At 33.4% G+C, this 288,358-nt stretch overlaps 11 protein-coding genes and 1 long non-coding RNA gene across 24 annotated transcripts; 6 read left to right on the top strand and 6 right to left on the bottom strand.

Moving 5' to 3' along the window:
* Window positions 1-96: 96 nt before the first annotated feature.
* LOC119080991 (L-xylulose reductase-like) lies at window positions 97-1,155 on the bottom strand. Its single transcript, XM_037189648.1, has 3 exons — window positions 1,018-1,155; window positions 698-959; window positions 97-636 (listed from the first exon to the last, which is right to left on the bottom strand). The coding sequence occupies exons 1-3, from the start codon at window positions 1,070-1,072 to the stop codon at window positions 219-221; spliced, it is 735 nt and encodes a 244-aa protein (XP_037045543.1). The 5' UTR covers window positions 1,073-1,155; the 3' UTR covers window positions 97-218.
* A 112,663-nt stretch (window positions 1,156-113,818) lies between these two features.
* On the top strand, window positions 113,819-188,412 carry LOC119080990 (PR domain zinc finger protein 10). 11 transcript variants are annotated; one of them, XM_037189640.1, is made up of 9 exons: window positions 113,819-116,145; window positions 138,770-140,070; window positions 145,438-145,515; window positions 159,512-159,776; window positions 170,294-170,487; window positions 178,931-178,975; window positions 180,679-180,841; window positions 181,522-181,719; window positions 181,912-188,412. In XM_037189640.1, the coding sequence occupies exons 2-9, from the start codon at window positions 139,465-139,467 to the stop codon at window positions 183,138-183,140; spliced, it is 2,778 nt and encodes a 925-aa protein (XP_037045535.1). In that variant the 5' UTR covers window positions 113,819-116,145; window positions 138,770-139,464; the 3' UTR covers window positions 183,141-188,412. The 11 variants fall into 11 exon arrangements, with proteins under 11 accessions (XP_037045535.1, XP_037045533.1, XP_037045537.1 ...); XM_037189638.1 differs by having other exon boundaries at window positions 145,438-145,539; window positions 170,294-170,478; XM_037189642.1 differs by having other exon boundaries at window positions 145,438-145,539; window positions 181,552-181,719.
* A 6,365-nt stretch (window positions 188,413-194,777) lies between these two features.
* Window positions 194,778-202,131, top strand: LOC119080989 (myelin regulatory factor-like protein). Its single transcript, XM_037189635.1, has 9 exons — window positions 194,778-195,011; window positions 199,086-199,600; window positions 199,682-200,160; window positions 200,217-200,489; window positions 200,552-200,753; window positions 200,811-201,363; window positions 201,501-201,591; window positions 201,649-201,887; window positions 201,953-202,131. The coding sequence occupies exons 1-9, from the start codon at window positions 194,987-194,989 to the stop codon at window positions 201,973-201,975; spliced, it is 2,400 nt and encodes a 799-aa protein (XP_037045530.1). The 5' UTR covers window positions 194,778-194,986; the 3' UTR covers window positions 201,976-202,131.
* A 2,038-nt stretch (window positions 202,132-204,169) lies between these two features.
* Window positions 204,170-205,926, top strand: LOC119080987 (decapping and exoribonuclease protein-like). The gene is made up of 3 exons (XM_037189633.1): window positions 204,170-204,458; window positions 204,520-204,938; window positions 205,006-205,926. Exons 1-3 carry the CDS (start codon window positions 204,310-204,312, stop codon window positions 205,815-205,817), a joined length of 1,380 nt encoding a protein of 459 aa, XP_037045528.1. The 5' UTR covers window positions 204,170-204,309; the 3' UTR covers window positions 205,818-205,926.
* A 4,633-nt stretch (window positions 205,927-210,559) lies between these two features.
* LOC119080988 (decapping nuclease DXO homolog) lies at window positions 210,560-212,587 on the top strand. Its single transcript, XM_037189634.1, has 3 exons — window positions 210,560-210,958; window positions 211,020-211,441; window positions 211,502-212,587. The coding sequence occupies exons 1-3, from the start codon at window positions 210,789-210,791 to the stop codon at window positions 212,302-212,304; spliced, it is 1,395 nt and encodes a 464-aa protein (XP_037045529.1). The 5' UTR covers window positions 210,560-210,788; the 3' UTR covers window positions 212,305-212,587.
* Window positions 212,588-217,094: 4,507 nt separating this feature from the next.
* On the bottom strand, window positions 217,095-219,983 carry LOC119080985 (gamma-glutamyl hydrolase-like). 2 transcript variants are annotated; one of them, XM_037189631.1, is made up of 6 exons: window positions 219,579-219,983; window positions 218,646-218,926; window positions 218,479-218,585; window positions 218,320-218,417; window positions 217,984-218,261; window positions 217,095-217,171 (listed from the first exon to the last, which is right to left on the bottom strand). In XM_037189631.1, the coding sequence occupies exons 1-6, from the start codon at window positions 219,812-219,814 to the stop codon at window positions 217,122-217,124; spliced, it is 1,050 nt and encodes a 349-aa protein (XP_037045526.1). In that variant the 5' UTR covers window positions 219,815-219,983; the 3' UTR covers window positions 217,095-217,121. The 2 variants fall into 2 exon arrangements, with proteins under 2 accessions (XP_037045526.1, XP_037045525.1); XM_037189630.1 differs by lacking the exon at window positions 217,095-217,171 and having other exon boundaries at window positions 217,825-218,261; window positions 219,579-219,982.
* On the bottom strand, window positions 219,773-235,858 carry LOC119080983 (nitric oxide synthase, inducible-like). Of its 2 annotated transcripts, XM_037189629.1 has the most exons (12): window positions 235,764-235,858; window positions 230,560-230,751; window positions 230,353-230,495; window positions 230,168-230,291; window positions 226,170-226,294; window positions 225,962-226,103; window positions 225,714-225,900; window positions 225,303-225,644; window positions 223,942-225,244; window positions 223,302-223,878; window positions 220,900-220,903; window positions 219,773-219,910 (listed from the first exon to the last, which is right to left on the bottom strand). In XM_037189629.1, exons 2-11 carry the CDS (start codon window positions 230,719-230,721, stop codon window positions 220,901-220,903), a joined length of 3,108 nt encoding a protein of 1,035 aa, XP_037045524.1. In that variant the 5' UTR covers window positions 230,722-230,751; window positions 235,764-235,858; the 3' UTR covers window positions 219,773-219,910; window position 220,900. The 2 variants fall into 2 exon arrangements, with proteins under 2 accessions (XP_037045524.1, XP_037045523.1); XM_037189628.1 differs by lacking the exons at window positions 219,773-219,910; window positions 220,900-220,903 and having other exon boundaries at window positions 222,906-223,878.
* Window positions 226,655-226,996, top strand: LOC119080986. Its single transcript, XR_005088411.1, has 2 exons — window positions 226,655-226,754; window positions 226,813-226,996. It is a non-coding gene; the product is annotated as an uncharacterized LOC119080986 (long non-coding RNA).
* Window positions 235,859-266,980: 31,122 nt separating the features above from the next.
* On the bottom strand, window positions 266,981-268,654 carry LOC119080982. The gene has a single exon (XM_037189627.1). It carries the CDS (start codon window positions 268,387-268,389, stop codon window positions 267,805-267,807), a length of 585 nt encoding a protein of 194 aa, XP_037045522.1. The 5' UTR covers window positions 268,390-268,654; the 3' UTR covers window positions 266,981-267,804.
* A 3,007-nt stretch (window positions 268,655-271,661) lies between these two features.
* On the bottom strand, window positions 271,662-272,524 carry LOC119080981. Its single transcript, XM_037189626.1, has 2 exons — window positions 272,398-272,524; window positions 271,662-272,035 (listed from the first exon to the last, which is right to left on the bottom strand). Exons 1-2 carry the CDS (start codon window positions 272,407-272,409, stop codon window positions 271,766-271,768), a joined length of 282 nt encoding a protein of 93 aa, XP_037045521.1. The 5' UTR covers window positions 272,410-272,524; the 3' UTR covers window positions 271,662-271,765.
* A 7,217-nt stretch (window positions 272,525-279,741) lies between these two features.
* On the top strand, window positions 279,742-280,406 carry LOC119080980 (neuropeptide-like 4). Its single transcript, XM_037189625.1, has 2 exons — window positions 279,742-279,895; window positions 279,968-280,406. The coding sequence occupies exons 1-2, from the start codon at window positions 279,884-279,886 to the stop codon at window positions 280,256-280,258; spliced, it is 303 nt and encodes a 100-aa protein (XP_037045520.1). The 5' UTR covers window positions 279,742-279,883; the 3' UTR covers window positions 280,259-280,406.
* A 3,104-nt stretch (window positions 280,407-283,510) lies between these two features.
* On the bottom strand, window positions 283,511-284,287 carry LOC119080979. The gene is made up of 2 exons (XM_037189624.1): window positions 283,963-284,287; window positions 283,511-283,895 (listed from the first exon to the last, which is right to left on the bottom strand). The coding sequence occupies exons 1-2, from the start codon at window positions 283,975-283,977 to the stop codon at window positions 283,590-283,592; spliced, it is 321 nt and encodes a 106-aa protein (XP_037045519.1). The 5' UTR covers window positions 283,978-284,287; the 3' UTR covers window positions 283,511-283,589.
* Window positions 284,288-288,358: the final 4,071 nt, after the last annotated feature.

Genomic DNA, 288,358 nt, shown 5'->3' with positions numbered 1-288,358 from the left:
GATATTTTCAGAGTTCTATCTTTGTAGTAAAATTGGAGTACAATTTTGAAATCCATTCGTTTTACGTTTTATTGCATTTTACAACTTTGCCTAAATAAAGTCTCTATTTCCACACTTTTTTGAGTGCAGACACTTTTTCCTCAACTAATTTTCTTGTATTTTATTCCCACCAATTTTACAAATGAAACATGTATGCACAACAACATTATTGAGCGAGCTCAAGCTGAACAAAAGCCACCTTCAACAGGCAAACTATGGCCGTTAATGAACGATGACTTATCACTTAGCAAATACACAATTGCATCCGTAACTTCGTTGAGTTCACAAAACCGATTTAACGGAATTCTTGCTTTCAATGGGTCACCACGTTCGGGTGTCCAATAGTGAATGCTCATTTCAGTGAGGACGACTGTTGGATTAACGCTATTCACACGAATTTTTCGCGGACCTAATTCAAGAGCAAATGCTCGGGAAAGAGCATCAACACCAGCTTTCGATGCTGAATAAACTGCATGGTTGGCAAATGCACGCAATCCAGCTTGAGACGATAGATTAACAATGCTCGCTCCCTCGTTAAAATTAGGCAAAAGTGTTTGAGTTACATTGAACACTGCCTTTAAGTTGATATTTATTGTGCTGTGAAAAGAAACATGAAAAAGTTGAATATGTCGAATATATATGTAGAGAACGACTATACTTGTCGAAGTCGCTTTCATCGAGATCATAAATGGATTTCGATCCACCCAATCCTGCATTGTTGACCAAACCGTCAACCTTAATATTTTTGAGAAATTTAGTAACTCCGTCTCTACTCGAAGACCAGTTGCTTAAATCCAACTGCAAAATTGATATTTTCGGACGACCTTTTTGTAGTTCTAGCAGCGGTTGAAGTGATCGTGATATTGCAAACACGTCAGCACCCATATCGTATAGACGTTCACATACATCCCTCCCGATCCCTAAGAGGAAACATTGACTTGATGTGTGTCGAAATAGGTATATCTAAAGCCAACGTACCTTGACCGGCCCCAGTGACAACAATGGTCTTTCCCTTGAAATACGAATCACTCATTTCGTCTTGTTCCAATTTTGTACTGCGTTAAAACCGCCTTTGCGTTTTGTTACTCTCTGTGATTATTAGAGTAGCGTTCACAGTAGATAACTGAATTGATATTTCCTTTAACTGTTATCAGGAAAGTATAAAGTAAACAACGTCAAGAATTATTTTTACTGAATGTTATACAATATTTAAATGACATACGTTTGGAAGGTCGTATCAAACTGTATTATGACATTGTAAACCTTATCGTAAGTTTGTGTACAAACAGACTCAAAAATAAATATTTTAAGCCAACAATTAATTTCATTGTTCATTTCCAAACAGTTATGTGTACTTTGGATCGTTGAGATATATCCCAGGACATAGACATACACAGAACATTTAATCCCAGTCCTCTTATATATAGCAACATAAATGCTAAAACTGAAATAATAGATGGTTGTGTCCTAGGATCATTATTCGACGTTTTTCGTCTCGTTGTAGGTTTTTTTTTGTGTTTCGTCTCATTACAAATTTCAAAGATTAACCTGTTGCAGATGGCAAGCATATGACCAGTATCAGTATTATTCCCTTGACTGAAAGTCATGGGTCTTACGAATGATAAACACTCTATAATGCGAGGGGTAAACCACTATTTTGTGATTAACATGGTTAATCAGTTAATCTGTTAATCAGAAACATAAGTTTTGTGAATCCAAACGGTTAATCGGTGATTAACATTGATTAACCGCTATATTTCACGTTTATTTGTAGTTTTGCGACGATTCCCCCGGTCAAATGCTGGTTAATCAGCAATTCGTCATCATGTTAATCACTGGTTAATCATGTTAATCACGTCAAAAAATAGAGTGGTTTACCCCTCGCTATAATGTTTGTCACACAATATTCACTACTATGATTGAAAATACATGGAATGTATGACCAAAAACCTTAAATACAGAAAATGTTTGTCACACTTTGTTCATTCCTTGTTACCACGATAACTTCAGTAATTCTAAACGGATTTCCAAAAACGTTTTTTTAATCGACGAGGAATTAAATTCCTCAGGTTAAGTTCGAAGATGGGCTATGAAGGACCGATGATCTTAGAGATATTCCAAAAATAATTTTTGTTTCGTCGCTTATTGCCACGATAACTCGAGTATTTTTCGACGGATTTCCAAAAAAAAATTTAATTGACGAGGAATTAAATACTTTAGGTTAAGTTCGAAGATGGACTATAACAGACGGGTGATCTTAGAGATATTCTCAAAAGAATTTTTGTCTTGTCGCTTGATTCCACGATAACTCGAGTAGTTTTCGACAGATTTCCATTTTTTTTTATTCGACGAGGAATTAAATTTCTGAAGTTAATTTTGAAGATGGACTATAACGAACAGATGATCTTAGAGATATTCTTGAAAGAATTTTTGTCGCGCCGCTTGATAGCACGATAGCTTGAGTAATCCTCAAATTACTCGGGCTAAGTACGTTTATCGAAATACTGGAGTTATAATCTGAGGGATTCTTTTGAAAAACAGCCTACTGAAATCAGACGCATTTTCCAGTGGACCAAAAACCGAAAACTTGCACTTTTATTACCAAAATTTCTCCAGTTACGCGAGCCGTACAGGGTCGTGTGGGGTGTCATTAGAAAGGTAATCACATATACTATTGAGCCGAATAGAGGACTCATTGGTTTTAAAATTAATCCACACTGAAATATGTGCAGTTGAAGTTTTCAACCGAAAACTTGCACTTTTCTTACCAATATTTCTCCAGTTACACGAGCCGTACATGGTGGTTTGGGGTATCATTTGAAAGGTAATTTTATGTGCTTTTAGGCCGAATAGGGTCTTATGGGGGTTTGAAAGCATCTACGATGAAATATGAGAAGTTGAAATGTTTAAGTGTTCGTGTACCCGGAGAAATTTTGGTAAGAAAAGTGCAAGTTTTCGGTTTTGATCACCTTTCACCAGTCACAAAAGCTTCGAAGATTTTTTTTGAAAGTGGCTTTGGGTTCTAGGGTCGAAGTCCTTTCTAGGCACATATAAAAAAGTCCACTGGAAAATGCGTCCGATTTCGGTAGGCTGTTTTTCAAAAGAATCCCTCTCTGCGATTTATTCCGAAAAAACTTGCTGTCTATGCTAGAAAAAACAAATGAACTAGTGTGAACTTTGCGGCCAGGGCGAAGCGAGGGCCGTAATCACACGAGTTGCATACCTTATTCATAAGCAAATAGGGCCAATTTTCAGTAGAACATCGAAAATATTTGACGTTTTATTTGAAACATTCAGCTACGCTGATTCGACAACTTTGTGGAACGAAAATATTCCCTTAGAATTATTTGCTAAAAAAGTCTTATAATCTAGAAAATTTCAACGAGTGTGAACTTTGCGGCCAGAGCGAAGCGAGGGCCGTATTCACACGAGTTTAAATTTATTGAGGAGTTTAGCAAGAAATACGTCCTCATTACAGCGTCTTTTAGCAGACACAGTAATATCGAAGCAACTTTGGTTTGAAAATGTAGAAATAAGCAAGTTTCAAAACCTTTGTTTATTCTGAAATTTGATTTTCAATAAAATAAAAGGAGCGAACAATTTATGACAAAACAAGACAAAGAGCTGCTTTGATCAAGATCAATCTATGATATTTTTGTAACAATTACAAAAATCTATTGAGAAAATATCAGTCAGTCAGTCAATGGACCTGACCCACCCATAAAATGGGGCATAGTTATCGGGTCTAGTACTTTCATCGATCAAAGTATTTTTAATCTGTTAATTTCAAATCTTGTACTTCAATTTTTTAACATTTATTTTACTATATATAGGACAACATTACCCGAAGCTTGTCATTAATTTTGTAGTCGTTATATCGATAACAGATGAATAGCCGTATGTGACAGGTTAAACCAAATTTTCAAGATCTTAAGAAACCATTATCATAAATTTATACTGAACAACCTCCGACTGTAATAAATTAAAACAAATTAAAAAATTATTTGAAGCTTTTTTGAAATTTTCTTCGGCCTAGTTTTCGGATCAATCGTTTTCGACATTGTGTGATTTTGTGAACAAAATTGGTAATGTTTAAAATTGGAAAAGCTAAAAATTCGCTGTCCACTTGCATTAGATTTTAAGTCAAACACTCGCTACATGACTAGAAATTATAAATAAGATCTAAAGGTTTTTGCTTTCAAAAGCGTTGTAGTGAGTGTGAGCTCAGCACAATCAATTTTCAAACAAAAATATTTTGACAACGTTACGAGTTTTTATGAAAAGTCTGAATGGAAAAAGCAAGATATCGTCATGACTCATATTCTATAGACTGTTAAGAATGGTTTCCACTCAACAGAAAGTACTCAGTGAGAGAACAAAATGTCAAGTAAACAAAGCAAAAATTGAAAAAATTCAATTTTGTCTCTCACACGGAGTACGTTTTTGGTAGGTGGAATTTAAGCATTATGATCAGAGCGAGGATCAGAGTGAGATTTCCGAAAACCTGTTAATCATAACTTGCCTTGGGGTACTTGTAATTGAATATTTTCATACAAATTTTTGACACATCCCCCAAGACAAGTTAAAATAACTGATCTAAATTGTCTCATTAGAATATGCTTGATATGCAAATGGGACTAGCAAAGTTCCCCAAATAAAACGGAAAGTTGATACAAAACCAGATATCACATGAGTCGACATTAAACTCAAAATTGAGCTGTTTATTCATCAGAGCTCGTTAAATTGATCACGAAATATATGTTAAGTATGCTAAGACTTTTCGTTTAAATTTTATATAATTAGCGTAATAATGTGCGTAGGATTTCAGATACACCACAAATTAGAAACAAGATTTGGGCGGTAAGTGTGGGTAACCACGTTTTTATAAACGTCACTTTTACGCACTAGTCCTATATATATGGAAATCTATTGACGCACTTCTGTTGTATATACATTTTTTGACTGGTAGTGGCATTATAGGTTTAACAGCAGGACACATACGTCCCCCAGGTTCATTTCTATTTTGAAAATTTCAGTACTTATTTAGCAGTAGGATATCCGTACTACACGGAAAAAAAAGATTTGGAAAGAATTGTTTGCTAGAAATATATTTATAGTTGTGACAAATATATTTATATTTGTCACAAAATTTCAGGTAATTTGATTGTCACAATTATATTTAATTATTTGTGACAAATTATTTCAAAATATATTCGTTACAAATATATAAATATTTGTAGCAAATATGTAAATATTTGTTACAACTATATTTAATTATTTATGACGAATTATTAAAAAAATATTTGTGGCAAATAATTAAATATATTTCGGACAAATATTTATATATTTGTAACGAATATAGTTAATTATTTGCTACAAATGTTTATCTAATATATTCGCCACAAATATTTAAATATTCGATACCAATTTTTTACATTAAATTGGTATTGAATACAGTTTGTTCATTTCATTTTTACACAGTTTCTAAAGATTGTCGATATGTCAGAGTTTTTAATGTACCCAGTCAATTAAGTTCTTCCCAAATTGCGCAATATTTGAATTCGCTATAGAAATTTTAAATTTTGCGCCAAAAATTCATAATTTGGGAAGAACTTAATTGACTGGGTACATTTAAAACTCTGACATATCTAAAACTGTGTAAAAATGAAATGAACAAACTGTATTTCTTTTTTTTTCCGTGTATGTTTTATTTATTAAAAGAAATTTGTATGAATAGCATAAGAATAGGATTGCTCGACTGTTTATGTAATGTTGAATCTATAAAAGGCAATTGCTTATAATATGCCACTTATTTTATCTTATAAATGTTCCCTTATTGTTATCAGTAAGTTGAACACATTTCAAACAATAAATTCTCATTTCGAAAGTGGAAAATAATATTCCTCTGTAGAAACATAAATTTAATACCGAGAATAACTTAGAAAAGTTAATTTGATAAAACAAAATGGTTCCCAAAGCACATAACTTCAAAGTTCGATTAATAAGATGCGAGGGGTTTGTGTTATACACACGTTTAGCAATAAAATGCCTAGTCTTGAGAATTTTCGCCGGTTGTGTTTGTGTTTGCATACGGTGCGCGATAGCAATATGCAAAGAAGAACGAATATGTCGGTGGGATGGGATTTCATAACATGGTAGATCTCGTGCAAAACTTTCATTTAATTTCATTCGAAACTAAATAACGTAAAGTTCTACACAACATGTCGTGTATGGGTGTATGTCTATATAAATATAAAATTATAATAACATTCAGCAGCGGAGAGATAGTTTATATAATTTCAAGAGTCTCTTATACATGATGATGGCGGCATTATTCACGTTTTCATTTTAGAAAGTAGATTTAGGGAAAATTGTGTTTCGCAAAATTTTGAGATGACTTAAAATTCAACGTCGTATATACATATAATATACATTGCGGTGGTGGTGTAACATATATATAATATGTATTAAGTTCAAAGCTTTTATAGATATATTTTGTGTGCGATAAATGGTGGTGTTCAATATATATGCATAAATGTTAACGGGGTGTACACCCCGTACACAGCATAAAACCTTTTGTATAGAAAATAAATCCCATACCAGCATTCCTCCTTTAATTATACTTTAATGTATAGAGGAAAATGTTGTAAGGAAACGCAAGAGATGCGGATGTGTCAGGCATTGGGGGTTATGTGTATATTATTCCACGCTGTATATGTACTACGCTCATATAATATAAAACTGTAATAAGAAGAAGCATAGAATACTTCGTTTTTGGGGAGTTTTGTAATAGTACCTGTGGAACGGGTGTTTTTGAAATTTTGGGTTTTCTCTCGTCTACGAATAACTAACTAGCTTGTAACATCGCTTGATACACATACGTCTTGTGATAGTCTTGATGTAGCTATGTGGAAGGAACTAACAAGAAGTAATCAAACAAAAGGGTTGGTAGATCTTCGAAAATCTTTATACAAATAATGCACAAGCAGAGGATGATTTGAATTTTAGAAACATTTTATTAGCTACGAGGCTCATAAAAGCACAGATTTTGTAGATGATGGTACTTTCGAGCTAAAATATTTTTATGAAATATAAAAAGGTTTACGCCTTAACACAAAATTATTGCAAAGTCATTCAAATTAAACGATAAATAGCCGAATTTATAATTATATAGTATTATGCTCGAAAATGCGGAATGTTCTTTCACACCCATGTGAAATTGAGATACACCCAGAAAAAGAAAATTCATACAATACTCCGGGTATGTGTAAAATTCTTCGGAAAGGTGGAATATACTTCATTAATGTATATGATACATGGACAATGTCTTCTATACGTGGAACACTTTGAAAACGTAGTTACGTATTTCGATTGTCAGATTTGAATATTCATGTGTTACGTATTGTGGTGATACACGTGGAATATGAATAACTTACGAGTGGGACGGAAGCTAAACGCACATCAAGTATGTTAAACGTATATAGTGGATGCTGGTCTCAGACCTTGAATTTGGATCATATTTATATTTCTTAACACGAAGAAGATAAACGATAAACGAACTGGCGGAGTGAAACACACAGTTTTCATCTGTTACGTAGTCGCGTGCCAAACTACTAAATATGGGTATCGCTGTAAAGCTGAGGTCCTACACATTCATAATAAGTAATAATTTAATAAAATAATTGCATTAGTGAGGTCACAGCACTCATCAAAGTTCACCGAGGTTACATCGATTTTCAGAAATTTTCCGGAAGTCATATTTTCGGCCGTTTATCATCAAATTCTGTGAAGTTATTATTTGCCCCAGGAGTGCTCGACCTCAGCTTTCCAACGAACCCATACACGCCAGTGTCCTCGAAACCTTACGGAAATGAAATCCGGATTACGAAACCCCATTTTTCGACTTCGCACCGTTGACCACCAGCCAGGTGTGGAAGATCAAAATTATCTGAGACTGGTTTTGGGGCCTAGGCACCAAGGCCTAACTAGGCATATATAAAAAAGTCCCGGAATAAATAGCGCCGATTTCGGTCAGTCGAAATTCAAAAGAATCCCTCTAGGTAAATTCAATAAAATTTATATTTTCAAACCTTTGTCAAAGCGAAATACGTCTCCCACGTATTATATTCGAGCCCGCTGTATAACTACCTTACCACACTTTTTGACAGGTGGCACGAATGATATACGCATAGCACGTAAGAAATTTCGCTCAGTGTAGATTAATTGTCTACCACATAATACGTTACACTTGCCCGATTATTTTTTTAAACTACAGGCAAAGAGTTTGAATTCTTGTTGAATAATTTGCCACCTACCTACTTTACGACAGAGTATTGCACCTTTAGATACAAAAGTCTTGAAATTACTGAAGTGAAAGATTTTGTATCAAGATCGTAACTATACAACGAAAGAAGAAAATCGGAAGCTTAATGTTCGTCTTAAACTTTAACGAAAATACGGAAATAGACGAAGATGTAGGAGTTTTTTAACATGATAAATTTAATACTTACTTACTTAGGCGGGCGCTACAATCTCCTATTCTACAATCGGACCTATTTTGCGCCAACGTTCTCCAATCGTTCACTCGCAGTGCTTTCAGATCCAGCTCCACTGTATCTTTCCATTTTTATTTTTGTCTTTCTGGTCTGCGGCTTCTATTAGGATTTGTATTTAGCAGTTTCAGTGGCACTAGTTCCTCTTCCGTTCGTGTACAAAGAATTGATCAGACAGCTAAACCGGAGGTGTGGGAAACGCAAGATTTACAGAAATGTTTTAATTCTTCAAGAAGACGAAAATTTGAGTTTAAATTTATGTATTTACTTTGACAGATTTTATATTCATGCGACTCTCTTTTTTTCTTAGTTCCACACGTTCCTCACATTTCATATATTAATATTATTCGGCCTATACTCGGATTTACCGCTTATACGCGCACACGTAGAGTGAGACAACTAGCGTAATGTGCACAGAGTTTGTGTGTGTGCAATATATTGATAAAAGTGTGGAACTGTTGGAACTTAAAAAAACAAACAAACACATGAATTTCTTGCTATCTAATCTGCGATTACTGTAAGCAATTAACAACTTACAGAAAACTGAGAACGTTCCATAAACCCTGACAAATTAGAAAAACACCTTCCTTGCAATACATTTCTCAATTAATTAATGTCTTAAAAATAGATTTTACTCGTTTTCTCTGAAATCTCACTACTGTTATTAGAAAACTTACTGAATCACAGAAATCAGAAATTAGAATTACGATTAATGGAAAAAGTTACAAAATACTGCCACAGTTCTCAATCTATAGTTCTTAACTTCCATTGAAAAAATCGGTTGAAATTTATCAGAATTTTTTCCATTTTCTGGGACGTAGACATTTTCCTCGACATTTTGTGGATCGAATTTCGTCACATTTCCAATATTTCGTTACTTAGTTCTTTATTCTATGCCTCGAGAACACTTAAAATTTGAAAATGTGAAACAAATGTGTTTCAAAGCTTTACATATGTGAAAATATGTGAGTCACATGACCTTTAAAAGGGCACATTTGCCACTGGTACCACACATTTAACCAAATCCATTTCACATTCGGTTATGTTACACCTTAGTGCTTAAAGCGACATAGTCGAGCTTGTTTACTCATGCACATTTGCCAGTCACATATCGCAAATTTGCCCGAAAAACGCAAATTTGCCCACTTTGGTCACTCATATTTCTACCTAAAAACAACTTGTCTATATGGTTTCAATACAAATCTGGGCACATTTAAGTGTATCAGAAACAAATTTGAGATTCGTTTGGTCGAATGTGCGGTAGCATGTTAGCAACGGCAAATTTGCCAGTGGAGATCGATGTGAAACACATTCGTTTCGGAGATGTGCCACATATGTGATCAAATCTGTGAAACAAATGTGTTTCACATCTCTTCATGTTTTCACATCTCCGGTACAATCGATTTCTAGAGTCATTATAAAGGAGATTGACCGAATAGATGTAGCATATATATTATGCACCTGTTGCCAAGATTGATATTTTGACGTGTAGGACATTATTGCCCTAGCCGAAGGCGTGGGCCATAATGCCTACACGTCAAAATAACAGTCTGGCAATAGGTGCATATCATATTTTATCTGTCGAGAACAGATATATCGAGAGAAACAAAAACTCCCTAGAGGGATAAGCTCGAGATTATCGTTCTAGACAGATAATATATATTACACACTTGTCACGAAGTTTTATCAAATAAGCGAAAACGAGACAACAACATAGACCTGAAGTGTAATTTTTGAATTAAACTTTTAGTTAAGTAATTTTGACATCCGAACACCGCGCGTATGTGATAAATGTGATAAAATTCGAGTCTGAGGCTAAAGAATGTAAAAAAATTATGGTAGATTTTACTTATTCGAATTCAAGACTTCAAACAAAAACGAAGACAGACAAATAGTAGAAGTGGCTAATATTTACGCGAATTTAGTTTATCAATTTCATAAAGGTGAGACAAAAGAAGTCGATAAAGACTGATCGTTTTCGTGTAGAAGAAGTATACAACGTTGTATTAATTGAAGAAGTTGTGAAAGTTTCATTTAATAACTAACTAAAGAAAAGACGCAAATCAAATTTTGATACTAATATTAGGAACCGAGTACAGTTTGATTTTTCACACAGTATTCATGATTCCATCTCGTCCCTTCTTGAGACCGAACTAAGCCATCTTTTCTTCAATGTTCGTAAAATTCTCTTTAACGATGTCAACACTCCCTCCAATTAAATCTAGGTCATTTTAATAGCCTAGGAACTAATCCAACTCTCTGAAGATTGTGCCGCTGGTTTCCATATTGCTTTCTCTTATCACCTTCTCAACAACAATGTTGGAGAATAGAGCTGCCAAGTACGATACATGCAGTCATATTATACTACAAGCCCAGATTGTTGGGATATTTACAACCATTTTATGTTACTATTTACAGTCGGGGTCTCCAAAACATACAATTGTCGACAAGGCTAGAAAACAAATCCATATGGTACACATACGGAATCTTGTAAACCGATACATTTTCTGTTTCTGTGTTTTTCTTGAGTTTGATTACTCCATATCAAAACACATGCAAAATTCACAAAAAACCAGTAAGCCACGAAACTGAAAATGTGTCGGTTTTCAAAATTCCGCGAGATTTCTTTAAAATTGGTTCAAACTTCCGACAGTGAGAAGATCAACACACCGCGATGACTGGTTAAAATTAGATTGTAGAGGCAAGTTTCTCAGCCTGTTCCGACTTACTTTATCGTCAATTACCCTTTCAGATCTATTGAGGCCAACACACAGTAGCATCTAGTGTCAGTTGGGAATATGATATTTCTATTGTTAAAACCGATTTTAGCTGATTTAAACAATAGAAACAATCGTATTCCCGATGACACTAGATTCTAATGTGTGTTGACCTTTATGAACTTGTTTCGATCGAACAATTTTCAACGCAACAGATGAATAGAGAAGTAAAGTTCAGTTTTAAGTTTTCAGTTTTCTTTTACGTGGTCAGAGAAGTAGAAAATATTGTCAATTAATTGACCTCAGTCAATTGAATTCCATTTTTTATGATTTATAAATTTCTTTAAATTTGAAACCAAGTTCGCATATTCAATAACCTGCGATAACCCAACGGCTAAACCAAAATGTTAGCTGCTATTAAAGAAACATACTGTTCAGAAAACCCATTACTCACTTTCCCGTATCTATTCAAATTGTAAAATTAGCCTATAAAACCCCCAAAACATGAAAATTGTGTGTTATTTAATGTAACTAAGAAAATTTATTTTCCGAAGATTTCATATGACAGTTACGTTAAAGGCATTTAGAAAACGAAAAGAGCTCTGGGATTAGGTTGAATCTTACGTTATTATGATATGGTTCTATTTAAGGTGACCCCAAAGAAGAAGTTTTGCGTCTTTTGGTGAGATATTAAATAAAGGATTTATATTACGGGACGGGTTCGTTGTTGTAAAACGGATAAATATATTCATACACTAAGATGGGGAGTTTGGGGCTCGTGCAATATATATATATATATATAGAAAACGTAGGGTGTGATATCGCTGTGGTATATAAATGGAAGAAACATGGTGGTTCTATAATTCTGTAGATAGAAATAGGTTTAAAATGTTTCTTATACTGCTGGTGAAAGAAAGTTTCCATTAGAGTACACCCGCACATACATTATTTTGGAAACATTTATGTTGATTAGATATGTGGATTAATATTAACTTAGAATGTTTTCTGTATGCATAGAATCTTATGTGTTGTATATTCATACCTTTTTCCATTGTGTAAGGGATTTCGAGTCGCAAATATTATATTGTGTGAGAAGAGTTTGCTAAGAAAGTTAATGCCACTTGTATAATGGGAAAGATTTAGAAAATCGACTGTATCCAACGATATAAAGTTTAATTACGGTCTAATAAAAGAATAATCCCCATGCTCTTGTCGTTATATACATACATTTACATGCGAACGATATGTGGAATAAAGGCCTATAAAATAAAAGTTCATTCAGATTTCGGAGTACACCTATAAAATTTTCCAAGTCCACCAACGTAAAAAAAAGTGGTTCCGTCCTACCGAGATATCACTCACATACTTTTAGGGAATAAAGATCCTAAAAATTGATTTTTTTTTACCGGTTACTATCAGACTAGAAGAAACGTGTTGCGATAAATTAATTGAATCTGTTACTTCTTTTGATCAATGTAGAGTAGCGTTTTTGATGTGGAATCCTTTACATCGCGTGTTTTAACACTCATTCTGTTTTATAATAAGACATCTCATATCAGTCATATCACTTATTTTTGTCGACGTTGTGGACAACAGATGACTATTGTTCTGATCATTGACTATTGACGCCCTGAACTTTGGAGAGTCTCGGATTGACTGCTGACTCAGCATCAGCTTTGAATGAATTTGAGTGTCCTCTTTTACTTCGATGACGATTTTCCTAACTATGAAACAAGGAAAAAAAGTTTGAAAATTGTGTTTTGAGTTATAAATTCGGGTTGTGAGACTACACCAACTGAAAAATATTTACAGCCTTTTCCCGAGGTGGTCACCACTTCGCAATTTGTACGTGAGTTTTATTCGTATTTGGTCGCAATATCATTAAATCTTATAGAATCTGCCACTGCTTCATTTATTTATTTATTTATTAAGTTAATTCAACAGCCTGTTACAGCCAAAAAATACAAAAAATAAGAATATAATCAAAAGGAAATCAGAATCAATTTCAATATAGCAAGTTCAACAACAACAAAAACCGACTAAGAAAATGTCTCAATCACATAACATATTTATTCTTAACTTTAGCCATGAAGGAACTAAGCGATGTATGAAAAATGTCCAAGCTATTAAAAAGATCATTGTGATTAGATTGCATTCTTATAACCGGTGCATTTCTCTCAATGTTCGATACATAGGTTGCCGGATAAAACGTTGAAGCATTTATCCAAAGTATATCCTGTTGACAACATAGATGGAAATTCTGTCAATTCATTAGTATCACAAATCCCGCTGTATCGAACATTCGTTGTTGTTGAGTTGAATGCAGACAGCGAACTGTTTCTACAAAGTCACTCTTTTCTGAACTCTCAATAGGGTCATGTAAAGAAAAATCGCTGAGCTGAGTCCTCGAGCTTGTTGTATAAATTGAATTAAGAATCTTAATTTATTTTATTAGATTCGTACTCAGACCATTCATCATCATATTTAATGAAAACTGAACTTAGGACATTTAAGAACAATCAAATTACAGAATGAATATTTGGTAACTTATAGCATTCCATCTCTAATTTAAATGCTAGACTATAACAAATTCCTACAGGGAAGTAGTATCAAGGTCATATTCAATATGTTTTTCTTTTACTGACTCCCTCCAAAATCAATAGATTTTCAAATTTTCCTCCATGTACCTATAAGCTTGCCGTTTCACATTAGTTGACAACATACCAATGTGAATCTGACCCAGACCAGACCGTCAAAAGTGCTTGAAAATATGTGCGCACCAAATAGCAATATCCCCTTAAATCGCCTCTCATTCATACCATTTTCTCCGCAATTCAACAATATGTGTATTGTCCAGACTGCAATAACTTTGAATCAAATTGTTTATGTTGCTTAACAGGTTTATTCCTCAAGTGAACTTAGGGGTGAGACATGCATAAGAATGTGCAAATGTACAATAGCCTTCAATGTTCTTCATATTATAATGCAAACCTGATCACCGTAAATTTCGACTTGTAAAACGAATTAAAAAGGAAAAAGGAATAAACTAGTTTCTTTTTCGTAAATATTGAGTGTATTTACAGAAAATGTGTAAGAATCCGATTCTTATCGTGGGAAATAGGCATTCTACTTTGTACTCTAAATTTATTCGTACAGCAAAGTTGTAGGGACGAGTTTTCAATTGTCATGTGAAGCATAAATGCAGAATAATTTGGAAAAATTCAGATTAGTTCTAAGCGTTATTTCCTTTCGATAGGATAGTTAATATACACCCGGGTATTTATTTAATAGAAATTTCATTCTCTCATGTTTAATCGAAATGGCAACAAAAATATTTTTTGCCTTACATCGGTTAATAACTTTAAAATATTAAACTAATTTTTCGTGAATTCGCTAAAATTGAAAGCTGAAAAGATTTTACATAGAAAAAAATGAACTAAAAATGCTGTTCACTCGCATTTTCTACACCCGATTCCATACACCTTGAAGATAGTAAATCGTTTATCGTAAGAAGGAATGGTTTTCAAAAACGTCTATTGGTCGAAAATTAATAGTCAGTGTGTAGAAATGTAATTCGTGTATTCCTGGCAATCAAATAAATTCGGTGGTAAATTTGAAAAATAGTTTTTTGGCGGAAACGCTTTTTTAAATGTGAGCATGTTTCCAGTAATATTCAATTAGTGGTGACATTACAACATCGTTTGGAATTTTGGATTTGAATAAGATATACGTGAAGCTCGATACGTGAGGAGCCCTCGTTCCCTCGTCTTGAAACCATGGAAAATTTGAAAGAAATTCTGAGACGAAAAAAAACAAAGTCATATCTGTCTGTCTTGAAAACATAAAAGGCACATTACTCGAAAACAAGACATTAAGCCGTCTAGTCTCGAACAATATTATAAATTGTACATTGCTCGAGTTGTGAGTAGATTTTCCGAAAATACTGTGGAATTGAATAACATTTTCTGTTATAAATGTAAGAATAAAGGGAAATAACACAGATGGTCCTTTTTCATGGACCGATAAATCATCTGGATTCGCCAACAACGACAGAAGTAAATAGTGGAACTCTACAAAGTGAATGATTTAAAGATTCAATCTGTTGAACAACAATTCGATTAGATACACTGTAGTGTAAATTACTTGCATCCTTGTTTGGACATTTTTATTGTAACGAGCAGGATCAGTCGCATATTCTAGCTGAAATGAAAACTACCGAAAGGTTATTAGGCAGCTCGGACTACAATAATAAATATTTTTCATGCTTCGGAGACGAAAATCAGGTCAATTTTGATTTTTTCATTTGCAAAATTGCCTAAAGTCAATGTCAATGTCTAGTCGAATGAATAAAGACAAATTGAAATTCCAAAATCATAAGACAATCCCAAAAAGTAAAATTTCTCATTGAGAATAAAAGCAAAAAAAAAAAAAAAATTCAGCTCAATACGACTGTGAGCGATGTACGAATTCTTGAAATGATATCTTGTGTTTCTTTGAAATAATGCTCAAAGTATATTATACATTTAAGACATAAGGCATTTCGCAAAATCTTTGCCATACCTTCCATTACTGGAGTTAATTATATTTTAATCATCAAACGTTCAGTATAATATTTTAATCAAAAAGAACAACTTCGCAGAATGGAAAATTATCTCGAAGACTTTCAAACGCTACCATAGCAACGTCTTCCAGAAAGCTGTACGAGAAAGCAGTACATGGAATCACTATCTTCAAGAAATTCGCATATACTCGCTAATTGAAAAAAAAACCGCCGCCATTTTTTCTTATCAAAGTAAAATTTGTTATTCACCCTTAAAAACCACGCCCCAACTTTCAAAGCAACGCCTTACTTGCTACTTATCCTTGACAAAAATTTTCCCCGTATCTAACAGGATATATGGCAGGCATTTAATTTTTGGGAAAAGGGTGAGAATATCATTTCGTTTAACTTATGTATCTAATTTCTATACCCGCTGCATGGAAGTATGTATAGCGAAATTAAGCTAGAAAAGGGGGTAGTTTTCAACGAAAAGTTTGTATTATATAAATGAACAAATAATTTTTGACTTTTAATTGAGATGACAGTTTATTAAAAAAGTTGCAGAATTGTTGCATAGTTCGAATTATTTTATGAGAGCAGAATATTTTATTTTATTTCAAAATCATGTGTGAGTCGGTTTATATTAAAATATCGTAATTAAATGACGAATACTTCGTTACATTCGTTGTTAAGTTTACATCATATACTAGGTATATAATTTAAAGAATGACATTCTTGACGTGCCAATAGTTTTTCACAAGATAGGTGAAAAAAATGACTTTTTTACACCGCTTATGAAACTTTGTGTTCGTTTGTTGTAAAAAAATATGTAAGAAAAGTGAATAGTTGCATTTACTCGGTTGATTTGTCAAGCTCGCTTCGCTCGTTCCACAAAAAACATTCTCGAAAAGCAGCCTTCCATTTTTTTCTTGGTTAACAAATAACAATTTACACAGATTTTATACTAGACCAAGAGCCTGTGTCCATGTCAGTTAATCATAGCCCTGATTGATTGTATCTCGAACCACAGATTGAAGTATAACCTTCGAGGGCAATGATATGGCCTTGGCCACAGGCTCTCGATCTATACATAACAAGATGCCAATTAGAGTATTTAGATAATCTGAATAATGTAGTTCCGTTAAAATTGTTTTTTAGTTTTTGTCGATAATTAGGGGCCAAGCTACTCCTTTGACTCCAAAAATCTTTTTCTTACAATCGCTAAACCGAACTGGTGTGCATACGGTATTTTGCACCAGCTGGTCCCATTTGGAATTGTATGTGACCAACTGGTGCAAAATAACGTATGCACACCAGTTCGGTTTAGCGATTGTATAATCGTAATTTTTTATTGTCTAAGAGCAAGAAGAGTTATTCAACATTATATCACCGTAAATGGTTAATGTAAATCATTTTGAGTCCATTATCTATTTTATTTATAAAAACATAACATTTTGCTTCTCGTTATGATTCTATTAGCACACGAAACTCTTCTGCATCACTCGTTTGCTGCTGTTGTACAGTTTGTATATTTGAATATCTTGCCACTCATAATGCTACTTGCAGCACCAAACCCTGGAAAGCTAAAGTCAAGAGAAGACATTTTTCGAGAAGTTTGAGGGTACTCACTCATACTCAATGCAGAATTTCGTTCTAATAATCAAACAGGCATACATGGGACGTGTAGGCGATAATAATTTTCTTTGTCAAATAATCGATATTCAAATCATTTTTTTCTATAATCACCAAATTGCAAAATTGAGCATAACGGGTTTTTTTAGAGATTCTTAAAAAAGGATTTTTTATGTATAAAAGTACAGGAAATTGTTATACGTTTATCACACTACTAAGTCTATATTAAGACAGGTATGGAAATTGTTAGGACAATTACAATTACCCGTGTTTGACGTAATTATTTCGGCAGTTCGCGTTTAAGTTTAAATCTAAACTACTCCTAGAGTAGAAGCTAATATGATAATATCGATTTTAAACTGAATTTCGACACTACTCACAACCTTTATTCACCGAAATCATTAAGCAAAAGAAACGGGTTGATACAGATGGCCTTATCGACACACCATCCGCAACACTTTCAACAACGTATAAGCTTCTTCACTTTGTCAGAGAATCGAATTTGAATTTTTCCTATGCAACAAAAGTTTTATTTTACCCAGAAACTTACACAAACTTGCTGAACTTTGAAATATTCTAATTCCGTTACTATTTCGTAGATGGCAGTTCAATCATTTTCGTTTAAAAAAGGGGAAGCTTTACGATGAATTTTTCGCTGTGTGTTTTATATAATATATAATTTGTATAATACTTTAGGGATATGTTGGGTAAGCTATTTGTATGTAATGACAAATTTGTAAAAGGTTTGTTTGAAATGTATGTAGTACATACACAATTATGAATGGTAAGGAATGTTTGCATGATTTGAATATTAGGGAATACTAAACGATCTAACATGCTGGATTTAGTGTTAACAAAATTGTAACAATGCCAATTATCTGGCTACTTTCTAACTTAAGGTAGTGAAAGTAATTAAAAGAAATGAGACTAACATTCTGTTTTTCTTTCGTATGTATTGATTTCACAGGAAACTGGAAGGAAGAGGTAAGCTGTAACTTAATCTATTGCAAACGATATGTCGAAATTTAATCATTTCATTAAATCTGTTACATCCGTTGTTGAAAGTTTTGCTTCTTGTTTTATGCAGAATCTTTTAATTCTTTAGGTTTGCTGTGTATCCTCGATTTGGCCCATAGCTCGATTAGAAAGATAGCAAGATTTGATTCAGTTGATTTTAAAGTTGGAAAGTCTTTACTACTAGATTTTCAGCTTAAAAAATTAAACGACACATAAAATCTCCAATCTGTGCAATATATGCGACCTTAAGTTATCATGCCATCAAGCGCTACAGACATTTCAGTATTCCATTTTTTGCTAACATTTTATACATTTCACAAAATCGATCACAGTGAACGTAATGAATGTATACGCGTAAGACGTACTTTAAGAGAAGGTAAATTTGTAGTCCGATAGTTCGTTAATAACTCCTGGATCCATCTGATCGATTTTGTTCATCTGTTAAGCAGGTCTAATAAATTTGATTCTACAAAGTAGGAAAAAAATTCGAACATCAGATTAGACATACCCACCCAAGTTATCATCCCATCGAGAAAATAGGCAAAAATGCTTTTGGGAATAACTCAGAGATCATTGATCCCATATTGTCCATCTACGAAATTGAACCCAAAAATGTTATTCCTCGTCGAATAAACCAAAAATTCCCATATCACGGTCAGGATTTCTCGAGTGTTCGTGCAATCCAAAAACCAGACAAAATTGCTTTTGGGAATTACTTCCAGGTCATGAGTCCAACATTGACCATCTACGAATTTGACCTAAAAAATGTCATTCTTCATTCAAATCAAAATTACTAAAATTGATTCCGGATTTTTCAAGTTATCGTTCTATCAAAAAATCAGAAAAAAAGCTTCTGGGAATACCTCCCAGATCAGTAGGTTGATATTGCCCATCTACGAACTTGACTTAAGGAATTTTATTCTACATTGAGTAAAACCAAAATTTCCGAAATCGGTTCAGATTTACTCAAGTTATCGTGAAAAAAAAACTCTTTTAAGAATAACTCCCAGTTCAGTAGGTTTATATTGCCCATCTGCGAACTTGACCTCAGCAATTTTATGCCTCGCCGATTGAAACGAAATTTGTGAAAATCGGTTCAGAATTACTCAAGTTATCGTGCTATCAAGCGTTACATACATTTCAGTATTTTCCGTTTTTTGCTAACATTTCGTACATTTCACAAAATTGATCTAGTGAGCGTATTTTATGATATAAGACCCTTGACTTAACAGTCAAGAGAATAATGAATTGGCCTGGAGTTATTGAATTAGATTGAATTCAGTTCATTGATTGTTAGTCGATAGTTAAAATGAGCTCTACCGCTTTTACTCAGATTGACGCTTATTTACAGTTATTTCATAACAATTTGTTGCCTTAATGGTTGATTCAAAATCTATCACTTCATTTCACTAATACACTTTGCGATATAAGACTGGAGGTCACCGGTCACCGCTCATCGCCTTAAATGCCAATTGCAATTTAACTGTGAACAGCGATTGAATACATTGAACACATTGAATACCAACCCAATGAGTATGTTTGTAGTCATCCAATCTCTCAACAATGTATGCCGGTTGCTACACCTCTCATTTGTCTGTCTTTCAAAATATATTAAAATCTATTTTCGAAAACAGATGAGTGACATTGGCAAGGTATGCAACCTGTCATTTTACTAATGTCTACCAGTCTAAAGTTGATCCTAAGAAAATTTCCAACAATTCGCAACAAATTTGCTTTCTTCAAGCTAAAAAAGTCGAAAATGAAAATCTGTCTGATGCAGAATTTCTGTTTTAGCAAAATTAATGTCGTCTCTATTCTGCTAGCATCAGCTGGAAAACTTTTTACTTATAGCTTCCTTTCATATGACAAAAAAAAACTTTCTAATTTATCAGACGAAAACTCTCATAATTTTAATAATTAAATTAATGAAAGCTCCCATCTATATTATACATATATATAAGAAGCAGATATGGTATACCTGTAAAGAGTTTATATATATGCATCTTCACATATCCCCTTGCATATTCAGCGTGTGTGTTCAACTCTTTATTTGATCATCTCGCCACCATTCCCTCAACTCTTACAGCAAAGTTACAACGTGTCTATGTACCACACACAATATAAGCCGAATCCAACCCTTTACTCATTAAATATTCCCATCCATTCCTCCAACATTATTATATTCCCAACTTTATATTCCACTTCTTTGAACGTTTATATTTTAGTTTGTTCTTTAGTTTTGCACCCCCGAAAAAGCAAAGAGCGCAAAAGGAATATTACACCATATCTACACATTTTATATGCAACATAAATATATATATATATATATATATATATATTACAAACGAATGTATATGCAAATATAAGTGCATTATACTGTTACAGTAGACGATGGAGGTTTTATGAAAACACGATTACCTGTGACAAAGATTTCACATTTTATGACTGGCCGTCTGTCTTAAGTAAATAAATCGATAATGAAGGAGACTTTGAGACGTAATGTAAGATTAAGTGAAATTCAAATGGAACTTCATATTATTGCAATGTCCGACGAAGTTTTAATAGTACATTACTTACCATTACCAATGGAAGAAATACTGGAAATGGCACTTCTTGTGTGAAATTTCCCGATCGAGGCGTAGCCTCACGTTTTTGAGTAAAACAATTTACATAATTCTTTTAACATTGTTATCAACATGAAGAACATTGTTACATTTTGACTAATTGCAGCCCTTGCAGCCCTTGTATTCTGAGTAACAAATTTTCAAACGAGAGGCAAATGAGAAAGAAAAGGTAAGATCGGAGTTGAGTTGCGCCCCGAAAAAAGAGTTGCACGGTAAAATCAGTTGCAAGAGAGTTGCACAATAGACCGAAAAAAAGAGTTGCAAGTAAGTTGTACTGGCAAAATATCGTTTAATGTCTTTCGAGACTTCAATAGAACTGAAACTCTCTAACTAGCCGTTAAAATGAACAAAGTGACTTCTGCAATTTATGTCAAATTCGGTCCGTGTTGGGCGATCTGGCTAAGTCAATTTCAATTTGATGCCTATTTCTCTTATTCCTTACAATCTCGTCAAAATAAAAATCTACAAATGAGGACTCAAAATTTTCTAATTGCAAGCGCGACGAAACTCTCTACTACGAAGAACTCCTTGTACTTCTCTTTAATTATATCAGAGAACGCTAGCATGTTCCCATCTTTTATTTTTGTCGTTGGTCTTATTTTTTTACTGTAGTTGCACACTCTGTAATGCGCAGGTTGATTTTTGTATCACATGACTAATATTCAATATAAGCTCCGTTCAAAAACCGACTATTTGCCGAGCACAATATACAATTACACATCTGAATTATTAACTGAATAGTATTTTTTCTAGAGAAACGCTATATTCCGTGACGATTTTTTTTAATTTTCAGCTTAGAAATACTAGAATCGAATTGGATTTGAAATAATAAAAGTCTAAAAAGGCTTGTGAAAAAGATTTGAAATAATAGTATTGTGTTCACCAAGGGAGAAAAGAGTTTGAAATTGTATTTCGATGGTTTGTTATTGTTTGTGGCCAGAGCGTAGCGAGGGCAACAAGTCAGTCGAGAAAATGAAATTTCTTACTTTTTTCGAGTTCAGCACAACATTTTTTACAACAAATGAGTCAGAAGTTTCAGCTGAAGTGAGAAAATGACTATTTTTACGCATGCGTTGTGAAAAATGCAACGAAAGTCTTACGTCACTGAGTTCAAGTAAACGAATAGTTATTCCGTAGTGAACGAACATCGATTACACTTCGTTGAAGCAACGATATTCTAAAATTAATTATGGGATTGTAAATTGTTTCAAATTGCTGGGAAAAGCGAGCACCAATACTTTCACCTCTTTCTACACCCATATCCCTAAAATATGTATGAAAGAATAGAAATACCGTTTTGGTCACCGATCTGCAGTCGTACACATCTTCAGGTTCATTGACTTCATGGAATTTTCCGAGGGGTAACTCACTTCTAGATTAAATGGATTAAATGGATTAAATGGATTAGATGGATTAAATGGTATTAAATGGATTAAAGGGATTAAATGGATTAAATGGATTTAATGGATTAAATGGAATAAAAATTGGATTAAATGGATTAAATAGGAAAAAAGTTCATTTTACCAAATACTGTAAAAGTCTTAAAAATTGTTGATTTTGATCGAACCACGTACTACAACTCATACTACAATGTTAAAAAGCGAAAAAATCCACTTTTAGAAGTTTTTGGTGTAAAGTGGATTAAATGGATTAAATGGATTAAATGGATTAAATGGATTAAATAAATTTAATTCCCGTTTCTCGATAGAGAAACGGGTCTTCAAAAAAAAATTGCGTTTGTTTGTCCGCAGCCCAACATTATACTATCAATAAAATCTATCTACTACCTGTTTATGTATTATGTATCTATCTATCTAACTATTACCTATCGTACGATTAACTATCCTATTATCTATCTACTTATCTATCTACTTATCTATCTATCTATCTATCTATCCATATGCCTATCTATCTATCCATCTATCTATCTATCTATCTATCTATCCATATATCTATCTATCTATCTATCCATATATCTATCTATCTATCCATCTATCTATCCATCTATCTATCTATTATCTATCAAATATATATTTTCTATTATCGATTATCTATTATGTGCCTGGGCCTGGTCCAAAAAATATTTTTTGAGTTTGTTTGTCCGCAGGCCTCAAAAGTGGCCTCGCAGGGGTCTGCCGGCAGGACGTCGGAGGCCATTTTTCAAAAGTGGCCTCGCAGGGGTCTGTCGGCAGGAAGTCGGAGGCCATTTTTCAAAAGTGGCCACCCAAGGGTCTGCCGGCAGGGCGTCGGAGGCCATTTTTCAAAAGTGGCCTCCCAGAGGCCTGCTGGCAGGACGTCGGAGGCCATTTTTCAAAAACGGCTTCTCAGGAATATGTCTACTAGACCTACGAGGCCAATTTTCGAAAACAGCTTCCCAGAGGTCAGTCAACATGACCTACAAGGCCAATTTTCGAGAACGGTCTCCCAGGAATCAGTCGACAAGACCTACAAGGCCTATTTTCGAAAGCGGCCTCCCAGGAGTCAGTCAACAAAACATACGAGGCCAATTTTCGAAAAAAGCTTTTCAGATGTTAGTCAACAGGACCTACGAGGCCAATTTTCGAAAACGGTCTCCCAGGAGTCAGTCGGCAAGACCTACAAGGCCTATTTTCGAAAACGGTCTCCCAGAAGTCAGTCGACAAAACCTGCACGGCCTTTTTTCGAAAACGGCCTCCCACACCTTAGCCAATAAGACCTTCAAGACCATTTTCTTAGGATTCAGCCGTAGGATATCCGATGCTTTTCTTTGAAAACACCCCCAAACGTCTCCCTCGGTCTATACATTAAATCATCAATTGTAATTTCCAATGAATTAAAATCTTTTTAGGATTGTATAATCTGATGAATTGTCACAAATCAAGTTGTAAGAAAATCGAAAATGAATCTTGTAAATATTTTTCAAATATTATCTTATTTATTTGTCCGATGATGAGCTTATCTCTATTGATGTATTACAAATATTTACGATGTATGTCTACGGCTGATCCAAAAAAGGGTTTGTTTGCCCACAACCCCTTACAACAATTCAAATATTCATAAGACCTTACAGATCGATAAAATTGAGAAACGGGAGTGCCACGTTAGTGGCCTTACTTGTACCATTTTTCACAAAAAATTTTTTCCTATACCTCACGAGTACTTAAACGAGCTGGGGATCGTGCAAATCTATTTTTCGCAATTACTTTACAAATTTTTCAGGTCGGTAGCCTAATTATTTCGGTAAAACTAAAAATTTTTTTTTGGATTAAATGGATTAAATGGATTTAATGGATTTAATGGATTAAATGGATTAAATGGAAGTGCGTCACCCCTCGGAATTTTCTCATTTTTTCCATTTTTGCCGGAAAAGACTAAAATTAGGATTAGGAAACGAAGCGTAAGATCTATTTCATTCTGAGCTGTACCGCTTAAAGTTATAAACAAAATTTCGTTGTTCGCTATACCGAACATATTTCCTCGTCTGAACCGCCAAAAGCAAATTTATAAAATATATATTTTCCCCGGCGAAAACTTTTCCAGCTGTCTTATTTTCAACTAATTGTAAACACCTGGTACCATTAATCTTAGTATATCTCATTTATTATTACAAATGGTTGGAAAATGGAAAAATTCTATTAGTTTGAAAACGCTGAAAATGAGGTAAGTTTTGATGTGTAAATGGAGGTATAATTTGAAATGGGAATATTACGAATATTACGGAGAGTTAAAATGACGGTGTAAAATAACTTTCACCTAATAAGTTTTTATGTATGTGAATGGGTTGTTACCAACGATGGGTTTAATTTGTCAGCCAACTTTTTATTCTGTTCGCATCAGCATTGGATCTATGTATATCATTCCCATTGAAGCACAAGTAGCTATCAAAGTTTCTTAAATAAATATATATTCGTAATCAAAACTCTAAATACAAATAGTTATGACAACAACAACAACTACAACTTTGTTTAATACCAAGTTGATATAGGTAATTTTTATTTTCCGAAAAGCAAAGCACATTCATGTATGCTATACAAAATGTACAAGGAAAGCAAAAGGTAAGAAGTTAATCAGATATAGCTTTTCAGAGAAGTAAAAGTTTTTGTCTCTCGTTATCTTTCGATGTGCTGTGCATATTAAGATTTATAACAGCGAAAGAGATATAAATAAAATTTTCCATAACCATCCACCCATTCTTCCGTTGCTAAAGTTATCTCTGGTTAGGCAACGGTACATTAATATCCAATACATCTTTTACCTTTAGAATAGGGAAAAGTTCACATTTACCGGAAATTCTCGCTGTGAGGTTGCGCGTTCTTATAAAATAATATGTGAAAAAAAGGGAAATGGGACAGGCAGAGTGAGGTGCTTTTAATGAAATTTATATTTTAGAGATGACTTGAGTTTTGGTGTAAGTTCATGCTCGATATGCTCGACAAGACGTATTATCATCATTTGAATACGTTTTCTTCGTCGGGAATAAAAGGGCTCGTAAAAAGGGAATAATTTGTAAGGAACGTTAATATATTCATTAAGGGAGAATAGAAATTGCGACTTGTTGGCAGCGTCGTTATTTGGAACGATTTTTAATTTTACAGTGTTTTCTGACATCAAATATTAAAGTGGAAATTGTTAGTTGACTCGTTAAGAGGGTACTGAAAAGCCATTTTATTTTGATTACGAAAACGACATTTTTCCTGTTAATCGACATTGACATTTCTGAGTTTGTTTAAATTTTAACAGCTTTCAACGATTAAAATCGATGTTGTAAAAAATGAGAGGCCCTTTACTTGCAACATCAATCTCTCAAAATTCCTTTATTTTTGGGAGTCTAAATAAACGTATACCAACCACCCAAAGAAATATTTAAAATGTTAGCAAGTAGCATTGTAGTAAAACCTATTTTTGGCGATCAGCCATACCTCTGCGCCCTTTCCATACTTTACATTATTACGAAAATTTAATTGTATTTTATAAGGGAACATTCACGCGCGCCTAATATTTCACCTTCTCATTCCAAAATGTATTCCAGTCTCAATTTAGGTAGGGCAATTAAGACGAAAATATTACAAAATTATAAATTAAACATTTGTATCACCGATTAGTATTCCAGAAGTAGTTCTCGTTATAAATGAGTGTATGTGGGCTGCAACATTACTGTGTTTGTGTAGTGTATAGAATATGAAATTTTCTATTACAATCAGTCTTTTATGAGGTGAGAGGAAAGGGAGGAAAGGCTTCCAAAGAATGTGTATATGTTTGGATATATATATATATATTTATACTGATAAACATTAAATGAGTATTGTTAAGAACTGAACTTTTAAAGTTAATATACTAAAATAGTTAATTCGATAGTTGTTATTAGTATTTTTTTATAGACTTCGTCTAAAGAATGAGTAATTTATGTCCAATTTATTTCCACTGATAAACAATTCGACTAATTTGCTTCTATGAATTCATCTAAAAATTATCTCAAATGTGAACGGTATTAGTAAATTACATTTTCATGTGTCGGGGCCGAAAATGAGGGAGTTTCGATATTTTTCTCAGGTTTTCGACCCCTTACATGAAAATTTTTTTGAGTTTCTGTTTTGGACGATTGATTTTAGGCACTTTCGCATGTACAACAAGCGAAATTGCCTAAAAACAATCGTCCAAAACAGATACACAAATAACTATTACATGCTTCCAAATTTTATTTTTGAAAAATGAGGAGGCCTTAGGGCAAACCCGACTGTGAGGACTGTATTCTCACTTATCAAAATAAGACTTTTCATGCCTGCATATATATTTTATTGCATTCGCGGTGTGATTCCCCGAAAAATTACTTATCTAGAGCGCTAATTCATACATTAATAGTTTGCTGTCAAAACAGTCATATGTTGTTGTCTCATTTTTGCTCATGCAATAAAGCATTGTATTTCATATGGAGTAGGATTCTCGCTGTCGCTCGAGGATCCTACTCCATATGAAATAAAGTACTATTTCAGAGTTTTAAAAGTCAACAAAGTGTTTCCAGGTTATGAATTCGAAAATCCCTCAGTGAATTCAAATTTTAGGTCAAAATATCACAGACTGGGAAGAACTTAATTGACTGGGAACATTGATGACTTTTAAAACTCTGATAAATCTAAAATTGTGCTTTTCAACTATCAACGTACTGTTATATAAAATGTTCTACTTCAAACATATTTAAAGGTTGGCTTGGCTTTACTGTAGAGATCATTGCTTTTCAATCATTTTAGCCATCGTCGAAACAAAATTTTTATCTCATATAACCGACTAATACTCGCTATCTGCTACACCCACATAAATTCATTTTACGTCAATAACAATAGCGATGATAGTCATTTCCTTAGTCACGGTGTGCCTGAACCAAATTTAAACAAAAATTTTTGCACCTATGATTTTTCTTCTTATTTCTCTTTTTTGGGTCATAACAAACAACTTTTGTTCGAAGGTTAGGTTGGCGCAGCGGGCGCTTTTCGAAAAAATTGCGAAAACGTCATCTGAAGTCCATTATTTGGCCGTTTCCAGCACTTTTAATAACTGTTGTGGGCTAAATGACTTATTATATAAATTTTGGTGAGTCATCTGCTCATTGAAAGTGATCAAGAATACTGTCAACTAGTTACAAGAACTTAATGTGCCAATAAATACGATAATTAGGATGGATGGGATTCATCAAAACATGTGAGCAGCGCTCCAAAATTTCGGAGTAGCCGTACGTAACAGCATTGTAGGACCAATCAGAGTTTAATATGACTACTGTTTCCTAATGTTTGTATCTTTTCGATGTCTTCGACGTATATAAAAGCGATTCTCTAATTAAATTTTATATTTTCCCTTACGAAAGTGTCGGTTTTGGTGGTTTCGGTTTCACGGAGGTCCCTTAACTTAGCTACATTTTTTCTATAGTGTTGCAATATTGGACAAAAAGACGACTAGATAACATCACAAAATGTTTTAATATATTTGGTATGGCTAGAAGCATGTATGGCAAAAAAATGTCAATCAAATCTTCAAAAAAATATAGACGGTACCGGCTTACTTCATATTTCTTTTTATGAAAATAAATTAAATGAAGTAGTGTCAAAATTGCAAGAATTCATTTGTTCTAATGTGAATTTAGCCACTATACGTCGCCCACACGTCACACTCTAAATGGCCAGTAAGAGGTATGTATGTTTGGACTGTCCAAGTGATGGTCTACATGTTCTATTTAGGACCAAGACTAAGTTTTTGTTTTAGTAGAATAATCTATTTGTGATAAAACCTTTACTGTCTTGCTGGGGCGTGTGGGAACCCATGTCAAAACAAAACAATTTCATAGCAACGGTTGTTGTCTTGCGGCCAGAAAATGCGAAAAAATGGTTTTGAGCAGGACAGCAATGAGTAGTTTTCTGGCCGCAAGACAACAAAGCTCCTAATTTACTTCACTTGCTTACGTATTACTTCACTTGCTTACGTATTACTTCACTTGCTTACGTATTACGTAATACGTATGTATTTCCATTCGGAATTAATTTGTGAACTCGCGAACTCACGCGTGTGTTTTAAGGGCCTCGATTTGAAAACTGTTATTTTGACTTGGGCATACCTCGCCCTTGCTCTACCCTTGTCAAAATAACAGTTCTCAAACCTTGGCGCTCAAACACACATTTGTGAGTTCCGCTTATGTCACATATTGATCCTTCTTGTAATAAACTACCTCCGCAGCACCCATTGTAACATACTATTACTTCACTTGGTTATGTATGTATGTATTTCCATAACAATTAGTAACTATAGAAGAATTGACATATTTTAACAATATTTCAGTAAGAGTTTAACTTTATTTCCTAAATTAATAGACTAATTTTCAAGTTAAATAAATTGCCAAAATATAAAAAAAACGTCTGATGTTCGAGTCAACATTCAATTAATTCTGCATATAATTTTGGCTCCCTTAGCAGCAGTATGTTAAATTTGTAACACGTAACTCGTAGAACGTGAACATTTTGGGGTGGTGTGTAAGTGTTATTTCGAGCATAACTATTGCAAAGTATACGGAACATTTTTTCAATAAAACCGACAAATTATTTCCTTGAACAATTATAATTATCTTCTAGTTAAAACATACATCCAATTTTTTTTTAAACATTTATTAACCAACAATGTGTTACATTGTAAGCTACATAAAAACTTTTAATTATCATCTAAAGTAATAGATTTCGTCAAACTTTGAGCTCGGAGGAATTGTTCCGAGTACACTAGCAGAATTCCCTCTCTGGATGGCAATACTCACACTCTGGCGGAAGAAAGAAAATGACCTAGGCTCACCCGTGCAAATCTTCATTCTCTTCCCCAATTCCGAACCGAAATTTTGCGCCTCCTCTGACCAACCACCGAAACAATCCACTGCAAATGCCACGAAATGGTAAGTGTTACAAACTGTCCTGTAATCGTTTCTCTTGCTCACAGCTGCTCTGTTTGCGGCAGAGCAAGGTTGAGTGGTGGAACCTCGCAAATATGTTGCACAGACTGGATCCACGCAGGTTGCGTCCCAAGCCAATTGACGACCGTGGCTCCAAGGAACCATAGTTACACCGTCGACTCTCTTTTGATTGTTGTCCCTGGAAATGTCGACTGGTTCCAACCTTGACGGTACTTCGGCAGTAGCGAGTCCTCGTTTAATTAAATCGTTCAGTGCTGAGTGCCGGGAGAATCTGCCCGCGCTTTTCAAGCATTTGAGGCCGTGAAGTCCGTAAGCGTCCGCTAATTGACCATAACGACAAGTGTGGGCTCTGTAAACTTTTAAACCGAGACGCAGCGCAACAGCGATTCTTAAAGATTCCGGATCGAGGAGAGTGCCAAGATTTGGAGAAGGAACAGCATGTAACCAGTCTCCGGATTCTTTCACAGATACCGCCATTAAGCGAGCCTTAGTAATCAAGTCGTTACGTTCCAGCGAATTGAATTTGACTGTGGCCAGTGGAATGTCCCAGTTTTTCTGATGTGAAGGGTTCATTGGGGTTTCGTCGAGACAAGACATGTTTATCCAAATATTTTCCGCCAATTCAAGATGTTCATTGCTTACATCAGCTGATGACTCGAGAATTTGGTCGACCAAATCCCTAGTTGAGTGGACCGATTAACAATATGCTGTCGAGATTTCGTACTCCGATTCCACCCAAAGAAACGGGCAGCGTTGCTTGAATCCAATGATCGCCATCGAGGGATGCATTAAGTATGTGTTCTAACGATGATTTTAGGACATTGTCCAGTCTCTTGAGCAAAACATTTTGGAAGATTGGAGCGGAACGCAACAAATATGACATCATTGGAATAGCCATACAATTCCGTAGGAAAAATAAAGCCGTGTGATGATGAATGTTCTTCATGCGGTCGGATAACAGTTGGTAGCTGTTGATTTTTGATGACAAAATTGAGTTTGCGGCTAAGTCCGTTAATGGCGAACCCAACAAAGTTAGATCTTCTTGTTCGATGATTTTGATTTCAGGAGCTACTTCTCGGAAAGCACTGATAATTGTCTCCTTGTGCAGATCGTGTGGGATATACAACTCACACTTTGATTGGTTCACTGATAGACCCAATTTCTTGCACTCTGTAGTGAAAGTTCGAAAATCGTTTAAAACCAATAGCTTCCGAGTTGTAATTTGAGATATTTGAATTATTAATTCGATTAAAAAGGCGCTAAATACCTGAATGATTGTTACGGAAAAAAAAAGAAATTTGAATTTTGATCTTTTTGATTCTATATTCCTATTTACATTGTAGACTGACCGTTTATCAAAAACAGAATTATTTTCCCATGAATGTAAATTGAGCAACAACAAAACCGTAACAAAAAATGACCGCCAGCAAAATTTCAAATGTAAAAGTCTCCTTTACACATTAAAATTAGAAGCTCAGTTCTTACAATCCGTACTTATTCTTCCATCCTAAGACGCATAACAATGCACATAATGGTAATTTTTAATAAACCCTTTCTATTGTATTCATGCTACAACATCAAAACAAGACGTTCGCATTGATTTTGTACAATACGATGGGTGAGAATGTCCAGTTTGAGAATAAGTGACCAGTTCAAGAATATAGGTATAATATTGTGTCTCGGTACGTGGAAAAGGGTCAACGGACAAAGGGTGAGAAAGTAAACTGGATATTCAAGTTGCTATCGTTTCATTCAAATTAATTTTTATTAATTGACCGGCGTGTCCGTTTAAGAAGCATATTTCAGTATTGAAAAATGTTTTCGGTTTGAATTTTGTAAGATATTGTTAAGCGAATAGTTTTCTTTTCATATCTCGAAGAATCGAGAAAGATTATCAATTTTGAATATTTATTTAAGACCGACATGGTAATAAAACCTGTGCTTTAATTGACTTATTCAAACACTTAAAATACAAATTCGAACAACCTCCATTAGATACACAGAATTAATTTCTATCTGAAGACCCAAAAATTCCAATTAATTTATATGTTTTCTCAACTTCCTCTTACATCGCATCGAAGATATTCCATTAAAAAGGAAACATTTTCCCTTATATACCAAATATATACATAATCCCAATACATACATTAGCTGGAATTAACAAACAACAGAAAAAATACAAAGAAAAATTTCCCACTCAAACCCAATTCTGCCCAAGGATTATAAATTCGAACGTCAAAAGTAAACGAAACATTCTCATAAATACCAATTTAATTCCTTGTTCATCTGCTCCATCGTATCAAATATTTACCGAAATGGGAAAAATAAAGGAACGATTTCATTGCTATAGCAATTACTAACGATCACCAACACATATTTCGGCTTAATCGTGATAAGAAAATCCATAAAGAACCTCTTTAAACATACAGTCAAATGTACTAAACGAAAATAATAAAAAAAAAATTCTCTCTTCTCTGAAAAATAAAATAAAAATCCAAATCTAATATGGGTGTGGCTGTGTGCACACTTAAAACTCGAAATATTTTCAACTCACAAAGCATTCCCATACACCGTCTATACTGTGCTATATTATTATTTGCATTATATACCAGAACCCAATAATACTTCCACTGTGGCATACATATATTCACAGCTATAGAGCGGCAAAAAACCTCTACACATTCTTCAACATGCCTCACGAGATCTAAAATATATAAATAATCTAAAATATATACCCCATTTTTGAGTCGGTGGAAAAAGCATCCTAAGAAAAAGAGATGTGCGGAATATTAAAATTATTTTGTTCCATGCCATGCTCTTATGGCAAAAGGAAACATAAGGGAAAAAATTCACCCTCGTCGTCGAGAGTATAATACCGGTGTATGTATGTGTATGTTATACGGAATTTACACTGCGATGTGCGCCTTCTCCAAAATTAAGAGGTTTTCTCTTTTCAAATCCTTGACATCCCCTATGTAACAACATTTATATCTGGCATTCAATGGAAAAATCCAGCCCTTCTTTTTCTGTGGAGATTACATACATTTTATGCATATAGTACGCACCTACACAGATATCTTCAGACATTATTCGCATGAAACCTCTGAGATTTTAGCATCTATCTATATATAGATAGAGAGTAACATTTTAATGACTTCACAAAGATGTACTTTACGCTTAATTTCTAGAAAATTTTAATTCATTTTAGCAACGAAAAAAGCGTCTAGAAAGAGTATGAAGTACCTTGAAATTGTTTGAAAAGATTATTCAGATAATCGATGGACATAAGTTAATTGTGGTCTGTAAAATCGCTGAAGGTAAACTTGTGCGAAAATAAAACATTTTGGCAAAAACTCTAACCTCTCCCTCCTTCTGCATATGCTAAGTACTTGTCAACCACTTTGCGGGTGGTGTCTTGACATCCGATATAGATGGATGTTCATAGCACCGGTCTTTAGAACTCCAAAAGAGAAACATAATTTCTACAAAAAGAATTTTCTACCACAAATTATTTTGAGGTTCTCATTCAATTATTACTTAGTAAGAAAATCTTGAAGTGTAGCGAACAGGTCTACTTCAAATTCAAGCAAGTTCGAAGCGTTCGAAGCCAAAAACAATTATAATTTGACTTAACTTGGAATTTTATTTTGGGTAAAACTTAAAATCAAAGATTGATCTTCTGACTTACTCGTCGTCAACAAGGAGTAGATCAATTATGTATCTAATAAGGGAAGGGTAGGTCATCAGGAAAGTATTGTTCAAAAGCCATGCCATCATCAGCGCCGCACTGGCTCTGAAGAAACGTTCTTGTGTTGTGTGACGAAAATTTGTCATATTCATCATTCATCTACGCTCATAATAAAATTAAAAGGCACTTCGGCCAACAAAGTCTGTCAGATTTATCTACTATTCAAGAAGTAAAAATTACCAATTTCTGATTATTCCCTTGACTGTAAGTCATGGGTTTTACAAAAGAAAATACACCGCACGTAACACGTTCACTATGATTAAAAATGTATGGAAATGTGATGAAAAAACGTTAAATGTTAAAATTTTGTGTTAACAAGATAACTTTAGTAAAACTTCAACCGATTTTTCCTCAGGTCAAGTTCGAAAATGGGCGGTATCGGTTCAACCATCTGGTGGTAGTTCTCGAAAGAAGCCTTTTCTGCTCTTTGTTAACACGATAACTGGAGCAAAGTTCAACCGATTTTCAAAAACTTTTTTTTATTCAACGAAGTATTGAAATCCCCAGGTCAGGTTTGAAAATGGGTGGCATCGGTTCAACCATTTGGGAGTAGTTCTCGAAAGAAGCCTTTTCTGCTTTTTGTTAACACGACAACTGGAGTAATTCTCAACCGATTTAAAAAAAAATTTTGGTGGAAAATGGAATTAATTCCTGACGTTAGGTTCTAAGATAGATTATGTTGGTCTAACAAACAAGCTGATGTTGCTAGTATTTTTCTTGTTATGTTACTTTGCCTTGTAAACAAAACCGAATAATTTAGAACAAAAATTAACGAGTGTGAAGTTTAAATCACACGAGTTTAAGTTTCATTGAAAACATGTGTTATTTTGACAAATAGATACATTTTGTTGAACACATTCATTACTGTTTGTTTGGTTGACATTTCAAACAATCTGCAATAAGTTGTATCTGCATCTGCGTATCACCGCCTTAGTGATCAACTCAGAAGTGTCTCAACCTGTTCTTTGATACTATTGAGAAGCTCAGAAAAACAGTAAAGGGATCTAACCCACCCAACAGGTGGGACCTAGTTTTTTTTTAGGAAAATTGATGTTATAAATATTGAAGTGATAGATTTTGTATCAAGGGTAAATAATAGACCTAAGAATTCTGTCTTTTAATTCACAGTTATAATGGTAATTTATGACCTCGAGTACAAAGTACTTTATTATGCGCTAGATGTCTAATTGTGACTCAAAACCGTACGTAAAGAAAGAACGAATTTATTGTTAGCAAAAACAACTGAAATAGCTAATTTTCGCGTAAATACGAGTTTTTTGTTTCAGTTTTGAATTTTCGTCCTATGAACAAGTCATAGTTAATCTTAGGCCCTCGAGGGTTTGTAGTGTGACAAAGAAAGTAAAAGACGTACTTCACATGATGTAAGGTCTGCGGCAACAATTTTGTCAACGAACGTTCTCATCAAAATGCCGGTAACATTGTAGTGAACTCATAGCCATGACTTTATATAGATCTCAGTTCCGAAAATTCAAATTAAAAAAGTTGTAAAAATCGAGTTAAAGTAAAGTAACTGACTACACGTAAACCGACTGACTTCAAAAATTGAATGAGAACGGTAAAATACCCGTGCTGAGCTGAATTTGTATTGTTTGAAATTAATTTTCAATTCGCAATTAGCTATTTCCATAATATTTATCATTGAACTGAAACAGTAATAGTGCTACAATATCTATAATATGATAAATTATATAAAGTAAAATATATGTTATGTAGGTAGTTGGAATATAGGCTTTTAAATGTAGCAATTAGAGCAATTATCAATTAAATATAATTTTCCATTAACACCTCGCTTTTATCAAATCGCTTAATCCATTTTAAATTTTTATGTAATCAAGTAAACGGTCCATAAAGATATTATCCACAGGCGCCTGCAATTAGCGACGCTACGGTAAATACTACAGAAACTATTCCAAATACTTTGCAATTTAAACATAAAACGAAGACTTCTATAGAAACAGTATCTACGTCTGTCAATATTGATTATAATCTCTATTGACCAGCCGTAGATACAGTTTTTTAATAGAACTTAGAAACTGAAACTTATATGTATCGCCATATCACTTTCATTTTCACATTGACCGGAACGACATAAACATCTTACAATTACGAATACATAGAGGTTCCCAAATTTGTTCCGCGGTTGATTTGTTCTAAAATTGTGTTGTAACTTGCAACGAACGTTGCGACTTGTACTGCCTTAAGCTTTTCTGTAAAACATAAATCAATTTTAATTCCACGTTCTTTTTTGCTGAATATTTTATGTTTGCCTACCGAAGCTTCATTATTCACGATTTTCACTTTACTCTTTAACTTTGCTAATCACAAAGATGCTTATAAAGAAAACTTTCTACGAACTCGACAGTTTTAGCATTACTTATACGGAGAAAAACAGCCGATGAAAGGGGTGGAAGCATTTTAAACATTACATTATTTTATATATAATTTCCCTTATACACAATTATAAAGCAGTTCTTTATGTACACTTCATCCACCCACTTTCGAATTATAATAGTGGCGTAAATTTTATATACATAAGTTAGTGGTATGAGAACGACGACATCGAGCAAACAGTCATGGAAAAGATTTCTTGAGGAGTTAGGTGCTAAAAATGTCTCTAACAGTATAACTAGCAGTCGAGTCATGTACGAAACTCATATAACTTGCTTTAATTCTACTTTCATATCTAAATTATATACAATTTCCAGCGCACACAAACCGTTTGTGTACGATGAAAATATAAATGCGAAAAGCTTTCGAAACGGGCAAGAATAATCCGAAAACATTACATTGTATATAATATGGATATGTGTACGATATAGTACAATAAGTAAAACTACATTGAAATAGAGAAAATATTATTCAAAAATCAAACTAGTTACATTGAGGTAACGAATGGGAAAAAAAGTAGACTCGACAAACTTGATCTTACGAAATTTGAAAACGAATTCTTGCACCCCTCACTCAAAATTCAGGTTATTGTACAGTGGTCACTGTTCGGTCAGATGTTGAGCAATTCATTCCTTCCAAACATTCGGTTTAAGAACTGGTTTTTTTGTGTGGTTTAAACGACATGTGGTAATTTCTGTAGAATCGATTTGGTTTTACTATTCTATCGACCTGGACGAAAATTAAATTTAATTGATATATTGCCATGCTTAACCAATAATTGAGTAAAGGCAAAACAGTGTACGGTTTCCTGTTGTTGGTCCTACTAAAATGTATATAATAGCACTCAAATACATTTTAATTCATATGAAAATATTTCTATAATTAACTTCATTTCGCTGTGTACATTACACCTTGTCAAGATACACAATCCGCATTAAAATCGTAATTAATTTTAATGATATTGTGATATTCTTGTGCGCTTCCTGAGTTGATGAATATGCTATTCTGTGATATGAATTATTTTATAGGAAAAAATGTTGCACAAATTGTTAGTGAAGTAATCAAATTACCAAAGCGAACCTGATATTTATGAATTTTCAAGATATTTTACTTTAAAATTTAATAATACAGAAATTTTATTAGCATTTCCACCGTACATAATTCTCAAAAACGTATAACGACGATAGTATATATATGAAATGTTTTTGTTATGTATCCCACCTTGCAGCCCCAACATCCAACCGCCGTCTTTCAGTTATATTTTAATGTTTTCCACAGCACCGCTGTCGTGTCTTTATTGGTACAAAAGAAGCGAGCACCAAAGAACTGGGATATATATATATGCGGGGGAGATTCGGTAAGAGTATTTTATACAATAAATTTATTGAGAGTGTGGGACAAAGAAGAATAAGAAAAAGCGAGGTGCTGAGGAGTTGATGTTTTCGGGGGTGTTAAGCAGGATACTAAGTTATATGTAGATATTTTACATGTATTTAATATTACCAACGAATGGCTACAGGCCATAAATAATGTGCTGAAGGCAGTTGAAACAGCAAAACTCTCTATATATGCATACGTATAGACGATTGTGACGCTAGCTAGTATATATACTTTAAAATATACAAAAGAAAAGCGCCGTAGTTCGTCGTTTTGAATAAAATTTGAACGCAAACAGTACATAGACATTATACTTTCAGATGAATGTTGTTGTTGTTAAAGAAATTTTGAACGCGAAATATAGGAGGATGGAGCAGAAGTTGGAGCGTGAAAGGTTTTAAAACTAGATGACGATGCTATAATATATTTAATTTATGTAATTTACGATTTTGAAAGACGTAGCGTTACTTTGTAATTTATACTTTATGAGTTGGCAAGAAGCGAAAATAATTTCATTAAAGGATTGTTCGTGCTTTTATGCTCATTTTTGTAGTGCTTCAAGTGAGAATACGTTTATCTTTATTATTATCATAAAATCATCTGAGAGACGCGCGTAGTGATTTCGAGTTCATACAATGTGAATTACTATTAATACATCAAGAAATAGTGCATAACTCGACTTCGCCTCGGAGCATCAATTTTCTCATCTGAGCAATTTAGGCATTTGTTAGGAAAGTAGATAGATCAAAGGCAAGATTACACTCGGAAAAGTGAATAAACACATATTTTCTGATTTGGGAGTGGTTCTGAATCTACAGTCTCTTGCAACGATATATATAATCTACATTTTCATTTTTTAGACGGAAATTATGTGGAAATAATTTAAAACCCAAACAAATCTGTTTTAAAAACAGCTAATCATCTGTTATCGACAAAGACGACCCAAATGAAAGATGATTTCTGGCTAGCAAAATGTTTGTGAAAACAAGTGAAGTAAGAGACTATGCATCAAATGCTAGAAAAAAATGTTGATGACAGAAGTAACAGATTCATTCATATTTTACGATACATTTGTCTTTGAACCTTTTGTGTCTAGATAGGTCTCGATCACTAGATCTCAAAATTGGGGTAAGTGAAGACAGTTGCATATCTTCGATACAGTCGATACTATTATACAAAGTATAAACATGGTACATGGGTTCATTGCAAAGGTGAGGTTGAGTAGATATAGAGTAACATCAGTTTAAAAAACTGTACTCAGCTATACTCAGCGAACGACCAGACCAAGGCTCACATGTAACTGTAGCGCCGGAAAAGTAAAGTAATACGTCTTTACATGGAAGACCGATTTATGGGCATCAATGTCGAAAATTATGATGAACTTGGATCACGGTCTCTATTAAGGGAATTCAGACGATGTTTCTGGTTCACTTCTGAATTCTATTAATGGTTAAGGTAAGGTCAGTTGATAAGAAAAAACCAGTGGAACATGAAGACTTCACTTATTTTTAGGAACTAACCTCTGGTGACTTCAAACTTGTTAGCCGAAATCGATTTCTGAATAGTAGGAACTTGTATGCCAAATTATAGTGACATTTTTGAGAGAACCCTAATGCCGAATCCTATAAAAAAATCTTCCGTGAAATAACGGTAATGAGCCATACTTTCCAGAACAGAAGAAATTTTTCGAAAAGATATTGTTTTTTCGTAGACATTTGACTTTAAAGATTTGCATAGAAATCCGGCTGGAAAAACAACTTTCCATTTTCCGGGGAAAAAAATTCGAAAATAACTTGCATGGCAAGCAATGTGAAACAAAGAAAGCCATTTTTCTAAACTAAATCACTGTACCCCACAAGCCTGCGTAATTGACATCTGAAGTGTATTTTTTGAAACCAAATATGTCAAATATATACTTCATGTCTACTCGAAAGAGAAACTGAACCGAAGAAGAGTTTATTCAACAGTTCCGTGGATCCACAAAATAATTTCCGGTCATCTGGATTCACCATATTTACGGAGCCAGATCAACCTAAACATAGACGGCAGACTACTGTGGAACCGAGAATTCATTCCATTGAACAAACCGAGAACGGAATACGGACGAAATTCCCCATTTAACAATGCATGTCGAGCATTCAACTACGCTGTAGTTACAGTGGATCCAATGGTACCGTTCGCTGCCGTCAAAAGATAATAGAGGACAGGAAAAAGGAAAAGAAATTGGACTGACCTGAAAACACTGGGATATTAGATGTGATAGCCTTGTGGTAGCCTTGTGATAGATTACCTGATTGAAATTTTATGAAACTTTTTTGGAAATTTTTGACTCTTTGGAAATTTTGATTTTGGTGAGTGTTAGTATGAATTGACGAGACTATGTGATAACTGAGCGAAACTGTAAAAGTGGGCTTTTTTAGTTGACAATAAAAGCAAGAATGATGAAAAATCATGTACAAGGAAAAAATCTGATTCAAAATTGAGCGTTGCGTTGATAGCAGACGGTATATTGTATTTTTGTAAACATCATACGACAGAATATAACCATCTCGACACAAACAGTATAAAACTAGATTTTATCCCCAATAAATCTGAAAATTCTTTTATTTTTCAGCATGTACCTTCCGAACAAAACATGACCAATGTAAATAAAAAAATGGTTTTGCTTTGCGTGCATCTGATACATCTCATTCTACATTGCGCGGAGCTATTGTCTTTGATGAATGATACTAATTAGTAATTAGGAAGACATCTCATCAGTTCCATAACGAAATGTTAAAGTTGGTGCAAATTTATACAATGTTTTTGTCGAACATTTTCGAAAGTAAAAAGTTAAATTTCTCTTTGTTGTGTGACTTTAGGGTGGGAAAAAAGAAAATTTTACATCTAAAATATTCAATTTTGGTAAATGCTTTCGTAAGCAAAGTCTTATCCACAACAAAGTACCATTTGCAAAAGCAAAATATAAAGAGGTAAAGTAAAAGTAAATTAAACTTTCACAAAATCTATGCAATACGATTTTCCTTAATTTGCATTTAAATTTTCTACATCACACACATCTTTTCCACGAACCCAAACTCCAGAGTCAGTCACCCACATTGGGAGTATGTTTAAAGGTTATTATGGTATGATATATGTGGAAAATTATAAATCTATATATCGCTTTTCGTTGCACCATATTTGGCCTCGATACACAAGCTCGATGCTGTGTATAGACTCTATGAACTTAAATATAAATAAATTTTTGGTTTCGTGCGATTGGGTTATACGGCGGTACTGAATTTTTGCTATCAATTAAGAAAATCTAAATTGGAAAACGGGAATTTGTCGTCGTTTACAAATCAGTTCCATCTGTCACATACATTAAGACATTCCAATCCTTTATTCTACGATCATATATCACAACAAGTATACCCCCAGCGTGTACGACATCTCTGTGCTATACAATTTGGCGATATAAAACTTTTCCGCGGCGCGAAAGCACTTATAAATTGAACTTGTACACATCGAATGGTATAGTATACATGTTGGGCTGGGTGCTGCTGAGCACACCATATATATGTCGAGTGGAAAGTAGAAGAACATCGTTGGATTTTCGCATTATATTCAAAGAAAAGACATACACGCGCCCGCAATTTCAATTTAATTTAAATCCAACGTTTTTCATTGGTTTGTATGTGTAAGCCACGTTCTTATATTAGGGAGTCTCACCCCATCATCCGCCATAATATAATGGTGGAAGAATGTTGTCAAGCACACACTCATATATGTGTTTTATATCTCGCGACTGTGTAAAATTCCGAACACAGTCAAAAAAGAATCGAAAATCTCTTTCATCAACACATCCCCCTACCTCCTCATCATCATCATCATCGCTTTCAATTCTTCAATTATAATAAATTAGTGTTATGTGTGTGAGAAAGGGTTACATACGATGCTGAAATTATAAATGAACCCGACTCTTTCACCATTTTATCATCTCAACTATAATATATTTTCTTAGAAAATATAAATTTTCCCTTGACTGTATAATAAGTCGTTATCGTCGTTATCTTAAAACGAAATTTTGTATGTTGAATAAACATGCTAGCATAAATTACAACCCCCCTTTGACATACATTTTTGTATTCAGATAAATAATGAATGTTGATGTTCTTTGAATCCATGAATACATTCGAAATTCATAATATTATATTGTTTACGTTAGCTTCAATTTTCTTTTTGCAAAATTCAGAGACTTGTTATTCCAATCATGTCCCTCACACATCTCTTCATCGCGTACGAGCCAATTTATTCATATTTGCTATCCACCCATCTTCGTTGATATTGAAACAATAAGTCTATCTCAAAGAATATATGCTTAAGAGGAGCGGAAATACAACAATAAATATTTCCGACATGAGATACTTGGTTACTAATCGCACCATCATGTAAGCATTAAAATAGCTACGCCAATTATGCATATGTATGAACGTTACACTGGGTACCTTTTCTCGTTCGATGGATAGAAAATTCAAGGGAAAAGTAGTCCAGGTATCTGACAAAAACATGTCGATTGGCGATACAATCTTCACTTTTTCGGAAAAAGTTTTTCCGGTCTTAAATATTGATTTAATGAGCATTAACAAACCAATTAATTGTACTTATAACCCGGTTTATATTGAACTTACCGAAGGAAACTTAGCACCTACCTAATGAAAAAATAATTAGCCCTTCGGGACTAACAAAATTCGAACGATTATAAATTTATGAATTTAGAGGTAATACGTGTTTAACTCATCCGTAAAGCCGAACGTAGCGATTCTAGTGAAAATTTTACTCGCTTCAATTTCTGGTGAAATGTCTGTTATATGTGTTTCCCATCGGTATTTGATGTAATATTTCTACGATTTCCTTTTCCAATGTTTCATTGAACTATTGATTTGGATTGCAAAACGTTGACCTTTTTTCGACGTTTCTACATTTTGTATTTTACAATTTTTTAAACGAAATGAAGAAAGGAGTAGAATCCACCAAAGCGAATTTATAGTTTAGTTTTGCATAACCAGACACTACCGTATTTCGTATCACAGACTATTTTGCTCTTTTGTTAAATTCAAGCTTCTATTTATTCGCATTCTTGGTATACAATGAAGGCACACACTTTATTCAGTTTTCATTTCCCAAGATTCTATACGCATTTCGATGAAATGGGTAATCTAAATCCATTTTTTGATATACTGATTTTTAACAGTTAATTGCCAGACGAGTTTTGATACGTAACGAAGTAATTCTAACAGATGAACATAAATTGAAGAAATTTAATTTGATCTTGACGTAGTAGCGTAGCTCACAACGTTTTCTTCTCAGAAGTGTTTGACTTCCAGTAGGAGTCTAAGGTGATTAAAGAAACCAAGATATTTGTTTATCTAGTGTCGAAACATCGCGACTTCGTCACTCATTTCCGACACACTATAAACGAAACTCGAAATAGAACTCGCCTCCGGCTCGTGCTGGAAACTTCTCGTTCGCTAAAGAAGCCTCTTAGCATGCGTTAGGAAAATAACTATTTCTTATGTTCGTGAAAAAGATCGGTTTCGTCTACGCACTTCAAGCATGAGTGGTCCTCTAAATAGGATACTGAAACTTGACAGTGTGTCACACAACTGTAAAACATTGTAAACACATTTCCATGTAAAATAGAGTACTTTCTGCAGCTGACCACTCTGATCACTTTGGCTTGAAGTGCGTTGGTGTTTCAGAAAAGATTAAGAAATGAGTAACAGGCACTTTTTGAATAGCCGCTTTTACCGTCTGTCTACATGTGTCGGAATGTGTATTTGGTCAGCCTGAATGAAAATAGTGTATGTCATTCGGAACAAAAAGGTTTGTTTGTTGACCACCTGGGTCAAAAACAAACTTTTTTGTCCCTAGTAACATAATATCCTATTATATAGTCGCAGACGCCTTTTTTCGAGCTTCAAAAAAGTAGTCTTTTTAAATAGTCTTTTTTGCCCCTATGAAACCTTTTGGTGTTGCGCTGATTCAATGTTGGACTTCGTCAGTTTTGCTATATGTATCGCTATATAAGAGCTCGTGGTTAGAAAAATGTCGCAAATTCAAATAAAATGCTCAAAATGACGATAGACTGAATGATGTCCCCTTAACCCCTCAAGACTTCATAAAAGAGACAATTTTCTGACACTAGCGCTAAGACGCCACTAGTAGCTAGACATTTTTTTTAAATTGTTCCAGCAAACATTTACACAATCCAACAGCACTAATGCAAACGATTTGATCTCAACGTAAGAAAATCTCCATATTTAAAATAAATTTATCTCCAACATTAAAATCGCTAACAATATTTCATTTAAACACTATAAAATGGAATATTATATTACATAAAAAGGGGGATGAAAATAAGAATTATGCTATGTGCTTTGAATGTATTTGTGCGAGGTGCTCCAACATTCTAAAATATAAAATCGTACACGATGGAAAGTTGGGAGGAATGAGTTTGGTATGGGTTTTTGTAGAATTTGGTTAGGATTTTATAATGTGAGTTGAGCTACATGGAATGGATGTCTTAAAGTTTTGCCGGGTGTATAAAATGATACAAGTATACATAACTGTATAAAATGTATACTGTAACCATTACGAATAAAGAGAAGAGATGAAAGACGCCAAAAACGAGTTTAATATTTTCGAACGAACAAAAACCTTCTTTTATATACCTCCTTTTCCTCATGCTACCTTCAATGCTAGAGTACACATAAAACTCATTTATAACATCCGGGCCACCCTCATGAATGTAGAAAATATTCCAAAAGCAGCAAGTAAAAGAGGTTAGAAAATATACGCGAAGAACTGAGCTATATTCAACGTCAGAAAAGTATTTCTCTTTTGTTTAAGCATTTTATGTAATAAATTGATGGGAGTATGGGGCGCGCTGGTATAGCTGAGCGACGAGCTTCGGTAAAGTAATGGCTGGGGGTTCATGTTGAAAAGAGGGTTAAAAAGAGAAAGGCTTCGTGCGGCTCACCACATATATATTTTCTTTTGCCATATACTTACGTAGATGATCAACGTTATAATGTATATGAAGCTGGCTGCTCCTTGAAGCTTTCTAAAATGAAAAAGGAATAACCCAACCCCTTCTTACGTTACCCAGAACACAAGTCATTCAGCTATACGAATACACGGTTCGTACAATACACACAGAAAATTCTCATCCTTCTGCCTTCTTTATTATTCACTGGGTAGGTAAAATATATAAAATACAAAGAAACAAACCAAAAAGACGTGAATGTTTTAGAAAGAGGGTTTTTTAATTAACTTTTTTTGGTATATTTTTTCATAGGAGGGTGAAATAACTTTTAGCCCCGCCTATTTACGTAAGATATTTCAATGGTTTTTTTTTCAACCATTTCTGTGAGTGCTTGAGTGAAAGAGTAAATTTTTCTCATCTATGAAATCTTATGTTGAATCTAATATGAATTTGAGCTGAATGAAAATTCCAATTAGGAAGATATGTGCTGGGAAAAAAATTATTCTGATTATGTTTACCTTGATATAATGGGTTATGATTGGAAATGAGGTTTTCCATTTGTTTTTAATTAGAAGAATTTGTAGCTCGATGATTTTAGATTTCGTTTACATAAATTTTCTAAGCAATCGATAGAATTTTTAAAATAACGTGTTGGATCAGGAAGACATTGGACATTGGAAGGATACGTTGTATTTAAAAAGATAATCTCAAATATCTGGTAGTTAATATTCTATAAGAATTTGAACCACGTCTAAGGTCCCCTAATTGCCTTTTTATTTGGGTAGTGGTCAGATAATTACACTTACATGAGACACACGACACACATCTAACACAATTAATGTTAAAAACAAAAAGATTTCATTTTCAGTTTGATATATATACTTTGTTGAATATAGAGACTAGCTGGAAACATAAAACCACATTTAATCCGCACACAACATGTATCGTCCATGTACTTACCACTAACCTGTCAATTTCCACCAATCCAACATATAATCTATCTGAAATTGGGGATAAAAACACTTATCACATAATGAAAAAAGGTTTAATTTCATTAAATAGTCGTGTTTGGCACATTTCACACCATACGTTTTGTTGGCATGTATACGTATATATCTGAACATTATGTTGCAACACAAGACCACATTCAATATTCATAAAGCAAAGAAGGTGTTCGTAACATGTCTAGAGATATTTTTATTTTTTGTTTTACCTTTTCGGTTTTTTGTATAAGCGAGTATTCTGATTTTTTGTTATGTGTTTTTTGTGCACATAAAAATGACATTAAACCACTTTTACCATAAAATTAAATTTTGAAACTAAAAAAATTCTGAAATTTGATTTTGAAGGAAAACAATCGTTTCCTTTCTGTTATCATCAAGTACAATGGGGATAAAAACTTGTAAAGTTTTTTGTGAATTTTGCTGAAGCGTCTCTAATCTTGAGTTAAGTAGTTGTACATTACGTAACTGCTTCTATTTTTTTTTGTCAGTGGGAAGTTTATAGCCCGAGCCAAAGTAGGTAGGTCATGTACTAATGTTTATAATGATCTTGTTACTGGCGACAGATGTTATGGCCACACAGTTCTTGTTTTGCCTACTATCCGCTACCCAAAAAAGTAAGCTGTAAAAATTATATTCAAAGAACGAGTAGAATTGAGACATAGAACTGTCTTATAATTGCAGCCATGAAGATGATTGGCTTTTCCAGTCTAACCTTTGAAAGAAGTTATTAACATTTTTTGGGCCGCGGATAGTAGGCAAAACAAGGACTGTGTGACAATACCACCTGTCTCCAGTAACAAGATTATCATTCAGACCGGTCACACATCATCGAAGGACATTCCACCTTTCCTTCGAATCCTAAAATTTATAATGAGTGCGTCGAATGAAGTGCGCAGTTCTAGTTCATACTAATGCGAATAATGGTAACAAAATTACGCTACGTTTCTTTTTCGATAAATTCCACTCCATACCAATTTTTTAAAAACTTTAACTTAACTTAACGAAAGTTTTAAAAAGTCTTTCACCCAATTTGATTTCTTGTACAAGGAAAAAGTTAAATTTGGCATGTTTTCTAATTTGGGAATGGTTGTGGTTTGTAAATAAACGATTCCACAAAAATTTCGTCGAACAAACGAAAATCTAGATTTTATTTTCTGGAATTTTCTGGATTTTGATTTGTTAAACAAATTTTGTGTCGAATCATTTACATGCCACAACAACTCTTAAAAACATGTCGAATTAAACTTTTCTCTCCTTGCAATAATTTTGAAATTAAATATTTCCTAGAAATGTTAAAAAAGCCACATTCGATTAATGATTTTTCAACTAGAACGAAATGCTGTCAATCTAAAGCTTTCTTTGGTCTTAAAAGGCCCGTCATTGGGAAATGACAGGACAGTTTCCCGAAAATGTATGGAAAATTTTATCACAAAAATTCACCGAAAAGATTCAAAGAAACTCACCCATGATGCTGTCCATTGTATTCGTGCACCGTCTCTTTAGGTCCCCAAGGCATATTTAAACACTAAAACACTTTTTACTCGATGCAAAAACAAAATTTTGTTTTTTTCATGCTTCGGGGCCGAAAATGAGGGCAATTTTTCGAATTTTCTCGGGTTTCCGGCCCTCTGCATGAAAACTCACATGTGCACCTGTTTGGGACGGTTGATTTAAGGCACTTTCGCTTGTAAGCCTCACTTCGTTCGGCCTACAATCCGCGAAATTGCCTAAAATCAATCGTCCAAAACAGGTACACAAATGACTATTGTTTTTTCGCAACAAAAACACAGAAAATATTTCGACACAACTGTGACACTCCGCTATTATAAGGACTAGAATGAATGTTTGCTGTGTTCACTTCGGCGGTAAAATATTTTCATTCAAAAAAGTGCCCGACACTTCAACGATGGTAGACATTTATTAAAATTGTGACCTCTCCCACTTCTTTAGTAAGCTAACAAGACTTCGCTGAGTCTAATTATGCCACCTCTTTGAACAAAAATATCGGCTGAGGTCGAATAATTCTCCGCTGAGCTTTAACAAACCTCCGCTGAGCTCTAATAATTCTCCGCTGAGCTTTGACAAACCTCTAATGAGCTCTAATAATTCTCCGCTAGGCTTCAGTAAGAGTCCGTCAGACCTTAGCACGTTGTAGTAAGGCAATGAAGCTAAGCGAACACTCAATAAGCAACAGCGGATACCTAATAATTGTTGCTATGATTTAATAAGACTCCACTTAGCTTTGGCAGATCTCCGCTGAGTGTCCGATTCGCTCCATTAAGCCTTCCTGCAACTTGCTTAGGCCCAACGGACACTTCCTGAAGCCTAGCGGAGAATTATTAGAGCTCAGCGGAGGTTTGTTAAAGCTCAGCGGAGAATTATTAGAACTCAGCCGATATTTTTATTCAAAGCGGTGGCATAATTAGACTTCGCAAAGTCTTCTTAGCTTACTAAAGAGGAACGAACATTTATTTACGTTCAGCGCATAAAAAATGGTCGATGAGCATTAATGTATACGCTACCCTTTGTCAACCGTTTGATGATTGTTTTTAAATGTCCGACACTTTTTTGAATGAAAATATTTTACCGCCGAAGTGAACACAGCAAACATTAATTCTAGTACTTATAGTAGCTGAGTGTCACAGTTGTGTCGAAATATTTTCTGTGTTTTTGTCGCGACAAAACAAAAAAAAACTTTTTGTTTTTGCATCGAGTAAAAAGTGTTTTGTGTTCAAATATGCCTTGGCGACCTAAAGAGACTATGCCCGAATACAATGGAAAGTATAAGAAGTGAGTTTCTTTGAATTTTTTCGGTGAATTTTTGTGATAAAATTTTCCATACATTTTCGGGAAACTGTCCTGTCATTTCCCAATGACGGGCCTTAAGCAAATGATTTTTAGAAACAGTGGATTGCTTAAAATTTTGTATATTTTTCTCTAATTTTAGAACATTTAGTCAGGAAATGGCTAGGTCACCGCTCTATTTATTTTGTTATGAACCAACTTAACTGTTATTGACGTTTCAGTCAGTTGTGGGCATACAAAAAATGTGCTCAAAAGTTATGTCTTTTTAATTTTGTGTTTTACTTGCGATTCACGAGAATTACCAATCTTGGTAGTGTTGAAGAATTGTTATTTATAAGTAAGGTCAACGCTCTTCAAGCAAAAGTGATCATAGTCGACAGCTGCCAAAAAGAGTACTATTTTGTATGAAATGGTTTTTAACAGTGTTTCACAGTTATATGACACACTGTCAAGTTTCAGTACCCTATTAAGAATACCGCAAAGTACTCAGTTTCAGACAGATCATAACAAAAGTGAAGTTGATTCACATGGAAATAGAGCGCAGGGATAAAAAACTAAATAAATCGTGGAGCCTCTACAGGCCAACATATACATTTTCTCTGGCTGTTATTTAATTAACACGGTGACCTTTATTAACCCCTTAAATTATGTAAAATAACTAAACATACTTTTTGAGACAAAATAGAAATCATCCACGTGTGATACAGCCTTTGAAATTCGCAGGCATCTAGTTGAATGACTATGCCTCATTGCCTCATACAAGATGTTTGTTGGTAGTCATGAATGTCATGATTGGTATCGCTGTAAAGCTTACATCTCAGGCTAAACAGCAACTATATTTTTGTGTTCAAACGAGTCACCAGTAAGGTCCAAACAGTTTTCAAAGCTTCCCGCAGGTCCCAAAAAAACGAAAAATCGATCTAATTAAAAAATTTCCCATCGAAATATTTTGGGAATAGTCATTTCGTCATCCTGGGAGGCCCCTGAGCACATTCCCATGTGCACGAGAGGTCGGATAAAAAAATTTTAAAGCTCACCGTGTTAACAGACGATATAGTCATCAGCATATGGTTAAGTCTGTGTAGCACCATATATGAAGAAGAGTATAAACGAAGAACAAATCGATAGAGAAACAGAGAAGATTTTGGAAATCGGATGGGTAAATGGTTTCAAGAAATCTGCGATATTGGAAATCATCAATAAGCACAAGAAAAAGAAGTTGCTAAGCGAGATGACTAGTTTCTATGATGAGCCTAAAGAACCAGAGACAAGAGTCAGTTTCAGATATTACCCGAAGTTTACAAAACAGCTTAGGCCAATATACAAGAAATTTGGCGTCGATTTGGTCCACAGAAACGAAGGGTCACTGAGAGACTTGCTTGGACCTTTAAAAGATACACCACTGGATCTCCACAAGTCCGGAATCTACAGGATAAACTGCGGATGTTGTGGGCGAGCTTATTTTGGAATGACAATTAGGAAGCTTTTCGTACGTTTCAATGAGCACGTAAATTCAGCAAGGTGGAAACAAAAAACCGCAGTGGGACGGCACATTTTCATTACAAAACACATGATCAACATAAGTGACCTAAGACTTATACAGCCGGTCAAGCAAAATTGGAAGGTAGAATACTATGAGGCTATACACATTCACAAACATAAACACGAAAACCTTCTGAACGTAGATGATGGAAATATAAAATCTCCGCTGCTCAATCTGTTTGTGTTAAATAGAAAAGTGGACGAGAGAATCATTGACCTAACAGATGATTCGCCGGACTCGAGTACGAGCGAAATTTACTATGACTGTGATGCGGAGGAATGAATCAGCGTTTTTTGAGTCAATGAGAGAGTAACTGGGCAGTAGATTTGTTCTTATTGCATTCAATATGAGAGTAATTAGTCATTTGATATATTTGCATTCACATTTGATGTGTAGTTGTAACATGAGAGGATACGAATGTTTTTGTTTTTGTTTTTATTCTGAGGAAAGGTTTTTATGTTATTTATGCACCTAGTAAGACGACCTTATCTAACGATTTAGATAGGTGATAGGATATCAGTTTAAATTTAATGTTTTAGTCGAGATATTGCTCTGATGATGTTAGCTTAGCTGACGAAACCGGTCGGTAATAAATGTTTAAATGGTACAATTTAAAATAAATAAAGTGTTTTATTTTCGGCTCGCCCCTGTTTAAATTAAAATGAAGAAGAGATATAATATACGACATGTAGAAGAAAAACGTAAGCTAAAAGAACCTACAGCGCAACGCTACACCATCGTCTCATACAATTTTCACATGCTCAAAATCAGTGTTACCAACCCAAGTTCTTTTGTCCCACGAATATTCAACTTTGTCGCATATATCACTCCCTCATATATGGCACTATAAATGATGAATAAATTTTTGACACATTTGTCTTAATGTGAACAAATGAAATGGAACTAAGATCACGGCAGAGTAAAATGACTTGTGATCATAATGCCACATTCTTCATTTCTCATATTTTAGTTGAGTATTTTAAATTAATGTCACAAATATCGGTCATTTGTGTTGGCAGACCCACCTGCCATAATAAAAGCTGACCGTAATTTTATTGTTAGCATATAATTACATAGCAATGCAATGAGCCCACATAAAAACAATTAATTTAGGTATTTGGAATATGTTCAAAAAAAGAAGACGAAAAACCCCCAATTCCCGTGATGGTTGAGATAACTGGATGCACACGCGTCCACTACAGTATACAAACATATAAATACTTACAAACACCAGAGTCTGCATGCAACACGTTGCCTAATAAATTTAACTCGAAACAACTTGTATAGACGGCACACCAGCAAATCACGACCAAAAACAACAACGAAAATTGTGTACAGCATTTTCTTCCTTTTTTTCTATATGGTCATCCTTTGGACAGCTCGACATGGTTTATAAATAATGGATTTTTGCGCTCTCCAGCTTGCGGAAAATTCAATTCGAATAAAAAAGTGTGAAAAAAGCATTTAAATGGCTTTTTAAACGAAACATATACGGGAGCAAAGTATTTTTTAATTGAATTGAATTTGTATACTCTGGCTTTGGGCTTTGCTGATGGTTTGTTGGTTCTTTTTTTTCCCAGAAAAGTGATATTTTTTGTCGTTAGTGGTTATCCTCATAACAGTCGCAGTTGGTGTGTGGTATGACTTTTGTGTTTTTTTTTCTGTTTTTAGTTAGGGTTTCCTCGCTTCAGTTATAACTTGATGCAAATTGTAGCTGTGCGTTCAAAGAACGACGAGTAAAGCGCTACACGTATACACATTATATAAAAAGTATACGCAGTCCAGTAATACAGCGATATAATTTTGGTTTTAAAATGAATCTGTGTTCAATTATGGGTTGTGTTTTATGAGCAGCTTTTGAGTTGGTTGTTTTATTTTGAAATTACAGTCTGCTAAATGTCAATTAAGAGTTGAATTTATGCTGATTTTATGTGATACTTCTACAGATCGATGACATCGGTAAATGGTTTTTAGAATATCAAATAATGGTTTAACAATGACAGAGGGGATATAATGGTGGCAAAATTATTGAGTATATTAGTCGCTTTAAATATAGGGCTTGAAAAATGATTTATCAATTAGCTGATGTCAATTTTCGGTCGATTAATATATTCAATTAATAAAAGAGTTGATGATTAAAGGCTTACATGTTCGTTTATGACAAACTGAAGCTCAGGTTTTGGGTATAAAGAAAAGTTTAATAATAGTAGATGCGATTGTCTTTTGAAGGTTTCGATTGAAATGTAGAGGATTATAGAAAAGAAGTTCCACTAGTGGAGCTTGGTTATTTTCGAGAAATTTCTAGAACTTAATGCAATCTGCTATCTAGGCAGAATGACATTAAAATGTAACGCTTTCTGGGAAGTTTCCATTTCCATAATGAGTTGACTGTAATAACAAAAATTTCAGCAGCGAATAAGCTCATAATTGACTTGTTCCGTTCTTACATAAAATTTACTTTCTAAGTATGATTTCACGGCAGAGTATCTATTAGCCTTATATCTCACGAAGCAAATTTATGTCAGTTTTCAAATTTGCAAATCGTATCTAGGTCCCTTATTTGTAGGGTTCCCATTTTTGAATTTTGAAATAGAGGCCCCTAGTGAAAAACGAAAGTCTCAAATGTTCGAAATACGTAGTCTCACGGTCTCATCTCCATTGTCTTTTGAGACGTGAGTAATAAAACAGGAAATTTTATTAGACACCAAACGACGTGTTTCATTTAAATAAAAATCAATTTTTATCAAGATCTCAAAAAGAAAAACAAAATTAATCAATTCAGCTTTATATATGGGAAAGTGTACAGCTCTTTGTTATCAATTTTTTTGTATATGTACGAAGTTTCGGATAATTGACATATGGAAATATTTTTATTATGTAACGTAGCAGCAATACGAAAAGTGAAATTAATTAAATAAAAATCATTTATTTCGGTAAAATAGTTCTAGAAACGTGTTCCTGTGAGGTTTTTGTACTTGAGAGCATATAAAGTACTTCTCGAAAGTTTTTGTGTTAGTCATGAGTTATTGTTTTGCGTCAATCTCACACATGAAAGTATCAATTTTGTAACGTAGCAGCACAACAATTTTGGTGTGATTTTCTATAAAAATTGATTAAATGTATAATTTTTTTTTTCAAATAATAACAGGTCTACTAATACTCTACAGAATCTAGGAAAAAATTGGATACCATTCCCTCTCATTCCCTCAATAATTGACACATTTTGGTTTTCGACTTTGAGAGTTCTTTCAGGTAATGAAAATGTTCGTTTTGTTTTCGTTTTTTACCTAGTAAACCGAAATATGAGAATTGTCGGTGATATCACATTACTCAGAACTGTTACTAAAAAAATAAATTTTGTCATTCTTTAGTGGAAATCGAAAAACAAAAATTTTCCACAAAACTATTTATTTATGATTTTTTTTTAAATTTATTTCTTCAAATTATTCACAATACACGTAGTCCTCTCATATCATTTATGAAATTGTTTTATTTAGAAACAATATTGGAACATCGGCCATTTTTGAAATCAACATTAAAACCAAAAAAAAATATTTCACAGAACACACACACCGACAAAAACCATTCGCGATGTTTCTTTCAAGGAAGTAAAATCATTTGACCAATTCAATAATTTCACTAAGTTTCACTACGATAAAATATCCAAACTGAAATTAAAATCAATACTCGCCTTCGGCTCGGATATGCAAACTCTACACTTGTCTCGAAAACAGTTACCGAAGCTTGTTTGTCAAAAACTTACTCGTGAGTTTGCTCGTATCACAAAATTGTGTCCTCGTGTAATGAATTACTTTCGCAGCATCCAACGTAATCTACTATTAATAAAACACTTTAATGTAAACCTAACTTCCTGTTCTATTTAAACTTTTCACATACTGCAAGGTCATCAATGATAAGGATAGTTATGAATCTATTACTTGATTTGTTTTAACGTGAATTAAATCAGGTAGAAGTTTAATGGTTCAAAATATGACAATTTATTTCAGAAGTAAGATCGGCAGGCACTAAGTTAAAATTTAAATAGGGTATCTGTGAAATTCTAAATGTGCACTGGATTTACTCTCACCTGTAATTTATTTTAACGATCTATAGAGCTTAGCGACAAATTCTGAGCCATGTAGATCATGGTGTCTTCTATAGGTTTTTACACTTGCACAAATATCATTCGAATAAAGCGCTTGTGATTATTCTTAATAGATCACTAAAATGACCGCTGGCGTGACGATCGACGGTTCAGTTTTGTGTGCAAACCGTGCAAACTAATGACAATCAACTTTGCTTCTAAGGGAATTCCCCGTATTTAGTTCATTTACATTCATTTCAAAGAATTGGACGCACTCACTTATTCATTACTATGTGAAATTGTGAAGTTTGCACACTTTTCCCCACCATTACTCACCTTTCCGTCATCAGTTTCACCAAACGAAGAGATCTATATTCCGGTGTGCGAAAGTGAACAATTTATGTTTGTGACGTACTTTTTTGTGTTGTGCACCATCATTTTGGTGTAAAAAATGAAATGAAGTTTAAAATTCGTGTTTTTTTGATGTCGATATTGCTTACTTAAAATAAAGGCACGGCAGCGTCATCAAAAAAATTTCAGTGTCATACTTGACCAAATAAGGTGATATTTTAACAGATCCAAAAAGGCGTTTCTTTGCTAGAGAGTGTATTGGTTTGATCAAAACGTTTACTAAACTTTACTTGAAGTTGAAGCAAAAATTTATTTTAGCTCCAATTTCCAATTCGTTTTGACAACCACTACCTCAATCAATGTAAGTGGAATGAGATTAATTCAAAATTGATACTGGCTAGCCACTGCGAGTAAATGCAAGGATATTCGCATTAACGTTCCAATCAATTTCTTATATTTATCGAAGAGATGCTCCGATAGGTTTAGGATGTGCGCTCATAACTGATTTACATTCAAAAATGAAAGTATCGATCAACATGCAGAGGTACAGAAGGTATGGCATAATTTTTTTAATCCCTCAAAAACTACCAATGTATGCACCTAAGCTCCTAGATTTACGAAACTATTTTTTTACATTTCTCCCAACAATACATTCTCAAAACAAGAACATCACACAAAGTCTTTGCCAACAATTTTATATCTCACGTGATAATAAAAGTTACTAAAGAAAGCTCCGAAATAGCAAACAATCGCTTCTTCTTCGTCCTCTTCTTAAAAATATATGTTTGTACTTATATTGTACAGTAATGAACAATAGTTCTCCGCAACTCTTAAACATCTTAATAATTTCTCATCTTCCTCTGTTTCTTACCATCTTTCTTCTCTCTATTCCTTTGTAAAGCTTTTCATCTCCTCATCTTAAGTTTAACAGAAAATTACTTGATGAACTGAGGAAATACTATCAGGAGAAATGAAGAGACGCCGGATTGAGGGGAAATAATGTTTTAGGAAAGTTTTGTTGAGCGCCATCTGTAAATAAATAGTAAACCATCACGATGGAAAAGCTGCGCATACCCGAACTCTGATTCAAATAATTTTGATTTGCTTCAGAAGTTGTTGATAAATTGATAAATAAACTAATTGCACCATGTGTTTCAACAGCATGCATGAACTATTACAACTTTCGGCATGTAAACAATGTGTAGTGTGGAGTAACGAATCTATATGTTCTATGAATATCGTTTTTGTTAGATTTTATATCAAGGGTGAATGACAGCTTAAGAAGTTAGCTGGTTAGCTGGTCATTTTGACATGGATTCGTATTTACGGGCTGATTATCTACAAAAATAGCTGGAGCACATCCAAGGTCTTTGTCAAAGTAAATAAAGTTTGAAACAGCACCAAAAATAACGGGAAGTTTTATTGAGTTCCCCAATTCGTGGTCAATTTGTCCATCCAATGTATTCAATTTATCGTCTTTCATTCATCTTGTAAAAGTTTCTTTAAATCGCACGAAAACAGTATAGCAGAAACTGCCGAAAATAATTTTCTTTTACAACCTTTTCGAACGTTACCCGTTATCGATCGTAATTTAGTGGTCATTTAGTGGTTATTTTCTTAAGACCAAAATCTTATCATTTTACACGTACCCCACACGCCTAAAATGTACGCAAGGAGTTCATTATAAATTCCCTAATGATAATGATAGCGAATTTACCGCACCATCTAATGTTTTTCTTTCAATTTGAAGCCAATATACAAAAAGTGTAACACAGAAAAAGGGTTCGTTGGTATCATAAAATGCGACATGGAATGAGAAGTGGCATACTCTCACCATATATCCAAGTTGAAATCGTTCATATATACATACATGTTCGTATGTTTTGGCACAAGAGACACAACATAAAATTTTCTGGAATGGGTGTACCTTATAGCTCGTTTCTCATGCGAAAATGGAGTTTTTGTGAGTTTTTCCTTATATACTTTTTCCTATGATGGTTGGGGTGTACTGTACTGGCTCTACATCAAAATAGTCGTATTGTATATCGAACGCTATATCTATTAACATTTTCTTCATTGCATATATACTTGCGCTTATAATATAGGGTATGTAGCATAGGGAAGAGTATTAATGATCGCGTATATCAAAATTGTTGAGGGTGATTGAAAAATGAGCATTTTTTTCTTTTATATTTATATTCGTCTTCCTTTTGGGGTTGATTTACTTGTTTAACCGTTCAACCATACTTTTATTTTAGGGTCTACGTCTTGAATTAATCAACAGCGACTTCTTCCATCGATTTTTTCGTTTACGTTCTTTCGCGCTTCTTAAGCGTCTGTTGTCTTTACTTGCTATAGCAAAGAATGCAAAGTTTAACAAATGAAGGACCCTAAATTAATTTCTTAATTCAAATGGTATAACATTGCATATATCAACTGTCACAACCAAACTTCTAACGATTCTTTTCAAACCGAATACTTTTCATAATTTACTTATCCTGCACGGTTTCATAAATATAGTCTGTTGATATCATCACAGAATCTCTAATTAAATATATGATATTGCCTAAATATTGGTATCACTCAATTTTAGCAGCAAAACGTTTTAACGTGATTCCTGAGAAATTGAGAAACGTCGGAACGAGCCTAAACAACATCACTAGTGCAATTATGGACTCTTTTGCTTCTTTTGATCTAAGTATTTTTAATATAGATTTATCTATTACTTCATTACTTTAAATTAGTTTAAACATATTTATCTTTTGCTATTAAAGAAATCATGAGCTAGAGTTCGTTGCAAATTTTTGTCATCTCTGTGGATAACCACTCTTCACAAGTGTTTGAACTATTTGAAGATTCTTTCTCAGATTAAGGCCCTTAAATTTAAACCCTTAAACAAACTTACCTTGTGATATGAAGGTCACCAGGCTAAAATCTCTCTTTTTCTTCTTTAAACCTTTTTAAGTTTCTTGTTTTTACAAATCAATAAGTTTAGTTTTGTTGGTATGAGTGTACCATCTGAAAACAGCCGAAGCAAATTCCTATCTATATTTCACTAAAGTTTGCACGTTTCTACATTTGTATCTTCATAAAATCTATCTTCTTCAGATAATCTTTTGCATTAAATTTTGTGTATTTTTATCGATAAGGCGAGTGTAAAGAGCCGTTGTCATTGCATTTCCATTGTTTCATCTGTAAGGCTAAAAAAATTAAAAAATGCAAACAAACAGATTAATACAATTGTTGTGTCGGTGTACGACACAGGTTTAAATGTACTCTCTCAATGCACTTTCCCTATAGATTTCGTTTCTGAATATAGAGAATTGAATAGTTGAAAATGTTACTATTTTCATTTCACACTGGTTCGAAATGTGCCATATTTTTTTTAAGTTACGAAATGGTAAATGGAGTATAAACGTTAAGTGAAACAGCCTTTACTTAAAGAGGAGGTGTGGCTCCAGTCACTCAGTTTTTTAATGAAATGCTTAATCACATATCAATTACTATTAAAGAATTCATTTTAAATTGGATCTAGAACTTTATTTTTGGCTTGACCTCAAGTTAATACTATGAAAATATTTCCCACAAAAATGGATTTTTTGTGACCTGAAGCACAACAAAAACCATTTAACACAACGTAATCATACTGAAAGCATATCACCAAAAAAAATTGAAATATTTAACATTCTATTTCACGCTTAGCCACTCTTTTTCCGTACGTTTTTCCGCACGTTTTTCTTACTAAGTGGAAAATGCGTCTATACATTTTATTTGCCCACATTATATATTGAATTCTCACTTTGTAGCGGTGGTCGCTTGCAAATAGCATTTTCACACATAAATTTCAATCTAAATGTACACGGATGTCCCTTCTTTATGCGGAATCGTTCTAACTTAACCGAAAATGTTTGGTCATTTTCGGGTTAATTAAAAGTTGTTTTTTCATTTATTTCTTCTTTTTTTTAGAATTTTCCCCCCAATGACATGATGTAATTGGCATACTTTTTGTGTTTTTATGTTGTTTTGCTGGTTTTTTCAAACCATCACTTCAGAATTTCTTTATTTCGCATTTTTTGTGAATAACGGCTGGTTGGTCACTGCGAAAATAAAACTTCGTTGATGGACGGAATAAAAATGGTAATTTTTCTGACGGCTTCGTGTCTATGTTATAAATAACGATGAAAATCTGTTAAATTGGTTTCACGCCTTGTTGCGCGTAACTAATGTCGAGAACACAATAATCTAGTGCCTTATTTGTTAGGTTATTTTCCTAACGCATTCTAAAATGCTTTTTTAGCCATTAGCCAATGAGAGCTTTCCAAGCCTTATAGCATAAGTTAGGAACATCGTTTTTCCTAAACGACGTCGGAAATATGCGACGAAGTTAAGAATACCAGACTGCAACTTGATGCAAAGACATATTTTTATTTTTTTCAAGAAGTATACTATTATTAACTGCTGTGTGTCTGTATCACAGAAATCTTACTACAAATATCTGCTTACCCACTCCTCTAAGCACATTACCGGAATTTGACATATGAGCTAAGCTATCACTTGAAATTATAATTCGCCATAATTTTGTTGAAACATAATCGCCAAAGTATACCGTACCCTATTCCAATTTTTTCCCCAATTTTGTGGGTTTTAATATGCGGTAAATGCAAATCTGTTTAAGTTACTAATTAATGTAATTTCTCGGCGTCAAAACGAAGAAAAAAAAACATGTTTTATGAGTTACGCATGCACTTGTCGTTCCGATGTGTTTAAAAAGGGGATAATTAAAAATGTCATGCTTTAAAAAATGGTTAGATTTAATATTTTTGTTGTTATTAATTTTCACAATGTGAAATTCACATAAACATTGAGCTGAGCTTGGAGTGCTTTTCGATTCACAATGGTTTTCGTAATTCGCGAAAAACCGTAATTTCGTGCTAATATGACAGCAACTTAGTGGATACATTCGTTATAACTTCTTTACTCATGTTATCTAGTCCTTTTCTGCAAGAAAGAAAAAGGTCGCTGTAAAATATATTAGCGTTTAGAGAGGCCAATGTACTGACTATTTTTTGTTTACGGTTGATGGCTTATGGCTTAGTCATCTTTTTGATTTTTCAACAGGAGCTATATATGTCCATCGAGTCTGTACTTTTCTACATTCTCAAAAATTACCGAGCTCTCAACCATAAGCTTCAAGTAACGAAGTATATTGAATGAATGTTCCTGCATACAGTGCAGTGTAAAGAAGAAAATGCATAAAAAGTTATTTTGTGGATTTTCTATTGTGTATAAAAAATCTTCGTACATTTTTCTACATTACAAATCTTACATAAAAGACATCCTAAATCCAATGATGTTACCCTTTCGTAAACGGCAATCGTTACGCGATGTATAATTAAATTTATTCCTTCTTTTGTTGAAAGCATCACACATTAGTGGGAATTTGTTTACTGTAACTACTGAAGATTGTCGAAATTTACGGTAGATTTAGTCAATTTTCGGAAAATTCGGTAAACTAAATTCCATTTAAGACATTGGTTTAAAGTATCACATATTATTTGGTACAGAATCTTAAAATAAGAGCTATAGGTTTCATTTCTTATAATTGATATCGTTGATAACTGATGTTTGACCGTTTTCAAAAGGATGTGGATTGATATTGTAAGTTAAGTATGCATAGAACATAATGATGATGGTCCTCGATCTCTTAACTGTAGCGTTCTTAGAAAGACCAAAAACAATTAAATTGTTACATGAGGGGCTCCAGCATACAGTATCAAAAATTCAATTTCAATTTGGTTAATTAATACAGAACAAAAAGGATCACTCCTTATACAAATGCTCACAGTTAATTTGTAATCAACAATTTATACAAAATATACAAAGGAAAAAAGTAAATTAATTAAACAAACGAACTAATAAAGTACAAGAGCCTCAATCATCGAAAAAGAAAAATAAAAGAATAAAGCGAAAGAAGAAAGATAAATTAATAAAGCGAAAAATATTACGAAAACGACGGACTGTACGTACGCAGGAACGACTAAAAGACAACATATGAATTCCATAACAAAACTAACGACCAACAAATGCTTGTATTCAGCGTAATCACATGCAATTTTTTAAAGATTTAGATGTGCTTGGTTCGGGAATCTCGGCATTTAAGAAGGCAATAAAAGAATCGTTTGATTGGTAATGACTGTACCGCTTGATTCGTTTTGATGATGTTCTGATGAATTTTTAGTTCTTATCTGAATTCTAATTTGTTTTACGATTGTAATTCTAAGATGCTGTATTGAATCTAGATATTATATTGATAAGTGACTGACTTGTTATTCTGAGCCCAATAGTCTGAGCCTGTTAGTTTGGTCAATAAATGAAAAAAATAAAAAATGAAAAAAAATGCTCAAACAGTGCTAGAGTCATAATGCACTAACGGTATGGTCAATGCCACTAGAGATCATCCACCTTAACGTTTCTACGATTGTCCCACTAGGTGTTCAAAACAAAGCCGCTTGAAGGATGCTATTGAACCACTCTGCTTGATAGTACTAGGTAACATGTTGAACGCCGACACCACGTTTACGAAGAACGACTTGTTGTATTGGCTTGAGGTGTGACGAGGAATGATCAGCAAACTGGACCGTCCAGACATTTGAAATTTATCGTGCAAATACCCTGGTATCTTGTCTACAAGTAGTTTGAAGACGAAAACTATTGATCGATACTTCAAGAATTCCATTATGGGACAGCCGACAACCTTATATCCTGTTTAGGTGCTCTCTCGAGCAAGCACTTGAATAGATTTAACACTCAGAATTAGTTGAATATGCAGATTCACAGTATGTAAACAGAGGAAGGATGGGAGATTTAATTAGCATCATTCTCGTTCTCCATGACAAGATGTTGTGATTCGGCCATAAACTCCTCGAATGAAAGGTTCACGTCCATAATTGCACCAATATTACGAACATTGTTAGAGTAGCTGACCGTAACACCATCAATAACGATATCAGGAATTGTAACTCTGCGCGATCCGTTGGCAGAGACAATAGCCTGAGTTTTCTTGGCATTTAACAATAGACCGTTTTCATTTGCCCACAAACAAACAGCAGCAATATCATCATTGATCATCGCGAATGATTCAGCAATTTCCGCTTCCGCACAGGAATAATACAACTGTACATCATCGGCGAACATATGGTGCAGCATATTCTGGCTGCTGACGAAAAACTTTGAAGCAAGGCAAGGATTAGAATAAGTCCTCAGTCTAAAGTTTATAGAAAAAACGGCTAGCTGCTGCTCTGATCCGATTAATTCATCTCCAGTGAAAGGACTGCACGAAACGAACATCTCAGAATTGTAAGGGATTTACATGCGTACGTCAATATAGCTTGTTTTCGAGTATAAAACTATAATATCGATCGCCTTAGTTGACGAAGGTGTCTACATCATTAATTTAACTTTTGGAAAACATTGGCTCGTTGAAATTCATACGATCGAAAAAGTGTTCAAGTAAAACCAAATCAAAATTTACCACAACTATTCCTCTCATGGGTAAATAATCCTACACCCAACTGAAATGATATATTATGTAAAATAGACATTAGATAGAAGTTTGTTGTTTATATATACGATGAATGTTTCAATATCTACACGGACTTATTGTGAATGGATTTCACTTGAAAAGAAAACCGAAAGTATTGTAGCTTTTACACATGGAGCAGAGCACACCTTCATTAAGAATAATTACGATTAAAATATGAAAGAGGGTACGCCACCCAACCTATATTGTTAGGACTAAATTCCGTGCTGCCTTGGAATGATTTTCAATTTTGTTTCATAAATTATCTAAAAAAAAGAGTCTAAATTCTCAACCCCAAAATGTAAGCAGAAATATAAATTGTAAACTTTTACATAATCTCATTTTACAATAATTATGTAATATACCTTCCTCATACCATCGTTAATCTCGCAAAAATATAAATTATAATACACCCAGACCAACCAAAAAAGAATATGAAAAATATTTCTACTTTGTTATATGGTATGCTACACACACATAGCATCGTATACCTATTATAAAACCAAAACCCAACAATTATAAAATTTTAAATCTACAAAATGAATAAATAATGTTTTCACAACGCTTTTCGTACCCATTTTCTGTGTATTATATTCGTCTACACAACATCTAAAAACATTTTCTCGAAAAACCTTTTTCTCTAACGTAAAAAGAGACCGTCCGTCCCCCAATTTCTTCTCCAGCACCATAACATAGCCAAACAAAAATGTATGCATAGTTATGTATAATTTCACTCATTTCAAATCTGAAAATATAAGTACAGCCCGTGTGCTCCTTACCAACGCCATGAGCTTTCTGTTTAGCCATACCTTATAACCGTTTTTTCCATACAGCGTATTTATATATACAAATATAACAGTGAAAATTTTCTCCATAATATAATCTCATCGTCACAGACTTATTTCTCGGCTATAAAATAAAATTAAAAACAAAAATAAAGTAAAAACAGGGTAGATATATACCATCCCTTGTGTAATTGTACAACATTTTCCCTCCATAATATGAATACACACACAACAAGTCGAGTATATTTAAAATCTCCTCAAACCATTTTTAGAAAAACCAGTTGTCCTCTTTTTCTTCTTCTTATATTTTCCATGGAAAACTCAAACTCATTCTGTATATTTTCACCATTTCTACCAAACAAAAAGCGCTCGGCACGGACCCCACCTCCACATTTCCTCCCGCATATCTCATTTTATATTTTCTATTCAGAATTGTATGTATATCTACGTATAACTACAACATACAGCATTGTACTAGTTCAGAGTGTGCACAAAAAACGAAGGAGGTTTGAGGTTTTTTTCCAATTGTACATAAGTACCGTTATGCCATTGCATATAGCCATAGAGCATTCAATATGGGAATCTTATATAAAATACTTCCACCCCTCGATCCATTTTCTACGTTCTACAGAAAAATACAAAAACTCCGACATTGTACTGTGTACAGAAAGAATATACACACAGAAAGCCGGAGCTTTAATGGAATATAAACCATTCCTATATTATACAATAGCATACCGTGGTAAAGCTTCGGCGTTTTATAAGGAAAAATAATAAAATAGAAAAAATCTCATTCCGTTCTCGAGAGAAATGTCCCCTTATTAATGCCAGGCATAGGCAAAAAGAACCCCCGAAGAACGGAAAAGTGAATTTTCTGTATGTTTTTCGGTTTTATAAAAGGGAACGGAGTTTTATTATTATATACTGTACACTGTACATGTATATATATCTGTACAGTCTATGGTTCGTACACTTAGATCGTCGGTTCGGTGTATAGATGATGGGTTTGAGGAAAAAAGTTGATTTGCTTTCTCAAATATTTCAGGCAGAGAGAAAAAGATGATGGGACACGTTATTTTAATGGGCGACTTATGGCCATAAACCAAGAGACGGGGGTGGTTTTTACCCAAATAGCGAAATGAAGAACAAGAAAATAACTCTGTTATGTAGGTGTACAGAACGATATGTATACATATTTTTTGGTTATTTTCAATGGAATTGTGTGAGTGTAACTGTGTTGGTCGTTGAAATCAAAGTAAATGGAGGGATGGACTGATTGTAAACATTTTAAAATGGATTTCTTTGCGGAGAGGAGGATTCTGGTTCTTTGAACAGAAGAAAAAAAAAGTCCAATTCAAAGTTTTAATCTACTCATTCCGAAATTGGGTTATGCAAGGCACTTAAGAAGTGGATATTATCACACTCTTAAACTTTTATGCATTTTATAAAATTATCCGTTCCTGGTTCATGGTTTAATTACATGATATTTTATCGTTGATACGTGGTTTAATAATTGATGAGCACATTCGTAGATATCTCTTGGATATATCTGTTATGTGGTTTAAAAAATCCATTCTATCGTTGAGAATAAACATTAATTTTTGGTATAATTCCAATTTTATCGCAAACGTTGTTGAAGGTATTTTGGTCCATCGCAAAATAGGAGAAGCAAAAGTTAACCTTTGAAAAACAGGATACAGCCTTTACTTCTGTTACTTCCTTTATTTCAAGTCTAACATAGACACAAAATCTTTAAAGGAATTTTTTTGAAAGTGAACCAGGAGTTTTTTTTAGCGAAGTTTTGTTTACATGCCCAGATAGCCCTTGCCCAAATAGTCGAAAGCGGCAGTCGTTTAATTTTAATATTCTTTTATTGGCTGGGGAATTTCCACTAAAAGTCCGCTACAGGCTATGGACATACATGTGAGTGAGATCATTTGATAGGTATTGTCCAGGTCCAGGAGATACGGGGCAAGCATAGATATCTTACATGTCCTGTACCGTTGTTCGAAAATAACAAACATATTGTGTCAGTCATCGGCTGTGAATTTTGATGAACTTCAAAAGGTGATATCTCGCACCTGGCTTTAGAGTCTTTAGATTCGTGGATACAGACATCAAAAACAGCATAATTCGTGTAATTTTCTAAAATTAATATTTTGCTTTCGAGTGATTGACTCTGTTACCAAAAAAGTATCCTGAACCTGTCACTTCTATGGCAGTTGGGGTATCATTGTAAATCTGGGTTAAGTCTAGGCATGTTCACTGAAAAATATCATCAATCGATGATAAAATTTTCAAATAATCGATACTATCTCAATCGAATGTTTTATCGATAATCGATAAATATCGACTGATAATCAACAAATATCCACTGAAAATCGAATTATCAGTTTATATTTGTCGATTATCAGTCGTTATGTACCGAATATAAGGCGATATTTATCGATTTTCAGTCGATATTTATCGATTATCGATAAAACATTCGATTGATATTGATTTTCTGAAAATATTGATAATCGATTCCAGGGAAATAATCGATATTTTATCAATCGAATGAATTATCGAACATGCCTAGTTAAGTCCCTATCAGGACACTTGATAGACTATGAAACGAAGTTTTACATTTACTGATTCACATGATACCCGATTCGTTTTCCGCTTGTAAAAAGTTAAATTTTTCTGTTTTTCAGGTCATCCTTCTTTGACAACAAATTTCTTCACCATCGTAACGCTATAATTTCTTTTCCACTTTTAGATATTTTTTTTAAATTTCGTTACGCCGCGTACCGACTCCGTACTTCTAATAATGATGCGTCTCAAAATTTTTGCATTTTTTTTTTAATTTCAGACGATACATATTACAATTGAGGCTGTAAAGTCAGCAGAAATATATTTTCGTCACTAAAAAAGCACATCGCGTTTTACGGGTTACTTCCAGCGTGATTCCAGCGAAAAAAAAACTTTTTAACGACCACCTAATCCTGCATCTGCCATGCAAAAGTTAATGAGTCATCTTTTAAAGTCTTTTCTCGTATAAAATATATTCATAAATTACACGGCATGTTTTATTATATCGTCCGTTTATGAATGTATTTATTTTCCCAGTCTTATCATTCACGCCACCCCGCACCCACTCTCTTTCTTCGAAAAACAAAAGAAATTTTCGTCGGCCATCTTTCTTTAACTTAATGGGGTTATATAAATATTATAATGTTCAATCTAAATTATAAGCGAAGCTCCACAAAAGAAACGCTGATATTACATAATGCCTAGCCCATGTCAATGTTCGTTCGCTATATGTGTATAAACAACACGCGTATATATATATATTCCATATTTTCAAATAAAAAGAAAATTAAAACCGTATCGCGAAGAAAACTCGTGTCGTTCTTCTGCTCTTTTAAAATTTTCAAACATTAATTTCGATCCTCTTTGTCTTTCAGTTTCATTTTAAATCACTTCGTTTTCAACGTCTTTTATATTAATAAATGTGAATAGCATGTAGCCCATGACTGATGTAAATATCAAGATGTGTACATTTTCTGATTAATGGTAAAATGTTGGAGTTGAAAGTAAGCAAAAAAAAGGTTTTTTTTTTGTTTAACCGTTAGCAAGACAGAATATTTTATCTACTACTGCAAGGCACTAACAAACAATCCGTTTATCACGTGTCACTTGTTTCAATGTTTTAACTTTTATCTCAAATAAATCCAAGTGTCGTGAAACGAGGACAACGGTAAAAACAACACAAAAATCACAACGAGACCGTTCTTTATCTACTCCCAACGTTCAAATAACTAAAAATAAATGCGAAAGATTTTTGTTGAATGAGAACCTACGTTCCAATTTTTCGTAATACAAAAAAAAATTCATCCCTGTTGTACATGAAACGAGTTATGCAAATTTGATGATGAATTCAATTACACGAAAGTCCTGAAGATGGGGTCAAAATTGACCATCGGAATAATACGGGTTGTTGCATTCAAAATAAATATTGTTGTATATTGTGTTGAGGCTGGCTGTGGTAGTATACGATATAACGTATTGAGACGATGGGGTTGAAGAGAAGGAAAATGTAAAATTTATTAAAAACTGACCATTAAATATTGCAGATGCACGAAAATTGAACTATGCAATGAATGGGACAAAAAGGATTTAATTTTCTGTTCATAGTTTCACATCTGTTTCTGTTGAATGACCAGTGGTTGTTGTCCGCTCGTCGAAAAAAAGTTTTTTTTCGATTTTTTTATTTGTACTGGTTTTGTTAGTTCAGTCAGCTATTAAGAAATTCGGATATTTGTTGACAACAGAAAACGTCTGTTAAGCTGATTTACAATCTAGGTTTGCTTATTAATTGTAGTAATAAGAAATGAAGTAAAAGATTTCAATCTTTTGTAACTTTGTTTGATGAAATGAAGTAATAGAATGCTGATAGATGCTGATACTGATAGAATGTGTTCACCGTTTTTAAAAGTTCCTAATCTGACCTTTATTTGATAAAATAATGCATTTAGTTTTATAATACTCATCCATGGTGCTCATCGCTTTATTTATTTATTCATTGTCTGACGCCTCTTTCGTATTTAAAAAAAAAATGGAATAATTAATTCACATTTTACTTCCTTTAACGAGTGCCCCGCTCTGACATTTACGTTTTCTACTCTATGTGCAACAAAAGAAATACAATTCGCTCAATTCATTTAAAATTCAATTGAAGTTCTAATGGAAAGCAGTTTATAATTATTCAATATTTAAATGACAAAGTACCTCCCTTTCCACGGAGAAAAAGGCGCACATAAGATAAAGGTCATTATTGATCTTGCGCGATGAAATTGCCATCGTTGTGTCGACAGAAAGACATGCTCTTCTTTTATGTAATACACTTCATATTGTTATAATTGAAAATACCTCTGGATGTCGCTTTATCTTTTCGGCAGATAGGGTGAAATTGCAATGATGGTATACAATGAAATTTAACGAAATTACATAAATTCATGTAAATTGCGCGAAATTCTTTTAGATTTATATATATAATATAGTCCGAGCAGTAAACAATCACGGTGAGCTTGAAAATGTCCATGCCTGATATGTCGTGCACTTGACTTTTTTTATTGATATTAGTAGAGGGCAGCCCCGCGATCATGAATCACATAATATTAAAATCGAGTGTAAAGTTTTGAGATAGATCTTTCTAACGATACCAAAAATGCTGTGGTTCAACATGGCCAAGTAACTTCCTTACGGACTTAAGCTAGCAAGCTCATGAAGTAATCAAATCAAATAGTTTTACCCATAAAGGACGTTCCAATGTGGTAACAACGAACTGGAAAAAATTTTATGAGTCACAAATGTAGATTACGTCCTTGTTTCGAACTTTTTATTTTGCCAAGTGTGGCAGTTCGAGCCGAAGGCGAAGGCTGCAACGACACAAGGTAAAATACCAAGTTTTAAACGATCACGTAACTTATTTTGCTCGCTAAGCCTCCGGGGAATTAGTTTTGTCGTTCGTGTCAATGAAGTAATGACTCATTTCCCGGGGGCTTAGTGAGTAAAATGCTTTTGCGAGAGAGCGGTCGAAAATGTTCATGTTATTGTGGTTTAGTCTAATTTCAGTTGGCATGTAATTAAAGTGATAGCTATTTAATAAGAAATGATCACAAGAAAATAGGAAATGATCACTAGAAAAAGGGAAATGATCACAATTTTTTTATGATAGCAATAAAAATAGAATTTGATCACCAAAAAATAAGAATTTGATCACTAAATATATGCAATTTTACCACTAACATATGATCGTCTCGAAATAAGAAATGATCTACAATTATACGAATTTGATTACAAAAAATAAAGAAATGATCGTGCAAAATAAAAAATTTGATTGCAAGAAATAAGGATATGCTATCTATTTTCTGTTTGATTATTAGACGATGCAAGAGAAAAAAAAATTAACACCTAAGTTACCAACACCGTTCCGGCGCCCGGCTCGCATTGCGGCCCTCCGCTTCGCTACGGGGCAATGGGCCGGATCGCTCGGCGTGTTAAAACGCTTTTTATGTGCAATGAATTACACAGACTAATTATTAGACGATGCGAGAGAAAAAAAATTAACTCCTAAGTTACCAACACCGTTCCGGCGCCCGGCTCGCATTGCGGCCCTCCGCTTCGCTCCGGGGCAATGGGCCGGATCGCTCGGCGTGTTAAAACGCTTTTTATGTGTATTCGTTCGGACTTTTAGTGATCAAATTCTTTACTTTTAGTGATCAAATTCTTTATTTTTAGTGATCACATTTGATTTAGCGGGTGGTAGGTACTACTTGTGATCACTTCTTATTTTAGGTTGATAGAATCTTATTTCGTAGTGTTATATTTGAAAAACTGGTTGTGATCACATTCTTATTTTCCTGCAATCATTTTTATTTTCAAGTGATCAATTCTTATTTTAGATTTATCGCTTTTATTTCTTCCCATTTCAGTTTTCAAGCTCAAAAATCGTCGATTGCGACTCGTGATGAAGGTGGAATTTTTCATCACTCGTTACAAAATAGAATTTAGAATATGTCAAGGCCTAATATTTTGTTAGAGTTATCGCTTTAGTGAAATTCAGGATATTAATGGAAAGTCCAGGTTTTATAAAGAACAATTATATTTAACGTGAATTCGCAATGATAAATTGATGGAGAATGAATCGGTTTAGAGAAGTTGACTGGTTACTTGATATTATGATATTTAAATGGCCAACTCCAACACTCCTCCTCATTTAAATAATTTTAGTCCACAGCCCTCTCTGAATTTTGTCAACAGTCGCGTCGGTAATGGTTTTGTTAACATGTCGGCCAAATTGTCTCCGGTAGGACAATATTCACAAAATATTTCTCCTTTGTCCATATGATCCTTGATGAAATGTTTTCTGATATCGATATGTTTCGACCGGCTTGACAGACTTTCCTCTTGCCCCAATTTCAAACAGCTTTGATTGTCTTCATACATAGTTGTTGCTGTATTGATTGATTGATTGAAGTCTTGTAGCAAACGTCTTATCCATACCGCTTCCTTGCATGCTTCCGATAACGAAATGAACTCTGCTTCTGTCGAAGATAGCGCGACACAAGTTTGTTTCTTGCTACTCCAACATATCGTGTTCCCGTTGAACATGAAGACATATCCTCCAATTGACTTTCTATCGTGACTGTTTTCTCCCCAATCTGCATCGGCGTATCCAACCAAACCTCCTGCACTGTTGCCAATTGTTAACGAAAGATTTGCGGTTCCTTTTAGGTATTTGACGACTCGTTTCAGCTCCGCCCAATCTTCTTGTGTTGGCTTCTCTACTTTCTGAGCCAGAATTCCCACACTAGCCGCTATGTCCGGTCGAGTGTTAACGGAAACATATAGCAGACTTCCAATTAATTGACGATATTTTTCGTTGCTGATCAAAATATCGTCGGTATTGTTTCCTCGTTTGTATGAGACACTCATTGGAACATCTGACGGTTTTGCATCTCCGAGTCCATAATTGTTGACGATCTTCATGATGTACGTACTTTGATTCACTCCAAAACATCCGTTCTCGTTCCTTTGTACGTCCATACCAAGATAGCTTTGAATATTGCCGAGATTATTGGTTTCGAATTTTGAACCAAGAATTTTCTCAAATGCTTCGAACTCTCTATCGAATTTGCTCGCCACAATTATGTCGTCCACATGAATCAAGATGTAGCACAATTTTTCATCGTCGATGAGCGTGTAAAGACATAAATCGTTTTTACTTTGAGTGTACCCTTCATCAGTTAATGTCTTGTGAATCAACTGATTCCACACTCGTCCGGCTTGTTTCAAACCATAGATGCTCCTCCTCAAGAGACAAACTTGATTCTCTTTACCTTCAACAACGAATCCTTGCGGTTGCTTCATGTAAATGGTTTCTTCCAATTCCCCATACAGAAATGCGGTCTTAACGTCATAATGTCTCACCTTCATTTCTTCGGCATATGCAACAGCAAGTAGAACTTTGAATGTGGCCTGCTTAGCTACCGGCGCAAACACTTCGTCGTAGTCCGTTCCGAATTTTTGAGAAAAACCTTGCGCCACCAATCTTGCTTTATAACGTTGGATTTTACCACAAGCATCTTTCTTTACTTTGTATGTCCACTTACTGCCAATCGCCTTTCGTCCCTCTGGTAATTCGACAAGTTCCCAAGTCTTGTTTTGATGCATTGAATTCATTTCGTCTTTCATTGCATCGATCCACTTGGATTTCTCAGCACAAGTGACTGCATCATTGTATGTTGACGGTTCGAATTCGTCAGTTACCGCCGCCACTATCAAACGATTCGGTGCTATTCCTTTGTTAGGTCTCAATGATCGTCTTGGCATTGTAACTGAGTTCTTTGATGGTAACGGTTCGTTCGGTAATGGCTCTATAATATTTCCAGCGTTGTTATCGTCCACCGAAACTCTGTCCGCTTCAACAATACTCTCTGATGGTGGTTTATCCATTTGCCAGTCACTGTCCTTGTTAACGAATTTCACGTCTCGACTGATTACTACTTTCCCAGATGTCGGTACGTAGCATCGGTATGCTTTGGATAGCAAATCATATCCAACCATGATGGCTTCTTTTGCCTTCACATCAAGCTTTCTTCGTTTTTCGTCAGGAATGAACACGTAGCATTTCGATCCAAATTTCTTGAAATGTTGAATGCTAGGCTTGATCCCAAACCACAATTCGTATGGTGTTTTCTCAATGTCCCTCGCTGGCAGACGATTTTGTATATAATTTGCCATGACAACGGCCTCACCCCAAAACGTCTTGGACATACCAGATTCGACCAACATACACCGTGCCATTTCGATCAACGTTCGATTTTTCCTCTCTGCCACTCCGTTCTGCTGTGGCGTGCATGGTGCTGATCGATTACACTGAATACCCTCAGATTTCAGGTAGTTGACAAACTCGGTTCCAATGTACTCTCCTCCTAAATCTGATCTTAGAAATTTCGGCTTGAAGTTGAACATCGTTTTGCACATCTCCACGTATTCCTTGAATTTTCCAAATGTCTCGGATTTTTCACGTATAAGCTCAACCACTGTGTATTTGGAAAAATCGTCGATAAATGTTACCATATACTTTTTACCTGATGGGGTTGCTGTTTGCATTGCGCCACACACATCGGAGTGCACCATTTGAATGACGCCCTTTGTTCGGTTTTCTGACTTCTTCGGAAATTTCATTTTGGTCATTTTCCCTTGAAGACAGACTTCGCAGTTTAGTATTTTCGAACAGTCAGTCCCACATACACCAAAAGTTACTCCGTTGACCAATTCACCCGATTGCAACGACTTGACAATACCAATGTCTCTGTGTCCGAGTATTTTGTGCCATTCATGTATGCATTCGTTTGAAATCTCTGATTCCACTGGCTCTGATGCATACACTCGATTTGGAGTTTTGAATTTGTACAGGTCTTCGCATCTTTCACCATACGCAACGGCTTTCTTTCCGAGGATTATTTCGAAATAATTGCCTTCAAAGATGACTTTGTATCCATTTTTCGTTAACTTCCCAACCGAAATGAAATTCCCCTTTAGGTCTGGGACGTACAACACCTTCTCCATTTTCACTTTCGTGATCACACCAGATTTATTGACCAATTCCAATTGAATGGTTCCAATTCCAATTGCCTCAACCAGTTGACCATTTGCGACTTTGACTCTCTCTCTATAAGTCAAATCGATTTCGATGAACAAATTGAGTTCCGACACTGAATGACTAGTAGCTCCTGAGTCCAATATCCATCCTCTAATGGCTACAGCAATGATGAATAAGAACTCCTCTCTACTGTCATCTTCGTCACTTTCGGCTTTGATCATGTTCGCCCCTTGAGCACCTGGTTTCTTTGCTTCACCGTCTGGCTTATTTCTCGCTTTTTGCTTATTCTTCTTCAACCACTCAGTGTACTTCGTACAATTCTTTCGCAAATGACCCGGTTCTTTGCAAAAATGACAAGATGATGAACCTTTCTTGAATGTTGAAGATATTCGCAATATTGATTCTCCGTTGTTTTCCGTTTTTCGTTCAATTCGACGCTTATGCTCTGTGATTACCTTGGAACAGACAAGACTCGATGTCAACTCTTCATCTCGTGCTTCAAGCGCTGTTATGAGATTGTCGTAACTTTCTGGCAGCGACCCAAGAAGAATTGCGCTGAATATTAAGTCTTGGGTGATGTCTTCTCCCAGCGCCACCATTTTCTGGAACAATTCATTCAATTTGATGACGTGTGCCTCGGCATCACCACCTTCTTCGAGTCTTTGATTCATGATTTGCCGCAAAATAGATACTCTGTTGTTCGCGCTGTCTTTTTCGTGAATGTCCTTAAGCTTTTTCCACGCATCTCTCGCCGATTCACACTGACGAATATATTGAATTTGATCATCCTCGACATTTAACGCAATTGTGGAATGTGCACTTTCGTCGTTCTTTCGCCATTCAGGGGTGATTGGATTCGGTACGTCTACGGTTTCATCGACTACATTCCACACACTCTTTTCGATTAGTATCATTTTCATCTTATATCGCCAGTTGAAGTAATTGTCGCCGTTCAACTTCTTAATCACGTACTTCGATGCGGAAATCATGATTTTCTTCGATTCTTCTCGAAAAATTTTGAAAAAACGGAAATTTCCTTTACAAATTCTCTTTAATCCACGAATTATTCCTTTGTGTGATGGCCCATAACCTGTTAGAGTTATCGCTTTAGTGAAATTCAGGATATTAATGGAAAGTCCAGGTTTTATAAAGAACAATTATATTTAACGTGAATTCGCAATGATAAATTGATGGAGAATGAATCGGTTTAGAGAAGTTGACTGGTTACTTGATATTATGATATTTAAATGGCCAACTCCAACATATTTGACACAGTTTCACAAATGTTTACTCAATTTTTCGTGGCACTGGAATATGTCAAATACATCGTGTGTGTAAGGCAAGGGTAAAACATCGCAACAATAATTAAATCTGTTAGTTCTGCTGTTTTAAATGTTTTTTAATGTTTCACTTCTTCAGTTTTAATTCTACTTCATTTTCCAATGTGACACTGACCAGATATTTTTCTTTATTGTCAATGACGATTGACTAGCCGCTACTTGAGTCTTCACGTCCGTATACTTTAAACCAATTACAACTTTTTATTAACAGGTCAGATGACATGAACTGTTTCAAGAAGAGGTTCCAGCCAACATAATGAATGTTAAAATAGGAAGAAAATCCAGTCAATACATAAAAAGGACACAAGATCGACTATGGAGTGTTCAACACTCAGTGTTGAATGGTGTTCGGGTGTTCTTATGTGCTTTGTTCAAAGTGTAAATGTATACCTTTGGTTATATACCGAAACAATATTCTTTGCACATAATGTTAATGACTTTCGTAAAATGTTATTTTGTTCTGTGCACTTTGTAATTATGTGTAAGCATATCTCGAACCGAGCTTAACAATTTTTGCTTAAAAGAAAATGGAAGGAATACACCACCGCCGCTTCAACAACTATATCAATATTTGTATGTGTGTAGGGGGTACGGTGTGGTAAAAATAAAATGGCAATGAAAAATGTTAATTGAAGAAAGTTTTTAATTAGGTTGACGGGATTTTTGGGGGGACGAGCAATTTAATAATGGCGTCGAAATAAATGAAATTAATGAAAATTTTCATTTTACGGAATAAGAAGCTGAGAAGATATTAATGATGTTTTTCGTTCCACTCATATCGATTAAGTTCGTTGTTCCCACAGTTTTGAAGAGCGCCGATCGCTCCGAATGTTAGTTAAGTATAAAAGTATGAGCACATATTAATAATACGATCCTGTTTCTGTTGAGATTGTGACGTTGAGCTTTGAGCGTTTTTCTGTGACAAGCTATCTAGTTCTAAGATGTTACCATGGAAGAAACCTGAAAATTCTTACAATCACGATAATGTTAGGGGCCATTCACAAATTACGCACGCTCTTAAGGGGGGAGGGGGGGTTTGACAAAAGCGTACGCTTCATACATTTTTGAAATTTTCTCCATACATTTTTGCGTGCAAGGGGGGAGGGGGGGGTCTGAAATTTCGAATTTGATGCGTGCGTAATTTGTGAATGGCCCCTTATGTGTTGATTGCATTAATTTTGCTTAACAAATGAAGAACGAGATTTGTAATCTGATGAAAGTATAACATAATTAAGAATTTAAGAAATAACAAGGGTATTCGCAGTCTCGAGTATATGTTCTTGTATATCCAGTATATTTGAGTATATCCAGGAAATCGAGTATATCCCACATATCGAATATAAATTGTATAAATGACAGCTGTCAACTGAAAAATAATTAAATTTCGAGTCGACGGATTTTGGTCATTCAAAATGTCAGTGTGTAGTGCGCGATCTCAGAAATCTGGTGATGCAATTAGTTTTTAAATCGGACCAATATCTGCCGAGCGATAAGACTTTCAAAACGTGATGTGAAGAACATGCAATGTTACCATTTTTCCAAAGTCTTATAGCTCGCCAGATATTGGTCAAATTGAAAAGCTAATTGCATCACCAGGTTTCTAAGATCGCGCACAAACACACTGACATTTTGTTTGACCAAAATCCGTCGACTCGAAATTTAATTATTTTTCAGTTGAAAATTGTCATTTTTGCTATTTATATTAGATATGAGGGATATACTCAAATATACTGGATATACTCGAGACTGCGAATACCATTAACGGATTTTTGTTCGTGAAAATTAACAAGGAAGAAGGTGAAAAGATCGACAACTTGGAAATAGCACAAAATTAAGTGAGTCACTGATAAAAAAGATTTTGGCGGTGTACTTCGGATATGTATGATATACTTCTGTTATGCATAGTATGCGTCGGGTATGTATGGCAAACCTGTCGTATGTAAGTTTACGTACGATATGTGTGCCATACATCTCACGCGTGTAGTCGACGTAGGACATGTGTAAAATTTTGGTATGTGTAACTTCATCGCAAAATTACCTCATACGCCTAACACGTTTGAGAAAAGCACACGTTTAGGATGTTTGTATACGCATGGTAAGTATGATGTCAAAAGATCGTACTTGGTGTGCGTTAACATTCGTACACTGTGCATTTTATATTAATAGCAACTATGTCAAGTCCTTTACGTACATGAGATGAATGTATCTGTATCAGGATTTTAGGATTCACTTAAAAACAGAAATATTAAATTCAGTCATTTAAATTTCAAAACGTTTTATTCCCTGAGTTCCAATCTCATACTGTTGAAATATCGAAATATTACGCAAAAAGAAGAAGAAGGAATTACGATTACGATTCTCGATATTAGGTCATTGTCATATACCAGAGTTCTAATTAGAATAAAAAAATATTTTCAAAGTTTCATATGTGTGTCATGTAAGTAAACGTATAGCATGTATAAGTACTTTGTGTGCAAACGTGCTCCACGTTTACCTACTTCTACCAACGCTTCACAATACAACTATCAATGTAGTATGTCTTAATTGCAACATTGGTTGAAGCGCCGCTCTGAGATCAAGAGGTCCCCAGTTCAAACCCAGCATGGAGAAAGTTTTTATCTAAGAAAAAGTTACGATATAAATGAATAAAAACACGAAAAATAAAAAAATTAAAATTAAAAAGAACGAAATTTGACGAAATAATGTACATCAAAATTTCATTTTATTTCGGATACCAGAGCAAACGTACTGGACGTTTACTGACGCAGTGCACGTGTACTTAACGTTCCCGAAGTTCGATCCAAAAATAGCTGTCTGCCAGCCAATTTACACGTCCACTACGTACAGTACACGTCCAGCGCGTTAACTTTTCTATTAGTGATGAAAACTTCTGATGTCTGAAACTTCGCTTTCCCAGAACTATCTTCGATATTAATTGTATGGATTCCTCTATGTGTTTCAGGGGCGGTTCCAGCTTTTGTTCTGACTCGGGCGGTTAGAAGACAATAAATTTTTGCCCGGAAGATTTTCGTTTTAAAAATTTGTTTCCATATAAAAATCATCTCCTGACCCCCGGCGACCGCCTCGACCGCACATAGGTGGATCCGCGCCTGATGTGTTTACAGGGAAGAATCTCCATTACAGCGATATTACAAAAGTTGCTGAATGGATTTTCATTTTTACCCAGGCTATATTATATGTACACCTCAACGTGCAAAAATAGAAATATCTCTTTTGTTGCGAACATTTTGAGAAGCTCCCATGTAAAACATTCATGTTTTCGGCTATTGATATACACTTGCTTGCGAATAAACTACCATCAGTCATGAAGCGAATAAGAGTGAAACAATTTACATATAAAGTACTAACGTACACATGGCGTGTGGAAGTTAGCTCTCCCAATAAAACGAAGAAGATATTAATGACGAAAGAAATGTAAATTTCCATTTTTAGTGCCGCTGCTGACTGAAGTAAAAGTTTCCGCAAGTCTGACGCCTAAAATTACATTCTTTTAAGTAAGCCAATTGGGAGATTTTTCAGAAATTGTACGCCGTGGCTCAGAACAATAAAAAATGAGTAGTCGAACAGCAAAATTCAAACAGATCTTAAGCCAATCACAATGTCGATATAACGTCGAATTTTTGGGAGTATATTATTATTGTTATCACCGTAACATTACCCTCTTGTCTTTACGTTTATTTCGGAAATTATTCATTACATTTTCAAATTATTTTATAAAATTTGAAAAGTTTTCTCTTTTCTCGTATAATATGTGCATATCTTTTAGCCCTGTGGGCTTCACATAATATGTAATACTTTCTAATCTGCTATGTATACACACATCGAATGTTTTCATATTACCTATATGTGTACCCTGTGTACTATACTCGATGCGGTTATACTATCTGAGAGCACTCGAATGGGTATACTCTCAGATAGGGATTCCATATGTCTATTTCGTGGAACCACAAAAATTGATCATTTTACCTTAATATTATTTGGAGCGAAAATATTTTAACAAATTAGCTCGGTCTGATGCTGGAGTTTGTGCTGTTCAGTTCAGATTATCTTTACTTCTTTTTCAATTTTACTTTCGCCTTTGATAAATGTTTGACTATTAAAGGTTAAAAAGAATATTTGAATAAAAAAAAATAAAGGCAGAAATTTGATTGGCGAAGAATCAATATTAGATTCGACAAGTACGTTTGCCCAAATAAAACAAATCAAAGACTTCGATCACTCCCATTATCTCAACGATGATTCATGATGTCAATCTCTTTTATAATCACTGAGTCTCTTACACATTTTGTTTAGGGTATTATTGCGATTCTAATAAAAAATCTTGTACTTCTTTTGGTTTACATACTGCTATTATATAGAGGACATTTTCGCTTTCTGTTCGTTTTTTGTAACGTCAATGTTGTTAACAAATGCCGTTTCTGAAAAGATAGGTTTTTTTGACCTGATCTTAAAATCTAAGCGAAAATTAAAAAAAAAATAAAAAGATAATTCAATTGAATCATAGTCCAATTTCTTCTCAAAAGTTCGTTACAATCCTGGTTACAGTCTTATTCACACAGTTCTCTTGAAATTTAAAAAATCAATATAATTCTCCAGTCTCCACACATTTTAACGTTTCACTAATCAAATTTAAGCAAAAAAAAAACCTCTTCTAGAAAATAATCCTAACTGTATAATGTTGTGCACAATTTATATGTATAGGTAGTCGGATATTCATACAACATATCTACATAAAGAACTGTTTTTTCCTTCATTTTCTGAAAATGGAATGAGTTTCTGTATAAATTTGTAATGTGAGAGGAGTACTGAGACCATTTATATTATATTTTATATGGTAGGTAGTTAGATGTTCTTGTAGCGAAGTGTCTTGTACTTTGTGAACACTTATACATATAAGTCGTCGGGCACAGACGACTTTGTTTCATTCGCACTGAACCGAGACATTGGAATGAGTCGGTGGTAGCTACATACTAAAGGCTATGATAAAGTTGAATGGAATAAAAACCGAGAATAGAGAACCAGCGTTGGGAAAGAAGGGAAAATATATTTTATTTTTTACACAGAAAAACGACGATGCTGCAGAAAAGATGTCCTGTTGTACTTATATATATAAATTGTACAGTACATAACGCGGACGACCAATTGGAATTGAGGAAAAGCGAGTCAGTAAAAATGGTGAAAAATAGGTATACTCATCTCTTGAAGAGTGAAGGTACCTTTATGTGCTCGGTCTTGTTGAGCTGTTTTTATATATATTTTCATTTGTAGCGCTAAATGGGTACAGACATTTTTCTATATCTTTGATAGTTTTAATTGCAAGAAATGTAAATAAAGTATCGTTATAGTTGGTATGAACACTACGTGCTCTTGAATGATTGTTGAAGAGTTAAAACATTTTCAACTTCAATTAAACTGCAAAAAGTTAATTAATTTCATCGAAGCTTTCTATTTATTTAAAGTATTGACCGAGCTGATTTTTTCTGTACAAAAATAATATAAGTATGTCAACGTCAACGCCTCACGGACAATTTGTGCTTTTTAAACTTGAATGAAATTCAATATTATTACAGATTGCACTGCGACACAATAATTCAGTTTGAAAAATCAATAGGCTAGAGCCTGTGAATGTCAGTTCCCTCATACGTTCACGGTTCGAAGCTAGGTTCTGAGTTTTTAACTTGTCAATAAATAATTTTATTTCTTCAAGTGGCAAGTTTCGCCACTAATCAGACCCTCGTACCCCACTTTTATAACAATAAGGTATAGGTTTTATGTGAGGAGCGAGTGTCTCTCTTAGATAATTGTAAAAAGTTTTTTAAAAAAAAGCTAGTTAGAACTTTCTGATCGTCAATTAAGTGTACGAAAGTCGATATTCTGTTTTAACTTTTTGAACCATTCACGTTTAAAAGTTTTAGGACAACTCACGGGGCCAGAAAACAAACAGAAAAACATTTATGGAAAGACCGACCTGCTATCTATATCTTAAAATATCGTCAAATCTAAGCTTCATTTAACATTAAATTTTTCTATTTTCATTTTTAAAAAAATGGCTAACCTTTTTACTAAATGCTTTTATTTAAACACACTCAACCAATCCCGTGCCATCCTTTTCCTTTTCGAATGTACTTCGTTGGACCGTTCTCGATGAAATAATATAGTTAATGTTTTATTTCACATTCAATTCTGTAGTTACGCTAATGCGAAAATTACATTTTCTTTTGCGCTATTGTACCGTCCCACTAGCATTATGTATAGCGGCTGTTTTACTTAAATCCAATGGAAAACCCGGAAAAAACTGCAAAATTGTCGTTGGTGTGAAGCTCGTGTAAATTGATGGTCGAAAAGATTCATTGCTCAATTAGTTTTCATTCGTTCTTAACTGTTACTTGATTTTTGTATATTAATGGTCCAAACTGACTCAACTCCTCTCATATGCTTCTTTACATCCCCATAAATTTGTGCCTTTTCACGTTACACTTTCCACATCATATGATTTCACCTTTTTGTAGACATGAAAAATGATCGGAAAGAAACTCGCAAATTGGTTATTGGTATGTTAATAAAGAAGGTATTTCACTACAACCCAGCAGTATAGACTAAAAGATTAAAATTTTTCGTCTAATTGAATATCTAGTACGAAAAATTCACTTGAAGGTGTGAGTGCGAGACTTGTGTTAGGGGTCACAGATGGAGAATGTAATCAAATGACACTTGATGTTAGGAAGTATGTGTATCCCCGTGACAGTGATTTCAATGGACAAATTATTATCTTACCCTTTTAAATGTAATTCAATTTGATTGTATTAGAATATCAAAATTTCTAATTGGTCTGAACGAAGTTGAAACTATTCGGGTATGGGATATGCCTACGAAACAAATGTAAATAGCCGTTTGAATTTTAAATGCAGACAAAGGCCGAAAAAAACGGATGAATAGTTGAATGCCTTTTGAGTGTCTATATTCAAGGAATCAGACAAAAAAGGCTAAAGAGTCCTTCGCACGTTCCCCGGGTCAACTGAACATCTTTCTTCACTTTTTTGCATATTATGTAAATCATCACCAACATAAAATTTTCTTTTACTCAAATAATTTCTGTAAAATTTTACAACTTTTCCCATTTTCCGTTTTTTGTTTTGTATTCTTTGTGAGTTTGTATTTCCGTGCCGAATAAAATGTTTTATATTTTTCAAATTTAGCAACATAGCATTTTCCGCCTTTGTATACTGGTGGAGATATTCTCCATATGTACTAGCATTTAAAAATATGTTCGAAAGTATTGCATTTGGTTTCACTATTTCGAACACATGCAATTATAATGGCTTGTGATAGCAAAGGATCCAAACAGAACATACAAAAACGAATATATGCACAGAAAACAGGCTAAACGAGTTTTTTTTTTCAACTTTTGTACATAGATTCATTTATTTGAGTAAAAATATCCGTATTTATTCTACTCTTAATTGAAACAAACAAGTCATCTCCATCTAGCTGAGGGTAAAATTATTTTATGACTTTTGATTAAGGACCCAAAGGTTATTTAAGGTTATGTTGATTGTTTATAATCTACAAAGTGATGCTGTGTTGTGGGCATTGTTTAAGGGTGGATTGTCATTACAATGAATCATTATGATTAAAAAACTATTTTTTATTCGTTCATATAATATCCAGTTATTTTGCATATCATCATTCGTATCAACGGTTCTTAGACCAACGATGACAAACATAAGACGTAAGACTACTATGAATAAAGTAGTCATTATATATACCAAAATGTATGTTAAAACAAGCGAAGTAAAAGATTTTGTATTAATCTGTTCAAAATGTTTAAACTGAATGAAGTAACAGACGATATTTAAATGACAACTTATCGTCTGTGAAAGATTTGCTGCAAAATCAAACCGAAAGTCTGATGCATCTGTCGATTCAACTAGCTTTAAATTCGATTTGCAGACAGCTTCCGTGTCTAGCAAAACACATAGGTTTCCTGGGAACATATAAAATTTATTACAAAAATTCGCATTGGATGCTGTGAAAGTATTTCATTACATATGGTAACAATTATGTGACAAAATCAAACTCACAGGCTTAGGCAGCTGCCTTTCCTAAACTACACTTGTCGAAAAACTGTTACCGAAGCATGTTGCCCAAAAATGCACCAGGTAGTTCTTTCCGAATTCATGAATTACGTAGCAGCATCCAATGTATTCTCTTTTACGGTAAACATTTCTTACTGGACATGAGAAAGTTGAATTTCACATAAAAATAACGTAAAAATTAGCCGAAAATAGTCCACATGTAATGGATCATTTTCGCAGACGGCAAATTGCTAAGTAATGTTCAACTTTCGCATGGAGCAGGCCGTAAAAGCATATATCACTGCTTTCACTAAACAAAGACTGTTAGACAATATATTAGTACTATTGCTAGGGTAGCGTTTGTTGCTATTGTAATATTGATTGTTGGTAAAATAACAACAACCCCCAACGCTATCTGAAGTAAATTGTACTGCTAAGATGAATAACTTCTTGTACTTGCACGACAATAAGATGCTTTTTAATTGTTACTTTTTGCAGAGAGCCTGGCTTTTAGTAATTGGACTTTTATTTACTTTCAAAATTCTGTTTATCACTCAGTTATAATTTTCTTTACGAAATTACGCCAAATTTTGTTGCTCAATTGTGTTTGATGAACATTACATTTTCCCTCAGATATCCCCAATTTAAAACTCCCCCCCATTAATTACAATTTAAAATATACAACTCAAAATGTTGGTGTAAAATGAAGAAACTGAAATAAAAAACTTCAAACTAATTAACCAAAATGGAGGAAAATTCAACGAGTTACAGCATTCAGCCGGTTTTCTTCTCCATAAAATATTCAAATACACAAAAACCCAATCTTTCCAAGCAAATCGCAGTTTTGTAAGATATTTTATTACACGAAGAACTGTTCCCAAAAGCAACACTTCGAGTTGCGAATATGGTGTGTGCATATTATAATATAGAATCTTTCCACAATAACGGCCATATCTTTTAAAATAGACTCAAGAGTTTGTGCTTTACATTGTGGAAAAAAGTAATAAATTTTCCTTGACGCCCACTCTTTCCCCCTTTTTGTACAACAATTTTCTTTTGCACATTTTCTTTACGACGTAAGTAAGACTTATTTTCGTTGTTCCATCGTCGATCGAACGACAAAATCGTTATACAGACTAAACCATGGTAGTCTGATTGTATAGTATAGCTTGTATGGAAAGCCAAGTATTGACCTTATTTTTAAAAATAATTAAAAAGCGAACAATTTTATTTGGTGCTAATTAAAACAGTTTTCCACTTTCTTCCATTTTGTGAACACTCTATTTTCTCCAATATTAAAATACCAAAATGTTGTTCAGACCATACCATCCGATTACACAACTAACATACTCTCCAACTTCGATTAACTCAAAATTATTCCATCGCACACTTCACAGTTTTCAGATTTATAAATTAATAAATTTCGCTCCTATGGCTCCGAACGAAAACCATTATGATAAAAATTCCATTTGGCGAGTACAGTACAGTGGAAAAATATTTCAATTATTTTCAATTTTTAATCCGAAACCTTGCTACTGTAAAATAACTGGTATGTCCAGTTTGACCACGCCATGAGTACACACACATTTTTGTTTCATAAAATAGTAAAACGAATTTGAGGCAGATGGACATAGGTTGACTTGATAGATTCGAGGGAAAAAAGGGGTTCACATTGTACACACAACAACACAAGGTGTGCATTGAAGAAATTAATAATTTCGAATTCATTGAACTGAGATTCTTATGTAATATGGTCACATTATGATGTGTTCTTGGTGACACACATATGGTCAATGACACACATTTCGGCATTTATTTGGTCGAACAATAATACTAACTAGTTTACGAGGTGATTTTTAAGATAATCTTTCCTTTATAACGGCTATCAAAAGGGTTCTTTTATTTGCTGAGTGTAAACAAAATGCATTCATCCATAAGAATAAAATTGTGTCGTATTCAAATATACATTAACGATCTTAAGGCTAATAAAAAAACTATAATTTAAATATTTATGTGAATGACGGTCGATAAACAAAATTTAATTGATGATATCGTATCTGTTTACAGTATTATATAGCAATGACCATAAACCGATGATAAAATGTTGACTTATAATGTAGTCGTTGTTGTTAGGCTGCCCATGTTCTTTAGCATATTAATGCAGAGTTATAAGGGTGAAAACCAAAACATTTATCGTTACTTAATTGGCGTTGCCTCGGGCGTCGCATAATATTATAATCGAATTAACTGAATTCTATTCTAAAGTTGTAGAAGTCGCACAGTTTTTGATAAAAATCTTTTACTTCATTAGTTTCAGTAAAAATGTAGAATAAAAGACAACATTAACCAGAACTCACCGCTTCTGCCGTAGCCGTCAATAACAGATGACTCAGACTTCGGTTTTTACTATAAACATAGATGCCCTTTAACAAGACTGGTCTGGTCATACTCCGTATTCATTAAACTTTGAGTCCTTCCCAGTTCGAACTGGTCAATCAGAGCAATTTTTCAGGTAAAAGTGTTGCTCCGCCATATAAAGTGTTAGTACGTATATCATCAAGAAGTCTACAGTAGGAACTAATAACAATTGCGCCGCTCGGACTGAAAGTCGGAGTAACTACCAATAGTTATAGCAGAACAAAATTAAAACGGAATTTCCTACCACAGCTTGCATTGACATTGTGGTCCAGCTTCAAAAAAAAAACGTCTTCACTTCCAAAAAGGAAAACGAAAAGAGGATGTCCAACGATTGTACATACTGTTTGAACAATGTACAGCTTTTGTATAATTTGTATAAAAGGGTTTTCTCTTTTCTCTATCAAATCTAAAAATATTTTTAATTTGTTTCCTTGTATCACATCCACACCATTGATATAAGATTGAAGTCAACAACGGGAGTGGTTCGAGTGAAAAATTATGGTGACAATGAACTAATAGAATTACTAAAAATTAGTTTTTTGTTGCTAAATAAAGCCGCGCAGCGAAAAATTTTCACTCTGTGGTAATGAGCTGCGTCAAAGGTAATGGTTTTCGTGCGGGTTTTCATGAAAAATGTGATGTGAAGAGTGAGAACCCTAGCTCTCTCTCTTTCTCTTAGAACATTCACTCGATTCATTGAGACCCTAGAAAAAAAACTAAAAACTAAAAAGGATATCATGCCCATACGTGCACACAAGCCACAAGCTATTACAGCAATTTTTTATTACAATTTGATGGTCTATTGATTATACTCCAAACAAGACTTGAAATACGATATCTTCATCCACATTACAATCGTCATAAATAACTTTTCGTTACTGCCGGCTGAATTACAAACTTATCCCGAAATAGCAGCCATATCCAACATGGAAGCTTGCATTTTGAAACAATAAAATTCATTAAACAAAAACTAAAACAGAACAAAATCCCTTGCCCCATAAAAACAAAACTTCTAGATGGGCTTTTCACTCCCCATAAATAACATTGAGAATGGTTTTTCACTAAAAAACATAGCACAACGGGAAAACTTATTTTATGCCATCCCAGTCAGAGAGAGAAACGGAATTTCTAAAAGGAAAAGAACATTTTTTGTCCGTTGGCATCATTTATTTTAAAATCTAAATCTAAGACAGCAGTTGAACAAAAGGTGAGGGATTTTAAATGCAAACAAAAAGTTTTGCTCGCAAAGGCATCATCTACACAACATAATACACTCTATTACTGTATACACCCATGCACACAATATACAAAACAATATAATAAAGTTGGTAATTAAATAATATATTTTGTCTGTTCAAAGAATAAAGGGTACGAGGACTGTTATTTCCTGTATTCAGCGCATGTGTTTCTGAGGTTGTTTTTCCATCCCAGACTATGGACTCCCACCTATTCACGAATTGACCACATCTTGCACATTCTGTGCAAAATATTGGTATTTTTAGTATTGGAAGGACGCTAAAGTATATGAAAAATGTGACCGAAATAAATAACAACTTGGAATGCCCTGTGAGTACATGTAAACTACGACAGATTTGGTCTGAAAAATTTAAAATCTTCAGTTTTCATTTATAGTTCAGTTTTTCGCGATATAGCGCCATATAATGTAACGAATATCGTTTAAAACCGTTGAAGCAACTCCAAATTAGCCTCTTGAATTATAATTCAGCTGGGTTAGTGTTATTGTTTTAATAATAATAATATTTAAGCAATTAACTTTTGCGGACCGCTAATCATCTATAATCGCTGCAAAAAAATCCTGAATCTCATAATTGCAGCACAACGTAATTGTATGGTAAAATGCACATATGATAGCAGTTGAATGGCAGATAACACAATTAAATTGCAATTCGTTTTGAAAATAATTAAAACGTGCAGTGGGAAAAAATTAATCCCTGCGATAAATTGTGTGAAACGCCATTCGAGCTAATTTTTAATTCACACCCAACAATCGCAATATAAAATTGTAAGCTTCTGTTGGAGGTTAATCAGTATTTTTTTTCGCTCGCATGTATGAGTCTTCATAATTACATACGCAATTAATTGCAACCACCATTGTTCAGCAGAATTAAATCGCAAATATTGATGTTCATATTCATATTTTGTGCATACGCACATACGTATAACTGTGTGTGGTAGGTAGATGCATAATGTGTGGTAATATGTCCTAGATATTCTTCTCACGATGCAAATTATAGTTGAGGTAAATATCTTATTCAAGAAAAACAGTTTAAGTTTAAGAGAATTTTGAATTTATTCAGATCATTAAGACCGTTACGTTAACTTTTGTTCAAACATAGTTTGTCTTTGCTTACGGTTAACAATCCTTAAAAATGTTTTAACTGTCGGGCAAGACTATTTCGAAGAAAATAATGGGCAATTGGAGAGAAAAATAATCTTGATGGTCAACAGTCAACCAACTGATGAGTTTATTAATGAACTATTTTCGAATGTTTGTTATATGAGAAGATGAACGAGTAACTTGCGTCCAAGACATAAAAAATTTATCTTCCAGCCGTTTGTAACTATAAATTGTCCATTGTGTTCATCAAAGATCTTTTGATGAACGATGAATAACCGACAATTATATGAACAATATTACGATAACCATTTCACAAAATGGTTGGTTTTACATTCCGGGTAAACTTTAGGAGTTGCTATATTGAAGGATAGATTTGTCACTCAAGGCCGGAGTCAATTATATTTTGACTTTTTGTCACTGTTGAGAGATAATTGTTTATGACATCGGGTGCAAAGTGCTTTATTAGGCACAATATGTGTAATTGTCACCTTATGCCTAATGAAGCAACTTGCACCGAATTTCCAAAGTGTGTCGCTTTTCCACATAATAATGCTGAGTTGCGTAATAGTTATTTATGTAAAACTAATCGTATGAAGGTATTTTATCGCACTAAATCCTTAGTTATTTCGTCCATTCGACATTTTTACCCAGGGTAATTTTGATTGTAGTTATTTTGTCCGTACTAACCGTCACAAAAAGACATTTTTTCAACAAAAAATTTTCGGTTCATGCATATCTCTCCTCAACATCAGTCAGACATGAATATATGATTATGATGCTGAGTGCAATAAAAACCGTTGCAAATCCTTTAATGCACTAGTCCGATAAAATAGTTCGTAGTCATTGAACAGAGGCGGCGCGGCGTAAGTGTCGAATAAACTCACTGAATTGCAGGTCGAGACTCAAAATACACATCCTGAACCTAATAAAGTACTTTGTACCGTGATTCATACAACGTTTTATGCCACAGAGGCATCTAACGTTTGCAAATTTTGCGTATTATGATGCTGGGTGGCATAAATGTTCATTATGTAGCCGGCTGCTGTAGCGGAAATGATAAGGAAGTCCGATTGTTTCCGACTTATCGATTGACAAGACAGCCGCTGTCATAGCGCAACAATAATTTACAGAAGCGTCACCAACCGTCGTACCTTATCGCTACCCAAGACTTACGATTGAAGGATAGTTCTAATTTCTCGAGGACTTTAAGGGTGTGACTTCTTCAAACTAACTTTTGTAGATTGATAAGTATTCATGAGTAACATATTCTTAAGTTTGACTACATAATATAGTTGAGTAATTGAACTAGTGAAGAAACTTATTTCTCGTTACACTTATTTATTGGATTACCTGAAACAAAATTAAATAAAGAACCGAACCGTTCCAAAGAAAAAACCCGTAAAAGTTCAATTTTCCAAATGTTCATTTTCAAATTAAATTGTACAACAAAAAAAGTGGTTAAAAGCCCTATGCCGAAAAGTCGAATTACTTTTGCTCATGCTTAAATTGTTGGGGATGAAACATAACATGAAATATATAAAATTATGTATGTCGACGTTGGTGACATAACACCTATGTTGATTTTTCATTAATGTGACAATTTATATTCCAAGTGAATTAAACTTTTCTCATTTCGTTGTAACGTATTAATTCGTAAAATATTTTCTAAAAATCAAAACTCGTGCATTTGGATAGCTTTTTTGTCAATAATTAAAACAAACAAACTGGCCCAGATACAAATGACATCAATCGTGTTGAAACATAGTTGTAAAATAATTTCTTTACATTAACTATTTACCTATTCCGGTACACCGATCGAACCTTTTCCTCCATCCAGTATTCCAGAATACACAGAAACCTAATTAGGAATAAAATTTTACCAAAAATGTAGAATTCTGAATAAACCGCAACATTCTTATCTCACACATTTTCTTTAAATTCATTTTAAATTACATAAACTAAACACCGTGCTACCATTACATATGGTATACATTGTACATAAACTGAGCAGGACTGACTTTCCGTACCCATTTACGAAAAAAATTACCATCATTCCAACACCATATCTAGCTATCATCTAGGGTATATAGAACGTTGAGGCCTTTTAAATATTTTCTTTCAAAGACGCCACTCACATATTCCCTTTCCGTTGTGTACTCGCTCTTATATTCGCCCCAGTAGAGCAATAACATTAGACGTATACGAAATTGTTACATACATAAATGGAGAAAACACAGTGAGATAGCTTAAAGCCTCACAAACAGACTCTGTACAGAAATAATCGAATGATTGATGCCCAAAAAACATGATAGCTTCGCTGGTTATTAATAACTTTTTTCACGAACCGAAAAATATTTTAAACGTAAAATGCTTTTTCAGTTCATATGCGTAAATAGCGTTTGATGGAAAAATCGTTCGTTCGATCTGGCTCTGTTTCGGAGCTGTCTTAAATCTTTCATCGTTCCAAAATTTTGGTGTACGGAAATGTGAAAAGGTTTTGTTTAAAGTTCTTCTTGACGGGAACGGGTTGAGGGTGGTATAGATGACTTATTCATTTTCACTTGTGTAAGTATGGTGGTGTGGTACAAATGGATCGGTGGGTTCAAATTTAATATATACCTTCAAACACACAAAAATTTTATACGCGGTGGAGAGTTAGAGGGGCTTTCTTTTCTGGTTTATTTTTAATGAAGGGCGTCTTTTTACGTGAATTTTAAAATGTTTTTCTTATATACCGCCAGATATGTATTGACTTTGCGTGTAGATGTGTGGTAGCAAATTCGCAAATGGCTTGAGGTATGGTAGATAAGTACAATGTTCAGAACGAGTAAAATTATACGGTTAATGCAGAGTGGAGAATAAATTTTTATTTTGCGATTTTTTCAAGGTTACAAGAAATTCATGACCAATCAGATTAGTAGATTGATTGGGTTGATATGTTTTTCTAGTGACTGTCGTTATAGAAATTCTCTCAGTGAAAATGTTGGCATTGGAAACCGTTGGAAATATACTCAACAAAACAGAGGTGAAGTACATAGATGAGCAAGCTACGTACGAATCCAGCTGAATTGTAGACAACCCGATAAACAACGCCAAACATTTAATTCTCCACGGCAAATAATCAACCGACATATTACATAACTTTTCGAAAAATTTAAATGTTTGCTTGGTTAACCATTACATTGCATTGCATTGAATGCATTAAAACACCATCATTGAATTCTGTTACTTCATTCGTTTAAAGGATCCTAGGTGTCGTTTTTGTTTTATAAGAGGACACGAAACAGAGCTACTCGTTTATTATTGTCGCCAACAACAAATGAAAGGGTTAACATCAAAGGTTTCTTCTAACCAAAGCACCTAGTAGGGTAATAGAGGTTTTTACACGTCAAATAGAGTAGTTTTTTGATACCAATAATACCATTAGCAGCCTTAATGGTAATTTTGCAATGACATTATGAAAAAAAAGGTATGGAAATATTCGCATACTTCGATTAAAGTACTACTTTATTTTTTTCTATTACCCTGCTAGGTGCTTTGTTCTAACTAATATGAAAGACCAAAAATCTAATAGAAAGAGCACTAACAGAGGTTCATTCCTCTCCCCTCACTCCATCATTCACGTGAAGTGACTTTGGTGACATTAGTCCCCGAAGCAAAGACATTGTTTCGATCATAGACACGGTAGTGGCCCCAGAACAGTATAGGACTGTTCATCATAATTCGTTGCTACCGGTCGTGATTTTGTAACATTGAACTCGTACTTGACAAAACACATAAGATCAAAAGTGCAATCTACTTATCAAGTTGGGTAAAGAGCTTTTTGCTCTGTTTGTTTGTTTTTTGACTCGGTATATTAATAACCTAGCGCTGTGGGTGAGTTTCAGTGTTGCATTTGGTCCGTTGCCAAATCGCAACGTAAAAAAACCAGACTCGGCCAACTCTTATAAAGTGGTATATGAAGTGAATAAACAATAATTATATTGAATTTGATTTGTTCACAGTGGTTAACATTCACGAAGCTGCTATTAGAAAAAATATAGTTCTTCCTGAACTGTACCAGTAGCTTAATTGTCGGACATGAACACTAAAATCATATATTTTTCTATATGAACCGTCATTTATGTATTTACACCCTAAGAAAACCTATCAACCAATACCATAAAAAAAATATTTTTCTAAAATGGCGTTTCAAATTCAAATAAAAAACCAACCCTTCACATAGTCCTAATCTCCTTTAAAAAAAATAATTACGTCTCACCGCGAGTCCTATACTTTCATTACGAAAGTCGTAAGGACACAAAATTAAATTAAATTTCATTACACCCTGAGAATGATAATTGTTTCAGTACCCATATTTTTACCTTTTATGAAGTTTTAAACAAATAAAAGGAAAAAAAAATCATAAAAAAGCTCCATTGACCATTGAAAGTAACACTACCAGTTTGTAGATGGCGCTATCTCATCTACTTTCAACTTTTATAGAGACTACACTTATTGTTTTGAGTTAAATTTAAATGTGGTAGTAGCGGTTTCATATATATATATAATACGAATAACACCACGAATAAAATGTCCTGGAATGAATTATATGGATTTTCGTTGATATAGCTAGATGGCGGTTTTTATCTTATTGGATTGCATAGATTTCGTATTGGAATTATTGTTGAAATTTATAAAGTGTTGAGCGTTGGCTTTAATCACATTGGTATGACTTGTTAGAGATACCTACAAGCTACTAAATTAAATATTTAAACTCTTAGCTTCAGGTTTGGTGAGACAGAATCAATGAAAGTAAGTGATTAAGAGCAATCACCAAATACTATATGCTTCACTAAGGCTTTATCGTTTATTGTTTTAAGTTAAAACTTTTAACATTTAACATTTAACATTTAGCAGCCATTATCAATCTGATTAAGCACATCCGTTGCTGTATGTTCCAAGCGTTAATAGTGAGAGAATGTTTATTTTTTTGTTAAAATCAGGGGGCATCCAAAGAGAACATCATTTTTTAGAGGGTGAGAGGAGTGTGTGAAAAATCGGTCAGATTCCACCGAATTTTCTAAATTGTACCCTAAAAGAGCTATTTTTTAGCATCAACGGATGATTTTTGCATTTTTTTGTGTACAGTGAACGATATCTCAAATGTCTCACTGTCAAATTTTTCTGAGAATTTTATTGTGTCATTGCAAATTCACAATGACATTCTCTGAAAAAAATGACAGTGAGACATTTGAGATGTCGTTCACTGTACATTGAAACGAACAATGGAACAAGATGAGAAAAAAAATCGAAATGAAAAAGAGGACAAAACGACAACACTGATTTTAATTTCACAGACTTTACGTCGCACTACAATTCGTGATATAGATTCCTTAAAATCATATGTTTTTCTGATAAGTGCGAAGGGCGAATTGTAATAAAGAAAGCCCCTAAAGCATATTGGGTTGCCAAATGGTAGGCAGATGGTGAGGAAAGCAAGCAACTTTTAACAAAATTTTTGTGAAAAAGGAAAACGAGGCGAAAAGAAAGAGGAAACCCTAGAATGACACAGTAGAGTCTCCTACAAAAAAGTTTAACACTGACCGGAAAAATAAATCACTAAGTGAACATCTTCTTACAAACTGTAGGTCATCATTATACATTTAGAAATGGCAAACGTTTTATATACAAAATCTGTTACTTCATTTATTTCAATAAAAATTTCACTATAAAAGACCACGATCGTCGTCGCATATTATTATTGTAGTGATGAATGCTCGATTGTTCAAACGAGTAAGCGAGTAAAAACATCTTTAATGAGCAAAATGTTTTACACTTTAGGAAAAAAACGAAGATTGACAAATAACATCGGTGAGGTTCACTAACTAACTTATGGAATTACTTCTTTCTTTGAATTCCTTGAATGGCATTTTACACGGTTAGGCACACGTAGGCGTCAAATAAGTACTCGTCGTTCTACTCGTCGTTCAAAACACTGATGGCTAACGATATTTCCGACATCATGCAGAAACTAACAGCTACAGTAGGTATGATACACTATATTTTATCATTGTTTGAAGTTGCACCTTTGAACTTTGGTAATATAGTCAGCGTGCCATCGTAACCAAATTTATTACACACAAAAAAACACATGAAATGAAATAATGTTACAAATATAGGACACGAAAATTGCTGGCTTTAAAACCCAACATCTGTAAAATTGTATACATTTTAAATTGCCACAATTTACTGGAGTAAATATTCGTATCAATTTCACACCGTATCATCAACAGAAGGACAACTTACCATATCATTTTCCCATTTATGAATCAAAATTCGTTCATTAAAAAAACAAAAAATAAAAGCGATCCGAAAGAAACCCCTTTTTTGTGCGTCTGTTTGATAAAGAAATTATTATTTTTCACCTTCATCACGCAAAATGTATTTGATGGTTGAAAAAAATATATAATTACTCCAGTACCATCAACAGAGCGTCCCAGCACTTATAACGAAGTAAAGGAGGCATCAATTAAAAACGAAAAAAAAAAATACAAAAATACACAGTTTCGTGTTCGCGGTTTCTTTTCATAGAAATAGATTGTTATATAGACAAAGGGGTTGCTATTCTTGTAAATATCTTTTTCAATTTCAATTCTGATATTTTCTTCGTTCCATAATTTCCATAGGTAAAAGTAAAGAAAAAAAGGGTTTCGTTTTTTCATTCAAAGTTTTTTTTTATTGCCCCGCTCCTTTACTGATTTATTTTTAGAAAAATATCGCTGAAGTATACCAGACTTCTATACACAACACACTATATGTATACAATGTGCAAAACTTGAAAGGTTGAAATTCTTATTTTATCTTTTGTGAGTCTTCAATTTATTCATTTATTTTTTTCTCAAACTCTCATTGAAATTAAATTCGTAAAAAAATAAAACGAAAAATGTTATTGGCAGGTCATACTTCTTCTATGTTGTTTGGTAGGTATTCTGAATATTTTTGCTTCAACGAGCTTTTATTGATAAGGAATGGTCTGATTCGAAGACAAGAAAATGTTTGGGGTGCTCAATGCCATAGAAAAATATAATATTTCGATACTGTTGGTATAGTACAGATGAAATCAAAATTATTTTTATTCGTTTTTTTTATATATTTTAAATTAAGGAAATTTGTTATGATTAATTACAATTTTTAACCAGAAGACATCGAAGACATCGTATTCATAAATTACGGAGAGTAAAACAAACACACGCAGTAATCTTTTATCATGGCATAGTAAAGACAAAGGCAGGAGCGGTAAGTAGTCATACAATAATAAGATCGAATTTACGCTGAAATTCATTGTGTTCATTCTTTAGAGACAACTGCTTCTATCTAGGTTCATAATCTGACTTTCAAAAAGTGAACCACTCCTATCTGTTTGCTATGTAGAGCTCTTATGAAAGGTTAGCATATCGCCAACGATTAAATCTGTTACTTCTACAGTTTGACCAAACCGATCACTATGAGACGGAATTACCACTTATTCTTATCATAATTTTTTTTTTTTTTGATTGTTGGTGTCAATATCAGATCTCGGCCTAAGCTGCAAAATCTTTTTTACAGTGAGAGAAAAGTGAAATTCGATGTGTTTTCTGTTTTAGACTTGTTGTAGTTTGTAAATGATTCCACAAAAAATTTGTTAAACAAACGAAAATCTAGATTCTATCTAGAGTCTATCATTTTTGCTGCAAGCGTGTGCCTAACCGAAATTCAGAAATATAAAATTCTGAATTTTGATTTGTTCAACGAAATTCTTAAGAAATCAATTACAAACCACTGCAACTCCCAAATTAGAAAATATATCGGATTTTCCTTTTATCTCCCTGTAAAACCCAGGTGCAGAGTTCGAAAAGAAATCTTAGAGAATTGGTATAATGTAGGATTGCTTGACCTGTTCATGTACTCAAAATCCAATTTGACTGAATTATAGAACTTTATTCTTTCAACCTTTCGAGCTTTTTGTTTTGACCAGAGAAATGATAAGTTGATACGCCTGTGGTGAGATAGAAGAAACGTGTCAATGACAGTTGGCTCTTATGGGAGATAATGTGAGAGAATTTATATGCAATTCTCTCACATTCTCTCCAAATAGGAGCCAACTGTCATTCACATGTTCCTTCTATCTCGCCACAGTCCAACTTATCATTTCTCTGATTTTGACGCGTTAGTTCTCTGGTAAGATTGTTTGTCTTTCATTTTAAAAACTAGATCAATCGATTAGCTATACAAAAGTGTGTTCGAAATTAGAACTTCTGATTTTCTAATAGTATTGCCTTTGTAAAATTTCAATGCATTACATAAGATATAAACGATGCAATTTTCCCATTTTTTCTTTCTTTTATGAAGCCACAGTGAAAAAAATAATCGCTGTCTGCAAAGCCAACAAAAATGTCGATAAAAGGACTCATCTGTAGCACTACCCTCCTATTCCATACACATATACCACACATACACAAATCCAAATCATACACATATTTGCTTGCGTTGCATTGCATAAATATTGACAAATACAAAATCAATCATCCACAGTAATGTCTGCTACCCTAAAAAATTTTCCACCATTTTTACGCCAATAAATTAAAATAAAAAAAAAAAATAGGGAGAAAGTTGTATGCACATGCACAAAAAAAAGTCGAGGGAGTAATTTTACAATAATGGATTCACATCAAAATATATAATGTAAATGTATGTGACAGGTTTTAAGAGCTTATTCAAATTTTTAATGGAAAGCGAAAAACATGCTGTAAAAAATCGTCTATGCGATATTAGGCGGTGCAAGGATAGGATAGGTGGCAGATGATTTCAATGAAATTTTATACATTTGAAAAGTGCACTTTAATTTCGGTCTCACTATAAACATTCATTCTGTTTGCGCTTGCTGGATTTCAAACACTCCATTGTCATCGAAATCCATGTGCAATATTATTTGAATATTGTGTTCATTATGATACCAGATATATAATATATATTTAACATTGTACAATAAACGGAATTCATAATTCATGTTATTGTTGTCATGTCTCCGGCTCCAGTGTAAATACACAACGTAAAATTTTATTTATTTAAATTTTATAAATAATTATTGAATATCATGTAAAATTATCCAGGGATCCCAAAATAAAATTATAATTACCAACAAAATTTCATCTGCCGAATGTTTTATGTAGATGGGGGTGAGAGGTTAAAATTGTTCCGATTAGTTGCAATGCATTTTCCGCAGCTATTGTATGCGTATATATAAGTACATATATATATATGACCACCTCAAATTCAACCGCCCCACATTTCTATGGAATCAAAAATTTGTTCGAAATTATTAATTTCCCTGGAAGTGGGATGAGATGCCCACATAATAATCATGCGAACATAGAGGGACTTTGAAATATTGTCAACCGTACTATAGACACATACACCATATAAATATAGGTATGTATATGCAAATTTCGAAGCAATATTTTAATGTAACATTCATTGCAAATATGCGAACTTGTTTATAATTAACAATTAGCCCGAAACTATGAAGTTATTGCTGTTAAGGCTGTGAAAATAAAATATTTTTTGCTGCGATTATTTATTTCCATGAAAAATAATATTCAATTAAAATAGAAATTCATATAAATCAGAACCAAAGTCTTCTTTCGCTTCTGCTTTCATTCCTCAGACTATATAGCACGCAAAAAAAGAAATAAAAGAAAGTGTCTGTAAAAAAGGGTTGAATATAATTACCCTACGCACATTTAAAAGTGAAATTAGATTAATAAAAATGTTTACGTTGGAGAATTGGTCTCCATCTTTGCACAGAGTTAGACATTACCAAAAAAAAATCGTATACCTACTTACATAACGATTCTTCTTTTTTTTTCATTAATGAATGGCAGAGGGTTGCTGGAAATCATTTGGTGTCCTGCGTATTATTTTTGGTGAGATAGATCGAAATCAAACTGTCTAACTTCAAACATTTCTGACATTTAAAAATGAATCGCATGCGACCCGGGTCATTGTATAAAAACGATTTGGGAAATATTTTAATCAGACACATCGATTATGGTACTTACTAGTATAAGTTTCCGTTACACCATTTTTAATAAAAAGATCGATATCAAATAATATAGCAGATCCTTTTGAAACATTTGGAGCGTACATGAAAGTTGCCAAGAACATTTGTCTTCCCAATTCATTCTCTAAATGTATTTTGACACTTTCATATATACAGTACGCACCAGGCACGATGCAAATCCGTACAGTTAGTCATGTGTTACCGATAACGTCGATGAAAATAAGAGATGAGCTCGGGCTTGTGTTTTTTGTATGGGTAGCTCCAGTTAATTTGAGGCTTTTCACCTCAGTCGAATACAAACAAACACTTTTTGGTCATATCTCTCCGAGACGTTATGCCAATGACCTCATATTGGTGTCAAACTACGCGTCTTGTCAATAGCTTTCAGAAAAAAAAAAGTTTAGTGAAATCGGTTCAGTTTTCGTGAAATAAACTATAATTTTCAAAAATTTGCTAAAAAGAAGCATACATTTTTATGGTGGTAGCTGCCTGAGATTTTTGACCACCGACCTGAGCCTAAAGTAAGGATTTTCGACTGGGGTGCACTTTTCGCTAAAAGGCGCATTTTCTAAACGGAAAAAGCGCATACATTTAACGGAAATGGAGTATATGTTTAAAAAAAAGAATAATTTCCCATACACTGAGGTTTCGGTTCTGAAATAACAAAGTCACATTTCTTAACTTCAGAGTGTATGACTTCCATTTACCATAGCACCACGACTTTAATGCCCTGTAAACGTCGGTCGAGCGACTCAAATTCGTAAAATCTGCCTCACAGTCATAAAACACTGACACTAAACACTAAGAAAAGTGAAGCTAGATACAGGGACTAACATAAGGAATCTTATGGAGGTTGGAAGTCTAAAAAATGATCATTTATTTAAGATCAGAAAAGAAAAGAACTGCGAGCGAAAATTTTGCACCATTATTAAATTTCGGTAATTAAATGAAAATAATGAAGAATAATAGATGGTGGTATGGTATCGTATGGATCATGGTGTTATAAAGCTAATGGAAACAACAATTTTACGAAATGAAGTGTCAGTCTGATACTCAGATTTTCGTGTACTACTGTAAGAATGTATAGTAGGTTTTCAAAAATTTACGACAAATGTAGAATATATTTAAACTTATTTCTACACGGTAACATGAATAAATCTAAACTGATCTTCTATTACTGAGCTCCTGAAGTAGAAGTGCAAGAATTATCTAGCAGAATTATTTTCCTGTAAGTAGAGTTCCAAAAAAATTTACAGGATAAGTTCGTGAATGGATCCATTATTTTCAAAAGATCTTGTATCTCGTCGACACTTTAACTCGAGTAATTTTCAACCATAGAAATTTTTGTTTCAACTCGCAATGAGAGTTTTAGTTTTAGAGAGATATATCCACTACCGTTAGATATTGCAAGTCTAGTGTGAAAATGTAAGGGTGAGCGCAGGTTTGTTATAAAAGCGAGGTAGAAAACCCAATCATTAATTTTCCGTGTTATCTACAATCGGTGTTATCTAATATGCATGGTCTGTGCTCTTTTTCATTTGAATCGTAGTTTGTGTTTTTCTCACACTTTGCACTGAATATTTCTGATTGTCAATTGTCCAGGTAGTGCGATCCAATTAATTTTGTTAATTTTTTGTAATATGCACCACTTTTACGTTTCATTTTAAAATGTAAAACATAAAAATCTAAGTAATAACGCGATGATTTGGTCAACAATTTAAAAGCAATTGATTTGAAATAAGCAATCATAATGGTTTTCATTTTTTTTAATTAGAGGAAATAAGGGTCGTCCTCCGCCAGAGGACAGGAAAAGGCGTTGGAGCACCTCAGAGGGCGTCTGGTGCACTTTTCCCCCAACGATGTATGTTATTTTAGGCTCTGCCACCGACCTAATATGTGGCTTAAACGACGCGTCTGGTCAACAGCTTTCAAGGAAAAAAAATCTTACTGAAATCGGTTTTTCTTTGGGGAAAATATTTCGAAAAGTCACAAACGTGTAACGCAACTAACCGCCGACTTCACGATCACGCAAGTCACACTTCGCAGGCTAAAAATTCCAATTCTTGTTGGCATAAAAGCACTGGGTCTCCTGAGTATTTTTTTTTTCAAAGCACCTTAATTGGTATGAATAGTACAATCTTATCTTGTTTGATAATTTATTGAGATAGTGTTGAGATACTCCTGAGTATTATAAAATTTATAGACTGATTTGTTACCGCACAACATAGCCAACACAGCTCACTTTATGCCTCAGAAATGATGAAATTTGTGACGCAACTAACCCTGTAGTTGCCCATATACAATACGGAAATAGTAGGTACCAAGCACGATGCAAATCCGTACAGTTAGTCATCTGTTACCGATAATGTCGATGAAAATGAGAGATGAGCTCGGGCTTGTGTTTTTTTATATTACAAAACTTATAGTAAAACTAACTAAGTAAAAGATTATCCGTCAAGTACTAGACGGTACTTTGAACGATGGAAGTAGCAGATTTTATATTAATTTGGTAGTTTCTTGAATTTTATAAACTATGTTCCCGCGAATGATTTCTTTTTAGATTTTGAAAGGTTATTGTTTATTTAATGTGAGATAGATTGTACGAATATTGTCACTTTCTAATACTTTCGCTATTTGCACAATGCCAAGAAAAGACAATTCGCAGATTGTGTGATTAGCAAAAGTATTATAAAGTGACTCTTAGCATAATTCTTCTTCAGTAGTTATTTTTTAGTTCTTTAAATTTGGTTCGATCCTACTGAATTCATCCTTAAAGAAATTAAGTAGGGAAGATGCGAGTAGCCAAAGGATTATATAGTGACTTACATAATTTATGTTTCTCGCTTGCAAACAGTCCCTATGTTCCAATAGCAATCACGGAAATACTATTTTTAGTAATAAAACGTAAATTGTGTCCTATCATTATTTGTCTAGTTCACAGGCTCAGATCATTTCAAATTAAATTTTTTTATTACATTTTTCCAAATTTAAACCCAGCCTCATAAATTATACATTTTATTGTCAAAATAATACGAATCAGTAGAAGGGAAAATATTCACCAAATGCGACTGTATCATATAGTCAAACATTCAGCACCGCACATGGTATATTTTCATTCTATATAATTTTCCATTTGCACACACACCTCGCGACTAACGTTTATGTCTGATATGTTTAATGCCGAACAAAAGTTTAGCAAAACTACCCACAAACCTCGACAAAGATCAAAAATCTGTTTTTGGAAAATTATTTATCTGCTTTCTGCCCGCACTGTATGGAACTACAAGCACAACGGTTTCTTATTTATTTTCATTTCGTTGGCTTTTATTGAAAATAATTATCTCTAAACAGTTAATTCTCCGGGAAAAAACCATACATTTTACCCATTTTACCACTATAATCACTTTGCAAAATAAATTTGATATTTTAAATGCTTTGAATGGCGACAGTTATTGAAATTAATATCGTCGTGTTGACTTTTCTGCGTTCCATCTTTTCCAAGGTGTTGCTGTGCGGAGCGTATATACACACTCGGTTTTCTTGTGATATTGTTGAGAAAAGGACACACTCTGCGTGTTATATTATAATTTATGCCAATTCCAATTAAACTTACTCATACTATTGACCTTGGGTTAAATTGCTGCGATACTGTAATTGAGTTCGTTAGAAATTGCATAACGAAAAACTCCGAACAGCTGGCCTTTTAGAAAAATGTTCAACGTTTACAGGTAGCGGTACATAGGTCATGGCATATTATGGCATAAAACACATCGTTACAATGGATACGAACCATACAAAAAAAAAATTGAACATAAAAAAAGGGATTTTTGACCCTTGTCAAAGAAATTTAAATCCAACGAATGTATGTCAGTTCAAACCGTTTTCTTCTTTGAAAATTACACATTACATTACATATCCTGAATAATACCTCAGCGACCGTCGGTTTTATTATCCACGGAAGAACCGAAATATCATCCAACAATGTTCGTTTGTTGGGTATAATGCGTAACATACATACATAATATACGTACATGTGGAAGAGGTCATTGCACCAACAATAAAATAATCAACGCACCACGGATGGTATACTAGCCATGTGGTTGCAGATCATGGCTGCGAGAATAAATGTTTGTATACATTTTGTTTGGTTCATTATTATATTCAGGTTATTGTAAACATCGTTGCATAATGAGCATTGGTCGGAATTGGTATAATTTTTTTTGTAAATTATTTATCGAGTAGATTGAACAAACGAATTGTTTCAGTTAGTTCAGCAAACTTTTATGAAGCTGCACAAAAGCAACAAAATATTCATCGTGCCAATACACGTCCGAATCAGAATAGAATCATTCTAACATTGGCCTGCATGGATCCATTCAAAGACAATGCAAAATTTCGTAATCTTGTTGACCTAGCTTGACCGGCAACATTGTATGCCCAGCTTGCATTCTTTTCTTATAAAGTTTTGGAATGCAAAATCAAAACTGAAAACGGTTCCACCGCTATGTACAAAAAATGTGCAGAGAGGGTAGAAATGTTTCTTTTTAATGTCTTAAATACTCTGATTCACTTAGATGAAAATTGTATGAGCACAGAAACTCAAAAAAAGAGGAAAAAGTTTTTAAAAACGAGAAATTGGTGAAAGAATTGGGGTTTTTCTGAAAATGCTTTAAGCACAAAAAAAAAATCGAACAGATGTAAGACGAACAAATTCCTGCAGATACCGAAGCTGAGGAGTGGGAAGAAATAAATAAAAAAAAAAAATTAGGCAGATAAGTACACGAATAAAAACTTAATAAAATTTTCTTTTACGGCAACTTTTTCCATAAATCTTACGGGCTTTTCATTTTTATGGTTTAAATTTTTGTAGAAACGATGCTATATACATCGGTCTCAGGTTTTAAGTGACGCTGCGAATGATATTACGCACACAGAGTTTGGTATATCTTTTACTTGAGAGAGGAATCTAGAATTTGAAAAACTTTTTGTCTTGCACCTGGAAAATCTTTATTTAAATATGCGAAAAAAAGGCTGCTCACAATGATGCACCTTATTAATAGTTTGGTCCCCATGTGTCCGAAATTCATGTTTTTAATGTTTAAAATTTGAATGGCAGTATACTATGCAAAGGTTAAATATTAATGTTGATATTCAGTAGAATTTGAGGCGCAAAAATCGCATTGAAAGCTACAAATTCCAAAACTGTAGCAGTGGAATCAAGGACTTATGTCCATAATATTTCCATCGGTGATGAGCAGATTATAAGAATTATTTAGTAATTCTAAGAGGCTACTTCAAGTATGAAAGCCATGTTTCAATATTGAAATGAAATCGACAAAAATCGAATTAAATCGTCTATCATAGCACTGGTCTGGTCATTGCAGCGCATTTTCGCGTATATGAAGAAAAACTGCATAACATTAGTATGGGGTATTATTCTTCATCTGTTGTCGGCTACAACGACAAAACTAAGAGATGTGCTCCGGTTAAAGAGTTCTCTTCCATTGCAAAACGTAGAGGAACACTAGATATGTGTTATCAAACACGATACGATAAACAAAAGAAGTGGAAGATTTTCCATCCTTCATTCGTTTCAATGTAACACTCACTCATATGTTATTCTAATAGTCCGTTGCCAATTCGTATCGTTAAAAATATAGAATGTCATACATTCAAATGAATGAAGGAAAAATCATCTTGCCAGCCGCGAATTTGAACACCGGACCTCTCAATTCTGAGTCGAGAGCACTATCGTCAAATTAAATTTTCTTCGAACGCTTTTATGTTGTTTAGCTGTTTAGCATGCTTACTAGAGTGGGTCGTATTTTCATTTTGTTTTTATTTTAAAACGCCTGGCCCCAGGCTGTACCTAGAATTGACCAAGGCATCCGAAACAGCAAAAAAAAAAATTCAAAAATTATTTTTTCCCTTGCCTCTAGGCTGATTTTGATTTTTGGGGTAATAGCATGAAATCACACATTGTTGACTGATATCTCGGGAATTTGGGAACAGAAGGCATTACTGTTAGCTGTAGTTAATAGCTGAGGAGTCCAGCTATGAAATATCATAAGAACGTTGTTGACCTTCGCCTTCACTCGTGCAGAGTGACTCTGTCAGTGTTCCCGACTAAGACTTTTCAACAAAAAATTTCAACTTTATTTGCAAATAAAATCGACAAATCATGCCATAATATGTCGTGTGAGGTATGTCCGAACAGGTAATCTCATAGAGAATCCATTGCAGAGAAGTTTGCCGAAAACGAGTTGAAAAAGTTCACAGGAGCTCTGTTTTCGAAGCCCAAAGTTGGCAATTTTTTGTTAGAGTGAAAAAGTAGGTTCTTATACAATTAATTATTATTGCAATACAAACCGTCGTTTAGGCATTGTTCACAGTTCACTGACGTACACAAATATTCGAATAATCTCTTTTTTTCTTAGACGTTTTAATCGGAAATGTTGGATGCTGTCTTAAGTTGTAGATAAGGACAGTTTCCATTAACTTCAGTTAAGAAAGTTTGTTACTTTGAGCCATCGTCACTCGAGAGTACGATAGCGACAGTTGTGTTTATCTTGTTTATTGGGTACATCGGACTCTACTTCATAAACTGAAGGTATCGGGGAATCTAGCACAATGTGTCAAAAGAACTACGTAAAAGGTGAACTCGCTCACGCAAGTTTATTGCTGCAAATGCTTGTATGCCATGTGATCGACTTCGAACGTCTTTAATATAAAGGCCTTTTATGTTGTGTAGCATGCCAGACTGAATGTGTGGTGTGTTTTAGTCTTTGTGTATGAAAATTAAATAGGACATTCGATATTTTCAACGTTGCGAATTTGCAACGGACTATTAGAATATCTATGAGAAAACGAATGATCTTGCCCAGCCAAATTAAACCACGCCGAACTGAGACCATTTTAGAATTGATAAACCGATTGAAATCCAATTCTAGCACTGACTTTAAGCCTGACTTTTAGACTTTGTCTCATTCTTCACTGGCCCAACAAGCGGACTTTCTTAATTTTTTTTTAATGTAAATCTTCGTTTCACCTGAAGATGGGTCGAAATATAGAGAAAATTGAACCTAATCCTTAGTCTTTAAATTATTACCGCTATCGTCCAATAAAAACAACAAACTAATCTTCGTTTCTTGTCAAGCGGTTTCAGAATCGCTAGGGAAGTCTAAAAGATCAAACATAGTACATTTTGTACCAACCTATTTTGTAAATTTTCTATACTGTATCAAGAGAAGAAAAATTGAAAAACAAAGTCCTGTCGCATGGTAAAGTTACGCAAAATTTTGTAAATAATTAACCGGAAAGCACTATGCTGGCCTCTCAGTTATTTAATGCTTAATAGTAGATATTATTGTTTTCATTTTATTGTATTAAAAATTGTTTCCATTATCACTACAAGTTGGTTTTTCCGTTCTAAAAAAAACCTTTGCATTTGCTAAAAAGAAGAGTCATTCTGTCAAACCATCTGCTATCAGTTTCAAGTACACGTAACCCATTTTATATAAATATGTACAAAATACATTAATTGAATTAGGTGTGCAAGACAGTCCCAACACAATGCCACACAGGTGACCTTTCCTTTCAGAGAGAAAAAAATAATTCATGAGACAAAAGTCTGTAGACATTATATTCGAGTGACAATAAAAAAGCGAAAACGACACATTAGTGCATACATTTTTCCATTATAATATAATTATAGTAATAAAAGTTCCATAATTATTGACGCAGTTGTGTGTTTTGCGAAAAAAAAATTTATATGACTGAGAAATGATAGGTTATCAAATAGCCTAATGAAATACTTTCTTGTTGTGCTTTTTTTCCCTTTTGGCGTGTCAATTGATTACATAGTAATTTGTGTAAGAAAAATAAAATGGGATGACCAAGTCATTCGAAAAATATATATTATTAAAGAATATTTTTGCAATAATATTTTATTTTTGTGTTTGTGTCGGTTTGAATTGATGCTTTTGTCGTTGAAGCAATGGCGCTTTGTATATAATTTTATTACGTCCGTTTTAATTATTTTGTTTCGATTAAAACAAAGCAATTTCGAATCACCAATCGATTTATTATTATAATAAATTTTGTATCATATATACATATAGTGTTCACGCCACAAAAACCCACCCCCTCAATCTATTCACACCTACCATTCGCTTAATTTCCCATTGCACACACATAAAACTAATTAAAAAAAATCTATATATTTATTATATGTATATGGATGAATTCAAGCGAGGGTATGTATGCTTTTATTGTTTGCTCGGCATACGAAATGTCATAAAATTGAAAATAAATATTAATTCAATTATACATTTTCACTCGCAGCTAAAATCCAATATAATATAACCAAAATATCTGCTGCTATAATTTTAAATAAAGACCGAACCGAAAAAAAAATAATTCGCTGGAATAATGGCAGGAGTATGGGCATAAACATTATATTATACAAATCGTCCCGTTCATAGCTGAATGTGTGAGTTGAAAATAAATTTAAAAATATTTGCTTTTATATATAGAAAATGGGAATAGGTTGCATAAAGCGATATATGTAATATGTTGTGTGTTGTATGGATAGATAGACTGCATGGAAAATATATTTGTTCGAACTTCAATAAAATATAACGTATTCAAGCTAGCAGTCAGCCGAAATGCATATGTATTGATAATATGAACTTTGTCTAGTTATGTATAAAAATAATACATTTTGTTTATGGATGTAGAGGGTTGCAATTGGGGTGTTATGCATTCTACTCAACCCATTTTTGCGTGGAGTCTATACTTTATATCTGTGCCGTTGATAAAGGACCCGTTTGATATTATGTTTATATATATAACCACGTTATAGATATGCATAGCAGAAGGATGGTGTTTTATTCGAAATGAGGGTTAACATATACAACACGCTTGCACACACGCAAAAAAGTGCAAAATGCATTTCATATCAAATGTAGACAGTCACCATGGCATAAACGAAAACTCAAAAATCAATTAAATGTGGAGATGGAGAGTAATGGTGTAACAGAAATATTAATAAAGTTAATTAAACAAAAAAAAGAGTCCTGCCATATCAAACAGAAATGACAACATTTCGTTTTGTAATATTGAAGCTGTCTGTTAAGAGGAGGTCGAATATTTTGTATAAATTGCAATGTATTTTTTTGCGAGATTCAATTGCAAATGCGAATTATCCACCTTCTCTTCAAATAGAGACCAAGTAACTGGCATAAGAAATTATTATATTAGGGGAGTCAATGAGTCGGTAAATATCCATCAATCGAGGTGTTTCGGATTCACTTCATCTGCCATCTCAGGTTTAGACTGACAGATTTTAGAGCCTATTTTCGTGATCTATTAGTCTACCATCAACATGACAAGTCGTTGATTTCAGACGGTAATAGTAGATTGCAACAGAGCCTGTGTAAATGAGTAATACATACATTTGTGCGATGTTTGTGGCGTGAGAGCCGAAGCCGAACCACCTAATTTCGCACATATGTATTACCCATTCACATAGGCTCTTCTGTACTGTGCTTTATTTACATTGTCTAAGATGAAAACTACGAAACAATTTTGCATAAAAATAGCATTTTCGGAACCTTTGCACTCGGGAACATTTTGCACAAATAGTAGAATACGTTGGATGCTGCGAACGTAATTCATTACACAAGGACACAATTTTGTGATACGAGCAAACTCACGAGTAAGTTTTTGAGCAACAAGCTTCGGTAACTGTTTTCGAGGCAAGTGTAGATTTTGCATATCCGAGCCGAAGGAGAGGTATGCAACTAAACTTGTCGAGAAAACAGTTACCGAGCTTGTAGCTCAAAAAGACGAATGAGTTTGCGAGTTCTACAAAATTGTGTCCGAGAGCAATGAATTACGTCGCAGCATCCAACGTATTCTGGTTTATTGCCTGCTCATGCGAAAATTGTCTATTACACGGCTGTTCTGCAGAAATTCTACATAAATTCAATATCTCAATAAACCAACACCAACAAAACAAAAATAAATCTGTTCTGTGTTGCGAATTCTTCTAAAAGTATGTTGTAACCAGATTACTTACGTAACAAGTTTTTCTGAAATAACTGTGTTCATCGATCAATATTTTTAACAAAAAAATGTTATTTTAGCGACATTTCTTACATTCTTTTTCGATCGATTCAACAAAAAAGATAAAATGAAAGCAAGGCAAATTTTACTTGAAAGAACTGTCAAATTGAAATAAACCCCAAATATCCCTAGTGTATCCCTTTACTTTCGCAAGGGGTAAACAGCCGTGTAATAGTCAATTTTCGCATGGGGCAGGCAATAATATTTCATTTTCATTTAGTAGGCATGTAGTAGTTGTCACTCTCGTTCAATGAAAAATTTTGAATCGGTTGTTTCAACTTAAAAATTCAGTGTTTTCTTAATAGTATCGATGGCATGTGTACCAAAAAAAGTTCTGCCTGTTTGAATTCTAATTTATATTGTGGTTTGTGTGAAGTGAAAACATAAACAAAATCATCGAAACATTTAAGCATAACAATTAAATCATCGAAACATCTAACATGTAAATTTCATTTACATTCTCATCGCAGACAATGTAAATACAACGAACAGGATGCCTACACATTAAAACAATTTAGTCTGTTACAGACGGCATGTGACCAGTATTATTATTGGATCTATTACTTCCGTCGATCAAAGTTTTTTTGATCTGTTGATTTCAAATCTTGTACCTCAATTTTTTATCATGCATTTAACTATATTAACTATAGGATAATGGTGTTTAGAAACTAAGAAGAAAAGTAATAGAGTTTTCTCATATTTTAGTACATTCTGTCATAAAATTACTGATGTCACTGCGCTTATTTTCATGTGAACCAACTTCATATGGTGACATTTGTTCTGTAATGACAAATGTGAAGTTGGTTCACATGAAAATAATGTATCGCCTCTACAGGCCAACCCACTTGTCCCATTTAAGGGACCACAAGCTCAGGGGCTTGTCACTATTTTTGTCGTTGTTATCGATAACAGATGAATAGCCTTATGTGACAGGTTAATACAATAAAGACTGTCAAATTTGTGGGTCTAGAAATTACGTAGATTCTGTTGAAAACGAAAATGTGATAACTTCATAATTTTTTAATTGCAAATTTTAAAGATCATTTTGAATTATTATTTGCTGGTTGATTGAGCATCTGAGGAAAAATAACAGACAAATTAAACTAGGTTGGATGTGACACTTCGAGGTTGTCCATAAAAGACGTCCGTATTTTGTTTGTTTGTTCGGTTTTGTCGACCTCCACCTACTTCTCAGGGAATCCAGATAATCCTTCCTGGTAGTAATACATAACATATTCACTAATTCACACCAATTACCCCAAACTACAGCGATTCTTGTTAAAAACAATTTTTTTATTTGCTAGATTTACTGATGGTTATCTAAAGTTCCGATTTTTTAATGGTTGAGACTCTTAACAATGAAAAATTCATACAGTCAGAGTCAGTGAAATTTCAGCATGAATTTGCTTCAGCTGTTTTTCAGCTGATCCACACATACAATCAAAAAGCGTTTATACGTTCTTATACGGTTTTACCACTACAACGTGCTTGCGTGTATCAGCTTCAGCCGTATAAACAAGTATAAACGGTTTTGATTGTATGTGTTGATCAGCTGAAAAACAGCTGAAGAAATTTCATGCTGAAATTTCACTGCCCCTGACTGTAAATATTCAAATTTTCGGATAACCTTTGTTCCTCAACCGTCTGAAAAATCCGTGTTTGTAACTCTTCACATGTCTTGGCGTAGAAATACTACAATAGTCTGACGCAAAAATGATAATAGACGCGTTTTTGCAAGTAAATTTTTAAAATTTAGGAAAAATATGCGACTATGTGCCGGGTGACAAAATGGTGCTGGATTGAACTTGTACAATTTAATAAATTATTCATTTCTAATTAAATTGATTTAGACATTTCGACAAGCACGAAATAACATTAGGCAGACTTAATAGTCTCACGAATTCAAAATAATCCCTTGACATCGCCTTTGGCTTCTTCTTTTTTTTTATTGAATTAATTTTTGTTCATAAAACATCGTCGAAATCTATTTTCAATTTTTCAATTCAACTACTTTCCTACGACTTCGTCAAAAAAGAAACCTCATAAAATAAAATGAAAACGAAAGCAGACTGTTTCACTATTAAAAATTAATCGTCTAACCAAAATTACACCAGCATCAAAGTTTTCTTTATCCCAAAATGTGATTATGGTTAACATGAAGGAATTCGCACTTTTCAAGTTTATTTCTTTACGATCTCACGAAAATAATCAATTTTGAGGCTGCACATTGCACAGTGTGCAGCGAATAACGAATTCAAAATTCAACATACAAGTGCGATGTTATTAAATAATCCTAATACTCCGAAGTGAATCTGTTTTGCTTCGTAGTTTGGTGAATATTCTACTTTGATATCTGTACCGTCAAATAGGGTAACGGCACCGGCTACAAGCTCCTGATAGTTACAAGGAGTTAAACAGAGGTCCGAGTGATGACAGTGTATGCGTGAGCAAGATAAAACAGGGGCTCGTAACTAAAATAAAAGGGCTCGTGACGTCATTTACCCTATACTATGTTACACATGTGTGAAAATATAACTTAGAATCCATCATCTGTATATAAAGATATGTGCACAGAACTGTAAATGAATTTTTCTCATCTCAATGGTCGATAAAAAAAACGGAGGGCGGACTCAGTTTTGTTGCGTATTTCTACACAAAATATACGTTTGTATGTAACCTTCGCCGAGCTTAATGCATTTTTTTTATACGAAAGGTCAGAATTTTCTGTCAGATAAACGTTCCAGATACTCCAAATAGATTCATGTATCGCTCTGGATTCTCTAGGCAGAAGATTCTCGATTGTGGTTAGGCGACTGTGCGGTTGTGATCTAAGTTATCATTTGCACGCAAATATTATGAAAGAGCACAATAAAAAAGAATGTGATTCAACGTTATTCAATGTAATGTGCCGACTATTCGAACCCATTCAATAGCTTATCCGAGCATACAAATACAATCATCATTCTCTTCTCTATGTGTGCATATCGATGTGTGTAATGTGCTACCCTTTGGCAATATAATATACAAAATAATATTACAACTCTACATTCCCAAACCCCATTGAAAATGTCCACTAAACAGTCATAAATCGAGTTCATATGCATTTATATGTTTAATGAATATTCACTTATACAACAACAACAAAATGCAACCCCCATCGTGCATGCAGCCCACTCGTCTGTGCATTTTGTTATACATGCATTTTAAACACATGTAGATCAGTGTTTATATGTGCCATATACGAATGCATTTTATTTGTGCAACGCATGTAAAACGATACACAGGGAGGGTGGTGAACTCCGTACATTTCGCTGTGTAGTGGTGAAATTGGGTTTATGCGTTTGAACTGTAAAGTTAGAAGTTTTTGTTGTAGCAATGCATGAAATGGATTTTTCCCTGGTCCTCAAATATATTTTGAAATTTAAAATGGGCTCGCAATTTTGTCATGATATTTTCTGTTATTATACTTTCTAAATCAGATTTTATTCGAATAGTTACACGTTTTAATTGCGTACACAGAGAAAGGAGCAGTACGCATTTCGGGATATTTGCGAAACGAACAAATCAATACAGATTTTTTTAGTGTTTATGTATATTTTATAGTGCATCTATGAATGTGTGTTGCACAAATATTTCGTTAGATATAAATAAGCCATGCAATAATATGCGACCTGGACGCCTAGCCTATAATAACACCCTTTATTTATTTAATACGCCGTACGTTGGCTGTATACATGAATTTTATATAAAAATGATTATATGTGGATGTTAAATTATTTTGAAAATCGAGGCACATCACATGCAATTATACTTAATCGAAAATTGAGTGGAATCAGAACATTTATGGCGGCTTAATGGCTTTTGCAGAGAGAAAAAAAGTTACTAATTTCGAGTAGGTGCAATTTACTGTACTGACACTATCATTTCGAAATCATAAATAGGGCGGTGCCTTATGTAGCATAACCTAAAAATAGGATATGCCAAATTAATATTTTCGTAGCGAAGATGCTGCCTTAGACCACAAAACCAGTAAAAGTTTATCTTTCAAAAAAGAGTTCCTTTTAAATGGTTCTTTGGGAAATATATGATACAACGAATGAAGTAGCAGATTTGATGATTTTACCGTGATATGCTTACCGTTTCGTAAAAAGGAATAGCGCCTGTTCCGACAGCTTAAACTTAGAATCTGTGTTGAAATAAATATGTTTGATAACATATTGATCAATATACAATCCATGTGTCGAGAATAGTGATCATCCAGTATAACAAAATTTATGCATAAAATAAAGTCACTTTACCAAATCTTTTGAGAAGCGCTACTTCATCTGTTATCGACAACAACGACGATGACAAGAATAATAAAATGAGCTTTAGCTGACGTCGTCTTAATAAAGCAAAATCCATGTTAAAATGAATGAAGTATAAGATCTCAGGTCAGTATGTAGAAACTATACTTAGATCAAATCAAGCAATAGATTCGGTAATACTGTTGTTAAATACTGTATTTTCTACTGACGAACTAGAATGACAGTTCGGATGTAAATATAGTAGAACATGCCTTCTCTCATACTAACTGCACTCATTAGGATAGGCCTGAATATACGTTTTTGGTTGCATGATTATTTGTGAAGGGCAACTGTTATTTGCACCTCAAGTCTAGAATGAACAACCTTACTAAAATTGTGAATCGTAAAAATAATCATAAAACACTTCACATAACAAACTCCGACAGAAAGTATTTGTTTGCAATTTTTTGCAGAATATTAAAAAAAACCGCATTGAATTTGCACTAGGAAAGGGAAAGAACGAAGGACATATTGTTGGGAACGGTAGCTGGTATATTGAAAATGAATATTTTAAAGGGTAACGCGGAAATGAGTTGGGAAGAGTATATTGTGGTGACTGTTTCAGATCCCTAAAATATACGACGAATAAAACACACAACCAGAAAAATCCTCACACTTCTCATCCACTATACCCATGCATCGAATTGCATTATTATGTTTTGGGATGGAATGCATTCCCATTGAATGTGTTGGTGTGTACAGCGTACGTACGACGTAAACAAAATGATTGAAATGAGAGATTTGATGTTTGTATTTGTTATGTGCCGGCTAGGGATGAGAATTGCGGATTGTACTCAATGTATTTTCCCTGTTTGTAAGGGTCCATGACTTTATACGTGCGAGTAATGTTTGGCGCCCGAATAACTGTACATCGATGGTAATGGGGAGTCAATGATTGGTATTATTGTTATAGATATACTGCAACAACAACACCAACAACAATGCAACATTATGTTCGTATATAGATATACCTATCCTTGCCCATGGAAATTTTCGTGTAGGTTATGCACGTTATTATGTGCGGTATTCTGTAGACGGAATTTTGTTTTGTATGCATTATCCCCCCATATTGAATGTAGATGCATTTTGGTTGATGGTATGCGTGAGCAAATGCATTTTCATCTACGAAGTTCTGAATGTGTGCTGATGGAGTTTTAAATGTACAACCATACAACAGAATTGAAAATGAAAAGGAGCATAACGGGGGGATCGGAGAGACGAAAATGAATTTTAAACAACACAAAATCATCGGTACTAACAGGGGGGTAAACGAAATTGCAATGAAGTGCAGTTTGCATCGTGCTTGATGCAGGTTCGACGAGCCTAAGTCATTTCATCCTAGCTCAATTTTTTCCAATACATGCAGAGCTAGTCTAAAGAAAGTGTACGTTTTTTTTCCTGTAAAAGTTATAATAATTTGATTTTTGCACCCTTACAATGTCGGTGAAAGTTTGAACGGTTGCATTGTGATGTTTTCGCGAAGAGATGCTAAGAAAATCGATGAAATCAACGATACAGTTTCAATCTCTCAGAAAAGTTATATTTTTTTAAACACGCTTTACCGCCATTAACATCGTGCTTTTCATCGAGCACATTGCATTGTGCCACAACAAAACGTCGTTGCTTATAATCGTTTTCTAGCATTCTTCTTCGGCGGAATTTTCTTATTGCTTTTTTCTTCATTTTCTTTTACTATCACACGCCCGTGCTATGTCAACGTTTTCCTTCTTCTTTGTCCTCACATTGCATGCATAATGCATACACTTGAATGTGAATAAAATGTTCTTCAGTGTCTATGTGCTCAAAATTTGAGAGTGTGTAATCGGGCAGTGTTACTACTGAAACCACAACGACTTTGTGTTAAATAATAATTATTATTAAACATAATTATTATAATCATATCAATTGCGTCTATGTGGGACCATAAGGATTAATTTCGGAAAAGGAGTGCTTGTACCCGATAACCGGAAATTCAGTTTTTGTGTTAACAGCGACATGCGCATGAATTTTTTAAACATTTTTCGACAAAATGGAGGAATTTTTATGTTAAGCGTCACGGAATTCGGTTCTTTTTTTCAATTTAAAAATTTTTATTTTTTTAAATGACATTTAAATTTATAATTTTGCCGATTTACCTATGGAGTGAATGGAATTAGATTAAAATTATTTCTAAATATTTTTTTTAAAATTATTTTCAAATGATTTTTGCATTAGCGTTTGCATGCTGTGTTTAAAAATAGTATTTTAGTTGAAATAATTTTGCATATTTTTACGGCGCCATTGTCAGTCAAAATATGAAATCGACTAAAATTTGACTTCTCATTCACAACCGACCAAAAAAATCAATATTCGTAATAAAAAAAACAGCCTAATAATCCGCCATTACGCTTCTTTTACTGCACATGGCAAAATGTTGTTGTGTATTGCAACAAAAAAAGATGAATCTATTCGCATGATGAAAAAAAATTACGAATTAGAATTGCTTTCTGCTAAAATAATTTCTATAAATAGTAATTACTCTAAGTAAACGAAAAACATAAACTAAAATAGTTTGTGAATCTCCCAGTTTCTGTTTTGTCGTAAATATTAGATATAAACGAACAAGCCATGTCTGTGTTAACCTTTTATAAATATCATCGTGATATAGTTATTGAATCTGCTACTTCTTTTGTTTAAATTAGTATTGTTTTTCATTGCAAATCTTTTACATCTTTAGTTTTGTTATACGTTTAGCTATAAAAGAGAACAATTACGATAGCTCACGTGTTATTTATGTCATAAATGTCTATAACAGACGTCTGGTTGTTGCTGAATTGTTAGAGTTTCATAGTTCTACCAAATCTTGCGTTTCGAAAAATTATCCATTCGGAAGGAACTCCTATAAAACCTCAGCATTGATAAAAATTAACGAATTAAGTAATGTAACGCTTGTAGAGATAAGCTTTAATTAAACGGTCAAACTAGAAGTACCCTTAGATTATATGAATGCAAAATATCTTAACTTTTAGAGCAAATCACTTGATATTAATCTGTTCATGTTACCTTCTATTCCAGGTTTAATCAGCTTCAATTCAATTTCATAAAAAAATCACATCAATTCAACAATAAACAATAAAATTTAATTTCATTTAAAACCAAAATCTAAAACATTTTTAGCAACAGACTCCATAAAAAAAAATTCAGCAAAAAACGTTTCACAAAATTAACATAAATAAAAAAGGAAAGAAAATTAAAAGTACAAATTTCGATATAACAAAAAAAAAGAGAATTTAGGATAACAAATATACTTAAATACATTTAAAAAAAGACTTATGATTTCTATGCAAAAACAAGTTTCGGTTTTCCAAAAGTGCATTTTCAATCAAAACACAAAAAACAAAAAATAATTTAAAGAAAAAAAACTTTTAACATTAAAACGACGATGATTTTTGGCTTAAAATCGCATCATAATAATAAAAACCTACCAATAAAAACAGTGGCTAATATAAGCAATAATCAATAAAGACGAAAAACAAACAGCTAAACAACAAAACATCATTACAATACACCACACACATAATTACACTGACACCGGAACATACAGTTTACTTTATCATTTACCATACAGCTAGCATTTGCTTATATCGCAGATACTATCCTAACACACCAATATATAACACACAACACAACTCTACATTATTAGTTTTAACTATTTACAATTTGTTAAAAAAAAAATTAAAAACAAACCTAATAAACCACAAAACCAGTCGACATTTGAAATATTAAGTTTAAAATTAAAACTCATTCATCACTTGGGCTCGCTTAAATATAATAAAACAAAAAGTTCAGGAACCAAATTGCTAAAAAATATATTTAAAAAAAACCTCGCAAAACATTTAACAACAAAAGAAATTCTACTTTTATAAACCACACTTATAATTTCTTCGTTATTTTTTTCTCAAAAATAATTGGGCATTCATTGCAAGTAAACAAAACATTTTTCTAATAAAACTTTGATTCGATAATTTCGTAACTAAAATTAAATTTAAAAACCAAAAACTAAATAAATTAAAGCATTTAAACACCATTATCAACAAAAAATAAATAAATAAAATAACAAAGGGCTACAATTAACATCACAACAGTGTTTAAAAACTGATTAATTTATTTAAATAATTTGAATTAATTTCCGTTTAAAAAGACATTTAAAAATAATAATAAAAAATAATTGTTATAAACATAATATCGGGCTATCAGTACACTACGCTGAATATAACAATTAATCTAAAGAGATCGATTATTTTTTCCGTTTAAATTTGAATCAATTCAAGAGGGCTATACAATAAAATTACAACCACTGTTCATAATCAACGAACAGTAAAACTTTTTTTTTGTACTAACAACAACTTAAAATTAAATAAATAAAAAAAACTTACCATATCTATCGACGCGAAAAAACAACGTTATAAAGTTTGAACTGCAAACATATTTTCGGACAATTTTATCTTTTCACTAAAAAAAAGGAACTTTTGGCTTACCAAAAAAAAAATTGCAACTTTAAGACAAATAAAAAATATATATTGACCTGTTATTAATTGTTTGTAAAATAAATCTAGTTAAATTAAAAAAGAAGGAAAAAAGAAACAAAAAATTAAACAAAATTAAAAAAAATAATTCTTTAAAAAAACCATAAAAAATATATTGGGTGATACTGTCTTGGCCTACACGTTTTGAAACCAATGTGATTAAAAAATATTTTACATAAAAGATAAAATATATATTATATAACAAAAAAAAAGAGAAAAGAAAAAACAAGAAAAACAAACGGAATAAATTAACTAAATTGAAAAGGTTAAAGCAAAAACAAACAAAAATATTTACAATAAATAAATCGAAATATTAAAAATTGTGCCTTAAATTGGCCTTATATAAATTTTTTAAACATAAATTGTGAGAGCAAAAAATCGTTAAACATTGTCGTAATCTAATCGAGTCTAAAAGAAACTTTAAGCAAAAAAATATCATTTAAATATAAATTAAATTTAAAAGAAAAAATTGTGAATTTTGTAAGACAACATGAAAAGGAAAAAACTTTTAATGTAAAATTTAAAAAATGTTCTTTCGGACACTGCACCAAAAAAACCACGTAGTTAAGACAAAGTACAAAAGATAAAAAATTTATATATTTAAATATTATTACGGGCTATTAAAAATTGACACGATGAACTCAAAATCGAACACTTAATGACTGAATTAGTTCTAAGATTACCGGAATTAGTTAAAAATTAGTTCAAGCAAAAACTTTAATAAAAAACTGAGAATGTGTATAGTTCATAAATCAAGATATCAACAATTCGTTTATCAAATACGTCAAATGTATGGACTAACGTGACAAGCTTTTTCGTGTTTCACTCGTATATCCGGAGAATTCGTAGGATAGACGGCGATCCATCGAAGGCATTTCCATCGACAATAAATTTAAACATTGCTGTATAAGGTAAGATTTTTTTTAAAATTACAAATTATTTAACAGAGATATTATCAATCAAAGCGAATATGTCAGTGCAATCATCGTTCAAGTTTTAATTGAGACACTTTTAAGAAACTTTGGTGATTTCACTTTATTTTGAAGGCATCCAATAACTGCCATATTTTTCAGTAGTACTAGATTTTGAGAAAGACTTAAGCTGGAGTCGCAGTTCACTGTTCACTGGGTCTCCGTTTATTCATGTACATACGCAGAAATAGAATTTTCTCTATGTTAATGGGCATTATCAACACTCAGACCTAGAGCGGTGAAATGATTGGAGGCCTTTAGAATTAAATCATCGTCATTTCAAAGTAGATAAAACAAAAGGATCACCGTTTACAATTGATGGATTGTAGCCAGCATTTTTAGAAAATTTACTTTTCTTATATATAAAATCGAAATAATATTGTAGCTCATAAATTTCTACAACTAAAAAACTGAATTCATAGACGAATAGAAATTTCTCAAGGGAGCACCAACCCGGATGGTTTCGTAATGTATATAAATTGCGTACAAGATTTGACAATTTAAACGTAAGGTATCTATATATTCTGTGGAAGCGAGTTAAAGCATTAATAAATAGACATGCTGCGAGACCACATTTAGCAAAATTGAAAGTAAAAGCGTTCTTTTTTAAGGGTAGATTCTACTAAAGTTAATATGTTAAAATATATTTCAAGGTGAATATGGGATAAATATGGATAAGAGTATGATGACATGTCATCTATATCGAAATATGACATTTCACAAAAAAAAATTAAAAAGTTATCAGTAAAATGTATTACTTTCTTATCGCCTAGTTGATTGGCCTGAAGAAGCGCCACATTTTTTTATAGTACCTCATTCTCACTGGACTATATTTTTGGGCAACAACTTCACATTGATTCATTCTCATGAAATGCACAGCAGTGAAGTTTGTTCATGAACAAATAATTCAATGACACATAACAAAACGTAATAAAATGTAATAGTCTGATAGAAAAACCTATTACATTTCAGTATTAATTTCGAAAGAACCTTTTCCTATTGGTTTAACAATTTTATTCTTAGGTAAAATATCGTTTAATGCTTTAAAATAAAGCACAAATCGGAGTCCATCACTTATTTTGGTCTGTAACAGGCCTTCTGTCATGAACATACATAATTCTCTAATTAATAGATTGTTGTATTGCTGGCATGTGATAACATAATTCTAATTGCGTTGTATTGCTGGGGTGACATGCCAATGGTTGTGAAATAATTTAGAAGGAAAAGCTAATTCTCATTTCGATGTTTTGACCAGCTTCCATGGTCATCATCAGGAAACCTTCTACATAATTCTCTTTTCTTGAATTCGGGTGTCGATTGTCGATACATCCATAAAAAGGGAAAAATTACATTGATAAAGTCATATCTTTTATTCGAAGAGTTAAAGAAGGTTGCCAATTCATATCCGCAATTCAAGTCACTCAATTTGACAAGAGGAGTTTTTCTTTCCACTGTAGCCATGTCCTCGACTACACTTGCGCGGTCTCAGTTTCTAGTCATCATCATCGAAATATGTCATTTCATGTAGTCCAAAATGAATAGCAGGATTTGGAGTTTTTTGAGTACCACACATTTTGCATGTAGATCTACTTATGTCGCTTTAGTTACTTATCCTTGCTGTTTATATTGAGTTATATGTGACTGAAGATCGATCGCTTTCATATTAATTGATTCACAGACGTGAGGGAAAGCTACTGTTCGCACAGGGCTAGGTCTAAAAATCATAAAAAAAACAAATGACTGTGTTTATTGACGTTCCCTATTTGTTGTAACCAGAATGTTTTTATAATTCACAATTTGAATATGTTTGCGATGGGTACTTGCCTGATTAAGTTTAAATTTCCATTCTATTTACGACACAGTTAAAATTTAACGTCAATGATATACCAACAATAACAATATAATAATTTGCATTAATAATATTTGTCTATTACGAAATTGGCTGCAAAAGTAAAATCTGCTGCTCTACATACAATTCGCATACAGATTTTATGTGAGCACTATAGTTCATTGTCGATTCGAGCGTTCATCGTAATAGATATTGTTATCATGCAACTGCGCAGATAAGTTGAATAGTAACTTGTCTCAATTTCTTTTCCATGCAGTACTACACAACAGATACGATGTAAATGTTTCTTATCAATTGGAAATTAAGTATTTCTGAAAGGATTACACTCAGAATTGGTTTAAAGAAAGAGAGGCTTTGTATTCAGTTTTGTGTGTACTTGGTTTTGGAACGCTGGATACGACTGAAAAATCGGAAGTAGAAATTGACAATTTAAATTCTTCAATTGTCAATGGTATGCACAAGGAATAAAGTCGAACGAAAAAATAAATAGAAGATTTTCATCAAATTGACAGCCTTCCTCATCCCCTAATATCAATTTTAACTTAAATCTAATCTGAAAATACCTGAACCTGTTTTGACCTGAACCTGATTCAATCAATTTTGACCTGACTCATTTTCTAAGATTACCTGTGCTGACCTAAAATTTCAGGTAATACAATGAGCTTAGCGATTCAATGCAACAAGAATTTTAGTGATCTCGTTTAGTTTGGTTTTTAGTTAGTTGACTAAAATTAATGAGTTGGCAAACCAAAGCCCGAGCGTCTTAACAGTGAAAACACTGCCAAATTTATTGTTTGACTTCTGTTTTGACCATAATAATCTATCTCAAATCTTAATGAAATCTAATTTTTGAAGTACTAGACGGACACACGTCTCAAGTTGACATCATTGCATTTGTAATCTTTAAGTTAGTGGTGATATTGAATCTAATCATAGGAATTATTGTATCTACTGTTTCAAACCATCCGTTTTCGCTAATTACTAAAAAAATGATAAAAAAAGGAGAATTACAATGACGATGCTTTTTTTACACACATTTTCTATATATAAAAAAAAATGATAACCATTTCCACCTAATGACTTAACGTATACATTTTTTTTGCTCGAAAGATCATTAAACCACGTCGATTTTATTTATGCAAAAAAAGAAAAGAAAATTAAATGTAATATTTAGATAATGCTGTAGGTACCGCACATACGACTATGTATAAATGAAATAGCGCCGATATATTATTATCAGTTGTGTAAGTTGAATAGTTCAATGACTCTTCCTTTTGCATTAAATATAAACCAAAGAAGACGACCAGGCCATCACACATATTATTAAAGGCCTCCACTACACAACACACATGCTAAATATTTTTCTGAAACTGAACCTGCAATTATTAAACGAAGTAGATAGCACAGATACGCTGACGAGATGACCCAAACTCAAAAGCCATTGAATGTGTCCAATCTATGGAATTCATATTTTGTATATCTATTGTCGATAGTCGATACACGTAGAAAGACGATAGTATTAGAAACGGAAAAAAAATTATTTGCAGAAGGCATACAGATGCATACAAAAAAATCCCATTCGCCCCCTCAGTAATGACTAAGTCAATTGTAACGTAGCAGAATGTAAGTCTTACACTTACGTGCCATCATCAACTTTTTTTTTCTCTCTCATTTTTCTGCAAGATAGTCGCTAAAATGACTATTGCTTGCATTATGTTTTTGCATTGCTTGCTATCCACATGCATAAGTTACATGTCTATGTGTAAAGACCGATTTTTTTCTTCTTCTTTTATTCAATCCACACAATTTGGATATATGCAAGAAGAAATAGAGGTAAAAACACCGTCAAATACACTACCTAACGATTCGTTTCTGGTTCGCATTTGCGTTTTTTGATATTACCTTTTTGTATATGCTACATACCAAATATATCAATGGCTGGTTGGCATACCACCTCCATTTCATTGCGACTGTCTTTTTTTCATTTTTATTTTGTTCTTTGTTTTCTGCGGAACACATTTTCTATTGCTTGTTTATTTCTCGCCAGATCTTTTTCATAGGTAGGCAATGGTGCAGAGAGCTTTTTATTTTGTTGCATATTTTTTAACGATATGCGCAAAAAAATGTTTTTTCGTTTGTACACAATTACAATGCCAATGGCATTGGGAGTATAACAACGTTTTTTTTTTATTCCTACGTTTTGTTCCGGTTGGCTATGTGATAATTTCTGATGCCACATTTTATGTTGAGACTTGCTGTGTGCAATTTTATTATTGGTTGATAGTTTCGAGAAGAAAAATTGTGAATTTTTTAGCACTCTGCAATTCCCTTAAAAAGCATTCGTTTCGTTGCCGATTCGAATCGATATTTCCCAGCAACTGCACCAATCCCGGATGTATCCTCTGAATCCTCACACCAATTGCACATAAATATACATATTTTGCATAATTACGCTCGGAACATCAATTAAAACCACCCATCCAAATTTTAAAATTTTCTATAAATTTCAACCCATTTTCAATAATATTCCATTCCACACACCAACACATTAGTTTAATAAATAAATAAATTCGAAATTTGCTCGAAAAATATCGATATGTGCGAACATTCTATTGTACAACCAAAATCCGAACTGTGTCTTTCGGCAAATAATAAACTGTATATCTATATATGCAATGCAATGAAACAAGTGAACTGAAAACAGGCAAAATCAAATTATATTACTCGCCGATAATGGTCATCACATAATAATTAAATATTTTGACATAGCGTCCGTCTCATCGCCGGTAATATAGACGCGAACATGGTCAAACATAAAATACAATATGGTTTTAGTTTTAAACAAAATTTCCATTAATTTCGCATCAAATATGAAAACTTTCTCGAACAGCAGCCACAATAATTTTTTTTTATTATTTTTTTTTCCACTACATGTATTCGAATCGCCGCAAAATATTGATTAATTCTAGAGGTAATATAATTAATTAGTTTGCACGTCGGCTGTATAATGAGTTGGCAAATTTAGAATATCCACTATAACGCTGAGAGGTTAACAAATTTAGTCACAAAAAATGGGATACATGCTAATACTCGAACCGGACCAATATTGTGGACGTTCGTAGATGTCGCTCGTTGTACTGGGAGGTATAATAATGGGGTGTTTGTTATAATTTAATGCAAAATGCAATAAATGTTGATGAACTGAATAAACTAACGGACTCTAACATCTGAAGCATAAAAATCGGAATTAAAAATATTCGGTTCATTGTTTTTTTGAATATTTATTAATATTATTTTAGCCATCACATCATGCCATTTAGCAGAACATATTAATATAATTAGATAGTCCGATTGTACTTGTGCCGATTTCTCGAGCAGTTTATATTCTTCTTTACTCTGCTTTTCTGAATATTATCCGTGCTGATCGTACTTATAAATTCGAATTAACCGCATATACTTATATGTGGCGATTAGTTATGATATTAAATAAATTTCTTTTCCCAGTGTTATAAGACTGTCAAATTTTGAAAATAAACTACTCAAATCATCAAAGGTCTTCATTTTATTCTCTTTTTATGCGAAATATCGCTTGGAAAGTACATGTACAAAATTAACCAACGGATTTGTCTTAACAGCTGTGCAATGAGAGTTTCATTTTAAATTATTTGTTTTATCGTCTTCAATATTGTTTGTAATTTTAACGCAGTTTATGTGTATTCCTCATTAAAAAAGGATCGAGTAAATTACCGAATATCCAGATATTTAAAAAAAAAAGTATGATTATATGCAGTCCTGATCATCAAAGCAAAATCACGTTAGATAATGATTATCAAAATAGCCTGGTCTCTTTCGCTTCGATTGCATTTTCAAAATTTTCGTTTCGTTTTTTATTCTTCTTCAACAATGCACAATTGAACACCATTGGATAATAAATGCTATGCAGACGCCATGCATACAAGGTCACTGTGAAATAGTTGGCAAACAATAATTTTTCTAGATATAAAAGAGCAATCAGTTTTTTTTTGCACCCTGTAAGAAGAATAATTTCCGTTTACACGACAAATGCCATAGAAGTTATTTGAAATGTATCAGCGATACAATAGCATGTGTGTGAGGGGGATGGGATGGCGGCAGGGTGGCATTTGTAATAAATAATACAAGGTTTGGGTATATGTACATGATGCCACAATACGTATATGTGCAGTTATATGCATTCATCGCCATACATAATCGATGCACATTTCACATAGCTTCCATAAAACTGTGGGGCCTGGAGTATGGTCAATATATAGGGTGGTTGGTTAGATTTTATGCATGTTACACACTAACGTCGTCGCATACTAAAATTTCTGTGTATTTGTTACTTTATGCACTAAGCATCAGAGAAGCATTGAAATGCACGTTTGTGCACACAGCATGCACCATGCAGTGCACATGTAGATGTATCTGTGTTATATAATCTGATATGACTTGTTAGTGTGAATCTCTGTTTTTGTATAATTTGTTAACATATATTAAGGGTGGCTCGGGAGAACGAATATTTATTTTATGGACCTGTTCATGGACGATAATGTACGAAAATGTGCGGAAGGATGAGGAGGTCAATCTCATGGAGACATATCATATACATATATATATTTGCTGCGAATATAGTTGTACACAATATTGCCTTGTTTTAGAATTTATTTCAATAGGTATGAAATACATGCTGGATACCCAATACTGTGTTGAAAAAAAAAAAATGTTAAAAAATGTACTCCAATTCGTCTCGTTGAATTCACTTCCGCACTGTGCGATTGCGCAATCATTTCCGAGGGAAATCCGAAAATTTTGCGACCTTTTTCCATTAATATTTTGACGGGCAGTATATAAAAAGACATATCTGCGACAATTAAAAATTTATTATTGATTAAAAAGGCTGGGATATATACTCGGATACATAATGTACAATGTCCATATTTCAAAAATTAAAAAAAGAGGCATGACAAGTTGTCAGTAGATAATGATCGATATGTCTGTATTATAATTGTTTTCATGTTGCAGTCCAGCAGGGTGGAATGCCTGAGTGACTAGCCCGAGGTATCTCAACCCATCGAGATATATCAAAAATTATAGTCCTAGTAGCATACGATACTTAATCACAAAAGTCGCTAATGTAATTTAACAATTTATTTGAATCACAAGGAACGAATCACATGAAAAGTGCAGCCTGTTACGAAGGCAATAATAGCAATCCTACAGGCCGTCCAATGTGATCGATGAATCTTATTATAACAACGAATATAGTAATTTTAACTTTCCAAACTCGACAGAGAAGACCTAAAATGTTTGAATGTCTCTGGTTAAAATACTACATTTCATACCTAGGACTAAAAGTCTTTTTTAGCGTGTGAGAAGTTTCCAGACAGAGCCGAAGGCGAGGTCTGGAATCGAAGAAAAATCGGAGAAAAAGTGCAATGAAATCCTAGGTCCTAGGTATGAAAAATAATATTTTAGCAACGTCCTTTTTCCTAAACTGATCGGTAGATCGTATATTATGTTCTCTCTGCACTTTGGCATCTGACAACTAACTTAAAGTCGTGTACATGTAACACGTTTGTCATGGACTTGAAACAATTTCGATTGGTATAGCTCGAGCGAAGCAAATTCTTAAATGTTCTATATTCAATAATTGCTGATTTAAAATTTTCGAAACTGAAAACGAATCACGGATGATATGTACATATAAAATTACTTCCTTTGCTTAAAATATCGCTTAGCATTTCGTTAAAACTCAGTTACTTCATTTGTTTAAACATACACTCTACTATAAAAGAAAATGGTCGTCAGAGCTCAGAGCTTATTCCAAACTTTTCTCGCTGTTGATGAAGAACAGTTTCTGAAAAGTGAACCCATCAAACATTCCCAAAACAACTTGTTGTATTGAATGGTATAACACAAAATCATACGCATTTGAGCTCGTACGGCAAAAATCTAATAGACTAAGAAACTATTTAGAAAATACCGTAGGCATAGAAATTACAAATACAATGTAGTAGTACACAAAATGCATAAAAATTGCATTCAATCGTTTAAGTCCTTTGTACATAGTTATTCATAATTTCATTACAACCTACATTTAGAAAATTAACTATCGCAGACACGCAATATATGCATCTTCAAATGAAATTAAATAATTTTACTTCATCGTTTTTTTTCTTCATCCATACCATATACTACAAGTATACATGCATAAACGTACAGCGCACTCATTAAAAGAATCAGATGTTATATTTTAAAACCAAGATAAATATCCATAAAAAAATCGACTAAAATAAAAAGAAGCTGTGCCGCAAACTCAAACATTCATTATAATAACAAAAATGCAATGCAACTCTTATGGTTTCGTTTTAGTTAAGTTGTGTTAACGTTCTTTTTCGTTTTTATTCTTTTACTTTTTTTTTATTAAGAGAGATTTTCTTATGTACCACCAGCTTTATAACATGTTTGAAAAAATTGTGAACAAGCGGCCGTAATATTCATTTGGTTAAGGCAGGTCATTTGCCTATTCGACTTGCAATTTCTTAAAATAAAATTTTTCGCATAACTATGAGTTTGGAAAATCTTGGCGCAATTAGTATATTTTTAAGATGATGCTTCTTTTAAAATGAATATATTTCTTGTTTAGTTTATGTCTGTTTCAATCGAGTAAATATTTGTTTAGCAAAATTATGGATCCCGAATATTTCTGCTTTATACAGACATGCAGCACACACAACCCATTTGTTCAAGTCATTTGAAATTAAGATTATATCCAAAAATTCTACCGTTATTTGTCATAGAGAATAGATGCATTTTTGTATTTAGCCTTAAAATTTTAAGGAACATTTTTTGTAGCAACAGAATTATCTTTCTGTGTTGGTAGAAACATCATTCATGTTTGGGGTACATGATTGGAGAACGTTGTGATATCGTCATAAATGATAATAGTAGGGAACTACAACAAACCCGTATATATAAAATTTGCACTTGAATGTAGTTTTACAAACACTGCAACGCAACCATTCAATTAAATCTATCCCTTCCTTTAATGTATTTTCAATCAATTTATACAAAATCTATTACTTCATTAGATTGAACATCATGACCCTACATAATATAGGTAAAACTAGCCATATGTCATCGTTGAGTTTTACCCTCCGAGTCGATAGCAGATGATTGTAGTGAATTTTATAAATTTCTTCGTGAGTGTCAATGAATGACGAAAGAGTTCTTATATGTACAATTCGTGTACATGAATCACGTAAATTTTAGAAAACTGAAATTCGACGGATTTCGACACACAAACTACGATCGAAAAATTCAATTTTTCGAGACTTCTCAGAGAGAGATATCTGCGGCCGATAAAAACTTTGTCTGCAGGGGAGAGCAGCCGAAAATCGATTGTTGTTAAAATGGTTGTAGAGTGGTGTCTTTGTTAGTATTGCTGTGTCGGCTCCGCCTCGTTAGGACACGTTTACGACTAGTACCGAAAAATTCAACTTTGCACCCCTCGTAACAAAATATACTATTTTACAGACACTGTAAACATACCAATTGTATCTATTACCTCATTTACTTCATTGTATTAAACATACTAGCACTTCTGTAAAAAAAACTCTAACCTTGTCGATAGTAGACTTAAGCAGTCAGTAATACATAGTTTGCGCAAATGACGTATAAGTTATACGTCGACTTATAAATATGAACTTATAAGTTATAAGTAAGTCAGCTATAAATTTTTGAAATTTTTGCTTTGTATTTTCTCCTTTGCATTTGTTTGAACTTTTTTCTGATGTTAATTTAATTTTTTTAATTATGCTCTCTCGATCATTGTATAATTGGGCGATAGCCTGTACGTTTCTGATCGTTAAATAAACATAAACATAAACAAGTTATAAGTAAGGTGGTTATAAGTCATAAGTTATAAGTCGACTACTTATAAAGTCAAATTTATAAGTGCTTAAGTTTATACGTCAAACCGTTAAAAGTCAGAGGTTTATACGTCATAAGTGATAAGTTTATAAGTAATGAAACAACTTTGTGGTGAGTTTTATTATATCATCTTTGCGGAAACGGAAAAATGCCAAACATTCCGAAAGGAGTCTCGGTAATATGCAATTACGTTTGCTTTCCTTTTTAGGACATTTCTCAAAATCCAATAATTTTTTGGTAATATTATGTTTCGATTGCACAATGATACCAGAATATTTACTAACAGAAAACAAGATCAAACAACAAATAATCATAAATTATGACCCACAATTACCAGTAAATTTTCCCATTTTTCATCTATTCTTAAGGTTATTGTCAGAAAATGGCTTTTCCTTTTGATTTGAACGCTAGGTGTATTAAGGCAATATGTCAGGTCCTAATAACCAGTCTTAAAGTGTACACCTTTGACCGGAGCGAATATTACTAATGAAAAGGTAATAGAATTCTGTCACTTTTTAACCGTAATAGAGCAACGAAGATGTCTATAAATCATTGCCTGGCGCGTGTATATCATATCATACATAATATCGTACTTGTATATTTCATTCATATGGTTTAATCGTGAACACTTATGGACTTATCACTTAGAGACGTATGACGTATAAACCTCTGACGTTTAAGGGTTTCACGTATAAACTTAAGCACTGATAAATTTGACCTTATAAGTAGTCGACTTATGACTTATAACCACCTTACTTATAACTTATAACTGACTTACATATAACTTATAAGTTCATATTGTGAGTCGACGTATAACTTATAAGTCATTTGCGCAAACTGTCTAATGTTTCGTCTTTGTGCGTATCTGCAAAAAACATGCAAATGTAATTCAAAGTTTTTTCCTATTGACTTATGAGACTTATGACGATTAAATTAGATTTTAGAAAAATATTAATTAGATGAATTAGATACTATATAATACAACAAATTGTTAGAAATGATAAGTGATATTCTCAGATTCATTTCAAATTATTGTCCAAAAAACAGTTTCATGCCAAGTGTTCGTGTTCCAACGCACACTATTTCTTCTATCTCTTTTCAACTTTCTTTAATATTTCTTTTTCTGTAACACCGTCATACATCAAACATTTACATTACATATTATTGCATCGAAAAGCTAAGTACAAAATACTACACATGAAAAAGCAACTATTACACACATATATGCGAGTCAGCCGAAAAAAAAACCATGTATAATAAGAAATTGCACATTCTTAAAGGTTTTACGTAAAGAATGGGATGTAGACGTATGAAATAGTTAGTTACTTTTGATTCCCAATTTCTGTACCTCATTACTTTATAACGAGTTTCTCCTCTTTTTTCGTACATGATGAAACTTTCGCATTCAATTACAACAACAACAAAAAAATCGTAGAAAAAATAAATAAATAAAAAATGATTTAAACGAAACTAGAAATAAAATGTGCAATGTGCATTTAAAATTGTGATACATTGATGATGTGTATGTGATGGTAAAAGTTTGTTGCTTTTTTATTATTATTTCTAATTCATTTTTAACAAGTACCACACTCAATATACACATTTTATAAATAATATTAAATAAAATTAATTTTATTTTAAAGTTCGGGAGTAAAGAGTTTCGCGGCAATTTATTTTCTTGTATATGTAGTTAGTGCATTTGTTGAATTTATCTGCATTTTAGTCTGCCATTTGGATTGATTCGTTTCGCATTTCTCGAAACAAAAATGTAATTTTTCATGAAACGAACAAGAAAAGAAAAAAACGGAAATTACGCGCGGGTTTTTTTTTATTTGTGTTCGTTCGTATTATTTGCTAAATGTTTGGACAGTTCTCGTGTAAGGATGTCCGATAAAGACAAAATACAATAGAAGTGTTTCAAATCGCAACGGCTCAATCGATACGAGTTTGTGGTGGCTCTAAGCTAAATTGGATATTTAATAGAGATCCATGTCTGCATTCAGAGGATGTAACTCAAAGTAAGTGTGAGATTGTACCAAACTTCATCAAGTAATAAAGACATGGGATTATTCTCTCAACGGTTAATCTCTGCAAGATTCATCTCCTCTTTGGCATTAAAAAGAAATTTCAATAAACGTTTTGAATAGGTCGGTTCGCAGCTATTTCTGAACGATGCCTGCCTAATGAACCCTGCATCACAAACCCGCACTATTTCGATAAACAGGAAGAGGCCTCCCAGTAATATCATTTGTGTCTGTGTCTGTGCAATCTAACATCATTCGAAAACTATAACAAAAATCATTTTTCAACGTGAAACGCATAAGAAATCGACAAAAATACATCAAAGAAAGTTTACATAAAAAACATGAAAAATAAAATTACAAAAAACTGAGTAACACCCACACAGTCCAATAACAGTTCTTTTTATTTCAAACAATTTTTCTATTGGTCGTACGAAGCTTATGGAAAAGAAAATACCGTGTACTCTTCTATGCACGTTTACTGTTTATGTTAGTTAAATGTATATTTGTGTCCGCTAAAAATATATAGTAGGGTAAAGAATAGTTAGGAGGAAGAAAAAAAAACTATTAATTACACAAGTGATGCATTCCATATATCCACACAATTTGTTTGAATAAATATAAATTGTTTTTTTTTTCATTTGCCGTTTTTTTAATTTGCTAATTCATTTATCGTTTATCTATGGACTGAAAATGCATAATTTCTCAATAATATCTCTATTTGCTGGTTTTGTTTATTTAAATGACGCCATTTATTATTAGAAATATGAAGAGGCCCCTATAAGCGTACAACAAGAGAGTGGAGAAGTAATATTAAAATTGTGATAATGACAAATAAAATCGATAGCTGGGTATTACGTGTTGTGTTTATGCTAAATGCCGTTGCAACATTGCTGTAGTAAGTCTAAGTAAGTCTAATGAATTTCTTTCAAATAAGGATTTCGATTAGTTTATCGAATGGATTAGTTAGAATACCAACTCTTTTTTGTTTATTAGATAGCTTCTAATGGAATGCCATTTGAAGCGTTTATATTCACTCAGGATCGTGCTGATGCTATTGCACTCAAATTTAATTGAGACGAGAGTAGCATGCAAATATTTTCGAGCTTACATTTTAGTGACACGAAAACATTACTATTCGTTTTTAAACAGAGTTTTGTAATGCATTTTATACAAAAACGTGAGGTAAAGTTAACATTACTTCACGGAGCCAAAACTTTACCTCAAGTTTTTGAATAAAACACCTTACTTAACAATGGATCAAATGATGGAAATGGTACTTTTTGTGAGTTTACCGACCTCGGCTACGCCTCGATCGGTAAATTTCACACAAGAAGTATCATTTCCATCATTTGCTCCATTGTTAAGTAATGTGCTATTACGTGCGGTGATTTCCCAAACAAATTCTCTTGAGGCAGCAACACAACGTTGATATTAACTTGCTTTCCCTAGTAATGTAATAAGCCATTTTTGACTCTAGGGACTCTAGGGATATATAGATATATTACGTCCTTGTTTGTAAGTTTGATGTTTTGGCAAGTGTAAGCTTTGTGGAATGAGCCGAAGGCGAGTGGCAATATTTTTGTCAAATCAACTGAGTAAATAGTAGACGCTGTAATTTTGTAGTTCTATAAGCCCATTTTGACACACGTCCACATATTGTACCCATCATATCTTATGATAAGGTAACTATTGATTTGTGAACGCAAGAATCAGAATTTTGTGAAAAACATTTCGCGGTTGGACCTTTCTGATACCAACTATATGTGAAATACCAACCATATAGCGTAACTGATTCTCATTGAAAATATTAAATGTAAATAAAGTAAATTCAACTGACCATTACGTCATGATATCAATGGGTTCCAGGAAAATACTTACCTAAACTCAAAGCTTAAATTGTTATCAAATTTTTGTTTCATTTTCATCTATTTTCACTATCTGAACATGTGTTTCGAATACGTGGCACTCTTTCGTCTAAAATAGCTATAGTAGGGCACTAGATGAAATCATTTCAATGGATGTTAACTGGCAAACAGTGATAAGATTACTTGTGTATGAAAGCCAGATTAAAACCAACAATAACATTCCTACTTTTCCCGGATATTGTCTTCTCGTTTCTTTGTTCAGTTACTTGTCCTTAAGTATAGGTGGCAATCATTAATTTCCTCTTCACCTATTCGTGGCTGATTAAATGTCCAGATGGGTGAAATTGTTAGAATATTTTATGAATCAATAACGTTCTACGCCCATAGAAATAAAAAATTGTTGCATATACGATACGATGTGTGATACGAGGTAATAATTCAACGATATCATTGCATTATAATGATTGTATAAAACTGTTGCAAGCCAAGTTGAGCAAAAAGAAAAAAATATAGCAAAAGTAGGGAAAAAAATCCTTATCTATTTGCAAACTAATAAAATTGTGTGTTTTTACACTATCTAAAATAAAATGCAATTTATTCACTTTTATAGTTTAGTTTTGTAGAAGTCATAGAGACTATCGAATATTTACGACGAATGGTGATAATAATTCCGACATAAGAGCAATACTTTTCAATTCAAGTACACTCAGTTTTTCATTTGAACCTGTGCCCATTTTTTTCATTTTTTTCATTTTTTTCATTTTATTCATGAAATTCCTTTTGAAATTTTTTTTTTGATGTTGTTCAAATGTTTTTGTTGTTGCTAATAGTGTGAGTGATACAATTGCCGTATGCTGATGACTAAGCGTCCGATTTTTTACGAAGTGCTTGTTATGTAAGTTGTTAAAAAAAATTTCACATCTGAATTAAATGTTCAAATTTTCTGTAGAAACATTCCATTTCCGAGCCGTGATTTTTTTTCGATCATCATCTCCTTTGCATTCATAAATTTTATAAATTGTGTATTATACTCTTCAATGCTATATTTATAAAATCAATCATCATTTCTATAACAAGAAAAATAAATTGAGGAAAAATTAGAGACTCTTGTGTGCTGCAAGTATAATATTGCGCACATCAGAAAAATTGCAATTTTATTTTAAATTGAAAAATATTTGTCGACGGTTCCACATAGACTGTGTATACATAAGAAAATAAAATAACATGTATAAGGTCAAATGCATATTGCACTCGACTTTTCTTTCTATAATAAAATATTCTACTATTTGTATATTTCTCCGTGTAGTGTCTATCTGGTGCACTAATATGCAGATTTTTGCGAACACAAAACACAAACACTCGTAACGAACGCACACATAATGGCACACATTCGAGTGTATACAAATAATCTTTCAGCTATTATGTATAGTTGTACAGCTTTTTATTGCTATATGACTATTTGTAGAACTTCATTCTTTTGCCGTTTTATTATGTCTCATTGGACTCAATTTTAACCTTATCGAGTTTTACTGGAGGTTTTTTTTTTCTTTCTTTCTATTTTTTTAAGTAGCACACAAATTGCGCTACATCACAAAATTTAATCTTTTCAATTGCCTATTTTGTAATGGATAAAGCAATGAATGCAACAGCATCAGCGCAGACAATGTTATCGTGACTCGGTAGTGCCTGGGTACACTGAAGAATTAGGAAACATGCAGAATATGTGCACCGGAGACGATTCAAACTATATTTGAAAACAGAGTTTTAGTCTCTCGCAGTGTCATGAGTTCAAGGGAACAAATGTTTCCCGAAAATTAGATAAAATTGTGACCCATACAACTCAATATAATCCTTTAAATTGCGACAGAATAAATACGGAAGTGAGGTTATTAATCGTTGATTTATTTGTATCGCTGTTCGCTGATGTTACGTAAGATTATAATCGCTGATTAGATGGATGGAATATAAGGTTGTTGGGTTTGAAGAAAAAACTGTACAATCAGTAGAATCATTATCACATAAAAGTTTTACGCAACAAATAAGTGCACACCAGTCACAGTTCTCCCTCAGTGACAATCGGGATCCACTGGGCATAGTAGCTACTAACGTTTAACCAAATGGGAAAACTTATAGTCTGTACAAATATCGAGTCTGTTGCTTATTTCAGACAAAGTATTCAAAATCTTTTACTTCAAAAGTTATATATTTTGACATGCAAGATGATAGATAACATCACTTTAGATCAGTTTGAACAGAAACCAGCAATAATGGCATTGTCTTTCCGAAACATTTAAAATTCTACACAAACCTCAAGGAAATCTTCGTGTTACAAAAACAATTCACCTCCATACTAATCATCTTACATTTTTGTTTGTTGTGAGAACGCCACCAATGTAACCAATATATACGCGGCGATACACACCCTCTTCAGTAATAATACGTAAATAGTAATTTGTGGCATATTACTGTCGCGTATAAAACATTTATTATTAAACTGAATGTCGGTTTTCCATATATCTAGGATGACATATTTTAAAAAATGATAAAGGAATTGAAAACAGAAACTATTGATTGTGGTAGCTCAGATCAGAGAGAGAGAGAGAGTACATTCGCTAGAAAGGTTCCTTGTTCCTATTTTTCAAGACATGTTTCCGCTGATGAATCCATTCGTACATTACATTTTATGAAAAGAAAAATTATCTCGAAAAGGCGATCAAACAAATGAAAAAATTAATTATGAGACCTTGATGTTTTAATCAACATCAGTGAGTGAAGTATACTTACTAGTCATCACATAATTTTCATTCATTATGCAAAGTATTGACATGTGTATACACATTTCTATATTTCCGTAGATTACAAGTAGTCTGACCTTAGCTTCCACAGAAAATTACACTTATCATACAATTTTCAATATAAGCATAATCGTTGAGCTTATGGTTACGCACAAATTACAGATAATTACTAACATTTTAAGCGATACAATGAGATTAAAATGTAAAGAACAGTGTAATGTGATGACCTTGAATCGATATACAAATGGTTATATTGTATGTGTATAACGTAAGAGTTGATATGCAAATTAGATTAAAAATGTAAAAATAAACATGTTCACATGTCGCATTATATCCTATCATTAAAAACAACCCTCAACCACAATATATAACGTAAAAACGTTTTTCAATTGAGTTATGTTCGATGTACCATAAATGCCGTAAGACTATTATAGAAATTGAAACGACGTCTATATACACTATACACACATCAAAATACACTTAATATCACATCTCTCAATGCGAAAGAGATAATTTCAAAACAAAACCACGATAACCATCCATGTGCTTCCATAATAATATAGGACGAAAGGTACCTATTATAACATAATTTTTTAGCAACATGGAAAACCCTATGACCCATCGGCATTTTAATTCTCTTCGTTTTTTATTGTTCCTCTTGCACACTTAATATATCATCAACAAAACCATCATAATTAAGACGCATTATATTGGCCAATTTTCTCTCAATATCTTGTAAAATGAAATTATCGTGTGTCAGTTGGCATTTTAAGCATTTATGGTATGCATTCGTACAAACTTTAGCGCAAGTGTTCAATGTCATATTGAATTAAATGATTTAAATGCGAATGGGAAAGAAAACTGGTTTTTGTCTTTTATGTTTAGAAGGACCGTCTTATATCCAAGATTCATCTAATCGAAATTAATGGAATTCATAAATCTGCTTTCTTACCCCCATTGTCTGAATCTGGATAAATCTAATTGCCGATTGTACATTTTTCAATTAAAAGTGAAACGGTAATTCGGTTAGAGCGTACTTGGTAAAACTGGAACGATTTTTGTATGTCCTTAAACGTCGACTGTTAATGAGAGGTAGTGATATCATGATATCACCAGACAATTGTTAAACAATATCTACAGACTTTAGTAGTTCTCGTTAGTATGTTTTTTTGTGTAAAGTTTTAAATCATTGCGGCTGTAAGACAATACCAAAAAACGTGGTCTAAAATGTCGGGCTATTGTGCCAAAATTAACGCCTTATTTTCCGTCTCTAAAGTTCGTAAACAATATTTTTTCGATGTGTCGTCTGTTTAATTAACACGTTGCCGGTTATTGTGACTTGTCAACTTTAGGCAATTTGACTTTTGATTTTTAGAAATTTATTTGGAGGTATTCCTCGACTCCCTTCGCACTTTCCGGTGTGCCTGTGCCTGCTCGAGCATTATCCCCTACGTGTTAATTTGTATATTTGTTGTATTTTGTTTTCGCACAGAGTATTAGTATAGGGATCTTCCTTTTTGTTCTGAATTAATGAATAAATTGAAATTGAAACTACAACAAATCAAAACAATTTTGGGAACGATTATATTCATCTGTTATCGACAGCAAAGACGAAAATAAGATATAAGTTCCGTTGGAGTTCTTTTTATACAGTGAAGTCTATGTTGAAACAAATGAAGTAAAAGATTTTAGGGGCTGTTCACATATTACGTCACACTCGAATGGGGTGAGAGAGAATAAAGCATAACGTGACGGTTCTAACAAATTTGGGTCAAATTTGACTCTTTTTGCGTGAGGAAGGGGAGGAGTGGTGTCGAAAATTCCGTAAAATAGCGTGACGTCATATGTGACGCGATGTAAGCTTTAATCTAATTTATTTTAGTACTTTTGCGTGCGGCTTCGATCATCCCATTTGTATTATTAAGAAACTGTTTAAACAACAGAAGTACCAGATTGTCTCAGTGTGAACTTTATATTTACACAAGTTGTGATATGGATACTAAATGGATATGGAAGAAAAATCCTTTATCTCTAACATACAGTTTGACAAGCGAATCCTCGAATCCTCTTTATTCATTCCACAATGAAATACTTACATGTCTATAGAAACGTTGTTATTGCAAGTGGGGTGATCTAAAAAAAAGTGGGTCGATAACAAAAATTGACATTGTTAGTTCTTATAATTATCAATAAATATTTCATTCCACCGTTTCCGGGCTGTAATGCTAGTAATCATTAGAAAATCTTATTATTAAAGATATTATGGTCTGCATGGAATCGTAAATAACATAACGCGCATTGTGTGTACTTAGGTAGAAAACTCAACATACAAAAATGTAAAAGGGTTATATTCGGACCCCGGACAGATGTACAATATTATAATAATATCAAACGATTAAAGGTAACATTTTTGTTATTCCGAAAAAAAAAATTGGCTGTCATCTAATGTATTCAATGGATATTTTTCTACCTGACGTAACATATAGAGGCCCTATGGACTTTACTATGCAGATATTTAATTGAGATTTTTTTTGCTAGCGCAATATACAAGATAAATGACAAGCAAATGTTTATCGGATACCAGAAGGATGTTGTTATTTTAACGGTCCTCTTGCACACTCGGTCATCATCATTTGCATAATTTTTCTCTCGTTTGTTTTCATCCGTTCGCCGGCTATATTGGCGTACCATTTTAACTCTATTGTTTAAATTCGAATAGGGAATGGTTTTGACAATATGTTTGGTATAAACTAAAGGGTTATAAATTATAGTCGAATTGATAACTTTTTGTATCCATTTGAATGTTTTCTGAACTGTGTATATGAGGGGAACAGTACTCGCAATGAGACCTGACTCTATAATCATTTGGTCATGCAGTTCAAAACGATACTATGTATTTATGTGAGCTGCTATGTCTTGATTGAAAACATAAAATCAGTAGGACAATCTGTTCTTGATAAAATTAGTGATAGGATAAGTAACCTACAAAGTCCACACATCTTAACTTTACCGAAGAACATATATAATCATATTGTAGATGTAGATACGTGTCTGCTTATAAAGTTTTCACTTCAACTTTAAACTTTACCAGAATATGACGATGTTGAAAGCTCCTAAAATCTATTCAAATTTGAATAGCTGTGTATTAGAATAGCGTAGTGGTTATTTGCCAACAACATCCATTTGAAACACGAAATGAATAGCAACCGTTAAAGTTTATTCCACATCGAACAATGTGTAGTGTAATTTGAGATGAAGAAAATTTGAATAGCAAGAGGGTGACTCGCGACTGGTTCGCTTTAATGGGGAAAATTTTCCCTTCTTTATATCACTGCATTGTGCTTATTGGAATAGCGTGTATGCTGTGAATATTTCTTACTGGTAAAGATACGTATTTAAGTGAGGGAGTCTGGAAAGCATCTTATACCAGAGTGGAGAAATTAAGATTGTTTATATGAAAATGAATGAGTTACTCCGAGAGAAAAGCCACGGGAGAGAAAATAGAAAATTTATTGTAAGTAAGGAGCTTACAGCGAAAAAGAATTAGGAAATAAGGATAGAAGCGAAAATGATATCTCAACGTTGTGAATCGGAATAAGGCCAATTTAATTTTTAGCAATAAATAATGAAGTGAGAATGTTGTTTTACTTAGAATATTATAAATAATATTTTCAGTTTGCACAAGTGAAGTAAATTTAAATAGGAAATAAGAAATTTGTTATGAATCAACTAAGCCAAAACGTAATTCCAATTCATCGAATCTAGAAAAATGCAACCAATTATTCGAATTTAGCCAATGTAATTGAAGGGAGATGTGTGTTCCGTGGTCGTTCAGAAAGAAAATTGATTTTGTTCAAATTTACTTGAAACACTTTAATCCTTCAATGATGTTACAGTTACGAACAGCTGTTCGTTAACAGCTATTAAGTAAATTTAGCAATTAGAAGTTAAAACAAATCTTTCTTGATCCCAATAATTTTTACTCAAATTTCTTTTCGTAAAACTGATCAAGACAATAATTCTAATTTCAATTCAATTTTTATTCAAATAGATTTTAATCTAATTCTACACCAAAATGTAATTTCAACTCTAAAAAGACTGACCACCTTCAATATCTTAATAACGTAAGACAATAATACGTACGACCATGTGTAGTGTAGGGTATATTGAACTTAACACATAAACTAAGGATGTATAAACACAACTATAGCAGCACACTACACATGCCTCTTGTTATGGTTGATGTACATGCGTGTTATATGTGTAACAACGTTTGCAAGTAAAACAGAAAATTTTCACCCGCCACCGCGAGAATGAAAACGATAAACAGAAAATGTTGCTCCATCGAAAAATGTTCTAAAGTAGAAGTAGAAGATGGAACGAAGATGAACAAGAAGAAGAAGGTGAATGTGTAGCCGATGTTATGAAAACTAGAAACTCTCAAATCGTAATATACGTTCGCGTTATATGTATACGTGTGTACATTTATGTTGTAATACTATTTTCGTGAGGCTAAGTAATGCTTTGCCTTGTACTGAAAAGAAAACTTCCCCAGCTTCTCTTAGACATTATGCTTTGGGTTTTTCGAAGGAAAATATTTTCATACATTTTCTGGAAAATAGCTCGAGTTTTGTAATGTGTACATATAGAAAGTTAGTTAGACGTTCACGGTCGTCTCGACGACGTCGCGTGTGTGGAAAAAGGCTTTGCCATTATATCCAACTTTCTTATTTGTTATACGCGCTATAAACAATATTCCTCCGGAACAATATTGTATTTTGTGATTTTCTTGATTATTCTCTCTCTTCTTTTTAATATACGTTCGCTTTGCGTTTGGCTTCGTATTATACGGCCGTACAATGGAGATGGCTTTTGGGAAATGTAAGAAAAGCGGGTTAAATTGAAGACGGAAAATAAATTCACTTTTTTGAGTTGTGTTTCGACAGACTTTTTTGTTTCTCTCTTTTGCGCTTTTCTTTGCGTTTTCTTCGTTTCTGTTTTTATTTTCTTATACGTCGTCTTACATGGAAAAGCTCAACGGTTTTGAGTTTTATATATTAGTAAGTTTTCGTTGAAAGGAAGTTAGTTTGTTTCGTACGGTCGTGGGTGGAAGATGTTCTTAGTTAGAACAATAGGCGAATAGAAAAAATATATATTTCGGCGAGATTGATTTTCATTTTTTCTTTTGATAAATTAATTTTTTAAATTTATTTGTTGAATTAATTAATTAAAATTTTGAAATTAAATTTAACATTTAAAAAAATTTTAACTCGTAAATTGTAATAAATTTCCTCGGTAAATATTCCAATTATTTGAAAATTTTTATTTTTATAAATAAAATTCCGAAAATAAATTTTGTTATCGTCATGTGTTATCAGCTTATCAAAAATTTAAAATTTCGAAATTTTATTTGCACCGAATTACAACTGTCACTTTTCAACTTTCCTTTTCCGTAACTTATCCACACCATCTATTATATAATAGAGCTTTTGCAGCGTTTGGAAAACGTGTGCAAAGAATCTATGGAAATCTGCTATTTTCGTGTTTCGTACTGTCGAGCTTCACAAGAACCGTATGATGGAATATTTGGATTATATATGCGATTGAATGAGGAAAAATGCAAAAATTCAATTTAGGGAATTTTGTGGAGTCAACACAATTCGACTCTTTATTTGGATTATTTTTAGATTTATTAAAACCGAAAAAATTATTAATTTTTTTTCGAAATAGTTTTTGAAGTAAACGTTTTTGAAGTGATAGTATTTTCAAAACGATTCTGAAGAGACTTTGCGGATTTTCTTATATGTTCCCTTTAAGTGAATGTATCCGACACTTGACATTTTCAACCAAATGTTTTTCAGCACAGTGTATATAATAAACTCGTACGATATAATATAAACATTGCATATACTTCATGACTTATATTCTTGTTATCAAAGTTTCATATACTCAGTAAAATACGTAATCAATTTTTTGTGTCCATAAATTAAAAAAAAGAAATGAAAAGTTGAAAATTATTTTTTTTATAAAATTGTTGTTTTGCTTGGTCAGTAATTATTTTTTCTTTCTAATTTTCAGATAAATAATCAACGGAAATCACCTTATTGTAACAAGGAGATCACGGACAACCAATCTACTATCAGATAACTACGTTAAACATAGAGTAACTATTGACTGTTCTGTGACCAATGGCAAAAAACGGAGCAAAATTGATTTTTATAAAAGAAAAGAAAAAGTTTAATAATTAATTAATATGTGTACCTGTGACCAAAATTATAGTTGAAATCAATTCTGGGTGTTGAAAGAAAATTTTCTTAATTTCTTTTTTTTAAACATTCGTTTACGTTTGTTGTGCCAAAAAAATTAACCGGATAACAATAAACCATGGTGTTACTGACAAAGCATTTTGATCAAACGTTTTACTCAGTCCAAAATTAAATAAATGTTACAAATGTGTAGTGATCATAAAAAGGTGTCGCAATTACACTGATATGTGCTAATAAAAATTTTAAATAAACCCAAACACGATTAATTCGACCAAATTAATCGCAATGAACCAATAAACTGAAACCGAATAGGCTCCTTGACCAATTTGTTTTTCGAACGAAAAACACTAATTTGCGAGCATAAAAGAAATCATAAAAGTGGATCAAAACGACGTAGAAAATTTTGTCAATCGTTGGCTCGACCAATCTGTCAAAATTAAAGCCGAAGCTTTGGATCTTCGGTCAACCATTCCATACAATCGTATCACAGACTATCCATCACACCAAATGACCACAGACGTGCAACAGCAAGCCAACAATCGAACCATTTTCAAAATGAATACAGATTTTTGGCAACAGGCCCGTGGTCCACCACTTGGGAACCATTCACTTACCACAAATCTTATGATATCCACCTCAACACCATCATCATCGATGCTTACAAATAATCTGAATGCGGCTGTATCGGCTGCCACATCACTAGTGACAACCAATTCGGCAGGCGTTGCCGGTGGCTGTCCGTCAGTTAGTCCAATATCACATCACGGTCCGGTACTGTCTCCAACGACATTACATCATCAGTTACAACAACAGCTGAACCAGCAACAACAAGCAAATTTACATCAACAAAGTGCCAACATGTTGTCGAGTATGACGAGCAACGGACCCGGTACAAGTTCGGGAAGTTTAACGACACCAATACCGGGTTCCGGTGGCCATTTGACACCGAGTGATGGAACGTCATCAAATATGCATATGCATTTGGCTGCCGTACAGCAACAAAATCTTCAACAAAATCAACAACAACAACATCCACCACAGTCTCATACACCTGGTGGAAGTTCAACACCTGATAATAAAATGAATACAGAGAAATTGGTGAATGAATTTCAGGTGAGTGAAATTTTCAATTTTTTTTTGTTTTAATTTTTTTAATTTGTTAGAAAAGTGGTTTGCGATGTAATAATCAGTTACTGAGTTTTTTCGCACACAGAAAAATGCATAACATCGAGTTTTCATAAAGGAAAAATTAAAATATTTGCACTTGCACAGTATAACACTCAAATTTAACTGATTTTACATCACACATTCAATTTCGGAATTTATGAGTGGACACCAGAAAATGAGAATATTTCTGTCAGTGAAAATATCAACAGTTCACATTATAACAAATGAAGGACCACTTTCATCAACAAAATTATATTACAAAACCAGAAATATTAAATTTAACTGCCAACGTCGATTCGTTTTGTGTTCATATCTCTACAATAAATTTAAAAAAAAAAGTTTAGTTCGCCTTGATTACCACAAACATAGGACTGGGGTAAAGATTTAATAGTACAAATAATAACAAAATACGACGAATAAATTACGCAATGTACTTATTAAATTGTATGGCTGCTACTCGGTACACTATTATTTATTTAAAATTAAGTATAAAAGAGAAGAAACGAAAAAAAAATACGAAAAATAAACGGAATAACATGTGAACAATCCATTAAAATTGGAATTGAAAATATGTTGGGACATAACAAACCCCGAACAACCTGTTATTTTGTTATAAATTATTAATTTCGTTTCTTTTTTGAATTAAAAGAAAATTACAAATGAATAATGTTCATAACATGGATAGCATTAAATAGGAAAATTGTCTAGTTGAATTATAATGGGTGTTTTCTATACATATTAGTGAATGATTGACTGACTGATATTTAAGCAGTTCATATGGAAATATTTTTAAAAATATTCCAGAAAAACTCTGTTCGAAGTTGATCTAGTGAAAAAATGATTTAGCTTTGTTTCATTGAATGGAATTATTTATACTGAAAATTTTTGAGTCCGGTATGAGTGGAAGTAAATAAGTGATACCATAACCCTAAAATGTTTTCAGAAATGAAAATCGAAGAATATTTTTCGTATATTTTCGAAATTAATTTTCTGTTTCAAAAATTACTGAGTATCTAGTACAAATTGAATTAAAAAAAAAACGAAATTTAGGTCATAAAGCTGGACCTATTTATGTTCACCCATTCTCGAATCAAGGTACTTTCATACTGAAAATGTTTTACTTAGGAAAACTCTAAATTCATTGAGTCAATTGCCTACACCAGTTGAAATCAGTAAAATCAGAAACGTACTGGTCAAAAACAGCCACTCGCAAAAAGAAAATTCGCCCAGAAGACCAACACCGTACATTCTTGTGAAATAAACCCAAACCGAAGTATCTCAAAAATTTTACAATCCTCAGATATAGCTGCCATAAAAATAATTGTCGTACTATTCCACAATATGAAAATATCCCCAAAAACAATCTTCTTTAAAGTTCGTTACCTACGTTGCCTACCTAACATATAACAACATATAATCTAATAAGAATGCGATTTTATTATGTCAAAACGTGTTTGCTCAAGGTCAGTGAATAAAATTACGTAGATGGTAAACATTTAAGACAATTATTTTTACATCGTTCGGGTCGATATACTAAACCATACCGCTGAGAAGTTCTAAGAAATACTGAAATTTTCTTTCAGTAATATTCTCTCAAAACAATATTTTCAAAACACTCCGAACGGAAAAATTGTATCCAGAAAAATGTTCGCTGCATATCGATATTCTCGATTGCATATATATGAATATATACACACATGTACACCAACTCTGCTCACAAACACGAAATTCGACGAGTAGGAACTCCCAAGGATAAGAAGGGATGTTTCTTTTTTGATTTTCTTTCGTTTTTTCTACCACTCTTTTGCAATTTTTTTTATTATATAAAGTGGGTATATAATAAAAATTTATTTTTCTGTGTGTATATGTACAAGTAATGGACGAATCAACAGCAGGGCGGGGTTAATGTAACAACCCCTTTCCCCGGAATATAATGTTAGAAAACATAGTGTTCTTTTTTACGTTCTTTTTTTTCCATACTACATTTCTTTAGCCTGATGTTGTACGTGTGATTTGTGGCACAGCAATGTCGGTGCAGATTCTATTAATCTTCTATTGAACAAATATTGATGAGAGGTTACTGATTGATGGATTTAATAAACAAATTTGAAAATCGTTCATAGATGCGAAAAATTCGACCTATGCTTTTTAACACATTCGCTCGAAACATCTTACTGTCCATCGTTCGCACAAAACTCCCCTCTCTTATAACCAGCCAAAATATTCCTCATTAGAGAACCATGTACTCTCCGTTAGCAAAAGCAAACGACTCCATCCGAAGGAAAATAAATCCCAAAAAATACCAAAGGAAAATCGTTGTGAAAAATCCGAAGAAGAGCCGAGTTTCCTCTCTATAGTGGTGGTTTCATACTTATGCCAATGATATTTTTTTCGAATTTTATATATATTTTCTCCCCTAATTCTCAATGAGCACATACAAGCGAACACAATTTCTTAGATATCCCCACTACATTTAAATTTCTATGCGGAGGGTTGGATTTATAAAAAAAATTGTATTTCTCAAAATGTAAATGGTAATGTATAGGTGTGTGTCACAATGTATGCTCATGATGTTGTACGGTATTATATACGGGTAAAAGAAGAAGTGGTGGTGGAATGGTTTATGTGTTTGAAAAATTTTCCTTTTCTTTTTCTTTTTCGTAAATATACACAATTCCAAACGGCGTCGGCCGTGTATCTGAAGAGAGAGGATAATTTTTTTTTTGTATCGAGAAAGATATACCTATGACCAAAGTTGTCGTTGCAGGGTTGTTTGAGTACGGCCGTATGGATGGAAAAAAGAAGACGTAAAAAAAAAGAAAAGAAGAAGAAATACAAATAGGAAAAAAACCTACATCCCCTTATATCGTTATTTGTACGTTGTATTTTATTTTTAGGGTTGGAGTATAAAATTGTATATAAATAAGTATGTACACGAAACTCGTAGCTTCTCGGATAGATCTTTTTTGTGTATATTTTATAAAAGTGCACTTATACATTAAAAGAAGGAGCGCTGAGAATTTTTACGTCGTGCACAATAAACAGAAGGGTTAAGGTTGTCATCCTGTAAGGATGGTGATATTCTTTTTTGCTTAGAATATATTTGAAAAGGAGAAGCGGTTTCTTGAATTATTTTACACATTGTTGTTGTTCAATTGATATCAAAAGTTTTCGGTTCGATCAACGGGAAAAAATTGTTTAATCGTAAGGACGCGAATGCGCTTATATATCGGGACTAAGAGTATATTACTCTCTCTCGCTCTTTTCTCACAAGAAAACGGAAATTTTTAACGGATTTTTCGGTGTTGGATGTGTCGGTTTTTTTTATTTATTTGCTACTACTTTTACTTATTTATTTTTTTTTCTCCTCGTCGCACTTGGGAAACGTTCGGAAAATTTTCTCAAGTTAACTTAATTTTTATTCGAACGTCGCGGATCGTGGTCACGAATAGAAACCAAGGAAAGCTTAATTTCTACAACATTTTCTATTTCTTGATTGAATGTTCTTATTAAATACGGCAAGTGAAGCCTAAGTGATTCGTGGACTTTATTTAAAATATTTAAGAAAAAATTAAAGAAAAGGAAGTGCAATAACTCTTGAGATATTTTAAAATCGAACGAAAATTTGTGATAAATTTTGGTTTGTGTATCAAAGATATGATATATCGGTAGTGAGACATTAAAAAAACACATTATTTTGGAACCTTTATATCAGCTTCACCGGCCGAAACATGGTTGTACAATCAGTTGATAATATGACGGTGGACAGCGAGGATACGTTCGATGATGATAATGTAATTTAGACGTTTTTATTTGTCGCGAAATATTTTCTGCTTTGAGATTTTGTTAAATGTTGTGATCAAAAATTGTAATTTTAATTTTAATTTTTTTGTTTGTAAAAAAAAAAGTGTTTTATGTTTTTAATAAAAAATTTATTTTGATTTTTCATTTCTTTTTATTTATTTTTCTACTTTTCGAAAATCTTCGTTGCCAACAAAAAAAAAGTGAGTTTTCTGGAAGATATAGACCGCTCAGTATAGTTTGAGGGTAATTCATTGAAAATTTGCCGACGGAAACATCTATCGATAAAGTCACTCGTTTTCTACTCTTAGAAAAAACTGTTTAACGTCAAATCAGTTTACGTTTTGGTGTTTCTTGATTATTTCCAAAAATAATTTTGATATTGGAAAAGTAATATTGAAATTCAGAAGGAAATGTTCATATAAGATTGAAATGATTTAAATTCCCAAGTCTTGTAAATGAAACATGTTGCTGATAGAATTATTTTCACCTTTTATAAACAGTAAGTGCATCCCGACATAATAATTCAATCTGCTACTTCTTCTACTTAAATTCGATACAAAATCTAGTCGTTCATTAGTTTGAACATTTGGTTTCCTATGTAAAACCATATTGCTGGTCGTATCTTTTATTAACGTCGCTACCGATTATAGATAACTAGCTGTGTAAAAGTTGAATTGTGACTATTTTCATACAGGGAGAAAGAGTCGGCAAATGATAGCAAAAACAAATTATTCGAACTATAATTTCTCAAAATCAAAACTGATCAGCCCCGTTTTATTTCCAGGCAAATAAATGAATGAATTTAATGAAAAATATTACACGACTAACAGAAACGATCAGAACTTGATATTGAAGAATTTTTTTCTGCGCGAAATACATCATGTTATTGATTGTTAGAAAAACAAAGACTGCTCTTTCGATTTTTGAGTAATACCAGAAGTCGCTTCTTTTGTTATTTTTTTTATCAATTGAGTTGATTAAAGCCAATTTTTCTTTCATTTTCTTTAAATGTCAGCCAAGTGCTTAGTTAGCAATGGATCAAATGCATGAATACATTTTATCGATAGTCTCGACATAATGACAAATGAAACTAAAAATAATTATAATACTAAGAGATATGAACACATCGAATCAAGTAAATTTAAAGAGAATATCAACAAATATATAATCAGTTCTGGGTCCACCACATATAATTCCTAATTAAATTAGCATTTTATCTTTATTTACTGAATTTTTAAAATATTTAAAGCAAAACTTATGAACAAAATTCGTTGAACAAAATCATTATAAATTGTTTTTTATTCTCTTTTCTTCCCCAAAAAACGCTTACCGCATACCAATAATTAATTAAATTGCACAAAATGGATTGATTTACATAAACGACGAAATTGTAAATAATTTTTTTTTTATCGACACCATGAAAAAAATTATTTACCAATCGACAAACGGATAATAAATTGGGAAATACAAAACAAAAAAAAAAATAAAAAAACGATAAAAAACACGTAGCTACAAATGTCAAGACCAAATAGTGCAGCGGCGATCAGTGAACGAACGCTTGAAGAATGCTGGTCAACCCTTCAACGAGTGAGTTGGCATCTCTTCCGTTGTGTATAGTACTCTTCCACAGATCTATCGCAATAATCATTTTTATTTTAAATTTTTAATTTGAAAAGTTACATACACACATACAACCAAATGATTTTGATTAGTTCGATATGTCGACGAATAATTTTATTTTATTTTTAACATTTGATTTTATACTTTAAGTAGTAGTAAATGGATGGGTCGGAAGATATGAGAGAAATCAGTTTCACAATCACCTGTTCAACCACAAATTTTGGTGATAGTTTTCTAGCCGGCGATGTAACAAAAAACGTATAATATGTAGACTGGGTCGAATGAGTATAGGTCTATTATTCATAACGTTTTCAATATTTTAATAAAATTCTAAATAGTGATCAGTAGCGGACATTTGGAAATTTGTAATTCTTTTAAATCCTTTCCAAACGGCAAGAGTATCGCGACATCATCAGCAAGTTTGATATTTCTTTTGTTCAAAGTATCGCGTAGTGTTTTATACAATAGTATATTACTTCCGAGGTTCCAAGTTGTGTATTTGATAAGTGGGGTGTTACTGTCCGACCCGAAGGGGAGGGCTGTATTCCCCACTTGTCAAATAACAACTTGGAACCTCGTAAGTAAAATGCTTTACGCGATTAGGCAATGTAAATGAAAATGAAACATGCCGTAACACGTAAAATCTATTACTCCATTTGTTTCAACATAAGGTTTACTATATAAGAAAACGCTAGCTAGATCACATCGTTTATTTTAGTTTTTGTTGTCGACAGCAGATGATTCGCTTTTTTGTAAAGGTTTTTTTTTTATTTTTTCAAATTGCCGGGAACCTACTAATTCAATCGGAAACAAAGAAATCAATTCATTTGCTACTACGAATAAATATCCTTTAATTTTCCTTTTGTGTGCAATTTGTTGTGATGATTATTTGTTGTTTTATCGATTGAGCTAAAGAGAGATTTGATTTTTGTTTAATGAACTGACCAATTCAGAAACCTTTTTTGTTGGCATGGTTTTTTTTCAGTTTTCGTTGACTAAGTTTGTGTTAAGATTTGTCATATTTTCCATCACATATAAATCACACGCAACACTAAACTAACATTTTATTCCAACAAAATGATTATTGATCATCGATGAAACATTTTGTCTTTTCTCATGAAAAGATGTGTCTGAACTTAATGAAAACAATTTTTAATTTGAGTCAATTAAAACAAAAATATTTTGGTAAGTAAAATTTGTTCGATTTTTGCAGACGGAAAAACGAATTGAATTCATTATTTGAAGTGATATTTTGATGTGTAACAACAAAGTTTTGATTAAAACTTTAATATTACAAACATTATTGGCCCTGAAACTGTTTCGTTGAGTAATGTTTACCATGTGTTCTATCAGATATTATATACCTTCCGAAGTGCGTTTTGTCGGTATACAAGGTATAACGAAAATGTATACATACACTACACAGTGTTCATTGTCTGACAACAGTAATTTACTTGTCAATAACTTTCTTCACATTTAAACTAACATAATAGTATACGTAGTCATGGCTACGTACAGATCATAATCGAAAAATTTATTTAATTTATTTAATTACAATAATGAGTGGAATTAAAATCCGACTTAATTATAATGCTACTGGTATTGATACTGTTGGGTTGGGTTTTGTGTCCGTTGAGAAATGGAAAATTCACACACTTACACACATAATTATCAAGCGAAAAAAAAGAAGATAATTTTTTCCCATTTTTATTTTTGTTACGCTTTTTGAACATATCCAACGTAACATTTTGCATAAATCAGCGCGCCATTTTCTTTTCTTTTTCTTTTAATTTTTTTTTATTTAAAATTAATATTCATAAAAGACATGAAAAAGACGAAAAACCGAGACATGTTTTTACGTCTATAATATTCCACCAAAATCATTCATTTTCAATTCGAAAATTATGCATAGATCTTGATCTTCGTTTCTACTGGTTGGAAATTAATTTTCTGCAGACAATTTGTTCGTTTTTTTTTTTAAACGTTGAGCCAGTAAATTTATGTACTCGAATTAAACAATGTCCGTTTCGGGAGTACCTAACATAAATAAACTAACTAAACTTTTTTCGCTTTAAATAAACAATAACTTCGCCTTTTTGTCTGTTATTTTTGTACTTAAAAATTCGAATTTGTACGTATTATTACAATGCAGACTCTGCAGAGGAGAATAATGTAAATATTCAAAAAATATTTTGTTTTTGTTTTTATAATTTGCATTTTGTAACCGTTCCACTTTTTCATGACTTTGTTCCCCACCCCATGTTAGTGTTTCAAGCGAGCCTTCATGTTTATTTCAATCAAGGAAGCGGTCATTTTGCATTCGATTTGTATAATTCGTGAGATTCCATCCAGCGATACAACAAGCATACGTTTAAGCATATTACGTTAAACCCTCGGTGAAACTAGATTAGCATAAGCCTGGAAACGACTACCAAAACCTGTGTATGAATTAAAACCCATACATTAAATAAACTACACCAAAGGAAAGAAGAAGGCAAAAAGGAAGGAGAGTGAGAAAAGGAATTAGAAAATCTAAAACTCCGTGAACAAAACCCTTCTAAAGGAATATCATCGAGCCGCGTCCAACCACGAATCCAAATGTATCTTACCAAATAAAAGGGCCAACAAAAATATGCCTACGCATTGCCCAATTAAGTAAGGCCAAGATTTTAACGAAACCTCGCTGCTTGTACCTTTGCAACTGTCGAAATAAGTTTCTAAACTGAATTATTTTTTTATCCATCGCTATTACGCTATTTATTACGAATGCCGTGATTTCGTAATAATAGCATAATAACTGCATAATCAATACTGATTCAATTAAGTAACTTCTCTCTGTTTATAATAAAAACACTTTCGTAACATACACACGAAGGTAACATCGCTTAATTGTGATAACAAATTTTAGAAAGAAAACCACTAAAATCCATTACAAACTGTCTCATTCAAAAAGCGTATTTAGCGTATTCATCAATGGCGGATTTCTACCAATAAATTGAGAATTGCATTTTCAACTCCAATCATTAACTGTAATGGTTGTTGTTTTCTGCCACTCGGTCGACCACTGCAAAGTGTCAACAAACAATCCTAATCCTACAAACATGTTTGAGATATTCGTATACCCGGATATACATTTTAAAATTATTATTTTTTCACTGTACAAGGTGGATACAAAATATCTATCAAACTAGTTTGGTCTCGAATTTCCGCTAAATTTTTTCCAGTGAAATTCACTAACGAGTCGTTGTTCTTTACAGCAAACATATCAACTTTCTTATTGTAAGGATCTAAACACATTATATGTGGTATGGTAATTTCGTTCGTCATACATCATCAATCCGGTTTGGTGACGAAAAAAATGTCTTTTGTTCAGTAGGAACTTCAACCCCTTTCCAATTAAAATTATTTTTTGGGACTTTTTTTTGCTGTATTCAGGAACTGGTTAAGTTTGAATGATTCTTTTCTAGTACAAGTAAAACACACAAAAAAATCTGAGATTTTCTCACATTGTCCTTTGTACATTGTATAACCGTAAAAGTTGTGACAATTCCTTTTCTAAGAAACTCGCATTCACTCCAGAGCCTATTTTTGAGATTTTTTTTCACAAAAACTTAGAACATTCCGAAAAATTGCCCTGGCCCATACTCTTCAAATTATTTACTCTCATTTGTCGATTCTAAGAACACTTGGTGTATTTCCTTGTTGTCTAGCTGAGGAAGTTTCCTGACATAAAAACCGCTTTGTTACCATGATATCAGATTCGATGCCTCGATCAAACTTTGAATATGACGCCTTGATTTTGTGTAGTGCGTCTTCACACTAGTTCCATTTATTGTAGAATTCAAGTACGCGAGCGCAAATGCGTTCACGCTGGTAACGTCACAGATTAATCATTTTCCTCTCGATCAAGGGGAGAATTGTTCAAAATGTTTAAGAGGTGAATGATGTCAAAGCGCGTATATTAGTAATTCTAATTATTAGAAAAATACCTAGTCCTTCATTAAAAATGTCTCGTCTACTATATTGACCTAACACATTATCCCTGTTCTCGACAGCACTTGGGTGTTTATTCACTTGTATGTGGTTTATTGTTCTACAATTTTTTTTATCAAATTAAAGTTATAAACTTTACACAGCAGCAACAACAACTAAAAATGTAGTTGAGAGAAAGAAAAAAATGAAAAATAAAGAAAATTAAAATAAAAGTTTTCCTCATGATAATGAATTCTTCTTCCCATCACTTCTTCTTTTTCTATAAATAGAGAATTGCATCTTGAATCCGCGTTTACGGCACGGAGTTTTAATTCATTTTTCATATTATTTTTTTTCGTCGTTCCTCCTTCATTTAAAAGAACAAGTTGAATTAAACTTTTGAATAACATTTTTTACTATTTCCAGCGGAAGAAATCTATGCTATAATTACATACTTAGTGTTTATTTTTCTTTGTTCGTATGTATGGATATAAGGCAGACTCGAAATTAATGGTGTAGTGTGACTATTTTATTTGAAGTAGAAGATTATGTGACTCTGTCAAAAGTTATAAACTCACGATTTGGAAGTCATCAACCGATGAATGGTACATAAACCGACTCGTCAAAATAAAAGTTTGGACAGATGTAGATACGCCATTTTATGTATCGACACAAGGTCAATATTTCCTCTTCCAAGCTAGGCTTTTTTTTGTAGCATTGCTCTTCGTTAGCCACAGTTGCGTTGAGCACTTACCTCTCTCAACAGTAATCTATCATCAAATGCTTGTGTTTTGCTATATTACTCCTCAAACTCGGTACCTTTCAGAAACGACCTGACAACGATAACAAACATGAGTGATGAACTCCGGTTAGATTTCCCTTACATGGAAGAATGTACGTTAAAACAATTGAAGTATGAGTCTTCGTATCAAGCACTAGCTGATATTTTGAACAATAGAAGTGACAGATTCAACTAAAGGTTATAACTTAGTATTGCATTTAAAACTGTTCCATTTTAGAAAACTCAATATTCCATAAAAATTCTTTCTAGAATTTAAAAAAAAAATGGCTGGCAATGGTAAGAGCAAAGTTAATGTGATTCGTTAAACTGTCGCGTGCAACTTCTTTTTAATATTTTATTTTTCACGGTAATTTCGTCTATAATGACGTTTGCGATTTTCACGCTTCCAGTTCGGGTCTGTTCATAAAAATGTACTTCTTGACCAATACCATAACGAATGCTACACTCAGCATCTGTCTGTAAAAAAATCAACCCCATCGAATGGAATGTTATTAAAACTGAGATTATGTGTCCGCGAATCTGTATTAAAAGTTATCTCTTATTTTCTAGTGTCCTTTGAAACAACAACAAGGAAAAAAATGCTAAACAATCACCCCTTTTTTTTAACTTTTTTTTTAGTTCGGCCCGTTACATTCAATGGGAATATATTAATGTAGATAATTCTTGCATTGTTGTATAGAACAAATAAAAAAGGGGTTGTTTTGTAATTAAAAAAATCCGAAATTTCTTTTCATTTCCATTATTAATTTATTTGTCGATTACATTGATACGTGTAATGTCCGAGAGTTTGTAGTTCTAAGATTCTTTTGATTGACAGGTTCTGTGTAATAAAGAAAATATTTAATTTGGACGAACGGACGAACGGACGAACGGGAGTAAGATAATATTAGGAGTACCGCTATCTTAGAACTGGCATCATCCCTGCATATCGATTTATAGGAAGAAAGTGCCAAAAAGTCTTCGTTAATTCTTTTGTACTGCAATAAAATTAGCAGATCTTCGGACACTGTTATGGCTAATTGGCGGATAAAATATGTATTCAAAAAGTAGATCTCTTATAAGGGTTCCTTTCTACGTACATTTAAATACATATTTTTGAGCATCCGTGTTCTCCTCATATAATCCACGACAGTAAAAAGATCATGTCGTTTGCTACATTTTTTACTTTGTAAATTGACTGCGCCTAAATTCTACTGACTTTTCCTCTTTTTTTGTTTTTATTTGCGCGCGAAGGCAGAATAATTTTGTATGTATTGAAGATAATATTTATGCGGTGAAATTCTCTGCATTTACAGCTTTGTGTTTGGAACTGTTGCTTTATAGTACCATGTTATGTGTGTACACATTTAACAACGAATGTGTTGAGGAAGGTCTGGTTGATCTTTTTTTATTATTATTTTTGCGCTTAATGTTTCTTGTTTTGTTTTTTTGAATTATATTTATAGCAGTTAAAAATGTTGCAGATGATGTTAGTTATAAACAGATAATGCAAGTCAAAAAACGATCTACATGGCTTCGTTTACTTCTTTTAATTTTTCTCTGCTGAAAAAAATTTAAATATTCCCGTTTACATTTGATGCAAACACATTCATTCCGAAAAATGTTTTGTATACCATGTTCCTATAACAAGTAATCAATTTGAAAACCGAGATCTGAGATCTTGACTTGAGATCTTTCAAGAAAATTAATGGAAAGGTAAAATAGACACTTAACCTTTTTTAAATCGGCTATGGCAATTCAATCATTTAGTCTGCTATTTTTCCTTGTTGATATTACTGAAATCTATTACTTCATTAGTTTTAACATTTATTTAGCTTGATAAGAGATCTTTTGTCTGAGTTTTCGTTAACATATGAAAAGGGTGTTAAGCTTTGTTGTAGTTAGCCTTCCAATCTTGTCACTATTATCACAATTACTATCATGATTCTCTGATTATGACGGGTCCTTACTTTGTTTCGTCTATGTCGACTAATAAACTAATGAATACTTTGTGTTCCCTTGAATCATGGGCTGAAAATTCACACAACCACATTCGTTTCTTCTACTACGAGTCCAATGTGTACCGCTTCAAACATGTATGAACTCGAACTGCACACATATCAACTACAAAAAAGAAAAATTGCAAAAACGTATGTATGCATGATGTGCAAATGCACTACGAAAATTAAGAAAGAAAAAAACGACGAATGAGATGAAATTAAGATGAAAATAAAAAAAAGAGAATTAAAATACGTAGGAACGAATAATAAAACTTTTCAAATATAAATAAATAAAAATAACTGCTTATAGTAAAGACGGAATGGTATAACATTTAAAAAAAATAATCGTAAGTTGTGTGGTGCACAACACACAAAGATTAAGTAAAAGGCGCATTGCACCGAACTGCAGCGAATGGAAATATTGCGGGCGCGCACTCAGATTATTATTTTTTTTTTCGTTCAACTTTTTTTTTTCGTTCAACTAGTTTTTTCTCTTCTTCTATTTTCTTTTTCGAATCTGCACTCTCTGTGTATAAAGCAACACATTTTTCTATTTCATTTTTTTCCATGCACTTTTTCGTTTCGCGTATTCTTCCTTTTCTTATAATATTTAATTTAGAAATAAGACGCAATGTCTAGTGAGCACACCGCGCCGCATTATTTGCAATATAAAATTGCAATGGCTGTATCGGTGCATTTTATATGTTATTATGAACTCATCTATTTGATTCGCTCTAGCGGAGAAAAACAATTTTTGAAAAAAATCGAATTCAGTTAAAAATTGACCGTTTACAAATAAGCAACGCATGGTGTTACATGGAAGAATTTTTGAGAATATTTTTTTACTGTGATGTGTGTGCTCAGTTTTAAGAAAATCTTTTTCTGTAGCGAATGCTTGAATTTGTTGGGCGCCAATTGTGAATAATATGTCTTCGAATTTGTCAAGAAGATTTTTTATTGTTTTCCGTATGATAATAATTTAAAAAATACTTTGAGAGTAATGTAAAGTTTATGCGAAAAAAAAACGATGTGGTGAGAGTGGAAAAAGAACCAAAAAAAATGTTGTTCATTTAAATGTTTTATTGATACGACTCGTGCCATATTATACGTGTAAGGGAAATATATTGTGATTCGATTCCTGTTTTGAAATTAATGTGCCACCGAATTATAAGTTTTAAGCTTTGTCTTCTCCAAATTATTGATTAATTGTAAAATGTTGACGCTAAAAAAGGATGTTGACCTTTGATCACTTGAGTTGTGGTTGACTTATTTTCATTTAACGTACTTGAGTGAAATAATATTTAGTTTTGACTGATTGGAATATTGGAATATATCAGTTCGAAGCAGCAGTGCATTTATGCCACATTTTTCTTTTAAATAGTGAGTAAACAAACTTAATTATAAGGACCGGGGTAATTTTTTCTCTGATTTGTTGTTCGTTTTCGATTATTTTTTTTGTTAAAATGTTAGAATTTGAAGTTTTGAGGTCAACTCGAGTCAACCGGAAAGACTTCTAAATTTTGAATTTAAATTGAATCTCTTAATTCACTGATCAATTGTTAGGCGAAAATATTGGATCTCCGTTCGTAATTTTTAAAAATCATTTCCCCGATTCAAAAATGAAGTAATTTTTACAGAGAATTATTTCATGTAGGCACTGACAAGCCGAAAATGGACGAAGATCATTAGTCATAAAGCATTTCTGCTATTTTTTTGTGACTAACTATTTGTTTCCCGTTGATTTATCAGAATTACAGTTACAGAAATCGTGTATTTGTTAAATGCTATGAGTTCCTATCTTATAGAAATGTGGACTCTGATTTATAATTTCTAAAACTTATTTTGTATAACGCTCGATTATAACGATAATAAACTTCCTTGCCCTTTGACCCATATCGACGTAACAGTCAAGACAAATTGATCATGATCTTCACCTTTTCTATCTGGTGACGTTCGATTGAGTCGAACCGATTCATTAGTTTTCACACTTTCAACAATTCTGTGTAATAAATAATGATCCGTAGAAGGAAATCAATTTTAATGTTTCGGTCATGATCTGTCTCACTCAAACAAATGGTTAAATTTAGAAAGAAAAATTATAATTTTCAAATTTATATTCACACATGCGTTGCCTGATGTGATTCTGCGCGCTTGACTCAATTTATTAATAATAAATTTAAAGCTTTGCCATAAAGTAAATGAAAATAAATAACAAACTTAAATGAAAAACCTTGTTGCAAGTTAATGCATGAACAAGGTCTATTTAATTAGTAAATTCGAGTGCAATGTTTTTTCAGAAGATGATTTTTCTTCACTGTAAGACGAAAAAAAAAACGGAAAGAGATAAGAGTTAAATATACACATGCAAGCAAAGAAAGTAGAATCACATAAATCTGAAGAAAGAGTCATGACTGAAAAGAGAAATTTTTAGCCCAGAACATAATGAAGGAGCAAAAAAAAGCCATTGGATGCAATGGCACATAATAAACACATTCTACGCATTTAAAACGAGAAGTATACATGGTGCTAGTTTTGATACACAAATCCGAAAATAATGCAATATAACGAGCAAAGACGGTTTAGTCTGCGTTCACCAACTGTGCATCGGCAAAGCAACAAAAAATCGTTACACGATCTCTGCAGTATTTTTCTCGATGTCATGGATTCTTATTTTTGACTTTACGAATTATTTTTCTTTTTCTGTCTCAACATTCTCCGTCTTGAGAATGGTTAGTTTTATTGGATGCGTTATGGATGTACAAATTCATTTGGAAAGTCAGTCATGCTAATTTGTTTTGATTCCATTTCTCTGTATCACAAAAATTTAATTGTCGAAAATCAACGTACGACACTCAATGCTGAAAAGTTATTTCGGCAAAGCTTTGAAGCTTTAAAGCTTTACTATATGTACGCTGACCTCGGACTGTTGAACATTATCCGTTGAGTACCATACAAATAAAGTAAAATAAATTCATCCGATCAGATCATTCATCAGAAGACAAAATTTATTGTTGTAATGGATTTTTATATCTTCAAAGTCGGCTTTGTAACAAAAAATATGGGTCAATAATTCGCAATTTTCATAAAAAAAGTGATGTACATCTTAATTCCCATGTAATCCCACTGTTTATTTGACCTCGTTCAATTGAGATTAAAAAAAATAATTTCGGAATGACTGAATCATTCAGAAATATATTTTTTTTTAATTCGTAATACCAACAAGAAGCTACACGTTATATTGCTCTGTAAATTTAAAATAAAATTATATTTGAAAACAAAGATGCAGTTGATCTTGACTGCATCCGTGTTTCGTTTATATATGTTTTTGCGCTGGTGCTGCTATTTTTTTCATTAAATAATTTCTTTTTCTTTTTTTGTAAAATTGTGTGCCCACTCGCTTTTTTTTATTGAACTGACCTCGTCAATTTTTCTGTTTATTTATTTTGCTTGAAAAATTAATCTAATTTAAGTTGAGTCGGTCGAGTCATATTATATACATGTTGCTCTTAGAGCGATACCTTGACGAGTATAACGCCGTGAAGATAAATTTTTGCGAAACTTTTGATACGTATATATACCGAACCCGACGATAGAATTAATTTAAATTCGACGAACCGGAATTAATTTATATGGAACGAAACGACACAACGTCACTGTCTGATTTTCAAAATGCTATATCTCTGTTATTCAGTTATAGCAATTCGCATTACATATATATATAAAAAAAACACAAAGCATGTGATATAACAACGACGAACCAGATGTACAACAAGCGCGTAAACGTATATTACTCTCAAGAACACGATGACATTCTTAAATATTTTTTTTTACTTTACAAATTGATGAACAGATCGGCTAATTTCAATCATTTATTGGAATGATGTGTGCACGCGTATCATACTTATGTTCGAAAAGATATCTTCAGTCTGGAAGCAATAGTGCTTGGTGTATGGTATCTTAATAAACATTTTTTTCTTTTCCTGATGGCATGTTGCATTGGTGTGATTAAATTATGTCAATTATGGTCATTTAAGGTATTCGGTGTTATAAAAAAAAGCGGTGACACGGAGGATTCAATCTTTTTGTTGATAGTATAACACCTAGACATTTGTCACTTGTTATCTGTTATGACTTACTCATTCATACGTGATCCTTAGATGCGAACCGACATCATCTTTCTGTAACTGCCTCATGCTATTCAGTAAATCAAAAGTTTCTAAGTGAAGCTGAATCATTGTATTGCTTTTGAACGATAAACAATGGTCAGGCCTGTTCCAGACTATAAATTTTCTACCACAAAATATACGTTGGGATATCTCCTGATATTCACTTACATTATGGTCTTAGCTTCAAACAATACAAACGACTTTTCAAACACACCGAAAACCACAAAAATTGATAAAATCCATAGAAAACATTATACTCGTTTCTGAGACGGTCGCGTGTTGTTTTATTAGATAACCAATAATTGAACAGTCAGTGTAGTGCTCACTCAATTACGTGGTTGCTAGACATAATATCGCTTAGAATGCATCATGTTTCCTTAAGTGTTAACATTTGTGATTGAGATAAATCACAATAATGTTCTTAATTTCCACAAAAAATACCAAAATCGACTCCCAGAATAATTGGCATGGTGCAAAAATATATTATGCAAAAAGTAAATATAAAAATAAAACTTTACTCACAAACTGAAACGCGCCGCACACATACGAAAAGTTGCTTTTAATATTTATTCTTTTTTCCTTCGGTCTTACAATGTATATATTACACACAGCGAGTAAAAATAGGTAATAAATAAATATAAAAATAAAAAAAAAACACAAAAATAAAATAAAAGAAAAAAAAATCAAAGGCATTGAACTATCTCTCCTTGTCCTAGGTTAGTGCTCTGATGACGTCGTGTGTGCTAGAGTGCCACACTCACTCATGGAGTGCATATGCGATTTTTTTTTATTTACGTACACAAACCGTATGTACACACAAATGATAAAAAATCAAAACCATAAAAAAGCGAATAATAAAAACGATATAATATGCATCATCTTGTGTACATTTTAAGAGTGTTCACATTCGATGTAGGAAAACGTTTTCTTTTAGGACTACATTCTGCATTGAAGATGAAGAGGAGAAAAAAATATATCTCATGTCGTTGTTTAAATTCATTTTAGTTGGTTGGTTTCGTTTTGAATTTTTTATTTTCTTAATTATTTTGAGTTTGCTCTGTTAAGGATTACAAATATTTTATAGGGGTCGTGCACAAATGATGTCATGCAGTTTTATTGAATTTTGGCAAAAGCTTTTTGTCACGAAACAAAGATGAAAAAAGTCAAATTTCACACTTTCTTCTTGGGATCTTGGTGGAGACATTTGCGTCATTTGAGAACGAATCCCTGAGGTTTTGGAACAATATCAATAGAACTGATCTCGTTACATGGTTAAATTATCATGTCACCGTGACACAATATACCATCAAAATACATTTACTTAGGCAAACACTTCAGCACTTCTTATATGAAAATATCCAGAAAAAATATTGAAACATCGAAAAGATATGGAAAAAAAATCGACCGTTTTCATTACCTCACTTCCAAAGCAAACGTAAGACTTCCGAAATTCAATGTTAATTTTAATTTTCAACCGAATATAAGCTGGAACAACGAAACGAAAACATTTTATATCTGTGCCAGTAAAAATGTGTTCCATTTAAATTGCTTATAGCGATATAAGTTGACAAATGTTTCAACGGTGGTCCCGAAATCAAAACCGATAACGCGAAATGTCTAGACATTGCCATTGTTATTTAAGATATTGTTTACTTGCAACATTCAATGTAATGTAATGTTGGCAAAAACATTTACCAGCGCTATATATATATTCTTAAACTATATTTTCGATTTACAACCACACGATGTAATAAATGGATATACATACGGTATATGTATGCTAATGCTCATATGATTCAATAATGCGCGGTGTATAGAACGTACGAAATTTAATAGAACATTGATTCAGAACCCAATATATATACTGATTCTAATAATTTTAACATTATTCCATCTATAATATTTCGAATGAGTCTTCCTTATAAACATTAAAGAGTCGTATGTGTGCTTGATAGAATTTGACTTTAATACCCCATCATCATCATCATCATATACGTTTTCTCTCGTATACGTTTTATGTGTGGTATAGAGAGATATAGATAGTTTCAATACAAAGATCAAATCCATGGTGTACACGAGTAGGAGGAGAAAACACGTTAGTTATGCCGATTTTATTTTCATTTATATTTTTTTCTTATATAAACCATCTCTGTTAAGGCACCAAAAGATAGTTGCATTTAAGAATGCGATTTTTAAAAAGAAGAGAAAAAAAACTTTTTTTTATTTATTTATTTTAGCTTAGATGCTTTTTATGTACAACGTTCGTACTTTTTTATTATTATTTTTTTTTATCTTATTATTATGTAGCCATGGACCGTTTGAATTGCAAAATAAAAAAACGTAGAAAAAAATGTATTTTAAAAGAAATTGTACGCGGTATAACGAACTCTCAAACAACACTCCTATTATCAATTTTATAATGCAGTTTTTTACATACATACACACATTGCATTGCAGTCGAGTGCATCGTTGATGTATGTATGGTATACGTACCGCCGTATATATATGTAAATAATAATATAAAAAAATATGTATTAGTCGATCGTTAATAATTTATTTTTGAATTAAAAAGATTAAAAATAACGAAACGAATGCTGTGTAGATTGTTTAGAAGAAGTATTGTAGGTTGGCCGGTGATTGACCCTTCGTTAAAATATTTTTTTTTCTTTTAATTTCGCAAAATTGCATTCAGTGTGATGAGAGAAAAATCGGTAATTTGTAATTACGTTATACCTTCACAAACATAAGGATATTATATGAAGCGAGAACATTGATAAACATTACTTAAAGCGGAAAAAAAGGGTCTCGTCCGATATAACATTGTTTCATTCGTCATTAAGGGTTAATAATTTTGTCGTGAATCATTGACGCGAATTAATTACAATTAAACTTGAATGATGTCTTGGCTGGCACGTGTTGTTTTTATTATAATAATTTGTTTTTGTAAAGAAACGAAATGTTGCGATAAAACGTCGAAAAGATTTTTTTTTTGTTTGGCTAAATTTCCCGAAAATAATGCATTTATTCTAACAACTCTTCTTCAGATATTTATGCACAAAAGCGCTATGCAAATGCAACATGCACGTGATATGCAACGCGGCGTTAGCAGTGTCGGTGGTAATCTGTCGGTGATGGGTGCCGAAGTAAAACCACATCAGTGCCAGCAATGTTTGAAGAGTTTTTCTAGTAATCATCAATTGGTGCAACATATTCGTGTACATACTGGCGAAAAGCCGTACAAATGTTCCTATTGTGATCGACGGTTTAAACAATTGTCACATGTGCAGCAACACACACGGCTACATACCGGTGAGTATTATAAAAAAAACATTCTTTTTAGTTTTGTCCATTTTAAGAATTATTCAACCTAATCGAATGGACTAGTTATGTGAGGAAAAGATGATGGAACATTTAGTTTAAGGTACAATTACCCCCGCCCGTGCAGTTGATTCTATAGTTTTATTCTGCTAAATAAAATTCTCTATTGAACGTCTTAATCAAGCAACGTCAAGTTCTTTTGTTAGAGCACCTTTCGTAAACGAAAATAATCCGAAATGTTACATCAACACAGCAACGATGATGAATCGTTCTTGCATACAAAATGCTGTGTAATTAAAAAAAATATATTCTGTCTATCTCTCATATTAAACATTTTGCAACGGAATAAATGAAACGAAATAAGAAAAAGTTCAATTTCCAACTCATTACCAGCAGCACTAATCAAAATATTTTCCTTTTATTCCAATCAAATTAGACATCTTCAAAACTCAACTTCTTTTCCATTTCGTTCGTTTTTTTTTGCATTTTCCACTTGCTCGTCATCGTTTTTTTTCTTTAATTTCGAATGGAAAGAGGAGGCAAACCAAAGCACAAGTCAAAGGGTAGCAGAGTAGAAAAAAAAAAGAACCCAAGTAATGCCATGATGAATAAAAATTCATTTTTCTTATTGCACAGAAATACCAAATGCGCATTTCAAAAAACGTTCTATGTCTGTAAGAGGAAGAGAGGGTATGTTTGTCTATGGCACAGGAAAAAAAATAATATGAAAAATTGAAATTATTTGAAGAAAACTCGTCTAATTGAATCAAGCAAAAGAAAATTTAATTTTCCATAATCTAAAAGCAGTAAAGTGATTTTTTTCTCGACTTTTTTTATTTTAACTCTCAATCTTAGCTGTAGCTTTTCACATTCTTTTTTATTCTGTTGAATTTTTTAATAAAGGGTTGGGAGTCGAGAGCGAAAGAAAAAAGGAAGATTTTATTTCCTAGCTAATAATTTCCCATTGAAATTTCATTAAATTCAGCATTCCACGATTCGTCAATTGGTTTATTTTATATATATTCTTTGCAGATGTATAGGCATACGAACTAAATTACCGGATTGACAATAAACTTTCAAATGTACACCCTATATACAGCAGTGCATAGACTCGGTGTAGAGACAATTAAAAGTCATTTATTTATCTTTCCTTCCTTGCTTTCATAATTCATTTCTATGTGACAAAAAAAAATCTTTCTAATTGACATCAGTTCAGCATCATTAGGCGCGCATTCGCTTTTTTACTTTTTTTACACCTGATTGGCTTTTATTTTGCTCTTTTTTGTATACACTTTTCCACTGTAAAATGCCAAGCCATGTAACGAGGCATTAGTTGAGATACGAACAAAATTGAGACAAGTAAATTTTATTTCTGTTTCGATATTTGATAATGTAACTTGTATCGTGTATAAGTGAAAGAATGTGGTATGGTATGTGCTGCAAAATGCTAACATAATGAAAGTATTTCAAGTTTAGGGTCAATATATTTATATATTGAATTGTAACTGTTCAATATTGAGTGCTAAATATAAAATAATTTCTAGACATTTCCCGGGCATATATGAATTAATGAAGGGATTTTAAAATTGTTGAGCTTTTTTGGGATTAAAGATTGAATCGCAGTGTATACATACTTTAACCCAGTAATAATTTAAATAATTGTCTCTGATTAAAATCATGGCCGAGTATATTGAAAAAAAAATGTTACCATCACCAAAAAACCCCATCCCCCATTCCTTCGCTAATAAAGAACATTTTAATTTCTTCTTCAATTTCTTCAATTTCCAAGAAAATTTCTTTTTATTCAATGGTGTCTAATAGAATAAAGCTTCATTCATAGCCCAACACGAGAAAACCGTAATCTATTGAAATCGTTCTTATAACTTTTATAAATTCATTCCCATCCAGCATTTTATACAATAAGTGGCCGGCGGCCAAAAAATCGGCGACCCTTTTTTTATTGTGTGCACAATTCTTTCATTATAATTTTATTGAATTTGAAGAAAATTTAGTTGAGAGTTGAGTGTTGTTGAGGCCGAGTAGAAGAAAAAGTGAATAAAAAATAATTGCTTGAAATATTCACCCCATCACAGTGTGCTTTTTTGTCGAAGACACACCAACACCACCCTCTCCTCTGTAAACAAATATTCATCCATTTTAAAATCATATGACAAAAATTCGAAAGTTTTAACCAATTGCTTCTTTCTTTTTGTGACGAAAAGTGGAAGAAATAAAAAATGTTTAAAAATTATGAGGAAGAGGACTTAAAATAGGACAGAAAATCTTTTTAAATTACAGGAAATCGTCTTTTTTTTTGTTATTTACTGAATGTATGATTGGGGGTACGCTATACATTCTATTCAAATGTTATATTGATGGTAGTAAATTCGTTTTGGGGGTGCTACTGTTGGTGTTTCTATTTATTGTTTGACTAATTAAAAGTCAAATTGTTTTAAATAAAAAACCGGGCTTTGATGTAATGATATAATTTGATATTTACTTACACAGTCCACAGCGAAAAGGAAGATATATAACTCTGATTAGACCGCAGGCAGTTGGAGGATTATAAAAGATTTCCTTTCGAAATTTAATTTTTTTCAATTGTGTTTTTGAACATATATATTGGGCTTCGAACAAAGAGACAGCAAATGAGCCCGCCTACAATTTTAATTTTCATTTTTAAGCTCAATTATAGCCCAATTCCAATGTGATTGCTTCCGATAATTGGGCCAATTAAAAACTATAAAACAAACCATCAAATTCGAGCAGCCGAAACACAGGCCAATTTGAAAGCTAAAATTATGTAGCCACATTGGGTAAACTGAACGAATATCGACGAATAGAAATAGAATAAAAAAAAACCTTGTCGTAGTAATGTCTTATTTTTATTGCTCCGCACTCCATGTCACATTCTTTAATAAATAATTTTTCAGCGACGTAAGGTGTTTAATAGAGACGTGTGTGGTTTTCATTTGCGCATACCGATGGCACATGCAATTATTTTTTTTCTTTCTTATTCTTTCAATCATGTGAATCGTAAAGCTAATGCTGAACGTGATATGATTTTAATTCTTCGTCGTTTTTTTTTCACCTAATGTGGTTTTCTCGATGCGGCTTGTGTTTGTCATATTTTCCGGTTATTTATATACTTAAATATTGACTCTTAGGACAAAACAAATTGAATAAATGATGAAGTTGGTATATATGGTTCAGTTTATTGGATGAAACTACAATGTGGTGAAGGTGGTTGATCGAATATGATAATTGTTTGGCATAGATGAAAGTTTGGTTGGAAAACTTTGATTAGAGCAAAAATACCAACAAACTGTTGATTCAACAATGTCGAAATATTGAAGAAGAAAACAGTCTTTTAAATGTAATACGAATTAGATTATTCTAAATAGCAAACATTAACAAATTATTCATCAGAAAATCACATCCAAATGGACCTACTAAACTAAAAATAGATGAACGAATTACCATTCATAGCACTTCTCCTGTGGGTCACATTTCCATAAATGAAACTAGAGAAAGTCGTGTGAATTTTACGAAGTTTAATGATAAATCACCCTAACATAATTTACTAGCATCACTTATGTTGTATAACAAAATTCACAAATTGTAAGTACGTGCTGCAATTGTCCAGTTGTTCGCCATTTACATCAATCACTCTTCATATATTTGTAATTTGAATAATTTGTGTAAAATGTTATGTGCGTTAATAAATAAAACGCAAATTTTTTTATTATATTTCATTTCGAAACTGAAATAAAGAATAAACAAAAATGTGTGTATATAACGAAGAAAAAAAAAATCGTCATGGCGCAGGACATTGTAAACAAATTAAAAGATGCATACAAAAAAAATGTGGTAAACGTACAACATGTTCAATTAACGAGACATAAATATGTCTAATTACATTGTAATGTGTTTTAACAAATAAGCGTTTTATATTTAAACAGTTTTAACAGTACATTAAACGAGAAAATTGCACTGAGTCAACGTTTGTTGTTGCAACATTTTTTTTTGCATTTTGTTTTTCAGTAATTTCATTGAAAAGGGTGATTTTATCGGAAAAGTGAATTTTAAATATTAAGGAATATTTGTGGATGTGAGAGCAGAATAAGCCATTGTAATGGTGTAAGATGGTAACACAAATTTCTTAATGAGATCAATTTACCATTTAATATAGTAGCCGTTAGTTCTGAAGACCTTTTTACTCTTATAGCTCTGAGAAAGTGCTTCTGATGCTCAAACAATTTTCGAACGTTCGATACAAAATCTTTTACTTCATTACTTTAAACACAAATTTTACTATGTATATAAGTGACCACGAGCTGGAGCTAAATGCACGTTCTCATAGTTGTTATCGATAACATTTTATTACCCCTGTCTAAAAGGAGCACCATTTTGTCACCGAGATCTCAGATTTGAAACACGGCAGAGTAAAATAAACCAGGCAGGAGCGCTTGATTTAATTTATTTTGCGAATAAAATTAATTCAATTTATGTCAGTGTGATCAAAGTTCACTTGAGTTCATTTTCATACATTGTATTAGGTCCCGTCCCTTATCGTACTCTATAAAAATGAACCGCTCATGTCTGGTTTATTTTACCCTGCCGTGAGTTGAAATTATCGCGTCAATGCTTAAAATGCAATGCAGCGATCATCATCCGCACGACCTTGAAAAAAGCCCATTAACCTTTCTTTTTTTAAACCACCACTTCCATTGCATATTCTGCAGTCATAAAAACACTTCAAACACTGCAAAAAATCGACACTCACTTTTAATTGTTTAATTATGTCTGACATAATAATCGCTGAAACCGGTTTTCAAGTAAAAAAATCCCTTAAAAGTGAGGAGGAAAAAAATCGTTTTTCACACTTTAAAAAATCACGTTCCCATCATACCAGCGGATTTGCTGTGAACATTTTTTTTTTGAAAGGTTTCGACGAGATGACTAGCACGTAATAACAGCCCAAACCACACTTTCTGATACTCTTCCGTAAATTAGTTTCACATCCCAGTTAGCAATATTGGATAGGTAACTACTATACTCATACGTGTAAATAAGCCTATCTTTTGTACTGACTAAGGCCAATATTTGAGTGGCCGTCGAAAAATGGTCAACATAGATTATTGACTTAGTAACGTGAATCGTCTCAACTTATCCTTCAACATGATTCGTTCGAGCTGTTGTAGCAGATTTGTTTGCCGGGTCCGTCGTTGGTTTCTCCATAAAAGTTCATTTAATCAGCCAACAGGGTTTTTTCCGTGAAAGCAAAAAAAAGTCAAACAAGTGAGCAACGAGAAAAGCGAATAGAAGAAAATCGTTTTTTTTTGCTTTTTTTTTTAAATCGCATACTAGCGGTCCTATCATCGTGTTTAACATGCTGGCTTTTTATAGGTTGGGGTTGGGCGCTCTGGAGAATGCTATACAACGCTGTGTGATATCGGTTGTTTTGTGGGGATACTTTCGCAGAAGCCACTATGAGAATCGTTTATGCATTTTGCCGGATTTTCGTTCATTTGCTCCATCTCTTTCTGGCATGAAATCTCATGTAAAATTACACTCACTTTATATAGTTTGCCTATAGGCAAGGTGGTTTGATAGCAAAAATGCGGATACGTGAGGCTGTTTATCTGCTTTGGTCGTGCCGGCATGTCAGAACTGGTGGTATTTTTTTTTGTGCTTTTGCAGGAATTTAAATCTGTTTGTATAGTGGATAGGACATTTATGGTATGTAGCTAGCTACGTGGTAGCATATTAAATGAATGGAAAAAATGTGCATTGGGATAATGGCGTTAAAAGGGGTTTAATTGAATTGTTAATGCATCAATTATATTGTAACTCGGTGTGGTTTTGTTTTATTTTATTTTTTTCAAGCTGTTGAGTTCAATGAGTTACAGTGTTCGGTTTTTTGCGTGACATTATTGGCCGTTTCTAATTAGTTTTGATCGCTTTGCTAGAAATATGTTGATTCACTGGTAAACGCTTTAAATAAGGAACTTTCTTCCAATTGTTGTATATTTTGCTGAAGGTTATATCTACCGTTCTGAATTTGAAGGCTTAACGACTTTTTCCAGACTATGGCTTCTCCACGAGAAACTTCCCGTTTATGATATTATTTTATCTATAAAAGATATTTTAAACTAACTCAGACGTTAAGCATATCACCATCACTAGTATAGTTTATCAAATCTATTACTTTGTATCTTAGCTAAACAATTTCACTAGATTGATCTACTACTTCATTTTATATTAACAAAATTATAAAAGACCACAACCACAGCTTCATCGCTTATTTTTATCTGTGGTTAACAGCTATTTGCCCCTCAAAGACTCTTCGATCAAAAAACGTTCCATATTAATTCGGTCAATTTCTTCCCAAAAATTAGTGAATTTTTTATCGGCAAAAAGAAAAACTTAATAACCCATTTTTCCACTAAACATCATTCCACCCCCGAAGTACATTGAACTGAAACGTATAATGCTAACCAACATAACACGCAGAACATAGTCACTTTATCAAAAACCATAATACCCATCTTGTAATGCAATAGAATACAATGTCTCAACCAAGCAATTTATATTGTTTTTCGTTGAATTACTGGTGTATACAAGACAAAACGAATACTTATCCTCTATATACTCACAGACCAAGTATACGATACCACAACGGTATCATTTTATCATAAGAAAAACGTTAAACGAACCGTCGATTAAAAAAAACATTATTTTTCCTCCATCGAACAATTTTTTTTTTCATGTCGAAATTTTAAATTATATATTTTTCGACGGTATGCCTCTTCAATATAATATTTCTTTCTACGTTTTTTTTTGTTTCAAACATTTCATCGACCCATACAACACAATGGAACATGGAAATTTTCCGAGTGAAAATGTGAATGAAATGTTTTAATCGAATGCACGAAATATGAAATTCAGTGAAAGAAAAATCAACTAATGGAAAAAAGCGAAACGTTCACTTCAGATGGGTGGCAAGATAATTGTAAAAAAATGTTTTAGACTTGGGTCAGTTGAAATATACTGTAAATATGGGTTTAGAGAGAAATGATAGCAGTAGTGGGTTCTACCCGGTTGGGTCGACCAGACTCAGTGCTACTGTTGTTTCACTGGTTCAAATGGTCGAATATGAGTTATGAATTACCATTTCCCGAGCGACATTAGACCATCAATCTTTGGCATTTTTACGAAGAGATTTGAAACTATGTTGGGGCAAGGCCGTCTCCTAACAAATGCGTTTCCTATTTGTAATTCGAATTATTTAGACCATATAAAAGCAAAACTGAACTACTCTCCGAAACAAATATATTTGTACAATGCTGTCTGGGAACTACAACCCTTCCAATTTTTTTAATTTTTTTTTTTTTTTTTTTTTTTTAAAAAACATGGCATGAAACCATGTTTTGACACCTTTATTGGTATGCTATAGTACAATCTTAACTTATATGTTAATTTATTACTATTGATGACAAATGTTACCAACTGTCTCTCTGTTAGAGACAACCAGCCGAACGTGTGTGAGTTTTTCCATTCCATTGATTGGATCTCATTTTGATGATGGTAGCATCGTTCACTGCGACATCTGTATTTCAGCAACCCAGACCTTGAGAACATTCTCTTCAACGACATAGCCAAGCACCTTACTATATCGCTTGCTTGATTGCTGATTGAAGAGCTTTTCCCATGATAATACCGACCAGAAATTCTATGAGAATGTCTTCTACGACGTAGCCAAGCACCTTACTAAATCGCTTGCTGACTGCTGACTGAAGAGCTTTTTGTTCCCACCATTTGCTGATAGATGGCGATTGGTGTCTGATGTATTCGCTCGTTGGATTCGTATATCACATAGCATTAATAATTTTTTTATTAATGTGTCAGCGATTTCGAACTTACGAACTTTCAGCACAATAATTCAGTGTGAGGCTAACGACTTACACACTGCGCTATTGAGTCGACATTTTTTTAATGGATAATAATCCACCCTCTAAACAATAAATTATTCTCTAAAATGCTTAGAAAATTATGAAAGAATATTTTTCAGTGGCATCCAGTAAACCGAAGATTACTCGTCAATAATAGTAAAGTACTCTTTTCTAGGTCGATCAAATGTTGTTTTCCTGGAAGGGTATAAATTTTTAATGGAAACATAAAATTTTTCTCGAAGTTTTCAGTTTTAAAGGAATTCTGATACATGTGACAAGAATGTTTGTAGGGTAAAAAATACTTTAATGTGTTCCCAGTTCCTGATCATATTTATTTTATTTTGCTCATCGTACATCACACTGTATTCTACAAATATATCTGTAAAAACGTCAGCGCTAACCGAAAAATCTAGGTCTCGTTTACATTCAAAGGAAATTAAACTTCCTTTCATATCATATAATATCATAAACCATAAAACAACAATCGTAAAATTACCGAATAATTTGATTTGCTAATTGCATAATTTCATTGAACAACAATTTTAAACTATCTTATTACGTGCATACCACAGACAATCAACATCGTTCAACAATTTAATTAATCTGAAACCATTTATCGTTTTAAAAGTATACAACACCTGTCCCCGTAAGAAGGATTTTTTCTGAAATTCACACAGTGAAAAATCTAAAAAAGCAACAACAACATCACCACAGCATATTTTGATGTAATTTTTGACTCATTTTTTTTTTGTTCTCTTCTGTTGAGAAAAATCCGATCCGTGACCATATGTAATGTAGATTTTTATACGTTGACTTTATACATATGCAACATATATACTCAAATATGTATATTAACGTTGAACGAAGATGATTACAGAACAGATATAAAAATAAAACGGAAGATAAAAGAAATGCATTTAACAAGGTAAGGTGATAAACGAACCCATCTCCTTAGGGTGTATAATATTTGTATATTTTTAGTGTAACACCTGATAGAGTTTTTTTTTTCTTGCATTGTTTCGCTTCATCGATACCACCTATAATAATAGAATCTTTTACTTTTTCCACATGTGATATGATATTTACGTATGCTACAATACGAAATAATATACAAGCAGAATGAGCCGTTGAGTCAGAATAAAAAAAAAACGTAAAAAAAAATTGTAAAGAAACATTGAAACAAACGGTCGAACGTCAAAGATTTATGTTTCCTTCAATAAATGCTTTTTTGTATGTAAGTTGTTCCTTTTCAAGTAGTCGTACAATTATTCAATTTTTTTTCAGTTTGTACATTCATGTGCATCAATGTACATTGAATTGTTTTTTTTTCTTCGTTCCATTACATTCGCCATCAGGACAATAATAAATTTTATGCTGATATTTGGCGAACAATAAAATTCGTAGTTGTTTGTACACGTTGGCATATGCAATTTTTGCTGGGTAATTCATATTATGCTCCGTAGGTCATGCCGTCAAGACTCGTACTTTTTTTTAGAAATTTAAGTACGATAATAACCCACCTTCAACATTTTACATATTTTTTTATGTGTAGCATTTGTTTCATTTTTCAACACATTTTAAGGTGGTAGGTCATCATTCTTTCGGGGCAATGTGTTTGAAATAAGGTGTCTGCGCTGTACAAATAATTCGAACAATTAGTATTGAGTGTATCGGTTCGTTGACGTCGAAAGCTCCCTTTAGCTTATGCGGTACAAAAATTGTTAATTTGTTACCCTAATTGATAGTTTGGAAGTGAAAATGTCTTTACAATTTATTCCCACATGGATAAAATTGGCCTGTAATCGCCTAACTCCTGTTAAGTTTACCGTTATAATTACATGATAAAAAGCACAATGAATCTGTGTTGAGTCTCAATTTGTAGATTAATTCACTAACATGAGAGCCAAATCGTTGACTGCGTTGGTGTTGACCTACATTTCCACTGAGTTTTACTCCACTGTGTTTATTTCTTTCTCTTCTATTGTCGAACAGAATAAAAATCCTCATCATTATTCCTTTAACATGTTGTTCACAATCTGTCTACGTGATAATAAAACATCTGAAAAAACACATGAAGATATTCACACGACTAAAAATCATAGCAAAAAAAAATATTAGACGAATCCGCGTAACGAGGTCGAGGTAAATTTTTCGATCAAAACCAGTTTCATTTCTTTTCTAATTTAAAAAAAAAAATCGGAAAAGAAAATATTAAAATCATAAAGCAGGGGGATATTAATGATTCCAGTTGCAACTGCACGGTCAAATTATAAGTACAAAAGAATATCGGGAACAATATAACGAGATATCACTTCAAAATTTACAACGAAATAAAAAGGGTTAGATGATGAACGAACATGTATAAGAAAATGTTTTGTTCCTGCAAAGTATATTATTCAAACTGTGAATGAGAATCATCTTACCGTCGAACTGTTGTTCCCACTTTTTTTCTGTTTTCTGTTTCGTACACTAGTCAAGGAAGGTTATTACAAATTCATACAATACTTTAACCATTACAACTGTCTTGATCTAATGTTTGATTATTCTTTTTAGGCGAACGACCCTACAAATGTCATTTACCTGAATGTGGACGAGCCTTTATTCAACTATCAAATTTACAACAGCATTTACGGAATCACGATGCACAAGTGGAAAGAGCGAAAAATCGTCCATTTCATTGTAATATATGCGGAAAAGGTTTTGCTACAGAATCAAGTCTGAGAACACACACGTCCAAGGTCAGTCATGTATGTATTGAGCCAATGAATTTTTTGTTTTTCATTTCCTTATCATTTCTTATGATTTCACGGTGTTACTGCGAGGAATATGTGCTTATACAATCAGTTTTCAGGGTTTAAAAATTTACAATCTCAAATTTCCGTTTAATATTGCTCGGTAGCCGGATGGTTTTAATGTTAAGTAGACTGAAGATTACAAAAAAAAAGTAAATGGAAGTTAATTGTACATGAGGACGCTTTGTTTTTCATTTTATAAATTTTCTTGTAAAATGCGTTCAGAAGTCGCCACTCAGCGATAATTGAAAAAGTTGATTTTCCTATTATGTTTGACGGAGTTGTGAGAGAGGCTAAGCCCCACCCGTTTTTTAACTTTTACACAATTATTTCGATATAGTAATAATTATCAAATCTATTATACTTCTGTTCTTCGAATCTCTTACTTCGTTCGTTTTAACATAAACATTTTCCTAAAACGATATAAGCTAGAGCTATTGCTCTTTTTTGTCGGTGCTGACGACAACCGATGAAAAACCATGCAACGTTATTTTTGCGTTCTGATTGCTTGAGGATGTTCACCATGTCCAAATGCTTCAAAAATTAATTTATATCCACGAAGGCATAACCTTTCAGTACACCAATGTATGCGTACCTTATTTATTACTATCGTTTCTATTTTCGTTTTTTTCTTCTTCTTTTTCTTCACTAACTTGCTTTATATGCATGTCTAGGTCTGCTTGCCGTTTAATCAATTAAACAAGAAATTCATTAGAATCTATAACATTATTCGTTATAGATCAATGAACCCACAAGATTTTCTTTTCATATCGACTACCTATAATCGATAAATTGGCATAAAGTTTGTAAAACACCTTAAAGAAGTAATATTTTACTGGTAGCCCACAAGAATATGATCATCAATTCGTATGCGATCTATGTTTAGTGTATTTCGATTTATGCAGCAATTATTCAATAAAGCATTCGATATGGTCAAATAGTATCCAAACAAAGACAATTTAGAGGGATTTTCATGCAACTAATTTTTTTTTTAATTCCACAAGCTCCACCCTCAATAACTAACGTTTCATAGATTTTGAAGTACAAGATTTAGAATTGTCTTCAAATAACGTTCGAATCGCATCACATTCCTACAAATCCAGTTTACTTCTAGAATAATATATTACCGAGTGGATAAATTTGTGGATTAAAGTGGAAAAAAGAATAGAATCAGAAAGGCGTTTCCAAAATAATTCGGTTGGCTTGCTGCAAGCCCTGCAAGCCGCTTGCAATAATGCAAATTATTGATTTTATTTTATTTATTGATTTCAATTTTTTAGTTATCTTTGTGTTTTAATATTTGCCTTTGTTTTTGATTTATTTTGTTGTTCTTGTAATAAATATCAACTGGCTCATACATTAAATGTTGTGATTTGTACTGTTTGAATGTTAGTTAGTTTAAAATAAATAAATATCATAGCAACATCTTAGTCAATTGACACGTGATCCACAAAGACTGTCTAATGAGACATTATTTATGTGTATCACTTCCGAGATATGATGCAGCAACAATATTTTTTCTGTATAAAAATATCCCCAATATAACATGAATAATTTATCCTAATTTGTACTGAATGTCTGTATGAGTGGTGAATATTAAAGAATGAAGAAGGAAAAAAAATCAAATAATTTATGGTCCCTTTATTCGAATGAATTATTACCAATTAATAGTCTCCCCCATCAAGAAATTTCTGCTTGCTGGCGAACATAGCAAATAACTTTTTTTTTTATCTTGTACCTCTCTCTCAAGCATTGTTCCCCCCGTTCCATCACCGAACGTTCCGCACTCTCATAAAAACGAGTTGCAACTTCTTTTTTCACGATTTTTTTATCGTTCTATATACATACAATGTTTATCACTTCAATGTTGTTTTTTTGTCTTTGGTTCGTTGACATACCCAGCTATCTCAAAACAAAGTCTTAACCAAAACTCATACCCTTTTCGAGTGTTGAAGTTAAGTTACACCGTATACCGTGAAGGTCTTCGTCTTCGTTTTTTTTTCAGTGAAAATCTTAAAACACTTTATGCGACGAAAATCATGCTCCTCGAAGCACTCACCACTCAGCATATATACTCATCTTATACACAACAGCATAACCACCGTTATACTCGACAGTTTTATTTTTATTCTTTTTTTTAGCTGTGGAAAAGGTAAAAATTTCGGTAGTGTTAAAAGCTGAGAAAAAAAGGGTTGAATCGGTTTTGTTGTTTACTCTTCCAATTTTTTTTTTTAATTTGAGAAAATATTTTTTTAAGCAGCTTTTAATGGATAAGAAATTAAAGATATTAAATTCTCAACAGTTTTTAGATAAGATGTTAATGGGATTTTTTTAAATGGGAATATTTTTTTTGAATCTTGTTTTAATTAGATTGAGTGTTTGGTCTGTAACGAATACGATTCTCTTTGTATTGTTATTTCGATTGTTGTTTTTTGACCGTTTTTTTATAGTTTAACCGTGTGCATTCGAATAACAAACAATTTTGATTTTTATTTGTCCACTTTAGCCTAAAAAACGGGATGGTTATACATTACCTGAATAAATAATTATTTCCTACGGTGCATTCCTTCGCTACAGAGACCGCAACATTTAGACCACTTTTAACAATTAAAATTTTTAAGTGCTCTTAGATTTCACAAATTTCAATACTGCCTTCACGTCGGTACAATATCCTTGGCAAACATCGAGTCTATTAATTCTTTTACTAAAACAGGCCGATGCAAAATCTTCTACTTCATTTGTTTGAACATTCTTATAATATAAGTCGTCGGCAACATAACTGAAGCGCGTATCTCCGATATCTCAGAAACTACTGAACCAATTTTTATAAACACGTTTTTTTTCGTGAAAGGCAGTGAAACGTTATGAATTTTGAGTCCGATGTACAGTCAATTAGGTAACGTCAGATTTTTCGTCCATAAATGCCGAACCATAACGCTAACCCTAAATCCTACACAGTGGCATTTTGTTTGATCAGAATCCATCGAGTCGAAATTTAATTATTTTTGCATTTGCCTTTATTGTTTGACATTTGCCTTTATGGTCAGGATTTAGGGTTAGCGTTATGTTTCGGCATTTATGGACGAAAAATCTGACGTTACCTTAATCTACCATATGGTTCGGAAGATATTGCCGAAAAACTGAAAAAACTATTTTTTTTAAACAGTAAAAAAGTTCGCTATCTCACGAAATACTCATTGAATAAGTAAAGGCCAACACACACTAGCATCTTGTGTCATCGGGAATACGATATTTCTTTTGTTGAAATCAGCTAAAATCGGTTAGAACCGGTTTTAACATTAGAAATATCATATTCCCAACTGACACTAGATGCTAGTGTGTGTTGGCCTTAAGGAGATTGTATGAATCTTGAAAACATTTTTCTAATATTTTACTAGTATACTGTGTCAAAGATTCGAACTTTAAATTCGTCAGGATCCGCGTAATCCTGTTAACTGTTGATAGCAGTATAATAAACAGTTAACAGCACATAATTAAGCTGCAGATGTACTTACTTCTTATTACGACCGGCTGGTATACAATTTACGAAGATGCAGGAGGAGTAGTGGTCGTAGTGGTACGTTTCCGATGAATGTCGTGTACCAGGTTGGCAAAATCTGACATCATCAATCAGTTTTTATACATCGGAAGTTGTAGATTCATCGCGACTTTCGATATATTTTACACAACAAACTGACTTGCAGTTAATTCATCCAGCACTGCAAGGATCTTTCGAGCAAGTTTCGCTGGGATTGAAATTGTTGCGGCACTTCTCAAAAGCGGTTACGCGGTCACAAAGTACGCAACTAAATTATATTGGTTTTTTCTTTGACGAATCAATTAAGAGGTTCCGAGCCTACGCTGAAATTGTAGCCTACATTTCTGCGTTTCGAAATTTTTGATCGCTGATATTTTATTACGATAGCCCTTTTTGAAAAATGTACGACCACATTTTCGAGTAAAAATATGTCAGCTTTGAATAAAAAATAAAATTGTCTGTGAAAGTTCCATGTGCTTTGAGAAAACTGTACCGATGCCCCAAATTTGCATCAAAGGTACACTTTTCTCAAAGCACATGGAACTTTCACAGACAATTTTATTTTTTATTCAAAGCTGACATATTTTTACTCGAAAATGTGGTCGTACATTTTTCAAAAAGGGCTCTCGTAAAAAGATATCAGCGATCAAAAATTTCGAAACGCAGAAATGTAGGCTACAATTTCAGCGTAGGCTCGGAACCTCTTAAAGATACAGCTCTCGGCTTACTCTATTTACACAAAATTTCGAACCTAAGAAGTAATGAATACAAAAGCAGTCATCAACGTTGCCATAAACTATAATTGGAACTGAATGATACAGCTCTGTACGAACTATATCAACAAAATATTGATGTCTTAAAATCCTTGAAAGAAATACATAAAAAATATCACGGAAATTGCTGTTACTAACCCATAACAATGCTTCGTAGTCATTTTAGTTAGACATGAAAGTTAGGAAAATTGATCCTCAAGCGTTCCGTTTCGTTTTTGTTTGACAATATCAAATCAACAGAATCCAATGTTCATTGTTCTGAGTTCCACAGATATATGCTGAATGAATGGAGCAAATATCGTGACATTAGCTCAAAAAACGAAAACCATAAACGTTTATTATTTACAGACATCCCTTCATAACGATACAATTATATTCATTGTGTCCTTGCATCAACGATTCGTTTGAATTGAAAAAGAAAAATCAAATTCAACTACCACTGCTCTTCTGCTATGGATACTACAGTGGAAAAAATGCTATTTTTTGTTGCCAATTTTTCAAACCCTTTCCCACTTGGAACCTACACTGAATACACAACATGATGCTATGCATGATGCTATTAGCTCTGTCTGTGTGAAATAAACTTTTTAATCTTTTGATGTGCCGCATTGGTACTGTATTTATGCACAATGTTCAGCGTTAAGGTTGTTTAAAAAAAATGAATTGAGTTCCAAGCGAACACTCGACACAAGTTGATTATTTTTTTTCTTCCTTGTGGACGTTTCAGCGAATAACTTTTTCACTTTGCTGCATGTTGAAGCGGTGGCGTTTTTCCATTTAATTTCTTTTTTTTTGTGTTAAAATGTTTATTTAGATCAAATAAGCAAAGTGTGAAAAAGCAACAGTTTGGTGGAATTTTTAAAGATGTTGCGAATAGCTTTAATATATGCCATTGGTTACAAGCTAAAGTTTCGAGGCAGACGAATTTAATGGCACGAGTTCTTTTACATTCTTTATAATTTACAGGACCTCACTGTCTTCGTATATTAAAAGCGAATATTCTTTAAGAAAATCGATTCTTGATTAAATTTTCAATACAGCAAAGAAATTGTTCTTTGATGCAAATCAACCCTTGTATTTTCCACATTTTTGAAGACGAAAAAGCACAAGGACATGATTGACCTTCGTTTAGATGAGTCTGCCGATGTACTACGTATTCTAAATTCCAATAGTTCAAAGCAATTAGCTTAAAATTGTGGTGTTAATTGCCTGGTTTTTTCGCAGTAACGTTTACAAAATTAAGTGACAATTTCATTGAAACCCCAACACCATATACCATTGTATGTTAACGAAAACAGGGCGATTTCGAACAATTTATTCGTTACGTTTTTAGTGTAATGGTCTCTGTTCCATACACAAAACGAAAAATACATTACATATATCGTGACTCAGAATTCTCTGCTGATCTCGTGCATTAGTTTTATAATATTTTCTTTCGTTTCTTTTCCCGTCCCTTCCCTTAATTACACTGTTGATGCTCTTCTCAATTTTAATTATCCAAAAGTTTTGTTCATTTTTATCGCAATGCTTTTTTTTTTGTTTTCTTTGTTTCTTCCGTACATTTGGTGAATTAATTATATCCACAAAATTTTCCTTCTTGTATAATTGGAAATGAAATAAAAGCAAGTGTATAATGTGCCCAAACTTGGCTATTTTCTTGATATTTTTTCGTGCATTCTGTGGAATATAGGAAAAACAGACAATTTTCGTTATTCGTTCTGCTCGTCAAATTATGTGCATAGGTCAGTTGATAAAAAAGATGGAAATGTGAGGTTTTTTGACAATGCCATTTTTATAAGAATTGACTGTATAAGATACAAACGTCGGTCTTTTCCAAATTTTGATAGCAAAAGAGATAAATGATAAGCTTGATATATGTTTCTAATAGATTGATATAGCTTATAACTACTGCTATATAACTCAACACTTTATAAATGGTGAGTGTATAAGCATGTCATGACTGCGTCCAATACTTCTTTTGTTAAAGTATCGCTTAGTGTTTTATATCCTGGATCTTGTACTTCTGAAGTTTTACTTTGAATTTCACTATATAAGAGAAAAGTAGCCTGAGTTCATCGCTTATTTTTGTCATTGTTGGGGATAACAGATGACTCAAAGATTGTGAATTCGAAATTTTAACGTACTTGAGCTAAAAAGATCCGATATGAATTTTTTCAAAACGGTCGCATTCTAATGGGTTCGTTGGAACCAAGCACCTTTGTTATCCGAAAACTTTGTTGACTTTCTGAAGTTTGATAAGGACAAAAATGTTCTTTTTAAAGATAGGGGCGGAACTGAACCAATGAATAATCGATGTCTCTATGTTAGAACCAGGAACTTCACTACCACTAGTGTGAGCAAATAAAAAGCTACTATTTCATTTGTTCTCGCACAACATTTCTTACCTACTTCAAAGACACTACAGAGTGAGTGGTGAAACAGAAGCCAGATTTTTTCGAAATGAAATTATGGTTGAGCTATACAGCTATACTACAAATTCCATTAGTTGTCTACCCCTCGCTGCTAAGACTATCAATTGTTTTAAGTTTAATTGTTAAAAATTTTGCTAGACAACCTTGCAGTCGTACTCTACTAATCATTATTTCAATTAGTGTGTCAGTGAGTTGTTTTCCTTTCTGATTATTTATAATGAAACATTACTTCCATTAGAATGTTTTATTTTTTATTTTTTGGTGCCACACTATCATTTCCATTACACTGGCAAAGTCCATAAAGACGTTTCCATGAACTCTTTCAAATTACTCAGAAATTATTTACTAAAACTTAATTTTGCATGAATTTTCCAGCAAATTATTTTATTATTTTTTGTCGTACACTCTCTCGTATGGTATAGACTGAATCTATATTTCTCTTATTTTTCACTTGGCTTTTCTATTATTATTTTATTTTTTTCCTTTTTCACATTCCTTCCTCTGCGTGCATCCAGGTTTACGGTATGGGGGCAACGTTATTAGAGTTTGGTTCGCAAGTCTTTTAATCGAATTACACTCTAAGTGCCTTTCCGTTAAGCGCTAACTTCACTATACAACTTGTTTATATCAATAAGATTATTCTTCAGGTTTCAAATGAGAGGTTGGAACTTTAAAACATTTCGCATAGGTAATTAGTGTACAGAAATAATTAGCATTTTTTTGGTTTCGTGTTGTTTCATTTGGAAAATTGTTTGAAAATAGCGTAACGTTTATCGCGTTTCTTTTAAGAAAATAATTATCGGATTTCGTTTCTAGACGAAGCCAGATCTTTTTTCTGTTTATCCGTAGTAGTATCATAAAAAGCGTAATGGAGTTTTAATTCTATAAACCGGCCACTTAACCTAATTAACATTTCAATTAATTTGCCTCGCCCATCGCATTGATTATCGAAAACCGAAGCTAAAAGTTTAGAGTCGGTCAGATCAAACGAATGCTATCGATTCCCAGCATATAGATTCCCACTAGTTATGCAAAACGAAAGATTAATTGAAGGTAGAAGGCACCATTCGGTTCAACCATCATTATAAATGGAATGGTGAAACTTTTGTGGCAACCATAAATATCAAACATTTTAATATCCATATTTTACAACGCTGTGGTGCTTGTGCATATCAGTAGGTTTTATATACGATTTTTTTCTTCTCGTCTTGTCACTGGTTATAATTTCCTTCAACTCTCGTTATAAATTGCATCAAGAAACGTCTAAACGTTATAATACACACACGTCTTTATGACTACAATGGAAAAATTTTCGCTGTTTAGAAGTGAGATTAGCATAAAACGCGACGATTGCCTTCACTCTACCATATCAATTTAAATATTTAAATAAAAGTGGTGTCAATATTTGAACAGTAAAATGGCGTGTTTGTGATAATTTTTATGCACATTGATGGGAATTGAAATTGAAATTTTTTACATTTTAATGTTGTTTTTACTATCCCATTGAAATATATGGCATTGAAAGGAAAGGAAAAAAAAATAATTTACAGTTTACTTCATTAGTATTATTATTATTATTGAACCATATATTATCCACACCGTCAGCAGTTACACAACACAAAATTTTCATTATAATTTTGTCTTTTTTGTTCAAGTGTCAACTCAGCGGATACGATCTACGAAAAGCTCAACAGAAACAAGTACGTCAAGCAAATATCTTTCAATATAAATATTACATTCTTTTATACACATATCTAACTTTCGAAAGGCTTTGGTAACGAGAACCAGTCGACAAACCTTTAATCTTTACTCGTAAAATTGAAAAATATATTTTTTTTTTCACCAATTTTTTTTTCGATATTTAAAGTGTTATTGACTCTCATCCCCAATTTCTTTGGAAAAAAGAAGTAAAAGAAAAAAAATTGTAATAAAAATTTCGTCTGAACTGTATACACAGCATTTCGCATGCAATTTTATTTGTACAGAGGAAAAAAACTCACATTTTCCAGTTCTTTACACATTCTTCCGTAGAGTATTTAGCGATGTTATTCAAACACTTTTAACATTGTACATTAAAATGTAAATTTCTATTTAACAAATGATTCGGAAGGAAGGGCCTTTCATATTTATACTCGATTTTTTTTCTCTTCGTATAAGTTGAGGGTTGAATATTTTTTTCAATATGGTCGCTGATCAATCGGCTTTTTTAATATGTTCATCTACACATGTAACACATTGTACCCAATTCATTTGTTTCGTAACACGGAATTATTAGAGGCTTTTTTTATAAATTCACGTCATTCGTGCGTGCTATAAAAAATAGGCGTTTTGTTAAACGTTAGTATTTATTGGGAATATGTGTGTTGACACAGGGGGAAAATGAACTTTTTTTTTGTGTTGAGTTGCGGAAAAAAAACGGTGTGTATGTAAAGAAACTTGTCATGCGTGACATATATCAGCGTTTTTTTATGTAGCTATGACGATGTGTTGATTATTTTGTTGTAAAGAAATGAAAAGGAAAATATAATTGTTGAATTGTAACAAGTACAACAGAAATTTATTTTGTTTTCGTATTAAAAAAAAGGAGAAGAGCAAAAAAACGCGATCCCTTAACTTTTGGAAACTTTGTAGAAAAAAAAGTTGATTGAATTGATTTCAATAAAGGATGGATTAGTAACAACCGAATGAATTATTCAGTGTTTTTGTTCTTTTTTTTCGGATTAATAGTTTTTTAATTTGAATTCTTATGTCAATGTTTGTTTGAGTTGAACGATCCGTCGTTTTTTTTTAATCAGGCCAGACAGCCAGACAAAAAATTGTTACCCAAGTTATTTCTCAAGCTTTTCTATATTGAAGTATTATAGCTATATATCCTTTCACACACAGCACAGCGATGTAATCAGTAAATCTGTTACTTCTGTTATTTAAACAATGATGAAAATCTTGTACTTCATTGATAGGATACTTCAATATGTTCTACTATATAATAGGAACAGAAAACAAAGTTGAGTGCTTATTGTTGTCGTCGTTGTATGTGACAGATGAATATGTGGTTCTAAAAAGTATTTTGGTTTTCTTATGTATTTTCAGTTCTAGATCAATCGTCTCCTTTTTATAAAAGTTTTTACCAAATCCGTTCCTCAAGAGTCGCATAATCTATTTATAACAAATAGAAGCCACTTAAAATTCCATAGACTGGTATGTACTGGTCAGGCTTATTTATGCAAAAACATCTTAAATTTTATATAATAATTTTCAATTATTAATCTAAGGTCGTCAATTAGAGGTACGCTTGACACGTTTACTTAATACTAAGATGTTGCTATATTTAATTGTCAGTAGTGTTATAAATGATTTTCAATTTGCTTATTTGGTTTTACGACCTTCATTTTTCGAATTGCAGGAACTGCAATTGCATCTAGGTGTACTACAACAACATGCAGCTCTAATCGGTGGTCCAAATGCAACATCCTGCCCTATTTGCCATAAATTATTCTTGGGCGCTGAAGCGCTAATGGAACATATGAAACATACGCATAAAGATCCGAACGCCTCAGGGGTAGCCAGTAAGTATCCAACACTTCCTGGAGTGTTACGTAGAAATGTTTTTCGTTATTGGTTTTCTTATGGTTTAGATTGGTTTTTACTAACACTTCTGATTTTTTTGATATTTTTTTAATATTTTTTTGATATTTTTTTTTTAATTTATTATGCTTTTTGCTGGGTTTTATTTGTATATCCCAGGTGATCATCAGTTTTGTTGTTTTTAAATTTTTTTTCCCTCTTTCGTTAACTAACTCAGTTTTCCATCCATTCAACCAAATTTAGTCAAAGAACGAAAATGTTGTACTACTTTGAAAAACGTTTCTTTCTTCGACATTCTAATTGAGACATTTATCAAACAACTATCGGTGATTGGCGACTCAGTATCAAATATGTTGAGTTTGTGTGTGTTCTGTATAATACTTTACACCTTAATACCTTTATATTGTCTCAGTGTTATTATTGGGAATTGAATGTACTGAAAGTGCTGAAAATTGTAGAAATTTTCTTCCGTAAATTTTTGATAAATTTCGGTAGTTTTCAGTAATTTCAGGAAAAAGAAGTCCTAATCTTTGGCTCATATTGTATTGTCCATCTTTCCCTCTTTACGATCCTACTTAACGTCCTCCTCATCAAAAACGAATTTATAAAACATAAATAACCAAACTATGGTGGGCTTATCGCATTGACCTTGTACTTTTTGTTCGCTTATCACCAACTGACCCATACTTAGCCAAACGACGGACGGCCAACCACCCATGTCCCGTATGTGGAAAGCATTATGTCAACGAAGGATCGCTGCGTAAGCATCTGGCATGTCACCCCGAAACATCCCAGTTAACTACCAGCCTACGAATGTGGCCGTGTTCAGTATGCCAAGCCGTGTTTACACATGAAGGAGGTAAGGTTTACAATTATAATACCGGTTAAGGGGACTACGTTTTCTTTAGTATTTTCTCTATCTTTTTTTTTGATTTCTCATTGACTTCTTTTTTCAGTTTAGTTTTTCTTTTGTTACTGTTAGTTTCTCTCGCTGTGTTTAATCGTAAAATTCGCCACTAAAAATTCGCACAATTTTTTATTATAATTCAAGGACTACTAACGCACATGGAGCACATGCGAATGGATCCAAAACATCAATTTGCCGCTCAATATGTTTTGTCCCGGGCTGCAGCAGAACGACGCGAAAGAGATACAATCTTAGCAGCAGCAGCTGCAGTGTCTGCATCTAGTTCTGGTTTATTGGGAATGGGTGGCGGTGGACAAAATTCAATGTGTGCATCACCTTCAGCTCATTCAGATAGTTCGTCAGGCAATGGACGACTGTCGTCGGCGGGATCAGATCCAGGAGCTGGCCTCCTAAACAACAATAACAATAACTGTAGCAGTAAATTAAGTGATATTCTTCGGGCTGGTAACAATGGTCATTTACATCAGCAATATGGTGTCGACGACCTACATTCTGCTAATCGAATGGCTTTAATGACTGCAGCTGGTTTGGGTTCGCCTGGTGTTGGTGTTGATTCAAAGTCGGCAGTTCAGGCGGCCGTAGTCAATTTGGCTGCTGCAATGCGAATGGGACAAGTGGCGTCTCAACAGCAGCAAAATCAATTACAGCAGAATATCAATAACGGTTCAAGTACGGGAGGAACAAGTGCCTCGCCACCAATAACAAATGACCAAGCATCAGCTGCTGCACAAGCGGCTATGAACGCAATGCGAGTTTCAATGGCTGATTCAATGATGCGATCGACAATGGGCGATCCAATGTCACATCAATCACACCATCAGCATCAGCAAAATTCACCTGAGGCAGCATTAAGAATGCATCAGGCCGAAGCAATACTACGATCTCAAGCAGAAGCAGCGCTAAGACTAGCTGTATCTCAAGCAGCTGCCGTGGCTGCTTCGAACAGCAACAACACCAATAACATTACTGATAGTATACGAAATGATGTCAATAATTCGCTACGTCATCACAATGGTGCATTTGGTGGTAATTCAACTGGCGGACAAGGAGGTTCAAATGTTGTATACAACACAAACGGATCGCAACAGCAATCTCAGCAGCATCAACAACAACAGCAGCAGCAACAACAGCAATCCCAGCAACAATCAAATTCAACAAATCAACAACAAAATCCACCTCAATCTCAAACACCATCACAAGTAACCAGTGATATGGCTGATGCATTACGATTGCAGGAACAACGACTTGAGCAGGCACTACGATTGCATGGTGGCGATCCAAGAGCAGCGCTTGGATTCTCATTAGCCAGCCACAATCAATCGCAGCAACATCAATCCTCACACAATCCATGAGATTTTAACTTTTTTTGAACGAAATTTACAGCGGCTGCATGCGACAAACAACAACCGATGAGTCTATTTCCACAACGAAGTGATCTCAAAGTGAGTTAATAATCACTGAACCATTTGTCGCATTTGTAAACAAAAATGAAAGAAAAAAATTGTTTTGAATCAAACTTAAAAAGATTTAATGTAGTGGCCGTTGTAACGGATATGTTGAAAATATAAGTAAAATTTAGGATTGATTAGATTTTTGTCGGTGTTTGAAGAAAAAAAATCAGATAAGAATGCATTTTGTGTCCAATATGTTGAGTTTACCAGTGAACCGTTATAAACTATAAGAAATACATGTCGTTGTCGAAAAAAAGAAAATATTTAAAAATTGAGAAATTTGTTGCCGGTGATGGATATTCCGTATTCAATTGAATTCAATTAAAACAACAATCAACCAAAAGCATATTCCAAAAGAATTTCTTCCATACATTTGCTGAAACAAGAATAAAAAACGTTACACATGGTTCAACGTGCACTGGTGGCTCCGTCTGAACAAATCTTCGGTAAGTTGTGAAAGCTTCTACAAACATTTCGATTGAAAGTTCATTTGATATGAGCCACCACACAGCATTTTATATTCTCTTTTACCTTCTTCTTCATACCGATAATGTATAACATTTACTGCTGTAAAACATTTGAAACATTTGTATAGTTTCCTAAATGGATATGAATGGATCGGATTTTTCTCAGGAAATTCTTTTTCGTGAAAATGTCTCGTGTTGATTGTAAAGTTAAATTAAAATCGGTTTTTTAAGTGAAATGCAATCCGGTTATTCCATCATCGACTACTAAATATTCTTAAAAACGAAAAATCGAGTTAGATAATACCATCTTGATGACTAGAATTTTATTTGAAGAGAAAATCGTTGAACTAAATCAAACAAAGTAACATATTAGCGATACATGAGAAAGAAAAGAAGAGAAATTAGAATAAAATAAATTAATTAATTAACAGAACTTGCTATGAAAAGTGTACATATAGATTATATTAAATTGTATAGACTCATATATAAGTATGTAATCAACATATATATATTTATATTTATGCAAAATGTACATTAACTTCACAACAACAACAAAATTTATTAGACTTAAGAGTGAGTGCATTTAAAAATATAAAGAAAAAAGAAAAACTCTTTGAGATAGATTACTATAATAAAATACTTGTAAATACGTATATATTCACCTAAAATTCAGAAGATTTGATGAGAGATAATTTTACGAAAAACAAAAACAAATTTAAAATAAAAATGAAATTAAATACCAGAAGAAAATCCCAAAATTTAAAATTTTTAAACAAATCTCGGAACGGCTCTGCATAACCAAATTTTTTTTGCTTATTCAAAGAACAGACTCGAAATTAAAATTGCATTCAGGTAATGGAATCAGGATCAATAGTTTACTTTATGGGTTCCATTTTGTTTGGATCTTTTTTTTTGTACAGCGAAGACAAATCAAACTTTTGGCCTGTGGGGGCACATATCAGTCGCTCGAAAGGCCACGGGCTGAGACCTATGTCGTAATACTAGCTACTACAAAGACCATTGATTCCACAACTTCTATGTTAGAACTTCCAAATGGGTGGCATAATGAGGTATGGAATTTAAAAATAAAATTTGAATTGATAAGCGGGTCGTGCTTGATAAGTTAAAAATTCAAAAATGTGAGTGGTTTGACACGAAAGACTTTTCAATATTTATCTTTAAATTGCATTCTTTATTTGATACCAATGGCTCTTATGGCTCTTATATACACTAGGTTTATCCTCGTAAGGGTTCTCCTAACTCACGCACATCAAATGTTTTTCGTAACGGGTAGTGTAATTGTTTTGCATAGGTTTCAAATCGTGATCTTTTGATGGATTGACATGCTCTCAGCCTCTTGCTCTAGTAAAAAAACATTTAATTATAAATTCTTTCATCCATTTCTTTTCGTAATTAGTTAACCTTTTGCCTTCTCAAACTTCTTATTGTCTTCCAATATCTCCGATAAAAAGTCTATTTAAAGTTCTTGTTCCATTACCTTCTTCAAAATTCTCATTACCTCTCCCGAGACCGAACCCATATTGATCAGTCATTGATGATAATTATTTCGTAATCTATTTCCGTCCGCAAAACACACAAAAATAATTAGAAGAAAAACCACAGTGACTAGTTGTTTTACCTATTTGAACATTTTTAAAATCAAAACGTACAAAAAATATGATGTTATAGTGTCACGGATAGTCCATAAAATTTTATTAAAATTCTGTGTGCGTTTTATCATAATAAAAACTGAACCACCTGGGTTTGACACTGTTTTTCGACTGACGCAGAAACAAAAACCAATAAAATTGAAATAGGCTCTTAATCCTCCAAACTGTCCTTGAGTTGTGTATCCCGATTTATTATTTTGTCTCACACACAGGGTCTTAGTGACTGGATCTCTTTAAAGATTTTGTAATATAAAATATTAAATTTAAAGAAAAAAAAAATGCAAATTATGAGCAAAATAGGTAAAATGTTTCCTATTTAAATGAACAAAATAAAATATGAAAAATTTAAATAAATGAAAAAAAGAAAATATAATTCAAAACCAATTTTGAGTAAATGAAATTATTTTAACAAAAAGAAAAATAAAAGAGAAAAAACGGCTATAAATGTTACATAAAGTAATTTTAGGAATGATAAAGAAATCAGAGAATAATTAACTTGTCATATTCATTCAGAGACGCTAAAATACGTATATGACAATCTTCTGTTACAACAGTCGTCGCAAAATTTAATTTTTACAACAAAAATTGTGCTCATCAATTCGCAAAAAGGGAAAAAATTCTTCATTTAAAAAGAAAACGATTTTGAAAAACAGACTTAAAAGAAAAACATAAAACTGTACAAATGTCGTGTGTGAATGCAATGTATTAAATGGTGTGATCTGTAATTAATCCTTCATAAAACATAGAACGTCCAATTCTTTTGATTTATTTTTTAATTTTGAAATTCACGTGACCTAATTTATAAATTTTTTAAATCTTCAACCGTATGACTCGCTCCCATTATATTTATTCCATTGCATTTTAATTACCACATCAGGTTTACATTTACATCGAATTGAGATCAAATCTTGATGCAACAAATTTCATATTGTTGTTGTGCATTTATTACAGAGTGGATGGGGATAGATAAAAGAATTTAGTTATCTGAATTCGCCGACCACCACTACAGTAATATTATTATAATTACATCCGTTGGTATGGAAATCGATTCCAATAGGCGATCCAATTAATTGGATGATTCAGTGATTTATTCGAAAATTTATTTACTCAACAGACTATAATACATATTCGATTTGGTCGTGGTTGTTGGTAAACCGTGGATAGTGTCAGTAATACACAATGATATGCTTTGCTCTAAAAAAAATGCCTATTAAAAGTATGTAACACCAAATTAACTCGGTGCAATTTCATTTCTGATTCACGTTAACTTTCGAAAACATCCCCATCCTAAACCACATTCAATGATTTTAATCGAAGTTAAATTAGCGATGCTAATTTTGTAAAATACCTTCACTAATAGCAAAATGGCAGGTGATATTTAAATTAGCAAAGACCATTCAAAATCGGTGCTTTTACATTTAGCTAATCTAGTGGTAGTGTAATTCATAAACAAACTAAATTCTCAAATTCGCTTAAATTCGTTACAAAATCCAGAAATCCCTCTAAGGAAGAATATTCTTAAAACTCGACAAAGAAAATCATCTGTGGCTTTGATTTAAATGTCAATCTTATTATGCAATGGAGACGTAATAAATTTTGGTTCGTACGATCGAAGAAATAAAGTCCAATTGAGTAATCGAAAGAATGTATCGACCATCAAGCGATTCTTTCACATTTAAATTGAATGAAAAAGAAAAATTTTTAATTCAAGTTTTCCATGAGTGGAGAACGCCTGTAGATGGGAACATCGAAACTAAGAGAAATTTCGCGACAAAATTAACAATTGATTCGGAGAAAATTTTATTTTTACCCTTTTTTCTGTTCGATATTGATTTAAACTTTTTGAAGAAAAAGAAACATTTTCGAAAGAAGAAAAAAAAAAGTCAACAATTACAGTTAATTTGCAACAGATAACCAAATGAAAATATAGAAATCCCCAAACACAACCAAACCGATAGATTTTCCAAACCAAGGAAACGCTATCGGCACCCCTTCATTATATATGATAATTTATATTTATTTTGTGCATACTATATACGAAATAAATATAAATCTTTGTAATTTTATAGAACAAAATATTTCTTATAACAAAATAATAAAATAAAACTCTCTGATAAGTGTACATTTTGTCCATTACAATTTTTATTAAATGTCTGTTTGTCAATATTCAATGTAATAATTAAGAACCACATTAAGCCCATGGAATTTTATGTGACCACAAAATTTGTGAGATTTTGGAGACTGCTGACAATCATCAAAAAAAAAGTCACAAATTCCTCCACCCGTACCATCACACATTCCATAAAATTTCATGCGACAAGAACGGTTTTACCAAACATAATTGTAATAAATATTTGCTTGAACGACGAACGAAAAGTTGATTCGATCAATTGATAAAGGAAAACCAAGAAAAAAACTAGTCAACAACAAATAGAAAGGACATTGCGAAATATCTCTCAGACAAATTATAAATTTATATAATTAATTGATGTAAAATGTAAAGAAGATTGAGAAAGAAAAATAATACTCCCAGACGATGACGATAATATATGATCCATTTCTGATCCATATCGAATTGAGATCTAATTAATAAAAAAAAAATGAAAAGATAATCACGGACGTGTCAAATGAATTATACACTAAATAAACGATAATTAACATGCCATACATATTTTTAAAATGAAAAAAAAAAATAATTTGCAATAGCCCAAATTGCTGGATAATATTTGAATATATTCGAATATTGGCAGCAATACACATACACATTCTCACAGTTTATGTTTTAAAATATCAAAAACTGATGTTGTTTAATCTAAAAAAAGAAATAAAATTAAAAATAAAACGAAAAAAAATATATTATCAACGGAATAGAACTAACTCATTCCGCCAGAAAAGAAAAACCGCAAATATAGTTATTGAAATATAATAATAATGTAGATGCTATATGTAATTCAACAAAAACAAAATCATCATCATCAATTCAGTTATCTAAGTTAAAATAGCCCGGAATGTTTGATAAGCACAAAGTATATGAAATGAAAATTAATTCATAGAAAAGCGATTTATCAAACATTATTAAATAATTAAAATATACACATTGACGAAACGAAGAAAAACTAATTGGAAAATTGGAAACCAAAAAATAAATTAAAAAAACAATTTGTGTAAAAATACAAACAAACAAAAAAATAAGTTGCAATAGCCCAAAATGTGATATGATTTCATTGAAATTCATCTTTAAAAGTGAAATCATATCATTTTATGTTATCAGTTCTAAAAACTTTTGATTTTATATTTTCATTAAATAAATTTTTATAGAAATAAACAAACAACAGAACAATAGCCCGAATAAAGTAACATCACTAACAAGTTGTTCAATAAATTTTTTTAGTTTTTCAAATAAAACAGTTGTTATTATAAAAAAAATATTTTTTTTAATAGCAAAAACAACAACAACACCAACTTGACAAGTTGCAATAGCCCAAACAAAAAAAAAGAAATAAAACAAAAACAAAAATTATTTTTTTATTTAAGTTTCTCTTACCAACATAATCTAAACAATAAAACAAATCGAATTTATCATTTTTCAATAAATGAATAACAAAAATTTTACTTATCAACAGACACGGTTTCTCGTTACTTGCCCGAAACGAGAGATCAGCTTCTGGGACAAAAAAAAGTGAAAGACTTTTCCGTTTAATTTTTATTTTAACAAAATGCAATAGCCCAATAAGGTATATACGATATGCCCCGTAATACCTTTTTACCATAAAAACATTTTTTAAATAAACAAAAAAACAATTTCTTAATTTATTTTTTTATTATTTTTAAATAAATCACACAATACAACAACAACACAAAATACATTTAAATACTAATTATTATATCAAGTGGAAAAAGATGCGAATCATATTACTCGCCGAAGATCCATACATTTAATTAACTGCTCTTCATTTCGTTAAATAAAATAAAATTTAAAAAAAATAATTAAAAAAACAAAATACAAAAAAATTAATTAAAAAAGAAAACGTTGGATTACATATGAAATAAATAAATGCAAAAAAGAACAACAAAATTATAAATAAAATCTTTAAAAAAACAATAATTAACAACATACTCAAACAGGACACAGATTCGATTTAGTTTGAATGCACACAAGAAGACATGGTTAAAAATTTTTCTTTTAAAATTTTTTTCTATTCCGTTAATGACACTATGACACATTAGTTACACTTTCGTTTAGAACAATAAAACAAAACAAAAAACATTTATCAGTAACAATGCTTACTGGTAATTAAACTAAAAACAAATTACCAAAATCCAAAAGGAAGCTCTTTTCATTACTTGATGTACATTCTACTTTAAATATTTATAGTAAACATCAAGTAATTATTGTGTATTGAGTCCTTAAATAGCTGTATATGAATACCAGGAAATCAGTAAAAAATAATTTAACATAAAAGAATAATAAATGTAAAGAAAACTCGTAAAAATAGTTTTAAAAAAAAGGAGACAAAATCGTAACTATCATCTCTGCGACGTATTTGCACACAAAAAACAAGACGATGGATTGGTTAATTAATTAATGAAAATCAAAATAAATTAATTAATCAATTCAAAATGGATAAATTAAAACAAAAAGAAAGAAAAAAATTGAAAGATCAACAAAAAATCATTGTCTGGATTATGAATAAAGCGTACAAAATTTTCATTTTCGGATTTACATTCAGGACCAGAAGATATGAATTAATTATTAATCGTGAATGTTCAAATACGTGTTTTTTATTCATTTCCCAATTAATTTCCATTGCTTACATACATTTTTCGTACAATAGCTCATGTAGGTCAACCAGCATATAATCAATTTTATCAATATAACAAAAACAAAACAACAATTAAACAGTAAATAATTAAGATATTCAATTCAAACATAAACTTTATCCCACACGATAACAGAAATAAAACAACAAAAAAGTGTAATAGTAATACAGAAAATAAAACAACAAAAAAATAAAAGGAAAAACAACCAAATTTCCGTTACATTTTCTTTAAACCAATTATAAAACAACGATTTATTCGCAGAATTAATTTAAAAATGATTGAAAAATGAGTGAATGAATGAAATATATCTGATTTTGTTTGTCCCATTAATTTTGTATCGTTCAAATAAATTGGCATAAGGGGATTATACTGGTGAGAATGTTCAAAGCGTTACGATGATTTTTCGTATAAAATATAGACTTGTGAGTCAATTTGAATGAAAACATTTCTTTTTCGATGTTCATGAAAATTGATATCGTAGACATTTAAAACGTTTTGAAGTTCATATTCTTCCGGATGCAATATTTTATTTAGAAATGTTTTTTATTATAAATCCAACAATCAAAATATATATTTATGTTTTATTTACTAAATAGGTTATAGTGTAATCTGCAATTGAGAAAACGGAAGATTTCTATAGTTTAAATCTATTGAGTCGAATTGTTATCATTGTTAATTAATTATTTTTTTTGTCTATTATCACGCAATTAAAATTATAATTTACGCAAATTTTATTTTTTAACTTTGTTTTAAAATGACAAGGAAATTAAAACATATTGAAAATGCCATCTTGTTTCGTTTTCCCTTTGAGAAAATGAGGAAACAACAAATTAAAATAGCATAAGGTATGTCAATTTTTTCTTTATTTTCTTCTTTTAAAATTGCAACTGAAAAGAAATCTATAATTTTAAGCAGCAAGTCATCACTTTAACACTTGTGTTAATTCAATTTCGTTTTTACATTGTACAGATATATTTTTATCAGCAAGAAATCAATTTGAAGAAACAGAAAAACTCTTTGCCATTTGATTTTGTATTTGATTGATCAACAAAAATTATTTCTTTTGTATTTTTTAGATCATGTTGTTTTCGAATGTTTTGTTGCTCTGTGTTTTTGTTTAGGAACAATTGAATTGAATTTTCAAAAAATAGTTTGCTGACGCGATTTTTTTTGTGATGTAAAATTCAAAATTAAATTTTTAAATTAAAATATTGGATACGATTAACTCAATATGGGAAGATTTTTCGTGACAATTCAAGAAAAATTGGAAAATCTTTCGAAATATTTTGAGTCAAATGTAGTCGCAATTACTTTTCAAAATGACTTCCAATTTTTTTTTATAGAAAATTCGTGAAAACAAATGAAATCTAAAAATTTGGTTTTCAAAATGGAATTAGATACAAAATCATCAAATAGAATATTTTTATTATGCATGAACGGATGTATGATTGCAAAAAATAAATTGATTTGAAAAAAAATGAGAAATATTTCATTATTAGTACCTAAAAATCCTGCAAAAAAAGAAGAAAAATTCAAAAAACATGATGAGCATATTACTTGATTTGAAAAGGAAGAGAATAGAGTTAAAATAAAGATTTTTTTTTATTATTTCGAGGGAAAATTCTAGTAAAATTTCATTAATTGGTAAAAGAAATATTTAATATGAGAAATCATAAAGTGAAAGTTTAATTAAATTTTAAAGAAAAAAAAATTAATTACGAGCGTAAGAAGAACGCACAGGTGCAATAAACCTAATTAAACAAAAAAAAATGAAGAAGTTATAATGGAATATCCAAGCCAACTAATATATACATTTTAGAAAATAAAGAAAATGAGAAAAGAATTGTACATTTTTATATTTAAATAAAAAAGCAAAAAATTAACTCTAAAAAAATCACAAAAAGAAGAAAATGATGAAAAAAAGCGGGATAAAAATTAATTTCAAGTTACGGAAAAGATTTAGATAAAATTACAAATTGATTTTCCTCAAGCTTAATTTTTTATAGTTTAATTTTAAAAAATGATGAAGATGAAGAATAAGGAGAAAAAAAATTATGTTCAACGAATAGATGATAAATGAATATTGTCAATCATGTTTTAAGTTAATTTTTCTATTTATATAAAATATACTCCATTGAAACAAGAAACAAAAAAAAATTAAATTAAATGTAATTATTAAAATAATGCATTAATGTAAGATTAAAAATAAAAAATGATGAAAAAACAAACAAAATATTGATGTTTATTTCAATACCTATGCGTATACACAAAAAAGAAACACACACACAACACATAAAAAATATATTTAATAAGTACTTATTATGGATATTAAATAAATATATAAATAAAAATCATTCAGTAAAAAATTAGAGGTGTTTTCGTATGCCGATCCAATTAATGCCTGCATGGATAATATGATACAATGGGACTGCGTAAATTGGTAAAATGTCCACACTGAACATAATTACACCAATTACTAAGAATTATTATTTAGCTACAAAAGTCGAATTTTACACATGTCATGTTGTGGCAAAAGATAAAGCGAAGAATTTCACTTTATCTTTAACTATCTCTTATTGTCGTAAATATTAAACACGTACTAAACACGGCAAGTGTAAAACGTTGTATTATTACGAAATCTACTACTTGTTACGTACACCTAATAATGGAGATAAACAAGCAACCGTTAAAAAAGGCATCATACGTCAAGGACATCTGAATAAAAACTATATCGATGTCTTATCATCTGGTATCGACACCGACGCCAGAAATAAGTGTTGAGCAGAGCAGTGGGTATTGTGATCTTATATACCAAACTGTGTGTCAAAACTAATGTAGTACGGGAATTCGCTACAAACTCTGCAATATACATAAATCAGAAGTAGTAGCCATCGTAATTATATTGATGTACTAGTCGTTTGTTATCATTATAAATTTTTTTAAATCCCATAAAACTGTTACCTTAATCGACTTTTGCGAGCTGTTTATTTCTCACAACCATCTTAAACCTCTTGTTGAATGCTGAAGAATACTCTCAAGTTTTGTACGGTTTTTAAAGCAACATGTTAACAAAATTTTAATTGGAAAGGAATCGTCCTTAATGTTAAATAGCAAACCATATGGAAATTCGGTTCTAACCTTTCAGAGACGGCAAGAATTCCACATACTGATATTGAGACTGATACTGATGAATTTTACACATAAGATCACATAAGCCACAGCCCGTCGTTTTTTTATCATCAAAGTGATCTTTTTTCCTTTCAACGTTACCAGACTTGTGTAATAGTACATTACGCCCAAGGTTCCAAATTTTCTACTTCGGGTCGGGCCATAACGTCCCCACTCGTCAAAATAAAAATTTGAAACCTCGTACGTACAGTGCTTCTGGTCGGTAAATGCGAAAAATGTACTCAAAAAATTGCATTTACTGACCAGAAGCACGTAAAAGAGGTTAATTTGCTACTTCTAAGGTATGAAAATATTGGTTGTTGTAAGTGAAACATTACAGACATTACATTTTACGAAGTGGTACCAGTTGCTATTTGCATCTCAAGTTTGGTTAGCCAAACAACACATATTATATTATTCCCATCGCACAAAAATTTACAAAATTTGTGGAATTAGAAGGCACTTCAGAATGGTTAGTAGGGTGTGTCGATTTCAATTTTTATTTTTAGAGATTCCGGATTCCGACCTACTGCGATTCACCACCGCACTAGCAATAATAATCAGCAAAAAGTTTTTTTAGAAGTCAATATAAGCTTGCACCATTGCTTTTTCAAAAATTTTCGTAGCTGGATTATGGGTCCGAACCAAAAAAAAATCTACAGATGCTTTTGCAGAATTTTCACTATGTACGGCATCTAGAGGGTCTACCAGAACATACAAAAATTAAAAAAAGTTAAAAAAATGTTCTACCGTCATTTTGGTATAGCACCAAGTTTCACCGGGGTGCAATTTTCAAGAATCTTGTAAGTGAAAAAGTCATCTCTTTGGGTGAATTTTTTTCGAGCTATTGTTGCAATAGCTCATTTTGTAGGTATTTCAATAGCGCATCCAGCAAACATACAGTTTAGATAGGTAAATTTAAATATTTTTTTGGTTTCGCTGTTGGAAGGCCAAAAAATGGGGCAAGAAATGTACATATAAAATAATTAAAAACTTTTCGATAGGAAAATCGTCTTGATTAAAAAATCTATTAGAAACATCGAATAGTATTTCTAGGATTAAATCCATATCAAACCAACTCAACGATTCCTGAGTAATAGATAAAAGCCAGGAAAAATAACGACAACACTGAAAACTCCACTTCGCTGTTAGTATAATTGTTCGACTTCTTGAAATTTCTCCTTAACGTAGTTCATTCACAATGATAACCCACGAAACTCGTCACTGTTAGCAACGTGTTTATTATAACAATTTGATCGCTCGGTAACCATAACGTTAAATATGGATTTTTGTAAAAATATTTTCTTTTCTATTGCAGAAAGCAACGAACGAAAAGAAAATTGTACTAACAACAATAATTGAAGGTAAAACCGCACTATTTGTTATTTTGCTGAATCAGTTGGCAACGAGCATTTGATAGAGAAGTTAGTAAGTTTTAGTAAATGTCTTAGACAGGATTTGAAATCGGATAATAAATCTTGTTTGTCTAGTCTATTTAAATTGATCGAAAGAGTTCAGTTATTGACTCAGTATAAACATATAATACCTGAATAAATGCAAATCATTTTGAAGTGATTCGAATTTAAATGTTGGTGGATCAAGTGATAAAAAAATAATTTCAATGGATTACGCAAGGTCACTGAATGGTGAGTGTATTTTTCGTCCTAAAATTTGTAAAAAAAAAAGATTTTTCTTAAATTTTCCCATACAAAAATTATTTTTTCGGCTTTGAGTCTTCCCTGAAAATCCTGTCAGGCTACGTGCCTGAGTTCAAGGCTTGAACTTCAAAGTGTCCTAAAGAACGCAAGTTCAATAGAGCTGCATTGAAGTCTCATCTAAGTTGGAGTTACTTGTTCATTAATCAATAGTTCACAATTTTTGTCTTTTGACTGAATTGCTTAACATTTTATAATTAATTTTATCCGCATAAATTGTCACTCTAGTACTTTGAATAAAGTACGTTGAAAATAAATACGGGTAAATGTGTAGGATGATTTTAAACAGAAGAATTTTATAAATAGTTATCGGACAACAACAACAAAAATAAGCTAAGAGTTTACTAGTGTCGTCTGATACCTGTACCAGAATATGATTAAAACAAATGAAGTACAAAATTTCGTTACTGTTGCTTGTCTTTTCTGAAAGGTTGAACGTGACGGCTTTGAGTTAGTGGGTTATTATAGAGTGGTACATTATGTAATTTGTACATATATTGTCCGTTTGACAACTGGTTTTGAATAAGTTGTGATGTTTGTAAATTCTTTCTCTAGCAAACAAAGTACAATGATACAACAATGATGGTAAAGACACTTTGTTTTATAAGCGTTATTAAGAAGGAGAGTTTCTTAAACTTGTTTTGCCCCCTAATTCGATTATTTCAGATAGTTTGTATGCTAGATAGAGCAGTGGCTCTGTTTTTTTACACGTTACGTTCATTAGTTTTTATTAACAAAAAAGAACTTGACCTTGCGAAAATTTAAGTGTACTTTAAGTATATATTTGACATTGCAGAAGCCACGGAAACTTTGTGCTAGCAGCTGCTTCCACCTACGTAAAAAACACACACAACGAGCCGATCTAGATGGAAATTGATTTTGTGTAACAAAAAAAAAATTATTTTATGAAAAGGACTAAGATACAATTTTATTCTAAAGTTTCTACGATATAAGAATCGACCTTTTGAGTAACCTAAAGAATTTGGAAACAATATTCTTCCACCTTCTTTAAATGTTTAGGAGTTTAGACATTCAAACATCCATTAATCTTTCAATAATTCTTATTATCACCAGAATCCAAGCAAATGATTCCAAGCAAAAAAAAATGCAACATCATTATTACCTAATTAGTTGGAGCACTTTCGATCAATTCAGAGATTTCGTTTGTCTCCAATTATACCGTTGGTTGCTGTTTGTTGATGAGAACACTTTCATTTAGTATAACATTGATACGAATTAGAAAGATCATATTTAATTCATTTTCTTTCGAACACTTCAAATGAAAGAAAAATTAGGCATCTCCAGTCGCTTGAGCACTTAAGCATGAACAAATATCTTATATCATTTGGACCATATACATACATACAGACTATTTAATTGAAGATTATCGCCTTTTCTTTGAAAACAAAGTTGAACACCATTGAAGATTGTGGTGAGCAATTCATATTCATGCAGACAAAAAAAAACACGAAAAATTAATTGCAAAGAAAATTAACAATTTTATTTAAAAAAAAAATATTTTCAATTTCGAAATTACTCTACCAATGCAGTTAAAGATGCATGTATATCGAATTGAATGAATTAACTTGAACACGAGATGATGTGCTGGTGCAGTGAAATGAATAAAAAAAAATAAAAATAAAAACGTTTACCATCCATTTACCATGTTTTGTGTTATCGACGATAAATAAAAAGTTTATTTTTTAAGTTACAAAATAGGCATTTTATGGCCACTATGTCACACAAAAAATGTATATAATTCGATAACGCCATTCATATCATTTGAGTGTGTGTACATATATACAGTGATGGCATATTTAAAATCAGATTTTTTTCTGTTGTTTGATCAATACCACAATCGCGTTTTATAGCATAATTTTGTATGCATAAATTACAGCCCCGCAAATCAATATAAATATTTGGCGCCTCCATGGCAACAAAAATAAATAAATTAATGAATGGAGTTCGGGTAAGATTGATAACAAACCTGAAAGCAGCCGAAAATGTTATTCTAAAATCCTTTTATTATTAGAAATTGGTTGTAATAATGGGAGACGACTATTATATAGTAGCCATATCACGACATATCCGATGAAACACGACAGTCGATAATCATAAATTGATCATAATTTTCTTCGAGTTAGATTAATAAAGTCAGAGTTATAGAGTACTTAATCAGATCTTATTGACAGAATTTACAAACAGATTTTTGAATGATTTTGCAATGAAAGTTCGCTATTCACTTACTATCTTTTTACAGAAAGCATAAGCGTATTTAACCTTTCACAGACTTCACGCATATCAGTGTGATTAACAGTGTTACTGCTTCTTTTAATTAACAACTTACAAGTGATACTGGCACAATCTTTTACTTCATTTCTCATAACATTCAGTTTGCTATATCAGAGATTATGAGTCAGAGTCTGTCATTTATTTTTGTCGTCGTTATAGATACCAGATGAACGAGGACAACTACGATTAAATAAACGCGATTCAAACTCTTTATTGAACAAATTTCAATGGTGTATCTCTTAAAGGTCTTAACGATCTTAACACTGAATTAACAAGCTTTGAATCTGTAGCCTTTAGTGATAGAGCTACCACTTATGATTGTTTGGCTTGTATGTTTTAACTCATACAACGAAAACAAGTCATTTATACATAGATCCTACTTGGATTTCATCGGACGGCATTCGGCATACATGAAATGGAATCTAGCACATGTACCAAATTATTTTTCCTAGCTTTTTGAAGCTTTTTGAGAATTTAGTACACGCAATGAAATTTGTGTGCCAGTTTTGTGCTAACTCATTTATATCTAGCAGTTATGATTGAGTCTGTGAGTCAATAAATTTGTTATTTTACAAGTTTTCGCAGTCGAAACTAGGATATTCGTCCTTTTACAAAATGTGGCAAAAAAAGCTATGGATTTTAAAGGCATCGAGACTCATTCAATAATTTGTCTCGAAACTAGGAAATTCGTCCTTTTACGAAATCTTGCAAAAAAGTTGCGATGTCTTGGAAGAATTGCCGTTTTCCGACCTATCGCTGGAAAACCTAGAAAATTCGTCCTTTTACAAAATGTCGCAAAAACGCTATGGCTTTAAAGGCATCGAGACTCATTCAATAATTTGTCTCACTAGCGAACATATAATACTATTTTCTTCGTTGTGTACTTCTAGCTTCTACAAACGATCATATTGAAATAAGAATAAACAATCACTCATTCCGTGTTTTTTGAAGTCTGAAAATGAGTTTACGATGAATGCAGGAACAAAGTCGAAATTAGTCACGTCAGCCCTATTGAGCAGTCTTCGTCGAGCAGCTAAACGTTGTTCCTCGAAGCGAGACATCACAATTCCCCAATTTTTGTCAAGGCTTTTCTTTATAGGTAAATAATGTTGACTTGCAGTTACAGGGACGCTGTTTTGCACTAATTAAGTACGGTTAGTGCAAAACAGCGTCCGATGGTCAACTATGTTTAGCACACTACTCACTTTTATTTATTTTTCCATTATTGCTGTCGTACCGTGTGCCAATTTCGCAAGTTGCATGGTGCCAAATTACTCTTCAGACCTCGCTTCAGACGATGAATTTGGCACTGTGCTAAATTCACCTTTCAATGGAAACTGGCACACCTTAAAGGTCCATGGTGCCAAATTACCCTACCCCCATCAGACTCTGAATATTTTCTATGTTAATTCTTGGAGCAGTGCTATAGCTATAGCTAATGTGGTTTTGTGTGCCTCGAACTCGGTTCTTATCCTAGTCATATATTTTTTGAGGACCAGTCATCCGCAAATTTTAGAACTTTCTTTGAAAATTTTTCCCTTTCTTTCACTTTACCTATGTCCTCGTTCCATATGTCATTCAAAAACCTTTCATTTTTTAAGGATACATAACGATACTTACACTTACCCTGATTTAATGTAGTACCCATTACCTTTCCTCTTCAATTCCTTCAGTACATCATTACATTTACCTACCATTAAATTTCGCCTTCAGGTCGCCCAGATTTTATCGGATGCATAGACAACGAAGCTCTAGACTTCGGACAATTGGAATCATTCATTCATGTCGCGTCTAATGCTTCAACTTCTGTCAACGGATCGGTGTCCGTGAATTCTACACCTTCACATCTACCAGAAAGCCCTCCCGATTCGGGATCGGAGCCTCCATACAGTCCGATCGATTTGCACGGACTCAATCTTGCTTCATCAAATGTTAATCAACTCACCGAATTACATTTGACCTCCGGCTGTACAAATGGAAATCAATCAACGAATGCTGATTATCAGCAAGATACTGTTTTGCCGACAAAAAATTTGGATCAATCTGTGCTCGAGCTGAACAATGTTGGAGATATTCATGCAAATGTTTATCTAAATGGTGATATGGATGTATCGAATCAAGGAACGTCTAATGGCTTGGCAACATCAACAACACTTTGTATGAAGAGCAAAGACATGTTATTGGGCGGTGCAAGTAATGCAGGTCATGAACAAATTGTGCTGCAACAGGTGACTTGTAACTTTTCCTAACTTTTCGGATTAGTTTTTAGCGGTTTTTCCGAATTTTATTTTAACGAAAACTGGTTATAGGATGCAACATTATTGGAACTAGACGGGCACCATGTTCGACCTTATTTGGAGCGTAACAACTCCGATATATTAAGTCTAAATGGACCTCCACCAGTGCAACCAATATCCTCTGACGACTTAAATCGATTGTTGCCTATGGCTCATCATTTATATCATCATTCCCCCAGCAGTAATTCGACAATGTCACCCGTAAGTGGAACGACAGGCGGTCGACGGAAGAGAAAAATTGGTATACAAGATCTGAGACAAGTTCAACTGGTAAAACCTGAACCCGTGAGTCCAATTTGTCAATCAACCTTAGAGCCTCCATCTCCAAGCTCGAATTTGAGTGGACTATGCTCACAAATTGACAGTGCAACTGCTGATCAGTCTACGCAGAATTCTGATTCGGGAGACTCATGCTCGATGCAATGTATTCGTTTTACTCCGTTTCAACAGCAGAATTGGCATCCATTGTGCGATCAAGCTCTTCAGGACTTGTAAGTTAATGTAAATTAGATTTTGTAGCACTCTCGATTGAACGTTTAATTTGTAGGCCGATACCACATTACCGCGTAGATGCTGACAAAGGTTTCAACTTTTCCAATTCAGATGAAGCGTTTGTTTGCCAGAAGAAAAACCATTTTCAAATCACTTGTCATGCACAACTGCAGGGTAGCGCCGTATTCATCCGGACGAGTAGTGGTTTGGAGAAGATAAAATCGTTTCACTTGCACTTTTACGGAGTGAAATTGGAAGCACCCACACAAACTATACGAGTTGAACAGAGTCAATCGGATCGATCTAAGAAGCCATTTCATCCAGTCCTGTAGGTTTTGTGAGCAGGAACTAGGCTTAGACTGTCACTGAATACTTTTGTGCTCGTTGTAGGATCGATCTACAAAATCGTCAGGTCAGTAAAGTGACGGTGGGACGATTACACTTTTCTGAGACGACTAGCAACAATATGCGAAAGAAAGGCCGCCCAAATCCGGAACAGAGATATTTTCAACTAGTTGTTGGATTACACGCCCACACTCAGTCGGGTCATTTTCCAGTAATTAGCCACGGAAGCGAAAAAATTATTGTGAGGGTAAGGTTGTCGGTCGACTAATGTCAGTGTAACTCGTTTTCACACTCCCAATTTAAGGCCTCTAATCCAGGACAGTTCGAAAGTGACGTTGAACTATGCTGGCAGCGTGGCGTCACTCAGGATTCAATATATCATGCGGGGCGTGTTGGTATCAATACTGACCGACCGGACGAAAGTCTTGTCGTCAATGGTAATCTGAAAATCTCTGGACATATTGTTCAACCTAGCGACAGTCGAGCTAAAGAGAAAATTATCAAATTGGACACAGTACAGCAGTTGAAAAATATTCAACGTATTCGGGTGGTAAAATATCGCTACCAACCGCAATTCGCTGTTCACAGTGGACTGGCGACTGTCAATGATTGTGACGATGTTGTAGACACCGGAGTGATTGCGCAGGAAGTGCGGAAAATATTGCCAGATGCGGTAAAGGCAGCTGGTAGTGTATGCCTTCCCGATGGTTTTGTGATTGATAATTTTCTGGTCGTGAATAAGGATCGCCTTTTTATGGAGAACATTGGTGCTGTCCAGGAATTGTGTAAAGTGACGGGGAAGTTGAAGAGACGAATTGAATCGATAGAATGCAGGTTAAACAGTTTGACCACTGGAGGTAAGAATCGACTAGATTAGAGTTTAGGTTCTGATGATTAGTGATTTGTAGCCAGTCGGCATACACCCTCATCTAAGCTGCCTCTCAGTCTGATAGTCTCAGATGATAGTTGAAAATTTTGAATAACTTTTTTACAGAAAAAGTTTGCGTTATCAACAATCGCCAGCAGCAGCACAACAATAGATGTCGTCAAATGTCTATTTTCACGCTTCTTCTGTTGATTATTTGGTACGTACTTCGATGTTGCTGTGTTGACGTACTCTGCAATGTAAAATACACTTTCAGCCTTGCAATATTCATCGCCTTCTACTACAATTCAAATCAAATGAATCACTTCAAGAATTGGCTTAACATACCAACTAATCAATTTAAGACGATTGCTCCACTATGTGGTCCGCAGAGTACAACGGACAACGACGATTCAAACGAACTGTTGCGCGTTTCCCATCAATATCAAAATAACATCAACGATACCGGTCAGGTGAATGAAGCTCGTCAGTTCCGGTTTTGGAACCTATCGAAAGGTTGGTTTGTCATTTGTTTTAAACTGAGAACTTTTCACGGGATTTGTTTGGTATTCGTTAACCAGATGAGACACAGTGCTTCATCTAACAGTTGGACATGGCAGTGGTGGTATAATAAACGCCAGAAGACATAGATGATGGATACACAGTACAATCAAATGGTTTGAAAATGTTAAATAAACAAAAATGTCAATCCACAATTACTTTGAAATTAAAAATTATCTTCTTCATCAGTAGCCCACAGCAAAAATCTTTTAATTTACTTTTGCAACACAAGAAATTGGACGCGTGAAAGACATTAGAGGAAATATGATTATCAGAAGGTCCGTTTTGATTTTTAACAAGTTAAATGAGGCCGAATAAGAACGTTATGACTTCTCGACATAGCCACCAATTACTGATGACAATTCCTCAGGAATTATTGAAATTCTTATGTTTTTTTTAAGGCCAATCAAAAGAAGAAGTCGTTGAACGTGCCTCTTGTTCACTACTTTGAAGTGAATAACATGATTATCGATATCAAGTTCACATGCCATTTGAGCATAAAACGTTTAGATTTCAATTTCGTTTTAAAATGATTGTTTAATATCCATTTGGAATACGTAATTCACAGCAGTAGATACATTCTCATAAACAAACAAATAACCAAGTAGAAGAGAAAATCTGATTTGACATTTGCTGTCAAATCTTTGGCTGCGCACTTCTTTCGGTATGTGGAGAGCTATCATCACGTCTATAGCCGCGACACCATTAGTTGCGCAAATCAGAAAGAGATGGACTTCGGATTATTGGTGTTCTGATTCATATTTCACAAGTTGTAGGACTGCAAATAGACTGATTTGGTTGGAAGCAGGGCCTAAAATAAGGATTTTTCCGCGAGGAGCCAATTCGTGATTAGGGCACTATTTCTCTGTTTTAGGGGCACTAATTTTTGAAGTCATTTTTATCGTCGCTCCATTTGATGAAAAATTATTATTTTCGCTAATACAATTATCAAAAATTAGGAATTATGAATTATCACATTTTTCTTTTGCGTATGTTTTATCTATTGAAAATGAAAATGTGATAATTCGTTAATTTCGTTTTCTGTAGTAGCTGTTTTACCAAAGTGCTATAGTTTGTGACGCGAGCGAAGCGAGCGAGATTTTTTTGATTCGAAGCTCCTGTTGACAAAACTAACACTAACTGGAACACCTTCAGTGAAGTCAAGGCATTTATTTTAAAACGCGAGCGAGATTTTGTTTAATTCATTTAATGATTCTACTAAGAGAAATTGTAGCTTAGAGCCCAAATTAGAAAATTTTCAAATATAAACCGACCTAAGCAATTGTGAAGTGACCCAAAACTTTTAACTTTGTATGTTGTTTCTGTTGATTAATGCGGATTTAGCTAGCACTTTCAAATGATATTGCAAAGATTTATTCTTTAACTTATTAATTACATTAATGTTCGAGCAGGCACTTAAGTTACGCTGGAAAGTAGTAAAGGAGCCGAGGAATACCTCTAACTATTTTCTAAGATTCAAAAGTCTAACTTTACATTTTTAGAAAATTATTTGGAAGTATTCTTCGGCTCCTTTAATGTGTTAAAGTTTATAAGTAATATGAGAGTTGTCCTATATGAACCATGAGTTGTCCTATTTCATACAAGTTCAATGAACCGTTACTTCGTCCCATATACACTTCACGGTTGCTAACCTTATTAAGAAATTGTAAGGGAAGAAGAAGCGCCGCAGACAGATTTTTTTAATAAATTAGTACAATCGCTAAACCGAACTGGTGTGCATACGTTATTTTGCACCAGCTGGTCCCATTTGAAATTGTATGTGACCAGCTGGTGCAAAATAACGTATGCACACCAGTTCGGTTTAGCGATTGTATACACCTACAGAAATTTTACATTTCACGGAAATATGTTTGGGCCCAAGCTATGGGACCACTTGGGTCGAAGCCCTGGTTGGAAGCCAAGTCAATTTTCGTCTTTTTCTTAAACTCATTCACAAATGTTTTCATGTGATACCCCAGTTCTTTTATGTGATATTTATTAAATGTTCGTTTTAAGTTCATTAATTGTATTTGTACTTGAGTATTAAATAAATAAAATTATTGAAGAAAACAATGTACATAGATCAAATATAGATGAAGACCGATGCCATCATCTCGATAAAAATATGTTCTGTTCGCAACTTCTATGTAGAGGCAGACTTTTAAAAGTTTGCAACTTGATAAAGACAATTCTAGATGAGCCAGCATGAGACAGAGGTCTATTCGACCTGTTCTATACCTATCTCGCACACATCATTCAACGATGAAAAATGGCTAGAAAATGTTTTCTGTTTCTTATCCAGTGATTTCTCTCAAATTTCACCATCTCAATTGTTTTTCTTGTCCGTTAACGTTTTTCTTGTTTTACATTCATAATAATGGACCGGTCAAAGAAGCGGATAAACAAATCTGCAAAAAGAGACAACCTTTTGTTTGAAAAAACTTCCGATATTCGATTTGATAATCAGAAGAAATTGTCGAAACGACGAGTTTTCAATCTAGCGAAAGGTCCCAAACCGACTATAAAGTGAGTACACTGGCTTCAAATGCTGACGAAAGTCGTCGCTTATTTGCGATTATTTTTTTAGAGCAATAGACGTTAGCCCACCGAAGTTGATGGGTCACTTTCAATGCGATAGATACGGCAAAAATTTGGTGTTAGACGGTTTTGGAGGTATCCGTGTATACAATCTGCCCGTTGAACGAAAAGATGTCGTAACACAAAGTAAGGATTCAGATATCGAAGATGTTGTTGACGACTGGGAGCAATTAGTCCGAAAAGAATCGAATGATCATGCATCGGTACAAAGCGTGATCATGTCTGAATGCAATGATTTAAATTTCAATTTACTCAATGGTTACGTACCGTTGAAAGATGGAGGAAATGAAGTTTCGTTCAATGGAATAATACGAGACAGGACTGCTGGTATGCGATGGTTAATTAAACACCACAAAAATTTCAAATGCGACGATAGTAAACGGCTATTCGACATTGATTTCTTTGCTGGTAATTAAATTGCAAATTTCTACGTTTCATACAACGACTATTAGAACAAAATTGATTTATTTTCAAGGAAACGGTGTGATACGATCAATAATGACTTCTCAGTTCAGTCAGTACGAAGAAGTAGCCCACATTGGCGTGACCCTTTTCAAAGGAACATACTATATGTATGACGTTAGCCCGAGCGACGAAAGGGGCGGAGAGGTCAATAATAAACGATCTTTTGCTGGGCTACGATTCGAAGACTTCGTATCCCGAGGAATGAATGGCGAGGAAAGTGGACCATCAAATGGGGAACAAAACAACTATGCTGACTCGATTAAGTACCACAACGTCGTTCAATTTAACTTCCACAATTTTAAAATGCTCGTTGCTGGAGAAGTGGACTGCGTGATTCCGGGATCATCGGCGGCAATGGGAAAAAAACCGAAAGTAGATGACTTCATTGAAATCAAAACATCAGCACCGTTAGAAGACCGATACAATCCATCACGTAAAAGTCTCGCCTTTCGTTGCGGTAAAATATCGTCATGGTACGCGCAATGTATCCTGATGGGAGTGAAGCATGTGGTAGTCGGAGTTAGAGACGAGAAAGACGAGTGCGACAAAATTACTGTCAATCGAACACATGCTTTCACATTGGAAGAACTGCGGCAAAATTCGAATGGATTTTGGTCTAAGAATCGATGCTTCGATGATTTGAGAAAATTTCTGTGTGTCGTGAAGGAAAAGGTGATCGTTGACGATCCGGAAATTATCAACGTCTTTGTAGTTCGAGACGGTGTGATAAGTGATCCCGTAAAGAAGAAATATGAGGATGATCCGATTCATTTTCCGGATAATTCAGAAGTGGTTAAGCTGATGAACAAGCTGCTGCTGTGACGTACGAGTACGTCAGTTTAAGTTTCAAAGACATGTGTGTATTGAATGAAGAATGAAGTGATATCTGCTACTATAATCGTGCTTTTATGATAATAATAAAATTTTATACGAACTACTTGTGTGGACTTCTAATTTAATATGGGACACGCTTCGAATTCGCCCGAAATTTTTCAATAGTGGTACGAGTTTAGCGAAACAACATGTTTCTTTTTCTTGTTTCTTTTTCCTGTTTTTTTTTTCTTCAATAATTTTGTCATAATGGTCGTCTAGAGGAAGAAACCGCTTCCTTCAACTTTAATAGATAATTCCAGTCTATTTGTTTGCAAAATTAGCAGTATTTAGTTCACGGTCACGGTTTCAAAATATTTAAGTATTTCCTCTCAAAAATATTTCCATTTCTCACAAATGTAAACTTTCTTTAATAAATAATTTCGCTCTTTCGAAGTAAACTTTTCCTAAAATTATTTTTTTCGTGTATCAAAAAAATTGTCTCGTTTAAAAATTGCATAAAAATCCTAAATTTTCCTCAGCACTGATAGAACTCTGGATTTCAATCTTAATATACAATTGTTAAAAGTTTCCTATGTGCAGAATAAGCACCAGCTGAATATCACCAGCTGATCTACTAACACACACTTACCGTATGATAAACAATCAAAACACATTCTGAACAATTTGTTTACTTCAATCATACGTGTTATGTGCGCGCATAGATTACGTTAAGGCCAGTTCATACTCGTATACATTTTTGCGATATATGCGACCATGAACTGGCCTTAACGTAGAAATTCACTGTGTGTAGGTTGTCTTTGAATTGTTTACAATACAAAGTGTTTTTATTCGTTCACCAGCTGGTGCTTATTCTGCACATAGGAAACTTTCAACAATTGTAGTTTCATGGAAGAAAGTTTTGTAACAAGATGCTTTTCCGTTGATTAAAATTAAAAAATTGGTGGAAAAGTCCAAAGCCATTATCGCCAGATTTTTAAGAATAAAAACAACCACTGATATATGGCTAGTCTATTTAAATGACGCGCACGCAATATAGTTTTAACATCACTAGTACAATTATTTGATTAAATTATAATTTATTTTGAATGTGGAGGACCTCAGCCTTGGAGCGATACCCATATGTGGTAGTTTGGTGAGGGTAGAAGACACAGTATTTATCTGTTAAGTAGTCACTACTACATATGAGTATCGATTCTGAGAAATTATCCGGCGGTCATATTTTCGGCCGTTCATCATCAAATTTTTTGAAGTCAATATTTGCAACGCAAGTACTCGACCTCAGCTTTCCTCAGCTCTGATCTATTTGACCCAGTCTTACTATCTCATTTTATCGAACACATAATTCGACTGCGGCAAAATGTCTTCAAAATTCGTTTTCAATTCGGATTTTTAAGAATAAAAACAACCACTGATATATGGCTAGTCTATTTAAATGACGCGCACGCAATATAGTTTTAACATCACTAGTACAATTATTTGATTAAATTATAATTTATTTTGAATGTGGAGGACCTCAGCCTTGGAGCGATACCCATATGTGGTAGTTTGGTGAGGGTAGAAGACACAGTATTTATCTGTTAAGTAGTCACTACTACATATGAGTATCGATTCTGAGAAATTATCCGGCGGTCATATTTTCGGCCGTTCATCATCAAATTTTTTGAAGTCAATATTTGCAACGCAAGTACTCGACCTCAGCTTTCCAACGATCCCATACACGCCTTTGTCCTCGCAACCTTACGGAAATTAAATCCCATTTGTCGACTTTTGGCCACTTACAACCAGCCAGGTATTGAAGATCAAAAATATCTGAGACTGGTTTTGGGACCTAGGCACCAAGGCGTAACTAAGCATATATAAAAAAGTCCTGGAAAAAATACTGCCGATTTCGGTCGACCGGTCAGTCGAAATTCAAAAGAATCCCTGTTTATAATTTGTCAATTTTGTTTCTATTATATTTTTGAATACGCAAAAGCTTTCTTCTCCCAAAGCTATTATACCTACCAAAGCCTAGACACCTCCAAAGAAATAGCTTACGTTCTTCTTACTCAAATGCACTCATAGAATGGGACATGGATCTTGTTGACGTTTTTACCACTTGTCAGCAAATTTTCTGTAGCTGAATATGGCGCTGTTGTAGTTTTCAGGATTAAACTTCAAGAAACAACCGTATGCAACTATCAACTATGAAACCAAGGATGTCTCTTTTGTAGTTTTCAGGGAAAAGTATTTATGTCCTTACATGAAACTCAAGGGATACTGCAGACTCGAAAGATAATAGATTTGAGAACAATATTTTCAATATTTTTTTTTGCTGCTTTGCCATACAATATGACTGCTTTGTATACACTTACACTATATTGAAAATGTCCATAACACCTGATAGATAAAATGTCAGGTTTTACCAAAATCAGCAACTTTGAAAATTTCATTACATGAATACATCACTACTAACATAACAGCAAGCAACTCACATCAAAAATGAGTGGGACTCTAATTAGAGTACTGAATATACTTGAATAACAAATTGTAGTGCGTTGAAACAAGGTATATGTGGTTGCTAAGGAGCTTTGCCGAAAGACATTACTATAGAGAATTTGAGATGCCTTGTTTCGTTGCCTTGTTAAAACCAACAATACAGGCGAGAAAAAACAAGAAGTTACAATAACATTCCAATTCAACTTTTTCCTAGCGGTATTTAATCCGAATGCGTTACCGATGTTACTACATTTAAGTATTAGTACAGTTCAGACAAAAAAAAATCGAGTTGTCTCGACGCACATCGTACAGTTTTAGCGAATTATAAGAAAATGAAACTACTTCGCGCAGCTCGGAGAGTGAATGTTTTTTTTAGTTTCTTCTACAAAATGGTTCGAAATGATCATATGAATAAATTAAACGATGTGCGTCGAGATAACTCGAAACTTTTTTTTGCCTGAACTGTACTATTAAATATGTACATTGTACATGTATTATAACACGCATGTCGCTTGTGCATTAATTAACCTTCATTGGATTGTATTCGTTGAACATGTTATTTGTTTATTCACCCTGTACAATAGTTATTTGTTCAACGAGGGAAGAAAAGTTTGAAATTGTATTCCTAGGGTGTCACTGCTGAAACTTTGGAAGCCTTTTTTGAAAAAAAAAAACATTGTGTTTTTGTACTTGGAAAAAAAGTTAGAAGTTGCATTTTCTCGCAAAACACCCTTGAAATGCAACTTTCAACTTTTCTTCCCTCGTTTAACAAATAACTATTACGTATCTGATCTGTTGTCGATGGTAGATTTTAGGCAATTTAACCGTTCACAACAGGTGCGTATACTACGTTTCAGGTCGACAGAGAAAAATTCGGTAATGTTGTCCCAAGCAACGGACAATCAAGCTCCGAATTCTCCAAATTACTTCAATAATGTTACAAGTTCTCGTAACAACGGTTGGACAACGGCAGTCACAGAGAACGGACGTGTTTATGCGTTGCTCTCTAAAAGTGTTTCTTTTGTGTGGCTGTGTGTGAATTCATTTTCGATTTTGTCTAATTTCTGTGCCAACTTTTACGGCTTTGGTGTTTTTATTTTGCTGTAATGTTTAAATGGTGAAATTATTTTAAAGGTTTTATTAACGAAGTCAAAGTGTTGTTCTCGTAGGTCATTTTCTCTTTGATCAATAAAGTCGTTCTCGCCTCATTGTGCGATATCAACAATTGTGTTATTTCCTTTGTTATTTAACATGTGCTTCGTGGCGTCGGTTTACGGATTAACAATCGACTCTACCAGAAGCTAATGCTAAATTACGTGCTCGATTAATGTACGAAAATGACACATTGCCGTATGGCATCTGGCAGTCAATTTTAGTGCAGGTAAGGTACAAACGCTTCGGGTTCTCATTTGACACCCCAAAACCACATAGCAAATTTTTACAAATTTGCTGTGGTACAATCCCAAGATACAGAAACTATCTTGTACTCCAAAATGACCGCGAGGTTTAACAGATCTATTGATTGATACGTTGTATGGATGTCAAGGGATATGACGAAATACGAATCATTCAAACGCTACAACCTGCAACGCCAGAACGAGTTCAGTCACATGGTGGCATGGCGATTTATACGAAGAGGCAACTCATGGCCTATGGTGATTAGACACTTGCTATTACCTAAAACTAATAGCCGTAACCGTAACAAAGTCGGAAATATCAAAAAACCCAACATTCGCTTTCTCCATAAAAGAAACCATATCGACATAATGTCAATAGTAGAAAGAGCTACAACATGACAATGTTGATAGCGCCATCTTTGGGAAAATGTACAGGTCAATTAGTGATGGTTGTGGTATTCGCATACCACCCACGGCTTGGAGAATTCACAACGTATGGGACGTTAACACACGGTCGATTTGTGAACAATCTAAGTCGGGAGAGATATGATGTAAAATCACAGTCCATATGATCAAGAGACTTGTACAATAGCACAACAGGCCCATCTGAGGCTTAGGTGCTGGGCTTACACCCTCCCATCTAATCTAATCTAATCTAAGTTCTCGTAAAATGAGATGCACTCCACCAGAAGGATTAAAACCTTCTGAAGCAGCTTCAAAACATACCATGTACGTTCATTAATTGTTCATTTCAAATTGAAAACTAAAAAAGATGCGATCATCCAGCAGAAATAAGTTCGATTTACCCCTTTTATGCAATTTATAAAGTTTGCAACTTAATAAAGACATATTCTGATGAGCAAGAGATCTATTTGACCCAGTCTTACTATCTCATTTTATCGAACACATAATTCGACTGCGGCAAAATGTCTTCAAAATTCGTTTTCAATTCGGACCAGTGATTTCTTCACTTCAAAATTTGATTTTATTTATTTTTCTAACTCGTTTTTATGTTTAATGCGTTCAATGGGACCTAATGTTACCATTGTAATTGTTTTCACGAGTTTTGTCCGTTAATGTTATTATGTCTAACATTCATACAATGGGCTGGTCAGAGTCGCGGATTAACAAATCTGCAAAACGCGACGACTTTTTGAATGAAGGGACTTCTGATATACGATTTAATAGCCAAAAGAAATATTACGGCTTCAGACGCTTTCCCGATCAGAAGAAAGTTCGCAAACCTACTATCAAGTGAGTAAAACTTGGATCCCACGTTGTGTAAAATCGTCGCTTATTTGCTGTTATTTCTTAGAGCAATAGAGGTTAGTCCACCGAAGTTGGTGGGTCACTTCGAAACCGATAGATTCGGAAAAAATCTGATGTTAGATGGCAGCGACGGTCGCATGCGTGTGTATAATCTTCCAGTTGAACAAAAACACGTCGTGATACAAACTAAGGATTCGGATGTCGAAGATGTTGTTGACGACTGGGAGGAGTTATTCGAAAATGAATCCAAAGCTGCAGCTCCATTACATACAGTGACTATTCCTGACTGCTACGATTTGGACTTCGATTTACTCAACGGATATGTACCACTGAAGGATGGAGGAAATCAGATTTCGTTACAAGGAATACCCTGCGACAGGACAGCAGGCATGCGATGGATGGTAAAAAATCGCCAGAAATTGAAATGCGAAGATGGTAGTCGACTATTCGACGTTGATTTTTATGCAGGTAAATTACCTGAGAAGTCGCTTCGTCATTACAACTATTAACAAAATCGATTAATTCAAGGAAATGCTGCGTTGCAATTGATAATGTCGTGTCAGTTTAATAGACATGAAAAAAAGGCCATCGTTGCGGTTATCCTTTTTAAGGGAACACATTTTCTGTTCCTTATTGATCCCCAAAACGAACGTATTCACGAGGTGTCCAATAAACTGTCATTCAGTGGAATAAGATTCGAAGACTATGTATCTCGAGGAGAAAATGGAGAAGAAAGTAAACCATCGAGTGGTCTGCTTAACAACTACGGAGACTTCGCAAAGTACAGCAATGTCGTTCGATTCAATTTCCACAATTTCAAAATGCTCGTTACCGGGAATGTGGACTGCATGATTCCAGGATCATCGGCAGCTGGAAAGAAACCCAAAGCAGAAGACTTCATAGAACTGAAAACATCGGCGCCACTGGAAGACAAATACGATAAATCGCGTATGAGTCAAGATTTTTGTTGCAGTAAATCGTCGTCATGGTTCGCACAATGCGTTATGATGGGAGTGAAGAACGTGGTAGTTGGAATCAGAGATGCAGATGAAGGATGCAGAAAAATTACGGTTAAGAAAACACGTACCTTTACGTTGGAACAGCTGCAACAAAATTCCAACGGATTTTGGTCGAAGAATCAATGTTTCGATGTCTTGAAGAAATTTCTTTGTGCCGTGAAACAAAAGGTAACTGAAGACAATCCAGATATTATAAATATCTTCGAAGTTGAAGATGGCTTTATCAGAGGACCAGAGAAGAGAACTTATTCGGATGACTCTGTGCGTTACCCGGACATTTCCGAGGTTGTCGAACTGATGAATAAGTTGTAATGCAACAAATAAGTTTGCAGGATGAGTTGCAATGGCTTCTTTTATATGTAAGTTTAAGTGATATCAAAAATTTTGATATTTTTCATTTTAAATTTTAACGATGTCGCGAATGATGTTTAAAAGTTTGTTTTTCTATGCAAATAACGTGACTTCTATATTTTGTACTTCTTAACTTTTCCAGTAGGTTTTAGTGTTTAACTTCTTAAGCTTTCCAGTAGAGGTGTCAATGTTTCAAACTCTTTAGTGAATTTTAATAAACTTTCTTATGAGTTTGCATTTCAAATTTCTCGTATTTTAAAAAAACTTATAACCACCTCCGATAAGCTGCACTGCAAAACTCTGCACTTTTCACCAAAAAAAAAATGGGTAAAATGCAGCTGTATTGAATCACTTCGTTTGGCGTGCTCAGTAATTAGAATCCTCTACATAACTTCAGCGAGATTTAGCCTTTTCAGTAATTAAGCTGAGTAACAGATTCGAAAGTCGTAATTGTACATACCATGGTGATATGCCTGCCGTCTGTGTAAATTTAGATTTGACACAAGAAGAACAATTATTTCCATCATTTATCCAAAGCACAACTGTGCTTTGTATAATCACAATTTGAATTTGAATTTTGGGTAGATCAGTGAATGAAAAAATGATTTGAAAAATAATTGAACGAACTCCGATTTAAGAATATCGTGAAATAATAAAGAAAATGGAAACCCCGTCGTTTATGGAATCAGAAAGAAAGAACATGGATGAAAGAAATTGCTGTTAACACACTCGCTGAATTTCGGCTCCCTCGATTGCTGTTAAGGAGTCAGGACATACCTCCAAAAAAAATTCTAAAAATCTTAAATTTTATCTTTTATTTTTATAATTTTTTTTTGAGGTGTTCCCTGACTCCTTAACAAAAATCCAGGGAGTTGAAATCTGACAAGCCACAATTGTCGGCACTGTGTTAAGCGAACACTCGTCTCTATATTGGAAGAGCTGCAACGAAATTCCCATAGGATCAGTATTTTGATTGACCCTGAAAAAGGATTAGTAACAATTTTTTTACGGAAGGCTTAATGTTTTTGAAAAATAGTTGTCATGTGAAATAAATCGAGTATGAGGAAAAATTGCAGGAAAAATTTGTCATGTTTTGAACAATGCATTCTTGTAGAATTAAAGAACTTGGAAGTAGGAATGAGAAAGAATGAGGCAAGAAAATTACTATGAAGCGATGCTTTGAACAAATATTACTAGCTTACGGATGGCTCTATTTTACCTGTGGTCGTCAAGTATTTGCTTGGAAGACAAGTAAGACCAACCGGTTATGAGTTGAGCTTTTGTTGAATTAAAGCATCGTCGTGGTTCGCATTCTAATGTGAGTGAAGAATGTGGTAGCTGTATAAAGGCAAGAAGAGAAAGAGAGCCAGAGCAAGGTCCTAGCTACATGGGTGCAAAAGTGAGCTGAGCCTCGAGCACATTCTGAGATAGTTTTATCTCAAAATACGTCAATCTTTCTGAACTGAACACTTTTTCGTATTGATTTTCGACCAAAATACACTCAAAATTTTCACGTAGGCTTAAAACTTAAGAATTTCTGGCTGCAGATTAAAGATTCACAATTCTCGAGTATTAGATTAGATTCGAAGAATTTTTTACTATCGAAAGTCACACTTCTTGAGAAATTATTCTAGAAGACACGAAGGATCTAGTAATTATAAGCCAGAACAAATTTTACAATTAAAATGCTTTTTTCAAATGTGATAATTCAATTCAATATTTCCTTAAAGATATTCTGAAAATAAGGTCTATCTACGGATCAAGAAAATTACTGTTGTTCGAATACTCTCATTTTTACAACAAAAATAGACTTTAGTAAATGTTTCTATGCTTTGAAGAAATTTGTTTGTGTCACGAAGGAAAAGATCTTCGACGATCCAGAAATATGACCTGAAATCCGCATGAGCTTTCCAGATAACACCAAGATTGACGAATAGATGAATAAGGTGTTGTGTAAGCATACATAACTGCTTATATGAGTAATTAAGTTTCAAAGCCTGTTTTTTGCATGAACAACGTTTACTTCACAATGTTTACTTAAGACTAAATCCATCGTACATTCCCACGAACAAAATGACGTTTCAATTATCCAAATCAGAACTTTGAATAATAACTTCTGTTGTTTTACGGCAGCTCTTGGTTGTTAACATGTTATAAAAGATTTGTTTTTCTTACAATTAATAAGGAAATACCCACCATAAGTATTTCCGTTGCCACGGTAAGGAAAATTTAGAAATGTCATTTGAACAATAACAGATGTAAACCACTGTATATAAGGGATGTAGGTTTGAATAACAATTTATACAGCAGCGTATAAATGTCATGTCGAATTCTTTACTTCCGATTATGAGTGGATTCAATCTGAAGTATATATTTATCAAAAATTTTGGTATTTCCCTTTCTAAATATAAGCTACGTCGAGGATGATGTTTATAAAGTTATAAATTTATATAAATAGCTTGACCTCTAATTTTTGTACTTCCTAAATTTTCCAGCGGGCGTACATGTTTTGCTTTTGAAATGCTTCCAATTGAGTGTATATGTTATATGTATTAATTCACCATTTTTCTCGCTCCGATGATATTAAATTTGTTCCGAAATTGCCAATGAATTTCCTCGGAAAAAGTCTGAATAGGAGTTTAGTTCATATAGATATTCAGATAGTCTGAATACTTTACCAATAAATCAGGCTTTGGTTTCATTAAAATAAAAATCTCTGCACTAGAATGACGTGTTTAGGTAAACTGGATGTTTTTGTTTTTGTTCCCCAATATTTAGCACCCCAATTACCCTTTTAAGAGAGTTCGTTTTCATAGTAAATATTACCTTTTTGAACTTTTTTTGGGGAATACCACTAAAAGTCTTGGGGAACTTTAATTCTCTAAATTTTGGTGAAGATTGCTCTGATATTTTGGTCCAAATATCACTTAGAACATTTGTGGGCAAGTGAGGACGGTTGTCATATAGAAGTAGAAAACATTGTGCCGTGTATGCATCTGAAAAGTTTGGAGTGCTCACACTTTAATCATTCAATTCGCATTGTTGGCGCACATTTTTGTGTATAATTTTAATTTTGAAAGATTATTGTTCACAGAACTTTGTTTTAATTTTTCGAGTTATCGCAAAAAGTTAGCATTGATTTCGTTGAATTTTAGATACACTTTCAATGACTGGAATTAGATGTTTTAAGTATTAGCCAAAACTTTTAGCTGTTTGGTTCTGAGGCCTATCTATGAGCAAATTCCCGCAGCTTCTTGGAACGAATCGGTGAATTCACGAGCAATTTTATTGATTGGTTTAAGTTCACGTTTTATTGTGAAGCTGGCAAGACTGTAAACTTACAGTTTGTTCAAAAATGAAATGCACAGTTTTTAGTATTTCGAGACATTTCAAAATTGCAATCTGTCAGATAGTAAAGGATGCGTTTAATTACCCGGCGCATTAAAAGATTTGAAATTTGAATGATTTTTTTCACAGCTACATATTTTTGCATGTTAAGTTTCTTACATTTTTTGCAGATAGCATTTTAATAGTAGGAAACTTAGATTTCGTAGGAAGAATTCGCGGACGGAAAAATGTAAATTTATTTTGAGTCTGAGTATTGTTCTACATCTATGATTTCTCCTAGATCGTGTTTCTATTCAAACAAATCGATGGTCTTTGAATAATCAAATCTGTAGAAAGACCGTCTGCTTCATACATTTAGCAAATTTTTTACAAGAAGTTTTATCAGCACTTGAAGTGACGATATTGGAAACACGAATAAGCATCAGGGAAAAAAAATTTGTCAACAATTATTTTCTACAAATATATAAATATTTGGCACAAATATATAAAATATAAAATAATTTTAAATTATTTGTTATAAATATTTTAAATATTTGTGACAAATAAATTCCAAATTTATTGTGACAAATATTTAAATTATTTGTGACACATATTTTATAAATTTGCAACAAATATTTAAATTATTTATTAGAAATAAATTCAAAATTATTTGTCATAAATATTTAAAAAAAATTGTGACAAATAATTTAAAATATTTGTCACAAATAATTTTGAATTTATTTCTCATAAATATTTGTGACAAATATTTAAATATTCGAACCAAATTTTCAACATTAAATTTGCTTAGAATAATTGAATTTTTTTCCGTGATGATTTTTTGCTGCTAATTGAAGTTGAACAGTTAGCCGCTGTACAACACCATCGATTTCTTTGAATAAAGACACGATCTAAGAGAAATTATAGATGTAGAACAATACTCAGACTAAAAATTAATTTACATTTTTCCGTTCGCAAATTCTTCTGACGAAATCTAAGTTTCATACTATTAAAATGCTATTTGCAAAAAATGTAAGAAACTTAACATGCAAAAATCTGTAGCTGTGGAAAAAACCATTCAAATTTCAAATCTGTTAATGCGCCGGTTAATTAAACGCATCCTTTACTATCTGACAGATTGAAATTTTGAAATGTCTCGAAATACTAAAAACTGTGCATTTCATTTTTGAACAAACTGTAACTCAAATTAAGTTTTTACGTGGTTTCCGTTCTGTAGTTTAATTCGTTACACATCGTTCTCTTTGGCTTCAGTTGGACGCTAGAGAAATAAGAGAGTTGATGCACTCGTTCGCGTGAAATAGACAACGTAGAGGGAATACTAGTGTTATGTGATAGAATGCATGTGGAACAAATAAAGGGATAAAAACAAAACCCAGTGGGCTTAACCCACTACAATATAGAATCGGTTTTCATTTTTTTCAACCACTGCTACTCTATGAAATGATTTTTCTTTTGCCATTTCTTTTGTTTTTGTTTATAGTGCCTGAAAATGCAAAGGAAAAAAATTGTTAGAAAATTTCGATTATTTATCTGTCGTATTCATATTATTTAATCTATGTTTTGAAAAGAAAGTGTAATTATTGCATATACGTGCATATAACATTTACTTGAATCTCAAGCTTAGGGTACTCACCTATATACTAGATAAAGAAGAGTATAGGTGTCCAAATACATAATATCCACGTGTCATAAGAAATAGACCCTCACCTTTGTCAGAGTATAGCGACACAACATTTCCCCTTGTAAGACACAGGATAACTCATGGATGTACACTTAACCATTAATTAGTAGGTTACTATACAAGGAAAGTAATTTGCTATCCGAATGAGAAAAATTATCCTAGTGCTTCAGCCCGATGCTTCATCGTGATACGAGAAAACAAATTATTTTCCGTGTATTTCCTAGGGGAAAAAGAGCCGCATTACCTCCCTGGTAAGGTGATAGTATTTTACACAACTAGGGATAAAAAGATGAAAAGCAGATTTTTGGTGTGACTTTTTTTGATACCGAAAGTGCTTGAAGTGCTTGAAACACGAAAAGTTTTATCGATCCAAAATCAACAATTTCTTCAAAAAATGTAAGAACACAATTTTTCCATTAGCTTCGACATCCAACGCATAAGCAAATTGAATAAAATTTCTTTTTCAATTTTAATGTATTTTGTTAGTAAAATTCATGCAATAAACTTTTAGTAAACTGTCATGAGCGTATAAATGGCGACGATAGTAGCAGTTAATCCGTAATTAATAGTTATCCCGAAGCATGCAGAACTGGATTCATTCAATGTTTCTTTACCGATTGGAATGTAGTCCGTTTCACTATCAAACAAGTAGCATTGTTCGAAAGCTGACTTTACAAGCGCTGTGAAATTTGTCTGGTAATTGTAAATGAGCATTGAGTTTTCCTCGTCGACACTATCAAATGAATTGAAGTTTTTGCGTGCCTCGTCCACGAAAAAATATGCGAAATATTGTGCAGCTTTGATCGCATTGGGCGTATGCGATATGTTACGATTGATAATCCATTCGTAGATATTTTTCTCTGGATGAAACTGAATGCCATAAAATGGATATCTGAATGGAAATGGCGAATACAGAACTAGAATACAGATTTCATTTAGCAATAAGCTACCTGACGTGCTCGTATGATGATATGAATCTTTGGCCATTGAAATCATTGTTTTCAGACAACACTTTCCACTCTTCATCGATTCCAAATAGCGTTAGATTCTGTAAAGTGAATTTCAATTTGTGTTTTTAATTCAAATTTTCAAATTCAAATTTCTTTAACCTTTTTTGTAACACAAAATTGGTGAAAATTTGCTGTAACCGGTTCTGACGACAATATCTGCACAATGTCGTCAGGACACGACCCGAATAGTTTGCTGTTTCTGAAATCTGTTTTAATCGCATTTGTTAGACAATCTCCGTTACGTATCTACGATTAGATATTCAGACCTTCTTCAAATTCCAAATGCAATGCTTGTCTATCCGAGTAACAATTCTCACGAAGCTCAGAACTGTTAGCGGATAAATATGTCAAAAGTTCGAAACCCAAACACGTTCCAAATATTGGCATGTATTCACCACGATCATTCATATCCATAGCTATGTCATAAATGTGTCGTCCTGCTTCCGAGTAGCCATTTGTCTGGTTAAACCAGGTCGCTCCACCGGGAAACAGAACTCCATTAATTTTTGACATAATACCCTCGTAGTAGGACTTTGGTCGGTCGATCCTAAATGGAAAAGAAAATGTAATGGACTCGACAGTGAGAACGTTTGAACGTTTCTGGATTAGAAGTCAACTAGTAAATCATAGTCGTTTTATATAAATAGCAAAATGCTTGTTAAAACAAATCAAGTCAAAGATTTCATTTCAGTCAGTTGACAATAGTAGATTCGATAACTATCCTAATGATATGGTTGCCGTCTGTGAAAGATTAAGATTGAATCAAACATTTTAGACTAAAAACCGTTTCAAATAAATCATATATTCTTATCGTCGTTCTCATCATACTGTAAACAGAACTCTCATCATTATTGAATTCGTTCAATAAATTACCCAAATTAAAGAAATTAAAAATCATCGATCGACAGTTTCAATTGCATGTTAGTCAGATAAGACAAATCTGTATTTAAGTTTCATTTTGAACATACTTCTGAATTTATTAGTAGACAACACTTATCAGATATTGTTTGGCATTTAATGTAAGTGGTTTAAGGCTTTTGAATTATCAATAATGATTTTCGAATGCTAAAAGTAGGTGTACAATAAACAATCTATTAGTCATTCGTTTTAGCTTGATCTAACAGCTGCTTGTTAAGAAATTGATCGTATCCTACGTTAATGGTTCTTCCATTTAAAATTTATTGCACAATTATACTTACCATATCGGTACGACTCTTGCCCCTCCTCCTTCAACAAATTTAACATACGACGCAGCAATATAACTCTTAAACTCGCCCGGCCACTTTGAATTTAAATGATAGGAAATCTCCTGTGTTAAGACACCAATAATCGGCGAATCATTCTCTTCCGTTACATCTGCCTTGATTAAGAATTGACATTGAACGAAACTTGTTACTACCACAACACACACAAGAATAGCGATAATATTCGGCATGATCACTTTTAATTAAAAATTACGACAAATGCAAAGAGCATTCAATGAATGAAAGTGAAATGACCGATTGAATTGTTAAATTATCGCCGAATTGTATACGATCTGTATACGTTTCATTCAGTTCAGAACCATATGTTGATGCAGACTGAATGGACTGATGCCGGGTCAAGTCGGCGATAACAACGAAAACGAACACAGAATAAGTTAACGAAATGTAGTCGTATGTTATTCAAATGTTTGATAAGATTGTTTTGTAGGGTGTCAAATAAATTTTAAGCAACTTTGACTAAAATAACAAGCTTTGTCATCGGAGGAAGATGTACATTTTGTAGTTAAAAAAAGAAAGTTTCATCTTAAAACTGTTAACAAAGGGCGGATATTTTTTTAATTTTTTGACAAAAGAAATTACTCTGAGGATTTTCAATGATTTTCTGAGGATCTTCTTTACCATTTTTGCTGGATGTTCATCAATTTTTAAGGATTTTCTTTTAAAGTTTTGAGAATTTTCTGTTAAAGAATTTTCTAGTTTTCGAAAAAAATTGTTGATTTTTCAATTTATTATCCCTTGAAGTGGTATGAATGTTCTCCATAATTATTCCCACGAATTTGCTGTAAATACGTCAGAACTGATAAAAATTCCTAAATCATACAGTCATTATATTATGCTGTGACATGCATGGTATATATCCCTTTATTCAAACGTCTCCAACCGGACTTCGAGTAAAAATTTAATCTGCACTGATAATTGTTCCGTGAGCAAGAAAAAGTATTGAAAAGGTCGTAAAGTTTAAAATTTCTTATCTTTTTAAAATCAATAATGAAGCAATTCGCACGAGTAAAGAGCGCTGTTTTGACTAGGGACCTGAATAATCTAGTAGCTCTATATTTTTTGCGAATATTCGATTTAGGTGTTCATTTGAGTTCATTTTCATACAATGTATTAGGTCCCTTATTTGACGTTTCGAAAATGAACCGCTCCTGCCTGGTTAATTTTACTCTGCCGTGAGCAATTCGTATTGGTAGCATGCTGTACACAACTGTATGTATAATAGTCTTTTTAGAATTTAACTTTAACATTTCCATCTGTTACTTGTATCGGTAGTGTTTAATGTCAAATCTTGTACTTCATTAGTTTTGCTGTAGTGTTATAGCGGCTAAAATCTAGCCTGAGGTCACGATTTATTTTTGTCGTTGTTTTCGACAATAAGAGATGACTAGTCATTTCTCACCGGGTAAATTTGATTGGAAAAATTTGCCAAAATATACCAAAGGTATATCTTTTTGCAAATGTCCGTGAATCTGACATATGTAGTTTGGCTTTTTTAAGGCCCGTCATTGGGAAATGCCAGGACAGTTTCCCGAAAATGTATGGAAAATTTTATCACAAAAATTCACCGAATGACACTCCGCTATTATAAGGACTAGAATGAATTTTCATTCAAAAAAGTGTCCGACACTTCAACGATGGTAGACATTTATTAAAATTGTAACCCCTCCCACTTCTTTAGTAAGCTAACAAGACTTCGCTGAGTCTAATTATGCCACCTATTCGAACAAAACTATCGGCTGAGGTCGAATATTTCTCCGCTGAGCTTTAACAAACCTCCGCTGAGCTCTAATAATTCTCCGCTGAGCTTTGACAAACCTCTAATGAGTTCTAATAATTCTCCGCTAGGCTTCAGTAAGAGTCCGTCAGACCTTAGCACGTTGTAGTAAGGCAATGAAGCTAAGCGAACACTCAATAAGCATCAGCGGATACCTAATAATTGTTGCTATGATTTAATAAGACTCCACTTAGCTTTGGCAGATCTCCGCTGAGTGTCCGATTCGCTCCATTAAGCTTTCCTGCAACTTGCTGAGGCCTAACGAACACTTCCTGAAGCCTAGCGGAGAATTATTAGAGCTCAGCGGAGGTTTGTTAAAGCTCAGCGAAGAATTATTAGAGCTCAGCGGAGAATTATTAGAACTCAGCCGATATTTTTATTCAAAGATAATAATTAGACAAGTCTTCTTAGCTTACTAAAAAGGAACGAACATTTATTTACGCTCAGCGCAATTGTTTTTAAATGTCCAACACTTTTTTGAATGAAAATATTTTACCGCCGAAGTGAACACAGCAAACATTGATTCTAGTACTTACAGTAGCGGAGTGTCACAGTTGTGTCGAAATATTTTCTGTGTTTTTGTCGCGACAAAACAAAAAAAAAGTGTTTTAGTGTTCAAATATGCCTTGGCGACCTAAAGAGACTATGCCCGAATACAATGGAAAGCATAAGAGGTGAGTTTCTTTAAACTTTTTCGGTGAATTTTTGTGATAAAATTTTATATACATTTTCGGGAAACTGTCCTGTCATTTCCCAATGACGGGCCTTAACGTTACAATTTGGCAACGGACTATATGCAACAGTAGAACTCACCCATAGCGCACGGCTATTAGACTAATTAAGCTGAAAATAAACTTTAAAAGACGACAATAAGGGCCAATTCTTTGTCATAGTCAAATACGCGATAAAACGACGACGAAAATTAGTCTTTCCAAGTAACGTTATCACTAGAGTACCTAAAGACACCGTTTCGTTCCGCTAAATTCCAAAACTTCGGAGTTCATCTTTATAATTCCATCAGGGACGACAATGTGTGGTAGTTTTGCAATTTATATGCGTTCTACGGTAGGGCGGGTAAATTTTATGTGAAGCAGAAAGTCAAACCGAATAAAGATACAAAATACCAATCGACAAAACGTTTTAAAAAATTAGCACTGTTTCTAACCAAGTAATTTACTGTCACGGTCTGTTTTAAACGATTCTTAATTCTTTGATTGTTTGTCTAAAACACTTTACCAGAGAGTTTATTGACTGAATTTTTTGAGTTTGGCCAACGCACTTCAAGCATGAGTGATCATAGTGGTCAGCTGCAGAAAGTACTCTATTTTACAATATCCAGTTTCAGTACTCTATTTAGAGTACCACTCATGCTTGAAGTGCGTTAGTTTTGGCAAATTGATTCTCGGCAATGTATTAAGCTAAAATAAAAACGAGAAACAGAACGATGTAATGGAAAAGAAAATAAATTTACCAAAACCAATTGCTTATCTTTATGAAAAATTGTTTAATATAAGAATATGGAAATTATAATTATATCCCTAATAGTATGTATACTAGCACTTGCAGCTTAAATCACTTGAATAATGAAATATTAAATTAAGTAAAACGATGCCACCTACCACTTACGAAATAGTAAACCGTTCCATTCAGCCTTACCTCTAAATCTAAATGACTAAAACCTAAAAGGAATGCAACGCTCCAAATACATCTTCGTGGTACCGGTTATCGTTGAACAAATCGTCGACAGCATTTTCAGCTTCTGATTCGTTATAAGACGCTGCGCTAGTGTACACCTTCTGTAGCGATTTTCGTACTCCATCCGCCATTGCAGCATCACCACAAACATACACATGAGCACCTTGTCGCTCCAGTAAATCTAATACCAAAGATCGTTGTTCGAACACTTCATCTTGAACATAGATTCTTCTGTCTTCGCGTGACAAAGCGACGAAAACGTTGTGTAAAATTCCCCGTTCGAGAAGTTTCGCATGTTCTTCTTCATACAAGTAGTCAATGTCCCTTGATCGACATCCGAAGAATAAAATGCATTTGCCCAGAGAGCTGTTTCCCGATTCATTGGCTATCGCTTCGCGTTCTTGCCAGAATGAGCGGAAAGGTGCAATTCCAGATCCAGCACCGATAAGTATAATAGGAACTGAACTGTCATCAGGCAATCGGAAACTGGCACACGGACGTACAAAGCAGTGAACTTTATGTTCTGGTAGTCTATCGAAAAATGATGTGCAAACTCCGAATTTCTTTGCACCGGCAGGACCTTTGTGAGCGGAAAACTGAACTAAAGACATCGTTAGCTGAACCTCATTGGGATGGGCGCTTAATGAGGAACTGATTGAGTATAGGCGTGGAGCTAATAATGGTTGACGTGATAGTAAGAATTCGGGTGTAATGCGTACAGATGGAAATTCGAGTAGTACATCAAGCAAACTTGGATAATTTGACCTGAAAAGGAAAATTTTGATTAGGGTCGGATGTTGGGATGTTGCATGCTATTTCAGCACTCACATTATCCATTTTTTGTACTCTTCCGGTACTTGAGCGAGTTGATTCAAGCGGGTTTTTTCAGCTTCGTCAGTAGCCATCATCGACATCGACGCGAGGAATCGTTGTCCTGGTGTTGAAGTTATATCCAAGTAGCATGTTAATGCTTCGTGTAGTGTAACTGGTGGTAGCCGGTTTTGTGATATCCAGTTGATGTTATCTTTTGTATGCTGCACTTCTAAAACAGCACTCTCCAAGTACTGTGGATTGACTAACTGTGTATCGCGGAGGTGTTGCATTAATGCATCTACAACATTTGGTGAATTCCGAGGAAACACGCCTAGATGATCGCCTGGTTTGTATGATAGCTGTTGTGCTAGGTTCATCGGCTGGAGGCGAACCAACATTGACTGCTTATCGAATTTATTGTCGAATGGTTGAAGATAGTTCCGTGACACTACTTTCATGGGTAATAAAGGCGGATAGCGGCGATCGCTATGAACTGCTGCCAGGCCCGATTGGTATTTTTGTTCTTTAACAGATTTAACATTGTCCAGGACTATGACACGATATCGTGAACCATCAAATACTTCAGTTCCAAAGGATTCAGTATCGTCAATTACAATCTCATCGTCGTTGTGATCAACATCGCCAGTTTCTATCACACCAAAAACGTTGAGTGCTTTGGAGCAAACTACGTCACACCAGACCGAAAACAGTTTCTCCTGTCCTTTCATTTCGTCAGAAGTTGTAATTGGTTTCAACGATTTGGCGTTCAACTCTCGCAATTTTTTGTCAATATTTTTAGCAAAAGCGTTAAATTTCGGGTAGAGCGAAGAGCCTAAACCGAAAACAGAGAACATCAAGTTGTTCAGATTGAAATCGCTTCTCGTTTTTTGGATGTTGCAGAGTGATTTCCAGAATGATTTTCCATTGTCTGGTGGATCACCGTTGCCAAACGTCGATGCCACCACAAAAAGCAATCGTTCCTCGGGCAACTGGTTGATATCATAATTGTCCATACAGATCAGCTCAACATTTAATGACGACGAGAGTTTTTGGCAAATTTTTTCAGCAAAAATTTCAGAACGACCTGTTTCCGTAGCGAACAAAATCGTTGCCTTTACACGATTTGCAATAATCGCCCTCATTAGCCGCACACAAGTACGAACTGTACGTGCAACAACCGACAATTTGGTTTTTATCTCAACTTTTTTCCATTCATAATGTCTCCACGCCGGTTCTTGGTATTCGAATGATGGCTTCAAATGGTAGTTGACCATTTCCTGGTGATAGCATTCCGTTGCTGATCCGGACATTGGCGGAACTAATGAAAAAGGAACCATCAGAATATGCGGAACGATTTACAATGTCTATATTAGTACCAATCCAAACCCAATCAGCTGGACAACCGCCTCGCTTTTTCGTTTCGTTTTGCATGTGTTGCATAAACTGCTGCGATGCGGTATGATGATCAACGAGTGTAACTCTATTCTTTGCGAAGCTATAAACGACAGCTTTGTTGACCTCCAGTAGAGCTTCATCTTTCCACAGCGACGTTGGATCGTCAACCGATAGGCCCATCTTTTCGCCAAATTCCGGTAACAAGTTGTACCGGTACTTGTCGCAGAAATTACGGGCACCGATCTCTGTTCCCATGTACCAACCATTGAATGGGGCAGCACAGAATTCAATGCCACCAACATCGAAGCACATATCTGACACAGCTAAAAAGTGTTAAGTTTTGGTAAGGTCAGACGTTCCGGATTAGGTCAAATTTTACAATGAGTTCTAACCTGGTAGCGCGTACCAGCGCAAGTTCATTTCAGCAAGCCAGTCGTATTTTGGATGTTCAAGTTCGACTTCTAGCACGATATTTTTCGGCAATTCATAAAACTTTGCACATTCGCCTGGAGCCGAAAAAATCAAAGGCAGCACATCAAACCGACCACCTTTACCTTTCCATCCAAGTCTTTCGCATATCTGTTTCGTTCAACATTGGATAAGTTTCTGTTCAAAATTCAACTAATTCCGTCCAACTTACTCTGGTCAGGGCAACTCGAAACGGATCACCAATTATACTGCCATCCGGTTGCAAATAACCGGCATAACTGATGAGTTGAGGATTCCATAATCGGAAGTCGTCTCGACCGGCAACACGTTGTGGGAAAACAGTGATGCAAGATCTGTAGTTTTGAAATGACATTTATTGATCGACATGCATCGAGACGTTGAATTGATTGACTTCTTACCGAATATTTCCTTCGTTGGTTGCAAACTCTATATGCTTGCAGACCGCTTCAAACATATCTCTAGTGGTGCGAACATGACGAGCGTCAAATAAGTTTAGGTTTTGCCACTGAATTCGACCGATGCACTGTAAAAATAAGAACTCATAAGAAAAGAAAAACTGAAGACATCGTTGGTAGTAAGGATCTTCTGAAAGTCGTAGCATTAAATAATGAAAAAGTCTTCTGGTTTATGTATGGGCATACTGGATACTAAGACTCGACACGAGTCGTATTTGATTCAATCTGAATCACGTTATCGAATTATCCGAATCAAAAAAATTAAATCGGTAAAAATATATTTAAAGACTAACCGAGTATACTATTCCCGAGTCATGCCTGGTGAGTGATTCGGTTGCAATAATATTCAGAACTCGCATTTAAATAAGACTTATGTGAACGCATTCATCCTAAAGTGACCATATGCCATAAACGCACTACACACACACTAACTCATCACATTGTCTTTCAAAATTTCTTGAAATGCTGCAATGTCAGCTATATTTTTATAATTCTAAATTCGGAGTGGAATTTCACAAACCGCAATCAGTGAGTTAAAATTAAACGAAAAGATTTCGGGAAACTAATCTGTTTTTAATACACACAGTTTACAAGCTCAATAATAGATGTTTTTTGGTCCGGATTTGGCCCGTATGGGAATGATCTGCGCAAAATGGTTGTATGTTGTTCTGGACAGCCACAAAATTTACGACCAAAACGTTAGCTGCCTTTGTAGAATTACCGAGGATCATTTAAATCTAAAGTAAATAATTGTGATTAAATGCAAACTTTAGGATCATTTTGTTTACCTTGAAAACACTGAAAAATTGAAAGAAAAGAAAACGAAACGACACGCCGAACAATCAACAAAAATGAAGAATCACACACGCACAATGTAAGATGAAGCATCAGCTGGAAACAAATATGTTCAATCAGTAATTCAACAGACAACGGATTATCCAAGTACTTGCGGGTTTGGTCTCTTTCAACTTTCAGCCAACTCTTTAGGCACATACACGCCCTTATAGTAGCTGCACGTAATGAACATCGTGTAGCAGTAACTAAATCGACTCCGCCGGCAAAGTCACGCTCAACTGACACAGACGAGCTTTGTACTGCCAAATAATCTCGAGCCATATTGCATAGGTTAGGAAATTCATGCTGTTGAGATCGCCAAAAGTCCAACACGTCAACCTTAACATTCGATAGGGGTGACCCAAGATAATGTTGGAATTCTTTAGGCGGCTTGTTAGTTTTGCCTCGTTTAAACATATGCAGAAAGAATTCGTCAGTAATTTCGTCGGATGGCGATTCTGAAGCAACATTTCCGTTATTTGCATAATTTTTTTCAAACAGTTCAGATATCGTTTTTTGGATTTCTTTGTGGTACGTTTTGTTGTTAGCATATTCCTTGAAGTAATTCATTTTGAGGGCTGGATTTAAAAACGTACCGACATATGGAATCAATGACGATCTTATGGCGATTTCTGCTTCGTACTTCTTTAGTTTTTCAAGACCGTTTTCCGCTGCATCTCCCATAGGACCAGGATTTGCGGAAATAAAATCTTGCAAGGATTGAAGCAGCCAATTTAACGTCGGAATATACGCGGCAATCGTTGGATGTCGCTGCATACTCAGTAATTGCGACGAACGGTCAAACTTTGCCAATAGAACTTGTATACAATTCAGATCATTCCACTCTCTTTCGGTCATCAAAAATTTATTCAATTTTTTTTCGCTCAGACAGAGAGCCCGCAAAGGTGTCTTCAAAAAATCGGCCCGTTGCAACATTTGATACGTAGAATTCCAGCGGGTTACAACGTCAATAATAGGAACAAGATATTGCATGTTATAGAAATTGCAATGATTTTCCATTTTCTGACGCATTTGCGGAGATTTACGTATTTTCTTGACAAGTTTTCTCAATTTTGGAACAGTTGGCATGCTTGACACATCTTCCTCCTCATCGCTTTCTACCTCCTCATCCTCAGTAATAGAAATATCCTAAGATAAGAAAGCCCCAAAATAAATAAATAAAAAAAAAAAACAGGAAGGAAAGTTCTGACGCAAACCTCTTTTTTCTCTTCAATTAAAACGTCTTCATCATAATTCAACGGAATTTTCAAAAATGCCAATATATCCTGCACCACCAAATTCAGAATATGAAGCATGCAACGAACTCTATTTGCTGAAGCCGACAAATCCACTCCGATTTCTATTCCATGCCTGCGTAGAAACTCCATAAATGTATCATTTGGAGACGCATTATCCATTGTTAAGGCAAGCACTTTAGAAAAAGGTATTTCAAAGCGGTCCAAGCACTTCAGAAAAAGGTCTGCAAATTTTTTCCCATCATGTGAGCCATCGATGTAGAGAAAATCTAATAACACGGTCTCATAAACCCATTCTGAATTAATCCAATGAGCCCTTATGGCCACAAAGGGAAGGACATTTTGTGATGTCCATGCATCAATCGTAAAGGAAATTTTTCCAGGAACCTTCTTCAAATATGCAATCATAACCTTCACTTTATCCTCAAATTTTTTGATAATGTCTCTCTTGACAGTCGGACTAGAAATTGTTATGGCAGCAGGATTTAATATTTTGATCATTTCAAGAAACGATTCTTGTTCCACTTCAGAAAATGGCTGGTTGCACGTAACAATCCACTTTACTAAAGCATCCCGGTAGCGTTCTTGCGAGAACTCCTAAATGAATTAAGCTTATTAAATGATTTCAATTATGTTAGGTAAGCCTTTACAATGATTTCAATTTCTTCTGAGACTGTCGAAAGGGTAATGTCAGGATGAACATTCTTAAGATGCCGAATCAAGTTACTAGTGCTTCCATTACTCTTACCAGAAAGTGGATACTTCCTGCATATTTGTGTGTATTTATTTGGAAGCAAATTTGATACCGAACAATCTTACTTTTGACAGTAATTGCAATTTGCAAATTCGTTTTTTTCGTCCTTGACTTCGATAGAGAAATGTTTCCACACAGTACTATATCTTTTCTTCTTTTTGGCAGGGCCATTTGATGATGAATCGTCTTCAGTTGGTACACTTTCAGGGTCGTATTCATCATCTATTGGAATATTTTCTTCTGGTAGTGCATCTTCAATTACTTCTTCATTTGTTTTAGTGGGTTTTACTGGTATTGGACCAGCAGAAGCTTTTCTTTTCATTATAAAGTCTATAAAGCTCGAAGTTCGACAGAAAAAAAGACGAATAAAAAGTTAATACGAGTCGATCTATGCCTATCTGATTAAAGCTTATAAACCGCGTTCATTGAAACAAATTTATTTGAATCATGACTCACTTAGTCAAATATCAACAGCTACAGTTAATTTGAATCGATTCATCAAGTCTAACCGATCCGTGATGGCCTTTACTGGATACACATAGTAAAATAAGCGCAGTATCAAAAATGCTATCCATTTCTCTAGTCTATCGATCGTTGAGCTTACTTAAATACAGACGAATCTTCAGATTCTTCGACGTCAGTGAAATGTAGACATGTATTTGTTTCAAAAAATACAAACTAAAACGCTCGTACGTATGAGTGGACCAGCTGAATAACAGCGCAGCAAATTCATATCTACATTTCACTGACGTTAATTGTAGCCCGGAAGTTAAAAATTTAAGTTCAACATGATCCGTTTTGAATTCGAGGTCAATAGCTACAATTAAACATAACTTTCAATTTTCGTCATGCGTTTTTTATGTTTTTAACCTCTTAGAAACGGCAAGCGAAAAGGAAAACAACGATTAAATCTGTTATTCTTTGTCTCGATTACATCTAGCTTGTTGCTTGTTATTATGATCGTCTACTTCTTTAGTTAAATTATACTTTCTGCTATATAAAAGGAGCACTGGCCAGAGCCAAGCGCTTATTTCTTGTCTTCGTTGTAGATAACAAATGATCACCAGTTTCTAGTTTCTAAAAATATATTCGCTTACTCGTGATGCATTACGCCAAGCTGTGCGAGCCCCGAATTCTAATTCTTTGGAAGTTAACGTGTAAGTCCCAGTTGCACTCAACTCCAGCGAAATTTGGTCAAGACGAATATCTACTTCATCAACACTGCAAAGATTCAAATATTTGTTCATTATTGAGTCAGTCCTTAAATTCGGAATTTCCTTACGTTTTCTTCTGTTGCATATAATATTCCTCGATAAATTTCACTGCCTGGGAAAAAATTTCGGTATTCGTTCGCGTATTATCTTTCCTAGATCCAGAATTCTGCATCAATGATCCGAGACATACAGTTCCAGGACATGCGGAACGCTGGTTGATGATTTTCAAAGATTTTATTAAAACTTTCCGTTTTTGGTTTTAAAAAATTGCTTACGTTTGCCGTCAAATGAAGAGTGTCCGGAAGTTGTTTCTGCGATATAAAGTTCTTTACGCGAACCAGTTCTGTCTTTTTTCCAATATCACCGTTGTAGATATTGCGTGTCTTTGGCTCGTTAGACACTTTGGTAGGTCGTACAATTGTCTTCTCTTTTCTCATTTTTGAATCTGTTCTTCTTTCAGAATATACCTGAAAAACACAATATTTTAATAAATTGTTAAGCAAAGAGAACTCTAAAAAGCAAAAAGCTTTCACTCACTCACTGAAAGCAATATTTTATTCTCTCATTCAATGAGCATTTGCGATATCGCTTGTAATATTTAGGTCAACTTATAAAATGTAAAAGTAATATTGAGATTTACAAACATTAACAGATTTCAGGGTAATTGTGTTAAGATTAAATCACATTCGACTCGAATTAAAAATCTTGAAATTGGTTCAATGTTTGGAACCTTTTTTCGCCAAAGTTATTTAAAAGGGACTCTCTAATCTATGGGTCTGTATAAACATAGTCCTTTCACGGCTCACTTAAACATTTTTGAGCTAGTTTCCACAAAAAATTCTGAAAGACATTGACTATCCAACAAATACATTTTTTAAAGGAAACTCATCGTTCAAGTTCATGCGACAAGCAGTTCTCTAAAATATTGTGTTACATACATCAGCTAACATCTATCAATGTTCATATAAGTTTTTTTTTTTGAGCACACATCTTAATGAGCCCTTGGACATTTGAAAAAATAGTGTGCGATTGAATCACTGTGAGGGAATTTTCAAATATTGTTCGGTAATCCTAGCCACCGAAACCGAAGTGAAAATGTTGACCTAGGATCGTTATTTTAGAGTCACATGTTCGCATCTTTTTTTTTTGTAAATACGAAATTTGATAAGATTCTTCTTTATATTCTTTTTGCATCATTAAATTTGTATTATTAAAAACAAGTAAGTCACATGCTTTCCAATTTTTTTTTGCTTCGGTTGATAAGATTTTTTAATGTATTTTTTGCTAGAGTTTTTTTTTAAATAATATAAACAAATAATCGTTTGGTCACATGCTTAGTATTTTTTTATAAGATTGATAGTGATTGCACGGGGGATCTCAATAGAAAAAAGTTTTTTCGTCAGATCATCTCAGATACAGTGGAACGGTTTTTCTGAGTCCTCTGAGGTCCCATCCAGACGCGCCAACTTTTCTCCGACTCGTTGGGGGCAAACTGCGACCAAAATTTCTTTTTTTGCTCCTAGATAATCTGTCATTTTTCCTCACTGCACCTTAGAACGAAAGGTTCAAGATTTTAGTACTGTCTTGTGGTTTCCTTCCACAGGGGAAGAACATCGTCCGTAACTCGTAATGAAAGTGTAATTTTACAGTTTATGTTGTAGGATTGTTTTACTCGGGTTCGCCTAGTAAGTATACGCTTACGACTATTACTGACAAATTCAACTTTTCATTGCTCGTTTCAAAATGTACTATATAAATCATTAGTATTAATTTACGGAAAAATACCAGATTTCTTTGGGTAATCATTCGAAATTTGTTTGACTTTTTTTGAAGTCATTTTTTACTTAAATAAGGTGCTCCGAAGGTGCTTGAAAGCTCTTTAAACACTTTAGCTAGGACTGAAGCTATACAGAATAGTACGTTAATGTCTTACAGGGACATTTCTTGTTGAGGCGTGTGGAAGTGTTGAAACAGAAAATGCGGAAAACTGGTTTCGATCGAGACGATATAAATGGTTTTTGGCCTGCAAGACAACAAATTTATGTAGCAGTGCCGCAGGCGAAATTTTTTCATTTCTTTAATATTGTACTCTCAGTAAATTATTGTTAATAAGAACTGTTATTTATTTGTCGAAAATATCCTTTACAACTTGGTTTCCCGTAGGGGCGTCGCCCCAACAGATTTGTTCATCGGCGGTATTTTCCCGGCTACCCGTGGAAGTCCCATCACTACTAGCAATACTATTTATTTAGGTACCCCTTCAACAAAAGATATTTTTGCTTTATGACCACAGCGAAAATCCATACAAAATTTGGAAAAAAAAATTAAGTGTAAAAAGACATTCTATGGGGAAGGATCAGCTCAGATATCGTGGAACGTTTTTTTTTAATGTCTACAAAGGTCATTTTTAGGTACCCTTTTCGAAAAACATTTTCTCATTTTCTTGCAGAAATCTAATTTTCATCATTTTAAAGTCAACATTCTACCAATAAAAAACGAAACATTAATAGACAGGCACTGAAAAATCTATTTTTGTATCAGTACGAAAAAAAAAAATGAAAAATGATAACGCTAGTTTAATGCAGTATAATTTTAAGAACATTTATTGCGAGCAATAATTAATTCTCATGTCAACAGGATTATTATCTCACCCTGTGGTATTTTTATTTTTTACAAATAACAGGCTAAATGACAGTACTTTATGCCACTCAGGATCATAATATGCAAAATTTGCAAACTTAAGACGCCTCTGTGGCATAATAGTTATTTATCTACCAAAGTAGGTAGGTAGGTCGGCTTCGCCTCGGGTCGACAATCGACATCTAGTGCGAAAAAATACCGGCATACCTCCGTGGTAGATACAACGTTTTTCGCAATTTCTGGCCATAATCACCTTTCCAATGCAAAACATGTCCTACATTTTGTTCCAAAATTCTTGTGTATATACAGAAATTCATTTTATCTCCTGCAAGCTGATATTTCATACATTACGCGTTTCTGCATATAAACACAAACACATACATAACCACAGCCTATACGATTGGATAATTCACACATAACCCACCTAGGGTAAATTTACTTTCCATCTACATATTTGAAAAAAAAAAAATCGCCGAACGGCGGAAGCGAACACGGGACCAGCAGCATATCAACCAAACATGCTGACCACTACGCCAACAAATCACATAACGCGATACAATTGGTGTCGGTAGTGGTTCGTTAGTCACTTCTACATCGATCAAATAATCAGAGTAGTCGGAATGATGTGATTTGAACGAAATGTTGAGGTGGATAGTATATGTGTGTGAGTAAGTAAATAAATGATTCTCTGTATGATGTTTTTTTTGTTGTGAATGCGTTTTAAAACAACATGCTTAATTAATTAATTTTAAATCCAAATTTTTGTGGTTATTTCGCTAATGTATGAAATATCAGCTTGCAGGAGATAAAACATTGTTCTACCTTGGTGTATATTTCTCGAATCACTTCTTATGTACAATTGTATATACACTCGCTGGCGCTCGTTATATACAATTGTACATACGAAGTTATTCTCGAAATATACACCAAGGTAGAAAATGTACTATGAACGATCAAGAAGGCTGCTTTATAATACACATTGCAATGTGATGTAAAGAGACGCGTTGAATGAAATCAAGTAGTCAATGCTTAGTATATACGCTTCAACAAAACGTTCGGTATAATTGTGTCAATGTGTGACTATATAGCCGAATGGCTGTAGTCGCTGCTTTGTGTTCAAAAACCTTTTGGTGTCGGGGGTTCGATTTCGGGTCAATGCAAGATTTTTATTTATAAAAATTTAGCCTTCGTTGAAGGTAATAGTTCTTTAGCGTGCGAAAAAAATTTGATATCGCACTGCGTGCGAAAAAAAGTTAATATCGCACTGTGTCCAGAAATACAGTGAAATAAATACCTTCAAAACGACATTAAATGGATGCATGGAAAGGTGATGATTATGGACCGGAATTGCGAGAAACGTTGTATGCAACTCGATGCAAAGTACTTTATTAGGATCACGATGTGTATAACGCACGGCCTGCGCCTCTTGTCATAATTACACATCTAGAGCCTAATAAAGTACTTTGCGCCTCGATTGCATTAATAACTATTATAATTAACATATCGAATTGATTCATTAATTAAACATAATGTTCGTTATGAAATCGTCAAAAAAAACAATTTAGCATCAAATTAATAGTAAGTTATACAACAAGTTGAAAAATGGATGTGATGTTTTCCACATCGTGTGACAAAAACACATAGTTTCTCAAGTGTTGCATACAACGTTTTCTGCAACCAGCTACGAAAAGTGAACTTTTGAAATGCAAAATATATATTACTGAATGAACTGAAACGATCAAGAAGATTGCTTCTATGTACGATTGTAAAATTGGTTCACTGCAATTATATATCTCAATAGCCGAATGGAGGTGTTGCTCGATAAGCATTCCGTTTTGGTGTCGGGGGTTGGAAATTTGGCCAGGGCGGCGTTTTTTATTTGCAAAGGTTCAAAAGTGTATATGAAAATCAGTGGAAAGGACAATATAGAAAAACAGACAAAAAAAGACTCCTCGAACGTCACCCGAATGACGCATGAAAAGTTCACTTTTCGCAGCGCCATTGCAGAAATTCAAATTATGCAACTCAATGTTCAATACGGATCTTATAGTTATTTGTTTGGACTGGGATTGTGCACACTTTGCTTATCAATGGGTCAAATAATTCTTGCGTGAAATTACCACAAGACGTCATTTCCATCATTTGTCGCATTTGTAATATATTATTTTGCAGCAAGAAAAAATACCTTTACTGAATTATGACATGGTTCGAGCTGGTATTTGTTTAGAGCATAAAAGAACTGAAGTTTATTGCAATTTTCTATCGTTATACTGCCGTAACTTGCATAAGAGACTTTATGAATAAAGAATCGTAATACTTACTGACATATTTCTGGCCAGGACATTCTTTTAATCGATTTTTTACCATGAAGAAAATGATGGCTCATTTTTGGCCAAATGGAGAAAAATCTAGATCTGGTTGTGGTCTACATTTTTCTCCATTTGACTTAGTAAAAAATCGATTTAAATCGATCTGAATGATCTTTACGCCTTCAGTCTTGTATCTTTTAATGGTCTTCACTGTAGTTGCTGATTTCAAAAAGGAATATACTTATGAATTGAATGTAAAGGAGGCTTCCTACTTCTAAGAAAATCCTTAGATATCAAAGAAATTCTTCGAAAACTAAAAAAAAAAATCTTTAAAAATGGTGAAAAACTATTCCAAATCTTAACACTTTGGTTCTATTTTCATATACATTTTCATGTAGTGACAGAGAAAAATTAAATTTAAGATTTTTATTCCCCCAACATATAAGTGAACATTATTAGTGAACATTATCGAAAAACTGGATTGGTTTTTAGCTTGTGATAATTTCTGTAATAAATGTTTATAAATTTACCTTCTTTTATACCAGATCGACTGTTATTCTAACCACTTGAACTCAATATTCTCACAAAAAATTTCAATCTTTTCAAATTATACACTTAGTGTTAATTTGTTTTTTTTAAATTGAGTGTTAAATCAGTAGACTATTACTTCACTGTTCACAGGATTTAGTAAGACTAATTTGAATTCCCCACAATACTTAACTGGAAAACTAATCGGCGTTAGTATATATAGCCGAAGGCTTATGTAAAAAACAGCAAAATCACGCATTCGATCACGCTAACAATGTAATGTTGTTGCTGCACACTACCGAAGATTTTATATTAATGTTTTTTGTGCATGGTCAGTTTGTTCAGTTTGGCGTTTCATTTTTGGTTATCTGTTGTTGTTTACCACCTATTTTTTGTTCTAATATATACAAAAACGGTCCTTGTGACAATTGAGATATTCTATCAGTGGGTGATTTTCCACTATACAGGGCCAGTTTTTTTTTGGAAAATATTCTTTCTGTGGGTTTCATTGGTTCGAGATAAAAATTGGTTTTAATCGACGAGGAATAAAATTCTTGAGTTCAGGTTCGTTGACGAGCAATAATGTACTAGGAGTTATTTCTAAAAGAGGTTTTGACTGGTTTTTTGATGACATGACAACTTGAGTCAATCCGAACCAATTTATTAATCTTAGGTTTCAATCAGGCCTCCCACTAAATTTTGCCCTGTCCGAAATTCGGACATTTCGGACAATTTGTATATAATTTCGGACATTTCCAGAAAAAATTTCGGACAAATGTTTTCCAGTTTTCACTAAAGAATCGCAATAGGAATAGTCTGTGAGATATCGTTTCTTTCTGTTTTTTCCACTGTTTTTTGAACTCACTTTGTTAAGTGAAATAAAACAAAAGACATTTATTCTATCTCACAAAACTTTGTATATATTTCGATTGCTAGAACATCACAATCATCCTCAGCAGAACATCTGTGAGATATTTAAAATCATTCCCTCACCCAATTTCAACGTTTTATATCAGCAGAATTTGGTGACAAATTCTAAACTCAAAAATTTGTTTGGAGTATATTTTGACGTGACATGAATTGATCATTAACTGGTATATAGGACTTGAAAAATGTTTTACTAAAAGTATTGTTAAATTTGAGGGTTAACTGAAACCTGGCTGAAAATATTTAAAAAAGAAAGAACAAGTTTTAGAAAGGCTTTCTTCAAATAAAACTAGTTGAACTTCCAGGCAACATACTTTTTTACCGCAGACGACTTCAATTCCAAAAATTTTGTACTAATGCTTAGAAATGTATTTTACTTTACTAGTGAGGGAATGTAGCCTTTCTCTCACTAGTGAAAACCCTTTCCCTCGCTCGTAAAGTAAAACGCCATACTATACACTGGTTTAGTAATGTACGCACTTCAAATTTGTGCTGGATGCCTAATACGTCGACCTTCAAAACATCAGTCGTATTTTTACTTTTAGAAGCTTGATACGCCACAGACAGGAAAATTTTCTATTTAGTTCCAAGTAACTTAAAAAATTCGACAATATCGATAATTCCCTTACTGAATAAAAAATCTTTAAAAATTTGTCAATATGGGATGCAGAGTTTTTTGAATTTGACTGTCTTCAGAAGTTAAAGTTATCCTGAAGAAACCAGGAGAGCGTGTCTATCTCATCGATTATTAAAATATCTATGTGTAGGCTCGGATTGTGACGAGTGAAATGAAAGTAGTTTAAGTTAAGGGCGGCTCGCCGGTTCGCTGATGGTAAATTTTAAAATCTGTAAAATCGTCTATCAGCGACGCCTGAGTTTCTATGGTGAACGAAAAAAAAACTTGCTGGAGACGATAGAGCGTGAAAAACTATGGAACAAATCCGTTGTTGGCGAAAAAAAAATTGATAGCGGAGATCCCCGTAGAATATGGGTTTGAAAATGCAGACCTCCGCCAATTGCAATAGTTTTGCATGACCAGTTACCTCAGATCAAATTTTTAACACTTTGAGGCAATAGAGGCAGGATCAGTCTAATGCCTGAAACTACGATTTTTTCTTGAAACTAGAGTTTTCAGTCTTAAAAATTGTAACGCAACAGACCGTTATTGGCGGAATCTACCCTTAACAAATTCAGTAACGATTTAATCAAATTAAAATCGTTTTTAGTAAAACACTTATTTAATTAGCGAATGACTGTTGTTGACTGATGGACGAATCTTAATTCAAATAATTCAAAGGGTTGTACATATGTACATATGTACGTAAAATTAATTTACTCCCTCATCTATGTTGATATAAATTTTAAGACAAAGAATTGGTACACGGAAATTATAATTGAAAAATGTATGAAGCGCGCCGCAGGCGATTTTTTTTGTAGAGTCTTTTATAAGTTTCAATATTTAAATCCGGTCAGATCTTGAAGAAAATTTCGGACATTTCGGACAAATGTGTAAAATTTCGGACATTTCGGACAAGTGGGACGCCTGGTTTCAATTAGTCCAGGTCGATATGTCGAAAAAAATGGCTCCGTGCGATTTACGTTATTAAGAAATTTTCTTTGTCTCATCATGTTTGCCATTCATATTAAAACCTTTAAAGTCGAATATATCCGAAAATACAATTTTTTTTTTGAAAAATTTCTTCTGTTCTGGTAAGTAAGCCGATATTTCGTGGAAGAACTTTATTTTTGAGGAGTCGGAATGGTGCTGGTATAAGGGTTCTCCCCAGGGCCTATTTTTGAGAATGTGTTTTTGGAATTTTTGGAATTTTTCAGGAATTTGAGGAATTTTTTAGGAATTTATGGAATTTTAGGAATTTTTAAGGATTTTTTTGGGAATTCTTGGAATTTATTATTTTGTTATTTAATAAAGTTCATACTTCAAATGCACTGTAAATCAGGTTAATATAGAAGACCTTTCTTTGGATTCCGCTCTAATAAGTATAACATGAGATAATGATGCTCATGACCAATTTATGTGGTAATATACTATTATTCTAGGTCTGTGACGTGGCATGAATAAAAACGGTAGTTACTTCAGCGAAAAAAAAGTTGAACTGACTGAAATGTAGATACAATATTTGTTTTGAAAGTCAAAATTGAATTCTTGATTGACGTTCGATGGCTTTACGTAGATATGCTTTTTTAAACACTCCTTTGAACCACTTTTGCGATTTTGCCTTCGAGTTAGCTTTCGGTCTTCTGTCTTTTTCTGCCGCTGTTGCATCGAAATCAGCTACTATATAGGCACATTTGTATTAATATGCAAATAATTGTATAAGGTCGACTGAGATAGTGAGGCCCGGTCGTCATCCTTAAACAATGGTTCTTTCATTACGTTTTTGTTATCGGTATTTTTTGGACGCACTTCAAGCATGAGTGGTACTCTAAATATGGTACTGAAGCTTGGCAGTTTGTCAGACATCTGTGGAACATGGTAAAAAACAATTGTATGGAAAATAGTACTATATTTGGCAGCTGTCGACTATGATCACTTTTGCTTGAAGTGCGTTGGTCATTCACGAAAGGTTACAAAAACCTATCAAATGTTACGTTACTGTCATAACCAAAAATCTATGGATACACTGGTTAAATGTTAAATGTTTATGAAAAAAAGAGTTGTCGGTAGAAGAAAAAGGAGTTGCAAATGAGTTGTAAATAAGTTGCATTTCAGGTTGTTTCCCCCTCAAATGGTACACAAGTTGAAACGGTTCTTGTAAACGAAATATTTTTTGATACTTCAAGTAACACTTCCTTTTTTTAAATATCGATATAAATGCACTACCGTGATAAATATGTTAATTACTTTAAATTAGATTAGAATCTGATACAAAAATGAATGCTCACTTCGTAGTTCTTAGGAAAGATATTTTTCAATTTCTCTTCCTTTTTTGAGAAGATTTCGCTGTTTTTGGGTTGCAACAACGCACTTCAAGCATGAGTGGTACTCTAAGTGGAGTTCTGAAACGGGACAGTGTATCAAACAGATTTTGGCACTGTAAAAAATTCTGGAAGAAATTTTCATACAAAATGTACTCTATTTGACAGCTGTCACTCGAAGCGCTTTTGCTTGAAGTGCGTTGAATGAAAGCTGCAATTCGGCTATGCTTACAGAGTACTTGGTATATTATGTATGTATAACCAATCAATATACTACAAAGTGCAATACCGTATTTTCGTAACAATTTCAAAATCGGTATAATGTTTAGATTAGTGACGACTGTTGTTTTCAGCGCCTTTAGAATTAGTTTCTCTTTTTATTGTGAACTCCTAGCATAAAAAAGAGTAAACATTTGTCTTGTTTTCTATGAATTCGCAATTTTTTTGGGTTTCAAAGAATTTTTTTTTCGTGAACGTCTTGGATATTGTTGAATTATTTTGAACTCTGAGTTATAATCGAAATATTAATCTTAAAATATTCGTCTTTATTTTTTTATAGTTCCCAGTTAACAGTCTATTATTGATCGTTGGAAAACGACGTAAAATCGAAACTTGAATACGTTCCACCAAAAAAATTTAAATGATCTGAGTAAATTTCATTTAAAATGTTGTTTTCATTTAATTTTTTTAAATTTTCGAATTAGAAATCCAGAAAATAGAACGTTTTACTCAGTTTTTCTAAATTTTAGGAATTTTGGGAATTTTTAAGGAATTTAGAGAATTTTTGGAATTTTTGGAATTTTTTAGGAATTTTAAGAATTTTTAGGAATCAAATTCTCAAAAATAGGCCCTGGTTCTCCCAAAAAGTGTCCTAGAAAATTCATCATTCGTTGGCCATTTCCAATTTACTTTTCATAAAAGTGGTGTCATTCGAAAGCTACATTCAAGTACTTCTGATTTCTGATTGGGATACTAATTCAAGTTTTTCTTGCACATACATTTCGTCACTACTTCTCCTCTCCTTGATTTCGGTTTAAGGATTATGGGAAGTTCCATATTTGGGATGTTATTGACGATTTTCGCTATTCAATTTGCATTTACGAAAACTTTTTCGTGTGACATAACTATTTATTAAACAGTCACAAAAATAATTTCATCCTGGAACGGGACCAATAAAATAGTTATGTCACACGAAAAAGTTTTCGTAAATGCAAATTGAATAGCGAAAATCGTCAATAACATCCCAGTGTTTATGGAGTAACGCATCCAAAATAAAGTCGAATCCCAACGTTTCTAGCTCTTCTTTGTTCTAGACACTAGACATGTCTTCCGTTTTTGGCCTCTTTTTCGGCTAACATTTGGACTTTTAAAAGTTTGAAGTAAACAAAGGTCAGTTCCTGAAAATAGGCCACGTCTTCATGGTCCATTGTCTTCCCAATCCTAGAATTATAGAACTGCAGGGAATTCTGACGATTTTTCTGGTGAAAATGCAGTGTTAAATGCGAAAGGCAGCACAAATTTATTTCTGGTTGTCATTGTCGAGGATTTTAATGCTAAAAGTAATTCGCAATTGGTAGCTCGAGGTTAAGACATCCGAATGCTTCAACATAACTTGAAAATTGGTGTGTTTTTCACTCGCAGCGTCACTTTGTTCAACTGAATCGCAATGTTGCATCAATAACAACAAGAGTATCTACTTACTGAAGTAAGAAATGAATATATAAGGGAAACTCTTCTTGAAGTCTTACATATTGTTTGAATGTTGTTTTATCGTGTTTACGTTTATAATTACCCAGACAAGATCGCATCATACACTATTACTCGTTCTTTTAATCTCGTACGACGTATTGGCTATTGGATTAAAGGTAACACTTTTAAAATTTTCAACAGGGAGCAAGGGTCAAGGTCTGGTCTACGAGCGAGCCCCGAAGACATGCAGGACTGCTATAATAAAAAAATAAATAAGCAAAGGGCCTTACCGACAAAAGAAATGATGAGAAAGTGAGACTGAAAAATAATTTGAATTATAGCCATCAACCATATTAGTAGACACAATGCCTAATTTATGGTATTATTATTATTCAATAGAATAATTAAAACTATGAAACGCGGACGGTGAACTTCCCGTAACTTAAATTTACATCGACAATATTTGAGAACGACTTCTCCACATTTCATCACATTATATTTGTGCTTGTAGACATCAACAACAAAATGTTAAAAAGCACCAACAGAAGAAAACATTTTCTTCTTCTTTTTTACAGAGTTATGATTTTCACCGAATCATTCTCGTTTATATGGAACATTTATTAAACAATAGAAAATTTCCTTCCATGTGCGAGTTTTGCGAACGAGCGATGGCAAAACAAGAATTTTTTAGCAGTAACGTATTACACTTTATATGCTAGATAAAGGAACAAGAAATGTTGAGATCTGTAGGGCCTTTGATCGGCCTAAAATATTTTTTATGAAAATTCAAAATTAAATGTTTTAGCTCTTTACTCGCTTCACATTCAAAAAGTTAGAATAATATGGTAATGAGCCTGATTCAGAAGTCAAAGAAATTATATTCCATGGAATAAAATGATTATTCTTGCCATGATGGAACAACATGCTAATTGATGAATAGGTAGACTGATCTGAGAACAATTTTGTGGAATTGTGGAAGCGGCGTAACATTCAATTTAAATTTCGATCCATAAAGCTATGCGGTCAGGTTCAATCTGCAGAAATTTGACAATAGAGCTGTAAACTTATTACCATTTTGAGTTGCTGATGCCGACCACTATGTTGCGTTTTCCATTGTCTAGATTGTGATAAAAGTCGGATTACAATGGAAAATTGTATATTTAAGCAATTCAAAATTGGAAATGTTTTTCTACCCTAATTTCACTTCATTTCCATTAATATTTATCGATTATTTTAAAGGAGGGTTATTGCTTAGACGCAAGATTGGCAAAATGCATTTCACATGTTTGCTTAATGTGATTGGAACAGTTTAAGGTTTTACAATTTACATTCAACTTCACTGAATTTACTATATTATAGCTTCACTCGCAGGGCCAAGTTTATATGTTGAATTTAGTCTACATGTATATTAAGCTTAAACTGATTTAGTTTTTAGCAAACTATCATGAATCATGGCTGTGTGTAGCCCCTTTTAGGTTTTTCTTTAAAAAAAAAACGATTTTTGGTCGGCCCATTTATTGTCTGGATCCGGTCCTAATGTGAATACTAGAAACCTAAGTAAATTTGACTGGCTTTTGATGTTCTCAACTTACATCCGTCGACACAATAAAATAGACATTCGTAACAAATGAGCACGTTGCAGATGCAGGCAAAAACAAGCAAATACGGACAGATCAAGAAAAAGTAGAATTTTGTTTTTGAACGCTACCATAGCACTATCGCATCGGTGCTTGAGAGTGCTATGACGTTACTATATTCTAAGTTGTGTCTGCGAGTGGGTGTCTGTCTGTATTATTTTCTTTTCGGGAATTAGACTAAACGATTTCGGACAGTATATGTGTTTATCTTTCCTAGCTTGCACGAAAAATAAATCAATTGATTATCCCAGTTGTCAATTCTAATCCATTTATGAATTTTATCCATTCCATGCATTTTTCTATGCACAATGCACTAAATTTGAAAGCAGTGTGGCTCCAGTCGAAAATATAAATTCATCTCTCACAATTTTAAACTGTAAACTCCAATCCGCCCACATATGAAAATATTTCTTACAACCTTACGCCAAGACCAAAGTCACTATTCAATATCAAAAAAACACGTGACTTTTTGTATCAAAGATGAAAGGTGGTGGTGCGTTCTGGTAGGACGACATTGCACGAAACAAATAATCAATTAAATAATAAATTGATTCTTTTGCGAAACAATTTGAATTCCGTCTGATGTGGAGTGTGGTGTAGCCGCACGTGTGAGTGATTCGAATTGCTTTTCAAAGTCAGCATGAGTTCAGTATCAAATTTGAATTTCACAAAAACGTTTGCCAATACAAAAAAGAATTTATTAAAGAATCTAGAATCACATGTATCACCTGCTTCCTATAACAGCCAAATATTCTGTGTCGGTACCCTTCAAACTCAAAGAAAAAAAATAATTTGAATAATTTCCAACCGCAAATACGGATGCAAATTTAATTAAATTAAAACCAGATAATCTAAAATAAGATGAAAATTTGTTATTAATCATTGAAACAATCTATCGATTATGACTGAAAATTGACAAGTCTTTTTTATGCAATACTGGCCAAGTGAGGCTCCACTAATTAAGTATATTGAACGGAATCTTCCACTCTTTCTGCTAACTACATACTAACCACACAAGTCAGGTCCGATGTTTTATTAAAGTACCAAACTTGTAACTGTGACAATGAAAATGTTGTCTCATCGTTACTGTCCCATAAAATCATAGAGGTTGTTTTTCCTCAATATGAGTCGAACACAAGACATTTAATTACAAGAACTGTTTATTGAAGCAGTGATGATGTTTTCGAAACGTTCTTTCTTCCATAATCTAACCTGTAATTCCGATCCTGATTCATTAAATTGTGAAACTTTTAACTTTGGTCCTGTAAAATTTGCATTCGAATGAAAGTCAGACGAAGTCTTAGCCAGTGACTGATTCTTCGTTTTTCGTGTCCTATTGGTAGTGTCCATTTGTTCCATAGAAGTTGCCCTTCAGTGGCTTTTCACTGCAAAAAAAAAAACTTTGTTGTCATCGTTCCGTAATTCTTCTTGTCTGTTTAAATTACAGTATGCAATTTTCTGTCTTGGGACGTTTAATGACGGTTATTTCGATCATCACAAGTGTGCGCTTTTGCTCCAAATAGAGAAAATTCCATTTTAATGAATGTTAATCTTCAAATACTAAGAAAACGTATTAACTTACGTTATTACTTTGAAAATACAACCCTGATAATTGGCTTAGTCGGACTACAGAACCTATTAAGTATATAAAACATATAAGACTCACGGTGTACCGCATATACATAAAATTAAGAATCTATATATAGCTGAAACGAACGCTTTGAACTGGAATTTCTTTTAAACGCAATTTATTCTTAAAAATATATTTCGGTAAATTAAGCTTCTTGGTATGTATAGCCTTGATTGTTTGGATATCTTTTCTCTTTTAATTTTCAATAACAGCGTACTCTGTATCTGCATAATTTAATATTCAATAAACGCAAAAAAAAATTGACGCAGTTCGTGTTTATCGTAAGAAAATACAATTTACTGAATTTCCACACAACCCTTTTCGATCACAACAATAATAATCGTCAATGAATATTGTAACGCAATACAGAAATCTAATGGCATAGACGGAATGTATTGCATCAGACTGTTTACGTTTTCATCCATTACAATCGCTATATAGCTATCGTTCATAAATTATCTATCCCATTGATGACCTAAGCCGCACTAAGCGTCCTTAATGAAAATCATTCCAAGTTGGTAAATTTAATTTATTTCCAATATATCTGATGGTTTGCGTAAAATTGGTTAAATGTCATGCACGTGAATTTGTAGCGTATATGTTAGGACGTTTTTAAGACAATCACTTTAGACTGTTCCCAGGAGTTATGAGTCATAACTTATGATCCACCGGACCTGTTTATTAAAGTCGTTGGTTTTCTTTTGACTCTCACACGATTCAAAAGTCTTATAGGAACGGCGGCAATCGTATCGCCATAAATTTATTTAATCTATATCTTTTTTATACAAAATCTTTTACTTCACTCATTTTAACATATATATTTTACTATAAATCGACTTATAGTCAAAGCTCATCGTTTTATTTTGCAATCCATATCCTATATCAGATGCCTAACATTAAAGTTCAATTTAATTTTTACTGACTGCGCCTTAGTGAGCAGTCTTTTTTTCGCATTTTATAATAAAAATAATAATAGTAAAAAAAAAAAAAGTTCAATTTTTGTGGTGGCGTCAGCATAATTGCTACAATATTTTATTTTTACAACTTTCAGAAGCTGTTGCTCTAGAAGATCATATATCTATTGATCGCAGGAGCGAATTAAGGCTTTCAGTGCCACTGGCAACACAACGTCAGCGCCAATTTTCTTATTTGAAACTCATATATAAACAAGATTGTAATAACAAACATTACTCCTTGTTCAAGATAACGCAACGTAATGAAGGAATAATATTGAAATAATTAATCATAAATTGTGTGCTGAGTTGAAATTGTGAGTTTCTTATATGCAGAATTGGGAGGAAAGTAATTACGAGCGAAGCGAGCAAGAAAATTTTCAAAAATAATGTATCATTATCACTATACAAATTCTGATACCACTTACAATAAAATGTTGTTTTGATTTTTGATATAAATATGAGTTTAAAAGCTAAAATTTCAATTCATAAAGACCACATCAGAATTCGTAGTAGCTACGCTAATTCAATGATTGCGTTTTTACTTCTTTCTGCGCTGTAGTATTATCTGCAGTTTTCTTTTTTGAACCAGATTTCAATCAGTGAAGGCAATTGTTTCGATAGAATCGTCAGAACTCATTTAACGAATCGATTTTCCTCCTTTTTTGTTACTTTACGTGATGTACAGGTAAGATAAGAGCCAATAGCTCTATTCGTAGCTCTAAATTTTTCAATATTTTAGATAGGCATGTTGACTAAGAAATATCATCAGTCGACGATAAAATTCCAAAATATCGATACAATATCAATCGAATGTTTTATCGATAATCGTATTGATAGATAAATCTTCGATTATAAATAATTATCGATAAAATTTAGTCAAGCTTTGATCTCTTGGTCGGGACACTTTACGGGGCAAAAATAGAAACGATTGCAGCAGCGATTTTGCAAACGACCAATTTCCCAAAATATACTTCTCGTAATAATAGAATCCAAATACCCCATTCGGGTAATCATACAAGCAAAAATAAATTCGAATCAAAGTACAAATATGTACAAAATATATCGTTTTTGACGAGGTCAAATAATAGAGAACTTTAGCAAATCACACAATAATGACAAAACCAATAATTTCCAACAATAACGAACACGATATTGACACGGAAAAATTTTATCATTGTGAATGAGGCGGGATGGGTAAATATGTTCGCAAATCATGGTGTGTTATGTGGTGGTAGAATTCAGACTTTAACAAAAATTAAATTCAAAAAGAAAAAATATTTTTTCGGGTGTCTATATAAACTGTGGCAATGCGATAGCTAGTAATTTCGCGCCGCGCATTTTGTATCACAAATGCCGGTATCCCAATTGAGATACACGAATTTTGTATCACAGATGCTGGTATCCCAACTAAGATACACGCATTTTGTATATCACAGATGCCGGTCTCCCAACTGAGATACACGCATTTTGTATCAGTGATACCGGTATCCCGAACTGGAAAGTGTCGATTTTCCTTTTATTTATACCGGGATACCGGTATCCCAACTGAGATACACGTATTTTGTATCGGAGATACCGATATCCCGACCTAGAAAATGTGGGTTTTCCTGACTTATACCGGGATACCGGGATACCGGTATCCCAATTGAGATACACGCATTTTGTATCACAGATGCCGGTATCCCAACTGAGATACACGCATTTTGTATCAGTGATACCGGTATCCCGAACTAGAAAGTGTGGATTTTCCTTTAATTTATACCGGGATACCGGTATCCCAATTGAGATACACGCATTTTGTATCACAGATGCTGGTATCCCAATTGAGATACAGGCATTTTGTATCACGGATGCCGGTATCCCAACTGAGATACACGCATTTTCGTATCAGAGATACCGGTATCCCGACCTAGAAAATGTGGATTTTCCTTTTAGTTATACCGGGAGACCGGTATCCCAACTGAGATACACGCATTTTTTATCACTGATGCCGGTATCCCAACCAAGATACACGCATTTTCGTATCAGAGTTACCGGTATCCCATACGGCAGTGTATAGAAAAGTTCAACCCGAAAGATTATATTTTTCTATTTGAATTTAATTTTTGTTAAAGTACTTTCACAAGAAAGTTGGAATTCTACCACTACGTAACACACCATGATTTGTGAACAACTGGCCTCATTCACAATGATAAAATTTTTCCGTGTCAATATCGTTTTCGTTATTGTTGGAAATTATTGGTTTTGTCATTATTGTGTGATTTGCTAAAGTTCTCTAATAACTGTTTCGTGAATCATAGAAAAACAGTTATATACTAATCCGAGTTGTAAACATAATGGTATTTCGGCCAAATTGAGATTTTTCTCATATAGCGTTGGTTTTTTGTTTCCAAAATGCCATTAGTAGGTTTATAGGATAATAACCTGAGTGACGGTGATTTAATTAGAGTATTGAGTTACACATAAAATGCAATATCTAAGAATCGTTTTAGAAACCATATTGATTGTTGTCTAGACTGAGGTATACAGCAATATTACTCATTTTTTGCTATTCATAAATTTGGAATGTTTATGTTTGTCGCTATCTGGCACACAGTCAGTCACTGAGGAGAATGACATATGACATCATAGTGTTAATATCAATAAAGTTCAATGAAATTTTACTCTAAATAGCGGTCGTACCTCTTCGTGTCTCTGGATGAGGTTACATTATAGTTCTTACGCAAATTTTGGTAAAATTTAGTTTTAAAAAATGTATCAACTGCTAGTGCGCAGCGTAGTTTTAGACACAAACAATAAAAATATTTTCTAAAATATCTTTTAGTATTTTTAAGACTCATCACCACATCTGATCTAATCGGCGCTAATAATCTCAGAATTATTGTCGATGTCACACATAAGACAACTTTCGCGTTGATTTCTTTTGGTGCAAGCCAGGGCCTATTTTAGGGAAATTAATTACTAATTTTTCGTTGACATTTCATCTCTTTCTGTCTTTCTGTCACTCTAAAATAACAGTAAATTGAACTTCTTCCGTTGCTTCTGTGGCTTTTTTTTGTTGTTTTTTATGTTTTTCAGCTAAATCAATCACATTCGGATGGAATCAAGGAATTTTCGGGAAATTAATTCCGTAAAAGTTGCACTGTTGCAAGCGAAAATTAAGTTAGTGCTGCGGTTGCCATTTAATCTAGTTTTCTTAACCAAACCATTTTGATTTAAATTGGTATTGGAGAGCTATAAACACTTGTAATTATAACAAAGAAATGAAAGCAGGGAATTCTAGAAATTTTAACAATTGCGTGATTAGTTGTCCTAACGATAAAAGTAAGTGATAAGCTCTGATCATTTTTATAATAACACTAGGCGATAAGCGAATTTGATAATTGCTCTATCAAATGCAAAATAAACAAAACCATTTTCTGTACAAGATTTAGTTATTTCCAGTTAGGATAAATGATGACGATGTATGACTACTTTTTAATAGTTTTTTTTAAATTCAAAAATAAACTTCAAAATAAACTCTTTCATAATCAAATCATGGATCCACTACCATCATCATACATAGCGGGAATAAAAAACTAGTTATTGCATAACACATCTGGGGAAAATAGCAATGGATATAAAAATCCGGGATCAACGAGTACTGCCGAGTGAGAGAATTTGCAGTGGTGCATTGTTATGACGTCATATGAATCTCTGAAATTGCAGAGAATCAATGTTATACGAATGCATACAGCTAGATGTTTGGCCAAAGTACATTGAACTCACATGACCTCGTTGAGGGAAAATGTCGTCGTAACACTTTTGCCTTATTCAACGAGAATAATTTTCTGTTTCAAGAAGCTTTACTGCGGTAAAATATTATATCATACTGGCCTTACATTTACACGAAAAATATTAAAAGCCGTCTAACTATCTATATCTACCTTGTTACATATTGTCGTTGGTATGATATACACACACACATACGTGTACTTCCCTTTATTAGGATTATTCATTTAGCATATTCGATGCATATTAATTGGGAAATGAATATGCTGCCTCTAACACTTTGTGCTTAGTGTCTATTTGCAGCATTCTGGGTAAATATTTTCGTACGAAACTCTTTGTCTCTGCTTGGAATAAAGTGCCTATATTAGAAATCACGTAGGATTCTGGAGTACAAACGCTTTGCCGCACAATTTAATGGTTGGTATTAGCGAAATTTTTAAACCAAAATTTGTTTCGTGACGAGTGAAAGATAATTCCATATTCATAAAGACACCAACCAAAATCATAGCCGCATTTTAAATCCCTGGGAAAGAGAACATTGGCACAGCTCTCTCATTCAAACTGAGTTCATTGAACTCCATTGTACTTCCCGTCCATGGGAAGGGATGAAAATTCAATAAAGTATCTACATAGGAATTGCACTGAATAAATAAACTTGATTGGCGAACTGTAAACTATAAAATTGATTGTTGATTTGATTCAAGTTTAATTTGCTGCGATTGATGTGCAAACGTTTTATTTTAGAATGAATTTACTGTTAAAATATTAACCCAATCGATCGGACTTGAGGAGAGATTTTTTTTATGTATTTGGACAAATCACAGCAGCAGTCACATAATGTTTGCTTGGGCAAATTCCGCAAATAACGGCCTGTTGTGTTCCAATTTCCAAAGACTCTAGTTTCAAGAAAGAATCGCAGTTTTAGGCATTAGACTGATCCTTCCTCTATTGCCCCAAAGTGTTGAAAATTTTCAAACGCATATTCTACCGCGATCTCTGCTATCAAAATTTTTTCGCCGCCAATAACGGATTTGTTCCGTAGTTTTTCATGCTTTATCGTCTCCAGCAAGTTTTATTCGTTCACCATAGAAAGTCAGGCGTCCGCTGATAGACGATTTTACATATCTTGAAAATTTACCATGAGCGAACCGCCGAGCTATGTTAGAGGACAGCCAGAACTTTCGTGGAGCGGCAAAAACTGTGGAACAATTTTTTAAAGCATACCCTTAAAAATCGTCGTTATTTCTCTGACTGTTGTAATAAGCTTTAAAGTATCACCTAGCTTTCGACATTTGGCTGGCTACTTGAAAGTTTTTAGTTTTAGATTTAGCAAGTGTGTAAATATGACGATTTCTTAAATAATTATCTCAAATTTTCTTTATTACAGTTTGTTCATTTCAAGGAAAGATAATTTTAGATTTATAAGAGTTTTAAAAGTCATCGACGTTCCCAGTCTTTGATAATCCAGCCTTTCACTTGCCAGTCCGAGAGATGTACAGAGTGTCCGGTGTGTTTGACAACGAAGCAATTAAACTAATGAAAGCAATTGGAAGTTACTCATAAGAAGAGTTTTTTATTCCAGTCATTAGCAATCTCAATTCAGCGCGGAAATGTTGCATCAATTCTTGGTACAATTCCACCTTCCAGGAGCCTGGCATGTTTCATTTTCACCCCTTCGGGTCGGGCTGTAACACTCCACTTATCAAATATACAACTTGGAACCTCGGAAGTAATATACCTATAGTGACGATACCGGACGATATTATCCCATGCTTTATCAGTACATACTTCTACCGTTTTACCATTTTCATTTGTTTCAGTAATGCATTTAGGCTCAAAGCAATGTTTTCCCGATTTAATTCTCGTCGATGTAAGAATATGCTGGAAATTAATTTTTCTTTAAATTCGGTTTGAATTGAGATATGGGGTGATTGTGACATGATTTTATAATTTATGCGTTGTGAAACAAGTGTGTTTCGGCACTGATTTTGGCTGAGTGTTATAAATAAGTGATTAAAAATTTTGTAAAAAGAGAAATTCCATTGATAAGCCCAAAAATTTCAAGTATAAACAGATGTGTGGATCTGCTGAAAATGAGCTGAAGCAAATCCATGCTGAAATTTCAGCCTCTGATTGTATTCAGCAATATGTACGTGCCTTGAACATGTTGTACACCAATCACCAAAACTATGGCAATGACTAGTGCAATAGTGAGTCAGGATCATCGAGTACTAAAAAAAACAAATGTTGGAATAAATAGAATTAAGTAAATTAAAATGTCGATATAAAAGTAAAATACAGGGGACGTCAGTGCAATTTAGACATGAATTCATTTGTTTGTCAGTTTTTCACACAAACGAAAATTTCTAGATATCACTGAGGTAAATTAGCTGCCACCAGGGCCTATTTTAAGGAATTTAATTTCCAAAAATTTCACAAATTTCACAAAAATTCTTAAGCTTTCCAAATTTTGTTTTCTGTTAGATCTCATTCCGAAGTAATCAGTTAAGCTTAAAGACATGAAAAACAACTAAAAAGGCAGTAAAAACAACATTTACGATGCAATCTGTTGTGTTTTTAGATGAAATGACGAAAAGTGATGGAAAAATTTGAGAATTTTTGGAAATTTAATTTCCTTAAAATAGGCCCTGGCTGCCACTATGCCGAAACACATTAGAATAAATGGAAAAGTGGAAGCTTGATGCAAGCATTATTTTCAATTCAAACAATTTTTTTTATTATCAAGACTAAGAAACAAAGACCGAATACGTACGAACGAGTTATTTCTAACAGTTAATAACAGGTAGCTCGAAGTAAAACTTGATACATTGGTCTTCAATGCCAAATTCACAGATTATAGTGGTTAGAATCTGCTGCAGGGTATCATTCAAATGAACTAGAGAGTCCGGAGGAAAAACCATAGAAAACGCCGACCCGTACGAAACCTATTCGTATCAAAAGCCTTTAATGTGGAACTCTTCATTTCTCTTACTTCATTTTCTTCTCTACTGAAAAGCTATTCGCCCTTTAAAATCACTTACATTATCCACTCTTTGAATTATTATCATATACAAATAAATTGCCGGAGGCAATATAGACAGCCCCGTAGGAAGTCATAAATTCCTATTTAAACAGCTATATACCGCTATATTTTACTATAAATAAACATTTCACAGATGAATACGCTATTACATAGCTTTATATGCCTGTATATAGCTCAATATAGTTATATATATGTCCATATATGCAATGCCTGAAACACCCCACACACACATAACAAATTATTTCCATGTTAACAGAAACTATCTAAGTACAATTTTTCCCACTTTACATCACTTTTACTAAAATACAATATGGTCGCCGGCAGCCATTTTGTTAGGAGACCGGTAATAGTACTGACGCTTTACATTCGTTAATACCTTTTAAACAAAAAAAAAATCATGAAATTCGGTCAAAATTTACTCAAGCTATTGACAAAATACTACACGTTCACTGTACGGCCGAGTAGCCCAGATAAGAGCAAACTCCAATAGACCTAGCTCACGCTCCGGTGATTTTAATTTCATAAATTTCATAAAAGCCGTACAGGGTCGTGTGTGGTGTCATTAGAAAGGTTATCACATGTACTATTGAGCCGAATAGAGACTCATTGGTTTTAAAATTAATCCACACTGAAATATGTGCAGTTGAAGTTTTCAACCGAAAACTTGCACTTTTCTTACCAATATTTCTCCAGTTGCACGAGCCGTACATGGTGGTGTGAGCTATCATTTGAAAGGTAATTTTCTGTGCTTTTGGGCCAAATAGTGTTTTATGGGGGTTTGAAAGCATCTACGATGAAATATGAGAAGTTGAAATGTTTAAGTGCCCATATTTCATCGCATCCAAACCCCATAAGACCCTATTTGGCCCAAAAGATTAATTTTAAAACCAATGAGTCTCTATTCGGATCAATAGTACATGTGATTACCTTTCTAATGACACCCCACACGACCCTGTACGGCTCGTGTACCTGGAGAAATTTTGGTAAGAAAATTTTTTTCGGCTTTCGATCACCTTTCACCAGCCATAAAAGCTTCGAAGAATTTTTTTGAGAGTGGTTTTGGCTTCTAGGGTCGAATAAAAAGTTCCACTAGAAAACACGCCCGATTTCGGTAGGCTGTTTTTCAAAAGAATCCCTCTCAATAATGTGTATGAATGCAATCAAATATCCCCTGCGTATTTTTAACTCCTCTTTCTGAATGTTAAGGTGGATATTGCGTTGTCCAAAACTTTCCCTTTCAGAATCGACCTCCAAATCTGTGTTTGTCGAGCTTTCTATTGACGGTTTGTTGTGCCTTGAACTAGCCGCATTATATTTGTTGTTTTGCGTATTAGCAAAACTTATAAATAAAACTCCTTCTTCACTTCGCAAACTACTTAAATCTGGTTGTATACTAACAAACAAGCAAACAAAATAACTAACAAAAATAAATAAAGAGTAAAGTCACTAAGAATTCCAATAATTTGTCTTTTACGATAGTGATTATTGTTAAGTTCCATTTGGTATTCACTGGATTGGATGCAATAAGTAGACAAATTATCTCTGCTTGAGTCGGTTAATTATATAATGATGGAACGTCTTTTCACAACCAAAGTAATAAAGGGGAATTGGATTATAATGTACAATAATGGTTCAGAAAAGGCATTGTATGATGAGATATAGTCATTACAAAATGATGATGACATAATTTTGATCAAAATTGAATAAATTCTATTGAAATGTATGTACCATACATTTACTACGTTTTATGAAACATATAAATAAATAAAACAAATTGGATGATCTCTCTTTGCTGGAAAGACATAATTTCTTTACGATTCACTTTAAGTTCGACGTTTTAACCACCGAAGGAATATTTAGCTCATACGTCTGAAATGTAAGACATTAAAGATTAAAGAATTTATCGATATGACGAGCGATTCTTATAGATCCTGTTGTTGCAATTTTTTCTTCAACTCTTGCTTCAACTCCAAACTCAACACTTTTAGTTTATATAATCCCTCTACACAACGGCCTTCTACAGTGTCACTTGAATTGTCTTGAATTTCACAAAAAATGATTTCAATGAAAGAAAAAAAAAATCACGAAAATGCAAGAAAATATTTTCTCAAAAATAGGCTCTGCCGACCACATGTATAGTTGCGAAACAGGAATCAAAACCACCGATTTTTAATACTAATAGATTGTTGAACGAGTGCGTTGGAGAACCATTATATTCAAGTTGAAAACAAACAATTCATAAAAATATTATAACGATGGTAGTTGGGTTCACTAGTTGAACAAAATCCATTCTTTGGTGCATTTTGGTATAAAAACGTGAATTTTTTGCCATTGATAAATATGCATTTGGGGATTCCAAACCGGAAAATTTGCAGATTTTAGCAGATTTCGATACAGTTTTTAAAATTCAAAAGTATCGACATGTTATTCATTGCTTATTTCTCCAACTTCTCTCATTTCTCCATAACAAGTATGTGGAGAAATGAGAGAAGTAAGCAAAATAAGAAATGTATAATCGATACTTTTGAATGTTAAACTTAAACTTTTTTTAAAAATCGAAAAACTGTTTTTATTTTGTTTTTAGATGATGTCTAGCATTTCCAGAACTAGTCTCATTAAATTTACGGAAAAATATAGCCGAAAAAAATTCGTCCAAATCTTGGATGAAACTGAAACTACTTGCACCTGTTGCGGAACATCCAAAAACTTTTACATCGTTAAAACATTGGAAACTGAACGTGCAACGATAATATCGAAGAAAAAAAAACTTTTTTGAACCAATCTTAAAAATTATCTAACTTTCACTTAAGTTTAAAAATATTATTTTTAAGAAAATTCGAAAAACTGCCGGAAAAACAGAAAATTCAGGAAATTTTTTTGCACAAAAAAAACTTTGAACCTTTAGCTTTCGTTTGAGCCCAATATCACCTGTGTAGCTTCGATTGCCGCTACACAGAAATTCATCAAAGTTACCTCTGCATCTAAAACTTCAACCGGATGTAGATGGCGCTAGAGGTCACTTTTTCAAAGTCTCCTAATCGTTCTGGAATCCCGAAATGCATATTTATCAATGGCAAAAAATTCACGCTTTTATACCAAAATCTTTTATACCAAAATTCACCCATACCCATAAATAACAAATAAACAAAGACAAGTAGGTTGACGCTTTTCTAAAAGTTTCGGTTTCATCAAGGGTTTCATACATATTGTGACATTAGGGCGGTTGTGGAAGCGCTAAGTACAAAATATCTGCTTTTGGTCATAATGAACGCAATTCCTTTTTATACAGCTAAGTTTTTGAAATACTGGAAGCCATTGTACACATAATGTAAGAAAGAAAATATTCGAAGATATTATTTTGTTTATTGATATTGATCGATAGTCAGTATTGATCGATAATCGATATTGATCGATAATCGATATTGATCTATAATCGATATTGATCGATAATCGATATTGATCGATAATCGATATTGATCGATAATCGATATTGATCGATAATCGATATTGATCGATAATCGATATTGATCGATAATCGATATTGATCGATAATCGATATTGGTCGATAATCGATATTGGTCGATAATCGATATTGGTCGATAATCGATATTGGTCGATAATAGATATTGGTCGATAATCGATATTGGTAGATAATCGATTTATTTAAGGATGTAAAATGATCAACTGAACGAGTCAGTAATGTTAAAGGCATAAATACCTAACTAACCTATTTCCGATAACACAATTGTCCTCCAACTTCTAACAAAATCACTCCATCGATAAATTGTCATGTCAATTATGTATGTGCCTGTCCTTTAGACAAATATTTACCATTCAAAATAATTAGGATTTTTTTCCAATCGTTTTATACAAAAGAATGCATTTTAAATCATGTAACGCACTTGCACAATATGCGCAATATTGCGATGCAGTTATATTCACTGCACTCATTCCGTATCATCCAATGATGGTAAAACTGAATAAGAGGGTGGTAAATGCATTGCACTGCACATTCTCCATCACCTATTTCAGTTACAAATAAGGTCACAGATCCCTGACCCTACGAAGCATCGCTGGCAATTGTTGTTGGATTATACATTGTTACAGTGTGTACGTACAATATAAACTTGAATGAATTGATTCATTAGACGAATATAGAAATCGTAATTAATATTGCACAAAGAGCGACATGTGACTAAGAATTTTTTTTTTATTTCATGCAAACTTTCAACTCGAATTTCAAATGTTTTTTTTATATTTCGAAATTTGAAAAAAATAAACAAATTCTGCTGTATAAAATGCAATTCAATGAAATATTCGGTTGTGCAGGTTTCGGAAGAATGTATATTGAACGTCATCGTACCAGGATAGCGAGGAGGTCATTCACAATATATGTGGAGGCCAAAGACTTCGTCATCACTTCACATACTAGCGCATAAAATTTCTAACATAAGCATTGTGCTCCGGGTCACTAGGTCATATTATAGCACGCTTTTTTAACTGGAGGTTACGATTGATGTTGATGGTAGAATTTATCGAATTTTGAAGATTTGTTAGAACGACAATAATGTGATGACATCAAACATAAATTAAATCGGTCCATCAAGCTTTATCCGTTGTGTTAACCAAACCAATTTCTTTACCGAAGTCAGGCATGGTGCAAATATACCCTAAACTGTTTCTAGTCGATATATCATTTAAAGTTTATTCGGGTTTACCTATATGGTGTCTTTAATTTTATGACGCACTGAATTTCTACCAATTTCTGTGTCTGTAGCCGATGACACGTATCTTACGAATAAACCACTATTTATGAGCAAGAAATTCTTGTTCTATTTAAATTTTGTATAAAATCAAAGACACTTAAAGATTAACCAACCTCTACTATCAATGTTAAATACTTTTCAAAACATACTCGAGTATTGTATAGTTACATCATTGAACATGACCATGCCAATATGATATTTGTGTCAATGATGTTTGCTTCCTCACACAGCATTCGTTCGATTTTGGCAAGGACGAGAGATGATTTATCTATCAAGTTTTTCCTTTTCACGATTGTTGATTAATTGAAAAACTGGGTAATGTGGAAAGTATAAATAACTTTTCGAAGAAAACTTTGCTTTCATTGCATTGACGTAGGAATACAGTGGATGCAATTAAATTGATATATTTCTGATTGTTCGCTTTTTTGATGAAACTAATACGTTATGATTTTATGCTTAATTCAGTACTTTTCGGGAAATCATAGAATCAAAGTATCAAATTTTTACTCTGCATCAGATAACATTGTACAATCATGTAGTCATTAAGTCTGTTACTTCCGCTGTTTAAATATTTTGTACGAAATCTTTTACTTCATTTGTTTTATATGCATTTTCTTTATTAAATAAAACCCGCCTTGGCTCTTCTATCATTCTTGTCGTAAATGTCGATAACAGATGAATAATGAATCTTTGTGGCTTACATTAAACTTTTCATGGGTTCATAGGTAAGTTCAAAGTTATCACCATGATTCTGAAGTTTGAAATGTGCAACATCGGTTCTGCACATCGGTAATTTTTTTTTTAAAGTTCGTTTATTTGTAGTTTTAAGAACAAATATAAATCTTAAAAATGTAATGAAGGACACACGTCCAGCTATTTTATTGACAATTACAAAATATAGCACATGAAAGCAAAATTAACAAGTGACTTAGGCTCGCAAAAAGGATTGAAACAAAAAGTACGACAAATAGTTCAGCAACTAAAGAAAATGAAAAATTTAACGCGAGACGTAGACAAGAATTTTTTCACACAAAGTTAAGGAGACACAGAAACCATAACTCTGTCACTCATTGGTTCGTACTGTACACTGACCGCTGGGCGCCACGTTGACTCCTATTGAAAATTAGGAGTTGGTTGTTTTTATTCAAAAGGGATCCATCATTTCGCCATTTGTTCCAAAACGATACTTGTAAATATTTGGGGTTGGAAAGATGACGGAAATTCGCAAAGCTACTGATGGTTCCATCTTCGCTTTCGGAGCAACGATCCATAAAATTGAGAGCCTTGTCAACAATGAAACGATCCACTCTTGGAGTTTTGGCTTTTCGATATAAAGTCGAATTGTTAGCGAACCGAAAAGTGCCTCGTTCACGTTTCGTATTTGTAGTCGAGCGAAGAATTTTCCTTTCAGCTAGTCGAATACGTTGTATTTGTGCCGAAGAAGTAAGTGATGGGTTGGCCCAAATTGGTGAGGCATAACAAAGTATTGGTCTGATTATTGTTTTGTAGAGCATCGTTTTGACATTTGATACGATGAGTGAGCATCTCTCTGAAGTATCGACCAACTTAAACCTACCAACTTCTGATTATAGTCCGGTCGTTGTGACGACAATTTTGGCAAAAAGTTAGGATGTTTGACAAAAAAAATGGTAGGTTTAAACCTACCAACTTTTTAGTCGCGCTCGATAAGAAAGTGGGTATCTTTTTTTGGTAGGTTTAAACATACCAACTTTTTACCAAAGCTACTAACTTTATGATCGAGCTCGACTGAAAAGTTGGTAGGTTTAAGCCTATCAAAGAATTATACCAACTTTGTCATCGAGCGCGATAAAAAGTTGGTAGGTTCAATCTCAACTCAATTCCTAACTTTCTTCACGCCGTAAAGGCGTTCTGTTGGTTCCTAGGGAACTCATCCCTTTACGAAATGTAACGTAAAGAAGTTTAGTAATACCAATTTTCATTGCACATAAAAAGCATTTTAACACGCCGAGCGATCCGGCCCATTGCCCCGTAGCGAAGCGGAGGGCCGCAATGCGATCCGGGCGCCGGAACAGTGTTGGTAACTTAGGAGTTAATTTTTTTCTCTCGCATCGTCTAATAATTAGTCTGTGTCATTCATTGCACATAAAAAGCGTTTTAACACGCCGAGCGATCCGGCCCATTGCCCCGTAGCGAAGCGGAGGGCCGCAATGCGAGCCGGGCGCCGAACAGTGTTGGTAACTTAGGAGTTAATTTTTTTTTTCTCGCATCGTCTAATAATTAGTCTGTGTAATTTTTGTTATATTTATAAAACTTAAATTTACAGAACCAAATTATAGACGGCAACTGAATTTACCTTTCAATAAATTGTATTTGGAAAGTGTTTGGTTTGCCATAAAAAGATCAAAAATGGGCTCTGGAGATATTGTAACTTCCGTTTATTGCGATCCGATCTGAAAGTTGGTAGGTTCTTTTGGTAGGTTCAAACATACCATTTTTTTTTGCCAAAGCTATCAACTTTTTAGTCTCGACGGATCAGAAAGTTGGTAGGTTTTTTTGGTAGGTTTAAACCTACCAACTTTTTTGCCAAAGCTATCATCTTTTTAGTCTCGATCGATCAGAAAGTTGGTAGGTTCTTTTGGTAGGTTCAAACCTACCAACTTCTTGTCAAACCTACCAATTTTTTTCTCAAAACTACTAACCTTTTGCCAAACCTACCAAGTTTTTAGTCTCGCTCGATCAGAAAGTTGGTAGGTTTTTTTTGGTAGGTTCAAACCTACCAACTTTTTGTCAAACCTACCAACTTTTTGTCAAATCTACCAACTTTTCTCATCGAGCGAGACTAAAAAGTTGGTAGGCTTAAACCTACCAACAAAACCTACCAACTGAAAACTTGGTAAGTTGGGCAAAAAAATTGGTAGATTTGACAAATAGTTGGTAGGTTTGGAAAAAAGTTGGTAGGTTTAAACCTACCAACTTTTTGTCGGAGGTTCAAATCTACCGACTTTGGAAAACTCGCAAAAACCTTCGTCACGACGACCGGACTATAAAAAAGTTGGTAGGTTTAAAGTTGGTCGATACTTCACTGAGATTGAGTGAGCTGGGTAGGAAATGTTTGACTTCGGAGTTGACGATATTAGCTTTCTTGATCACTTTATCGATTTGACACTTTTGTAAAAACCAACATCCTAGATAGCGCATTTCACTGACTTTTGCAATTTTCTTGTTGTTGATTGTGATTTCCATGTTTTTTGCGTCGGCCCGTAGTCAAGCACTTGTATCCGAACAGCGACCAACGATGTTGAGCAGTTGACTTTTCTTTTCACAGATAGCTAATTTACAGCACTTGAAGAAATCGTAGATGCGATGCATGTACGAGTTGAAAGTTATTTGTGCCAATTTAACATTTTTGTGCGTTCGGTGAAAGAGTGCGTCGTCTGCAAATTGTGATTTGTTGATGCCGGGATGAGATCGGTAGATTGGGTACCACCAGGTCCGGACTGGCCATATGGTGAATTCGGGGAATTCCCGATGGGCCTTTTCGATTTTTGTATGAGAATTTTTAATTTGTAATTTAAAAAATCAGTGTCTAAGTCTGAGGCATTTTTAAATTATCCGTTCGAAAATCTAACGGTTTTCAAACATCTTTTACCAGTGTTCGAAAATTGTGACATCTAAATGTCCATTTACCTCATTTAAAATTAATTATATTTGTCTCCTAAAAGAACATTTCAAACGAGCAAACAAAAACCATTCAATTCTTCATTACTGAATCATATATATCCCGAAAAAGATACAACGTTCCCTATGACGTCAATGCTTGTTTGCAGTTACTAACCTACTTATTTACATTCAAGAATCACAATTCATTGATTCCTATTTTGAGAACGACGAGAAAAAGACGAATTTACTACAATCCAGAAAGGGGAGAAACATGTCTTGAAATAAAAACGAAAACGATCTTTTCAGGCAAGGTTTTCCACCGAAAGTTGAGAGGAAAAAAATTATGTTTTTGTGGATGTTCCACGAATAGAAAAACATATCTTTATGAAATAGTCTTTTCAAACAATGATATAAATAAGAGTGGATTGTGGAGAATACGACCTCCACTTTTAAAAAGTGTTGAAAAATTTGATTACATTTATGCGAAAGTGTGTCTAAAAATAAGTTGTACACTGAAACGCATACCCCTTAAATTCATTGAGAATTCACTCAATCTATCCCTTCGGGTGTATATACATATATGTTTTGATTTGCTTTGCCGTAGCATAAAGTGTTCTCTCTCTATACCTATATATATAATTATTCCTCACAGATGCGGTATACATCCATTTATACGAGCCATGAGATGAAAATGTTTTCCACGATATATATTTCAGCTACATGTAATGCTATATAGCCACTTCCAACTTCGTTCATTGAGACCTAGTTTTCTGCTATGCATTGGTTGTCTGACCTAGTTTCATTCAAGTATATATCGGTTGTACACGTCCCGTGACGTCAATATGACGTCATTGAAGGCCTAGTTATGATGTAAAAATGTACTGTGATACAAGGGAAATGTTTTGCAACTGGATGTTCATTAATAAAAACGGGAAAAGAGGGTTTTTTGCGTGAGGTTGGGTATAAAAAAAAACAACGAAGAAAAAATAAGTTACATGCAATAGTATATAGTGGAGCGTAATCATATAAACAGGTTTCGAAGGACCTTTTGATGGAGTGTTTTTCAGTTTTACATCAATGAAATTTGAAATGAGTTTTCGTTGCATGTATTTATAATCCGTGTCGATATCATTCGATGTGTGCACTACGAAATATGTGTATCATAATTTTGTTTGAGGGCATCCATTTTATTGCTTACATTTTTGTATGCAAGGTCCAGCATTCCATTGATGTGTGTCAACAATTTTTTGGTAAATTTATTTTGAGGAAAACATTTGCATATTGAGTTGTTTCATATGATTCACTGGTCCACAATGCAAGAACGAATAATATTTAAGGACAAATTTTTATGAACCCGCTAAAATTTTCTTACTTTATTTTAAGACTCTTTAAGAGCGACAAGCAAATCGCAACAAAATCTAGTACTTCACTTGTGTAAAGTGTCATCATGTTTGATGCATACCTAATCTATCACTTCAATATTTCCAACCGAAATTAGTAGACTCTATAGGAAATGTTTAAAATCAGCCTTTTTCACAATTTTCTTCTTAGTACGAACTCTGGGTCGTTTCAACCAACCAACAAGAGGAGGCTTCTACAGACTCGAAATGGAGTTTGTACGATTTTTTTAATATTTAGCTTTTTTGAAATGACACCCCATGCACCTTCAGAAGCTTGTCTAAGCCAGGCCGGCCCTGGTCTTCTCTGTGACGAAATTCTCGGTAGAGAAGCAATTTCAGTAAACGTATGAGTAAATTGGTCTGACCAATTTATTGTTACCGTCATATGTTACCGTCATACGTTGGTCATGTTAATTCCTACATTCCCACATTCCTTCATTTGCATCGAATTTGTCATCTACCGAACACAATACAACTAAAATTAGAACAACAACATTTACACAACAACAACAACACACATCAGCGAAAATAGGCCGTTTCCAAAAATAACGCAAACGCAAATTAAAACAAATTTGATTCAATCGCACCATTTATAGCTACAATAGCTACAAGAATTAACTGTTTGTTTCTTCTAAATTAGTATACTTTCGCCTCCAACAACAAACATTTACATAACAGAAAACTCGTCCACTGCGTACATTTCACAAACAAACAACAACACATTCGACGGCATCAGAACCGTTCTCGGCAAGTCAGATTTTGATTGCCAATTTTATTAGTCTATTTGAGGCTGGGTTAAAGGTAAATGTGGTATAGCTTTTGTGTTTGTTGTTTTTTTGTTTTGTTTTCTTTGGGCTGCAATTATCTGATACCTCTATTTGGTTGATATTATTGTTTCAAGTGTATTGCTCAAGATTAAAACGTCTCATCGTGAACTAGGTCGTAATTTCGTAATTTAGCGAATTAGCACCAGTGTTATTTTGGGCACAACTTCAATATTTCTTGGTTGCTAATTTTAGTACATTTCAATAGGTCGACCAAAATAACCCTTTATAATAAAGTTTTATAACAAAAACGCAACAAGACCCCGCAAATGCACCTCCCCACTCTTTTATTCAAATCATTCACATTTTTTCATGGTGATAACACTTTGCCGTTTTTTGTATGAAAAACCAGAAATTTACTATAAATAGAAGGTGGTATAATAAAGGACTAAAAGGGTGCCCTTCACTTTACGTAAAATAATTTAAATGTCATGAATAAAATCACTGAAACAATGACGACATGTTGTTGAAGTATTATCTCCTTTCAGATTTCCAAATTAAGAATAAAATCGATTGCACAACCTATACTCACAGTTCAATAATTTGAGGCAAAATTGAAATTTTTAACTCAACAACAAAAAAAAAGTAAAATTTATCGCTTATCGATTATTATCGGTTATGAGTACAACGAACTGTGGATAGGGTAACTTGCATAAAAATGTTTACCCAAAACAATACTTAAATTGTGACGACCAACACTTTCTTAAAAATTTCGCCCTTCCTTTTTTCAATTACTTCCTTTAAGGTTAAGTTTAATAATGACATTTGATGTGGGCTTTATAATCTTTTCTAAATAACAAATATCTTCACTAGGCTACACCTCTTTGGTGGATCAGGTCACTTGACAGTTTTCTCAATATATTTTTAATCAATTCCATTTTATTTTTCATTGTTAAGCTTCCGAAGCATCACAGAGCACTGATGACTTATTTATTCCTACAAAATTAGGAGCACATTAATATGTCTATGGCAATATTATCATAAATTAAATACAACGGGTTTCATACGAGTTTTGGAACTAACATTTTTGTGTATTTTCTGGCGTAAGACCCTGACTTTCAGTCAAGCGAATCATGAAAAAAAAATAGTTATTTGTATACCAGTATGACATAATATAAAGTTCAAGCAAGATCAAAGTTTGTGATCAGAGCAGAGCGATAGAATTAATAGAATTTTCTATTTTTTCCCCAAACGTTTTTCATGACACCACAAAAAGCGAAAGTAAATCAATGAAATAGACTGAGAGTTTAGTGGAAAAATCGTTTATTTTGTCCTCGCTTGCCTTTTTCACAGAAGGCATCTAGGGTTAAAAAAACCATTCCTCCACTGAATTTTCCGTCGTCAGAGTGAGAAAAACACACTTTCTTCTCTCAATTTATTTGAGTGGACAAAAGAATAGTTCTCGCAACGCAACCATGAAAACCATATTTACTTCCTTACGCAATAATATATTTTTTCTGCGACTTTCCAATAAAATGTTATTTCGTTATGCTAAAATACTGACCTTATGGTGAGAAACCTCATCACTTTTCGTAAACAAATTCATCACCCACGCAACACATTACGTGATTTCCTTCTATAGTATAATTTAAACGGAAAAACTGTGCGGTTTTTTTGCCGCTGATTTATTGTGCCTTTAAGAACAACGGAACACCGTATATTGGACGAACAACAATTTCTATAGATTCTTCCACTGGCAAACATATGTATCACCAACAAATTAATACACATTTTTTGACTAATTACTTGGTTCAAAGGTGTACACACATAAATCTTTGAATTCGGAGTCAAAATTTGTTGTAAACAAAATTGATGATCGGTTTCATTCGAATCACTTCATCTCGAATTTCTCAATATTGAGGATACATTTATTAGGCAAGGATTTATTTTCCGGGAAATAAAAAATTTGGAATATTCCGCAATTGGAATTTTCCATGGCGCTTTTCGTGAATTTACTTTCTGTCTCTTATTTTTCAATTTAGAGATTCACGCTGTGAAGCTCCAATTTTCTAATTTTTATGGTATTATGGAAACATCCATTAATATTGGTAATGCTTGGGAATTTCCCCGAAAAGTATCGATTTTTTTTTCTTTTAAAATTGAATATACCTCCTCTTAGTCATGACAATATGACTTTTCTCATTAGAGAATAGATTAATGCAGATGGAAATGAATGTCTTCAGATGTGAAAATTGATTCACAATTTGATTATTGAGATAGCAACCAAAACTGTTAGTTTGGTGGTTTGATGGAACTGATTGTAATATATTCCTTCCAGAATTCTCGTGAAGATTTGCAAAAAAATATCTTCCTCATAAAAAGTGAGAATTTTTCCCGGAATGAGTCTTACTCGAGGGGAAAACGGTTGGACAGTCCTTATTTCCATTCCATTGAATGGGTCAATAGACGGCTGATTTTAAATCGAATTTTTGCATCACTTTTATATGTGTTGAGATCCCAAAATTGTGTATATCGAGATAAATAGTTTTGCACTGTATGGATAAATGCGAGAATCGTTCTAGGCAGAGAAAGGCGTTTACAGCCCTAGGAAACCTTTCTGACATACAAGTTCAAAAGTCTGAATCTTGAAGATCTTGAATTTGCACTGAAATCATTTTGTAATTACGTGAAATCGAAGAACATTTTACTGAAATTCATCCAATAACAGCAATAATTCCACTGTTAAATGTAATGAGGATATAGATTATTACCAATACACTCTCACGTATACAGAAAAATATTTTAAAAGCTTCCTGGATTATATTAAAGGTTTCTTTAATTTTAGAAATTAGAAAAAATTGTAAAGATGGAAAGAAAAATGAAATTTGGCATGTTGTTTTGGAATTTGTTGTGGTTTGTAAATGATTCCACGCAAAATTTATATCAACAAATGAAAGTCTAGATTTTTTAGTTAAGTATTTCATTCTTGTTGCGATAGTATGCCTAACCAATATTCAGAAATGTGAAATTCTAGATTTTGATTTGACAACAACTCTTAAACAAGAAAACAAGCCGAATTTTAGGATTTTTTTTTAGAAATTTGTGGAAATATTTTTTTTGAAAAGTAGGTCCTGTTTGAATTTCTTTTAAACAAGTTCATTAGGGAGGAAACTAATCTAACAAACTAAATCGTCAGTAGATGAAATAGAAGGTAATTAAGGAAAAAATGACAACTGGCTTCTGTGTAAACAAACGAAATATGAAAATGTTTTCTAGATGTTTCAGTCTCCATTTTATTTTTCAGCCTCCAGTAGTTACGGTATCTTTTTATGTTTCACACAGCATGGTCAGCATCATTCATTTCGAGAACAGGAAAAATATTTTTCGTTGAGAAAAAGGCAAATTTGTAATTTTAATATTTTTTGTTTATTTTTTGTATAATTAATCAATTAATTAATATAAATTGTATGCATTTTGTGAAATTACGACATACTTGGTTACAGAAGTGCATTATTTTAATAATAAAAAATGTTTTTTTTATCTTTATTTTATTGAGAGATCTCTTCCATAAGTACAATATTCATTTTTGGTTTTATTTTTTTCATTTTTCTTCTTAAGTTAGATACCATAAAATTCATAAATTTTAATTTATTTAAATTTTTATTAGCTCTTTTGACTGTTGCTTTTAAATTTTCATAGTGGTTTTGGGTTTAAGATATTTTTTTAAAATTTAAATTTGAATATGTGGCAGTTTTTCTCTTCAATTAAATGGTTTTTAAGTTTTAGTGTAATCGTTTATGTTAGGTGAGTAATTATAGTAGCTCTTGAAAGATTTTTTCTTTTCTTTTTTTTTGTGTTTATTTGAATCAGAGTGTTAATATGAATTGTATATTTAGTAGTGTTTTGAGTACACATTTTTCATTTCTATAAATTTTTTGTTTATTTTGGTTTTCTTTTATTATAAAACGAATGAGACAATCAATTAAAATGTCAATTCAGTAATTCGATTTCAATTCAGAATGATAATTAAAATTGTAATTAGGATAAAATCAATTTTGTAAAAATAATTTTTGCCTTCAGTAAACTCAAATTTTTTTTTTCTTCATTTGCTATTAATATGAGATGGTCTACTTAAATTAGATACTCATTCTTTTTTTCATGCAAAAGGCACAGTTACCTTAATTATTTTATTTAAATTTTCATTAAATTTTTTTGTTTTTCAAATTTTCATCTCATATTTTCACAAATTTTCGATTACATTTTGAATAAAATCTCTCAATGAAGTACAATACTTTTAATTTCATACAAATGCAATTTATTACGTGTCTACACTTCATAAATATTTTATTCATTAAATTTTTTTTTATTGTAACAGTCTTTACAAGAATCACCATTTTTGTCATTTTAATTTTACTTTTTCTCTTGGTTTTAAATACTTTTTTTACTCAATTTTCTATTTAATTCATCTGACTTCTATTAATTTTTTAATGATATTTTCAGTGCAATCTCATCATCAATTCCAAATAATAGAATTCATTTATGTCGTTAGTCATACAGGTTTGCTTTTTTCCTAATAATTTAATCTAAAATCCTTAGCTATAATGTCCGGCATCAATGTCAATTACTTTTAAAGATGTATTGCATTTAAGTATAATTTGGAAATGATAGCGAAACGAACTGAATTTGCTATATGTACATGAAAATTATAGGTTCTGCACATCAGAACGAACACGAAGTTATAATATAGTGAAATGATGCTTCGAACCACGTATATTATATAATTCGGAACTCAATCAGTAACTATTTTACAATTTAAAATAAAAATTGACACTTTTGATCAGTTCAAATTTATATGCAACGGAACACATTTTCCGATTTCACTTATCTGTGCATATAGTGAGAGCATACCGAAGATCTTGGCACTCTTTGTGTAGGCAATCCAGACATTCCTTTAAGATATGTATAAGAAACGGGCTGTCTGAGTATTCTTTTCGGCGGTGGTGTCTTTTTCACCTTTTTCTGTTTTGTGGATTCTTTGCACTGGGTAGTACTACTGCACGATAGCGATCTCGACGACAGGGAAATATTTTGAAAGGCTCGACGCAATGAAGACGTCGATCGACGATGGCTTCGCGATTCTGTTTTTGATGTATCCGCTGAATTGTTGCTACTGGAATCGCTCGAACATGATAGTTCCAAATTGGAATTGTGTCGATTTTTTGTGCTCACAGCTAATCGACCCGATGTTGATGAACATGAGTCCGTTGATGAGCTACGCGAATCCTCTTCACCGTGATGTTCGTAGCAAATATCATCGTGCGATCGACGGCCAAAACGACGGGTCAGCAGATCGAAAAATCCAACACTTCGATCTCGACCAGGCGATGGTGACATTGGCGATACACTGCGGGATTTTGATGTTGGTATATCCATAAATATAACTCTTGGTTCGTCAACCATTGTCATAATCACTTTTTCAACCAAAATAAAGTTAATTTAATTCTCTTGTTTCAACCAGATTTTTCACGTAAAATTGTTCCACTGCCAGTGGCAATACACTTGAATAAAATTTTCCTTTTTGTTCTTCGTATATATTTTGTCGTTCACTGAACTTTTCAAATTTTCAAACTGACTGTTTTTCCAGTATTCTCTTTCATGTATATTTTCATGAATTATATTGGGAAATCAACTCACTCGTTGTACAATTCGAATTTAACTGTTATCCAACCGAGATATAAGAGTAGAATGTACAGTTTTCTCTCAAACATTTTCCTTATATAGTAAAATTCTGCCGTTCGAAGGGGTAGTTAAACGAACATGGACGAAGTTCAAATGTTGTGAATGATAAGGACGATGGAGAATTTGTTCGATGTACTGTACATATATAGGAAATAAGACATTGTACGATAAAACGTGCTATTGTTATAAAACACTTAGTAAATAGAACTAGGTGGAGAGCTGATGGATGTTGTACATACAGAGGAAATGTTGAATGCGATTTTTTTAGCAGAATCATCAGCAGATTTCTCCTCTAGATATTGTAAGTATAAAAATGTTAATCCGATGTTATTATATATGTGATGTGAATATATTGAGTATACTCGTATACACGATCTTATGTGACAAGGATACAGAAACGTTTTAGGCGTGGAAAATGAATGTGTGCTGTGAATCGTGATGCACTCGGTCAGGTGCATTTCAATGGTTATTTATTATTGCAATTTTTGTTATCGGTTTCCTTGACAAATCTATGAAATTATTGCTTGTTGGTGAGATGTTTCTTAAAGTAGAGAAAACGGAAAAACGGGAAATGTTGCCATGGTCTCTATTTAACAGAATGAATTATTTTTCAGCATGAATAAACACTTTTTAAACGGCTAGCATATTAAGAGACTGATGCAAAATATTTTTCTTTATGTTTTACATGTACATTTTTCACAATTCAGGCGAGAAAATAGTCTTTTGTCCCGTCCGCTGAAACTTCTGAAACCTTTGTTGTGAAAAATGTTGTGTTTACCTCGGTAAAATATTTGGAAATTGTATCTTCTCGGGTGACTTGCGGCCCTCGCTACGCTCTTAACCAACACCCTCAAACTGCAATTTCTAATCTTTCTTCCGTCATTGAACAAATAACTTATTGATATAGCCGAAAGCATACATATGGGCGTTTTTTTAAATACTAGATTTTAGGTTACTTTGGATATCTTTCCACCAGAATCCTTTTTCAAAAATATGGGACCGCAATAACCACGCCGAATGTAATAACTTTCAGAAGAAAATAGATTTAGTTGCAGCAGTTTGACCAGCTATGAAACAACCGAGCAGTTTATGAAAATTCCATTCTCAGAGCTAGTCGAACGACTACAACCAAAACTAATTTTTATTTAAAGCTAGCTAACACTTTCGAGGTCGTTCTTGCGCTCGTACATTTTTCGAAAAGAATTCTGATGAAAAGATGAAGTTGAAAATGTAAATCTTCAGTTTGTTTTTAAAAACTGTTACGTTGTTACGTAATCTGTTTTGAACGGGCTAATTGTGCCGTGACTGGACTCAATATATATTTAAATGCTTACGTCAAAAATTCTTGTTGTCTAATTTCATTGTCAAAATTCCATCTCTAAAATGTCCATTCACGAAACACGTGAAAAAAATTAATTCTCTACCACATGGTTACGCGGACAATCTGCTATTTTTTTTGTAAGGATTGGTTTTATAACACGAGGAGAATTTCAATTTAAATTATTCTTTATTAAATAGTAAAACATAGCTAAAGCCGACCCGTACGAAACACCTATTCGTATCAAAAGCCTTTAATGTGAAACTCTTTATTTCTCTTACTTCATTTTCTTCTCTGCTGAAAAACTATTCTCCCTTTAAAATCACTTACATTATCCACTCTTTGCCTTGTTATCATATACAACTAAATTGCCGGAGGCAATATAGACAGCCCCGTACGAAGACAAATTTCATAAATTCCTATTTAAACAGCTATTTACCGCTATATTTAACTATATTTCACTATAAATAAACATTTCACAGATAAATATGATATTATATAGCTCTATATGCCTGTATATAGCTCAATATAGCTGTATATAGGTATATATAGATGTCCGTATATGGAATCCCTGAAACCCCACACACATAACAAATTATTTCCATGTTAACAGAAACTCTCTAAGTATCATTTTTCCCAAGATATTTCTATTTTACTAAAATCCAATATGGCCGCCGGCAGCCATTTTGTTAGGAGACCGGAAATAGTACCGACGCTTTACATTCGTTAATACCTTTCAAACAAACAAAAAATCATGAAATTCGGTCAAAATTTACTCGAGATATTGTCAAAATACACCACGTTCACTGTACTTCCGAGTAGCCAGATAAGAGCTCACTCCAAGAGACCTAGCTCACGCTCCGGAGAACATAATTTCATAAAAAAAATTTTCCATGATTGGTACGGTCAATACCTATCTAATAAAGCTAAAACAGACGAAATATGTTTAAATGTGGCCGACCTACAAGCAAAAACTGCTTCCCCTCCTGTGCCTGTTCCACACCAAGGGGTCTAACTCACGAGTCGGTCATCCGATTTCCATAAACTTTTTTTTTGTCGATCGGTATTGTAAATACCTTTTATTTGACGTATCACTTACAAGTTTAACGTTTAAATGTCCGAAGATATCTTCGAAAAACCGTAAAGCACTTATTGGGCCACAGCTCGGGAGGGGTCGATCCAAAATCACTCATCTTCGAACTTAGCCTGTCTTTTGACATTACCAAACGGAAAAAAAAAGAATTTTCAAAATCGGATGCGTTTTACTCAAGTTATCGTGCAGACAGACAGACAGACAGACGGACAGACGGACATATTTTTTTTCGCGGATTTGGCATCTCTAGACAACCACAATAGGTTTCCCCTTACTCAGGGAGTCCAATTCGACGTGTTACAAACGTATGCGTAAACCTATAAGACCCCAGTACTTCGTACGGGTCTAAAAATAGCTCTGTGATTAGTGGTTCTGGTGTTATTGCGTAGATTCGCTTACCTTTTCATAAAATTCAACTTGAGCTCAGGCTACCACAATAAGGATTGCAGATGCTTTAATTCGTACATAAACGGTATATAGGATGGTAGATGTATTGCAATTAAAAAACATGATTTTTCAATTTAAAAATTTTAATGAAAAATTTTGACTCTTCCGAAAAAAGTTAGTTGAAAATTTTTTGGTCTCAAAAATACCAATGGACGGAACAACTCGATTTTTTTTTTTTCATTATCATGATTTCATGTCACTGTGGCGATGCGTTCAATGTTTCAGTATTCGTGGATGCAATTCGTCTAAAAAAACGTAGCTGATGGTAGTGCCGAATAACTGTATGGTGCCCGATAATTGTAGGTGTTATAGGCAGAATAAGCATATGGCGAGGCGTATGTTAGTGGTCTATAGCTTTGCGCTGAATACGTCAATGGTGCACTATAATAGGTGGAAGTCAATGGAGCTGCTGCCAATGGTGCTGCTGCCAATGGGGCTGAGTACAATGATGGTGCCGTGTATACTAATCCGGATGGTTTTGCGGCGACACAGGTCAAAGCAATGGCAAGTACAACCTTTGAAAATTAAATATTTAATTGAGACGAATTGAAGAAACGAATCTTTTTTGAGCTTTTAGTCAACATAAATTTCAGTTAATAGAAAAATGGTTATTTATGTCACCGAGTGATAAAAGTGCTTTTTCAGTCACTAGATGTGTAATAATACACATCGTGTGTCTAAATAATCTGTTATCACCGGGTTGATTTTCTCAACAAAGGCAACGAAACTTTTACTTTTCGTCACTGACTTGAGAAAACTTATTCATTGTTAGGCTTTTCGAACCCTTTACATGTTTTACAATTCACATATAAACAATGAGCCCAAATATCACAAAATTCACGGACTAAAAACTTAAAGTTATTAAGCGTTCACTCACAAACTTAAGCATTTTGGTTGAAGGATTTTTGTAGTCACACTTTCAAGAAGCAAACTTGAACTGATGATAACTTTGGTTGATGCATCCCTCTTTTATAGTGCCTGCTTCCTTTACTTTTTTTTTGTCTGTTTCTTATTCTGTTCTGAAACTAGATTGTTTATAATATGATTGTTACACGATACCTTTGCATTACCAGATACAATTTTTTCTTCAATACAAAAAAAAATACTTACCATGTAATTGAAGACGTACAATAATAGTTTCGCTTTATCTCAAACGACAACTGGAATAAATGTAGAGGCAAGAAAAAGAACCTGATCTGACCATTTTAATGGGTGCATAATCGTTTTTGATGCGAATTAAAAATGAAAACGAACTGAATTTCTTAGCAGATTGCAAGGTTAATATCTTCAATAAATGTAGAGGAATAATAACTAGTTTTACAGGCTGAAACATTAATATAAAAATGTTGGTTTCGTTCTTGCAATGGGAAAATTATATTTAAGATGCAGATATCTTTACAAAGGAATATGAAAAGTGGTATCATTATTACCATATAATGCGAACATATCCATGTTAATATATATATTATAATCCTAAATGCTTTCGTCACATCTAGAATTGAAAATTATTTAAAAAAAATTCTCTGAAGACTATGGCGACCCAACGGCCATTTCTATGCATTAATAAAAATGAAAGTGCTATGAAAGCCCCAAATAATTTTTTTTTTAAATCCCCAAATAAGGAAGTCTAGATCAGATTCATTCGTTTGTATTAAACCTTTTAGCATTGACAGGCGTATCTCGATATAATCATCTAATCTATTACTTCTCTTGTCTAAATCGTTGACAAAAGTTTGAGACAAAGTCTTTTACTTCATTTGTTTTAACATGAAATTGCATGATTTTTTTTCTGCTCTAACCAAAGTTCAATAGTCATTTTTGTCTCTGCTCTCGATGCCACAAGATTCATTAAAATTAAACAGACTAAACCGACAGAGCTGCAATCTGCAATGCCAATCCGCGTGAATATCCACTTAAATGTTTGCTTTGTTGCATACCAACTGATATACGAAATATATCTTATTATCGATTTATAGAGCCATAAAATTGGCTTCCTTTTACAAACCGTTTCGATTTGCATGCGTCCTCCATATTAGACACAAGCTTTCGAACACATGCTATCAATGCAAAACGTTTCGTTACATTTCTTTACACGTTTTGTACTTCGAAATTAATGTGATATTTGTAGTATACCATTTTCCTTCGTGCCTGAATTTATATCGAATTGCCTATCCCATACGTACACAAAATTGCATAAGTTAAAAAAAATAGAATTGGATGATGTTCAGACCATCACATCTTGTTCAGGGGCTTATTTTTGTCATATTGATAACAAGATGAACTGTGATGCACGTGTGTTTTACGGTATCTTGTTGTTATTTGACTAAAATATTATCTGATTGCAAACCAGGCCCACACTACAAAATAACAAATGGAAATCGTAATCAGCCTTGAGGTTACAGACAACTTTTTTCGCAATTCGTTTGTGTTCTCCAGACTCGGAAATTGTTTCAGCTCCAAGATTTTTGTTTTGTAAAATAAGATGAAAGTGTGATGATTAATACGTAAACACTTTAACTTTAGAATTAAATAAAATGTTGATTAGGCTGACCAACGGCCGCACTTAATTCATATCTTCTTAGCAAAAGTGATCGCATATTCTCAACTAAATTTAGTATGTGTAGCAGCATGTGAGACGTGATTACATTAGGGGTATTCCTTTCATTTTTTATCAAGACTAGCTAGGTAAGGGTGTAACACTATTCACTCTATTGAAACTGGTTCTGACCAACCATCAATTTTGCTCTGACATATATTTCTTAACATAAACCTAAATCTAGGTAGACAATAGATCAAAATTAAACCGATTTGTAGTTAACTTCTGTTGCACACATGGATGCTGCAGTAGGGAAATGACCTGAATTTAATCCGTTCTGAGCATTAACTGCAAACGTCGCAATTACATGCGTTCAGTTGCAATATACTATTACAATATGAAACATCATTGCATGCTTTAATCGTTTCTTCTTTGAGTTTATTAAACAAAGACTAAAAACAGAACAGAAAACAGCAGTTTTCTGATGGTATCCGGTTTTCTGGCAACATCTTGCTTAAGACAAAAAAACATTGCTCGTTGCAGAGAACGCAGAGTTGAAGTTCATTCAAGTCAAGGATATTGTTGTACAGCTACGGCCATATGATGAACATTTTTATCTAGAGTAATTTCTTGTCTGTATAAAAATACAAATATTATTCATAGAGGTGTTGCATACATGTGTCGATTGAATACGAATGAACAATTGATGTGTTTGAATCATATGACTAACATACATGGGAATATATGGGGATATGTTTTGCAATTTATTTTAAGCATTCATACATTTCCAGAAATAAACATAATGCTGAACATCTTCTTCAAGAGTTTTATTTTCGAACATAATGTACTGATTCAATTGTTGTGTGTCACGTTTAATGTTAAAACATGTCCGCATATGGTACTTGCTAAATATGAATGAATTTCGAATATTAACTTGACAATAGCGATGCAAACATAGTCAAGTATTTATATCTCGGCTATTCAGTCTCATTTTAAACTTGGATTTGACTATCACACAATAAATTATTTTCGAATGGAACGAAATGCATCGTTATCGACAACGACGAAAACTAATAATGAGCTTACTTGAAACAAATGAAGTAATAGATTTGATAAATGTTCAAATGGTTGATTTTTTTGAACCTACGACAGATTCAACAGATGTTTGGTTAAATATTACTCTCATAAATTCTTGTTTGTGCGTGTACGCAGCCATGAAAGAAATTTATTCGCATGGAAATTTCTAGGGTAACGTGTACGTACATGTACGTATCATGGCCATGTTAGTGAAGCGTCGTGACGCAAGTCCGTACTCACTAAAAAATTTCCGTAGGGCTGAGGAACACATATATACACGAACTTTAACTTTCCCCATTTGCTCCTACTACACACAAAGTATTTTTTTCATAATCTTAGCCATACGAGTTCAAGGAGCTATCACACGATTTAGATTGGGCCGAGATATTGAATTTCAAAATTTGAAAACTGGTGTGAAGAAACGGATTTTCATACGTTTTTAAATTAATGAATCAACCTTTGTAACGGTAAAACTTTTGAATTACTCTGAAATTTTAAGGGTAAGTCAAGGACGTCATTCTAAGAAACTAATTTGAAGGAATGTTCATAAAAATTAATAATTCCGAACTATGCTATGCCACTTGTGGAAGGTTATTAAGATTTATTTAAGAAATTCACATATTCCAAGAAAAGGTAGTCAGGCTAAGCCCTCATCCCAACCTGTAAAAACTTGGATCTTTTCAAAATACATTATAAATAAAAAATTTCTTCCAAAGGATTCGCCGCAGGAATTGTTCCCATTACGCAACTAGCATTGAAGCGTTGAATAGCCAACGAGATTCTTTGTGTTAGATAAAATTTTGATTTCTTATCACCAGTTAATTCCTGCAACTTCGAACCAATATTGTTGATGAAATTTTTCGATTCTGTACTCCAAGGACCCATAGTTTCTACTGCAAATGCTAAAAGAATATAATTATTAGATGAAGTCAAATTTGAATAATGTTTGTGTTTTTCAAGCGCTGCAAAATTTCTGAGTTCGCCAGCTTTTTTAGATGTTTTCGACAAGTATGAATTATCGAACGTGTCTACGCAGGTTGCGTCCCAGACCAAAAGTTTTCCTTTAGACAATGGCGTCAAAGTCACTCCATCATGTTTTTAACCGTCAGTTCTTGACAATCCTTTTGGTTCCAGGTGGTTTGGAATATGAAGGGCCATAAGTGCTCGACTTATGATTTCATTCAATTCTATATGACGTAGATATCTGCCTCACTTTTTTGGCAACTCAAGCTTCGATGTAAAAACCAGTTCTTTCTTGATAATTCGTTTTGTATTGATCATGTCCCAAGCTTTTTGGGAAGTCTTCAAAGCGGCTCTTCAACATTTCCATTTCTCCGAAGGCACGTCTTGAGAGTTTAGAATATGAGAGACGTGACCTCCAACACCAAATGACGAACCAAGGAAAGCAGGTAAAGAAATGTCTTGAAGTCTTCTTATTCCAAGACCACCTACATTAATAGGTAAAGTCGCTTCCCAAGTAGCATTTCAGAAAAAATAACTTATTCGTTAAAATAACGTTGTAGCAACGTTGCCACAACGGTTGTGCAACCGTTGTTGCCCGGTTATAGTTTAACCTACGTCAATTAACCATTGGATAACCGTTAAACAACGAAAAAGTTAAAAATTATAGTTGCTCTACCTTAAATGTTTAACTTTTTCGTTGTTTAACTGTTATCCAACGGTTAATTGACCTAGGTTAAACTATAACCGGGCAACAACGGTTGCAAAACCGTTGTGACACCGTTGCTACAACGTTATTCTAACGAATAAGTTATTTTTTCTGAAATGCTACTTGGGTTGCGTCCACTGCTTGTGATTCAAATCTACATTCAGTATTACTTCCAAAAGATCTTTAATTTCATCGTCAAATGCTGCAAGAAAATCTTCAAATTTCCATGCTGCAGACGTTCTGATTGAATACATCAATTTTGGGATTGCAAAACAGTTTCGGAGAAGGAATAAGGACGTATGACGTATCCTCATGATCTGCTATTTGTGACGCACTTTTTGGGTGTCAAAGCTGAGAGCATCACCCCTGCCGATATCAGTTCTTTTGTAAATGGATAAAGGGACTTGAGTCACACTTTCACTGTAAGTGATTTTTGGGTGATTTTGCATAGTGTTAAAATTTATAATTGATTTTCATGAAAATAATTAATTTCGGCCCACCACACACCGTTTTGCTTAACGCTTCCTTTTAAGATCTACTCCATGCCTAACTTTTCGAAACGCATAAACTACACACACAATCCTAATTAAAACTTAACAAAATACAAATGGATCAAGGAAAATGTATAGGTAAACAATATGTAGAGTGAATTGAACGAATAAGTAACAAGTAGTTGTATGCGTCTTCACCAGTCTTCATGCCTATAAATTATTATACCAAAACATTCGGCTTTATACGAGAAAAAATAATCACATCAACAGCAATGCAAATGTTTTAAACTGGTCGTAAACGCCTGAATGGATGTTAATTTAATTATATATGGAATAAAGTGTAGATCTGTAGGTGCTTTTGAAATTTGGAATCCAAGCATTGCATACACTATTCTGTTTGAATTCAACAAAATATTGAGAGCCTGTTTACCGTCGAAACTTATTTGATGCATTAAACAAAAAATTTAACGCTGTTGGTAAATGGAGAGAATGTTGAATTTAGTTTCCATGCATCATTTCACTACTGTTTAAATCGAAAGCCGAATGAAATAGAAAATCTCTTCATCAGAAAATTCTCAGTAAACAAAACAAAAAGCCACGAAAATCCTTAAAACTTAAAAAGCAGATCCTTAAAAATCTTGAAAAAAAAAACAGAAAAAATAGTAAAGAAAAGGCAGTCGAAGGAGTTATAATTTTAAGGAGACATTGTAGCGGTAGCTAATGTATAAAAAATGTGAGGGTATATGTCTGTTATCAAAAGTATTTTTTCAGAAGAAATATGAAGCCTTGAGAACTAAACAAGTTCGATTAAAAAATTACATAGAAAATGTTAGGGCTTACATTCACCAGTCATGCTACTCTACATAATTTTCAGTTTGTAAAATTGGTTCATAGATTTGATAGAACCCTTCAGTCGTGCCTCCTTTTACTTAAGAATATAAACAAATATATAATCTGAGAGAAAATATGTGGAATACGAGTATGTGAAGAATATGTGGAGAAAAATGGCAAGTCTCAACTAACACTTTTATGTCAGTCACTTTATACGGATGTGAGCAAACAATGTTTATAAATGACGTATACATATCTACTGATCTTAATCGGATTTAATTTCTATGGCATACAACCGAATGGTGATCAAATCGCGTTTTAAAAATTAAATTTAAAAATAATCCTAAAAAATGTCACGTTATTTGATGTCTAAAAATAATTCAATGTCCACAAACAACAGTTGTCGTCAATTGTTTTGCAGCATCATTTTGCATTAAAATTTGACTATAATGCGATTATCTTTCGTTTAATTTTTTGTTGTTGTTAGGCATACGTTTCAAATGAAACACAGGAGTCACACATTTAATTTTGGCATTGTTCACGTTGCTATAAAATTAGATGATTTTTTAGATCATTCACATCCAATATAGAATGAAAAGATAACCATTCTGTCGTCACCAATAAATTTCACGTTGAAAATCTATGAAAAATCACGTTTATCTCATGTGTAATGCACATTTTCATGAAAGAGCCGTTATGTATAATTATAATCTTAAGCTGACCGTTTTTAAGCAGATAAACGGGTAGCACAGTTCAATTAACCTATGAAGCTACCATGAAAAAGTTCGTCATCGATGTCGTCACCCTCCCGTAGCAATGACCAAATGATGTGACACAAAAGGGTATCATCTCTTGAAGTGAAATAGTTGAGATTCTTGGCAAGATACAAATGAGGAGAGTTATGCACTACCCGTCACAAAAAGAGATTTCCTAAATAAAAATTTTTCGGTTCATGCATATCGCTTCTCAATGATCTTTTTAGTTATTAGTTCATCTGTTATCGAAGTATGCTATGTACCTTGTTCTCTTATAATCAGAATGTATGTTTAAACTAATGAAGTAAAAGACACTTGGTGAGTAATATCTTTGCTGAAGGTCCGAATCGTGTAACGTCTGCACTTAAGTTTCCAAAACAGTTGAAGTAAAAGATTTAATTATTTTTAGTGGTTAACTAACTGAGGAATAATGAGTAAATGTGTAACAATTTACGCAAACGTGTATCAAGTAGATCTTCAGGTTCTTCTATTAGAATGACAGCGGTTCTATTGCATTTGGATATTTTTTGTAAATATTTTTGAGACAATTTAATTATTCCTCAAAGCTTAACAATACCAATCAACTCGTTAAGTAGTTTTATATTTCGCTATTGTCAACACTCCCACCATTCATACGTTATACATATTGATTATCACACACAGAACCACACAGATTTGGAAGTGAAAAAAATATGTGCGTCTCAGCTGGAAGTATGTATGTACGTACACCGATAACATAATACTGTACGTAATTGTTACGAACAAAATATGTAAATTTAAACATATATGATATATGTCTTAGACAAGTGATACAATTTTTAATTTTGGTTGTTTTTCCGTGTCTTCGTTTGCAAACAATTGTATGTGGTCTGTGTAATTATTCGCTGATGAATAACGCGGTGCTAGGAGACATATAAATAGGGATGGATTTTTTGGGAGATCATCATAATTAAACAGTTTGTGTTCACGCAAAGACATCTCAAGTCGACTAAATTCTAATCATCATGTTCAAATACGTGAGTGCTGTGGAAATAAATCGAGTTTGTTTTATCGAATTCAACTCAATAATATTCGCTTATTTTACTTAGTTGGTATTCGCTATTGTCTTGGCTTTGGCTACAGCTGCCCCAGCTCCAGAACCAGCACCAGTTCCGGCACCAGCTCCGGGAGGTTTAGGCGCAGTTGCTTATTCCTCACTACTCGCTTCACCATACGCATATACTGCCGGTTCGCCGTACGTACGATCATATGCTTCGCCAGTTGCTTATTCATCCGGACTTACTTATTCGTCACCGGTGGCATATTCAGCTTACGCCTCACCCTTGACTTACTCGTCACCATTGACTTACTCGTCACCATTGGCCTATTCGTACTACTAAATTTTTCTCGCAAAAAGAATAGTACATAAAACGATGCATCAACTCCATTCAAATCAACCGAATGTACGAACAAAATCGATGTATGTTTCGACTTTTCTGGAATAAATTTTCTAACTTTCACTCAAACGAAAATAAAAGGTTGTCTTTATCATTGGGTTATTAGAAAAGACGACCGATTTGGATCTGTTGTGTTCACTAAAATTCCGGTAATCTACTTTTCCTTGATACGATTATTGATTCGAAAGGTTCATTCTGACAAAGCTACATTTCGTTATCGAAAATTTTTGTTTATATGTTGTGTTATACAACGTACGTATGTTATTAACACATTGGAACATGTATACTAATATTCGGATGTTTTTATTAAAAAATGATTCTTGGAATTTGCGAATTCGCGAAACTTCTCATTTTGTTTTTGACGAGTTGGGCAGTGTGCGATTGCAACATAAAATTGATTGTAATTTTATGTCAAAGAGTATTTGTAGGTACTTCTGATGGTTTTCTCTCGAAACATCCAATTTTGTTTTTTTGAAGACAAAAAGACATTTCTCAAATCTGTATACTCTAGGACTATAGGTGCACATATAACACGATTTAAGTGTAAGTGAACCTTGAAGATTTTATTTCTTGGAACGACGAACGTTTTTAACATTTTTTTTTGTGTGTGAAAACATTGTTTTTTTTCCTTAATTAGCCAAAATTAGTGTTTTGTTAGTTAGAGAATTAAACCTTAATTAAATGAGTGGCATGATACTGATACACCGTTCTTTAATGAATCAATAACACATGAAATTGGACTCATACGTACCGAATGAAACATGGAGTCTTACGTGACTAGAAGACAACAAAGAAAGATCGTAAAATTCAAGTCAGCATAAGTTAGAGTATATCTAAAGGCCTAAAACATTTCACAGACAGTCAAGTACCATAGGTGAAGCACTGCCAAACAGACAGTTAAAAAACCATTTCCTGAAACATGTTCGTAAGGTTCTTCTATTAGCTTGATACGTAATTAGAATTGCTGGTTGAAGTTATTATATTTTTTTTCAAAAATTCACACACTCATTGTAACGAGCCATTACCACTCGTTAGTTAAATCCCAGAAAAAAGACTATTTTATGTACCTTTGATCAAATATCACCTATTCTTTAATAACACCAACCTCGACATAGTGAAGGTAAAACAATTATGAGAAAACAATTTTTATTTTATATATCTAGCATTGGCTCAGTACGTAACATTAACCGAATCGAATTGTAGAGGTACTTCACTTCTAACAATGAAACCTTAATGTTTTAGAATTTAGAAATTCATTGACTGGCATTTTTCCTAATTTATTAAATATACTCGCAAATGATATACCAGACACACCTAACACAAATTATATCAGTGTTTACTTACCAACAAATCTTAAACGGATAATTTCCATTTAAATGCAAACTGTTGTAGCTAGCATTAGTTTACATACAATTTGAAATTTATGTCTGTGTAACAGTCGAGAGTGGAATCAAAAACATGCAAAAATATGGATTGAATTTGCATTTCGTTGGCATAAATTATGCTATGACATCACACATTCAGCCGAATGCATTTTTTTTGTTATTGCCTTATATACTCGTTCATCGTCAGCAAAGTCGATAGATCCATATAGAAAAAACAACAACGATATAGATAGAAACAATATAATTAATTAATTGGTTTCGGTCTATCGATAATTTACCATTTAAATTATCTATATAAAAATGTCAACAACCGTGTGCCCATGTGTGATTGGATAAAATATGTAATTTATTGTGGCTGTAGATTGACTTTGATGTTAAACACGATTATTTAAATTTAAATTTCTGCACCACATAGACTTCGGAGGTGATTTTTTTTTGTACGTTAAAAGGAATAACATGAATAATAAGCATGGGATTCGTGTTAAACCTATTTGGATATGTTTCTATTACCATAATAGTAGATTAAAATGGTATTCTCAGAACAAGTAATAGTTTATGATGAACACAAAGAATCATAATAGTATGTTGTGTTACAAGTATTGTAATGTTGATTTTTTCAGCACTAGACCCAAGTTGGGTCGTGTGCTGAAAAAATCTCATTACAATACGTGTAACACATCATGCTTTGTGCCAACCGAGAATTGAAATAGACAAATGCACAAAAATTCAGAATTTTCATTGTAAACAATCACTCTTCGAATTTGATCGATCACGTTGCTTTGCATTTTTTTAAAACGAATGCTGTAATAACTCATACGAATTTCATTTCAACACTGGTTTGAGTGTTGTAATAAGCCATGAAAACGGGTGTTGTAATTTTGGACATTTCAATCTAGTTATCGATATTGAAATCCGTCGTATTTCAATTCTCGGTGGCACAAAACTTAGTGACATATTTCTGGCCAAGACATTCTTTAAATCGATTTTTTACCATGAAGCCATGATGGCTCATTTTTGGCCAAATGAAGAAAAATGTAGATCTGGTTGTGTTCTACATTTTTGCCATACTAGCAATAAAATGGGGTTGTTTCTTGCGCTAGTAGATCTAACAACGAGTTGAATAAGAAAACATTTCCCTCTGTGTATTAAACAGTTTTTTTTTACAATTATGCTCGAATCCTGAATTGCCCTAATCTTCCAAAATTAACCAAACCGCCTTTCAGAAACGTATGCGACTGCAGTTAAAACGTAAATCTGTAGACAGGTCAACTTCAGGTTCTACCGTTCTATTAAAATGTAACGCTTATTCTAGCCGAATCGTAATATGGAAATTTCCCGTATTTAAACAAAATCGCTCTGTGTGATTGTGAATCAAATCAACTTCCAAAGAGCGACCTGAACACCATTATACAGTTTCATCTGTTATCGAGAACGAAGGCAAAACTAAATGACGAGCTGCTTGCTACCAACGTAATCTTATATTATAGCAAACTGCAGGTTAAAGAAATGATGCAAAAGATTTCACATTAATCTCTTGAAATTTTTTTGATTCAAAAGAAGTACCAGACCACATAATTGTACTGTTGATATCCATGCCTTCTGTCATAGCACTGAACAGGTTCCTCTTAAAAAATTTGTTCTACTGCTTGGTTGCAGATGCTATGCTTCTTTGAAAGCTTAAACGAAACTTGTATTCATATTTCTGTTGTTACTTCTGACCACGGTATTTTACTAATCTGTAGTTTACGCATCATGGATATCCGTTTCTCTGTCCGTTAAAACACAATTAAATTTAAAATTAAATAAACTCAACACGACATTTTGGTAAGCTTACAAAAAGCAATTAATTTATTGTCGCTTAAATGCGGATCATATTCCGTGTTTCATTATTATACTAAAACAGTAGCCGCTGTGTATTTAACCGGAGCAGAGACAACTGTCCTGTATTTCAATGGTGCCACAGGATTAACAGCGTAGGCGTATGGAGCATATGCATATGGGGAGTATGCTGTGTACGCAACAGGAGCTGCGACACCGTTATAATTTCTAGCGATAAATTGGGAACTTGTGGCTGTTACGACAGGTGCATCAACGACCACTGGAGATGTATATGCAAGTGGCGCTACTATTGCTGGTTTAGCTTCAGGAGTTGCTTCGGCGAAAATTCCAGCAACGAAAGCAAGGGTGAAAATGGTCTAAATTTTAGTAAAAAAAACGTTTATTATTTGATCTCAATAAAACTCGTCTTCTTGCTTTACTTACAATCTTAAACAACATTATGCTTCAAACTCTGGATTCTATTATTTGACTGACAAAAGGCACTTGATCGACTGATATCAAAGATTACAATCAACCATTCTTTTATACAAAGACAACATATATCAAAAACAAAGCCCTCCTTTTTGGTATATCATCGACGTAATTAGCTATTTTTAATTCCAAGTTCAACTGACATCCAAAAAATTTTGTACGAAAATACTTCAATTTAAAATTTTGTGCACGTCCGAAATTCGACTTAATTCTATTATAATATTTATTTATGAAACAATCGACCGTGCCATAAATTCTTCAAAGTTGCTACTGTTTTAATTGAAACGAGATGCGGACTATGTGTAAAACGCTTCGTCTGTTTATTTTCTTATGTTGATTGTTATTAGTCTTGTTAAAGTAGCATATGTGTCATTGTAATGTAGATATATTGGTTAGGAATTTGTTATTGCGATTAAATTAATTCATTGTGATCGGATCTTAATTTAAATTCAAAACTGCATATCAAGATTCTTGAATTGTTGTTGGACACACGACGAAACCTTAGAAAACAACTATTGGGAATGTGACTGTTTTCAAATTTGATAACGTATACTCTACATTCGAGCCGTTCTTTTAGTGTTCCTTAACATTTTCCTTTTTGTAGAATTAAACTTTCCTTGATTATCGTGACGTTGACCCCAATAGTTTTGGCCTCCTAAATGTATAACCTTGGAACAAGTACTAATAAAAAATTGTGTACCACAATAATTGCTTCTTTATCTAACAATCGCAGTTGACACACACACTTTTTCGATATGGTTTTTCATTTAGTGTACATTAAATCCACACAATTTTCACTTGTCTTATGAAAATTTATCCAATATGTATTCTGTTCAGGGTAAGCGCACCAATCATGGGAAAAGAATGAGACGTCGAACACTTATTGTAGTCCCATTTGATTATAAAAACAGTAGGTGTCTGAGGACTCATTCTTGTGCCAGGATTGTTACGCTACTACAAGAAGTGTAAAAAATTCAAATTAAACACATTAAATGGAAATTTTGTATACACAAAATGAACACATTCTATAAATTTGCTACCGATGTGGTAGGCTTTGAGAAAAGACGTGAAATTTTTTTGCTCCGCAAATTATTTTACACAAAATTCGAAATTATTAGTTTAATATCGTCGTAATAAAAACGAATCCCGATTGGATAGTCTACAACTTTGAAAACTGTCTTGGAGCAACCATTGAAATATCTGGATTCTGGATTAAAACTATTGAAAGGAATAATTGAATTCGACAAAAGTGGGTGAGTCAGCTACTGTGGATGTATCTGTGGTGCCCTTATATAAACGCTGATACTAGCCGAAGAAGATGGTTTGAGTTCAATTGTAATTAATTCATTTGAAAATAAACGGCATATGAAACAAAAAAAAATAAATTTGCTAAAAAAAATGTTGATTGAAGACAGTACGAGCGAAAAGACGAAAATGTATTTGAAGCAAAGAATTAGTATCCAACTTCAACGTTGCAATACCGCTTGTAAAATGGGAACATTCGAAGGCGATTTGAAGAAATTAGATGAAATCTATTACATTCTGTGTGTTTTCTAAATGTTTTCACTTAATTTATCAAAAACAAAATGTTCAAAATAGTTTATCTGAATAATCTAGTTTAAACTACAATCTGAAGACACACACACACAGGCTAATGAGTAGCTCCTAAATACGAAACAGGCATGCATAAAACATGATTTCATCAAGGACGCCTCTTCCTGAACGGAGTCTGATAATTAGGTTCCAACGAGATTATTTTTTTGTTGCATTTGTCTCTCGCTACAAGTTATTATACTTAAATGGTACGTTGCCAATCTACATCGATAAAACTGTGTGAATTTTATGCACTCCCTGTCTGGTAGATTTTTTGAAAGTTACCTACATTTAAGAAAATAAAAACAAAAATTATCTGTTGGAAAGCAGATTGTATTAACATTCACGTCGCCCTACAATGTGCTACGTAGAAATACGTCATGTTCTTCTTTTATCTTGCCATACAAAATGTTTATCAACAATTTATGAATAGCACATGAGAGCGCAATTGTGTCCATTTAAAAAAAAGTTAATTTAAATTGGGAATCAAATTCAGAAAATTGTTTCAGTAAAGCTTAAATAGGTTTCCCTAGAGATAGAAGCGTGTACTCGATTGATGCCGTTTGCTGTACCTATCGGAGGTTTTCAATATCAAACCTTTGTTGGAGGTGGTTTTATAATAAAAGGAAAGTCGAGAGCAGGGCTGCACACTGAACGTATGGAGCGATGTGGAAGTCTACAGTGTAAACCGAAAATAATGTATCACATTGTCTATCCCTGTTTTCTACATTTATTGGCGAAATGTAAAGTAGCAGATTTCAACGTACCCCAAAACACAAGCTAGTGTATGACATCGTTAGAGTGCAAACCATGAAACAAATTACTCCTTGGTTGAATTCTACTGTAACAGAGATAACAATGTCATAGTTCTTGATGGTTCCTGAAGATGCGCATTCTAGTCTATCACTCTAACTCTATATTCTCACTACCTGGCTGCAGTTCTGTACATTTGTAATGCGTACTCTGCATACGACTCTTATTTCCACGTGTAACACTGTTAATTAAAAGTTGAGCATTTTTATTTTCCGTTTTTATCATTCATCAAATTTTCCTTTTGCCAATGTCACAGTTCACGTTCAGGGTGCATATGGCGAGAATCAATTTCCAATAATTTCAATTAAATAGGAAAAGTCTAATTAAAACTTTTATTTTGTATCGAGTGTCGTGTATGCCGGTAGAGTAATGCTTTCAAAACTTTTGTATAATGCCGGTATCAACAATCGTAACATTATGTTATCATGTGGCTATAGTTTAAGGTAGAATCATCACATGTCCTTTGTTTGCGTCATGATTTTTACAATGATGGGTGCAAAAAAATGTAAAATTAATTTTTAATTATTTCAAACTGCGTTTCAAGCTTCGGCAGTGAGGTAGTTGAATGTTCTTATTTTTTTCAAATAGAAATCCCAATTACATCTTATGACCTGACCCCTGTTGGGTGCCCGACCCAACACATACGACCTTAGCCATTCCGTTTTTTTTTGTCTCGCGTTATTTCAAATATAGGAAGTCCAATCAGCTTCAAATTGATTTTGATTAGCTCAATTGAATGAGCGTTTATTTATGGTATATTCTTTGTGTTCTTAATTTGAGGATTTGAGCATAATATGAGCTACTTCATCTTTTTAAAGACCAGTGTGTATCAATTCATTTCTAAAGTTTATCATTTTCATTGTCCTGCTTTTATGCCTGTTACAGTGGGCGACAACTAATTAATACATATTACGTAACCTATAATTAGCTCTATAAATACCGATTCCTTGTATCTTTTGCATATCACGTTCTCGTGCTTCGTCAATTAAACGGAGCATCTCATGTGATAAAACTTCTATTTGTGGATACGTACAGCTCACTTATCGGAAATATTCATCTAGCACAAGTGCTATAATATGTTGTAGGTTGATTTAATACAGAACAATAAAGGACAATACAATTTTATGTATGTAGAACATATTTTATGTAACATATCGCCGTGCCATTAAGTATTTTAGCGTCGTTAAGAAGGAAGGGGAAAAAGTATTTCTGTTACTGGTGATATTTGTAATGCTGTGTTCGTAGGGCACATTCTTAACTTATTACATTCATACCGAAAGTGAGGAAGCTTGTAATCTAAAAATCATCGAGAATTGATAACAGCAAATCTAGACTATTTAGGTTGATTTTACTCAAACCCTTAACCACTCTATCAATTAACTTTAATTAAATTATTATAGACGGCTGTAAAACCCCACTTATCAAATACACAACTTGGAACCTCGAAAGTAATATACTATTACTTCCACCGATCAAAGTATTTTTGATCGGTTGATTTCAAATCTAGTACTTCAATTTTTTAACATACATTTTACTACATAAAGGACAATATTACCTGGAGCTTGTCATTATTTTTGTCGTTATTATCGATAACAGATGAATAGCCGTATTTGACAGGTTAATTAGCTTTTTACGTTTTTTTTCATCGTTGTGGACAGCAGATGATAAAAAATATTTAAATCATGGATTGTACAGTATACATCCTCTTTATTTCTACAACAAACATTTTCGGCATTGAAATCAGGCTTCATTAATCAGAGCTCTTAAAATTCATGGATACTTTCCGTTAATTAACAGAATGACATCTATTTTTTTGTCAGCAAATTTATTCTTTTAGTAGCAAAATTATTTATTTCATCAGCAAATTTATTCTTTTTTCTGCAAATTTATTTTTTTTAGCAGCAAATTTAATCTTTTTTATCAGCAAATTTAGTGTTTTGTA

Source organism: Bradysia coprophila, unplaced genomic scaffold (assembly GCF_014529535.1).
Source record: "Bradysia coprophila strain Holo2 unplaced genomic scaffold, BU_Bcop_v1 contig_350, whole genome shotgun sequence".
Classification (NCBI taxonomy): domain Eukaryota; kingdom Metazoa; phylum Arthropoda; class Insecta; order Diptera; family Sciaridae; genus Bradysia; species Bradysia coprophila.
The sequence above is the reverse complement of the archived record's forward strand: the minus strand, read 5'-3'. Positions and strand labels throughout refer to the sequence as shown.

Bases quoted from the DNA above. Each gene is read 5' to 3' on its own strand.
- LOC119080991 (XM_037189648.1), bottom strand. From the start codon at position 1,072: ATGAGTGATTCGTATTTCAAGGGAAAGACCATTGTTGTCACTGGGGCC. The intron at 960-1,017 runs GTACGTTGGCTT...GTTTCCTCTTAG, and splicing joins TGTCACTGGGGCCGGTCAAG to GGATCGGGAGGGATGTATGT. The intron at 637-697 runs GTATAGTCGTTC...TTCTTTTCACAG, and splicing joins GATGAAAGCGACTTCGACAA to CACAATAAATATCAACTTAA.
- LOC119080990 (XM_037189636.1), top strand. From the start codon at position 139,465: ATGACCACAGACGTGCAACAGCAAGCCAACAATCGAACCATTTTCAAA. The intron at 170,488-178,930 runs GTATGTATTGAG...TTTTTGTTCAAG, and splicing joins ACACGTCCAAGGTCAGTCAT to TGTCAACTCAGCGGATACGA. The intron at 180,842-181,521 runs GTAAGTATCCAA...TTGTACTTTTTG, and splicing joins GAACGCCTCAGGGGTAGCCA to TTCGCTTATCACCAACTGAC.
- LOC119080989 (XM_037189635.1), top strand. From the start codon at position 194,987: ATGGATTACGCAAGGTCACTGAATG. The intron at 199,601-199,681 runs GTGACTTGTAAC...AACTGGTTATAG, and splicing joins AACAAATTGTGCTGCAACAG to GATGCAACATTATTGGAACT. The intron at 201,364-201,500 runs GTAAGAATCGAC...ACTTTTTTACAG, and splicing joins AAACAGTTTGACCACTGGAG to AAAAAGTTTGCGTTATCAAC.
- LOC119080987 (XM_037189633.1), top strand. From the start codon at position 204,310: ATGGACCGGTCAAAGAAGCGGATAAACAAATCTGCAAAAAGAGACAAC. The intron at 204,459-204,519 runs GTGAGTACACTG...TTATTTTTTTAG, and splicing joins GGTCCCAAACCGACTATAAA to AGCAATAGACGTTAGCCCAC. The intron at 204,939-205,005 runs GTAATTAAATTG...TTTATTTTCAAG, and splicing joins CGACATTGATTTCTTTGCTG to GAAACGGTGTGATACGATCA.
- LOC119080988 (XM_037189634.1), top strand. From the start codon at position 210,789: ATGTCTAACATTCATACAATGGGCTGGTCAGAGTCGCGGATTAACAAA. The intron at 210,959-211,019 runs GTGAGTAAAACT...GTTATTTCTTAG, and splicing joins GTTCGCAAACCTACTATCAA to AGCAATAGAGGTTAGTCCAC. The intron at 211,442-211,501 runs GTAAATTACCTG...GATTAATTCAAG, and splicing joins CGACGTTGATTTTTATGCAG to GAAATGCTGCGTTGCAATTG.
- LOC119080985 (XM_037189630.1), bottom strand. From the start codon at position 219,814: ATGCCGAATATTATCGCTATTCTTGTGTGTGTTGTGGTAGTAACAAGT. The intron at 218,927-219,578 runs GTAAGTATAATT...TTTTCCATTTAG, and splicing joins GCAAGAGTCGTACCGATATG to GATCGACCGACCAAAGTCCT. The intron at 218,418-218,478 runs GTTAAAGAAATT...TTCACTTTACAG, and splicing joins AATTTTGTGTTACAAAAAAG to AATCTAACGCTATTTGGAAT.
- LOC119080983 (XM_037189628.1), bottom strand. From the start codon at position 230,721: ATGAGAAAAGAGAAGACAATTGTACGACCTACCAAAGTGTCTAACGAG. The intron at 226,295-230,167 runs GTAAGCGAATAT...TTATTTTTACAG, and splicing joins CTTGGCGTAATGCATCACGA to TGCATCGGTCGAATTCAGTG. The intron at 225,645-225,713 runs GTTAGAACTCAT...AACACTTTTTAG, and splicing joins GCGCTGGTACGCGCTACCAG to CTGTGTCAGATATGTGCTTC.
- LOC119080982 (XM_037189627.1), bottom strand. From the start codon at position 268,389: ATGACAATGGTTGACGAACCAAGAGTTATATTTATGGATATACCAACA.